At 44.5% G+C, this 286,967-nt stretch overlaps 2 protein-coding genes and 28 non-coding genes across 30 annotated transcripts; 14 read left to right on the top strand and 16 right to left on the bottom strand.

Annotated features, from left to right (window-relative positions):
- The first annotated feature begins 38,627 nt into the window (after positions 1 to 38,627).
- Positions 38,628 to 58,658, top strand: NBPF10 (NBPF member 10). The gene is made up of 7 exons (XM_065898187.1): positions 38,628 to 38,749; positions 49,668 to 49,900; positions 51,238 to 51,289; positions 52,132 to 52,319; positions 55,953 to 56,186; positions 57,180 to 57,311; positions 58,567 to 58,658. The coding sequence occupies exons 1-7, from the start codon at positions 38,628 to 38,630 to the stop codon at positions 58,656 to 58,658; spliced, it is 1,053 nt and encodes a 350-aa protein (XP_065754259.1).
- An 8,711-nt stretch (positions 58,659 to 67,369) lies between these two features.
- On the top strand, positions 67,370 to 67,442 carry TRNAV-AAC (transfer RNA valine (anticodon AAC)). Its single transcript has one exon. It is a non-coding gene; the product is annotated as a tRNA-Val (tRNA).
- Positions 67,443 to 74,171: 6,729 nt separating this feature from the next.
- TRNAN-GUU (transfer RNA asparagine (anticodon GUU)) lies at positions 74,172 to 74,245 on the bottom strand. Its single transcript has one exon. It is a non-coding gene; the product is annotated as a tRNA-Asn (tRNA).
- Positions 74,246 to 88,738: 14,493 nt separating this feature from the next.
- Positions 88,739 to 88,902, bottom strand: LOC136141067 (U1 spliceosomal RNA). The gene has a single exon (XR_010657704.1). It is a non-coding gene; the product is annotated as a U1 spliceosomal RNA (small nuclear RNA).
- A 7,408-nt stretch (positions 88,903 to 96,310) lies between these two features.
- Positions 96,311 to 96,383, bottom strand: TRNAV-AAC (transfer RNA valine (anticodon AAC)). The gene has a single exon. It is a non-coding gene; the product is annotated as a tRNA-Val (tRNA).
- A 2,526-nt stretch (positions 96,384 to 98,909) lies between these two features.
- Positions 98,910 to 98,981, top strand: TRNAE-UUC (transfer RNA glutamic acid (anticodon UUC)). The gene has a single exon. It is a non-coding gene; the product is annotated as a tRNA-Glu (tRNA).
- Positions 98,982 to 105,448: 6,467 nt separating this feature from the next.
- On the bottom strand, positions 105,449 to 105,522 carry TRNAN-AUU (transfer RNA asparagine (anticodon AUU)). Its single transcript has one exon. It is a non-coding gene; the product is annotated as a tRNA-Asn (tRNA).
- A 704-nt stretch (positions 105,523 to 106,226) lies between these two features.
- Positions 106,227 to 106,298, top strand: TRNAH-GUG (transfer RNA histidin (anticodon GUG)). The gene has a single exon. It is a non-coding gene; the product is annotated as a tRNA-His (tRNA).
- Positions 106,299 to 117,697: 11,399 nt separating this feature from the next.
- TRNAN-GUU (transfer RNA asparagine (anticodon GUU)) lies at positions 117,698 to 117,771 on the top strand. Its single transcript has one exon. It is a non-coding gene; the product is annotated as a tRNA-Asn (tRNA).
- A 22,035-nt stretch (positions 117,772 to 139,806) lies between these two features.
- NBPF20 (NBPF member 20) lies at positions 139,807 to 149,776 on the bottom strand. Its single transcript, XM_065895736.1, has 5 exons — positions 149,599 to 149,776; positions 147,420 to 147,522; positions 144,940 to 145,175; positions 140,623 to 140,674; positions 139,807 to 139,852 (listed from the first exon to the last, which is right to left on the bottom strand). Exons 1-5 carry the CDS (start codon positions 149,774 to 149,776, stop codon positions 139,807 to 139,809), a joined length of 615 nt encoding a protein of 204 aa, XP_065751808.1.
- A 7,318-nt stretch (positions 149,777 to 157,094) lies between these two features.
- Positions 157,095 to 157,167, top strand: TRNAV-CAC (transfer RNA valine (anticodon CAC)). The gene has a single exon. It is a non-coding gene; the product is annotated as a tRNA-Val (tRNA).
- A 5,958-nt stretch (positions 157,168 to 163,125) lies between these two features.
- TRNAN-GUU (transfer RNA asparagine (anticodon GUU)) lies at positions 163,126 to 163,199 on the bottom strand. Its single transcript has one exon. It is a non-coding gene; the product is annotated as a tRNA-Asn (tRNA).
- A 690-nt stretch (positions 163,200 to 163,889) lies between these two features.
- Positions 163,890 to 163,961, top strand: TRNAH-GUG (transfer RNA histidin (anticodon GUG)). The gene has a single exon. It is a non-coding gene; the product is annotated as a tRNA-His (tRNA).
- An 11,149-nt stretch (positions 163,962 to 175,110) lies between these two features.
- Positions 175,111 to 175,181, top strand: TRNAG-CCC (transfer RNA glycine (anticodon CCC)). Its single transcript has one exon. It is a non-coding gene; the product is annotated as a tRNA-Gly (tRNA).
- A 15,159-nt stretch (positions 175,182 to 190,340) lies between these two features.
- Positions 190,341 to 190,412, bottom strand: TRNAH-GUG (transfer RNA histidin (anticodon GUG)). The gene has a single exon. It is a non-coding gene; the product is annotated as a tRNA-His (tRNA).
- A 690-nt stretch (positions 190,413 to 191,102) lies between these two features.
- On the top strand, positions 191,103 to 191,176 carry TRNAN-GUU (transfer RNA asparagine (anticodon GUU)). Its single transcript has one exon. It is a non-coding gene; the product is annotated as a tRNA-Asn (tRNA).
- Positions 191,177 to 197,134: 5,958 nt separating this feature from the next.
- TRNAV-CAC (transfer RNA valine (anticodon CAC)) lies at positions 197,135 to 197,207 on the bottom strand. Its single transcript has one exon. It is a non-coding gene; the product is annotated as a tRNA-Val (tRNA).
- Positions 197,208 to 209,883: 12,676 nt separating this feature from the next.
- TRNAV-AAC (transfer RNA valine (anticodon AAC)) lies at positions 209,884 to 209,956 on the top strand. Its single transcript has one exon. It is a non-coding gene; the product is annotated as a tRNA-Val (tRNA).
- Positions 209,957 to 215,772: 5,816 nt separating this feature from the next.
- Positions 215,773 to 215,846, bottom strand: TRNAN-GUU (transfer RNA asparagine (anticodon GUU)). The gene has a single exon. It is a non-coding gene; the product is annotated as a tRNA-Asn (tRNA).
- A 3,659-nt stretch (positions 215,847 to 219,505) lies between these two features.
- TRNAH-GUG (transfer RNA histidin (anticodon GUG)) lies at positions 219,506 to 219,577 on the bottom strand. Its single transcript has one exon. It is a non-coding gene; the product is annotated as a tRNA-His (tRNA).
- Positions 219,578 to 227,138: 7,561 nt separating this feature from the next.
- Positions 227,139 to 227,211, bottom strand: TRNAV-CAC (transfer RNA valine (anticodon CAC)). Its single transcript has one exon. It is a non-coding gene; the product is annotated as a tRNA-Val (tRNA).
- Positions 227,212 to 236,318: 9,107 nt separating this feature from the next.
- Positions 236,319 to 236,391, bottom strand: TRNAV-CAC (transfer RNA valine (anticodon CAC)). The gene has a single exon. It is a non-coding gene; the product is annotated as a tRNA-Val (tRNA).
- Positions 236,392 to 246,501: 10,110 nt separating this feature from the next.
- Positions 246,502 to 246,574, bottom strand: TRNAV-CAC (transfer RNA valine (anticodon CAC)). The gene has a single exon. It is a non-coding gene; the product is annotated as a tRNA-Val (tRNA).
- Positions 246,575 to 251,258: 4,684 nt separating this feature from the next.
- TRNAN-GUU (transfer RNA asparagine (anticodon GUU)) lies at positions 251,259 to 251,332 on the bottom strand. Its single transcript has one exon. It is a non-coding gene; the product is annotated as a tRNA-Asn (tRNA).
- Positions 251,333 to 253,267: 1,935 nt separating this feature from the next.
- TRNAQ-CUG (transfer RNA glutamine (anticodon CUG)) lies at positions 253,268 to 253,339 on the top strand. The gene has a single exon. It is a non-coding gene; the product is annotated as a tRNA-Gln (tRNA).
- Positions 253,340 to 258,880: 5,541 nt separating this feature from the next.
- LOC136140636 (U1 spliceosomal RNA) lies at positions 258,881 to 259,044 on the bottom strand. Its single transcript, XR_010657640.1, has one exon. It is a non-coding gene; the product is annotated as a U1 spliceosomal RNA (small nuclear RNA).
- A 10,739-nt stretch (positions 259,045 to 269,783) lies between these two features.
- On the top strand, positions 269,784 to 269,947 carry LOC136140572 (U1 spliceosomal RNA). The gene has a single exon (XR_010657634.1). It is a non-coding gene; the product is annotated as a U1 spliceosomal RNA (small nuclear RNA).
- Positions 269,948 to 275,488: 5,541 nt separating this feature from the next.
- Positions 275,489 to 275,560, bottom strand: TRNAQ-CUG (transfer RNA glutamine (anticodon CUG)). The gene has a single exon. It is a non-coding gene; the product is annotated as a tRNA-Gln (tRNA).
- A 1,935-nt stretch (positions 275,561 to 277,495) lies between these two features.
- TRNAN-GUU (transfer RNA asparagine (anticodon GUU)) lies at positions 277,496 to 277,569 on the top strand. The gene has a single exon. It is a non-coding gene; the product is annotated as a tRNA-Asn (tRNA).
- Positions 277,570 to 282,255: 4,686 nt separating this feature from the next.
- On the top strand, positions 282,256 to 282,328 carry TRNAV-CAC (transfer RNA valine (anticodon CAC)). Its single transcript has one exon. It is a non-coding gene; the product is annotated as a tRNA-Val (tRNA).
- The last annotated feature ends 4,639 nt before the right edge of the window (positions 282,329 to 286,967 follow it).

Raw genomic sequence — 286,967 nt, 5'->3', positions numbered from 1 at the left:
TTTTCATTTGTCTAAGGGAATTTCATTGTATTTATGATTGTGGGATGTGTTTAGGCAGGAAGGGGCATAATAGATAAATCTTTCTGGATTAGCAAAGGCAAATCATTTATAATGGGAAATAGCAAAGTCCCAACGATTATAAGAGTAAAACAAAACAACTCTGACTATTCTTCCTGACAGGAGAAAACAGTAATATATATGTACATGAATTACAAGCATGACTGAGTCTTCTAGATTGAGTTGGTGGATAACCATGTAGTAGGGCCCCACAACAGCACAGAGGTGTCAAAGTAAATACATAATCTGGCAGTGTAGAAGGATGACGTGTTCTTAAAATCTTCTGAGTATGCCACTGTATTAGTAAAGAGCGCAGGCTCATAAAACAGATCACCTGGTTTGTAACCCAGCCCTGCTCTTTATCAGTAGTGTGACTAGGGCAAGTTTTTGGACCTTCTATGCTTTTGCCTCATCTTTTTTTTTTTTTTTTTTTTGGTGGGGGGATGCCACGCAGCATGGCTTGTGGGATCTTAGTTCCCCCACCAGGAATTGAACCTGGGCCCTGGCAGTGAAAGCGCTGAGTCCTAACCACTGGACCGCCAGGGAATTCCCTAGTTTCTCATCTTTAAATTGAGATTAATAGTAATGCTTACTTTATAATGTGTTTTTGAAAGGTGAATGAGTAAATACATATAAAAATTCTTAGACTGATGCTTGACACAACATTTCAATAACTGTTAGTTGCCGTTGATAGTAGGGAACTCCTGTTGAGTGCTATGTAAGTTTTTGATCTCTAATGTACAGTGAAATATCTACTAATTCAAGATAGTGTCCCAAACATATGTTGCATTCTTCCCATTTTGCACCCCACATTCCTTAAATGATAGAAAACTGACAAAAAAGATGGCAAATGGGTTAAGAGTGAAGAGAGCAAGAACAGTAAACATCTTGGAAATTTAAAATTTGGTTACTGACACAAAAATTCAACAGTAGGACTGAGTCCAGAATAGAATCAATACAGCTGGGAGAATATAGGGGAGCTGAAAGATGAAGCCTAGAAATTCCCCCACAATGCCATATAAAAAGATATAAAGATAGAAAATATGAAAAAAAGTTAAATGACATGGACGATAGATTCAGATGTTCCAAAATTCACCCAATAGGAGTTTAGAAGGAGAGAATAGAAATAATGGAAAAGATAAAATACAGGTCTACAAATAAGGTTTGCTGATTGTACACTGCACAGCTTCGGGAGCACCATTTAAATTATAATCTTTGTGAATGGTGTCCCCTGCAGTTGTGCAGTGCACAACCCAAGTGTCATACATGGTGGTGCTGAGGAAATAAAGAAAAGGAGACTTTCACAGAATATATATCTTCAGACTGCAAGGTCCCATTAAATGCAGAGCATATAGATATGAATTAAAAGTATCTTTACCTAGAGACATGGCAATAAAATTTCAAAACACAAGAGTTAAGGAGACAATTCTAGAAACACCCAGAGAAAATTCTTACAAAGAAACAAATCAAATTATGTCAGACTTTTCATTTGGACAACACTGGATATAAGAAGACAATCGGTATTTTTTTAAATCTAGGGAAAATAATTTTGAAACTAAATTTCTATATCCAGCCAAACTATCATCTAAGTGTGGGTGACTTTTCAGGCCCTCCCTGAAAGAACTTCTGGAGTTGTATTCCTGCAAGAACCAGAAAAAATTCTAAGGGGAAGATGTGCGATATCAGAAGGGGGCCATGTGCCCAGTAAAATATATTGCTAAGTCTAAATAAGTTTAGATTCTAGAAAAATTTCTTTAAGGCTTAGAATACTTGGTATTTATTCATCCACCTAATTTCATAATTAAATAAATTTATTGAGAAATTAGAAATCAGGTGATAGGAGAGAGATGAAATAAATGAAGCAGAAAAGGTTCAAATAACAAAGAAATATAATACATATACCAAGTTACCTGAAATACAAATTTTAAAAGAAATGTGCTATAAATGATAGATACAAAGTACTGTGAGGTTAGAGATACAGGTGACATTGTTCCTGATATCCTGGGTCATACAAGAAGCATTAATTTATTGTATCCATCATGTCTGTATTGAAATCCCCCTCTGTTTTGATTACTGATTCAAGTTTGGATTTTAAGAGTTTTGTTTAGGTAACTGTGATTACAGAGTTTTTTTTACATGTATGGTTTCTGCTCCACATTTTGTCTACTATTTTGAAGAAACAAGAGCTCAAAACTGTTAGTGATTTCAAATATATACGTCTTTTGGTGTAGATCCTAAAAAATTGAAAAGAAAATCTGGACTTCAAATTCCAGATGATACTGACATGGCGAGAATGAAGAGAAATAAAATAAGCTAACTAATATTTGTTATATTTAGGAGGAGGATATAGATATTATTCTAGAAGTTGTTAGAAAAGTGTAAGTTTAAATATATATGTATATACAAAATGTATATGTATAAAAGCTGACTATAAAGCACTAGAAGAGGGATATTTCATATTCAGAAAAGCAGAAATCCATTAAGAAGTGATGAAGAATTATTTGCACTTGAAAGGCGATTGTAGGAAGAAAAATTCCAGTTGAACTAATATGAAACCCATTTGCTAATTGTGGGAGGGGAAATAAAGCTTTTAAATTGTACAATGTAAAAAAAATTGTTTGCACCTAACACAGGTACACACACATGCATAGACTCACACGCGTGTGCATACAACAAAGATTTTTAATAAGTCAACAATCATAGTGGTGATTATGTTAACACAGACACATCTTTCTCAAGAATTAAAAGACCAAGTCGACTAAAACTTGTTTGAAGATATAGAGGATTTGAAGAACATAGTTAACAAAAGTAATCATAAGTATAGATTATACCTACACCATCTTGTATCCAAAATGGAAAAAGTACATTATACTGAAATTCACATGCAATACTGATTCAAAACTGACCATGTGTGAGATGACAAATGAAAACTCAACAAGTGTTGAATAAGCTGAAACCATACAAGATATATTTACTAATCATAATGCAATGAAATAACTAAAAATACTCTCCTTGATCTATTCTGTTAGGGAAAAGCACATGGTTAAAGAAGATATCAAAATAAAAATTATATAGTATTTAGAAATAAACAAAGTGAGCACTATATATTAAAACCTATATGAAGAGGTCAGAGGACTTCTTCATAGCTTTAAATGCATTTATGAGAAAATAAGAACTATTAAAAATAATGAATTAAGCTTTATATTTAAAAGCTAATAAAGGAACAATAAAACCTGAGGAAAGTAGAAGGAATAAATTAGGATAGAAATCATTGGAATAGATCATACTTCCCCACTCTCCCCAAAACAGAATTAATCAGTAAAACCAAAATCTGGCTCTTTGAAAGAAAATTTAAAAGTTAATCCTTTGGTAAATTTAATATTGAAAGAAAAAGTACACAAATAACATCAGCAAAATTAGATATTGAAGTATTAAAATGGTATGTATATTTTGATACAGATATTTACAAATGTAGACAACTCATTTTTCAATACAAATGATCAAAGTTGCCTTAAGAAGAGTAGAATACCTGAATAAAAAATTAGCTATAGGAGGAACTGAAAAGATAGGCAAAGATCTACCCTTAAAAACAGCACCAGGCCCAGACAGTTTTACCAGACACTGGGGGAAGAGACAAAACTTATTATATAAATTGATCATGACAATGGAAAAATATTAAAAGCCACCTACTAATATTATGGGGCAATGAGAGCAACAAATATTATTAAGATTAAGAGAAATAACCCCTGCAAGGCAAATGAAAGAGTATTTGGTACATAAAAATAATCCATAAAAGTTAGATGTTATGGGCTTCCCTGGTGGCGCAGTGGTTGAGAGTCCGCCTGCCGATGCAGGGGACACGGGTTCGTGCCCCAGTCTGGGAGGATCCCACATGCCGCGGAGCGGCTGGGCCCGTGAGCCATGGCCGCTGAGCCTGCGCGTCCGGAGCCTGTGCTTCACAGCAGGAGAGGCCACAACAGTGAGAGGCCCGCGTACCGCAAAAAAAAAAAAAAAAAAAAAAAAAAAAGAAAGTTAGATGTTATGAGCCAGAATATAGATTTCAAAGTGTAAGGTTAAGATTTGACTAGTTTATTGTGCCCAAAGCCTGTGAAATTTCAAGAAATTATTTCTTTAAAGTTAGAAAATATTATTTTCTAAAATAAATATGATACTTCAAGGCTTTTTTCCTGCCCATGCAGAAGTCATCCTCAAAGTTACAGCCAGACTCCAGATGATTGCTGTTTCACTGGAGATCATGCCATTGCTTCCTCAAAATTAAATTGTCTTTTCAGAGAACACCATATTTGGGGAATTTATTTCTCCAGGATGTGTAAACCAATTATTTCTAGCCTTTCTTAGAGATTTTCTATCTCCGTTTAACTCACATACCGTGTTTTGGCATCTTTCCCTTCCACACATGCTCCTTCTCCACAATTTATTCTTTCGTATCCTAAGCCAAAGGGTTAAAGAATAATACGTGCTTAGTGTGACAAGAAGCTGAAAGGGGAAGGCAGGAAGATGAACTTCTTACCCTTTTGGGATTTTGACCCCATATTTAGAAACAAAGATATGAGGAATAAAGGGCAGCAAACAATTTTATTGGCTCCAATTTTACTGCCAGTGTGCATTAACAAAGAAGTCTATACCTAAAAGACCTTATGGGGCTCCAGATTTTCAGCTTACTAGCATTTTCTTTTTGACATCCTGCTTTCCATTGCTAACCTTAATATATAGCTCTCTTAGGTAGGGTCTTTCATTTTTTATACTATTATCGCTGTGAGACCTTTTTCTGTTTTTTATTTGTACTTTCCACTTAGATTGTCTCTCTAGTCCCATGGCTCTGAATACCACGTATATATGATGATTCTCAAAAGTTTATCTCTAGTTCAGGATCCTTCCTTGAGCTCCACACATGTATCCATTGCTTTCCCAACAGTTACACTTAAATGTCAAATAGGAATCTTAAGATGTTCAATACAAAATTTTGCTTCTTGCTACTCCTGTCTCCCCTGCTCCACCAATTTGCTCCTGCTGTTTCCCAGCTCAGTCTATGGAGTTAGTTTATTGCTCAGGCCCCAAATCTAGGATTTGTACCTGATTCCTCTCTTCCCCAGATTCCCTACATGTAATCAATCAGCAAGCTTTTTTTTTTTTTTTTTTTTTTGCACTTCCTACAAAGTACATTCCAAATACCACCACTTAACACCTCTACTGCTAGTCCAAGCTACGGTTATCTCTCTCCTGAATTCCTAACTTTTTCTTGCTTCCACTGTTGTCCCCTTACTACCCCTGAGGGTCTGTCTCCAACTAACTCTGGTGGCAGTGAGGACTGCCAGACACCTTCCAGCCAGCTATGCCTCCAGTGTCTAATTCTTAGACTTGGAATTACAGGATAGGTCTGGCTATCTTTGGCTTCTTGGGGGAAAATTTCTAAATCCAGAGGGCACTGGTTTTTCTCCCGGCTGAGTTTGGGAACCAGGAAAGACCCAGAATGGAACCAACTCTTCCTGTTTTACCCAAAACCAGTCGATCCACTTTGGTGATTCCTTCTCAGGCTAGGAAACTTCTGAGTGTTCTGAAATGGGCCTGGACTCTTGTAGAAGCCCCTGTGGTCCCCAAATGAGTTTAGGGCTCATCCTACAGAGCCTGGAAGGTGAGAAACGACCACTCTCCTCACACCCAGTTGCCTGTTCAGCTCCGTAACTGTCTACTCTGGAGAGTTGTGCTTAGGTCTGGAACAGACCTGGGGATTACAGGATGGGCCCAGGAGCTTCTCAGATGAAGCTCTAAACTTCTAAGATGAAGCCTCGATAGGTCCAACAGGCCCTGGGTGTTGTCCCTGCTGAGTCTGAGGGCGAAGGAAGGAAAACCCCACCTTTCTCCTCTCTCCCAGCCAGCTGCATCAATCCCCTCTGGGCCCTTGTTCTCAGTCCTGGAAACTTGTCTTCCGGGATAGGACAGGGCTTGGACCCTTGAGGGAGAAGCTCCATGGTTCCCGAATGCATTTCAGAGCAGCCCGTGAAGAGCCTGGGGGCTCCCTGCCCACAGGCCTGCAGGTTCTGCCGGCCCGGGGTCCCTTCCTGGCTCTTGATGGTGGTGGAACCAGCAAGGAATTCATCAGGGCTTGACTGGACAGCCGTCTCGTACTCTCCACCTGCTCCCTCCCTGCTGCTACCACCGCCTCCAGCCGCCTTTATTCTTGAGGTCTCGCCCAGACAGCCAGCGACCCTCCCCTTCCGGTGGCCCCCTTAACCAGGCCTCCGCGGAGGCCAACGCCAGCCGCAAACTCCCGCGCGCCCCGCGCCTCCCGGCAGCACCTGCGCTAGGCGGCAGCCGAGGCTGCAACCGCAACAGGCGCCCGTGGGGTGGCGCCGCCGCCAGGTCCGTGAGCAGGATCGAGCTCTCCCTCCATCCCCCCTGACCTACGAAGGGGTTTTTCAGCTGCGCGGTTCCGCTGCAGGTGCCCACCCAGCTCATTCGGAAGTCGGGTTCTCACACCTGCCGGCCCCAAGCAAACAGTTACGTTGGATATGAAGGTGCAGCCCCTGAGTTGGGTGCTTTTTTGGGTACCGGGGCAAATCTGACACTCACAACCCCTTTCTCTCCTCTACCCGCCCGCCGCCTCTGCCGCCGACCTGACCAGAGCTGATTTCTTGCCCCTGCCGGCTCTGAGAAAGCAAGTATTTCTCACGGGGCTTTGGGGGGAGGTTGCAGAAAGCGTGCACCCGGCCAGCTTCCGCGCCACTGGGCCCGCGCGCACTGGCGGTTGCAGCTTCTGTGGAGAGCTAAGGTCGCAATGTGCACAGGAGACCACAGGGTGGCGCCAGCGGCCTTCCGTGAGATACGCACAACGCCGCCGCCGCGACGGATCCGAGAGCTACCGCCGTGGTCTGTCCATCCGGGAGCCCGGTTCTAGCCAGTAAGTGTGGAGCTAAAAAAGTGTATTAATGACCGTTGGTAAGTAGCTGATTTACAATAGAATCTACTAACACGTCCCAGTTAGGAAGAGAAATGACTGATGAGTGATAACAAGCAGATTTGCCACCAAGTAAAAATATAAATATGGATTTACGCTATCTAGTACCTCCCTTTTTTTTTTTTGGCAAAAGTTAATGAAACAATCCCTTCTAAATTGTTACAGAAAATGGAAAACACCAATTTACCTTCAATACATTCCTTTTACTTGAAGATATAATGTTGATCTGTTAGAAGTAAAAGGGCTTTTCAGGTTTTTTTGAAATCATGCAGACTGTTCAGCTGAGAAAGACTGAGTCACGGATGAATGAGATCACCCTCTTTACTGAGGATGGTGATAATGCAGGAAGACTGCTCTTTGAAGTTAGGTGATATTTCCCAGCATGCTTTTTGCATATCACTCTTTGTGATGGCATTTATGCTGTTCTCACAATATTTCCAGCTTCTTGCCTTAGCTTACTTTAGGATTTTACATCCTCTTTGTGTTTGGGTGGAGCTATGTAACCACTTCTGACCAGTGAGTTGGAAGTGGGAGTGTTGCGTGTCACTTCTGGGCTGGAGCATTTAATTTCTGGTTTGAGATGCTCCGGAACTCTTTTTCACTCTGGCACAACAACTGGCCTTCTTCCTCCCTCTCAGTTGACCCTAGTGTAATATAAACAACAAAACTTTGTTGGTGTAAGGTGCTGAGATTTTGGAGTTGTTTGAGCCTTAACACACCCTAGCCTATTCTTATACAGCCTAATTTATAGATGAATAGACCAGGTATAGAGCTGTGCATGTTTGTTATCCTAGATAAGGTGCAGTTGTTATCAGTATTTCTTACTTACAATTTCTTTGCCTTGCTCTCAGAAGACTTGCACCTCAGAGCCAAGCATCTTTTTTTTTTTTTTAAATAACAGAGCAAGAGGCAAGGTCTTTAAGTAAAAATTGTCATGAAATTTGCCCTACCTCTCTACAGTATACTAGGACTCAGAACATCTCAACATGGGCTAACATATCCACTTCTAATACCTGACTTTGCCCCTAACACCCATAAGTATAAAATAGAGAAAGACACAAAAACTTACCTCTGGTTTATAGTTCCTTTGTCTCTTTGGTACACTCAGATTTTTTTTTTATCCCCAGGGTAGTGTATCATGATTTGGGATGGGTGAGAGATATGCCTTTCTTTTGTAAACTGGGAGAAGGGTGAGTGGGAAAGAGGAGGTGGAAAAGGTGAACCAGCTTCAAGCATTTACAACAGGCATGTTCTTAGGCTGCACAATGTCATGAAAGAGTGCTTATGGAAGTTGATGTTTGGCGGTTGATTCCCTTAAACTATCATTGCCAATGTACCTGTTAGAACATCTTTATATATCCCTGTGGGTTCATACACTCTTGGGGGACACCTATGTTGGTGAGTAAAGCAATGCATATGTGTGACAATAGGGAGTGGTGGTGACTGTAGAATAAAATGCTGTATGGTGCTTGTTTCACCAGTGTTGAATAAAATCTTATTGACCCATTTCTTGATTCTACAAATAAAATTATCAGGTTTGCATTTTGCTTCTAGTGTTAACTAGTGAAATTGCAAACCCTGACCTTAAAATGCAAGCCTTCATAATTCATAAAAGTACAATTAGAAACAATTGAAGATGTTCCCTCTCCCTTACAGACAGAAGGAGAGAGAACATTTTGCATCATAAACCAGCTCAAAAAATCTGATTTGATAAGGTTTTAAACCAAAAACATTCACAGGAATATCAAGCTTATTGTCCTGTGCACAGTGGAGCCGTGGTGCATATTTTCTAATGTTAACAACTTGTTTTGTTCTCTGTTAAAATAAATGTGTCCCTAGAAGTATTATTTGAACAGTCTTATAAGACTCCAAAGACTTTATAAATTGTTGCAGTGGCATACAAAATGCTCAGGTTGGACTTTCTGGAAGCAGAGACTGAGATAGAGTTTAGGGTACAAGATGATTATTAGGGATGAACCCTTGTGAAAGGAAGAATGAGGACATAGGATTGGGCAGAGGAAGAAATCAGACTGCAATGAAGGCCTGACAGCCTTGATCGACCTGCTGAGGAGCTCTGGAGCAAATACTACTCCTGATAAGTTATTTGAAAAAGGCAAGGTGCAATGGTGTGTATATTATGCTAACATTTGTGTACAAAGGGAGAGAGAGGGAAGGATGTCTCCCTTTATTTGCCTATAAAAGCATAAAAGTCTCTGAGATGACAGAAAACAACCAATAGTAATTATCTTTTGGAAAGGACATTAGAAGGTGCTATAGACTGAATATTTGTGTTTCCTCCCAAATTCATATGTTGGAATCTAGTTCCCAAAGTGATGGTATTAGGAGGTGGGGCCGTTGGTGAGTGTTGAGTCATGAAGGTGGAGCTCTCATGAGTGGTATTAGTGCCCTTATAGAAGAGACCCCAGACAGCAACCTCACCCTCTGCATGTGAGGACACAAAAAGAAGATAGTCATCTATAGATCAGGAATTGAGCTCTTACCAGACACCAAATCTGTAGGCACCTTGATCTTGGACTTTCCAGCCTCCAGATCTGTGAGAAATAAATTTCTGTTGTGTCCAAGTGACCCAGCCTGTGGTATTATTTTATAGCAGCCCAAACAGACTAAGACAGAGGGCTAGGAGTCCAAGATGGAAGGAGATTTTTAACTGTATATGTTTTTTGTACATTTTGGATTTGACCATATATTCAAAAAGAAAAACAAAAACATTCTTAAAAATACATAATGGGATGTTAAATGTTCAATAAATGTTCTCAGCTATTCTGAAAAGAGCATTGTGTTAAAAAAAAATATAAGACCTTCAGGATGGCTGCACATAAATCACTTCATATAATCCCCATAATAACCTACCCCCCAGGATAGGAATATGAAGTCCATTTTATGGATGAGGAGACAGAAGGCATGGAGGCTTACTTTCTATGGCACAAAGCAATCAGGCAGCAGAGGCAGGTTTCAACACAAGTCTGTCTGGCTCCAACCCACCCTCCACTTATTACTAATAATTATAGTTAACAGAAGTGGGGCACTTACTATGTGCCAGGCACACTGCTAAGTATTTACTCATTTATAGCCACAATATTCCTAGGAGGCAGGTATTCCTTTTGAGTCCATTTTCCAGATGAGAACTGAGGTTTGGAAAGGTTGGTGACATGTCCAAGATCACATAGCTAATGAGCGGCAGAGAAAATATGATTCACTCCCCAAGCCTGTGCTCTTAACCCCTGTGATATGTAGCCAAACTGTCTCTCCGAATGTCCAGTCCCCCTCCACCCTGCTCCGCTTGCTGCAGGCACACTGGTGGTTTTCAATTCCCATCCCAGACCAAGCCCCTCCCCGCCTCCCAGCCTCTGCATGTGCTTTTCCCTCCACCCAGAAAGCTTCCTCCTGGTCCCTCCATTATTTGCAACCCTAGTTCCTCTTCTTCCTCTAGGTCTGAGTTCCAATGTCCCCTCTTCAGTGTAGTCTTCCCTGACTCTCTACTTCGATTCTTCTCTCACTCAGATCCTTGTTTTTCCCATCAAGGCACTCATTACAACTTACCAAAAATGTTATGTTAGTTTCATTTTACTTGTATTTTATTTGCCTTTCCTACTAGAATGAAAGGCTCATGAGGGCAGAAATTTGTCTGTCTTGGTCCCTGACATATCACCAGTAGCCAGAAGATTCCAGATATTAATAGGTGCTCTGTAAGTATTTAATAGATTATAATCATTAGAATTTGCAGCTCACCAATAGAAGAAAGCAGATGGTTTCCAACCCCAAGCTAAGAGTTCTCTTGTGTTAAAAAAAAAAAAAAAAAAAAAGGTTTCAGCTTCTGCTGCTCCAAGAGGTAAGTTAGCACAGCAAGCACAGCGTCGATGGAGTCCTCCCAGTGCCCTAGAAGGAAGTCTGCTCAAAGGTGTTCACCCACAAATCCCACACCAGGGACCTTGGGCCACAGAACAGCCCTGCTTGGCCTCCTTAAAGCTTCTTCTCTGCAGGGAGGGATCACACAGAATCTGATCTGCTGCCCAGAAGCTGCTGCATACCAGGGCTGAGCTGGATGCCTCACGGTCACGAGCCAGTTCATTCTTTGCCATCACCCCAGATGACAGGCGTCTATCCCTATTTTACCCATTAGGAGACTCAGGTTCACAGTGGTGAGATGGCTTTTCCAGAGCCACGCAGCTGGTAAGTGGAAGAGTCACTCACTCCCCCTTTAACATTCTTCAGTGGCTCCTTGTCACCTTCAGAAATGAACTCCAAATTCTTTAGCACGTAACAGAGCAGGATCCTATAGAACTTTCCTGGGACAGACCCTTCACCACCTTGTCCTCTGCCTGCCTCCTTTTTGTAGAAAAGCTGTAGTCTCCCAGGCCGCCCCTGAGTCACAAAAGCCTGGCTCAAGAGTTAAGGACTGAAAGGATGTGAACATGTAGTGGCAAAAATAGCAGTTGGGCCAGGAGAACTGATAAGAATTTAAACAGTAAATTGGCCATATGGCAGTCACAGAATCTTTAGTTCTTATCTGAAGTATATAGATAACAGTATCTGATGCACATTTCCTGAGTTGTTTTACAGATGCTAAAACCCCTACCAAATGGAAGAAGTTAACTACTTGATGACCATGAGCACTGTAGCCCCCAGAGCTACCGGAGCCTGAGGATTGATAATATTAACCCCTGTGACACCACCCTGTTACCTCACCATCAACCATTCAGAGAATTGTGCACAAGCTGATCACACACCCTGCGACTCCCCTCCCTCACCTTGCCTTTAAAAATGTCTCCCTGAAACCCATAGGGGAGTTAAGGTTTTTTGAGCATTAGCTGTCCCAGACTCTTTGTCTGGTGCCTTACAATAAATGGTGCACCTTCCTTCACCACAACCCAGTGTCAGTAGATTGGCTTTGTGCGGGTGAGCGGACTCATTTGGTTTGATAAGAGTAAATGTTGCATTAATCTTCTTCTGACTTTTCAGAGGGTAAGCACAGCCTTATTGTAGTCAAAAGGGACATAGGGAGACTTTTCTTTTTACAACTATAATTTAAGATATTACATTAGAACTCAATAAAGACCCTGTTTAAGTCACAGCATTTCAGATTGGATCCTCTGGCCTTCTCACCTGACTCCATGAAGATGGCATAATATAGATACAATGCATGGTTTATGTCAAGGTTTTCTGTTGAACACTATTCTGGAAGGAGAAGAGCTATGTTTGTGCCCACTGCTGAGCCACAAAGGCTTGAATGGAATCTCTTAGGAGCAGCATAAGTAAGAGGATGACAACTACTAACTCAGGGAGGATTGAGATGGTTCTTAAGTTACAACCATATACTTTCCCTTTCCACTACTCACTTCTAGATCCAAGTCTTGGTTCTTTTGATCTTAGAGACATCACTGCCCCAAACGTGGCCCAGTCTTCAGTTCTGTCTCTACAGTTTCAAGAACTATGAACTATAAGACCAAATGAAATAGATAAGATTAGACGTCTAGGAGTACAAGGACTTCCTGGGATCATATCACTATTCTCCCTGTTTTGGTTAGGAATATTGTTATCCTAGCTCAGATAGATGGCAGTTGGTTCAGTTCAGAAGACTCACATGGGGAAAGGCCATTTCCAGTGTCAGATTTGTGGCACCCCCCCCACTTCCCCAAGATAAGTGAGTTTAAGGGTGGTTTTTCCTTCACACATATTAAAAGAAAAAAATTATTTCCTCTGCTCACAACACTCCTGACACCAAATGTATGAGTTTTCCCCCCACATTAAGCAATTCTGATACTAATTACTCAAAGCACAGACCCCACGTGGTAAGGGCTCAGTCCCACAAGACTGCCCCCCGAGTTCCCACAACCTCCTCTTCAGGTTTGTAAAAATTATTGATAATATCAGGTTGGAAAGAATGAAAGAAAATGGATACTTTTACACACTGTCAATGTAAGTAAATTGGCAAAGTCTTTTTTTAAAAAAAATATTATTCAGCTGTGTATAAGCAAATCTGAATTTTGCCCATTAGGTTAAGCTATTATATTGAGCCATATGAAATTGCCAATATTTGAAAGATTTTGACTTAAAAATGAACTTAAGGGCTTCCCTGGTGGCACAGTGGTTAAGAATCTGCCTGTTAATGTAGGGAACACAGGTTCGAGCCCTGGTCTGGGAGGATCCCACATGACGCGGAGCAACTAGGCCTGTGAGCCATGGCCGCTGAGCCTGCGTGTCTGGAGCCTGTGCTTCGCAAAAAGAGAGACTGCGATAGTGAGAGGCCCACGCACCACGATGAAGAGTGGCCCCCGCTTGCTACAACTAGAGAAAGTCCTCGCACAGAAACGAAGACCCAACACAGCAAAAATAAATAAATTAATTAATAAACTCCTACCCCCAACATCTTCTAAAAAAAAAATGAACTTAAAGATAAATCAAAAGAAACTATCTACGTTGAAACACACACAAAAAAGACTGAAATGTTTTCAAATTTTCAAGAGCGTATGGGTCAGAAAAGAACCAAACCAGATCAAAATTTATTTTTCATCTTGGTAGCTCCATCTACTGGTTAGGTAAGGCAAGAATTTCCCTCCTACATAGCACATAAGGGGTGGATGGCATAATTTCAATTGCTCTATCAATTTCTCTGTCTCCTAAGAGAACACTCTTGCTTTCCTGATCCCCAATCCATATACTGCACTGTCATTTAAGGGAGTCTTTTATTGTGTCTGATGTCTCCAGAGACTACTTTTCACCTAAAAATTGAGAATGTGGTCCTAAGCCATTATTTCTAGATATCATTTTGAAGCAGGAAATGAGATGACAATTCAAATAGGAAACAATAGTAATAACAATTTCCAGATACAACATTAGATAATGACTTATTGAATAGGCCTTATGATAGTCAGAATTGCCAGAAATTAGGTTTCTTGGGTCCTAAGATATCCTTAGGGTTGGAAACGATCCTAGGATTATCCCACTTGTAGGGTCACAACCACCAAAAGGATCTCAAGGATAAAAACTAGTGAAGATTTCTCTATCGCTTCCTTGAAATCCTAAGTAAACCCTCTACTTTTGTACTCTAGAGTCCTTTGACAGCAGAGCCACTTTCCTTGGCCGACTCCGCTTCTGTTTATTTAAATCTTTATTTCTGTCACTTGAAGGCACTTGGAACCTGGCACCATTTTTTATTTCTACATGACCTGTCCTCTGGTAGGTAACTAAAACCTTCAAGGACACTGGAAAATGCCAAATAGTGTGCTCTCAGTTGTGGTGAAACTAGGCTATGCCATCTTATTCAGACAAGTGAAGTTGAGGCCGATGGTTCTATGGTGGCATTCTTGATTCTCACTTGTGAAAACTTATCTCAATTTCTAGCCAACATATACATGTGCATCTGTGTACTACACTCTTTTAATTACATAATAAAAATACACAGTTTAATTTTAAATGATGTGACTTGATTTTCTTATCCAAAGTAAAGGCTGAACATGTATAGGATTGCCATCTGGGGGATCCATAGGGAAAAAAAGTTAGATTTTGAGACTGAAGCCTTTGATTGCATGGCCCAGAATAGACTGATAGCTGGAATGAGTTAAGAAAAAGAGGGGAAAGAAAATTCTGTAGTAATTTTCTGTAATAAAATCTGACAGTTTTTACAATGGTTGAACTGTGATTTGTACTCCATCTTGTGGAGTTAGCAACTTAGATTTAAGAGCCACAGCAGTAAAACATGACCTTATTTTTTGAGGCATTTAGTATATTTTAAAAGTTGATGATACAGTTCTGGTAATAGTGGCTAGAATATTTAAATTAACCTTCCTTCTGAAAACAAATAAGTGTTGGATAAAATACAGAAAACGTATTCTTCAACGCATTAAGGTGATGATTAGACGATAAAGAATCACCAGGTCTAAAGTAAGGAAAAACTGGAAGCCAGAGACATAAACAAGAATAGAAGCCACACTTTTTGCTAAGGGCACTTCCTGATCCTGCAAATTTGGTGTGACAGCCTCCTGTGGCTAATAGAGCAGAAATAAAAGATCAGGCTCTGCATAAGTTGGGGTGTCTACCAGAAATGCATTCCTATCAAAAGCTAGGACCCCAAATGGCTATAATCTTAGGATGAAGATGAACTAGAAATGAAACATCCCCGCTGTAATACAATTAACTTAGAGCATCTTTCACACATTTTACTTGGTTTAAGCTTGTTCTAGGCTGGGAGTGTTCCCAGGTGCCTGGCAGGAAGGCCTTCATTGTAAGTCTCAAATTATTACAAAACTGTTTTTTCAGATACAACATGTAGCACATATTCAAAGATAATGAAAACAAAGAAACTAGATCTATGCATGAGAACCAGCAGACACATCAGGCAACAGAAACTGACCCTTGAAATAATAGAGGTATTGGAGTTATCATAAAGACTGTAAACAATGATGTCTACATTGTTCATGAAACAAGTGAAAAATCTGAAAATACTATAACTCAGAAAGATACCTGCACCCCCCATGTTCACTGCAGCATTATTTACAATAGCCAAGATATGGAAACAACATAAGTGTCCATCAACAAATTAATGGATAAAGAAAATTCAGTGCACACACACACACACACACACACACACACACACACACACAGGAATATTACTCAGCCATAAAAAAGAATGAAATCTTGCTATTTGCAACAACATGGATAGACCTTGAGGACATTATGCTAAGTGAAATAAGTCAGACAGAGGAAGACACATACCATGTGATCTCACTTCTATGTAGAATCTTAATAGAAAAAAAACGGAGCTTATAGTTACAGAGAACAGATTGGTGGTTGCCAGAGGTGGAGAGTCGGGGGTGGGCAAAATGGGTGAAGGGAGTCAAAAGGCACAGACTTCCAATTATAAAATAAGTCATGGGGATGTAACATATAGCATGGCAACTATAGTTAATTGTACTGTATTGCATATTTGAAAGTTGCTAAGAGAGTAAATCTTAAAAGTTCTCATCATAAGAAAAAAAATTCTGTGATCAATGTTAATTAGACATTGTGGTGATCATTTTGCAACATATAAAAATATTGAGTCATTATGTTGTACACCTGAAACTAATATAATGTTGTATATCTCTTATACCTCAATAAAAAATTTTGTTTTAATTGAAAATTTGGAAGAATTTTGCCTATTAGGGAGTTTTCTTAGCTTCAACTAAACATTCAGAATCACAAGACTTTCATAGGCCACACATGGCACCAGTCTACTCAGAAAGATAAAAGATAAGAACTACAGCTTCCTGGCAGGACAATCTCAGGCATTATTCTTCTGTGGAAGTAGTCCTTGCAGCAGTCTGCACTGCCACCCAGGAGATATTATCTTGGTTCTCTGCCCCTCACGTTCCATTCCAGGACAGATGAAGAGTGAGGTGTAAGGGAAAAAGATATAGTGGAGCCACCCTGGCTTTGAAACTCCAGGTCCCAGGAACCAATATCTCTTGCAAAACCTTCACAGTGTAAGCAGATAGGGTGGGGGTGGGGGGGGTCCCTGGAGAAAGAAAAACAGGCATGGCTTTCTTGACATAATAGAAGCCATTTTTGGCCTGAGCCATTTTGTGATCTAAGCCTGGCCACACTGTTTGCCCTTGAACAGGTCTCAGTAATAATGATCTTAAGGGAGCAAAAGAACAAACTGTTATCAAGCAAGAGAAGTAACAATAGCAAAGATAATGAATCATTTGTAAAGACCCCCACTTCTGTTTCTATGGTAAAGACTAGCCTGAAGCACTTTCTTGAGCTGATTTGCAGAATTTAACACCCCCTACCACCCCCCCCACCCCCCAACCTCAACCACCAGTTCAACAGGAACCTAAGGGATGATGAGGTTGGCCTTTTCTGACCCTCCTGACTTCAATAAACTTAAGCTTGGATCCTGTTGGCAGCCCAACCCCCTTTATGAATATGCATGTACCCTTAGCTTAAAACTTCCCCAATTTTGCTGTCTCGGGAAGGGAGACACTGCTTTGGGAAGGATCCCTGGTATTCTTCTTACTTGCTGCAAGCAACAAACCGTTCCTTCTCTCAGTCTTTAGCTTGGTTGTGTCTTTTGACTCAGCACTCACCAAGAGGTGAACCCAGTTTTCAGGTAACAATAACATAGTTTCCAGTGTCCATGCAAGGTTTATGCAAGTTACAAGAGTCACTGCATTCAAGGAAGCTCAAAGTATAGCTTCTCACCAGATGCTTATTTTTCCAAGTCCAGGTGTCAATCAGGAGTCTTTTTTTTTATTATCATGCAATGTATTTTAGTAATATAGTTGATATTTCACCCCAAGATTCCAGGAAAACAGACCTAGGTTAATTAAAGGTCAAATTGTCATGCAGAAGGGGAAACATTTTGGTTTTTTATTGGTTTAACATTTTAACTACAAAATGGAAATTATAAAAAGTGACAAAACGGACTTAGAGAAGAGTCAAACAGAAATTCTAAAATGATAAACCTATCCAAATGAGAATAAGCTAAAGCTATTTATTCAGAACTTGCTATAGCAAAGGTGTCAGCCACCATCCTTTAGGTTTAGTAGAGACTCAAAGGCAAGCAGAAGACTGGGAAAGCTTTATGGAAAAAAGGGAAGGCTTCAGGTATGCTGTGATTGGAGGCTGCTGGCATGGGGAAGCTGTAGGCAGGCTAACAGCTTCCAGCATCCAGCTGTAGAAGCAGGATGTCCTATATGACTGGTTAAAGGTGCATTTTTGGCCTTCTCTGGTTGGTCCTAAGTTAGAAGCAGGGACAAAAATTAAAGTTATTAATCAAGTCCTGGCCATTTGGGACTGATGATTACAAGGGTTTTTGTTTGGCTTCCTGGATTGTTTGCTGAGAAAATGGTTGACCTTCTACAACTCTGACTTATAGATAGTAGGTTGACTTCCTGGGCTGGTTAGTGTAGATAATGGGTTGGTTTTCTAGGCTGGTTACTATAAATTGTGGGTCAGAGTTCTACTTTTCTTTGTTATCTGGCCATTGTCCATTTGCATATTCAGTCTCTGATCTAGAACTTACTAAAATCATGCTTTTATCCCCATCACTCCCCTGCAACTGCTCTTGTCAAGGTCACCAATGACTAATTTTGCTAAATCCAGTGGTCAATTCTTACCTTCCTTTATGTATCTATCAACATTTATCTAATCTATCAACAACAGTTGATCCTTCCCTCTTCCTGGAAACGTTTTCTTCACCTGGTAGAAAAAAAAGAAATTCTGAAACAAAATTAAAATAACTAAAATTTAAAACTTAGTGGAAGAATTTAACAGGAGATCAATCATAGCTGAAAAGAGAATTAGTAAAGTGGTAGATCGGGAAGAAGAAAAAATTAAAAATGTAGAACAAGAAGGAAAACAGTAATATTAAACATAAGTGAAAAAATAGCAAATAGAGTGAGAAGGTCTACCTTATTTTTTAGTTAGTCTCAGAAGTAGAAGAGAGAGAAAACAGGGTAAATATTAGAAGAAGTAATGTTTGAGACAACATGAAACACACAAACCAACAGATTCTTGAAAGCCAACCAATTCCATACAAGGTAAATAAAGGGACATCAATACTAGAGAGATCACACTAAAATTGCAGAAAATCAAAAACAAGACAAAAGTTATACAAACACCCAGAGAAAAAAGAGAGGTTACATTAAAATCAGCAGCAATTAGACTACTGACTGACTTTTGAAATGCAAATATCTTCAATGTTCTGATAGTAACTGCTTCTTGACTCCTATACTTAATAAAAATAGTCTTCAATAATTAAAGAAAAATAAAGACTGTTTCAGAGAAAAAAAGCTGAAACAGTTCTTCACCAGGGACCCACCCAGAAGAAATCTCTAAACGATGTTTCTCAAGCAGAAGGAAAACGATTCCACATGGAAAGACAGACACAAAAATAGAGAAAGATAACAGTAAATACATAGATAAATCTAAATTAACATTGGCCATATAAAAATACATAAAAAGTCTTATGGGGTTTTAAAATGCTTAGAACTATAACAAATGATAACAGCATATATGTAGAGTGAGACTAAATGGAATAAAAGTATCCCAAGGTCTTTATACTGTTCAGTATGACAGTAAGGGTCATAATTATTACTATGCTTGATAAACTAAGGATTAAGATTGTAATTTTTAAACTAATCACAAAAAGGATAGAAACGAAGTGAAATACAATTAAAAATTTAGAAGGAAAAAATTGAAGCAAAGTATATATAAAACAATAAAAAAACATAATATTGTAATAGTTTAAAAGATAACCAATTAAAAAAAACCCAAGAGAGAAATAGAAACACAGAACAAAGAGGACAAATAGAAAAAGATAAAGCTGATAGATTTTAAATTAATTATATTAACAATTACATAAATATAAGGAGATCAAGTTGTACAGTAAAAAATAAATATTGCTAGGCTGGATTTTAAAATTAACTATATGCTGTATTCGAGAGATATACCGAAACTATAAAGTGACAGAAAGGTTGAAAACAAAAGGAGAAAAAACAAGCTTTATCGAAAATATTAACCAAAAAGTAGCTACATTAATAGACTTTAAGGCAAAAAACATGACTTCAGAATATGTCTCTTGTGGAATACAACCATCCATTTCTAATTGTCTTTTATGCTAACTGGTTATTATGGGTAATGATATATAAATTAATTTCCATGAGTCATTTTGTTAGATAAAGAACTTTGATATTTTCTTCTTCACCCTCCAACTATAAAGGCATAATAAACTAATAAATCTTTAAAGATACCTTATCTTTAAAATGTGTGTATGTAATTACACTCATGTTATAATTTAGGATGATTCCCATGCCACAGCAGGCCCTCAGAATTTCTTCCCTAGGCAAATCTTAGGTTATTAGCTGTCCAGGGTCAGGGGAGACTGTAGGGAAAAACCCAGGATGACACTGTCTCTGGCATGCAGATGGATGGATGGCAGTGCCAGTGCCAAACTCCTTGACTGCTCTTGTCCAGCTTCCTGCTGCTCTTTCGTCTCTGCCTCCCATAGTAAATCAAATGCTCATTTATGTGGCTTCTCTGAGGCCAACTGCTTCACTTATCACTGGGTCAATAGCAGGAGGTATTTGGACCAGAATAGTCTTCCACCACCCCACCGAACTTCAAACATTATCCCTTCCTCCCTCTTAATTTTGTGTCTTCAGAACACCAAAAGTGGTGAGGACAATTTCCCCATCCTATTGTTTGGCTAACCCCTAAATTCCTGTGTTTCCTATGCATCTACCAAAGAAGCAGAGGTCTTACACTCTCTTGCACTCTCAGCCTTCTGGAGCTGGCAGATTTGGACAGAGTAGAGATAAGGTGGACATGTTCTCGGTTTCAGCAGGTGAACTGTCCACATTACCACTTGATGTAGTCTCATCTGTGAGGAGTGGCCATGTGGTCAGTCAGTTAGGGAGTTATGCTGTTAACTGAATGGTTGGCAGTTAAAGCTGATTGGCTTTTGACTGCCTTTAGCACTTTCTAGAGCTACCCTTCAGTTTCTCTCTCATTCTAAACAGCTTTTGTTCTGTATCTGCCATATGCCCACCTAAGTCAGAAGTTCTGAATATTCCTCTGTTGACTGTAATTGTCTGATAGGCTGTTAGAAGAGGTAAATAATTATAATTCAAAATGAACAATTGAATTCTCAGATACTAGGTTCCAAAAGTTAACTTAATGTATGATTTTGACCATTTGTGATATTGTGGTGACCTGTACAGTGACCTGTTGAGAGAAGTGTCTTTATTGGCCAAATTCCTCATCTTTCTGGTTCAGTGTAACATACAGAAGTTTCAAGAAAAGTTTATGGAATGGCAACCTAAAGGAGAGGGTGAGACTTCCTCTATGTTCCTCAAATCTCTTGGGGTACATTTACATGCATCATGACAAGAGAAAATCAGAATAATATAGGCATGACAAGGGAAGGAAATCTTCTGATCTTTTTCCAAAGCTAACTTCCAAAGATAGAAACACAGTAAAGTTATTCCTCATATTCTAGGACACTCATTTGTTAGTAGGTGATGTCATGGTGTCAGAGGTTATACACATGAGTGTAGCAAGGATTTTAGCTCCAAATATTACATGTCCCAGCAACACACCGAAACTTACTTCCTGCCTTGGAAAATGCACCCCAGAGGAACAGTTGTGTAACTCATGCCAGGCACTAATCTTTCCATGATCATAGCCCTATCCCAGTCCCAAGGCTGTCACGTTACTGTTTAGAAATGGTCTTCAATAATTTTTGTTCCCCAAACACTGTCCATTTTATTCTTTCCCTCCCTTACCTAGGCTGTGTTGCCCCTGCCTGTTGGATCTTTGATGAGACTTGCCTTTGCAATAAAGACTTAATAGAGGTAGTAATGAAGCCACTATGGTGCAGAAAGAAGAAAAACAGTTGTACGTTTTGGCCTGCACTCAAACTTGGGTCACTCAGGTGGGAGATAAAATGCTTGCTATGGAAGCACCAGTATTCTTAGTTTAAGGTGTTCTTCACAGATCATAACACATCCAATAATTCATGAGATTGATTCTCCCACAACCACCAGCAGGTCATACGACTTCATCTACCAGGATTCTTCAAAGAAATGGAGGCACCTGTCCACACCCTGGACTCAGTGACTGCACAGATTCCAGCACATCAAGCAGCCCACTGTTTCTGGAGCTTGGTCTGGGATGGAAGAGAACTGCAGGTAGGACCCAGCTCCCTCTAAAGGGTGAAAATTCTCCCCTGAGGAACCCAAAATTGTGTCCCTGTGTGAAGACCTCTGTGCTTCTAGGACACCTCTGATCATTACTACTAAGAATTCCCATAAGACCAAGTTTCAGAATGTTTCCTCCAGAGAACTTCCTACAGGGGCCTTTTGGTGGGCTTCACTCCGGCTGCTAGGAAACTGACTTGGTGAAACTGAAAAGTCAAAAGGACAGGTGTACCAGCACAGTGACTCATTTTTATCCTTGCTTCCTAATTTCCAAGCCCTGTCAGAGACTTGTGCTTCTCCAATAATGTAAATGTTTTAAAGCCAACATAAGTCCAGAAACCACTAACTCCAGATGCTGATCTATTGCAATTATTTTCCCAGCACCTCCCACAGTCTCCAGGGCCCTAATGACCAAGGGAGGGAGGACTACTGTTGCTTGGCTACTGTCTTGGTTGACGTGGATTTAGGTACAAGTATGTCCAGATTTATACCACGGAATAGTCAATCAGAATGCAGTGTGACAAAGGGCCTGGAGTAGACTAGACTCGCTGTAGGGAGGCCAGTTTTTGATCTGCTTAGATTAATGGAGGTAAGAGGTGATAGAGGAAGGGTATAGTAGTGAAGTGGAGGTGAATCTGTAGAGAATCCTATAAACTTAAGCACTATTTATTAATTATACTGGAAATAAACTTCTGTGCTGGGAGGATGAGAGAGTCTATCCAAAAAGGATAGTAAGATCTAGCATGGGCAACAGGCTGGATGGTGGTGAGGATAAATGTACTAGGTAGGGATGGGAAGAGGTCTGGGTATGGTTTTACTGACAGATTGAAACACGGGACAGTATACTACTCCTCTGGGGATGCAGTACCTGGGTCTGATCACAGAGTGTTGAGGCAGAGGGTGGTGTGTGATGCTGACAGGGAACTCACTGGTATGTTGAGTTTTAGCATTTGTGACTCTAAGACGCATATGAGGCATTGACCTGTGAATTAGGAGTTGTGAGTTGGAAGTATAGGTTTGTAGTTTAGAAAGGGATGTGGGAATAAATGTAGATCTTGTTGACGTAGGTGGTAACTGAAAGCATGCTGGCCAGAGCTTGTGTGTGTCTGGTGTGTTGAGCAGAGGGCAGATAGAGCCAAAGCTTTTCAAGGTCAAGGTGATGGTCGTTTTCCTTGTTGAAAACAAGTTTATGACTCAGCCTGGAACTAGCCTGGCTTCTCAGCAGGAGAAGTATGATTGCAGGTTATAGCTCCTGTCTTTCAAAAAGTCCTAAGTCCCAAAATGTGGGGGAGCTCCCCAGGCTACTTTCATCAGTTTAATTTCCCCAGGGAAGACTGAGGAAAGAGACCTCTGTACTATTTGAACTTCACCAAAAGATCACCATGCTAATATTTTAACAATCAATATTTCTTTAAAATAGTCTACGCCTAATACAGCTAATAAATCAAAGCCTATTAATTTAGGAAATTGAATTCTCCCAAAAAATTAAATATTGATTGCAAACAATATTAATCTTTTCATACTATATACCCGTTCAAATGTTTTATGCACCTTAAAAAGCAAACACATAATATTATTATAATTATCGTAAGACTGATCATTACTTTTTCATGAAAAAAAAAAAAAAAGGCTCAAAGGACCAACTCCAAGAAACAAAATTGATCTCTTCACTATCTCTATCTTGATTCTGTCCCCTTTCCCCCTCTTTCTTCTAATTGTAATTCTGATTCTGATTCCTATTTCTTTCCTGGATTAGAATTGTACCTTACCTAACCTACAAGTTAGCTTACCTTCTCAGGCAACAGTTTGAGGTTGACAAGTGAAGATTTAGGAACAGAAACAAAGAACCTGGATGAAGTTCTGATGTTCTTCTATCAGAAGCTGTTGTGCAGTTGCACAGAATCTTTTTCAGAGTTAAGAGTCTGATCAATCAGATATTTTGTTATTTATAGTTTTATCTACGATAAGTCTCCTATTAAAAACCTTTTGTTCTGGTGTCCTTGTTAGCTATTAGCACCATAAAAAGCTTCTTTTGGAACTACTGCTGGGTCTTTCTGGACACTCTACTTACTCTGCCTGTGGTGTAACAAAGGGAAGCATTGGTGGTTCAGTGGTAGAATTTTTGTCCCCAACACAGGGAAGGATCCTGTGTACCTGATTATGTGTATCAACAGGTGTTAGCCTGAAAATTATATTTTTTTAAAGGGAAAATGAACTGAGAATCTGGCAACTGTTTATAGGGTTTTGTTTTATAGCTCTTGACACATTAGGAAGCTCCTGCGAAAGACTGCCATTTAAAAGTAATGGGTGTTAATGTGTTAGAAAGACAACTTGGTGATTAATCTTGTTCCAAAATTTTTTCACCTAAGAATAGCTTAGAATTTAAGTTTTTTAAACCTATTTTCAAGCCAGTTACATTCCTCTTTTTAATAATAAATTTATTCATATTCAAAGGTTTCCTTACTCTGACATTCTGTCTTTCTACATTTTGTTTATAAACTGATGGTGATTTTTTTTTTTTTAAGCCTTAAACTGGCATTCTGTGTTGAAATCATCAGGGTTGTTTTACTATTTTGTTTGGGAACTTGTTTGGGAATCTCTGTATTTGTTGAATAAAAATTGTAATGTGTTACATACAAGAATCAGGCTTTAGAGAGAACAAACTAGGGGGCTTGATTTATAAAAAAGAAATGATAGATAACTTATATGTTGAGGCAAAATGAAAGGACTCATCAGGTATCGGGGAAAATTGAACCAGGATGATCAACTGCAAGACAATATCATAGTAAAACTCTTAGATTTTAAAGATAAAGAAAACAAACAAACAAAAATAAAGAAAACATCCTTAGGCTTGCCAGGCAAAACTGTGAAATAAGTTACAAAAGCAACAGAATTAGATGAGCACCAACATACAAAGCAAGGCAAGAGTGGAGCAGCATTTTCAAGGAACTTATGTAAAGAAAGTACAAATCAAAGATATCATGTCCAGTCAACCTCGTTTTCAAGGTTCATGGTACAGGGGAATGGCTCTGGTATGGTACTCTGGTGACCTTATACGTCTCTACATAGGTCACATAGGCAAGGCTCAATTGGAGTCTGACCCAAGTCTTGGCTGAATGCCTCGGAACATGGAAAGATAGGCAGTCTTGTGAGGTGCTATCATAAGGCTCTTTCTCGCTGATCTCTTATAGGAGGTTCCCTACCTTGGGACAGGCTACCAGCAGATAGTTTCTCACCTGCCTCCTTGCTTTTGTGAGACATAGAAATTTCCAACCTTGCCCCCACCCTCCTAGGGCTCAACTATAAGCTATAAAACGGCTCAGCTGTAACATGGAAACTGGCTCCTTCGTAACAAAGCAAGCCATCACTTGTGTCTTCTTGTCATCTGATCCCTCTAGTGTGGTGTGATTTTGTGGAATTATGGATGTGGGGAGCTGACAACATGCTACATTTACTTATGCTGTGTGTGTAAATAATGAACTACTTCAGTTCATTTGAGACTGTTGTCTCCTTACTGACCAATTCTACAGAAGTGTGACTAGCAGCTGCCACTATACCATTGTCCAGGGACTGCTAGACTGCCTGACTCATTTGGTGCCCAGCGTAGGGCCAGTGAGGTCACAGTACCTTCTTGAAGAAAAGACAGAAGGGTCTGTGTAAGCCAGGTTAGGAGATATGAGAAGGCTCCCTGGGAAGTTCTCCCCCAAGTGGTGGTTATGAGCAGGAGCGGGCAGGGAATAAGGATCCTCCAACTATCCCACAAGTTAATGAACATTTAGAGGCTGGGCAATGACAAGGAAGGATCGAAAACAGTCACCTAAACAGTGTTTTAGTTGTTCTAAAACTTTGTTGAGACTGAATAGACAGCCTCTTAAAACCAAAATGCAGAGCTGTGCTTACTGCTGTGGGGCTGCCACCCTCATGCTCTCCAAACCCTCTCTTCTCCTCCTCCTGACCTCAGATAATAAGAAGCCTCCCACTGTTCCAACTGACCTCACAGACTGGTCACACCTCCTTGCACTTCCTGAACTTTCTGTCAAGGGGGTAAAATGGTCTCTTGGCTGCTGCTGTAACCCATCAAGTGCAAGTGTTAAACTCCTTGGTCTGTGTTCCGGCAAAAGAGAGCGTGAATTCAACTGACAGAGTTTGGGTACAACTTGCATCAAAGAGAAAAACCAAGTTAAAGTTATGAGTGAGGCCTCCGAGTCAATTCAACACATAGCTGTGAAAATGTGTAATTGAAATTAATGAGTTACATGCTTATACTTTGGATGCTCTTAAAGTGTTAGAGGAGATTCTTCTGTTCAGGGTACTGTCATGTGTAAAAAAAAAGTGCTAATGGGATAAACTCCCCTGGGGTGTGCCACCAGTGGATGGGTCAAAGTTTAGCTTTGTACCCTCTAATGTCCAAAGTTTCACCGTGTAAATAATACTCTCTTGGTTGACAAGTCAAAAAATTTAATATCAACAGCTCTGACTGCAGTGTTATCAGACTGCTACTAGCAGGAATGACTGATAAACCCCAATAAGCAAGTAGCTTGCTTGTCAAGTAAAGTTACTTGGAACTAGGTGGATCAATCCCCCTGGCCATTCTCAATCCTTCTGGCAGCCAAAAGAAAAAAACAAAAACAAAAACAAAAAAACCCCAAAGCTGCTTTCTCTCACAAAGTAAAGAACTCTGTATTTCTGATATGGAAGCCACCACTGCATGCTAGACTTACAACTCCTGCCAAAGTGTGACCTGTTTGTTTTACAGTAAAAATTGTTGTTCCACGGTCCTCTGGCCTCCATGCTTTTTTTTTTTTTTTTTTTTTTTTTTTTTATTTTTTTGCCTCCATGCTTTTTGATGAGAAATCTCCATTATAGTTAAAATTTTTAAAATACAGAAATAACATGAAAGTAATAATCTCCATTTCCTACAAACTGGACTTTCTAAAATAAAGTGTTTAAAATATGGTGGGTGTAATTTTAAAAAATGGTGGAATTAGAGCACTTAATTGGTGGTGTTTGGCCAGAGGACCAAAGAATTCCCAAATCTCAACCTGCCAATAACTTAGATTTGCTGGTTGGTGTGGGGGTCCCTGAGGGAGATGTGTACATAAAGAAAAGTAGCAAAGTGTATTGGTTATTACCAATAACAAACTTCCATTGGTAGGGCTTGTGCCATAGTAGAAGGAATTCCAGTAAACTAGACCAGAACATAAGGCTCAGTTCGAGGTTTTTCCTTCTTTCTAAGCACAAAACAACCTTTACCAAACTTCCGCATATGAATCTGATGGTGCAAGTGCTATGAGAGGAGAAGGCCAGAAAGAAGGCAGATGGAATGGGGATGCATGGTTGGAACCTCCCCCTGACACCAGTTGGGTTAGAATTTTTGCTGCTCAGGTAGAAAGCGGCAGTAATAACCACACCCTTTGGTATGATGTTTTAATATACGCTGACCTCAACAATTAGAAAGGCAAGCTCAATATCTGTCCTGGATTGTGAAGAATGAGAAGTGTTTACTCCCCCATTGGGTATTAAGGGTTGGGGAAGAGGAAGAGCAGAGAATGTCCCTTTTCTACATAAATATTTCCCTTGATTTTCTGATGTTATTCTAAGTAATAATAAGAGAGAGATATTAGGTAAGTCCATCAAAAGGCCATTTTCTTCCCATTGTCACTCCTCCTGTGTTTAATGCTGGGTCAGGAAATGGGCAACAAAGCTGGCCAAGGAATGTCATTTTAATAGTATAGCATAGCCTTCTAAAGTATGTGAGAACATGGCATAAAATCAGTTAATTTCAGGGCTACACTACCTAAGAGGTTACCAACACCTTCCCATTATATTTCCCTTCTTGAATTATAAATAATTGCATTATCTGTCTATCTATCTATATGTAAAATATATACAAAATAGTAGGTATTACTACATATTTGAATATACTCATCAGGTAATGTTATACAGTGGGCAATACATGACAGCATAAGCCAGCTACATCAATGTGAATAATGTAAGATGTGAAATCTTATTATTAAATTTTATTGTTATTATCACCATTATAGTACAATTTTTTATTGTTTCCTTTAGATAAATAACAATATAGAAAAATTAATGACCCAATAAAGAAATTTCCCTCCACTAATGTCCTCATCAAAATAGATAAAGTGGCCATCAAAATGAAAATTAAATTATGAAAGCAACTCCTCTCTGGTTTTAAAAAGTCTGCTGTGGCTATAAACTACTATATATAAAACAGATAAACAGTAAGGTCCTACTGTATAGCACAGGGAACTATATTCTATATCCTATACTAAACCATAATGGAAAAGAACATGAAAAAGAATATGTACATATATGTATAACTGAATCACTTTGCTGTACACCAGAAACTAACACCACATTGTAAATCAACTACACTTCAACAACAACAACAAAAGTCTGCTGTGGTTCCAACCAGTCTTTGGTCTTCAGGAGCTGTGACTTTTATTTCTGGTGTTTATTTCTGCCAACACTTCCAAAAATGGATCTAGGGATCCTCCGATGTACCACGTTTGTGAAGTTCCTAAAGGTAAAGTATACCCGTGAAACTATCCAAGCTACAACTCCATATCCACAAAATTTAGAACCAGTGAGACCGCTGGAAGCAAAAAAGCCAGACTTACATTTTTTTTTTTTTTTTTTTTGCGGTACGTGGGCCTCTCACTGCTGTGGCCTCTCCCGTTGCGGAGCACAGGCTCCGGACGCGCAGGCTCAGCAGCCATGGCTCACGGGCCCAGCCGCTCCACGGAATGTGGCATCTTCCCGGACCAGGGCACAAACCCGTGTCCCCTACATCAGCAGGCGGACTCTCAACCACTACGCCACCAGGGAAGCCCAGGCTTACGTTTTTTATTGCGACTTATCTTACCTGGAAGGGTGAACACCAAAACAGAAGAGAACAGAGAAAGAGTCTTAAATTCAAGTTTGCTGAAATACTAGGCAGTTCTTTTAGTTTGTCTCCTGCGGACTTAAATGACTATGGGGAAATTGTGAAGAGACTGATGGTAAATAAAGTTCAAAATCATATCTAAAAAATTGATAATTTCTAGTGTTGGTTTTAAATGTGGGGAGAAAATTGCCTCGTACAATTTGGGGCATGCAATTGGATTTATACTTTGGTGGTGCCCGCATATGAGAGTTTTAAATTCATACTACATTTCACCTACCTGTTCCACTTTCTGGAATGTATTCTTGGTAAACAGTTAACCCCATGTCTCCTCCAGTCGTGGAAAAAACGAATGATAGCGGTTAGAAAATGCCAAACCTAGTAAGAAGCACAACCTCCCTCCCTGACCGGGAATCGAACCCAGGCCGCAGCAGTAAAAACCCTGCATTCTAACCACTAGACCACCGGGGAACTGCAAGTCAACTCCTCTTCTCCTTACTTCTGACTACAGTGACCTTTTCCCTTTGCTCTGGAAGGCCTTGAGCCTTCCGGAACGGTCACCCGTCGCTCCAGAAACCCTTTCCTAAGGTCGTTCCCTCCCTGCTTCGTCCAAAAAAGGAGCCCGCAGGTGACGCTCCGAGCGCGCGCGAGGCCAGCCGGGTCTGCAAGTCCCGAGCGAGTTGCCTCATCCTGGCAGCACCTCAGAACTGGCCTGGTGACGCGTCTTTGTGAGGTGGCTGAGTGTGGAGAGAAGGTCACCGGTGACCGGGGAGCGTGCTAGGGGCCCAGTGGAGGCGGGAGGGAATGTGCGCGGGGAGAGAAGGGGCCGCGCACCGTGACCCGGCATCTCCATCGTCCAAATGTACTCAGGCGGATGTAGCAACGGAGACGGCTTGGATGGAAAACGCTTTCAAATCAGGCTCCAAGGCCCTGAACTGGATTCCAAATCTTCCCCATACAACCTGCTGCACCTGCAGTTTTCTTACCTTACTTGAGGGCAACTCCATCCTTCGTGTGCTCACGCCAAAAAACCTGATGCCGGTCTTTCACAATCCACAACCTAATCAGTTAAGAAATAGTTTTTCCTTTCTGATTAATTGCGCACTTTGATCCACACAGTCTTCTTCTTGGTCTGATTTTGGCCCTCGACTCTCCTGATAAAGGCGTGGAAATCGATTCAACTCGCGACGCTCGGTTCGCTAAGACTTCAGGGTTTGAGACCTTTAACCTCGGGAGCGTGGGGCAGGGCCGCGCTTGAGACTTTCTTGGCTCCGCCGGTCCAAATCGGCCTCTTCCGGACCTGTCCTCGGGGGCCGGGGGCAGGGCCGGGCCGCCTCAGCGGGGCCCCTCTCGCCGGGTCGGGAGCCCCACACCTCGCGTGGTGCCGGCGGAGAAGCTTCGGGCGGCGTGGGTTCATTGGCCAGCGGCCCGCGAGACGCAGGGACGCGGTGCGCGCGGGCGCACGCGGCGACTTTGTGGTTCTCGGGCACCCGCTGCCCTCCCGGCTCCTCTCGTTCTCCCTCGCGGGCAGTAACGTCCGGGCAGGAAGAGACCTGTAGGAGATGGGAAGTCTCTCTAAGTCCTGTCCAGTCAGGATCCAAAAACGGTCTTGAAGAGACAGAGGGCGAGGTGAAAACAGATTAAGGGAAAAGAAGAAATCCCATGCGAATTTCTCATCTAAACGCACCCTGAAGATGAAGTCGGCGTCCGCAGCGACCCGGTCCTTCCGGCGTGGTGAAGTTGAGTCGAGTTCCCGTGAGCAGTTGGAGCCAAAGCAGACAACCGTGGCCAGGCGGCCAGCGAGTAAGCAGCCCCTTTGCCTCCCCAGATGGGCAGCACTTGAACTTGTAGCACTTGAACGTCTCTCCCTTGGCTTTTGATGGATTCCAAGGATGCAACAGATAGGTCAATTTTTAAAATGCACTTACTTGGGGTAAGAGTGCTTTAAAATCTTTTAGCAAAGGAAACGGTTTATGGCTGGTATGAACTACGACTTTCAAGTGTGGGGGAAATACGAAAACCAATACACTAGGGAAAGCAACTACTGTTAATGACACAGACCCAGGAACGGCACTTCAGCCAGGTAGGTTTGTCCCTTAGGTTGGGACCACTAATCTAGGATGTTCACAATGAATATTTTAATTTTAATAGTTTTCAATGGAAATACACATTCCAGAAGTCATATAACAAACACATGAGGCCAGCTTTATGCCAATTTTACAAAAGCGAAAAGGAAAGATGATATATAAATGACAAGGCCTAATAAAATGCCTTTAAATATTGTTCTTTTCCACCAACATTTTTTCCACCTTTGGATAGGTAGCATCTAACCCCTTTTTCTACGAAATCTGACAATCACTGCAAGATACTAATATCAACTTTCTAGTTCCAGCTTACTCTTCTCTACGCCTTTCCTCAGCATCTCCCCATCATCCTTTCTACACAATAAAAGTAAATTCTACTTCAGCCTTTAATTTGCAACCCCGCACTCAACAATCAGCGTAGTAAATTAGGGTAGGCCTTCCTACCTACCCTACCTACGCCTACCTACCCCTTTGTAGGGGACTGTCCCTACAAAGAATAGAAAATTGCAAATCAAACAATTGTATTCATGGGTGTAAGGAAAATGAAGTTTTTTTTCAAAAAAATCTAGATTCATTGTTGAATGTTGCAGATATTTTGTCTCTCAATCAGCTCTGAAGGTAACTGGAGATTTTTCTCTGGGGGCTGCAATAGAGGATCTTTGGCTAACAGGTCAGCCATAATATGTGAAGGCACGTATCCTGCAATTAAATGAGAGGGATTAAGTGACAGCATATTTTGATGTGCATGGTGGCTACTTTAGTATATACACATTTCAAAATTTATTGAGCTGTGTGAAAAAGTCAAACCTGGAAGACTTTAAGATTTACTATCAAGCTGTTTATTACTACAAACAAGATAGTATGGGAGTGGCAAAAGGATACATGTATAGATAAATGGAACTGAATTGAGACACCTGAAACAGACCCACCTTATATGGTCAAATTATTTTTTTAAAAAGACACTAGAGCTATTCAATGGGGAAAGGAATATCATTTCAATAAATAGTGCTGGAACAACTGGATATCTATGTAGTGAAAAAACCTACAATCCCTACCTCACAATATACACAAAAGCTAATCTGAGTTGGATCATAGATCAAACCATACAAACTAAAGCTATAGCGTTTTATAAGAAAATACATGAGAATATCCTTGTGACCTGGTAGTAAGCAAAGATTTTCTAAATATGACACAGAAAGAAGTAAAAAATACAATGATACATTAGGCTTTAACAACATTAAAAAGTCTTCTTATGAAAATATACCATTAAGTAAGTGAAAAGTCAAGTCACAGATTGGAAGAAAATAGTTACAAAAGATATCTGACAAAGACTATGTCTCCAGAATATATAATGAACTACTACAGTTCAGATTAAAAACGGAAACACCCATTTTTTAAAACAGGCAAAAGCTTAAACACACTTCAAAGAGGAAGATATATTAATGGCCAGTAAGCACATAAAAAGTGTTCAATATCATTAGCTGTCAGGGAAATAGATATTAAAACTACCTTGAGATACCACTCCACTCAGTAGCATGGCTAAAATTATAATGTCTGAAAACATCAAATCTTGGTGAAGATGTGGACAAACCGGAATTCTTATACATTTTTAGTGGGGCTGTAAAATGTTATAACCACTTTGGTTTGACAGTTTCTTATACATTTAAACATAAATTTACATAAATATCCTTTTGTTCCCAGAAACACTTCACCTAGATATTCTTCTAAGAGAAATAAAAACACATGTCCAGGGGCTTCCCTGGTGGTGCAGTGGTTGAGAGTCCACCTGCCGATGCAGGGGACATGGGTTCATGCCCTGGTCTGGGAAGATCCCACATGCCACGGAGCAGCTAGGCCCGTGAGCCATGGCCGCTGAGCCTGCGCGTCCGGAGCCTGTGCTCCGCAATGGGAGAGGCCACAACGGTGAGAGGCCCGCGTACCACAAAAAAAAAAAAAAACAAACACATGTCCATACAAAAAAAATTGTAACGAGAATGTTCATAGCATTTTTATTCACAATAGTCAAAACTTGAAGCAACCCAAATGTCCATTATCAGGACACTGGTAAACAAATTGTGGTATATCTATGCAATGGAATACTACTCAGCAATAAAAAGTAATAAACTTTTGATATACTCAACAATATGAATAAAACTCAGAGCCATTATGCAGAACACAACAGCGTTCATATTCCATTATTCCATTTACAATAACTTCTCGAAGATGTAAAACTAAGGTGCAAAATATCAGCACAGTGTTTTTCAAAAATAATGCAGAGGATAATGACAATGAAAATGATGATTCTACTAAGTATAACATTGATCGAGTAGCTACTAAATTTAGGCACAGCTAACAATGGCAGAATGAAGTAGACTACTCCTATTAGGCCCATTTTACAGAAGAAAGAATTGAAGCACATAAAGTTTAAGTTACTTGTCCAAGGCCACACAAGGGCTGAATCAGTTTTACAAACCAGAACCTGTGCTCCTGAGCACAGATTGACCAGGTCTTTCTTCTCAGTTTTAGGTTTTTCTGGTTTTCTCAGCTGTAGGGATAAGAAGGGGAGAGAGAAGGAAAGAGAGGGCCAAAGAAAGAGTGAGAGATGGAAGTACAAGGATCTGTGGTTATCGAAGAGCAGAGCAGGAAACTATTGTGAATGTGTTTACATCAAAGGTTGTAAAAATTTGGGGGAGTCTGGGTTGGTGGTCTGCAAGCAAGCTATGGATTCTATAGTGATTAAGGATTGTGCTGAGGTCAGGAGATGAATCATATATGTAAAAGCTGAAAGCTGAAACATTAAAGCTTCTAGAAGAAAATGTAGGAAAATATATTCACAATCTGGGGATAGGAGAGATGTCTTAGAGTAAGATGCCTTAGCAATAAAAGAAAAAATAAAGAAACTAGATTTCATCAAAATTAAAAACTTTTGCACATCCAAAATCACCATAAAGTAAAAAGGCAAGCCACAGACTAGGAGAAGATATTTGCAATATTCATAACTGAAAATGACTCTAGTATTGAATGTATAGAGAACTCATAGAAATAATAACAAAAGCCAAGCCATATAAAAATGAGCAAAATACTGGAATAGACTTTCTTCACAAAAGAGAATTTCTAAATGGGCAAAAGACCTAAGAGATGTGCAATATCATTACTTATTAGGGAAACACAAATTAAAACTACAATGAGATAAGAATAAGTAAAACTTCAAAGACAGAGAACGGCAAATGCTGACAAGAATGTGGAATAACTTATATCTTGCTGCTGTTGAGAAGGTAAAATCGCACAGTCATTCTGGAAAACTGTTTTGGCAGTTTCTAATAACATACACCTACCCCGTGACTGAGCAATTCTACTACAAAGTATATATTGAAGAAAAATGAATGCACATGTCTACAGAAAGGAATTATACAAGCATATTCATAGCAGCTTTGTTCACAATAGCCAAAACTAGAAATAGCTCAATTATCCATCAACAGTGATATGGACACACACAGAAATAACCTTCATGAATAACACCAAAATAATACACTCAAAAACACAGATGCATCAAAAACATTATGTTGCATGAAAAAAAAAAGCCAGACACACACAAAAAGTATATTTATTTATGTGAATTTCAAAACAGTCAACACTAATCTATGAAGATAGAAATCAGATAGTTTACATCTACTTAATTATATGTTCTTGTTGAACCATTTTGAGGAATTTACAGACATCATGATCATTGAACCTAAGTACTTCAACATGCAAATGACTTCAGCTCTTTGATTATCATTTATGGACTCCAATATTCTGTTTTTTAATCCACTAGACTGTGGTCAGCAAACTCTTTTCTGAAAAGTACCAGATAGTAAATATTTTAGGCTTTGCAGGCCATATGGTCTCTGTTACAACTGCTCAACTCTGCCATTGTAACACAAAAGCAGCCATACATAATACATATGTGGATAGGCCTGGCTCTGTTCCAAAAAAAAAAAAATTTACAAAAACAGGCTGTGAGCCAGATTTGGCCAGTAGGCCATAGTTTACTGACCCCTGCACAAAAATCACAATTCTTTTTCATGCTCAAATTATCACAACTTATGCCACTGGGAATTCCTTAAAGCTGGCTATGTGTTTTTGAAAAGATCCTAATAGTTTGTTAATGAACATTGCTTTCTGGTCCAAGCTTTCCCATGCTCACCTTGTAATTCCCCTGCACCATTCCTGGAAGTAGTCATTTCTTTAAGAAGTCTGCTTCATTTTGTGGGTAATGGTATTAAAGACCAAAACCTGGACACTGTGGATACTCATTGAGCTTTGGGTGATGTTGCTTTTAAACCAATTCAGTTTACAGTGCTAAAATAGATTCTAACTGAATTTATTTCTTTTACATGTATCACATACCCATTTAAAAATAACAGTGTGGGGCTTTCCTGGTGGCGCAGCGGTTGAGAGTCTGCCTGCTGAGGCAGGGGACGCGGGTTCGTACTCTGATCCAGGAAGATCCCACGTGCCGCGGAGCGGCTGGGCCCATGAGCCATGGCCGCTGAGCCTGCGCGTCGGGAGCCTGTGCTCCGCAACGGGAGAGGCCACAACAGTGAGAGGCCCGTGTACCGCAAAAAAAATTAATAATAATAATAACTGTGTGTGTGTATCTATTATAGATTTTTGGTTTGTGATTACCAGAGGTTTATATATAGTAATCTTTATATCTGTATCTATGTATGATTATTTTGAGTTGCTGATCTCTTAAGTTCAGACACATTTTAACAACCCTGCATTTTTACTCCCCTCCTCCTATGATTACTGTTTTTGACATCATATTTTACATCTTTCTGTGTTTCCATTAACTACTTATTGTGGCTATAGATGATTTTACTACATTTGTCTTTTAACCTTCCTACTAGGCTTTATAAGTAGTTGATCTACTACCTTTATTGTATATTTGCCTTTACCAATGAGATTTTTCCTTTCATAATTTTTATATTTCTAGTTGTGGCCTTTTCTTTTCTGCTTAAAGAAGTTCCTTTAACATTTCTGGTAAAACTGGTTTCATAGTGCTGAACTCTTTTAACTTTTGCTTGTCTGTAAAACTTTTGCTCTCTCCTTCAAATCTGAATGAGAGCCTTGTGGGGTAGAGTATTTACGTTTTTCCCATTCATCACTTTAAATATATCATCACTCCCTTCTGGCATGCAGAGTTTCTGCTGAAAAGTCAGCTGATAGCCTTATGGGAGTCCCCTTATATGTAACTTGTTGTTTTTCCCTTGATGTTTTTAATATTCTCTCTTTATCTTTAATTTTTGCCATTTTAATAATGTGTCTTAGTGTGATCCTCTTTGGGTTGATCCTGTCTGGGACTCTCTGTTCTTCCTGGACCTGAATGTCTGTTTCCTCTCCCAGGTTAGGGAAGTCTTCAGCTATTATGTCTTCAAGTATGTTCTCTGTCTTCTCCTTCTGGGACCCCTATAATGCGAATGTTAGTATGCTTGATATTGTCTCAGAAGTCTCTTAAACTGTTCTCATTTTTTAAAATTTGTTTTTCCTTTTTCTCTTCAGCTTGAGTGTTTTCCACTGCTCTGTCTTTCAGTTTGCTATTCTATTCCCCTGTATCATCTAATCTGCTGTTGATTCCTTCTAGTGTATTTTTATTTCAGTTATCCTTCAGCTCTATTTGGTTCTTCTTTATATTTTCTAACTCTTTGTTAAACTTCTCACTGTGTTCATCAGTTCTTCTTTCAAGTTCCTTGAGCATCTTGACCACTCCCTGTCCTTTAATATTTTTGCTGTGAAAACATCCACAATGTTTTCCAACTTTGTTCTTAAACAACTACAGGTTCTCGCAGATTTCTCTCTTTCAGGTCCTCTCTCTCCATTTCTCCCTCCCCATTCTGATACAGAATAAAAACAGTTCTCTTCTCTCAGGATCTGGCCTGGGTCTCTGCACAAGCCTCCTGGGAGGTCTTGTTGTCCTTGACCATGCCTCCCCTTCTTCTTTTCCTCCTCCTGAAGTTTCCCTTTTGGCCCTGACCCTTTCCCCATGCCCACCCACTGACCCACCACCCACTGAGACTGAATGCAGTTGAGTTGAGTGCGTGGAGCCCTCAACTCAATTGCATTAAGAAACAAGGTAATCCCTCTCACTCCTGTTGTGCCTGTGACTCTCTTTATAGTCTCAGCTGCTGTCACTAAAAACTATTGCTTGCATTTGCTATCCATTCCCTCAATTCCATGGCCTAGGTCTTACTGGGCTCTGTCAAGGGCCATTTCCAATGGCTTTTTGGCAGCCCAGGCAACTCTATCAAGACCCAAGTGAAAGAATAAATAAATCTGTTAGATTTTTTAAATTGGCACCAACATTAAGTATCCATTAATCATATTAAAGGAGATAAAATATTTTAAGGGCTTTGACAAAGTGGGAAGTAAATTGTAGATGCAAAAAACAATCATCTGTTAAGTAGCAAAGTTGGGCGAGGGTGGGAGTTCAGAAAGTTAAAATTGACTTCTTGTTAAACGAAACCCCTACCTGTTTCCCTACTTCAAGGGAAAGAAATCCAACATTGCATTGGGATATATTAATTATTATGGAATGAAAAGATTATGATTAATGAAAAATCATTATGCTAAATTTATTAGTCATACTTCGAACATATGCTCCAGTTTTTGATCACTCTGCTCTTAAAAGAATATAAGGGGCTTCCCTGGTGGAGCAGTGGTTGGGAGTCCGCCTGCCAATGCAGGGGACACGGGTTCGTGACCCGGTCCAGGAAGATCCCACATGCCACGGAGCGGCTGGGCCAGTGGGCCATGGTCGCTGAGCCTGTGCGTCTGGAGACTGTGCTCTGCAATGGGGGAGGCCACAACAGTGAGAGGCCCGCGTACCGCAAAAAAAAAAAAAAAAGAATATAAGGAGCGAAGTCTGGAGAGTTCCCAAAGAGAAATGGTGAGAATCACTAGAAGCCTTAAAAAATTCATTTAGGAAAAGCCACAAGAGTTGTTTTTATTGAAACTATCTTCAAGAAAATAAAAGGTGTTGAGAAAATATTATTTGTTTGATGTTTTCTATGCAACAACAAGATTGAACAAGGAAAATATGCTGAGATTTTTCTTTAGAAATGGATTGGTTGGTAGTATGAGCAAAAGAATACACAGATACTAAAACTGGCTGGTAAGAGAGGTGGTCTTTATTGATAGGGACATCCAGGGAGAAACAGGTAGCCTTGTGTTGAGTATGGCGGGCCATCAGAAAGCAGGGCTTCCTCAGGTTCTGTAGCTACCTCCACATTCCAATTCTAGGACTACAACTTGAGACCAGACACTCTGAGTCCTTCCCATGGTGCTATTGTTGAGTCCCAGTTACTGAGATTTGAATTCTGACATCTCAAATTTTGTTTCTGCCTACATGACTGTCAAAACTTAGGGATGATAAAAAAGCTTTCTGATTTCTGAAGGGACACTCCCAGGGAACTTTATCTCAACTGTAAGACTCAAAAATACTCATCCTTTAGCCCAGTTTAAAGCCCATTTATTTTCATTTGTTTACTTCATTGTTTGCTTGTTTTTAGTTCTAAAACTTCTCTGGACCCTCCTCTTCCTCTTCATAGCAAGCAGCGTCTCCCCCTACTTGCTGCATCTTTCCTTCAACCCAGTGGATCACCAGGGTCTTCATGGCTGATAAAGAACTCTTCAAGGGGTCACATTGTAGGCTTCATTGTTTACTTTCTTGTAGGTTCTGCTCTTGTGATTTTTATGCTCCTAGGGGACCCTTCATAGTAATCCAGCCTCTTTAAACCATTATTTTGTTTTGATTCCTCTAGGTAGCTTTGGAGGAATGTCTAGCCATTGTGGAGACCCAGATGCATTTCTTTTCTATCTTTCCTTTTAAAGGAGGCAGTAAGAGGGTTCTTTGTGAGAAAATGCTCCAACTGAAGACTGTGATGCATCAACCCTTAGAGAAGAAGGGACCTGCTGAGAGGGGAGTGAATGAGCAGAAGACTCAGGCTGAGAAAGCAGGATCCTCCTCTGTGTCCCACAGTGGGTAAGAGACACTTTGTTCAGAGACTTCTTCTGTAAGAATTAAGTCATTGCTGTCGTAGCAGCTTTCAGGGTCTGTATTCAGGCTTTGTACCTTAACTGTAGTGCTTTCTCTTAAGACCTTCCTGGAAATTCTTTAAAGAAAAGTCTATAGTATTTTTATTTTATTTTATTTTTTAAAAAAGATCCACAACGTGGAACCAAGTTGTGTTTGATTTTTTTTAAGATTTTTTCATGTGGACCATCTTTTTAAAAAGTCTTTATTGAATTTGTTACAATATTGCTTCTGTTTTTTGTTTTGATTTTTTGGCCGTGAGGCATGTGGGGTCTTAGCTCCCTGACCAGGGATCAGACCTGTACCCCCTGCATTAGAAAGCAAAGTCTTAACCACTGGACCACCAGAGAAGTCCCTGTGTTCTTATTATTAATTACTTTATATTATTCAGAGTAATTTGGTTTTATTCTAACTAATAATGCATGTATTCACCAAATATATGATCTCATGGGTGCTTGAGATTTCATGGAACTCTTCCAGTCACTTGAATAGTGTCTCTTTTCTTCATTGATGGGAGCACATACGAATCTCCTGTTACCTGAGATGTTTTGATGGTGAAAGCTGACCCACATCAGTGCCTGAGGAGGTAGACTTATACAGAGGCTCCTCCATCTCCACCCCATTCTCTTGGAAGCTCATGACCCTGGTTTCTAGAATGGCAACTTGGATAAACTCAACATTTTAAATTTATTTTTTATTGAGGTAACATCGGTTTATAACATTATATAAATTTCATGTGTACAATCTTGTATTTCTACTTCTGTATACACTACAGTGTGATCAGCTCAATTTTACAAATAAGCTTACAAAATTGCCAAATAATGTCCTGTTGGCTAGATTTGTCAGTCTGTCTTTAATGGCTGTTTGCCTATAACTTTTGGAAAGCATTCAATTAATATGGGGATAATCTATTATACAGTTACCTGCGAGCACCAGTTACTGAAATACTAAATCATCACGAACTTGCTTAGTGGTTGAAGTGCAGCTTTGGAGGTGGTTAGATTTTGCTTCATACTCCATTGGGTCACTGTCAATATGTACCACTTAAATTTCACTGACCCAGAGAATAATGTTAGAGCTAAAATAACCTGAGAGTTATTTTAGAACTGAGAACACTCAGGCCCAAAGATATGGTTGCTTGATCACAGTTGCACAGTAGCCTTCAGCAGAAATAATACCAGAATCCTGGGCCCTCAATTCACAAAGCCTACACTCACTTTGTCAAACACATTGAAAAAATTTATATTCTTGTGATCATTCTTTTTAAAAAATAGACTTTATTTTTGGAGCAGTTTTAAGTTCAGAGCAAAATTCATGGAAAGTACAAAGAGTTCCCATATACCTATCCCTTGCCCCGCACATGCATAGCCTCTTCCCCCAATGTCAACATCCTACACCAGTGTCGTATATTTGTTGATATTTGTTGCAATTGATGAACATCATTATCACCCAAAGTCAGTAGTTTACATTAGGGTTCATTCTTGGTATTGTACATTCTATAGGTTTTGACAAAAGTATGATGACATGCTTCTACCATTACAGTATCATATAGAATGACTATTCACTGCCCTAAAAATACTCTGCTCCACCTATTCATCCTTCCTTTTAATCCCTGGCAACCACTGACCTTTTTACTGTCACCGTAGTTTTGCCTTTTCTAGAATGTCATATAGTTGCAGTCATACACTATCTAGCTTTCTCAAACTGTCTTCTTTTACTTAGTAATATGCATTTAAGATTCCTCCATGTCTTTTAATAGGTTGATTGTTCGTTTCTTTTAAGAACTGAAAACTATTTCATTTTCTGGATGTACCACAGTTTATTTATCTGTTCATCTACTGAAGAACATCTTCGTTGCTTCCAAGTTTTGGCAATTATGAATAAAGCTGCTATAAACATTGTGTGCAGATTTTTATGTGGACATAAGTTTTCAACTCATTTGGGTAAATAGTGAGGAGTGTGGTTGCTGGATCATATGGTAGGGATATGTTTAATTTTGTAAGAAACTGTCTTCAAAAGTAGCTATAGCATTTTGCATTCCCACCAGCAATGAATGAGAGCATCTATTGCTCCATATCCTCACCAGCATTTAGTGTTGTGAGTGTTCTAGATGGTTGCCATTCTAGCGATGTATAGTAGTATCTTATTGTTGTTTTAATTGGCAGTTCCATGGTGACATTGATATTGAGCATTTTTATATGCTTATGTGCCCTCTGTATATCTTCTTTGGTGTCTGTTCAGGTCTTTTGTCCATTATTTAATTGAATTGTATGTTTTCTTATTGTTGAGTTTTGAGAGTTCTTTGTGTATTTTGGATAACAGTCCTTTATCATATATGTCTTTTTCAAATATTTTCTCCATGTCTGTGATTTGTCTTCTTACTCTCTTGACCATGTCTTTTGCAAAGAAGAAGTTTTAAATTTTAAAACTTGGTATTATATCTAAAGAGTCATCAGCAGCAGCAGAAACTAACACACCATTGTAAAGCCCTGATACCCCAATAAAGATGTTAAAATAAATAAATAAAAAGTAAAAAAAAAAAAGGAGTCATTACCAAACTCAAGATCATCTAGATTTTCTGTTGCATTATCTTCTAGGAGTTTCATAGTTTTGTGTTTTACATTTAGGTCTATGATCTATTTTGAGTTAATTTTTGTGAAGGGTATAAGGTCTGTATCTAGGTTCATTTTCTTTGCATGTGGATGTCCAATTGTTCGGCACAATTTGTTGAAAAGACTATCTTTTCTCAATTATATTGCCTTTACTCCTTTGTCATAGATCAGTCAACTATATTTTTGTGGGTCTGTTTCTGGGCTCTCCATTTTGTTCTGTTGATTTGTCTATTCTTTCACCACTACCACACTTTCTTGATTACTATAGGTATATAGTAAGTCTTAAGGTTGGTAGTGTCTGTCCTCTGACTTTGTTCTTCTCCTTCAATATTATGTTGACTCTTCTGGTTCTTTCGCCTCTCCATGTAAACCTTAGAATCAGTTTGCCAATATCTACAAAATAACTTGCTTGGGATTTTGACTGTGATTGCCTTGGGTCTTTAAATGAAGTTGGGAAGAACTGACATCTTGACAATATTGCATTTTCCTATCCATGAATATGAAATATCTCTTCAGTTATTTAGTTCTTCTTTGATTTCCTTCCTCAGAGTTTTGTAGTTTTCCTCACATGGGTCTTGTACACATTTTGTTAGATTTATACCTAAATATGTCATTTTGAGGGGTGCTAATGCAAATGGTATTGTTTCAATTTCCACTTGTACATTGCTGGTATATAGGAAAGAAGCTGACTTTTGTATATTAACCTTGTATTCTGCAACCTTACTGTAATCACTTATTAGTTCCAAGAGTTTTTTGGTTGATCCTTTCAGATTTTCTACATAGACAATAATGTCATTGCAAACAAAGTTGTATTTCTTCCTTTCCATTCTGTAAACTTTTTATTTCTTTTCCCTATCTTATTGCATTAGCTAGGAATTCCAATATGATGTTGCAAAGGAGTGGTGAGAGGGGATAACCTTACCTTGTTTCTGATCTGAGTGGAAAAGCTTCTGAGTTCTTACTACTAAGTGTAATGTTAGTTATATGTTTTTTGTAGATATTCTTTATCAAGTTGAGAAAGTTTCTTTTTATTCCTATTTTGCTGGGAGTTTTTTTTTAAATCATGAATAGGTGTTGGATTTTGGCAGATGCTTTATTTTGCATCTATTGATAAGATCATGTGATTTTTCTTCATTAGCCTATTGATGTGATGAATTACATCAGGTGATTTTCAAATGTTGGAGCCAGCTTTGCATGCCTGGAATAAATCTCACTTGGTCTGTTGTATAATTCTTTTTATACATTGTTGACTTCAATTTGCTAATATTTTGCTGAGAATTTTTGCACATATGTTCATGAAAGATATTGGTTTGTAGTTTTTTTCTTATAATGCCTTTGTCTGGTTTTGATATTAGGGTAATGTTAGCTTCATAGAATGAGTTAGAAAGTATCTCCTCTGCTTCTATCTTCTGGAAGAGACTATGGAGAATTGGTATAATTTTTTCCCTAAATATTTGGTAGAATTCACTAGTGAACCCATCTGGGCCTGGTGCTTTCTGTTTTGGAAGGTTATTAATTATTGAATCAATGTCTTCAATAGATATAGTTCTATTCAGATTGTCTATTTCTTCTTGTATGAGTTTTGGCAGATTGTGTTTTTCAAGAAATTGGCCCATTTCCTCTAGGTTATCAAATTTGTGGGATTAGAGTTATTCATAGTATTCCTTTATTATCCTTTTAATGTCCATGGGATCTATAATGATGTCCTCTCTTTCATTTCTGTTATTAGTAATTTGTGTCTTCTCTCTTTCTTAGTTAGCCTGGCCAGAGGCTTATTGATTTTTTCAAAAAAACAGGTTTTATGCAAAAAAATTACCTAGATACATTTTAATTGTTATTGTGATAAGTGCTATTTATTATTTGGAAACTGGCTGAGAGTAAATAATAGACCTATAGAATCCAGAATAATAAATGTGTTTCAGAAAAGAGCCTTGTTTTAAAAGTAGAATTAGCTTCATTTATATCTCAGTGACCCCTGAAAGTCAGAAGAAGAGGATGCATGGTACTGATAAAGATACTAGGTTGAGAGTTTGAAGCCAAAATTTTTAATGATGGCTCTTCCACCAACCAATTACGGGGGTTCAGATATATCCCCCCTCAGCTTTATTGAGATATTTTTGACATATGTCAAATATCTTTCTTATTCTTTGTGAGCCTCAATGTCTTCATCTGTAAAATAAGATGAAGTCCCTTCCTGAACTAGTATTTTATACCTCTTGATGGACTAGGATGTTAAAGGGTCTGTTATCTTAGTAAATGCAGCCAAGACTGGGCCTTGGCCCCTGATGTATATCTGTGTGTCGTGTGTGTGTTTCTTACAAGGAACACTATGCTAATATTATATCCTGAGATAGAGCTGAAAGAGCAGATAGGAGAAGACGCATCTTCTTAGTTGGAAAAAGAGAATAACAAGAAGAAGGATGGAGATGATGGCGGTGCGATGGGAACGGGTAGCCAAAGTTGGTGTGAATGAGAAAGTTAGAGGGAACTGAGTGTAAAAAATCCAGAAATGACAACATTGAAACTATTGGATCACTAAAAATAGTAATTAGTAAGAGTTTATTGTGCACATAAAAACAGTTCATGAACTGGGAACTCTTAAACGGACAGTTAGAATGAGGCTCAGAAGTATATTGTTATAAGATAGCTCATATAGTAAGAATGCAGAGACTGTTGATTATTTACAATGATTTGTTATAGCATTAGAGTTTTCCTAATGATCGAGGTTTGGTTAAAACTGGCCACCTCATGCCAATTTGGGGGAACAGCTTAAGTTTTGTTTATGATTTTCAAAGGCACTTACGAGAGGCAGCCCAATGTAATTTTTTCTTGTTTTGCAGATTAGGTTGAGTTTAGCTTCAGTAATTTTCTTAATACTATAATCAAAGATTTCATTGTCATTATCTATTTTAAAATCTGTGTCATTATATATAGGAGTTCAGTCTCCAACATCTGAGTCAAACCAAAGGGTGCGATTAAAGAGTGAGTCCAGAACATGTCCTAAATCAAGTCCAGTACCATTAAGGTTTACTATGCATAGGGACAGATTGCCAGCAATGAAGTTTACAGTGATTACAGGCCATCCTTTGGCTTCTGAAGCTTCCTCTCAATGGCAGATTAATTGGCCATCAGTATTAGCTGAATGGCCAAAGGATGGATACTAAATCTTTCTGTAAGGCCATTTTTCCTGTCATCCAAGTATGTATAAAACCTGGTTCTAATATTAACTGAGAGTCTCCCTGAGCATTTAAGTGGCTACACTTAAATAATAATAACATAACAATCATTTTGATTAGTAAAGGAGGGTATGCATTGAATGGTAGACCTTAGTGGGTAGAGAAAATCCCTAACAGAAAAAGGAAAATGAGTTTGAATGTTTTGTGTTTGTAAAATAGCAATATCACAATAATTGTTATAAAAATAAGTCCTGGAAGAGAATGGGGAATCCAGCAGAATCATGTTCTGTGATCTTGGGTGTAAGCTGTCTACCTGATGTTGTCATCTGCTTTGAGCGAAGATTTTTTTTTTTCCTGGAAATCTTTCATTTTAAGTCAGCTGAAGGTTGACAAGTTCAAGAGTCTGGTGGTGGTGCAGGGAGGCGTCTCTTCAGTTGAGAGACATGGATCCAAGTTTCAATATCCTGTAATTTAACTGCTGTGTGAGAAATTTTGAAAAACCTGGTAGGCCCCTTTCCATCAAGGTTCAAGTGGAGTTTTTCATTGATATCTCTTCCAGAATACCTAGTCTCCAGGTTCCAGCGTAAGGGATACAAAGTCCTCATCAGACCAAGAATCTCTGAAAGTCTCCTTGACCTGTTGACTGTAAGCTTTTGAATATTGTATTAGTGCCCTACAGTATTGGGTCATATTAGAATTTACAAGGGCAGGATGTGCATGGGGTTCTCTTATCAAAGGCATGGGTTGTCCAGTGGTGATTTCACAAGGGTGTTAATTTATGTTTCCCAAAATGTGTTGACCTCATTGTCATGAGGGCTGAGGGTAGCACTTTAGGCCAAGGTATTCCTGTGTTTTCAGTCAGTGTTGCCAATTTAAATTTTAGAATGCCATTGGTACATTCAACTTCCCTAAAGACTGAGGCTGATAGGGACAATGATAATGCCATAATGTTTGAATAACCTTGGTTAGTTGTTTTAAAACCTGTCTAGTGAAGTGAGTCCCTCTAATATTTGAAATTTCATTTGGGATTCCCCACAATGGAAAAACATTTTCTAATAATTTCTTGACTACAATGTTGGCATCAGCTTTCCAACATGGGAAAGCTTCTATTCCTCTAGACACACCATTACAAGTACATATTGATAGCCCCTAAAGGAGACAATTGAAAAAGTTTAATTGTAAATATTCAAATGGTCCAGACAGTGGGGGAGCAGCCCTTGGAGTTATGTTAATGGTTTTACCCATGTTATATGATTGACAGTTTAAACATTGATTATAAACATGTCTTGCTAATTTAGAACAACCGTATCACTAACATTTTTTCATAATTTGAGTCATTTTGTCAATTCCATTGTGGGTAGTCTCATAAAGTGCTTGCAAGAGTGGTAGTTTGAGAGATTCAGGAAGCACCAGACAGCCATTTGGGCCCTCTGAAAGTCCTCTTTTTTATGTTACATATTCGTCCTTCTTCATGACACTTTTGTATCTTTCAGCATCAGATACAATTTTTTGCCTATTACACAAATTGTCTTAAGTAATCTGATTTGGCTCTACCGTGGACGGTAGGTTGTGGAAATTCAGGAAAAATGGCTATGTGCCATTTTATGGAGTTCATTTAAATTACAAAGTTTTGGTACCTTAGTAATTTCTTGAGTAGTAGCCTTAGCATGAAAGTCAGCCATCACATTTCCCTGGTATTCAGGGTCTGATCAGTGGGTACGAGCCTCAGTTTTTATGACAGCAACTTGTGAGGGCAATAATAGTGCAGAGAGGAGGTCAGCAACCTGAGGTCCATTTTTATAGGTGTATCACTGGACTTAAAAATCTTCTCTGTTCCCAGAGCATACCAAAGCCATGGACCATTCTGAAGGCATACCTGCTATCAGTGTAGATATTTGCAGTTTTTCCTTTTGCCAATTCACAGGCTCAAGTGAGGATAGACAGTCCTGTAGGTTGAGCTGAATTAAACTGAGGAAGGGACTCCTCTTTCTAACAGTTCGTGTCGAGTAGTTACAGTACATGCAGCTTGACGTTCCCCTTCAGAATTTGTGGCATAGGAGCCACCAACACAGAGTACTAAATCTGGGTTGGCTAATAGGGTTTTCTGTAAAACTCATCTAGGAGTTAGATTTGGGGAGCCAAATTCAGCACCATTGAGTCTCTCTCTGTCAGGTAAGCGTAGGAAGGTAACAGGGTTTAAAGAGCGGCAGCAAAGAATGCTCAGATTAGGAGGCAGAAGTAGAGTCTCATGCTAATCTACTAGCTAAGAAATGGTGTGCACGCTCAATGTTTAGCAAACTTTCTACAACATGAGGAACCTGTAAATTTAATTCACTTCCCTGAACAAGTTTCCAGGAGGATCCCACAAAGGAATTTAAAGGCTGCAGCTACTGCCTTTAAACAATTTGGGTATGCCCGGGCCACTGGACCTAATTGTAGGCTATGGGTCTATTTTTTTCCTCCAGATTTTTGCATAAGAACTTCCAAAGCCTGATTATTACATTCCTAAACAAATAGCATGAAAGGTTTAGGGTAGTTGGCAGGTTGGGGGCTGGTGGGCGGGTCCCAATGCAGGAGGATTTTGTAAAGCCCGTTAGTTTCAGTAAAGCCTTTCTCATATTTTGTTTCCCAAGGAAGAGGTTCTTGAGTGTTATTTTCAGTCAATTCCTACATAGAGTGGAGTAGCTAACAAGGAAAAGTTAGGGACCCTGGCTTGTCAATATCCTGCAGGTCTGAGGAAACCTCTAAGTTCTTAGTCATAGGTTGGGTTACTTGGGGTGGTACTTATTCTTTCTGGAGACAGAAAGTGTCCTTTTAGAGATAAATCATGACCTAGGTAATGTACCTTTCCTTGTGAGAACTGAAGTGTATCTCACGAGGCCTTATGGCCTTTATAAGCCAGTCGTAACAAATATTTTGAATTAACTCCTGAGTTCTCTCTAGATGAGGAACACAGAAGTAAGTCATCTGCATATTGAAGTAGAATTTCTGAGATTTTGCAGTGTGCTTAAATCCTTAATGCATCTGAAGCAGCAGTAATAATAGTATTTTCCTGTACTTATATTACATTTGAGAAAGGCTTTTATACGTAATAGCTCATAAATGTTTACTGAATGTATCATTTGCTAGATACCATGTTAGGCACCTGGAATCAATAAGATCTGGTCTCGGGCTTCCCTGGTGGCGCAGTGGTTGAGAGTCGCCTGCCGATGCAGGGGACGCGGGTTCGTGCCCTGGTCCGGGAGGATCCCACATGCCGCGGAGCGGCTGGGCCCGTGAGCCATGGCCGGTAAGCTTGTGCGTCTAGAGCCTGCGCGTCCAGAGCCTGTGCTCCGGAACGGAAGAGACCACAGCAGCGAGAGGCCTGCGTACCGCCCAAAAATAAATAAATAAATAAGATCTGGTCTCTTCCATGGAGAAACTCAAACCGGTGGGGAAGGAAAGTATACGAATAGATAGCTTCAACAGAACACTCTTAACTGTTCTAACCTCTGGGTGTTTTGGAAGCCCAGATGAAAAGAGTGTAGGACAAGGCCATCTCTTCCTAAGAAGCTGTCACCCACTGAGATGAATTTCTGAAGACAATCCCATTTCACAGACCTCTGCACAAGTGAGTGCAGGCTCCTTCTTAAGGAAAGAGTTTTCTGCGTCAATGGAGAATCCATAGGCTCCCTGAGAGGACACTTAGGACAGGAACACAGGGAGAGATGAGTGGAGGTTTGCAAGCACTTCTCTTTTCCATTATTGAAGAACTGTTTACTGAGAGCCCCCTCTGTGTTTGCCTGTGTCAGCACTGAAAGAATTCTTAGCCTAGTAACCAGTATAGCTGCTTAATGACTTGAGAATTGTTGGACAGAAATGTGAATAAAGTGTAGGGTGGGTTAAAAGGTTTAAAGCGGGTTTTATGCTACTTGACCTGCCCTGATGCCCATTCAGGCTCCTTCCAACACCTGGATTGCCTGTTCCAGACCAGCGACCCTGGGCCTCAGGCAGATTTTCGCTTCTCAGAAAACAAACACCTGTGCTTTCTGCTGGCACAATACAGACAACACTGCCTAGGTCTCCAAGAGAAAATGGTGAAATCAAAAGCCGTTGGTTCTGCTCTGGCACATCTGTAGAAACACAGAGGATGTCAAGTTGGTCTTATAAGTTCACCATTACCAAAGTAATGAATGATAATCTGTCTTCATTTTGATAAGTTAAATGCTTTATAGGCTTTGCTGTACTCATCCCAACATTTAAAATAAATTTCAATCCTGACCGTATTTCTAAAAAGGCAAAGAAGCTAAATGACTCTCACTTTGCAGATAAAGAAACTGAGGCACAAAGTAGTAAAGTGACTTCTCAAGTTTGCGGTGGGAGGACAGAGTGCATTGGGCTTGCTGATTCCTGCTCATACATCTAACCTCTTTGCCTCCCTCAGGAACAAGATAAACTAAAACCTTCTCTTCTACTCTTCTGTATAACAAATAGTAGTTATATTGGCCAAGATATCATAGGATTCTAAATTAATTCAGAACATTTTTTGGAGATCATATTTTTCAGATCATTCTTTTGAACCCTATGGGCAAAACTGTAGCAGTTACACTGGAGAATACAGAAGCAATAGTATATAGTGATTAAATTAAGGGCTTGAGGATGTCTTGCCAATCAAGCCTTGGCTGTCTATGGAAAAGGCACAGATAGGTCCATCCTGGTGAAAGAAGAATCCCGCTGCCTAGACAAGTGGTCTCTTCTCTCACATAATGCTTTTCCTTTCAACTTTTCAATTAACACCTAGCTTTGTTTACTGTATTGAAATGGATTATAAGCTGAAGAGAGGGACTGGGAGCAGATTTTACAGTAGAATTAAAGAAGAAAGCCATTTTCAGAAGTATAGGGCAAGGGGAAAGATGATCTTAGCAGGGGTCTTTTACACAGAGAAACACATCATTCTCTTTACCCCATTCCAGTCACTAAACACGTGCTAGAGTTCAGCGTGGAGGCTCTTTCGGTGAAATTCTCAAAGCACCTTCTGCTGAAGCGCCATAATCTATCAGTCACCCCCTTCCACCCTTAACTGTTTCTTTCCCGCCTTAGGAAATATTCCTTGATCCAGGATCAGGCTCGAGAGTTGACCCACCTGCGGGAAAAGATGAGGATTGGGAGGGCTGTCTCTTCCCTTCTCATCCAGCATGTCAAGAACACAGCAAAGACCTTTGAAGAGCTCCTCAGCAGTAATAAGATTGACTGCTACATGGAGCAGCATTTCCGTGAGCAGCTGACCAAGGGCAGCCAGCTGGCAGAGAGCCTTGCCAGCAAGTTCAACACAGGTAATCTGGCCCCAGGCCTCAGGAGGGCCTTTAGTCCCTCCCAAGGACCTACGCTCACACAGGCCCACACTCATCCACGAGCGACTTTTCAATCTGGGGTCCTGCTTTGTAATCACCATCTTGGGGCCAGAGTAAGGACTGGCTGGTTAGGAGCAACAGAGCGGCACACAGGGTTGAGGATGCCATGATGATTACCTGCTCCTCCATCTCTCATGGAATATGGCTGTTATGACAGGAGCTATCAGTGGGGGGACAGCATTTATCTGAAACTAATTGAAAGAGAGGTGTAGTAGGGGCAGCTAGTTGTCTTGAAAAGAGCCCTAAACTAGGAATCTAAAGACTCTTGCTCTAGCCTGTATGTGATCATTACTAGTTCTGGATATATTCATATTCCTTTTGATATCTGTTTCCTCACCTAAAAAATGAGGTCAAATAATACCAGCCCCTAAAGTGTGCATGATTGTTCTTAGGACAAATAAACAATATTAATCAGAGTACTTCAAAAGAATGATAAAAGGGCTTCCCTGGTGGCGCAGTGGTTGAGAGTCCGCCTGCCGATGCAGGGGACACGGGTTCGTGCCCCGGTCTGGGAAGATCCCACATGCCGCAGAGTGGCTGGGCCCGTGAGCCATGACTGCTTAGCCTGCGCGTCCAGAGCCTGTGCTCCGCAACGGGAGAGGCCACAACAGTGAGAGGCCCGCGTACCACAAAAAAAAAAAAAAAAAAAAGAATGATAAAAGAATCTTGCTGATTTGGGAATGATTTAGGCGCTCTGTGTATTAGTACCTTTTGTGGAATATTTATTTCAGGAGCCTTTTACATAGAATATTGCCTGGAGACCTGAGGGCACATAGTGAGAGCAGGCTTGAGGCCACTGTGCAGGCTCCTGGTGGCAGATGCAGAGGTGGGAAAGGGATGTCTGTCACCTCTACAGAGGCAGGAGTAGGTTCTGCATGAAAGCTGTGATGGGACACACAGACACGGGACTGGGAACCAGTCTTGTGGCAGGACTTGGAGGCTCTGCCTGGAGTGGTCCAGAGGCCAGCTGGACAAGTATCCCATGATCTGTGGGAAAAGAGACATTTTCAGCTTTTTACTCTGACTCAGGGCAGAGCGAGTAGAGATGATGATCTTCACGGTGGGTTCAGGAAAGTCTGCCAGACAAGTTCTCTAAAGACTCCACCCAGTGTCTCCTGAGAAAATTCAGAGTATCCTGGACTTGAGAGTCAAGCAGCTTTGTGTCTCTGATCCCAGAGAGAGAACCCAATGTGTGTTTGTATTTGGTAAATGAGAGCTGTTTAAATTATGACTGATCCTTTTTTAAATTTGCTTTTCAGATGACTGTATAAGTAAGAAGAATCAAAGAGAACAGGTGCTGCGGGACCTCAGGTAAGTCCAAATTTTCAGGAGCTATGAAAGATATAATCTGGTAGAGGATCCAGAGCGAAGGCCAGAAGATCAAAGGAGCAGAAGCGCTCACCCTCCATAAAAACCAAACAGCTGATTATACCATTACACCATTATGTATCCTGAGCGACAACGTGGTCTCATTTCCTATTTTTTTGATTTATTTTTCTTTGGGTTCCAAGTCTCGTATTAATTCACTAATTTAGTAATATAGAGCTGCTCTAGCCTAACTCTCCAGTGTTAGGAGTCTCCTGTACTCCCAGGGATCACCTCTGATTTCCCCTAGATCTTTAAAAACTGGAGTGAGATTATACCTGATATCTTCAAGTGTGACCCAGCGAGTGCTGGCAGGTGTTAAATGGCTACAAATTTTCTTTGAAAGAAAAAAGATTTATACTATAAATATGACATAGATAGATTTATACTGTGTATAACTATACTTAGGGAAGGAGGTCTAGAAACTACAAGATGCCCAGAAGGCAACATTGCCTCAGGAAGCAGTTTTAAATACTATTCAGTGGATTATGTCACAGAGTATGTTGAAATCTTACGGGCCTGTGGGTGTCTTGTGAAGGAACCGTTAAGTGTTACAGAGCCTGACGGGTCTTCTCTCTTTCTCAGGATGTTTGTGGCCAAGGCACTGGACACTGTTGTTCTCTCCTGCCTCCCAACTCTCTACCCCCAAATGGAAATGGATTGTTTGGTTTCTTCCCTAAAGGAGCAGTCTCCTTGACTCCTGGGGCCTCCCCTGTGAGCACCCAGCTCAATACAGCTGTGGTGTTCGGGTGACTTTCACTTTTCCTTCTGTCTTTCTTACCCCCTAGTATCTTAAGGGAGTTGCAGAAGAAGGGTAAAATGACAGAAGTCCTAGAGACCAAGCAGGATGCCCAGCCCCAGACTAGGCCCCAGACCCGCTCCAGCAGCCGTGCCCAGTCCACTGCCCATCGCTCCCCTAGCAGCACCTCTCCGCTGTTTGACGAGCAGGAAGTGCGCCCTGCGGTGGATGTGGCCAGTAAGTATGCAGAGAGCCTCCAGTTTCTGGGTGCTCGCTTATTTGTCTAGGCCAAGGGGAGGCATCTTGGCAGCCAGACCCTGCAGATCCACTGTGATGCACCTGGTTGAGCACAGGTCTGGGGCTCGGTGCCGAGCACAGGCCCCAAGGGTGTCAGATAGCTTTTCTCCATTCCCAGTCCCCGACGTCGTCAGCCACCAGACCCCATCAGGCATGTATGTGGTATTGGACTTGAGGGGAGGGGTCATGAATTGGGAACGGGAGGGGACAGATGCTCCTCATCACTGCAACACAGTCACGTCATGTTTCAGACCATGGATGCAAATATCATTAACATTGGGCCTCTGATTTTGGACTCTCTTGGGTAAACAGCCACAGTTCCTATTTTCTATTCACCACTAAGTATTCTTTATTATTTGTGGATTTACAGATCCCACTCATCATTCTAATAATTCAGCTGTAATATCCTCTAAACCATCAGTAACTGGGACTGGCTGAATCCATCACCAGCATGCCCCTCTCCAGAATTCCCCAAGGAGGCCTTTAAGGCAGCCTTGCTAGGGATAGGAGGAGGAGAGTAAGTTTAAAATCAAACCTTCATTTTCTCCTGCTAAGCCTTCTCTTTATTTTCCCTGCTGAGAAAAGCATTTGAATTTTTAGGCAACTGTATGAGTCAGATTTTGGTGTGAACAACCAGGGACCAGGAAACCATCCTTAGTCCCTGGCTATATCTGCTTTTTGTTTTGTTCTCTTGTTTTTACCTGAACTGTCTGTTTTAGGCATGAATAAGCCATAATGGGTTTTGACCTGGTACTATGCCTGTTTATCATTTTACCCTGAGAAGCAAAGCAGCGTAATGTTTCCTCACGAGTATAGCAGCCAAGGGAAGACAGGAAGTACACCTTTATTGAGCACCTATTATGCTTGTATTATTGACCACTACACATATGTTGCTTCATTTAATCAGGACAGCAATCCTCTTAAGTTGGTGCTGGTGTTCTGATTTTACAGCACAGCTAAGGACACTGAGGCTTGGTGAAGTAAGGGAACTTACTGAAGACAGCCCAGCTTGGGGTAACGTTCACTGTGAGCCTGCCTGACCCTAAAGCTTAGACTGTCCACTGAACTGCAGCCTCAGCATTCAGGGACCAAGCAGGGAGGGAGTCACTCCGTTGCACACCTCTTTCTGTAGGCTTCTGGAGCGAGGGTTTTCCCCATTCCACTCTTTCTGCCCCTATGCCCCACACAAAGGCCTAGCCTCTGCAAAGGAGACAAGACCCTAGACACATTGCACTTCCACCCATGAATTTATAAATGAATGGGGTGCCCTTGATATGTATGTGACATCATCCAAGGGCCTATGGGAGTTTTGAGTGCATCCTTGGACCACAGGCACTTGGTTCCACCTCAGCGCTGCCCTGAGGGACAGCAGGAGAAAGGCAAATACACCTTCTCCTTACCTGCAATTCCTGCCACTACTTGTAAGAATGGCCACATATAAAATGTGGCTGCTGGAGTGGCACTCTCAAAGTATTGGCCTTATTTTCTGTTATTCCTATCTTTTCTGAGGGAGGCTGAAGCCCTTCTTTTTCCCATCTGAAGTCATTATTTTCTCAGAGGGGCAATGGCTTATCACTACTCCTTCTTTGCTTTTGGGGTCAAAATGTCTAGGGTAGTTAACAAATGGTGTGTGGCAGCTTCACTGTGAGGCTGAATTCCTCTCACAGGAGGCACTTCTCTGCTGCTTTCCACATGCCGTGTAGGGCACGCTCCCTGTGTTGTGTGTCCAGGGGAGAATGGGACAAGAAAACGCTGATCACTGTTAACTGACAGACATGAACCCTCCTACACTCTTAGCTGAGAGTAAGTTGATTTTCTGGGGAGGAGATAAAGGGGCTTTGAAAGGGGTTGGGAATCACATTTTGATTGAGTTCCTACTTTAAGTGAGGCTCTGAACTGAAGGCTTTACTCTTTATTTCACTGTGATGTTAATTACATCTGGTATTATGTAAACTGGGGAAGGATACTGACTTAAGTAGGCAGTTCCCTAGAGGAACTTGGCTTGGTTGAGGGAAATAGGACTTCACTCCTCCCTGCTTAGAGGAGAAACCCGACTACTCTGTGGACCTTGATAATAATCCTTGAAAGGGGCGACTCTTGAACTTATCTCTGAATTATGGCCCTGCCACCTAGCCAGGTTTTTTTTCTAAAGGGAGCCAGCAAAGGACATGATGGTGTTCTCGTAGGATCATTGAGCTGTAAGATACCATATATTGTTTGGTTCTACAATCCCCCATGCAGAAATACCCAGGTCATTCTTTGGACGGGAGCCAGACAATCAGCTATATTTAAGAATTATTTTTACAGTCTCATGAGCCATTCTGGGTGGGATGCAACTCACCACTTGCCACTCAGACACTCCTTCAGCCTCAGGAGGCGTTCAGAGTAAGCTGAGGCAGGAGGAGTGGGAGCCACCCTGTCTAGGTTTTCTGCACATCCGCCAGAAGTAGAGACAATTTTCCCTTCTTCATCCTCTTCCAACAACCCCAGTACACAACAACCTCAGGAAGGACTAGCTGCTCTGTTGCTGGCAAGAGCATAGACTGTTGGGTGAGTGGATCACCGGTTCACAGACCAGCAATTGCTTCATCTCCTTAGTCTCATGACCTATATGATTGGCAATGAGTCCTGCTGTTGGAGGAGACATTTCTGAAGTACCTCCCTGGGAACATTCCAGCATTTGGGGATCATAGAGGGAGCTAGGAGAGGGGCCCCTGTACTTTTCCTGCGTGTGCACTGTGACCCTCAGACACTACATCTAACAACTACTTCTTGATATCATAGGCCAGGGATGCCAGTAACCTTGGGGTGAAATTTATGGTCCTTGAGAAATGAGTTTTTAGCTGATACTCAGCACTAGGCTGGGGGTCACTGATATCCACCTTAGTCTTCATTCCACGAATTACTGCATTACTTTTCTAAGGCTGCTGTAAAAAAATATCACAAACTGGATGTTAAAAACAACAGCAGGGGCTTCCCTGGTGGCGCAGTGGTTGAGAGTCCGCCTGCCGATGCAGGTTACACGGGTTCGCGCCCCGGTCCGGGAAGATCCCACATGCCACAGAGCGGCTGGGCCTGTGAGCCATGGCCACTGAGCCTGCGCATCCGGAGCCTGTGCTCTGCAACGAGAGAGGCCACAATGGTGAGAGGCCCGCGTATCGCAAAAAAAACAAAACAAAACAAAAATAAAAACAACAGCAATTTGTTCTCTCACAGTTCTGGAGGCTAGGAGTCTGAAATCAAGGCATCAACAGGCCATGCTCCCTTTTCCTTGCCTCTCCCTGACTTCTGGTGGTTGCAGGAAGCATCCTTTGCCTTGAAGATGCATCACTCCCATTTCTGTCTCCACTGTCATGTGGTCTTCTCCCCTGTGTATCAGTCTTGTTGGATTCAGGGTCCACCCTAATCCAGTATCATCTCATCTTAAGTAATTATATCCATAAAGGTCACAGTCTGAGGTTCCAGGTAGACATGAATTTTTGGAGGATACTATTCAACCCAGTATAATTATTTTTAAAACACTTCATTTCTGACTTCTCTGTTTGTTTCTCACTCATATTCCTTTCTGGACAGATGTGAGCCCAGCCACTCCTGCTGATTCAGGTTCATTGCCCAGCAACCATTCAGAAGCCATGTCTGCTCAGCCCTTCTATCCTTTGAGTGGCACCACACAACTGAGTGGGACACCAGACCCTGGGCTTCATGGCAGCAGTGGCCCATGGGATGAGATGAGGCCTCAGAAGATGAATGCATCTGGGAACCTATCCTCCTTCTCCTCTTTATACCAGCCCAACTCCAAGCCCTCTGGTAAAATACAAAGGAGAAGTTGGTGAAATAGAGCCCATTGACAGGAATGATACATTCCTTTCCCGGCCAGATGGTTTTTTGTTCCTCTGTTAGACCCTGGCTCACAGAAAATGGGTGAAAAGATGAAAGGCAACATCCCATGGGTCAGCCAGAGAATGAAGTCCCAGCTCAGTGTTGGTGCTTTCTACGTGCCTCTCCCATTTCCCCTACCTAGGGACTCACTCTGGGCAGGACAATAAAGGAAGGCACTCTGAGGCACTCTGTAGGGAGGATGAGTTGCCTCACATTTGTGTGTTCCCTTCCACGGGGAAGGTAGGTCTTCCTTAGGTCAAGAGCTATTGCGGGATGGGAGACTGTTTCTATACACACACACACACACACACACACACCTTGTATACAACTACAAGCCAGTCCTGCCTCTCAAACTTTGCCATTGGGTTTGGAGCCAGGCATCTGGCACCCAGTGGCTAGGGGTGCAGCTGTGTAGAGGAATGCCTTGAAGCAGCTCAGTTTCTGGGATGCAGACAGTGTAGCAATACAACATTTGAAATTCTCAGAGAAAAAGCTGGCCCTAAGCAAGATGTCCTGGTGGATGAAGCTAATTTTGGTCTTTCTACACTTTCCTTTGTGCATCTTTTTCTCTCCTTGAAGGTGTCCCTTTCTCTCACTCCTCCTTCAGGTCCTGATACCTCCCCAGGCTCTTCCTTGTCACTTCTCAGCAAAGGAAAACACTCAGTGTCACTCATTATTCACAGCCTGATCTAATTTCATCTCCACTTACCTTAGTCTTTCTGTCAGTGAGTGGATGTGATTGAGAGCCCAGGAGCTCTTTAAACGAAGTTGCCTGGTGTTTCCTGGGTGCCCAGTTGTGAGGAGGAAGTTGACGGAAGTATAGATATGGGCAGGGAGACCCTGGGCAGAACCCCCCACCTGCCCATGAGTGACAGCCTTCCCCATTTCCTACCTCTCCCATGTCTTGGTGGTACGCAACAGGGGCCGACCTGCTGGAAAAGAATCTTGTTGAGATCCAGAACCTGCGCCAGCGCCTGGAGGAATCCATATTCATCAATGACCGCCTGCGGGAGAGGTTGGAATATGTGCTCAGCAATGCTCACCAAGGAAAAAGTAAGAAAGGCACCAAAGCCTCCTGGTTCTGTCCACATCTAGAGTCTCAAGAGGGCATATAGGTTTGCAGTTATAAAACACATTGGTGTGCAGTACTCCACTCTTCCTCACAGTCAGCCCAGAGAGGGAAGCAGGACAGGCACTATTGTCCCTACTTTACAAATACTGACCCCAAGTGGCTTGCCTCAGGCAGGGCTAGTTTTCATCCTCAGGGGGCTGTCTGATGTGATGCCCATTCTTGTGACTCCTTATACTACCTGGTGCTGCCCCTGGGCTTGTGGCCTGACTGTCAAATGATAGAGCCAAGGCTTCCATGGTGCCCACTTCAGCAGAGGGAGGACCACATCCCACCTTCATGTTACTACCACATGCCCTGGATAGCACCTGCCACTCCCCCGCCCCATGCAAGTGGCCCGTATTTCCACACTTTCCATCCAGATGTTCTCGCTGGAAGACCAGTACTTCCACACTCCTTCTCCCTTGTCAGGATCAGAAAAAAGGTGACCAGAGCCCCTACAACATCACAGCAGCAGCCAATTAGGAGGAAAGACCCTGTTCTACAACTGCAGCCACTGACAGGAGTGTGTGGCCCGTCATGGACTCAGCCACATCATACTATTGTCCCAGTGCATGAGGCTCCCAGGTTTTCTGTTTGGCTAGGGCTGAAACTTTGGTGAATGCAAGGAAGTATATCTTTGAAAGGATCTGTTACCCAAATGTGTGACTTGACTGGGTTGTTGTTATTCCCTGAGACAGTATCCACCTTTGGCTTCCATGGTTAGAACCCAGAGTCCATGCCTCAGGTCTACAGGAAGAAAAGGGCCTTCAGGGAAGCCAGCTGGAGTTTTCAGGTCACTTCCATATTCCTCCTTTCCACAGCAATACTCTGCTGCAGAATCAAAGAGAAGAGGGTGGAGAGTACAAAAATTGCGCAGATCCACACAGCCCAATCTAGATAAGGCTGCTTCTTATGAGATCCCACCTACAAGTCCCTGGACTCACAAGCTCTAGTTGTGAATAGCACTGAGAAATTCACATTTCATATATAAATCCCTTCTCCCATCTTTGCAGATAACCAGAGGGTCACTGGCTGTGAACTGAACACCAGCTTGGTGTCTCTTTCTCTCCCTTTCCCATTTCCAGCTGAGTGTAAATGAGGAAGGGAAAGAATGTCAGTTTCTGTCTGGAGCAGTCAGTGAAGAGAGTACCCTAAGTCCCTCCAGACTTCATTGCAGCTCTGTCTCTCCCTCCCTAGGAACTGCACAGCCAGCTCCAGATATCTCCCTTGCGACCCCTCATTCATACACTGAGAGTCACTATTCTGGCTCTGATAAGGACATCTTGTGACATGACAACAGGAGGGTCTAGAGATATGTTCTCCAGATTTTCCAGCCCTACCCAACAGCATTCGTGGATGTAAACTTGGAGGCATCAGATATTACCTTTAAATGAATGGATCAATTTAATAAATTATTATTTAAAAATTGTTTACCTGTATTTATTGTCTATAAAAAGTAAAATTTGGGCAGGAAAGAATAAAACCCAGAATGGCCTGAAATTCATAGCAAAGGTTAAAGGAAAAAATACATTTTCACTATTAGCTATCTCTATTTCAGAGAACTAAACCAGAAAGGCCGATGCTGGGAAAATGTTGGAGCTATTAAGAGTGGGGCCGTGGGACTCCTTGAACCCCATTACATGCTTGGAAAGAACAGAAAAACTATCACGTGAAAATATAGTAGCATAAAATCTGAACGGGGGCTTCCCTGGTGGCGCAGTGGTTGGGAGTCCGCCTGCCGATGCGGGGGACGCGGGTTCGTGCCCCGGTCCGGGAGGATCCCACGTGCCGTGGAGCGGCTGGGCCCGTGAGCCATGGCCGCTGAGCCTGCGCGTCCGGAGCCTGTGCTCCGCAACGGGGGAGGCCACAGCAGTGGGAGGCCCGCATACCACAATTAAAAAAAAAAAAAAAAAAAAAAAAAAATCTGAACGTTTATAATGAAGACCATTTACCAGACCCGGGTGCACTCCCTTCAACAGAATGACAGAAGCTGCTTCTCAAAGTCATGAAGATCAGGGTTGCCTCAAGCCTGGAAAATAGCAGTTGTCCAATTTTCAGAAAGGTAGAAATAATATATTTCAATATATATAGAAGAGTAAATTTTATTTTGATCTTTTTCAAACTAAGAATGGATTGGTATTAATTAGATGACATGTAAGCACATAGAAAAGATTGGCACTGATAAGCAGAATGGGTTCACCAAGAGCAAGTTAAGCCATATTGATAAGTTAGCAGGTCAGAAGAATGCCCAGAGAGCTGAGTCAAGGATAAAATTTAGGCCCATGTGCTCTATATTGGTCATGGCATTGCTCGGTTTTAAGAGAACTTCTAGTTGCCAACTAAGAGACATAGTTTTGCTAGTTTTCAGAGGATGACAGAGTATTTCATGAAAAAAGGTACATGAGAAGAAAAGATTCTGAATAGAGGCTCATCAAATATTGGAACAGCTGCCATGTGGGAATGAAATTAGACTATGGAGTTAGAGGGCAGAATGAACACCGGTGGGTGAAAGTGACGTGAAGGCCAAGGTGGACTTGATGATGAGAGCCATTTCTACCAACTAGAACTGTCCAATGACAGAAGTAGCGTGCCTCATAGCGGAGAGAGCTCTCTGTCCTTGGAAGTATTCAAGACCAGAGTAGATGTTTCCTCATGGAGAATGTCTGAGAGTGAATCCTTGAAAGGAGAACTTGCTGAGCTAGATGCCTAAGGCACAATCCAACTGTAAGGTTCTATGATTCTTTAATCGATATTCACGGCTTGGTCTTTTAAATAGTTCTATTGCATAGTTTTTTATGTGCTTGTCTTTACTGGATGCTACCTTTCTCAGTAGGTTATCACAAAGGCACTCACACCATCTCAATAGCTCTCTTCAACCCCCGTCAACCTCCCACAAATAAACCCAGCACATCTCCTGATGCCTCGGTACGAAGCTCAGTTTCCCTGAATTTAGGTGCCACTCTTATTTCTCTGAACCCAGATAAGTGCAGGTCACCCCAGGGGCCATTATATGGCCCTAGCTCACCTCAGATACCAATAGTGATGCTTCCTTCCACCTTTGCTTTAGATCTCAATATCAGTGTGGGTGTGACTGGGCTCACCTTCCAGCTGACTGCTTTGCTGTGATGAGAACCCAAATTCCCCCTCCTTTACCCCTTTCCAACCTGGGCTCACCAGAACACTCCAAGGAGATGGAATTCCTGAGGAGGCTCTGCTATCCTCTCAGTCCCAGCTTCAAGGGCTCAAATGGAAGGTAGAGCAAAAGAAGGTGGAGTGATAGTAGTTTTCATAGAACTGGAAGGAGAAGAAACAGGAGAACTTGTTTTTCCAGGATGAATGTCCTTCCAGATAAAGACTCCAAATGAAGTGGCCCTCATTTCATGAGCTGGAAGTGACTAGGGCAAGACAAGTGATGCCTATATTTTTAGAATCCAGTATATGTATTTGATTGTGGGATACCATCCCAGTACTCACTGGAGGTGTTGTGTAATATAAAGGCTGTGCTTTATATTATTTTCCTAAAAGAATAACAAATTCTGACATCTTAGAAACATCTGGCCCCAAAGATTCAAATAAAGTGTCATGAGCCTTTACTGTATTAATTACAGCTGCTTGTCCCCACTATTTGCAGGAGGTTCTGGTTTGCCACTACTTTTTTGGTCTTTGCTTTAGACAAACAATGTAGGCTCTCAGGTATTTAAGCCAGTCCCAAATTCCTCATTTCTAACACCATAATAAAAAATCTAAAAAAAAAAAAAAAATCTACCTCATGTGGTTGCTGGAAGCATTGAGTGAGATAGTGAGATAATACCAAGCAACATAAGAATCACTGAACTAATGGCAATGCATATTCATTATATTTAAGATCTATCTCTTCTGTTTTGGGGTACATTGAAATGTACAAAGTGTTTTCACATGCATGATTATTCCATGTGGTGTGCGTCCATTTTTTTGCATTATCACATCCCTCTGGGCTCAATCTTCTTTGCTTTCTCAGGAGAGCACTCTTAGTCCTTCTCTTATTCTTTCAGTATTCTTTCTCAATCTAATCTCCCCTGTCTTCAAAAGAAATGTGGATACTGCCCTCAGCAACCCAATCTCCTTACATATTTAGTTTTTTGGGGAGGTAGGGGGGGGATGGGGGGGACCTGCGCCACACAGCTTGTGGGATCTTTGTTCCCCAACGAGGGGTTGAACCCAGGCCTTCAGCAGTGAAAGCACAGAGTCCTAACCACTGGACCACCAGGGAATTCCCAAGTTTCTTTTTTAAAAAAATATAGTGGGCTTCCCTGGTTGCGCAGTGGCCCTGGCCAGGGAAGATCCCACTTGTCGCGGAGCAACTAAGCCCGTGCGCCACAACTACTGAGCCTGAGCTCTAGAGCCCGCGAGCCACAACTACTGAGCCTGTGTGCCACAGCTACTGAAACCTGCGCACCTAGAGCCCGTGCTCCGCCGCAAGAGAAGCCACAACGAGAAGCCTGCACACCGCAACGAAGAGTAGCCCCTGCTCACCTCAACTAGAGAAAGCTCGCGCACAGCAACGAAGACCCAACACAGCCAAAATATATATATATATATATATATATATATATATATATATATATACATATAGTAGTGTTTAGTTATGTCTTCCCTGTATCCATTCTTCCTGCTCTCCTTGCCTTCCACAATGTGAGCCAGCCCGCTGTCTCAGTCACTGTTGTACATGCTTACATTCTATGCAGGCTTGAGCAAGAAACAATGCTGTACTTACTAGAAAAAGAATAGTTTTAATCAAGATGCTGTCAACAAGATGACTTGTCTCATGAGATTAGCCCAGGGCACAGAAGTAATCACATCTGTGGCTCTTGGGTCCACTTATTCATTATTGCCACTTATAGCTCAAACTGAAGGTAGAACAAAAGGTGAGTGACAGTAGCTTTCACAGAACTGGAAGGGGAGGTGACAGTTCTACCACTGTACTTATTTCTGTTCCCCATACTTGCCAATCACTAGTACTTTTGTGTAGTCTTACATCTATTCTGGGTTTGGCTGCTATGATGGCCATGATAATTTGCCTTATAGACCTTCGTAATACATAGATCTTAATTGACTGAAGGACCCAGCTATGCTTTAAAATCTATCTCTGAGGCCACATCTCCCATGGGCTGCTCCCTGCCAGTAGCTGAGTGCAGTGAGGATGCAAAGGCAGACCCATTCCTGGGAGACATAGGACTCTCTGTTGGCTGACTTTGGCTCAGTGACTCCACAATAACTTTGATGAATTTAGACTTCATGGCAGGCAGTCTTGGACACTTTCTCTCCCTGTCTTCCTTATTCAGAGTCAGATTTGCTTCATGTTCTAAGGTGTCTCCCATCCTTCTAAAGTACCTTCCTATTTCCTTTCACATAGGTATTTTCCCTAATATAGTCCTTGTATATTTAATCCTGCTCAGCATTTGCTTTTTGGAGAATCTGGAATAACATAGTTGTCATGTTGCCAGCCCCTTCTATGGCTATGTGCTGTGGGCACTTTGAACTCTCTTTGTTCCAGACATAACTGTCTTGATATTGCTCCCCTTCCCTCACCCTGCCTCACAGCCCCAGGGGAGTCTGTGCACTGTTATAATTAGTAGTTTATTTATTAAGCCCATAAACATAGAAGGTGCTGTGTTGATCACCTTCATTAGCTTATAGTCACCTGGCACATACCCATGAGCATAGGACATTCAAAGAGCAGAATAAACCATTAAATCAGAAAGAAATGAAGGTATTTCATACTGACAAATCACGGGAATGCTTAGTGGTTTGGCAGCCATGTAATTTCTCAGCCTTAAAAAAGATGAAATCTTGCCATTTGCTACAGCATGTATAGACTTGAGGGTATTATGCTAAGTGAAATAAGTCATTCGAAGAAAGACAAATACCATGTGATTTCACCACATGTGGAATTTTTTTTAATTTTAAAATAAATGAACAAGCTGAGCCATACAAAAACAAACACATAGGTACAAAAACAGGGCAATGGTTACCAGAGGGGAAGAGTGGAGGGGCGAGGGAGAAGTGAGTAAAGGGAGTCAACTGTATGGCAAGAGATGGAAAGTCAATCTTTGGTGGTGAGCACACTGTAGTGTATACAGAAGTTGAAATATAATACTGTACGCATAAAAAATATTATAAACAAAAAGATGAGTAAAATGATACCCTGGCAGGGCACAGAGAGCCAGGAAACAGCCAAGGGGCAGCTGCACTTCCCTGAAGGGTCCCTCCCAAGGTAGGCAGTTCTAGCACTCAGGCTGACCCAAGACCCCACTGCCCGCCAAGACAACCAAGCAGGGTCTGCAGGGCAGCGGGTTCTGGGGGCGGATTACAGCCTAGTTGTGTTCCTAAAAGCTCAACGCCATTCTGGCCTGCACTGTCAGGGAGAGCCAAAAAAATTTCCACCTGAAGCTTCTTATGGCCTGCAGAGAACAGGTCAAGAGGGGCCTCCTTGCCAGGACAAAATCTCCCCTTGGCCTTGGAGGACAGGTACCACAGAAGCTGGTTTTGAGGGAGACGAAGGAAGGGAGCGACAGCGGCTCAAACAGTGATCTTGAGTTGAGATGTCTGCAAGTTACTCTCAAATGGTGTAGCAAGTTATGTACATTGGAGAGAGAGTTAGAAAGCAAATGTGAGGGAATGTTAAATGGTGCATTTAGGTGAAGAACATATGCTGTTACTATTCCTGCAAATTTTCAGAGGTTTCAAAGTAGGTGTTTTTTTTGTTTGTTTTTTTAAGGAGTAATTGGTACTCAGGTCCCAAGTTCTCTTTAGATGGACACTGAAAGTGAGGCTGTAGGTATCTGAGATGATGGGAGGAGTGGAGGCGAGGGAGTGCCCAGGCTGCTCATCACATCTCCCCTCTCCCCGCATGGGAGCTGCCTTGGACCCTGGAGACCGACCTCAATGGCTTCAGAATTCTGTGCAGAGACTTTAATGCATCTGGACGTTGGGGCACAGCACACTTCTGCAGAAGAAGTAAAGGCGGCTGCGTGTGACACTTCAAAAAACGAGCTTCTCTGACTGGGAATCAAACCCGGGCCGCGACGATGAAAGCGCTGAATCCTAGACACTAGACCACCAGGGAGCTGTGCACTCTGCGTTTGTAAGTGATGATAGGAATCCTGCGAGGGGCTGCCAATGCTGTTCATCACATCTCCCTTCTCCCAGCCTGGGAGATGCCTTGGACCCTGGGTCCAGACCTCACTGGCTTAAGGATTCAATGCAGAGATCTACTGCATCTGCGCCTTGGGGCACATAACACTTGTGAGGAGGAAGTGAAGATTACTGAGTGCTGAGATGCCACACACACACAAAAAAACTTCCCTCATTGGGATCGAACCAGGATAGCAGCGGTGAAAGCGCCGAATTATAGCCAAGAGACCACCAAGCAGTTGTACGCAAGCCCTTTGTTAAGTGAGGGTAGGAAGCCTATAATGAGTGTCTGCTGTCTCCCGCCCTCCTGTTCTGAGTGCCGCACCTCCCTCCAAGGAACTGTACCCGAAGAACGTTCCCTCCCTGCTTTCTCCAAAAGAGGAGCCCCACGCGAAAGGCCGAGCGCTCTGCGGGACAGTGGACGCGCCCGCGAGGCCCGCCGAGGCCGCAAGTCCCGAGCGAGTTGCCCCGTCTGGGCCGCACCTCAGAACTGCCCTGGAGCCGCGCCTTTGCCAGGCGACCGCGTGTGGAGAGCAGGCCGCCGGGGAAGGGGCTGTAGAGACAGGAGGGGAGGCGCGCGGGATGAGACCCCGGGATCCCCAACACCATAAAAGACTCCCGGCGGATGCAGGATCGGGGACGGCTGGACGGAAAACGCTTTCAAACAAGGCTGCGCGCCCAGACCTGGATTCCGGGTCTTCCCCTCACTACCTGCGGCGCCTGCCGTTCTCCCGCTTTAGATGACGCCAACTCCAGGTCCTAAGGCTCCGACCAAGAGTTGTCTCTGACGCAGCGTTTTCCTCAGACCCCCACATGCAGTTAGTTAGGACTTCGTGTTTGCTTCTCAGTCCCGGTGGACTTTGGCCTACACAGTCCCTCCCTTTTGCGACTCTGGACTTGGGCAAACGATTCTCCTGACAAAGGCGGGGAAATCAGTGTAACGCTCGGCTCCCTCACCCTGAAGCTCGGATGGGGGTGTTGGGCGACACTTGCGCTTTTTCCTGGGCTGCGTCCCTCTTTCGGGCCAGTCCTCGAGGCCAGAGCCGGGGCCGGATGCCCTCAGTGTGCTCCTCTCGCCGGCTCTGGAGCCCCGCGCCTTCCCTTGCGGCTGCAGGGAGGCTCCAGGGGCCGCCTGATCGGGTTTGCGGGCCCCAGCGCCGCGGGTGTGTGTTTGTGGTCCCTCGAGAACCCGCTGTCCCTCCGCCCCTGTCGAGAAAAGGACGACCGCCCCCCCTCGTCCTGTCCACGGGGGACGGCAGCGCGCCGGACGCGACCGAAAGACGGCGAATCCGTTCCTCTGGCTGCGCGTGGGAGGTGAAAACTGGAACCTGGAGGGGAGGGAAAAGGGGGAAAACCTCACGAAATGTCCTGATCTAAAGCTATTTTCAAGTCCGCCTCTTTGGGGATTCAGCCCTTCAGCGCTGGCGAGGATGCTGCAGTCCGGTCGCACCCTCGACGGCACTTGGAGTCGACGCGGAACAAGGCAGAGCCCCGCGGCTTGGGAGTCAGTGCGCACGCTGCCCGCGCCTTCCTCGGGGTCGCAGCACTTGAACCTCACGTGTGAAGGAAACGCGGTGACCGCCACAATAAGAAAGAAGGAAAACAAAGACTGGAGAAAATGACACGTGCTTCCCCAAACTTGTAAAGCTTTACTTTTAAAGGAAACCAGACAGAGAGACACAGACACACAGACAGACAACATTACATTAAAGTCTTTCAGCAAAAAGAAAGTCGTCTGCCTGCTGGCCGTGTGCTGTGAGGTGAACACGAAACCCCCTCCAGACACCGGCTTTCTGGCAAAACCGCCTTTACCTTTTTGTCTTCCTAGGTTAAAATTCGCTCTCCATGACCTGTTGAACTGGAAAATTATAAAAGGCAAATAAAAGACGTTTCAGACCTTGTAAAAGGTAAAACAAAACTGTTCCTCAAGAAGAATGTCAAGTACGATGAGGGAGGAATGAACAACTGTGAGATCGGCGTGGACCGCGCCTGCGTCCTCCGCGGCTGGGCCTAGTCTTCAAACGAAGTCAATACAGGCCTGGGTTGATGTTCGATGTTTTTCCAACAGCCAAATGACCAGAGATGTCAGCCTTTGCTACGGTTCCTGCTAAACGTGAAAGTGTGATTAAAGTACTGGACTTCAACTAGACGACTAGAATAAGCCACAGGGGCACCCGAGCAAGCCCCTTTGCAGGGAAGGACACCGAAGAAGCGCTGCTGCGAAAGGGCTTTCGAGGAAGGAGCTCGCGGGTCAGGCGCAACAGAGCAGAGGGGAGGGAGGAGAGGAAGAGGAGGGAGGGGAGGGAGGGAGGGAAGGAGGGGAGGGGAGAGAGGGAGGGAGGGGAGGCAGCGAGGGGGAAGGGAAGGGAGGGTCCTATGTTTTGCAGGTGGAATCGAAGCATCGATCATTTCCGAGAGCCCAGAGCACTGACCGCCTGCGCCGTGAAAAGGGCCACCGAGGCGCGGGTCCGCAGCCTTGGAGGGGTGGTATCCACGCTGCTGGGATGCGAGGTCACCTGGGGCTCAGGTTCACCTAACCCCAGGCTCCTGGGGCTTCCGGAAGCTGGAGAGTCCGCGGGGGCGACCCCTGCACTCGGTGCATAGCTGTGTGTTGGATGCGGGATTGGGACGTGAAGCTCTGGGGGCCCCAGGGACCTCGCTTCGGGGGAGGCGAGGAACCCTAAACGATGGCCTCTCGGGAGCTGCAGTCTCCTTACCTGAGGGCTCGCCTGTGCTCCCAGGGTCCTTTGCTTTCGAAAATATTTGTGGCCAGTCGTGGCAAGAGATACAGTTCTTGAAAGTGTCCTTAAAAACCTGAGAAAGAGCTGTTTCCGTAGTGTAGTGGTTATCACATTCGCCTAACACGCGAAAGGTCCCTGGTTCGAAACCAGGCGGAAACACGTCCATTTTTTTTCCTGAAACTAACATTCACGTTTAAACACCAAAGAACGGGGCGAGTGGGATGGATTGAGGTAGCGCGTGCAGCTGTATTTTTATTCCCCCGAAATACAGGAGGAGTTCCCTTATTGCCTGAAAGCCTACTCAGCACTAGCAACCATCCCTCCTTTGTCTGCCCTGTGTCACTTTGAAGACAAGCCACAGACAGACCAAGAAGGGCACAGGACAAAGCTAAGTTAAGGTTATCTTTACATTCGGAAATCCCCTCATCTTCTCACGTGGCAACTAAATCTCCTCTACACGCTGGCACGTATTTTGTCTCTGGAAACAAGAAGTTTATCCCTGTGAAGCTCACTTGCTTACCCCACGTCAGCACGCTTGCGGAACACGCTGATTTGCATGACAGAACAAAAGAGACCGACCCAACTCCACACCGGGTGCTCGACCCAAAGACACATAGACGAATTTCAGGCTCCAGAATTGCAGCTGGTAGGGGCACGTAAAGGAGTCCTTACACGTGCCATTATCAGGAGAGCCCCTGTAGTGAGCTCAGAGATCAGGAAGTAGACGGAAACTCTCATCGGCCGCTTAGAGCCAAGTCAGCACCTGACACATAAGGAAACCGAGGTTCAGAAAGAGGGCATGACCTTGGCTCTGCCGCACACAGCGCTAAAGCTAGACCAGGATGGAACCCAGCCACTTACCTTGCGGCCTGGCCTCAGAGCCTAAAGCGTCACCCGGAACAGGAGAGGTGAAAGGTGATGAGCAGCGGTGCAAGGGCTGGGAGCCTTTCACAGCTGCCTTCAGCCGCGGGCTGCTGGGAATCGCCTCCTTTTCTGCTGTGCCATTCTCAAAAATCTAACCTTACTCTTACAGTTTTCAACTGGAGAAGCCAAATTATGGAGGTTTGTTATGTCTGGTTGCCTGGTAGCTACAATTTGGCGTTTCACTGCTGGGGCCCGAATTCGATTCCAGGTCAGCAAAGCTCTAAATTGCGCTAAATCTTCCTCTTCCCGAACAGAGGTAGTTTGCCAGAAGGGCGATGCAAGACCTTCCTCAGGGTTCCTATCGCCAGGCACCCTCCGTGTGGGGGAGGGGAAATGTGATGAACCACCAGGGCTTCTGCCCTCCACTCCACTCTTTTCTTCCTTTATTTCAGAAACCTAGTGTCTCATATATGGAGTTTTCATCCAAAGAGAACCTGGGACTTAACTTCGAAAAACTCATTAAGAAAACAAAAACATAAAACCTTTTAAATATACAAAAATTTTGAAACACTAACATTGTCTATTCTGTACCTAATCTCACAGTTAACATTTTCCCACACTTGCTTTCTCACTCTCTCTCCATATACATGATTTGCTACACCATTTGAGAGTAACTTACAGACATCTCAACTCAAGATCACTGGTTAGGCCACTGTTGCTCCTTTCCTTTGACATCTCCTTCAAAACCAGCTTCTGCGGGACCTGTCCTCCAAGGACAGGAGGAAGCTTTGTCTTCGTGAGGAGGCCCTTCTTGCCACTTCAGAAACCTGGAATCTGTTCTCTCCAGGCTTGTAGAGAATCTTCAGGTGGTGTTTTATTCGGCTCTCCCCCAAGTGCAGGCCGGGCATGCCCTGTGCTTGTAGGAATCCCGCCGGACCATCTGCCCTCCAGACTCCTCCTGTTTCTCTTGTTGGCCAGTGAGGTCTTGGGTCAATCTGAGTTCTAGAACCACCTACCTTGGGAGTAACCGTCATGGAGGTGCAGCTGCCCCCTTGGTGCTTACCAGGCTCTCTGTGCCCTGCAGGGAGCATAAAGGGTTCTGACTGGATAGAAAGGTGAAGGATCTTTCCTGTGGTGGGAGGATGAGTGGAACAGGTGGTAAATACATTAAAGGGAGAGGGAAAGTTCTCAAGAGCTTCCCAGAATTGTCTGCATGGGTGCTGTCAGGGCGGGTGGCTGCCCTGTGATAATGGTACTTAATCTTGTCTTGGCCTTGACCTGGGCCAGGGTCCAGTCTGAGTCCAAGCAGACAGAGGCATCCTGGTTTGCAGAACATATTCCATTGTGCCTCTTTCCAAAGTGGGGTAGTCACTGAGCTTCTAGTTCCAGGATCCCAGGGGATGGCATCCATGGGTTGGGTTTTGTTCTTGAACTTTCTTTCTTGGTGACATGTAACTCGGGGCAGGGGGTTGGGGGAAGTTTAGCTCTAGATAAATTTGTGGTCTTCAGTGCTAGGTAAAAAAACAAAAGCAAAAACAAAAAAGAAAACAGAACAAAAACAAAACACTTTTAAAGACTTTAAAGAATTCTAATAATTGACATATAATGGCATAGACAATGTTTTTGTCATGTCATACTTATAAAGATGACTCCTTTTATGCATCTCACCAATTTAATAATTTCTAAGAGCTATTTTCTTCTAATAATGAAGAAAATATTGGTAGCAAAGAACTCCAGTTCTATTTTTGTAGAAGTCTCAGATTTATTTTCTCTTCAAAATCCTAATGACACTGAACTGCCTAATTTTGCTATATTATTTTTACTGGCCCAATAAGCAAACTTAAATTCCATAAATATTTAAGTTTATAAGATTTAAAAATATGTGTTGCAGTAAATTAAATATACCATATGATATCTTTTAAATGGAGATTAAGTCTTATGATTCTAGAAGTAACTGTGTTAATTATTCCACCTACCATTTTTCAGTCATTTGCCTCATATTTTTATAGATTATAAAGTGGCCATATGGTAACAGGTTAAAAGGAAATGTCAGTACTTTAAGGGATGTTTGTGAGCATGGCCAACACTGTCATTTTTAAGAAGTGTAAAACACATGCAATGTCTGCTCCAGGAATTAAGGAGCTGTCACTGGACACTTGCTGTTTTCCTGAAGTGTTTTTAGTTTTTAAAAATTTGTGTAGGGGGTTGTTCTTTGTTACCTGCCTTCTAGATCATGAGTCACCCTTTTTCCGTTCTTTGTTAGGCTTTCCTTGTCTTCTTTTTCACTGCTAGTGCCCCGGGAGAGGGGTGGGAGGACACACCTGGAAAGGACACAGTGCCAAGCTGTTGTGTTCCTGCCACACTTTTTTTTTTTTTGGATGCCTCCAGATGTGGGCTCAGGAGGGCAGGGACCTTGGGTTTTCTCACTATGCAGTATCTCTCCCAGAGTAGGGCCTGGCATTTAGTAAGCCCCTAATATGTGCTCAGTGATTGAAGACATTCTAATGAGAGATCCTGGAAAGCAGGAGAGGAGGAGAGAAAAGTGGGTAAGATTGGGGGCAGTCTAGAGTATGAGGGACAGAGACAGACAGACAGACAAAGACAAACAGAGAGAGAGAGAGAGAGAGAGAGAGAGAGTGAGTGATTGAGAGAGAGAGTGATTGTCCAGGAACCATATTTAGTGTGTAAAAGCCAAAGAGCTCAATTATACTCATGAGATTCAACAGAAGAACCAAGGGAAGGTGAGCCAATAACTCTTTGTGTCCAGGTCTGCACTTGATGCATTATTAGCAGTAGGATTCTGTTGGTTCTAATGATTTGTCTCAAATGGGGTAATTTGTTTTTTCAAAAATAGCCAAACACTGTCAAGGAATTACATAGTGACAGTTATCAGTATGCTAGCTCACCCTGGTATAGGATGCACACAGCCATTAGATTGTGTGCATTCAACAAAGGCAAAAATGCAATTCACATGGGAAAGGGAAGAGGAACAAATGTCTGAGACCAATGGTTTCCCCACCTCCAACCAATAAGCTACTTGGCAGGAAGCAATCTCAGGTCATTCTAATCAGTCTTCTCTGGACCCGATTATGTAGGTCACCACTGAAAACAATTACAATTGTTGGAAGACTTTCTAAACATCTTGGAGGTTTAGTTGCTGAACATATGCAGTAGGTGTCCCTGGGTAATGTCCACATTGTCTTTCTGTTGTATTTCTTGCTTAGTTGAGCCCAGAGGCCACCACTCCCGTTTTTAGAATATCAGATAGATGTACAAAGCTTGTTGTACTGGCAAGAAAAAGGGTCTCTCATCAAGCTGGAATAATACATTGGGATATAAATAAGCACAACTCCTATTGAAGCCAAACTAGGAACATATAAAAAGATGCCTTCAGCTTCTGGCAAATGTGGAGTGACAGAAATTATTGTATATTTACCCTCTTGCTTGAAATCTCACCCTCCCCTTCTCCCCTGCCCCCAAGAAAAGCAAAAGAGAAAAAGACATGAAAGGTTAGTTTTCCAGACACTGGAAATCCGGCAACAAAGGAGACAAACAAACAAGGTGAGCCCTACCATTGGCCCAGCTTACTGCTTCCAGAGAGATTCAAAGCTGGGCATGAAGAGTAGGATCTGAGGCTAGGTCCTCGATAGAGGAGATAAAGCTGAGAGTCTGTGGAGAGCAAGGTAGCTGGAGTCCATAGGACAAAGATCCAGTGATGAGAGAGATGGAAGAGAGAATCCAGACATATGAAAAAGATCTTCCTCAGGTAGTCAGCAGAGTTCTGATCAGGGTCTACTTGCAGAGGAACTGCATGAAGCCAAGGAAAGAAAATTCTGAAAAGATCATGGAACTGTGCCTGGTACTCACACAGGGCAGAAAATCTTACTCAGTCCCACCAGCCATACTGGACTACTCATCATTCATCGGCCATTGGCAAGAGCCCTCAGGAAGTTTGCCTCACTAGTGGGACCACTCAGTCCTAGACTGATCTACCTAGAAATCATAAAAGTAAGATCTAAAGACATTAAACTGATTACAAGTCACTTAACTGCTCCCCAGAATGAATCTCAAGTTTCATAGGAATGTCAAAATAGCCAGTTTCCTAAAAGGGAAACTCTGACAAGGTCTGGCATCCAATCAAAGAATACCAGCCATGCAAAGAGGCAGGAAAACATGTCCCATAGGGAGGAAATAATCAATCAATCAAAACTGAACCAGAATTGATATAATTTAAAATTAGTAGAGCGGATATTAAAATAGTTATTATAACTGTGTTACATATGTCCAAACAGTTAAGTAGAGATGTAGAACATATAAAAAAGTTGAGAATCAAACTTCAGAGATGAAAAATATAATGTCTGGGATAATATATTCACCAGCTAGAATTAACAGCAGATGAGACATTGCAGAAAAAAAAAAAAAAAAAAGACTGTGGAACACAAAGCCACAATTTTAAAATATCCAAAATGAAATTCACAGTCAAAAAAATTTTTTTCATGAGCATGCATAAGTGAAGGGTAGGGCAACTTTAAAAGACCTAATATAATTGGAGTCCCTGAAAACACTGTGGGGGGGCGGAATTTTACGGAAGATTTTTTTTTTTTTCCGGTACGCGGGCCCCTCACTGCTGTGGCCTCTCCCGCTGCAGAGCACATGTTCCGGACGCACAGGCCCAGCGGCCATGGCCCACGGGCCCAGCACCTACGCGGCACGTGGGGTCCTCCCGGACCGGGGCACGAACCCACGTCCCCTGCATCGGCAGATGGACTCTCAACCACTGTGCCACCAGGGAAGCCCAGAAGAATATATTTTTGAAGAAACAATGACAGAAAACATTCCAATCATAATTAAAATTATAAACCCACTGATCCAAGGAACCAAATGAACCCTAACACAAGGAACGTGAAGAAAACCACACCTAACACGTTATAATTAAACTGCTCAAATCCATTGAAAAAGAAGGAATCTCAAAAGAAGCCAGGAGAATAAGACATGGTGCATACAGAAAAAAATAAAGATTATATGATATTTCTCATCAGAAGCAGTGGATATAAGAAGATAGTGAAGCAACATCTTTAAAGGACTGAGCGGAAGAAAAAGTTTACGTAGAATTCTATGCTTCTTCCCCCCAAAGAGTCTTTGAAAAATAAGGGTGAAAAATTTACAGACATACAAATGTTGAAAGACTTCATCACCAGCAGACCCACACTACAAGAAATGTTAAAGAAGTCCTCCAGGAAAAAGGAAACTCACACCAGATGGAAATCTGGATGTACACAAACTGATGGACAACGAAAATGGCATCTGCAGGGAAAATATACAACATTTATTTTTATTATTGGTATTATTATTACTATTTAAATCTTTTTAAAAACATGGGACAGTTTAACGAAAAGTAACAACGATGGATTGTGGGGTTTATAACATATGCAAAGTAAAATGTATGACAATAGCGTAAAGGCCGGCAGGGGAGAAATGTGAAGAGGTGTGGCATCGCTGGCAGGCAGGCTGTGGTAAGTTACCGATATACGCTGTAAAGCCTAAAGCAGTCGCTAAAATAGCAAAAGAAAGATTTATAGCTAATAAGCCAACGAAGGTGAGAGAATGGAACCATATACAAAACCATGTAAATACTATGATAGAGCAGTTGCTCTTCCAGAACTTTACCCTATAGACATGTGCACACGAATGATTTTTTATTTGTTAAAAAAAAAGCATAGGACCAAATTAATTTCAAAGTTATATGGAAAGGTTTCAATAAATACTAGTACAAACAAACTATGGAAGAAACTTCATTGCTAAAAGGAACCCAGAAGATAACGATGAGATGAGGAATCCTGGATTCCAAGTGACCTGTTTTCCTCCAGAGCTCTTCCGCGAGGATCAGTGATGATCTCGGCTTACGTCCTCCTGTTGTGCATAAGACTTGGGGGACAGAAGAGTAATGGAGGGCTTCTGCACTTTTAGAGCAGTGTACAGGGTAGAAACAACCGCAAACCCTTTACACTCTAAAACGATAAGGCCCGTCCCTGGGCGGGCTCGAACCACCAACCTTTCGGTTAACAGCCGAACGCGCTTACCGATTGCGCCACAGAGACACTTGCAATTTGCCCTTCCTCTCCCCTCCCCCACCTCATCTCAATAGAGAGCAAGTCCGCCTTTCGCAGGACTGAGGAGCTGGCTCCAAGCTTCGGACAACCGGAGACGTGGAGTCGACGCAGCGCGTTCGTTCCGTGGGAAAGCCGTGCGTCGGGCGATTCGGAAGGCAGAAGGGAGCAGAGCGTCCCCGCCGCGCCTTGCTCCACACCCGCAGCAGTTGCCAGCGCCCCGGAGACGCCAGGGGTCGCGACCCTACCCGCCCGAACCGAGTAGGGTCCAAGGGAAGCTGAACGCCCCGTGGGCTTCGTGATGGCTCCCCGTTTGCTCCGTCTTCACCCGACCATCTGGGCTTGGCCGCGGGAGCGGGAAAGAGGGGTTGGGGAGGGTTGCTCAAAAGGGAAATATAAAGAGGCGGGAATGAAGCAGGGGAGGCAAGGACAAAGCAAAGATAACTTCCTGGAAGGCTGTGCAGAGACAAGGGCTGGACACAGGGGAGATGAGAAATGCGTCAGAATTGGGAGGGGATAACGGAGGGAAGATGTGAAGGAAAATCAGGAGTGCCTGCAGTTATCCAACAACAAAGCAGAGCAGTAACTGGAACGGATTTATGTCAAAATGAGAAGAGCAAGAGTGCAGTTGACTGCCAGCACGGTGGCGCGCTGTGGTCGTATAGTGTTTAGTACTCTGCGTTGTGGCCGCAGCAACCTCGGCTCGAGTCCGAGTTATAGCAGTGTTTTCCCCATCTTTTGCATTGTATCTACCAAAGCAACTCTTAGCTTGTCGTTGGCTTGTCCAAACGGAGTAAGGTGAGGAGAACGGAGGTCAGCCCGTCAGTGCACTAGGCTATAGAGCTCTGGATGTGCTCCGGGTCTCACCATTTAAGAGAAAATATCTAAAGATCAGGTTCAAGCTCTAAATGAGTCTTATGTGTAACTTCCACGAAGGAAATGGTCTAGTCACACGGGGATTTTGTTTGGCTTTGGTTTTTGGTGCAAATGTTTCAAACATCAGTCATGTTTTTTTACACAAAATAAAACAGATTTTAAAGAGTTTACAGTATACTGCAAACCGATCATGGTCTACACTGGATTTTCTGACGTCCGCCCACCAATCCTAAAAGGAAATTATTAACGTGTGTTTACAGAACAAAATGCACAAATCATTAATGGGCAGCTATTTAACTATTGAAATGTGTGATCATCACCAGGATTGACAGAAGATTTTTATCATTCAAGCATGGCCCTTTGATACTCTCCAGGTAATGCCTGTACATCTCCTGCTACTTTAAATTACTCTGATGTCTACCCCTTCAGATTAGGCTTGTCCTTTCTTCAAGTTCATATGAATGAATATATAATTTTTCTATCTAGCTATTAACAAGCAGCATTATGTTTTTGATATATACGTATGTTATTGAGTTTCTCACACCTTAATTTTGGTGTTAATGATAAGCATTACACTAATGTAAAACCATGTCACAAATGATGGACATTTGGGTAATTTCAAACTACAGCTTTGGGGAAAGGCTCATATGAATGCCATTCTACTAGTTATTTGTGGATATGAGAATAAATGTCCACTGAAGGAAAGAGAGCAATGGACAGGAAATTGGCAAGGAAAGCAAGACCGATGGCCTTCTATCCTAGAGGTTTTAGTATGGGGGAGTGAAGGGGAGCAGTGAGGCAGGTCATAGAGAAGTGGAATATTTACTGCCACTGAAGAGCACTAAAAAGGTGACTAGACACTAGAATATGGCTGCCAGTCACAGGTGTGTCTGAACACTCATGGTTCCATAACCTTACGTGCCACCAGCAACAGATGCAGAAAATTGCTTTTTCTCACTCCTACAATTTCTCTTGAGTGCATCTAATGGCATACATAATTTCTATGCAGAAGCCAAGCTGCAAGAGAATCTCAGACAAATCTAGACACAGACTTTACATTTTTCGCAAAATATAACTCAAAATAGTTCATAGACCTAAAAGGAACGTGTTAAACTATAAAACTTCCAGACGATAGCATAGGAGAAAATCTATGTGACCTTGGGCTTGACACTAAGTTTCTTGGGTATGAAACCAAAAGTGCCATTGATGAAAGAAAAAATTGATAAACTGGACTTCAGTAAAATGAAAATCTTTGCTCTGCAAAAGACACAGTTAAGGGAACAAAAAGACAAGCCACAGACTGAGAGAAAATATTTGCAAAACAAGTATCTGATAAAGGACTTGTATCTAAAATACACAGAGAGCTCTTAAACCTCAATGATAAGAAAAATGTTTTAGTCCAGTTTAAAAAGTTGCAAAAGATCTAAACAGACATCCCACCAAAGAAGGTATACAGATGGCAACGAAGCATATGAAAAAATGCTTAACATGCTATGTCATTAGGGAATTGCAAATGAAGACAACAATGGGATACCACTACACACCCATTAGAATGGTTAAATCCAAAAAACGAACAATACCAAATGCTACAGCAGATTGTGGAACAACAGAAATCATCACTCATTGCTTGTGGGAATGAAGAATGATACAGTCATTTAGGGAGAGACTTTGACAGTTTCTTACAAAAGCCACACATAGCCTTACAATATGATCTAATAATCGTGCTCCTCCTAGGTATTTACAGAGATCTGTTGAAAACATATGTCCACACATAAATTTGCACACGAAAGTTTAAAGCAGCTTTATTAATAATTGCCCCAAACTGGAGGCAAGATGCCCTCCAATAGGTGAATGTATTGAACAAAATATGGAATAATACTAAACAATAAAAAGAAATGGACTATAATCAAAAGAACCTTAAACACACATTACTAAGTGAAAAGCCAGTCTGAAAAGACTGCATACTGTATGATTCTAATTATATGACATTGAAGGCAAAACTATAGAGATAGTAAAAGAGAGTTAACCTTAACGCAAACCATGAACTTTAGTTAATAATAATGTATCAATATTGGTTTATTAATTGTAAGAAGTGTATCACATAAAGGCAAGATGTAAGTAATAGAGGAAACTGTGCAAAGAAGGAGTGAATATGACAACTCTGCTATGTGCTCGATGTTTTTGTAATCCTCAAACAGTTCTAACGAGTATTAATAATGCAAAAACAAAGATCTACTGACCAGAAGATTGGAGTGCTGAAGTGTAAAACCAAAAGGCAAGATAAAAATGATTTTCTCGTGGGTGCGCCGCTCCACTGAGGGCTCATTCTTGTTCTTAATTTTACCAAGACCCGCAAACTAGGGCCTGCCTCCCCAGGAAGGTCAGAGGTCCCGCTCTCCAACTTCCTTCATCTCCACGCGAATTCCTCCCCACAAGCGTCCGCCTCCCTGGGCCCCTGACGAGCTACAGTCCTTCAGTGACCTTCATTTCTTGATCCCCACTCCATAGTGCGATGTAGTCCAAGGATAGGATAGGAGAAAGGATAAGTAGTAACAAGGGTTTCAGTTTCAAGTGTTCCAAACCGCAGAGATCCAGCAGACAGACACACTTGGGGCTTCAAAGACAGGCTCTCGCCAGGTGGCTTCTGCCCTGTAGCACTCGCGCATGCGCGATCACTTCGTGGCTTCGGAGGGCTGCGAAAGTACTCCTGTTGAGCTCAGCTCCTTATACCGGGAAGGGCCCCGCAGCTAAAGCTATGCTTTGGTTGGGAATCGAGGTCTCCCGAATGGGAGGCGAGAATTCTACCATTGAATCACCAATGCCTTGGTCTGTACTGCTAGACTAGGTGTCACCAGGCAGGGTCTCGGGAAGGACTTTGAAAAGCCAGTTCTAAAAATAAGTTTATACAGGCCTCTTTATTAGGCAGAACAACCCGCTACCCACCCCCCGAAAAAAAAACCACACCCAGAGCAAAGCCTTGTGTAGGAGGCTTAGGTCAGGAAACACCACCAAGTTGCAGCATTCAAATCAAAATACTGGACTTCATTTCTTCACTGAGGATGCATTCTCTTTGCCCTCCCATTGCTTGGTGCCTCCCAAACCCTTTCCCCCCAATCTTGAGACAAGCACAAGTTCTTTCCCTAAACAGGCGTTCAGGACTCAGGGACGGTCTGGGAGACTGGAGGTTTGGGGATGTGCCTGAGTTACTCCAGATCCGAGTGACTATTAAACCTCTCTCCTCCTAAGGTTTTTTTTTTTTTTTTAAGCAATTTAATTTCCTCCTGCCCTGATTCAACTACAGTAACATAAATTATAACAAAATTTAATAGAGTGGACAGTTAAGTGAGTTTAATCTATTCTCTTCAGAATAAATAAAATTAACCAGATAAGATGCTCTTCTGAGTTGCTGAAAGAGGCCAAGGATCAAATAGTCCTGAATTTAAGCTCTTGTGTTTGAGAGAGACCTACAAAAGGGTGAATAAGTGAAAATTTCCCTCAAGATTTCTTCCCTTTAGCCCCACCCTCTTTGGCCACTTGAAGAGGGCATGCCAGAGAAAAACGATTACATTCGATTCTGGGTAGATGCTAGAATGTTACTCTTCTATCTAATGTAAAGCTTTTTTGCCCTTTGCCTTGTCTGATATTCTGATATCCAAATTATTCCTTTTTTATTCTTTTGTTTACAATTAGCTTGGCACAGGCCAAGCACTAACCCACGCACAATCACTCCAGGGCCCCAGAGCCTCTCTCCTCTCTTGGCATCTCTTTTAAGTCCCTAGAAAAGCCTAAGGATCAAAATGGGCAGCTTTCAAACTCTTGTGTCTTACAAGACCTACACAAGAGTATTAAGTGAAATTTTCACTCCAAGGTTTATTCCCTTCACCACATCACACTATATCCTTCCCCTCTCCTTTCCAGCTCTTGACTTATTTTCAACTCTGAAGATCCACTCAAGGTCTTTTTACTACCTTACATTCCAGCAAAACTTTATTCTTGATCATTGTATTCTCTACCCTTTTCAATTGCTCTGCTGGAGTTTTGCTACTTTGCAGACTAATCATTATGCCTATCTAGCTAATTTTTTCTCTTTTGTCTATCTGTGAGAGTGTGTGTGTGTGTGTGTGTGTGTGTGTGAGAGAGAGAGAGAGAGAGAGAGAGAGAGAGAGAGAGAAACTTTCCTTATTTGCTCCTCTCTCTCTCTTTCATTATTTAACAACCCTAGACTATAAATTATGCTAGGCACTGTTCTACCTCCTGAGAATATTTTATTTACATATACAACCTTAGTTTTCTGGGAAATATGAATCTTTTTCATATGAAAATATGTCTTCAGAAGACAGAGTCAAGTAAAATGTGATTTTGTTAGAACACAATTAATGCCAAAATAAAAGTTGACACATCACATATTCAATTCTGACAGTCAGGAAAGTCTTTCCAGAGGAAAAAGGCTTCTGAACTGAGACCTGAAGGATGAGGATGAATTTGAAGAACAAAGAGGGAGTTGTGAAAGGCCATCCCCTGTAGAGAGAAGCAAGTCCCTGAGAGTGAGAGAGTTCCTGACAGGTCAAGTACTTCACTGTTGTTGGATTTGAGAATTGGCAAGAGATATTCTGATGATGAGGAAGGGGGGGAAGCAGAGTACATGTCATAGAGGTAATAAGACATTTTAGTGAAGGAATATGGGGATGCTAGGTGGCTTTAGGCAACAGGCATGTCCAGATTTAGGCTGCGGAAGTGTCGCTCAGGATACAGTGTGGCAAATGGATTAGTGTAGACTAGACTGGCTGTAGGGAGGCCGGCTTTTTATCTGGTTGTATTAACGGATGGAATGTATTAGTGGGTGGAAGAGTGTAGGCATAGAGTGGCAGTAAGCCAGTGGTGCACCCAATAAAGTTAAGCACGATCTCTTGATTATACTGGACATAAACTTCTGTGCCAGGAGGATAAGAGAGTATATCCAAAGAGGGTAGCAAGGTCTGGTTTGGACAACAGGGTGGTTGGTGGTGAGGATAAACACACTAGGTAAGGGTAGGAACAGATTTGGGTGTTGTCTTGGTGGTTGATTGAAACACTTGAGAGACAGTACACACTACTCTTTGGGAGACACTGTGCCTGGGTCTGATCACAGAGTGTCGAGGCAGAGGGTGGTGTGTGGTGCTGACAGGGAACTCACTGGTGTGCTGAGTTTTAGAATTTGTGACTCTGAGACGCGTAGGAGGCATCGACTTGTGATTTAGGAGTTATGAGTGGAAAGTGCGGGTTTGTAGTTTAGAAAGGGGTGTGGGAATACATGTAGATCTGGTCGATGTAGTTGGTAAATGAAGGCATGATGGCCAGAGCTGGCGTGTGTCTTTGGTATTGGGCGGAGGGCAGATAGAGCCAAAGCTCTTCAGGGTCGAGGGGATGGTTGCTTTCCTTGTTGAGCTCAAGTTTCTGACTCAGCCTCCACCTAGCTTGGCTTCTCAGCAAGAGAAGCATGACTGCACGTCTGCAGCTCATATCTTTCAGAAAGGCATAGTGGTTCCTAAGTCCCAACATGTGGGGGAGCCCCCTCCCAGGTTCCTTTCTTCAGTGTAATTTCCCCCAGGAAAAATTGGGAAAGAAATCTCTCTGTATTTCAATTTCATCAGAAGGCCAATATATTAATATTTCTTCTGCTTCTTTCTGTTATATTCACTAGTTTGTTGAGTAGTATTATATATATCTACTTTATCATCTGTTGATGAACAATTAGGCTGCTTGCATACCTTGGCAATTGTAAATAATGCTATTATGAACATTGGGTTGCATGTATCTTTTCAGATTAGTGTTTTTTTTCTTTCAGATATATACCCAGGAGTAGAATTGTTCGGTCTAAAATTCTAATCCAGGGAAGAAATAAGAAACAGAAGCAGAATTAGACTGGAATTAGAAAAAAGCCAGAATCAAAATAGAGATAATGAAGAAACACATTGGTTAACGGAGTTAGTTCTTTGTAACTGTTTTTTTGTACAAGAATAATGAGTCAGTCTTGTAACCACTATAACAATAATATGTGTCTACTTTTTAAGGTGTTCAAAGTATTTGGATGGATATGTGACATACCATAATCATTAAAAGAGTAATTAATATTAAGTTTGCAATCAATGCTTGATTATATGGGAGAATCTAATCTCCTAAATTGGACTCAGTGTTGTGCTTAGTTTTAGCATTTGTGACTGTGAGATGCATATGAGGCATAGGCCTTGGTGCTTTGCTTACATAAGGAGCGGACTTATTTTTAGAAAAGTGTCAATGGGTGAAATTATCAGAGTTGTGATGTGAGCTGACAAAACTGATATTCTGATATTTTCATTTGACTGTCCCCACTCCATGCTGTTGCCTGATTGCGAGTCTCTTTCGCAAGCCTTTGCTTCGGGTGCCTGTCAGTCTGTGAGCTCTGTCTTCCAAAGACAAAGGGGTAAGCCTATTTTGGAACTTTTTTGTCTCACCGCCCCCGGTTCTTCGGTCGCTCTGGAGATGCTTTCTGGAGAGCTGTCAGAGACGTGGACAGGGAGAAGCATTGCTGGTTCAGTGGTAGAACATTCACTTCCCACGCGGGAGAGCCAGCCTCGATTCCCAGCCAATGCACAGTGCTTTTCTCTTTTTTTCCCTCCCCGACTTTTCATGCTTCCTCCTTGTTTGCGTGGTGCACAGTCAAGTCCGAAAATTCCATGGTTCTGGCCACCAGGAGTAGGAAAATGAGAACTAAAATCCTCAAGGCAGTTCTGAGCAGAAGACTCTAAGGAGTCGAGCTAAACTGGGGCTTTGCAGAGCCCTGTGGCCCTCAGGTGTTTGGGCATACAGGGTAGCCTTTGGCTCGCAGCGCAGCAGCCACCTTACTTTCAGTTTTTCTCCTGGAAGATCCTAGGAACCCAAAGAGCCATCAGGTCATTGATTCACTCTCTGGACCTTGGGCTGACGGCTGGGCCATGTCTCACCGGAGAGCGAGAATCAAGAGAGGAAGGTCCCAAAAGAAGTGCATCTGTGGGGCCCAGCAGACACCTCAGTGTCCAGGGAGGCGCTAGCAGCCCAAGGAAGAGGAAGGCGTGTGGGGAGGAATCCGCGTGGACAGGAGGGGGATTCGAAAAGGAGGCCTTGCACAGAGGTGGGGAGAGGCCTCTCGAGTCTGTGCACCGGACACTGTGCTAAATTTAACACCGTCGGCCACCTTGGTCTCTGCGTGTCCCAGGGGCCCGTCGGTGTTGCAGGAAGGATCCCGTGTACCTGGCAATGTGTGTCAACAGGTGTTAGCCTGAAAATTTATATATATATATTTTTTTTTTAAGGGAAAATGAGCAACAGAATCTGGGATATGTTTATCTGGTTTTATTTTATAGCTCTTAGAAGTTCCTTCTAAAGGATTCCGACTTGAGGGTACTAGGGGTGTGGCTGCCTTAAGAGAGACTAAGAGTGATTAATTTTCCCCCAAATTTGTGGAGGATTCCCCTACCTAACAGTAGGGGAAGCAAAGATCAGTGACATTTTGGGAGTTACCCACCCTTTCTGTTTTAAAGAAAAACATGATTTATTCATTTTCAAGAGTTTCCATATTCTGAGATTGTCTTTCCACATTTTTAGTATAAAACGACGGCAATTCCTCAATTCCTCCCACACTTTAACAGGTAATAACCTTCTACCTCATCCCCACTCCTATTTTCTTCTTCTTCTCCTCCTTCTTCTTCTTCACCAATCTGAATGTTATCTCATGTGGGTTTCCCTTTTAATGTCCCTTATTGGTAATGAATTTGAGCACCAATACATGTTTGTTAGCTACTTGGATTTTCTCATATAAGGGGTTCCCCCCCCAAGACCTTGTTGATTTCCCTATAGGTCTGTCTGTCTGTTTCTTCTTGTTTTGTAAGAATTCATTAAATATCTTCAGTACCAGTTGATTGTGCTGACTGCAGATACATTCGCCCAAGTTGTGACCTGTCTTTTTACTCTTTATTCTGTATTTTGATGAACAGAGATGCTTGATGTATTCAAATTGATCAGTCTCTTCATTAAGAATTAGTCTTTTTGTCTTATTTTTAAAATCCTTGTTTACCTTTGAGATCGTAGAAGTACCTTGCTACATAATACCAATTAAAATCATTTTAAGTTTCATTTCATTTTAGGTACTTAATCCACACTGAAATGATTTTGGTTACGGTAGAGGTAGGTGTCATATTTCATTCCCCCCACCCCCTCCCCCGTCCCCTCCCCAGTGCATGTGATTGAACTGCATGCTACAATTATTGAATATTTATAACGTTTTAAATACCTTTTCTTCTTAAACCCTTAATTTAGCTCAGTTCCTCTGATTTTTAAATTTTATATATACCAGATAAACTCAGTTCTCTTAATAATTCTAGTAATTTATCTTCATATATGTAAATAATTATAGTATTCATTTTTCATCTTTACTTCTTTTTTCAAGTGTATACATGTCGATCCCAAACTCCCAATCTATCCCTCCCCCCCCTTCCCCCCGGTAACCATAATTTCATTCTCTAAGTCTATGAGTCTGTTTCTGTTTTGTAAATAAGTTCATTTGTACCTTTTTTTTAAAGATTCTGCATATAAGCGATATCATATGATATTTGTCTTCCTATCTGACTTACTTCATTTAGTATGATGATCTCCAGGTCCATCCATGTTGCTGCAAATGGCATTATTTCATTCTTTTTAATAGCTGAGTAATATTCCATTGTACATATGTACCACATCTTTATCCATTCATCTGTTGATGGACACAGGTTGCTTCCATATTTTGGCAATTGTAAATAATGCTGCAATGAACACTGGGGTGCATGTATCCTTTTGAACCATGTTTTTCTCCAGATATATGCCCAGGATGGGATTGCTAGATGATATAGTAGCTCTAATTTTAGTTTTTTAAGGAACCTTCATAGTGTTCTCCATAGTGGCTGTATCAATTTACATTCCCACCAACAGTACAAGAGGGTTCCCTTTTCTCTACACCCTCTCCAGCATTTATTGTTTGTAGATTTTTTGATAATGGTCATTCTGCCTGGTGTGAGGTGATATCTCATTGTAGTTTTGATTTGCATTTCTCTAATAATTAGCGATGTTGAGCATCTTTTCATGTGCCTCTTGGCCATCTGTATGTCTTCTTTGGAGTAATGTCTATTTAGGTCTTCTGCCCATATTTTGATTGGGTTATTTGTTTTTTGGTCATCTTCACATCTTATACTGTTTCTTTTTTTTTTTCTTGCCTTTCCTCACTGGCTAATATCTCCATCGCAGTGGTGAAAAGATGTGGTCAGAGTGAGGCCTATTTGTCTGATTCCTGATGGTTCCTGATTGGTAAGGGTTGGGGGAGGGGGGAAAGCCAGTATTTTATCATCAGCTATAATGTTCGCTGAAGGTTTTTTGTGTGTTTCTTTTGGTTTTGTTTTTGAAACTACCCGTAAGCAGCTTAGGTCTGTTCTCTTCTATACTATTATGCTTAAGTTTTAAAAAATGGTAAATCGATGGTGAATTTTTTCAAACACCCGCTCTGTATCTTAGTGATTATTATTTTTCTCCCTTACATTGTTAATGTGGTAAATTAGATTAATTTATTTTCTAACAAGAATCAACTGTTTTCCAGGATAAGACCAATTTTGTCACAATATATATTTTTAATACATTGCTTGATTATTTTTTTAAATTACAGCTATATTCAGCAATAAGACAGACCTATAATTTCTGTTTTTTACATTGCCGTTTTTTGGTTCCAATATAAACTCATAAAATAAGTTGGAGAAAATATGCCATCTTTTAATACTTTTGGAATTTATTTGCTCGGGAATCATTTCTTCTAATGAACTTTTTTCGTTCTGAAGCTCTCTTTGCAGGAAGATTTTTAAATTCTGATTTTAAAAAATTTAATGCTTGTAGGACTAGCTCATTTCCCCCCAGAATCATTATTGGAATATGTTCAGTTCCTCTCAACTTTTTAATTTGTTGGCATATATGTGTTTATGAGATTCATTTATTGTTCCCCTATGTCTACAGGTTCAGCAGCAATGACTTCCTTCTTCTCTCTTAACAGTTTTAGCAGTCTTTTCAAAGAGCCAGCCAGTCTTTATAAAAAGCCATTTATACTTTTTCTTCTGTATATTTATTTCTAATTTGAAAATTCCTGGTTTTATATATAATTTCTGCTCCTATCTGCTTTTGTTGTTGTCATTATTCTTTTTGTAACTTTATGAGATGGAGGTTTAGCTCTTCAGAAATCAGCCTTAAATTTCATAATTTACATTTAAATCTGTGTATTGTCCTCTAAAGACTGGCCTAGCTGCACCTTCTGCATATACATAGTATTTTCAGTTTTGTTTGATACAGAATATTTTCTAATTTTCACATCTGCTTTGATACAAGGATTGGTAGAAGTGTTTCTAAAATTCCAAATACATGAGATTTTGTTCTTATATTTTATAACTGAATTCTAGATACTAGTTGATTCTCTTGAAATGTTATTTGTAGACACCTCTACAGCCCTAGAATGAATATATTTTCCTCTGAATATGTTCTCCTCTAATAGGCTCTTGAGGTTTGTTACCAGCTGGGAAACAACACACCAAGTTGCTGTCTTATGGTTTCTCAGACTACCCAGGCTCTGGGTACCCAAGGCTAAATCTGCTAGAGGTCAAGTCTGTGGCCATGATTTCTCATGAACTTTTAAAACTTTATTTTTCTTTATACTGTTTGTGGCACCAAGGCTGCCTTGACCAAAGAGCTCTGGGATTTGAAGGGACAGGACTAGATCAGATGACCCTTACCCCTGAGGGCTTAAGACTTTGGGGTCCCAGCTTAATGTAGTGAGGACCTCCTATATGACTTCTCAAGTTAGTCTGGGACTAAAACTTGACTTCCATGTTTCCTGTACTCAAGGCCCCCTGGAACAGAATATGAAAGAAGCTATCTCGGCACTCCAAACTCAGAGTGTAAGCAGCTTTGATGCCTCTCCTTTTATTTTTTGCACTGGCACCTGCAAATGTTAGTGACAAGCTTGGCATCTACCATGGGTCTATCTTTTTTAAAGCTACTGATCAAGCTTTTAAAAAAAAATCTCTCAGTTGAAACTGAAATAGATTGTATTCTCTTACTTTGAAAACTATACGTTTATAATCACCTGAATGTATAGGATTTTAGAATTCCTATACTTTTTGGAGTGACACACCAGAAAAAGGAAGCATGGTGAGAACATCCATCACCACTTGCCTACTGGCCTGCTGGAACCAGATTGTGTCCTGCACCTCCAATACATCCATGCTACATCCATTAGCTCTCCCTAAAAAGTGGTCTCTTGATGTCACATTGCCCACAAGCCCTAGGTTTGAGTACAAACAAACAAAAGTACATTTTGCCCTCAATTTGACAGTGCGAGGAAGAAAGATCCACAGTCTCTATACATGAGCTAAAAGACACTTGGGCAAGGGACTCTGGGATTCATTACACATTTGACAGCCCTATGGGCAAGGGAGGACATGGGCACCATGTGGGAATGTCCTCTTGGGTCCACATGATCCTTGCCTAATGGAAGAAGGCACAGCCAGAAGAGTGCAAGAGTGGAGCCCATGGCAGATCTCTTCTTCCTTGGCTCCAAGCACAAATTGGGTAGACAAGCATATGAACAAGGAAAGCACTAACTTTCCCCAAGATACAGTGATATACTTGTGTTGTTGTTGCCAACCATTTTATTAGGATGTTGTTACCTAAGAACTGAAGAAAGGAGACAAAACAGAAGAGAGTGAGAAAAAATTCTCCATTTTAGCTAATCCAGGGTATTGTGCCAATTACCTAGAGTCCTTGAACTGAGACGGTAACAAGCGAAGGCAATTGGCCCCAAGCGTTTGAATGTTGTAAAATTTTTGTTAGAGGTATTTAACACTGACAGGTTGGCTACAGGGTGGAAAAAAGGACAGTGTCTATCCTACAGAATTGCCAAGGATTTACAAGTAAGAACTTTCTACAGCATTATTTTTATATGAATTTATTTATTTCATCTATTTATTTTTGGCTGCGTTGGGTCTTCGTTGCTGAGTGCGGGCTCTAGGTGCGCGGGCTTCAGCAGTTGTGGCTCACAGGCGTTAGAGCGCAGGCTCAGTAGTTGTGGCAGACGGGCTTAGTTGCTCCGTGGCATGTGGAATCTTCACGGACCAGGGCTCGAACCCGTGTCCCCTGAATTGGCAAGAGGATTCTTAACCACTGAGACACAGGGAAGCCCTACAGCATTATTTTTGATACTAAAATATCAGAAGCAATTTATTATTCAAAAATTATATGGTGTTTAAATGTGCATTAATATATTCAGACAATTAAAATGCAATTGTTAAAAAGGGAGTTAGACAATCCTGATGATTCAGATGATGTTACTGATAAAATAATGAGATCAAAATTTTTGAGCATTTGTGGCACTCTTACATACATTTCCTTATTTGAAGCTCAGAACAACCCAGGAAAATGTGTAATCCATGGTAGAGGGTGAGAGGTTCCGAGGCACAAAAGGAAGATAAGCACTCAAGGAACACCAAGATAGAAAACGACAGGGGAAGGAGAAGAGGAGGAAGAGGTGGAGGCCGAAACAGCTGGATAACCCTGGTCGAGAGAGGGCGCTCTTGCCCCACAAGCCTCTCTGAGACCACAGGTATCAGGACTGCCAGCTTCTTGGAAGAATCACCCTGCTTCACTCTTGTCTGAGACAAGACACTGAAGAACGCCTTGTCCTAAATGATTTCTCCTCTCAAGAACCGGTCGACAGAAGCGTCGCTCCGAAGTGGTCTATCGAGCAGGGTCCGGGCTTCTAATGGATCATTTCCCGGGTGTCTCTTCTGGGTAAGAGTGGACCCCGCAGGATTTCCTGCTGTTCCCTGAGAGGCAGTGGGAGAGACGCCAACTTGGCCGGTTCCGTGGGCCGCGTGCGACCCAGGTCCCTCAAGCAGGAGGGACGATTCCAGGCTCCTGAGCCGGGCGCCTCAATGGGCTGTGCCAAAAGAACCAGCATAAGAACGGGTTGCCTCCTGTCGCCGCAGGTTCTCTCTCCTCCCGTTGTTAGAAAACGTTGATTCAGCTCTCTTCATAAGCACTGGAGAAGGGACTGGGTCATTACGCGTGGGTTAGGGGGTGATAGGGTACAGCTTATTGTCCCCAAGAACGCTGCTGGGGTGGAACGGGAGGAAGGAGAAGGGAAAGCCGGGTGAGAGACCAAAAGAGTTGGCTAACCCGGGGCAGGGATACAGCGCTCTGGCCCCCGGAGCCTCCTTGCGAAGGCAGGCCTCCGACCTCCATGTCACTGGAAGGGGTGCCGATCTGGCCCCAAAGGGACTGTGGAGCTCGAGGCCTTTGGGTGACTTCTCCAACGCTTCCCCACCACCTCCGCCATGTGGCCTTTCTCTTGCAGATGCCTGCCGGCAAGCCTGCAGACAGGAGGCCTGAAGCAAGTAGCAGGGCCCATCCATACACTTTGGTCCCGGAATAGGAAAGCCAGGAAGATGTGGGTTGGAGCCCTGGGTGTAGGGAGCCTCTCGCCCTGGGCCTGAGCCAGTAGAGTGCAGTGAGGCACCACGGAAGAGAACTCCCCTGCCATACACAGAGAGATAGCGGAGAGCGCAAATACATACCCCTACTAGCACAAATTCCGAGGTCAAGTTTCCCACATTTGGGGAAATCTCTAAAGTCAGCACTACCTGAGTGCAATGGACAAGCGTCGCGCTGGGAAAGCCACCATCATGATCATGGCATCTTTCCTGCCAGGTAACTAGGGGCACATACCCCGCAGGCACAGTGCAGCCTCCCACCCCTCCAAGGTTCACTCAGGGTCGCCACCCTCCCTTCCACCCGCCCCACGCTGTTTTTCTAAACCGCTTTCCTCAAAGGAATTCAAGAGAAGACCTCTCCTCCCACATCTCCTCCCCAATCTCCCCCCAACACACACACACACACACACACACACACACACAGGAGAACTCACTGCACAGCTCACAACACCGACCACCTTTCAGCAGCGGCTCCAAACAGACCAACCCGCAGCCATTGCGCTGTCTCAACTGACAGTTCTCTGCCCTTGCTTAACTGAGGAGTGCGTGGAGACGGCAAAGGCCTGGGAGGCCGGAAGGGGGCGGTGATGCCGTGCCAGTCATTGATCTGCACGTGTCGCCGCTCCAAACACCCCGAGTCTGGGTCTCTGTCTCGGAGAGACGCCTCAGGAGGATCCACCTGCACAGCGACTGACCACCCGACGCTGCTTCCTTTTCCTGGGAAGGCCAAGCCAAGGTCGTCCTGGATCACAAAGGAAGATATCTTAATGACCAAAAGTTATAAGAAAATATTCTTGACATTTTTATTCATTAGGGAAATGCACATTAGTACTATACGGAGATATCATTACACACCCTCCAGCATGGCTATATCTAAAAGAATTACTACACCAAATGCTGACAAGAATGCAGAGAAATTCCAACCATAGTTACTGGTTTGAAACCATTCTAGAGTATTATTTGTCAGTTTCTAATGAAGTTAATCTTGTTCCTACTCCATGACCCAGCAGTCGCAGTACTTCTATGAATGCACAAGTATACAAAAAGATTGGTATACAATATTCATCAAAACACCAAGAATATTCATCAAATAACAACAAATAACACCAAAATTACTTCGACAATACCAAAATTAAGAAGTGATATACACGATAATATAGTTATGTTTAATGAACATAATGTTGTATTTAAAAAGCCAGATACAAAAAAAATACATTCGTTCATTTGAATTTCAATAGCAGGCAATAGTAATTTCGGCAATAGACCTCACACTAGTAATCAACTAAGAGAGAGAAGGTAGGAATTGCCTGGAAAGAGGCTCAGCGGACATTTCTGGGATGATGGCAATATTCTATAACTTGATCTGGGTAATAGTTACATTTGCTAAAATTCAAAAAACTATGCTTTAAAGATTTGTGCTTTTAACTCTATGTGAACTGTAGCTCAATGATTTACTTTTCCCATAAAAATTAGTGGATGATGGATGGAGACAAGCTGGTGTAGATGATGACAACTAGCTTGCATTTTACTGTAAACTCATTAAAACCTCGTTTTCGTTTAGAAAAAAACCCAACACTGATACTTGAATGATCTTTACCAGAAAACCGGTAATGACGGCACTGTTTAATTAGCGGAACGTACAGACAAGCCTCCTTGAGAGGCTGTATTCCACCCTTACAGACATTTTCTGTTCAGAGGTGAGACAACGCCACCCGCAGGTTTGTGCACCGTGGGATTTACTCCTCCTCTGACCGCATCGCGCTGTGTGGCCGGCGGTATACTCTGCTCTCTGACTGCTTCTTAAGGGGCGTAGCTGGTGCTGGCATTAAAAGCAAACCGAGCAGAAACTAACACACCACTGTAAATCAATTATAATCCAATAAAGATGTTTAAAAAAAAAAAGCAAACCGAGAGACCAGTCACAGACACCATCCTACTATAGCTCGGATTTGAACCGAGATTACTGCGGCCACCACATAGTATTAACCACCATACGGTCATGATGCGCCACAGGCAGGCTGGCAGTCACTGCACTTCCCGTAATTTTTTGAAGGTAAATATATCCACACTGCTTTTGCTGTTTTATTCTTGGACACCTACAGATGTTCGTGCTTTTCCCTCTTTCATGCTCTTCTCCGATTCTCCCTCCCCATTCTGCTACTTAATAAAAGCAATTTTTATTTCTCAGGATCTGGCCCGAGCCTCCTCACAGGCTTCCTGGGAGGTCTCGCTGTCTCATCCATGCCTCTGCTTGCTTTCGCTCCTTTTCACGTTTCCTCTTTTGACCTGATCTTTTTCCCGATGCAGCCACACCAAGCACACCTACTAAACCTGCGGGGCAGATGGTCGGGTGAAGGCGGAGCAAACGGGGAGCCGTCACGGAGCCCACCCGGCATTCAGCTTCCCTTGGGCCCCACTCGGCTCAGGCTTGGGGGCTCGTGGCCCCGGGCGTTTCCGGGGCGCTGGCATCTGCGGCGGGTGTGGAGCAAGGCGCGGCGGAGACGCTCGGCTGCCGTTCTGCCTTCGGAATCGCCCGACGCACGGCTTTCCCACGGGTTTCTCCGGTTTTCCCGGACTCCTTTGAGCAGGTACGACTGCACTGCTAAAGGCGGGTGCCTCGGCATAGAGTGGAAGGCGTGCTTGCTCTCGCTGGGGATGAGGTGAGGGAGGAGAGAGGAAAAGTGGAGTATGGGTATCTCTGTGGTGCAACCGGTTAGCGCGTTCGGCTGTTAACTGAAAGGTTGGTGGTTCTAAGCCTACTCAGGGACGCATCTCTCCGGCATCTATAATGCAGAGGATTCGGGGTCCTCCCTTTTCTATACACCTTCTCCCTCAAAGGCCGAGACAGGCTCCTCCACTACTATGTTCCTGTACCCTGTATTTTGTGCACAACAGGAGGATCTAACTAAGCCCAGATCATCATCGATCCTCCGAGAGGAACTCAGGAGGAAAACAGGTTACTGGGAATTGAAAAATCCTCAAGAGTAGACTCATCACTACCCTGTGAATTCCTGTAATCAATGAAGTTTCTTCCATTGTCTGTATAGTATTTATTTACTCCTTTGCATATACTTTGAAATTAATTTGGTTCTATGCTTTTATTATTACATGTAATGCTGCAGTCATCATTCTTGTACACATGTCCGTAGGGTAGAAAGCCAGAAGAGCAATTGCTCTATCATAGATTCTACATAGTTTTGTATATGATTCCATTTTCTTGCCTTTGTTGACCTACTAGCTATAACTCTTGTTATTTCAGCGATTGCTTCAGGCTTTAGAGCAGACATCTGTAACTTACCACAGTCTGCCTTCAAGTGAAGTCATACCAGTTCACATTTCTCCCCTGCCTGCCTTTACACTTTTGTTGCCATGCATTTTACTTTGCATATGTTATAAACCCAAGGTTTATAACCATCCAAATAATAACAATCCAAGGTTATTACTTTTCTTTAAAATGTCCCATGTTTTCACCAGCCCTGGGACTGGCTGGACCCTGGTCCCGCCCACTAGCAGGCCAACACAAGTATCGGGATACCCGGAACCCCCACAGTCAGCTGTGTCGGGAACCAGCCCCACCCACCAGCAGTCTGACACCAGCTCTGGGACTCCTGGGCCTTGCAGCCAAACCCCAGGACCCCGCTCTGCCCACCAGTGGGCCAGCACTAGCAGTAGCCCTAGCACCTGGCTTCACCCACCAGTGAGACAGCACTAGCCCCCGCCCCCCCCCACGGGGGTTCCACAGCCAGTTGCCTCTTGACCCGTCAGTGCCAAGTAGCGGCTGCAGATTCCAAACAAGGCAGGGCCTGACAACCAAAGAGACGGGGACCAACTAATCCTACCAGACCATGCACTGTGGTCAGCCAGGCACAACAGAAAGACCCATGCAGCCCACATACAGGGCACCCCTAGAGCATATAGATCTGGTGATGAGAAGGTAGTGGGTGGCTGGTACTCACAGGAAGTCGCCTACAAATGGTCACTTCTCCAAGACCAGGAAATGTAACCAACCTACCAGACACATAGAAATAAAAAAAGTACATTAGGCAAAATGAGGTGACAGAGGAATATGTTCCAAATGAAGAAACAAGATAAAACCCCAGAATAACTAAGTAAAGTGGAGATAGGCTGTCTACCCCAGTAAAAATTAGATTTTAGAGATGCAGAGAGCAGAAAAAAGGCGATTCCCAGAGCCCAGGTCTGAATGCAGCTCATCACGCTTCACCACTCCCCGCCTGGGCGACGCTTTGGGCTCTGAGGCCAGGCCACAAGGTAACAGGCTGGGTTCCATCCTACTCTAGCTTTAGCGCTGTGTACAACAGAGCCAAAGTCATGCTCTCTTTCTGAACCTCACTTTCCTTATGAGTCAGGGGCAGGCTTGGTTCTCAGCGGGTGATGATGAGTGGATCTGTCTACTTCCTGATCTCTGATGTGGCTCTGGGGGCTCTCCTGATAAAGGCACGTTACTGGCTCCTTTTCCTCCCCGACCCGCTCAATTCGTGGAGCCTGAAATTCTTCATCTTTGTGTCTGGCTCGAGCCCCTGGTGCAGAGTTGAATTCATCCTCTTTTCTTCTGGCACTCAAATCAAATTGTTTCGCAAGTGTGCTGAGGTGAGGGAAAGCCAAGGTTGCTTCACAGGGATGCATTTCTTGGTTTTCAGAGACATAATACGTATCAGCATGTAGAGGAGATTTAGGCACCAGATGAGAAATTGAGGGGATTTCCAGATTTAAAGATAACCTGAAGTGGGCCTTCTCCTGTGCCCTCCTTGGAATGTCTGTGGTCTGGCTCAGAGGAGAGAAAGGAGGGCTGGCTCCTAGTGCTGAGTAGGCTTCATGTGGTAACGGAACTCCTCCTGGGTTTGGGGAGAGAAAAACGCAGCTACAAATTCTGCCACAACCCATCCCACTCGCCCCCTTTTTGGTTTTTAAACGAGAATGTAAGTTTCAGGAAGAAAAAAAAAAGGTGGTCTTTTATCGGTTTCGGCTGGTTTTGAACCGGGGACCTGTTCGCGTGTGAGGCGAACGTGAAAACCACTGCACTACGAAAACCACACGAATAAGAAGGCTTAAAACCGACATCCAAGGGCTTCCCTGGTGGCGCAGTGGTTGAGAGTCTGCCTGCCGATGCAGAAAAAGCGGGTTCGTGCCCCGGTCTGGGAGGATCCCACATGTCGCAGAGCCGCTGGGCCCGTGAGCCATAGTCGCTGAGCCTGCGCGTCCGGAGCTTGTGCTCCGCAACCGGAGAGGCCACAATAGTGAGAGGCCCGCGTACCGCAAAACAAAACAAACAAACAAACAAAAATCCAAGAAATGTATTATGTCTTGCCACGACTGGCCCACCAAAAAAAAAAAACGATCCTGGGAGCACCTGCGATCTCTCAGGCAAGTACACTGAAGCTCCCGAGAGGTGTTAGCTTAGGGTTCCTCACCTCCCGCGAAGCAAGGTCCCTGGGGCTCCCACAGTCTAGATTCAGGGTCCCACATCCAACGCAGGGTCTCCAGTTCCTCAGCCTAGTGCCGGAGATCAGGGATCCCCCCGCAGACTCCCCAGCTCCCTGAAGCCTCAGGAGCAGGGGGTTAGGTGCGTCTAGACCTCAGGCGACCCAGCCTCACAGCAGCGTGGACACCGCCCCTCCAGGGCTGTAGACCCGCGCCTTGGTGGCCCTTTTCACGGAGCCGGCGGTCAGTGCACTCGGCTCTTGGAAATGAGCGGTGCTTCGAATCCACCCAGGACCCATAGGAGTCGCCCTTGCCTCCTTCCCTCCCTCCCTCCCTCTCCCCTCCCACTCCCCTCCCTCCCTCCCCTCTGCTCTGGTGCGCCTGACCCGCGCGCTCCTTCTTCACAAGCACTTTCGCAGCAGCACTTCTCCGGTGTCCTTTCCTGCAAAGGGGCTTCCTCAGGTTCCTGGCGCTGTGGCTTATTCTAGTCGTCTAGTTGAAGTCCAGTACTTTAATCACACTTTCACCTTTAGCAGGAACCGTAGCAAAGGCTGACGTCTCAGGTCATTTGGCTGTTGGAAAAACATCGAACATCAGTGCAGGGGAGAGCTGAATAAAACACCACCTAAAGCTCCTCTACAGCCTAAAGAGAACAGATTCCAGGTTTCTGAAGTGGCAAGAAGGGCCTCCTCACGAAGACAAAGCTTCCTCCTGTACTTGGAGAACAGGTCCCGCAGAAGCTGGTTTTGAAGGAGATGTCAAAGGAAAGGAGCAACAGTGGCCTTAACCAGTGATCATGAGTTGAGATGTCTGTAAGTTACTCTCAAATGGTGTAGCAAATCATGTATATGGAGAGAGAGTGAGAAAGCAAGTGTGGGAAAATGTTAACTGTGAGATTAGGTACAGAATAGACAATGTTAGTGTTTCAAAATTTTTGTATATTTAAAAGGTTTTATGTTTTTGTTTTCTTAATGAGTTTTTCGAAGTTAAGTCCCAGGTTCTCTTTGGATGAAAACTCCATATATGAGACACTAGGTTTCTGAAATAAAGGAAGAAAAGAGTGAAGTGGAGGGCAGAAGCCCTGGTGGTTCATCACATTTCCCCTCCCCCACATGGAGGGTGCCTGGCGATAGGAACCCTGAGGAAGGTCTTGCATCGCCCTTCTGGCAAACTACCTCTGTTTGGGAAGAGGAAGATTTAGCGCAATTTAGAGCTTTGCTGACCTGGAATCGAATTCGGGCCCCAGCAGTGAAACGCCAAATTGTAGCTACTAGGCAACCAGACATAACAAACCTCCATAATTTGGCTTCTCCAGTTGAAAACTGTAAGAGTAAGGTTAGATTTTTGAGAATGGCACAGCAGAAAAGGAGGCGATTCCCAGCGGCCCGCGGCTGAAGGCAGCTGTGAAAGGCTCCCAGCCCTTGCACCGCTGCTCATCACCTTTCACCTCTCCTGTTCCGGGTGACGCTTTGGGCTCTGAGGCCAGGCCGCAAGGTAAGTGGCTGGGTTCCATCCTGGTCTAGCTTTAGCGCTGTGTGCGGCAGAGCCAAGGTCATGCCCTCTTTCTGAACCTCGGTTTCCTTATGTGTCAGGTGCTGACTTGGCTCTAAGCGGCCGATGAGAGTTTCCGTCTACTTCCTGATCTCTGAGCTCACTACAGGGGCTCTCCTGATAATGGCACGTGTAAGGACTCCTTTACGTGCCCCTACCAGCTGCAATTCTGGAGCCTGAAATTCGTCTACGTGTCTTTGGGTCGAGCACCCGGTGCGGAGTTGGGTCGGTCACTTTTGTTCTGTCACACAAATCAGCGTGTTCCGCAAGCGTGCTGACGTGGGGTAAGCAAGTGAGCTTCACAGGGATAAACTTCTTGTTTCCAGAGACAAAATACGTGTCAGCGTGTCGAGGAGATTTAGGCGCCACGTGAGAAGATGAGGGGATTTCCGAATGTAAAGATAACCTTAACTTGGCTTTGTCCTGTGCCCTTCTTGGTCTGTCTGTGGCTTGTCTTCAAAGTGACACAGAGCAGACAAAGGAGGGATGGTTGCTAGTGCTGAGTAGGCTTTCAGGCAATAAGGGAACTCCTCCTGTATTTCGGGGGGATAAAAATACAACTGCACGCGCTACCTCAATCCATCCCACTCGCCCCGTTTTTCGGTTTTTAAACGTGAATATTAGTTTCAGAAAAGAATCGACGTGTTTCCGCCTGGTTTCGAACCAGGGACCTTTCGCGTGTTAGGCGAACGTGATAACCACTACACTACGGAAACAGCTCTTTCTCAGGTTTTTAATGACACTTTCAAGAACTGTATCTCTTGCCACGACTGGCCACAAATATTTTCGAAAGCAAAGGACCCTGGGAGCACAGGCGAGCCCTCAGGTAAGGAGACTGCAGCTCCCGAGAGGCCATCGTTTAGGGTTCCTCGCCTCCCCCGAAGCGAGGTCCCTGGCGCCCCCAGAGCTTCACGTCCCAATCCCGCATCCAACACACAGCTATGCACCGAATGCAGGGGTCGCCCCCGCGGACTCTCCAGCTCCCGGAAGCCCCAGGAGCCGGGGGTTAGGTGAGCTTGAGCCCCAGGTGACCTCGCATCCCAGCAGCGTGGACACCACCCCTCCAAGGCTGCGTACCCGCGCCTCGGTGGCCCTTTTCACGGCGCAGGCGGTCAGTGCTCTGGGCTCTCGGAAATGATCGATGCTTCGATTCCACCTGCAAATCATAGGACCCTCCTTTCCCTCCCTCCCCTCTCTCCCCTCCCTCCCCTCTGCTCCTTCCTCGAAAGCCCTTTCGTAGCAGCCCTTCTCCGGCGTCTCCCGGCAAAGGGTCTCCCTCAGGTTCCTGCCGCTGTGGCTTATTTTAGTCGTGTAGTTGAAGTCCAGTACTTTAATCACACTTTCACGCTTAGCAGGAACCGTAGCAAAGGCTGACGTCTCAGGTCATTTGGCTGTTGGAAAAACATCGAACGTCAACGCAGGCCGAGCCGCGCTTCCCGGCCTGTATTGACTTCGTTTGAAGACCAGGCCCAGCAGAAAGCCGCGGAGGACGCAGGCGCGGTCCACGCCGATCTCACGGCTGTTCATTCCTCCCTCATCGTACTTGACATTCTTCTTGAGGAACAGTTTTGTTTTGCCTTGTACAATGTCTGAAACATCTTTTATTTGCCTTTTACAATTTTCCGGTTCAACAGGTCATGGAGAGCGAATTTTAACCTAGGAAGACAAAGAGGTAAAGGCGGTTTTGCCAGAAAGCCGGTGTCTGGAGGGGATTTCGTGTTCACCTCACACACGGCCAGCAGGCCGACAACTTTCTTTTTGCTGAAAGACTTTAATGCAACGTTGTCTGTCGGTGTGTCTGTGTCTCTCTGTCTGGTTTCCTTTAAAAGTAAAGCTTTACAAGTTTGGGGAAGCACGTGTCATTTTCTCCAGTCTTTGTTTTCCTTCTTTCTTATTGTGGCGGTCATCGCGTTTCCTTCACACGTGAGGTTCAAGTGCTGCGACCCCGAGGAAGGCGCGGGCAGCGTGCGCACTGACTCCCAAGCCGCGGGGCTCTTCCTTGCTGCGCGTCGACTCCAAGTGCCGTCGAGGGTGCGACCGGACTGCAGCATCCTTGCCAGCGCTGGAGGGCTGAGTCCCCAAAGAGGCAGACTTGAAAATAGCTTTAGATCAGGACATTTCATGAGATTTCCCCCCTTTTCCCTCCCCTCCAGGTTCCAGTTTTCACCTCCCACGCGCAGCCAGAGGAACGGATTCGCCGTCTTTCGGTCGCGTCCGGCGCGCTGCCGTCCCCCGTGGACAGGACGAGGGGCGGCGGTCGTCCTTTTCTCGACAGGGGCGGAGGGACAGCGGGTTCTCGAGGGACCACAAACACACACCCGCGCCGCTGGGGCCCGCAAACCCGATCAGGCGGCCCCTGGAGCCTCCCTGCAGCCGCAAGGGAAGGCGCGGGGCTCCAGAGCCGGCGAGAGGAGCACGCTGAGGGCACCCGGCCCCGGCCCTGGCCTCGAGGACGGGCCCGGAAGAGGGACGCAGCCCAGGAAAAAGCGCAAGTGTCGCCCAACGCCCCCATCCGAGGTTCAGGGTGAGGGAGCCGAGCGTTACACTGATTTCCTCGCCTTTGTCAGGAGAATCGTTTGCCCAAGTCCAGAGTCGCAAAAGGGAGGGACTGTGTAGGCCAAAGTCCACCTGGACTGAGAAGCAAACACGAAGTCCTAACTAACTGCATGTGGGGTCTGAGGAAAACGCTGCGTCAGAGACAACTCTTGGTCGGAGCCTTAGGACCTGGAGTTGGCGTCATCTAAAGCGGGAGAACAGCGGGCGCCGCAGGTAGTGAGGGGAAGACCCGGAATCCAGGTCTGGGCGCGCAGACTTGTTTGAAAGCGTTTTCCGTCCAGCCGTCCCCGATCCGGCATCCGCCGGGAGTCTTTTATGGTGTTGGGGATCCCGGGGTCTCATCCCGCGCGCCTCCCCTCCTGTCTCTACAGCCCCTTCCCCGGCGGCCTGCTCTCCACACGCGGTCGCCTGGCAAAGGCGCGGCTCCAGGGCAGTTCTGAGGTGCGGCCCAGACGGGGCAACTCGCTCGGGACTTGCGGCCCCGGCGGGCCTCGCGGGCGCGTCCACTGTCCCGCAGAGCGCTCGGCCTTTTGCGTGGGACTCCTCTTTTGGAGAAAGCAGGGAGGGAAAGTTCTTCGGGTACAGTTCCTTGGAGGGAGGTGCGGCACTCAGAACAGGAGGGCGGGAGATAGTACATACTCATTATAGGCTTCCTACCATCACTTACAAGTCTTTATGCAAGCAGCTCCCTGGTGGTCTAGTGGTTAGGATTCGGCGCTTTCACCGCCGCGGCCCGGGTTCGATTCCCGGTCAGGGAGATTTAGGTTTTGTTGTGTTGGTTTTTCTCCCTTCTTCTTTGTGGCATCTCAGCACCCAGCAATCTTCACTTCCTTCTCACAAGTGTAATGTGCCCCAAGGTGCAGATGCAGTAGATCTCTGTACTGAATCCTCAAGCCAGTGAGGTGGGCCCCAGGTGCAAGGCTTCTCCCAGGCTGGGAGAGGGGAGGTGTGATGAGCATCCTGGGCAGCCCCTCGCCTCCACGCCTTCCTTCATTTCGGATACCTACAGTCTCACTTTCAGGGTCCATCTAAAGAGAACTCGGGACCTGAGTACGAATTACTCCTTTAAAAAAAAAAAAAAAACCAAAACTTTGACACCTACGAAAATTTGCAAGAATAGTAACAGCATATATTCTTCAGCAAAATGTACATTTTCCCACATTTACTTTCTCAGTCTCTCTCCATGTACATAATTTGCTACACCATTTGAGAGTAACTCGCAGACAGCTCAACTGAAGATCACTGGGCTGCTGTTGCTTCCTTCTTTGCCGTGTCCCTCAAAATCAGCTTTTGTGGTATCTGTCCTCTAAGGCCAGGGTACGATTTTGTCCCGGCGAGGAGGTCCCTCTTGCCCTGTTCTCTGCGGGCTATAAGAAGCTTCAGGTGGAAATTTATCCCGCTCTTCCTGATAGTGCAGGCCAGGGACACCTTGAGCTTGTAGGAGGAACATGTCTATGCTGGTATTCCCCCGAGGACCTGCTGCCCTGTGGACTCTGCTTTGGTTGCTTTGGTGGGCTGTGGAGTCTTGGGTCCACTGCCCAGTGGAACCACCTACCTTGGGAGAGACCCTTCAGGGAAGTGCAGCTGCCCCCTTGCTTCTTGCCTGGCTCTCTCTCCTGCTAGGATTTTCGTTTGTTTGTTTATAACAATTTACTTTACTCACTTCCCCTCTCTCCTCCTCCGTCCCCTCTGGCAACCATTACTCTGTTCTCTGTACCTATGTGTTTCTTTTTGTATGGTTTGTTCATTCATTTAAATTTTTTAAAAATTCCACCTATGGGTAAAATCACACGGTATTTGTCTTTATTTACCTGACTTATTTCATTTAGCATAATACCCTGAAGTCCATCCATGTTGTAGCAAATGGCAAGATTTCTTTTTTTTAAGGCTGAATAGTACTCCATTGTGTATGTATGCCACATCTTCTTTATACATTCACCTGTTGATGGACACTTGGGTTGTTTCCATATCTTGGCTATTGTAAAGTATGCTTTGGTGTATGTATGGGTGTATATATCTATTCCAATGACTGGTTTTGTATTTTCTGGATAAATACCTAGAAGTGGAATAGCTGGATCATATGGCAGAGTCTTATTCTTCCTTTTTTGCAGAATCTCCATACTGTTTTCTATAGTGGCTGCACCATTTTACATTCCTACCAACATTGTAAAGGGTTCTGACTCGACGAAAAGGTGAAGAATCTTTCTGTGGTGGGAGTATGAGGGGAGCAGGTGGAAAATTATCAAAAGTAGGGGATAATTCTCAAGAGCTTTCCAGAATTGTCTGTATCACTGCTGTCAGGGACATGGCTGCCTTGTAATAATGGTGCTTAGTCTGTTTTTTTAAAAATAAGATAACCTCATTAAATTTTAAAAAAATATTTTGGGAATGTCTTTTTGAGAATCTGGAGATTAGTAAGACAAGTTTCTGGCAGTACACAACATTGTTCTACTCTAAATCACCCTGGAACTGTTAAGTGACTTTCATATATTTAGATTATTTAACATTTAATTACGGAATCCATGCTTTAACAACCCAGGTAACAATGGTGCTTGGTCTTAAAGGGTCCTGGCTCCAGTCTGAGGCATCCTGATTTGTGGTTCATATTCAACTGTGCCTCTCCCCAACATAGGGTAGTAACCAATGCTTGATTTTTTTCCCTTGTCCTTCCATGGACACCCTTGAGAAAAAGGATACATGAAAGTCTTTCACAAAAGCAGTTTCTGCCTGCTTTCCATCTGAGATACTTTCCTGTAAGAAGAACCAACCAAGGGAACAAACTTTAGTTGTCTTTAGGAAGCTTCTCTGTCTGTTATGCTTTCCTTAATCCTGAGTAAAATATCTCACTTGATGACCTGTAGGTCAGCATAAATAAACAAATACACACATAAGAAAGTAAATTAAAGACAGGAAACTAGATGACACAGGTATTGGGAAGATAGAAACGCAATTGCTCCCTTAGAAAACATCATTATCTACATCAAAACAAAGAATCTAAAGTTGAAAGAAGAGAAAGTAGAGTCAACATGGTAGTCTGTGTTTCCTGGTCCTTGGCTTGGCCCTGCACTAGGTGGCGGCCCAGTGATGTGAATAATTGACACTTGGCTTCATGGCTGGTCTTCTGTCCAATTCAAACATGTCATCAAGGGCTGACTTGGAACAGATATTCACCATTTTAAAGCAGCCAAATGCCCTGAGATCTTCAGCCTTGGCTAGGGAACTGTTTAAAACATGAAGGCCTGGTTAAAGTATTAGACTTGAAATTTGATCCAATAGAACAAAGTGACAAGAGCCAGAGAGCGCTCCTATTTCTGAGAGAAAGACAAGAAAGAGGCACTGAAATTTGAGAGGAATGACCTGGCAGAGCAATGTAATGAAGAGGAAGGAAAAGGTGGGGGAGGGGAGGAGTCCCACAGTTCCTGGCTTGCAAGGAGCTGTCTCATGCCTCTGATCTGTGCACGTCCCCTAGCTCCCGCAGCTTCCAGGAGCTCCAAGGTCCAAGTGGTGAACTTCAGTTGGTGTTCTGTTCTCAAATCAGGAGTCCCGACTGAGATGTGGGGTTCTGAATCCAGGTTGTGAAAATCCTGGGCCCTTTCTTCCAGGGAAAGACAATACAGCCCCAAAGCAAGAGCCTATGGAGTGCTGAGCTCTCATGGAGATATTGCTCCTGGTGTAGGACGCAGTTGAATTTTGGACATCACATGCCCTAAATTTGGACACAGCAGGCAGCACTGAATTCAGGAAGGAGTGGGGCACTACAGTGGAGAGGTTGCCTCAACGTGAAAAATGTTCACTCAAAAACTGGGTAGAATCACTTTTTTTTTTTAAATACAATGTGCTCTTTTCAGAAAGGTCATGTTTGAAATACAAGAAATATAAGAGACATCTTGCATCCTTGGACTCCAAAGGAACTCTAGAGATAGATCTAAGCTCACTGAACTAAGCAAGAGCTGGAAACAAGTTTGGAGCACACCAAGCCTGCCTTCCAAGGATACACAGTTACAAAGATCCAAATGCTGGCAACATAAGAAAACTACTTTGAGGGCAAATTTTACCTTTAATTTCCAGAGCTTAGATGAAAATATTTCTATTATATCCACCAACACTCTACTAATTAGGGCTTTTTGTTATCTGATTTAAATGATAAGGGCAAAGAGGATGAGATAACTGCTGAAATGACAGCAAAACTCAACCATAGGGAATCTACCTGAAAAGATTCAAAAGGAAGCTTTGATTCCAGGTAGGTTTATGCCACCAAACCCACTTAGTTGATAGCCCAAGGGACTGGTGACCCTGAAGTCTTTGTACCATACTCTAGAATGTGCTTACAAGAACCTAGGCTTGTGTCTCTTTCATTCTCTCCTCTTTCAAACTTCTCTGGCTTTGGGAGCCTGGGGAGGCTTCAGACATTGGAGACATGACAGAGGAAGTCATGTCACGGAACACATTTTGGGGCTCATGAGAACACCTGTTAGTTAAATGATTTCAAGGCAAGACTGACAGTCAACTGCCCTCCCATAACTTGTTCCTTACCTCCCTCAGAATGAAAGCTTCTGTAAATTCCATCTACAAACTGAGAAGTGGAAACGTTACTTCTCTGTGGTGGAAGTGATATGTCTTATGGATTCAGAAGCCTCCTTCCAACCAGTTTTGACCGCCATTTCTCCTCAGCCCCATGGTGAATGCAAAGGCTTCCATGTTAGCTTAACACCCAGAGCTAACTTCACAGCTGCCAGCAGTGTCACTTCAAATTTCCCTTTGTAGGAAAAGCAAATATTCAAGTGTTAGTTTTCTAAGCTTTTTTTCTACAAAATACCCTGGGATGGACAAATGCTCTTCTTTGAGTTGATGTCTATCCAGGGAACAAGCCTGTAGTAATGTCAACAATATCATAATTCTTCACTTACCCGCTGTTCCTGAGAGAGAGGGCCAGGGGCTTGAAGAAGGACATGCTGCAGGAGGGCAGGAATAAATGAAAATCTAATGAGAGGAAGTAGAAGGGTGGTGAGGCAAGTGGGACAGAAAACTGAGGCCTCCAAGGTGGTTCAAGCCTTGCCTTGTTTTGTTGAAAACCTAGGTAGTACAAATGCCTGATTTAATATTTGGGTGGAGGGAGTAAGATGTGTGTTTGAGTTTGTGTGTGGGGGCACAAGAAAGTGGCATGGTAGCAGAAATCCAGTATGCTGAAGTTCCTAGTCATCTTTGTGTGGTGCCATTGTTCTATGTTTAGCATTGTTGTAGTGACACCCTTGGTTAGAATTGAGTGATAATAAATGGAGTGGTTCCATATTATCTGGAATTGGATCTTGGACCTGATTAGATGTGAAATTATTAATGACCCTGATGTCAGAGAACACTTTCAGTTCGTGGCATGCAGTAGCAAAACATTTTCCCAAATCATCGTCTGCAGACACCTGTATTTAGATTCTCATAGAAAGTAAGGATTAGAGTGGTCAAATAGTTGCTGCCATAGAACATTTTAGTGAAGATATGAGTATGATGGGTTGGTTACTTACATGTAAACTGGAGGAACTGGGGAAACAAAATGATGAGCTCAAGGTCCTAAGTTCCTAGCTCAAGATTTAGGTTAGGGAACTGAAAGATTCTATAACCATATTTAAAACAAAACAAAACAAAACAACCTTAAAACCTTGTCTAGTACTATCACTGTAGGCCCGAGCTCTGCAAACTAAACCTAAATTGAATTTTCAACATCACAGAATCTCTTATGTTAAAGTCAGGGAATTTATTAAGAAGGACTGGTATCATTGGGATGGGGTCTTATGGATTGATTCTGATGAAGGTGGGGCTCTTGAAAGCCTAAATTGCCCCGAGCCTCAGGTTACCTGAGAAGCAGCCCTTCCTCCCTTGTTTGAGGAGGTTACATGAAGTAGGTTACCTCCACTTACCTGAAGAAGCTCGAAGGTCTCCCTATAACATCTGAGTAGCTGCCTTACATGGGTCTGCTGATCCTCCTCAGGACCTACTGCTACCATGTATCAGATTTGCTTTGTATCAGACTCATTTTTTTAGAAGCAATGACAGAAAATTTTCCAGCCACAATTAAGATTATAAACCACTGATCCAAGGAGTCAAGTGATCCTCAAGCACAATAAATATGAAGAAGACCACACCTAGTCACATAATAATTAAATTGCTCAAATCAGTTGGGAAAAAAATCTCAAAAGCAGCCAGCGGAATAACACATGCTACATGAAAATAAATATAACGTCAGATTTCTCATCAGAAGCACTGCAGCATGTGAAAAAGACAGTGGAGCAACATCTTTAAAGAACTGAGAGAAAAAAGTCAACGTGGAATTCTATGGCTCCTATCCTCAAAAATGTCTTTCAACAATAAAGGTGAATAACGATATTTACAGACATACAATTCCTGAAAGACTTCATCACCAGCAACCGAAATCACAAGAAAGGTTAAAGCAGTCCTCCAGGAAGAAAGAAGCTCACATCAGAGGGAAATCTCCATATGCACAAAGGGATGAAGGACAACAGAAATGGTATCTGCGTGAAAAATATATAACCTTTTTCCCCTTATTATTTAAATCTCTTTAAAAACATGGTACAGTTTAAAGAAAAGTAATAACCTTGGGTTGTGGGGTTTATAACATACTCAAAATAAAATGAATGACAACGATAGCATAAAGGCAAGCAGGGGAGAAAAGTGAAGACATCACTTGAAGGCAGGCTGTGGTAAGTTACAGATGTCTGCTCTAAAGCCTAAAGCTGCTGCTGAAATAACAAAATAAAGAGTTATAGCTAATAAGCCAACAAAGGGGAGAGAATGGAACCATTTACAAAACACCATGTATATCTCATAAAACAATTGTGCTTCAGGCACTCTAACCATAGGCATGTATACAAGAATGATGACTGCAGTATTGTTCGTAATAATAAAAGCATATAAGCAACTTAATTTCAAAGTTATATGTAAAGGGCTCAATAAATACTAGTACAAACAAGGGACGAAACTTCACTGTTAAAAGGAACCCAGAGGGTAATGATGAGATGACAAAGTGACCTACCTGTTTCCTTCAGAGCTCTTCTGTGAGGATCAGCGATGATCTCGGCTTAGGTTCTCTTGTTATGGACAAGACATAGGTGAAAAGGAGGGTAATAGAGGCCTAGCTTCAAGTTTACGTGAAAGGATGTACAAGACAGAAATAACTGCAAACCCTTTAATTACATCCTAAAAAAGCCAGGAGGGGCATCTCTGAGTGGGCTTGAACCACCAACCTTTCGATTAATAACCGAACACGCTCACCGATTGCGCCACAGAGACACCTGAACTTTACCTTCCCTCTCCCTGCTTCCCCATCTCATCCCACAGAGAGCAAGCACGCCTTCCACTTTAGGCGGAGCCACCCGCCTTTTGCAGGACAGTTGTACTGATTCCAAAGCCTCGGAAAACCAGAGAAACTCGTGGGAAAGCCGTGCGTTGGGCGATTCCGAAGGCAGAAAGGCAGCCAAGCGTCCCCGCCGCACCTTGCTCCACACCCGCGGCAGATGCCAGTGCCCCGGAGTCGCCCGGGGCCGCGACACCCCGGGCTTGAGCCGAGTGGGACTCAAGGGAAGCTGAATGCCCCATGGGCTCATAACGGTTCTTTCGGTTCTTTGCTCCGCCTTCACCCGACAGTCTGAGCCACTGGCGCTGCCCTCCCTCAGCTCAGCCAAGGTAGGTGGGCCGGGAGCCGGAAGAAGGCGGTGGGGAGGGTTGGTCAAAAGAGGAAATGTAAGGAGGAGGGAATGAAGCAAGGGAGGCAAGGATAAAGCAAAGATACTTCCCAGGAGACCTGATCTGAGGCACCGGCTGGACGCAGGGGAGATGAGAAATGCATCAGAATGCGAAGGGAATAACGGAGGGAAGACGAGAGGGAAACTCACGAATACTTGCAGTTTTCAACAACAGAAAAGCTAAATAATTGGAATCAATTTATATTAAAAGTAGTAGCGCAAAAACTAGCCTCGCCGCCGGCTCAGTAGCGCGCCGTGATCGTATAGTGGTTAGTACTCTGCGTTGTGGCCGCAGCAACCTCGGTTCGAATCCGAGTCACGGCAGTGTTCCCCTTTTTTTCTGCGTTGTATCTGTTACCAGAACAACTCTTTAGTCACCAAACGGAGTAAAGTCAGGAGAACGGAGGTCAACACAACAGTGCACTAGGCTGAAGCGCTCTGCCCCTAAACCACGTCTCACCATTTAAGGGAAAATACCTAAAGATCAGGTTGAAGCTCTAAATGAAACTCGTGTGTGGCTTCGACGACGGAAATGGTGTAGTCATACAGGGATTTTTTTTGTTGTTGTTGAAATGTTTCAAACAGCAGTGAGGCTTTTTTACACAAAAAGAAACAGATTTTATTATTTTTTAACATCTTTATTGGAGTATAATTGCTTTACAATGGTGTGTTAGTTTCTGCTGTGTAACAAAGTGAATCAGCTATGCATACACATATAACCCCATATCTCCTCCCTCTTGCATCTCCCTTCCACTCTCCCTATCCCACACCTTTAGGAGGACACAAACCACCAAGCTGATCTCCCTGTGCTATGTGGCTGCTTCCCTCTAGCTATCTGTTTTACATTTGGTAGTGTATATATGTCCATGCCACTCTCTCCCTTCGTCCCAACTTCCCCTTCCCCCTCCCCGTGTCCTCAAGTCCTTCTCTACGTCTATGTCTTTACTCCTGTCCTGCCCCTAGGTTCTTCAAAACCTTTTTTTTTTTTTTAGATTCCACATATATGTGTTAGCATACGGTATTGGTTTTTCTCTTTCTGACTTACCTCACTCTGTATGATAGTCTCTAGGTCTATTCACCTCACTACAAATAACTCAATTTTGTTTCTTTTTATGGCTGAGTAATATTCCACTGTATATATGTGCCACATCTTCCTCATCCATTCATCTGTTGAGGGACCCTTAGGTTGCTTCCATGTCCTGGCTATTGTAAATAGAGCTGCAATGAACATTGTGGCAGATGACTCTTTTTGAATTATGGTTTTCTTAGAGTATATGCTCAGTAGTGGGATTGCTGGGTCATATGGTAGTTCTATTTTTAGATTTTTAAGGAAACTCCATACTGTTCTCCATAGTGGCTGTATCAATTTACATTCCCACCAACAGTGCAAGAGGGTTCCCTTTTCTCCACACCCTCTCCAGCATTTATTATTTGTAGATTTTTTGATGATGGCCATTTTGACCAGTGTGAGGTGATACTTCATTCTAGTTTTGATTTGCATTTCTCTGATGATTAACGATGTTGAGCAGTCTTTCATGTGTTTGCTGGCAATCTGTATATCTTCTTTGGAGAAATGTCTATTTAGGTCTTCTGCCCATTTTTGGATTGGGTTGTTTGTTTTTCTGATATTGAGCTACATGAGCGGCTTGTAAATTTTGGAGATTAATCCTTTGTGGTTTGCTTCATTTGCAAATATTTTCTCCCATGCTGAGGGTTGTGTTTTCGTCTTGTTTATGGTTTCCTTTGCTGTGCAAAAGCTTTTAAGTTTCATTAGTTCCCATTTATTTTTGTTTTTATTTCCATTTCTCTAGGAGGTGGGTCAAAAATGATCTTGCTGTGATTTATGTCATGGAGTGTTCTACCTATGTTTTCCTCTAAGAGTTTCCTTTAGGTCTTTAATCCATTTTGAGTTTATTTTTGTGTATGGTGTTAGGGAGTGTTCTAATTTCATTCTTTTACATATAGCTGTCCAGTTTTCCCAACACCATTTATTGAAGAGGCTGTTTTTTCTCCATTGTATATTCTTGCCTCCTTTATCAAAGATAAGGTGACCATATATGCGTGGGTTTATCTCTGGGCTTTCTATCCTGTTCCACTGCTCTATATTTCTGTTTTTGTGCCAGTACCATACTGTCTTGATTACTGTAGCTTTGTAGTATAGTCTGAAGTCAGGGAACCTGATTCCTCCAGCTCCGTTTTTCATTCTCAAGATTGCTTTGGCTATTTTTGGTCTTTTGTGTTTCTATACAAATTGTGAAGTTTTTGTTCTAGTTCTGTAAAAGATGCCATTGGTAGTTTGATAGAGATTGCACTAAATCTGTAGATTGCTTTGGGTAATATACTCATTTTCACAATATTGATTCTTCCAATACAAGAACATGGTATACCTCTCCATCTGTTTGTATCATCTTTAATTTCTTTCATCAGTGTCTTATAGTTTCCTGCATGCAGGTCTTTTGTCTCCTTAGGTGGGTTTATTCCTACGTATTTTATTCTTTTTGCTGTGATGGTAAATGGGAGTGTTTCCCTAATTTCTCTTTCATATTTTTCATCATTAGTATATAGGAATGTAAGAGATTTCTGTGCATTAATTTTGTATCCTGCTACTTTACCAAATTCATTGATTAGCTCTAGTAGTTTTCTGGTGGCATCTTTAGGATTCTCTATGTATAGTATCATGTCATCTGCAAACAGTGACAGTTTTACTTCTTTTCTGATTTGGATTCCTTTTATTTCTTTATCTTCTCTGATTGCTGTGGCTAAATCTTCCAAAACTATGTTGAATAATAGTGGTGAGAGCAGGCAATCTTGTCTTTTTCCTGATTTTAGTGAAAATGGTTTTAATTTTTCACCATTGAGAACGATGTTGGCTGTGGGTTTGTCATATATGGCCTTTATTATCTTGAGGTAATTTCCCTCCATGCATACTTTCTGGAGGGTTTTTATCATAAATGGGTGTTGAATTTTGTTGAAAGCTTTTTCTACATCTATTGAGATGGTTTTTCTCCTTCAATATGTTAATATGGTTTACCACATTGATTGATTTGCATATATTGAAGAATCCTTGCATTCCTAGGATAAACCCCACTTGATCATGGTGTATGGTGTGTTGTTGAATTCTGTTTGCTAGTATTTCTTTGAGGATTTTTGTATCTATGTTCATCAGTGATATTGGCCTGTAGTTTTCTTTCTTTGTGACGTCTTTGTCTGGTTTTGGTATCAGGGTGATGGTGGCCTCATAGAATGAGTTTGGGAGTGTTCCTCCCTCTGCTATATTTTGGAAGAGTTTGAGAAGGATAGGTGTTAGCTCTTCTCTAAATGTTTGATAGAATTTGCCTGTGAAGCCATCTGGTCCTGAGCTTTTGTTTTTTAGAAGATTTTTAATCATAGTTTCAATTTCAGTGCTGTGATTTGTCTGTTTATATTTTCTATTTCTTTCCGGTTCATTCTTGGAAGGTTGTGCTTTTGTAAGAATTTGTCCATTTCTTCCAGGTTGTCCATTTTATTGGCATATAGTTCCTTGTAGTAATCTCTCATTATCCTTTGTATTTCTGCAGAGTCAGTTGTTACTTCTCCTTTTTCATTTCTAATTCTGTTGATTTGAGTCATCTCCCTATTTTTCTTGATGAATCTGGCTAATGGTTTATCAATTTTGTTTATTTTCTCAAAGAAGCAGCTTTTAGTTTTATTGATCTTTGCTATTGTTTCCTTCATTTCTTTTTCATTTATTTCTGAACTGATCTTTATGATTTCTTTCCTTCTGCCAACTTTGGGGGGAGTTTGTTTGTTTTCTTTGTCTAATGTCTTTAGGTGTAAGTTTAGGTTGTTTATTTGAGAAGTTCCTTGTTTCTTGAAGTAGGATTGTATTGCTATAAATTTCCCTCTTAGAACTGCTTTTGCTGCATCCCATAGGTTTTGGGTCTTCGTGCTTTCATTGTCATTTGTTTCTAGGTATTTTTTATTTCCTCTTTGATTTCTTCAGTTATCTTTGGTTATTTAGTAGTGTATTGTTTAGCCTCCATTTGTTTGTATTTTTTACAGATTATTTCCTGTAATTGATACCTAGTCTCATGGAATTGTAGTCAGAAAATACACTTGATAAGAGTTCAATTTTCTTAAATTTACCAAGGCTTGATTTGTGACCCAAGATATGGTCCATCCTGGGGAATGTTCCATGAGCACTTGAGAAGAACGTGTATTCTGTTGTTTTTGGATAGAATGTCCTATAAATATCAATTAAATCCATCTTGTTTAATGTATCATTTAAAGCTTGTGTTTCCTTATTTATTTTCATTTTGGATGATCTGTCCATTGGTGAAAGTGGGGTGTTAAAGTTCTCTGCTATTATTGTGTTACTGTTGATTTCCTCTTTTATGGCTGCTAGCATTTGCCTTATGTATTGAGGTGCTCCTATGCTGGGTGCATAAATATTTACAATTGTTATATCTTCTTCTTGGATTGATCCCTTGATCATTATGTAGTGTCCTTCTTTGTCTCTTGTAATAGTCTTTAAAGTGTATTTTGTCTGATATGAGAATTGCTACTGCAGTTTTCTTTTGATTTCCATTTCAATGGAATATCTTTTTCCATCCCATCACTGTCAGTCTGTATGTGTCCCTAGGTCTGAAGTGGGTCTCTTGTAGACAGCATATATATGGGTCTTGTCTTTGTATCCATTCAGCCAGTTGTCTTTTGGTTGGAACATTTAACCCATTTACATTTAAGGTGGTTATCGATATGTATATTCCTATTACCATTTTCTTATTTGTTTTGGGTTTGTTTTTGTAGGTCGTTTCCTCCTCTTGTGTTTCCTGCCTGGAGAAGTTCCTTTAACATTTGTTGTAAAGCTGGTTTTGTGGTGCTGAATTCTCTTAGCTTTTACTTGTCTGTAAAGTTTTTAATTTCTCCTTCGAATATGAATGAGATCCTTGCTGGGTAAAGTAATCTTGGTTATAGGTTTTTCCCTTTCATCACTTTAAATATCTCTTTCCACTCCCTTCTGGCTTGCAGAGTTTCTGCTGAGAGATCAGCTTTTAACCTTATGGGGATTCCCTTGTATGTTATTTGTTGTTTTTCCCTTGCTGCTTTTAATATTTTTTCTTTGTATTTATTTATTTATTTTGCGGTACACGGCCTCTCACTGTTGTGGCCTCTCCTGTTGCAGAGCACAGGCTCCGGATGCGCAGGCTCAGCAGCCATGGCTCACGGGCCCAGCTGCTCCGTGGCATGTGGGATCTTCCCGGACTGGGGCACGAACCTGTGTCCCCTGCATCGTCAGGCAGACTCTCAATCACTGCACCACCAGGGAAGCCCTGTATTTAATTTGTGATAGTTTGATTAATATGTGTCTTGGCATGTTTCTCGTTGGATTTATCCTGTATGAGACTCTCTCTGCTTCCTGGACTTGATTGACTATTTCCTTTCCCATATTAGGGAAGTTTTCAACTATAATCTCTTCAAATATTTTCTCAGTCCCTTTCTTTTTCTCTACTTCTTCTGGGACCCCTATAATTCGAAAGTTGGTGTGTTTAATGTTGTCCCAGAGGTCTCTGAGACTGTCCTCAATTCTTTTCATTCTTTTTTCTTTATTCTGCTCTACAGCAGTTATTTCCACTATTTTATCTTCCAGGTCACTTATCCGTTCTTCTGCCTCAGTTATTCTGCTATTGATTCCTTCTAGAGAATTCTTAATTTCATTTATTGTGTTGTTCATCATTGTTTGTTTGCTCTTTGGTTCTTCTAGGTCCTTGTTAAACGTTTCTTACATTTTCTCCATTCTATTTCCAAGATTTTGGATCATCTTTACTATCATTACTCTGAATTCTTTTTCAGGTAGACTGCATATTTCCTCTTCATTTGTTTGGTCTGGTGGGTTTTTACCTTGCTCCTTCATCTGCTGTGTATTTCTTTGTCTTCTCATTTTGCTTAAATTACCATGTTTCGGGTCTCCCTTTCACAGGCTGCAGGTTTGTAGTTCCCATTGTTTTTGGTGTCTGCCCCCAGTGGGTAAGGATGGTTCAGTGGGTTGTGTAGGCTTCCTGGTGGAGGGGACTGATGTCTGTGTTCTGGTGGATCAGGCTGGATCTTGTATTTCTGGTGGGTAGGATTGTGTCTGGTGGTGTGTTTTGGGGTGTCTGTGAACGTATAATGATTTTAGGCAGCCTCTCTGCTAATGGGTGGTATTGTGTTCCTGTCCTGCTAGTTGTATGGCATAGGGTGTCCAGCACTGTAGCTTGCTGGTCATTAAGTGGAGCTGGGTCTTAGCATTAAGATGGAGATCCCTGGGAGAGCTTTCACCGTTTGATATTATGTGGGGAGGTCTCTGGTGGACCAATATCCTGAACTCAGCTCTCCTACCTCAGAGGCTTGGGCCTGACACCTGGCCGGAGCACCAAGACCCTGTCAGCCACATGGCTCAGAAGAAAAGGGGGAAAAAAAGAAAGGAAAAAAGAAGATAAATAAAATAAAATATGTAAAGTTATTAAAATAAAAACAAAAATTATTATTAAAAATAAAACATTAGAAAGTAATAAACAAAAGAAAAAAAAAGAAAGAAAGAAAGAAGAGAGCAACCAAACCAAAAACCAAATCCAATCCACCAATGATAACAAGCGCTAAAAACTATACTGAAAAATAAAGAAAAAAAATAGACAGACAGAACCCTAAGACAAATGGTAAAAGCAAAGCTTAAGTCTTAGCTTCATTGGACACTGAACACAAAGCCTTGGGCTCCGTAAAACTCTGATTGGCTCATGTATAAAATTCAACCTCGAATTTTATCTTAGTTTCATTTGGAAGGGTCACTCCTGTCATGATCAAGGGTGGTATGAATGGCTCTCCTTCGGGGAGTGATCTGAATCTTCAGAATCTCCCTGCAACTCCAAATGGGATCTGGGCTCCAGACTTTAAATAAACAGTTTACAAGGTACTCCAATCCAGTCATCGTCTTCACTGGATTCTCTGATGTCCGACCTCCAATTTTTACCCTAAAAGGAAATTATTAAAGTGTGTTCACAGAATAAAATACACATATCATTAATGGGCAGCTATTTGAATATTGAAATGTGTAATCATCACCAGGATCACGACATAGAAATTTTTTGTCATTCAAGCATGGCCCTCTGATACACCTTCCAGGTAATGCCCACCCATCCCCTGATACTCTAAACAATTCTGATGTCTTCGTCTCAAGTTAGGCTTGCCCTTTCTTCAAGTTCATGTGTCTGAATATACAAGTTTCTATCTAGCTATTATCAAGCAACATTACTGTGTTTTTGATATATATATATGTATTTGTGTTTCTCACACCTTAATTTTGGTGTTAATGATAAGCATTACACTAATGTAAAACTACTTCACATATGATGAACATTGGGGTGGTTTCAAACTACAGCATTGGGAAAGGCTCATATGAATGCCTTTCTACTATAACTTGTGAATATGAGAATAAATATCCATTAAAGGTAAAGGAGCCATGGACCAAAAAATCGGCCAGGAAAGCAAAACCAGTGCCTTCTATCCTAGAGATGCTAGACTGGGGGAGTGGAGGGGCACAGTGAGGCAAGTCAGAGAAAAGTAGAATTTTTACTGCCATTGAAGGGCATATCCGCTTCAATCATTTCTTCACTCTCCAAGGTCCACTGAGGGAAGAACTGACAATGGGAGCTTCACTCCAAAGTGGTTCAGTGCACAGATTCTGGGCTCTACTGGAGCATTTTCTGGGCATCTCTTCTGGGTAAGAGTGGACGCCGCAGGATTTCCTGCTGTTCCCTAAGGAGCAGTGGGAGAGATGCCTACCTGGCCAGGTTCCTGGGCTATGCCACCCAATCCCTCAATGAGGAGCTTTGATTCCGGGCCCTTGTGTCTGCCAAGAGAACCAACAAAGAAGGTGTTGCCTCCTACCACCACAAGTGCTCTCTCTTCCTCTTGTTAGAAAACGTTGATCCAACTCCTTTCCCTATCACTAGAGGTATGTTGGAACATTTCTGCTTGTTGGGAGGGGTGACTTACACTCCCGAAGAATACAGCTGGTGTAGAGAAGGAGGTGGGAGAAGGGGAAGCCTTATGAGAGGCCATGGAGTTGGCTAGGCCTGGAAGGGAAAGCGCCGTTGGTCCCGGGAGCCTCCTTGCGAAGGCAGGCCTCTGGCCTCCATGTTCCCGGAAGCGGTACCTCCTTCTGACCTGCCCCAAAGGGACTGTGGAGCGCGAGGCCTCCGGGCAACGTCTCCCATGTTTTTTCACCACCCCTGTGGTGTGGCTTCTCTCTTGCTCGTGCCTGCCAGCCAGCGGGCCTCCCCAGCAAAGTGCCGCACAGGGACCCCACACGCACACACAGGCAGGACAGTCAGGAGGCTTGGCGCAAGAAGTAGGAACCATCCATACACTTTGGTCACGAAATAGGAGGGCCAGGAAGATGCAGCTCTCACCGGAATTCCGAGGCAGTTGAACACAGTGTGGCGCGCCTCCTGCCCTGGGTCGGTGTAGCACAGTGAGGCATCACGGAAGAGACGTCGTCTGCCATGAACCAAGGGATATCAGGAGAGAGCGGCAACTCAAACCCCCGATCCCACCAGCACCAATTCCCTCCCACAGGTGGGGAAATCGCAGCCATCAGCTTTTCAGGAGTGCAGTGGATAAGCCTTACACCCTGGGGAAAGCACCTTCAAGATCATGACAACTATTTTGTCAGGTAACTAGGGGCACACACCCTGCAGGCACCAGTGCAGGCTCCCACCCCTCCAGTGTTCGCTCAGGATCACCACCCTCCCGTCCACCCGCCCTTTGCCATTCTTCTAAACTGCTCTCCCCAAAGGAATTCAAGCGAAGACCCTCCAAACCTCTCCCATCCACCCCCACACCCTCTCATAAACCCACCCACAGCCCGGCCCATCAGACTAACCACCTTTCAGCGGTGGCTCCAGAAGGAGGGACCCACAGCCTCAGCTCTGTCTCATCTACATACTCTACCCGCTGCCTCTGCACACTTGGTCCACATCCTCTCCCCCTCCCTCTCCCTGGCTATCCTCTTGTCCTACAGTGGAAGCAACATTTGTCCCAATAGGTCTTCAGCGTGAGTGTCCAAGGGAAAAAGGAAAACATGCTCATTGTCTGGTAGAGACCACAGGGATTTTTTTTTTTTTTTTTTGCGGTACGCGGGGCTTTCACTGCTGTGGCCTCTTCCTTTTCGGAGCACAGGCTCCGGACGCGCAGGCTCAGCGGCCACGGCTCACGGGCCCAAGGCGCTCCGCGGCATGTGGGATCCTCTCGGAGCGGGGCATGAACCCATATCCCCTGCATGGGCAGGCGGACTCTCAACCACCGCGCCACCAGGGAAGCCCACAGGGATTTGAATCAAGAGCAGTTGGAGAAGTTGCCTGGATCACCATCCTTTTGGTATTCATTTTTACACCTACCTTCTGATTATGGCACCGATAACAGTTTTCCGTTTGTGGTAGTGAGATGAACTGAAAAGTCAAATTACTCAGGGAAATGAATATGACTCGAATGAAAGAGAATATGTAAACAATATATTCCATCCTCGCTCAACTGATGAGTGTGTGGAGATGGCAAAGGCCTGGGAGGCCGGGCACTCTCCGCTGATGCTGTGCCAGTCATTGCATCTGCACGTGTCGCCACTGGGAACACACTGAGCCTGGGTCTCTGTCTCCGAGAGCTGCCTCGGAAGGATCCACCTGCACCACAGCGACCGACCACCTGACCCTGTTTCCTTTTCCTGGAAAGGCTAAGCCAGGGTCGTCCTGGATCACAAAGGAAGATATCTTAACGGCCAGAAGTTATAAGAAAATATTCCTGACATTTTTATTTATTAGGGAAATGCACATTAGTACTATAAGGACATATCATTACACACCCTCCAGCATGGCTATATCTAAAAGAATTTGTACACCAAATGCTGACAAGAATGCACAGAAACTGCAACTGTAGTTGCTGGTTTGAAAACATTCTAGGGCACTGTTTGTCAGTTTCTAATAAAGTTAATCTTGTACCTACTCCACGACCCAGCAGTTGCAGTACTTCCATGAATGCATAAGTATACAAAAAGATTGGTGTAGAATATTTATCAATGCACCAAGAATATTCATTGAAAACAATAACACCAGAATTACTCCAATAATACCAAAATTAAGAAGTGATATACACAATAATATGGCTATGTTTAATGAACATAATGTTGTATTTAAAAAGCCAGATACAAAAAAATGCTTTCATTCATTTGAATTTCAATAGCAGGCAATAGTAATTTCGGCAATAGACCTCACAATAGTAATTAACTAAATGAGATAGGGTAACAATTGCCTGGAAAGGGACAGAGTATACTTCTGGGATCATGGCAATTTTCTATAACTTGATCTGGGTGATGATTACGTTTGCTAAAATTCCACAACTTGTTAGTTTTTTATACAAATTAGTGTATATATGTCAATCCCAATATTCAAGTTAATCCATTTCGCCCCCTCCCCAGGTTTTTCTCCCTTGGTGTCCATACATTTGTCCTCTACATCTGTGTCTCTATTTCTGCCTTGCATGAAGATATGTGCTTTTAACTCTACGTGAACTATAGTTCAAAATTAGTGACTGGTGAACGAAGGCAAGCTGGTGTAGACAATGAACAACTAGTTCGCATTTTACTGTAAACTCATTAAAAACTCGTTCTCCTTTAGTGTAACAACCCTCACTGGTATTTGAATTATCTTTAACAGTAAAACGGCTATGACCACACTATTTTATTAGTGGAAGATACAGACAAGGATCCTTGAGAGGCGGTATTTCAACTATGGGGATATGTCCTGCTCAACAGTGAGACAAGGAACCTTCCTAGGTTTCGCTTTGACCGGCGCCCGCGGGTTTGTGCACTGTGGGATTTACTGCTCTTCTCACCGCATCGCGCTCGGCGGCCACTGCTCTCTGAACGCTGCTAAAGGGCGCAGCTGGTGCTGGCATTAAAAGCAAACCAAAAGACAGGTCATAGACACGAACTTGCTGTAACTTTGATTTGAACCGAGGTTGATGCAGCCACAACACAGCACTAATCACTGTACAGTCACGATGCACCAGAGGCCAACAGGTAATTTCTTTGACATAAATATTTTCACATTATTTTTGCTGTTTAATTCTTAGACACACATGCTCGTGCTTTTCTCTCTTTCACGCCCTTCTCCGGTTCTCCCTCCCTATTCAGTTACTTAATAAAAACAATTTTAATCTCTCAAGATCCGGCCTGTGCCTCACAGGCTTCCTGGGAGGTCTGTCTCATCCATGCCTCTGCTTTCTTTCGCTCATTTTCACATTTGCTCTTTGGACCTGATCTCCTTCCCGCTGCAGCCAAGCCGACCACATCTACTAAACCGCTGCCCAGCTGGGGAGATGGTCGAGTGAAGGAGGAGCAAACGGGGAGCTGTCAAGGAACCCATCGGGCACGCAGCTTCCCTCCGGCCCCCCTCAGCTCAGGCCCGGGGGCGCCTCCGGGGCGCCGATATCTGCGGCGGGTGTGGAGCAAGGCGCGGCGGGGACGCTCGGCTGCCCTTGGGCCTTCGGGATAGCCCGACGCACGGCTCCCCCACCGGAAGGAGCACGCTGCGTCGACTCCTCCTCTCCCGTTCCGAGCCTTTGGAGCCGTCGCCGCTATCCTGCGAAAGGCGGGTGGCTTCGCCTACCTTGGGACTGCTTACGTTCTACATAGATGAAAGAGGATGCTTCACCGCGTCTCTGTGGCGCAACCGGTTAGCGCGTTCGGCTGTTAACCGAAAGGTTGGTGGTTCGAGTCCACCCAGGGACGCCTTCGTGGCCTTTTCAATATGTAATTTAAGGGTTTGCAGTTATTTCTGCCTCATACATCATTTCTACGTAAACTCAGAGAAAGGCCTCCTTTACTTGTCTTGTCACCCGTGTCTTGTCCACAGCAAGAGAACCTAAGCCAAGATCACTGCTGCTCTTCTGATCCTCACAGAAGACGCCCGAAGGACATAGGTCACCTGGAATCCAGGATTCCTGGAAAGAGGGTAGAGTCGTCAGCTCATCGTTACCCTCTGGGTTCCTTTTAACAGTGAAGTTTTATCCATTGTTTGTACTAGTATTTATTGAACCCTTTACATATACCTTTGAAATTAATTTGTTTCTATGCTTTTATTATTACAAACAATACTGCACTCATCATTCTTGTACACATGTGTATGGGTGGAGTGCCAGAAGGGCAACTGTTCTATAAGAGAGTTTACATGGTTTTACATATGGTTCCGTTCCCTCACCTTCCGTTGGCTTATTAGCTATAACTCTTTTGTTATTTTAGCGACTGCTTTAGGTTTTATAGCATACATTTCTACCTTATCACAGCCTGCCTTCAAGTGATGTCATTCCTCTTCACATTTCTCACCTGCCTGCCTTTATGCTATTGCCCTTATGCATTTTACTTTGCATATATTATAAACCCCAAATCTAAGGTTTTTACTTTTCTTTCAACTGTCCCATGTTTTTGAAGATATTTCATTGATAAGAAATGATCTTATATATTTTCCATGCAGATATCATATCTTTTGTCCTTCATTCCTTTATGTACACCCAGAATTCTATCTGGTGTGAATTTCCTTCTTCCTGGAGGACTCCTTTAACATTTCTTGTGGTGTGGATCTCCTGGTGATGAAGTCGTTTAGCATCTGTATGTCTATAAATGTCATTATTCACTTTTATTTTTGAAAGATATTTTGTGAGGGAAGACACATAGAATTCCATGCTGACTTTTTTTTTCCCTCTCAGTTCTTTAAAGATGTTGCTCCACTGCCTTTATTTTTGTTTTTTGTATGTAGTATGTCTTATTGTTTTGGCTGCTTTAGTGATTTTTCCTTTTCCTATGGATTTGAGCAGTTTAATAGTAATGTGCTAGGTGTGGCTTTCTTCATATTCTTTGTGCTCAGGGTTCATTTGCCTCCTTGGATAGGTGGCTTTATAATTTTCATTATAATTGGAATATTTTCTGTCTAGTTTCTTCAAAATTTTATTCTTCAAGAAATGTCTGTAGGTCATTTCAGGGACTTCAAACATTCCCACGATAGGCCTTTTAAAATTGTCCTAGCTAAGACAATCATAGTAGGGGACTTTAACACCCCACTTAAACCAATGGAAAGATCATGCAAAATGAAAATAAGTAAAGAAACACAAGCTTTAAATGATACATTAAACAAGATGGATTTAATTGATATTTATAGGACATTCCATCCAAAAACAACAGAATACACTTTCTTCTCAAGTGCTCATGGAACATTCTCCAGGATAGATCATATCTTGGGTCACAAATCAAGCCTTGATAAATTTAAGAAAATTGAAATCATATCAAGTATCGTTTCTGACCACAATGCTATGAGACTAGATATCAAGTACAGGAAAAAAAATCTGTAAAAAACACAAACACATGGAGGCTAAACAATACACTACTAAATAACCAAGAGATCACTGAAGACATAAAAGAGGACATCAAAAAAATACCTAGAAACAAATGACAATGAAAACACAATGACCCAAAACCTATGGGATGCAGCAAAAGCAGTTCTAAGAGGGAAGTTTATAGCACTACAATCCTACCTCAAGAAACAAGAAATATCTCAAATAAACAACCTAACCTTACACCTAAAGCAATAAGAGAAAGAGGAAAAAAAAAGCCCAAAGTTAGCAGAAGGAAAGAAATCATAAAGATCAGATCAGAAATAAATGAAAAAGAAATGAAGGAAACAATAGCAAAGATCAATAAAACTAAAAGCTGCTTCTTTGAGAAGATAAATAAAATTGATAAACCATTAGCCAGACTCATCAAGAAAAAAAGGGAGAAGACTCAAATCAATAAAATTAGAAATGAAAAAGCAGAAGTAACAACTGACTCTGCAAAAATACAAAGGATCATGAGAGATTACTGCAAGCAACTATATGCCAATAAAATAGACAACCTGGAAGAAATGGACAAATTCTTAGAAAAGCACAACCTTCCGAGACTGAACCAGGAAGAAATATAAAATATAAACAGACCAATCACAAGCACTGAAAGCCAGGACCAGATGGCTTCACAGGTGAATTCTACCACACATTTAGAGAAGAGCTAACACCTATCCTTCTCAAACTCTTCCAAAATATAGCAGGGGAGGAACACTCCCAGACTCATTCTATGAGGCCACCATCACCCTGATACCAAAACCAGACAAAGATGTCACAAAGAAAGAAAACTACAGGCCAATATCACTGATGAACATAGATGCAAAAATCCTCAAAAAAATACTAACAAACAGAATCCAACAGCACAGTAAAAGGATCATACACCATGATCAAGTGGGGTTTATCCCAGGAATGCAAGGATTCTTCAATATACACAAATCCATCAGTGCGATTAACCATATTAACAAATTGAAGGAGGAAAACCATATGATCATCTCAATAGATGCAGAAAAAGCTTTCAACAAAACTCAACACCCATTTATGATAAAAACCCTCCAGAAAGTATGCATAAAGGGAACTTACCTCGGGCTTCCCTGGTGGCGCAGTGGTTGAGGGTCCGCCTGCCGATGCAGGGGACACGGGTTCGTGCCCCGGTCCGGGAGGATCCCACATTCCGCAGAGCGGCTGGGCCCGTGAGCCATGGTCACTGAGCCTGTGCGTCCGGAGCCTGTGCTCCGCAACGGGAGAGGCCACAACAGGGAGAGGCCCACGTACCACAAAAAAAAAAAAAAAAAAGGAACTTACCTCAACATAATAAAGGCCATATATGACAAACCCACAGCCAACATCGTTCTCAATGGTGAAAAACTGAAACCATTTTCACTAAGATCAGGAACAAGACAAGATTGCTCACCACTATTATTCAACACAGTTTTGGAAGATTTAGCCACAGCAATCAGAGAAGGAAAGGAAATAAAAGGAATCCAAATCAGAAAGGAAGAAGAAAAGCTGTCACTGTTTGTAGATGACACGATACTACACATAGAGAATCCTAAAGATGCCACCAGAAAACTACTAGAGCTAATCAATGAATTTGGTAAAGTAGCAGGATACAAAATTAAGGCACAGAAATCTCTTGCATTCCTATACACTAATGATGAAAAATCTGAAAGAGAAATTAAGGAAACACTCCCATTTACCATTGCAACAGAAAGAAAAAAATATCTAGGAATAAACCTACCTAAGGAGACAAAGGACCTGTGTGCAGAAAAGTATAAGACACTGATGAAAGAAATTAAAGATGATACAAATAGATGGAGAGATATACCATGTTCTTGGATTGGAAGAATCAACATTGTGAAAATGACTCTACTACCCAAAGCAATCTAAAGATTCAATGAAATCCCTATCAAACTACCACTGGCATTTTTCACAGAACTAGAACAAAAAACTTCACAATTTGTATGGAAACACAAAAGACCCCGAATAGCCAAAACAATCTTGAGAACGAAAAATGGAGTTGGAGGAATCAGGCTCCCTGACTTCAGACTATACTACAAAGCTACAGTAATCAAGATAGTATGGTACTGGCACAAAAACAGAAAGATAGATCAATGGAACAGGATAGAAAACCCAGAGATAAACCCACGCACATATGGTCACCTTACCTTTGATAAAGGAGGCAAGAATATACAGTGGAGAAAAGACAGCCTCTTCAATAAGTGGTGCTGGGAAAACTGGACAGCTACATGTAAAAGTATGAAATTAGAACACTCCCTAACACCATATACAAAAATAAACTCAAAATGGATTAAAGACCTAAATGTAAGGCCAGACACTATAAAACTCTTAGAGGAAAACATAGGCAGAATACTCTATGACATAAATCACAGCAAGATCCTTTTTGACCCACCTCCTAGAGTAACGGAAATAAAAACAAAAATAAACAAATGGGACCTAATGAAACTTAAAAGCTTTTGCACAGCAAAGGAAACCATAAACAAGACAAAAAGACAACCCTCAGCATGGGAGAAAATATTTGCAAATGAAGCAACTGACAAAGGATTAATCTCCAAAATTTACAAGTAGCTCATGCAGCTCAATATCAAAAAGACAAACAACCCACTCCAAAAATGGGCTGAAGACCTAAATAGACATTTCTCCAAAGAAGATATACAGATTGCCAACAAACACATGAAAGGATGCTCAACATCACTAATCATTAGAGAAATGCAAATCAAAACTACAGTGAGGTATCACCTCACACCAGTCAGAATGGCCATCATCAAAAAATCTGGAAACAATAAATGCTGGAGAGGGTGTGGAGAAAAGGGGACCCTCTTGCGCTGTTGGTGGGAATGTAAATTGATACAGCCACTATGGAGAACAGTATGGAGGTTCCTTAAAAATCTAAAAATAGAGTTACCATACGACCCAGCAATCCCACTACTGGGCATATACCCTGAGAAAACCATAATTCAAAAACAATCATGTACCACAATGTTCATTGCAGCTCTATTTACAATAGCCAGGACATGGAAGCAACCTAAGTGTCCATCAACAGATGAATGGATAAAGAAGATGTGGCACATATATACAATGGAATATTACTCAGCCAATAAAAGAAATGAATTGAGTTATTTGTAGTGAGGTGGTTGGACCTAGAGTCTGTCATACAGTGAAGTAAGTCAGAAAAAGAAAAACAAATACTGTATACTAACACATATATATGGAATCTAAAAAAAAAAAAAGGTTTTGAAGGACCTAGAGGCAGGACAGGAATTAAAGACGCAGACGTAGAGAATGGACTTGAGGACACGGGGAGAGGGAAGGGTAAGCTGGGATGAAGTGAGAGAGTGGCATGGACACATATACACTACCAAATGTAAAATAGATAGCTAGTGGAAAGCAGCCGCATAGCACAGGGAGATCAGCTCGATGCTTTGTGTCCACCTAGGGGTGGGATAGGGAGGGTGGGGCGGAGAAGCAAGACAGAGGGGATGTGGGGATATATGTTTATGTATAGCTGATTCACTTTGTTATACAGCAGAAACTAACACACCATTGTAAAGCAATTATACTCCAATAAAGCTGTTTAAAAATTTAAAAAGAAGAAGTTATCGTTTTTCATCTTTAAAGTTTTATTTTGGCTCTTTTTATATGTTCCACGTTTCTACAACTCTTTGGAATGTGTAACACAGTCATGATAAATGTTTTAAAGTCCTCTCTGTTGATTTTACCATCATGTCAGTTCTCGTTCTGTTTTGATTCATTGACTATTCATTCTTCTCCTTATTCATCATGTTTTCCTGCCTCTTTGCATGCCTCACATTCTTTGATTGGATACCAGACATAGCCAAAATTTACTTTCTTGCGTACTGGCTATTTTGGTATTCCTATAAATCTTCTTGAGTTTTGTTCTGGGGTAGAGTTAAGTGACTTGTAAGCAGTTTGATCCCTTTGAATCTTAGTTTTATTATTTTTTAGGTAGGTCAGTCTAAGGCTGGCTAATCCAACTAGTAAGTCACAACCTTCTTTGAGTGTTCTTCATAGCTCTTATGAGTAGTTCAGTTTGGCTGTGGGGAGAGAGTACAATTGCCTGTACACCAGGCACTGTCTCATGATATTTTTCAAAGTTTCTTTTTTTAGTCTCAGGCAGATCTCCACAAGCATGCTTGTATCAGAACTCCACTCACTACTTGAAGGAAACCCTTTCCAAATGCCTGGATTCTCTGTTCATCTCTCTCATCACTAAATCTGTCCTATGAACTCTAGTTCCCTTGTTCCCCATGGATACTCAGCTTCATCGCCACAATCCAAGGAGTTGGCCTCAGATCCCCTCCTTGTGCTCAGCCTGGAGACTCTGAAAACAGTAAGCTGGGCCAATGGCAGGGCTCACCATATTTGTTTCTCATCTCTCAGGGATTTCTACCCTTTATTGCCTGATTTCCAGTGTCTTGAAAACTAATATTTTATGCCTTTTGTCTTTTTGTTTTTTTGGGGACAGGGGAGAAGGGTAGGGTCAGGTTTCAGGCAGAAAAGTAAATCTCATTTCTGTCACTCCACCTTTACCAGAAGCTGAAGGCTGCTCTTCACGTGTTCCTAGTTTAACTTCAATAGGAGGTGTGCCGCTTTATAGACCAATGTATTTTTACAACTCAGTGAAAGATCCTTTTTTCTTCATAGTCTTTCTAGTACAGCAAACTTTCTATAAATCTATCTGATACTCTTACAGCAGGTGTTGGACTCCTGACTCAACTAAGCAGGGAATATGGCAGAAGGACAATGTGGACATTACCCAGAGGTACCATATTGCATATGTTCAGCTGATAACTTCCAAGATGTTTAGAGAGTCTTTCAGTAGTTGTTATGGGTTTTGGTGGTGACCTACTAAATTTGGTCCAGAAAAGATTGACCAGAATGACCCCAGGTTGCTTCCTGCCAAATAGCTGATCGACTGGAGGGGAATAACCACTGGTCCCAGACATTTATTCATCTTCCCTTCCTTTTGTGAATTGCTATTTGCCTTCTTGGACACTCACAATCTGTGGACTGGTCACCTTCCTACTCAAAGTTGGGTTAGTAATCCAATAGCTGTCTCTATATGATTCCTTGACAGTGTGTGTCTATTTCTGAAAAAAAATGTTCCATTTGAGACAGAACGTTGGAAGCAACAGAATCCTGCACCTGACAATGCTTCTGGTGCAGACCTGGATACCAAGAGTTGTTGGCTCACCCTCTCTTGGTTCTTCTGTTGAATTTCATGAGCACACATGAGCTCCTAGGCTTTTATACTCTAAATCCAGTTCTTGAACATTCTCTCTACTCTCTTTGTGGGTGTTTTTGTCTGTCTGTCTCACTCTGGCCCTCATACTCTAGACTGTCCCAATCCACCCACATTCTTTTCCTCCTCTTCAGCTTTCTAGGACCTTGTGTTAGAATTCCTTCAATCACTGAGCACTTATTAGGTGTTACTAAGTGTCAGGCCCTGGTCCAGGAGAGATGCTGCATCCTGAGGAAACCCGAGGTCTCTGCCTGTGGCGTCCCCTTTTGGAGGCATCAAAAAGTGTGGGAGCATAATTTGTTCAAGCCCTGTAGTTCCTGGCTCCTCTGCCCACCTGGGCCTAGGGGCACCAGTGGTGTTCGACACAAAAGAAGCATAAAGAAGAATGGAAAAATAGATGAATCCAGATCTAGAAGGCAGGTAACCAAGAACCAAAAAAAAATTTTTTTTTAAATAAACAAGCCCTTCATGAAAACAGCTGGTCTTCAGTGACAGCTCCTTACTTCCTGGAGAAGATACTTCATGTGTTTTACATTTCTTCAAGTGACATTATGGCTGTTCTCACCAACATACTCTAAAGGTACCCCCACATCCTCTTAACCTGTTAACCTATGGCCACTCTGTAATCTATAAAAATACACACCAGCATTATATAAAACGGGGTTTTGTTATTTCCATCTTAATTAAAAATTCTCCAGGCAAATATTATACTTTAATTAATTTAATATCAGTCTAGGCACTTAAAGATCATGATAGATCTTAAAAACACAACTTGAGCTGAATCATAATAGAGAAATGAATGTTGGAATCATATATTGAATGACACCTAAAAACATTTACCCCCAAATTGTAAGGGGAATAATTGTTACAATGAGTTCTAGAATTATAAGAGTTAATCTCCTTTTAAAAGTTATTAAATGGTATATTTAATTTACTGGAACACATAATTTTAAATTTTATAAACTTAAATATTTATTGGAATTAAAGTTCTCTTATTGGACAAGTAAAACCAGTAGAGGAAAATTAGGCAATTCAGTGTCACGAGGATTTAGAAGAGAACATAAATCCAAGGTGTGTATAAACTAGAATACTCTGCTACCAATATTTTCTACACTATTAGAAAATCTGAAAGACAGAGTAAAGTAGTTTTTAGACCAAAATTATTAAACCAGTGTGATGCATAAAAGGAGTTATCTCTAGAAATATGACATGACATAAATATTTTCTATGCTATTATGTCAATTTTTAGAATTCTTTAAAGTCTTTAAAAGTATTTGAGATTCATCTTTATTATCGACTTATTTTTTTTTTCTTATACCTGGCATGGAGACCACTTATTTATCTAGGCCACTAATTTATCTACTTTTTAATTTCCCCTGATTTACATTTCAGCAAGAAAGCAAGTTCAGGGATCTGTGAAGGAGAAGAGAGAGAAAAGGGTCAAAAATGTATTTGAAGAAATTATGACTGAAAATTTCCCGAACCTGAAGAAGAAAGCAGATATCTAGTTACAGGAAGCACAGAGGGTCCCAAGCAAGGTGAACCTAAACAGACCGACACCAAGACATATCATAATTAAAATGGCAAAAGTTAAAGACAAAGACAGAATTATAAAGGGAGCAAGAGAAAAACAATGAGTCATACACAAGGGAAGCCCCATATCAGCTGATATTTCTGCAGAATATTTGCAGGCTAGAAGGGAGAGGCATGATACATTTTAAAGTGCCGAAAGGGAAAATCTACAACCCAGGATACTCTACCTAGCAAGATGACCATTTAGAATTGAAGTAGAGATAAAGAATTTTTCAGACAAGAAAGAAAGTTCAAGAAACCACATGGACACCATCCACTGGGATCCTAGAAATAGAAGCTCAGTGACTACCCATTTTGGAGAGAGGCACAATGGAATATGTTCTGCAAACCAGGATGCCTCTGTCTGCTTGGACTCAGACTGGACCTGGGACCAGATCAAGGCCAGGACAAGACAAGACTAAGTGCCATTGTTGTCACAGAGCAGCCACTACCACCCCCCTCCCCCCACCCCCTGCCAGCACTGATGCAGTCAATTCTGGGAAGCTCTTCAAAACCTTCCTCTCCCTTTAACACATTTCCCATCTGCTCCCCTCATCCTCCTACTACAGGAAACATCCTTCAACTTTCTGTCTGGTCAGAACTCTTTTCGCTCCATACAGGGCACCGAGAGCCAGGCAACAGCCAAGGGGCAGCTGCACTTCCCTGAAGGGCCTTTCCCGAGGTAGGTGGTTCCAGCGCTCAGGCTGACCCAAGACCCCACTGCCCGCCAAGGCAACCGGGAGGAGACCGGAGGGCAGCCGGTGCGGGGGGATTCCTACTAGCACAGAACGTGTCTGGCCTGCAGTTCGGGGGGAGAGCCAAATCAAACACCGCCTGAAGCTTCTCTACAGCCTGAAGAGAACAGACTCCAGGTTCCTGAAGGGGCAAGAGGGGCCTCCTCGCGAGGACAAAGGCTTCCCCTGGTCTTGGAGGACATGTCCCGCAGAAGCTGGTTTTGAGGGAGATGCCGAAGGAAAGGAGCAACAGCAGCCCCACCAGTGATCTTGAGTTGCAATGTCTGCAAGTTACTCCAAAAGGCGTCGCAGTTCATATATGTGGAGAGAGAGTGAGAAAGCAAACGTGGGAAAGTGTTAACTCTGCGCGGTTAGGTCCAGAATATACGATGTTAGTATTTCAATTTTTTGGTATGTTTCAAATGTTTTATGTTTTTTACTGTTTTGGGAACTCAAGTTCCAGGTTCTCTTTGGATGAAAAACTCTGAAAGCAAGACATTAAATTCCTGAGATGAAGGGAGAATGAAGGCGAGGGGCAGCTCAGCCCTGGCTGTTCATCACATCTCACCTCCTCCAGCCTGGGCGATGCCAAGAATCCTGAGGCAGAACCTCACTGGAGTTTAGGGGCTCAGTGCAGAAGCACTTCTGCATCTGGACCTTGTGGCAAAACACACCTGTGGGGTTGAAGAGGAAGACTCCTTTGAGTGGAGACGCTGAGAAAAGAACTTCCCTGACCGGGAATCGAACCCGGGCTGGAGCTGTGAAATTGCAGAATCCTAGCCACTAGACCATCAGGGAGCCACACTGGAGCCCGAATTTCGCCTCTCCAGGTGATAACTATGAAAGTAGAGGTTAGGTTTCAGAGATGCAGAATTGGGGGTTCCCAGGGCCCAAGGCTGAAGGCAGCTCTGCAAGCCTCCCAGCCCTTGCCCCACTGCTCATCACCTTTCACCTGTCCTGTGCTGGGCGACGCTTTGGGCACTGAGGCCAGGCCGCAAGGTAACTGGCTGGGTTCCATCCTGGTCTAGCTTTAGCGCTGTGTGCGGCAGAGCCAAGGTCATGCTCTCTTTCTGAACCTCAGTTTCCTTATGAGTCAGGTGCTGACTTGGTTTTCCGCGGGTGATGAGCGATTCTGTCTACTTCCTTATCTCTGACCTGGCTCCGGGGCCTCTCTTGATAATGGCACGTATACCGGCTCCTTTTTGTGCCGCGACAACTCAATTTGTGGAGTCTGAAGTTCTTTATCTACCCATCTTTGGCTCCAGCCCCCGGTGCAGAGTTGGGTTCGGTCTCTTTTGTTCTGTCACTCAAATCATATTGTTCCACAAGTGTGCTGAGCTGTGGGAAAGCCAAGTGTGCTTCACAGGGATGAACTCCTTGGTTTTCAGAGACGTGTCAGTGTGTAGAGGAGATTTAGGCGCCAGATGAGATGAGGGGATTTCTGGACATAAAGGTAACCTGAAGTTGGCTTTGTCCTGTGCTGTCCTTAGAGAAACTGTTTGTGGCTTGGTCTCCAAAGTGACTCAGACAAAGGAGGCCTTGTTCGTAGTCCTGAGTAGGCTTTCAGGTGGTAACGGAATGCCTCCCATGTTTCTTGGAGATTGAAAATGCAGCTGCGTCTGCTGCCTCACCCCATACCCCTAGCCTCCTTTTTGTTTTTAAAATGTGAACGTAACTCGGAGAAATCAAACTGTTTCCACCCGGTTTGGAATCGGAGACCTTTCGCGTATAAGGCGAACGTGATAATCACTACACTGCGGAAACAAGCCAAATGCGTGAGTTTAACGATACATCTGTGAAAACTGTAGGTCCTGCCACCAATGTTCTGGCCACCAACCTTTTAAACTGAAGAATAAACCTGGAAGCACCAGTGGTCCCTCAAGCAAGGAGACTGCGGCTCCAGACAGGCCCTGGTTAAGGTTCCTCGCCTTCCCGGAAGCGAGGACCATGGGACACCGCACCCACACACACAAGTTTGACTTTGGGATGCTGCATCCAATGTAGGGTCTCCAGTTCCACAGCTATGCCCCCGGGTGCAGGGGTCGCCTACGCTGACTCCTCAGCTCCCGGAAGCCGCAGGAGCCGCGGGCTAGGCGCCTCTGAGTCTCAGGCGCCGCCCAGCAGTGTGCACGCCTGATTCCCGGGCTGCGGACTCGAGCTTCGGTGGTTCTTCTCACGGAGCCAGCGGTCAGCGCTCTCGGCTCTTGGAAATGAACCGTGCTTGGAATTCAGGGAACCGTAGGAACTTCTCTCCCCGCCCTCTCCTCTGCTCACATGCTCCGGATCTTCCCACTCTTTCCTCTCAAGCCCTTTTGCCTCAGCGCGCTTCTCTGGTTATCAAAGGTAATCTCTCCGGTATCCTCCAGGAGAAAGGGATTCCTCCGGTTACTATCTCTGTCGCTTAAGTCTTTCAATTCAAGTTCAATATTTTAATCACGCATTTATGTTTTAGCCACTACGTAGCAAAGGCTATGCCTTAGGGCATTTGGCAGTTTTAAAACATGGAATGAACATATAACATATCAAAACTTGTGGGAAACAGCTTAAATCAGTGCTGAAAGGGAAATTTAAGGCCCTAAAGGTTACATTAGAAAAGAGGTATATAGATGTTTGGATGGAAACAAAGCACTAGAATGAGTTTCCTCTTATAGGTATTAAAAATAGCACTTTTAGGAAACTGATTATTGTAAATGTTTAATTTTGTCTCATATATAGTTGGCATTGGAAGTTTAGCCCTTCCTTGAATGTATACTGCAGATTTTCAAAAAAGCAAGTTATATATTTATTATGTTTATTGTGGTTTGAAATACTCCCTTTCATATGTTTTAAATAAAGTGAAATTTATGTGAAAAGAAAAGAGGTATCAAATCAATAACCTAAGGTTCCACATCAAGAAACAAGAAAAAGTAAAAGAAATCAAGCAAACAGAAGAAAGAAAATACAGAAATCAATGACATTAAAAACAAAAACGCAATAGGTAAAATGAAAGCTGATTCTTTGAAGAGATCAATGAACCTGACAAAGGAAGAAGAGAGAAGACAAGTACCTAGTATCAGGAATGAATAGAGACTACAATCACTACAGATTTTGTACATATCAAAAGGATAATAAGGGAATATCATGCAAAACTCTACACAGATAAATTTGACCACGTAGATGAAATGGACAAATTCCTCATACGTACAAACTACTACAACTCACTCAATATGAAACTGATCATTTCTATAGCTCTATAACTGTTCAGGAAAGTCAATTTGTAATTTAAATATTCCAAGGAAAGAAATCCCAGACCCAGATGGTTGTGCTGGAGAATTCTACCAAAAGATTAAAGAAGAATTAATATCAATTCTATACAATCTCTTCCAGAAAATAGAAGAGTACAAAACACTTCTCAATTCATTCTATGAAGCCTGTATTACCCTGACACCAAAACCAGGGGGAAAAAGTTCAAAAAGAAAACTATAGCTATCTTACATAAATATATAAATATTCCAATATCCTACAAATTTCCCTCATGAATACAGATGAAAAATCTTAACAAAATATTAACAAATAGAATTCAGCAATATTTACAAAGAATTACACACCATAACCAAGTGGGGTTTACACCAGAGATACAAGGTAGGCTCAATAGTCAAAGAAAAAAATAGTTTAAATGCTCATAGCTATTATCATACTCAATGGGGAAAAGATGAAATCTTCTTCTCTAAGATTAGGGAAAAGACAAGGATGTCCACTCTACTACTTTTACTCAACATAACATTGGAAGTCCTAGCCAGAGCAATTAGGTAAGGAAAAGAAAGAAAAGAAATCCAAATTGGAAAGGAAAACGTAATACTGTCATTATTTGCAGATCAAATGATATTTTATATAAAAAACCCTAAAGATTCCACAAAAAACTGTTAGAACTAATCAATGAATTCAGTAAAGTTGCAGGATATAATCACAATACAAATAATACAAAAATCTGCTGTTTCTATACAGTAATAGCAAAAAATCACAAGGAGAAATTAAGAAAACAATCCCACTTACAACTGTATCAAATATAATAAAATACCTAGGAATAGATTTAACCAAAGAGATGAAAGACCTGTATACTGAAAACTATAAGACACTGATGAGAGAAACTGAAGAAGACACAAAATAAATGAAAAGATACTCCATGCTCATGGGTTGGAAGAATTTACATTGTTAAAATATCCATACTACCCAAAGAAATCTACAGATTCAATGCAAACCCTATAAAAATTTCAGTGGCATGTTTTACAGAAATAGAACAAACAAACCTAAAATTTGTATGGAACCACAAAAGCTCCCAAATAGTCAAATCCATCTTGAGAAAGAAGAACAAACCTGGAGGTATCATGCCCTCTGATTTCAAACTATATTACAAAGTTATAGTAATCAAACAGTATGCTATCAGCATAAAAACAGACACCTAAATCAATGAAACAGAATAGAGAGCCCAGAAATAAGCACACAATTAATTTATGACAAAGGAGCCCAGAATATACAACAGAGAAAGGACAGTCTCTTCAAAAATGGTGTTAGGAAAACTAGAGAGCCACATGCAAAAGAATGAAACTGGACCACTATCTTACACCATACACAAAAATTAATTCAAAATGGATTAAAGACTTAAAAGTAAGACCCTAAACCATAAAACTCCTTAAAAAAAACACAGATGGTAAGCTCCTTGACATTGACCTTGGCAATGATTTTTTGAATTTGACACAAAAAGCAATGGGAACGCAAGCAAAAATAACAAGTGAAACTACATTAAACTAAAAAGCTTCTGCACAGCCAAGGAAACCATCAATAAAATGAAAAGTTAACTTACCAAATGAGAGAAAATATTTGAAAATCATACATCTGTTGAGAGATTAACAGCCAAAATTCACAAAGAACTTATATAACTCAATAGCAAAAAATCCCCAAAAATTCCAGGTAATAATGGGCAGAGAATCTGAATGGACATTTTGCCAAAGAAGACATGTAGATGGCCAAGAGGCACATGAAAATGTGCTCAATATCACTAATTATCAGAGAAATGCAAATCAAAACCACAATGAGCTATCACTTCACACTTGTTAGAATGGCTATTATCAAAAAGACAAGAAATAACAAGTGCTGGTGAGGATATGGAGAAAAAGAAAGCGTTGTGTCCTGTTGGTGGGGATGCAAATTGGTGCAGCCACTATGGAAAACAGTATAGAGGTTCCTTAAAAAACTAAAAATAGAACTACCAGATGATCCAACAATTCCACTCCTGGGTATATGTCCAGTAAAAATGAAAACATTACTTTGAAAAGATATGTGCACCCCCATGTTCACAGCACCCCCACAGTAGCCAAGACATGGAAGCAACCCAGGTATGCATCAACAGAGTGTTAGATTAAGAAGATATAGTGTGTGTGTGTGTGTGTGTGTATACACACAATGGAATATCACTCAGACTTTAAAAAGAATGAAACTGCCATTTGCAGCAATGTGGATGGACCTAGAGAATATGATGCTTAGTGAAATAAGTCAGACAGAAAAACATGAGCACTATATGATATCACTTATATGTGAAATCTAAAAAAGCAAAACAAATGCATATGCAAAACAGAAACACACACAGACATAGAAAACAAATTTGTGGTTTCCAAAGGAGAGTGGGAAGAAGGGATGTACAAATTAGGGGTATGGGATTAACAGATACAAACTACTATATAAAATAGTTAAGCAACAGAGGTATACTGTAGAGCACAGGGAATCATATCCATCATCTTGTAATAACCTATAATGGAGTATAATCTGCAAATATACTAAGTCACTGTGCTGTACACCTGAAGCTAACACAACATTGTAAATCAACTATACTGCAAAAAAAAAAAACAAAACCCTAACAAACCACAAAAACAGAAGTATGGGCGATGGAGATAAGCCGGTGTAGACTAGGGCAAGGAGTTTGATTTTATTTTAAATGCACTAAGCTAATTTCTCCCTAGAAGCCCCACTAATATTTAAAATATCTCAACTAGAAAAAATGGCTATGATGGCATGATTCCTTAGTGGAAGCTACAGACTGCTTGCGAGCAGGCATTTCACATTTGGGAGTAGCTTCTGAGCATGCTCAGATATGGGGCCTGTCCAAGGTTCCCAGTGGCCTGGCTGTAGGTTTGTTCACTGTGGGTTTTCCTTCCCTTCTTCGGATCGTGTTGCGCTGGTAAGTCTTCAGTAAATCCTGCTCTGTGGCTGCAAATAACGGTCGCAGTCAGTGCTGGGGTTAAAAGCAAACCTAAAGACTCAGTTCCTGTCAAGATAGATGGCAGACACTGTGGTTTGGATTGAAGGACTACAGGCACAATACAGACTTAACCTTGCTGGCAGATGGTGTGTTTCCTTTAATATTTTCGACGAAAAGTATTCACACTATTTTGTTGCTTTGTTCTTCGACAACTTGCTTCCTGACAGGATGCAGCAGGAAGCACAAATACTACGTGCTGATCTTTCCAAAAATGTTTAGTTTGATCAGAATGTAGGACACGGAACAAGATAATTAGCCTGTCCTCTTCAGAAATTCAATGCCATCAGAAACAACAAAAACAAAGACATCAGGAGAGAGTTCCAGGTAATAAGGACCAAAGTGTAATTTAGAAACATTAATTAGAACAGGGGAAGATACCAGTACCACAACACACACACTTCTTAATCTCTTGCTCATATATATGTATAATATAGATGCATATGTTAAATGCATCTGTATCTACATACATGCACATGCACATGACATTTTTTAAACAATTGTAAAATTTATACCTGGAGCATATATTAGATAATAGTATTGAATTAGTATTACTGTCCTATGATTTGGTAATTGAATTGTATTATGGTTACATAGAATGATGCCCTTAACACCAGGAAATACATGCTGAAGTATTCAGAAGTGGGCATTTTGTCTGCATTTATTAAAGCAACATGAATGGGTGGGTGGGTGAGTGCAGACAGAGAAAAGGAGTAAATGAATGTTAATTGTTGTATTTAGATGAACAGAATAGAGGTGTTCATTGTATGGTTCTTTCAAATTTTCTGTAGGTTTGAAATTTTTCAAAGTAAATAATTGTGGGGGAAAATGATTGTAAAACACAGGAGGCTGTGAAGAGCTGAGTCCTGGACTAAAAATTGGCTCTCAATGTCTCTCTCCCTTGCAGAAGGGTGTCAGTGCTCAATGCCACCCACTCATACAAAAAAATGTAAGTCAGAAGTGTGCTGTACAAACCCATCTAAAGGATCCCTTCCTGCCACCTAGGATTTGTCCTCCTTACATGAATCAGCCTTCTAACCCAGAAGTCTGGTAAGTTGGAGGCTACATTATATGTTTCAAAGCTTCTGAATGAGATGTCCTGAAGTTATATTTGATAGCAAAAGACAGAGAGGGTACAAGGAATTTATTTTTAGGAAAAAATAATCCAAATGAGAGTGGAGATATTTGAAAGCTACCAGTTCCATCTAGGTATGTTATCTCTCTCTCTGTGGGCCCTAAACAGAGACCTCTAGGGTGGAACTTTTGCTAGAGTGTATCGGAAATACAACAGTGAACAGTAAGCTCTCAGGATCCTTCTCTGGCAGAGATTCTATCACTGTGCCCTTGGGTCCCCCGTTAGGTGGATATGTACGAGACCGTGGCTCTGCTTACAGATGCCCAACTGTGGGGGCAGAACTTTTTGTCTGAGTATCTTGGTCCCCAGAGGGTGAGACACAATGAATATTTTCTTTGTAATAGCAGGTGTACAATAATATTTAATTTTGGAATGAAATGATGCACTCAGACCTGGTTTCTATCTCTCTGGGGTATAAATGCAGTGGGCACTTTAAAGTTTGAGTTTCCTGCTTTAAGCTGAAGAAAGAAAGCTTTATAATTTTGATTTGCACAGAAAGATGATAGCCAACAGAATGTATATAAAATAAACTCTATTCTAGGATCTTTATAAACCCCCAACCTTCAAGGAAAAAGGACATGTGCTGAAGAGCTCATGAATGGTCTGCAGCGACACTATTCTGGCTTATTCTTCACCCAAATCCTTGCCATTTTCTTCCAGCTGCTGCTGACTCCAGTTATCCACAGGATGGGGGTGGGAAGGAAAAAGGGTTAGGGCTTCTCAAGATTATCTGAGAATCTAGGTATTGCTGTCCCTTAGGCAGTTATCACATTTGCAGGCTGAAGGGCTGTGATTTCTGTAATCAAACTATCCATTTGGAGTAGAAGTCTGGAGTGGCTGTGAAATCCTGCTCTTCCTTTCAGATTTGGACTTTTGCTTGTTTTGTTGTTTTTCTCATCAATTGGGGAAATGTTTGTGTCTATGCTTTGTTGAAATAAGACAGAACGTCTCATAGTTCCAGCATTAGTTGTTACCTGAAACAGAAAACGGAAACAAAAACTGAGAATTTTCTATCAGGTTCTGCTGATACCAAACTGAGGTTTGATTGAGAGCTAAGAGAGGAAAGAGGCCACGTGCCACCTGAATGCAGTTGAGTGGATAAGCTATGGCGGTAAGCCTACAGTCTGGAAAGAGAAAGTTGTGCTAGCAGATTAGAGGGAAAGTCCTCTGAAAGATACTGTCTGCACTGTGGTGTGGAACTTAGGCCCCCACCAGCTCAAAATACTGATAGCCCTGCTCAAAGCTGCTGCATCTTTAAGCAGCTTTTAGCTTCAAGCAGCTTTTAGCTAGATCCCTACCACCTCCTCCTCAGTATCAGTTTACTCTCCATTCTACTCTTGTGGAGAAAAATGAAGGCCTTTCACACCTCTCAGGAGAGATGTGCCTAGCTTCAAGCATGCACATTCAGAAACAGGAAAGAGAGGATATTTTGAATGGAAATCTGGCTCCTAAATCCATGTCCGATTCCTTTTAAATAGGAGGGTGGTGCCAAGGGAACAGCCCTGGAATGTGAAACCAGGAGGCTCTCAGACACCACCTGTGTGATGTAATTTATAATAAGAAATGTATATTTGGTCTTCATCTCTGTTTCTGGCATAGAGCTCCTAAAACCCTTGGAATTCCCTAAGTGATGGAGGGATAAAGGTTATTGTGTTATGTTAATGAGGTAACTTTTGGAAAGCAAGGAATGTGGGGGGCTTGTTGCCAGGAAGGTCCACCTTGTGATTAGAGGGTTGGAATTTCCAGTCCCAGCTCCTCACCTCCTGGGAGGGTTTTTAGTGTTGTGAGAGCTTCCGGGTTGGTGAACACATGGAGGTGCTGGGAGAGTGGCTTGCTCTGAGAGGGCGTGGAAGCTCCACACCCTTCCCCACTGCCTTGCCCTATGCATCTCTTCCATTTGCTGTTCCTGAGTTATATCCTTTTTATAATAAACCAGTAATCTATTGATAGTAAGTAAAATGTTTCTCTGAGTTCTGTGAGAAACAATTCTAGGAAATTAATTGGACCTGAGGAGGGGGTGGTGCTATCCTCTGATTTCTAGCCAGTCAGTCAGAAGTACAGGTAACAACATTGGCTTTCAACTGCCCTCAGAAATGGATAGGGTATGGGGGTGTGAGGCAGGCCTGAAGGCCTGAATGCTTAACCCTTAACCTGTGGAAGGGGAAATCTCCCTTACCACGTTGGAATTGGTACCAGAACCTATATACCATTCAGGTACAGTTCCTTTGCCCATGAGGAAACAGTAGGTCAAGAGGTTAAGTAGTAACTAAAGCCACATGACCTGTAAATTGAGAAACCTGGGACTGGAATCCAGGCTTCAATAATAGGGTGAATTTTGTAACTAAGTGGTGGATTTCCCAGAGCTACTCATTCCTGGAGCCTGGAGTCTTGGGGACCTGTAGAGGGAGCACCTTTCTAGGTTGAAAAAACTATGAGAATTCTCGGTTGTGAAATAGTTTTGGCCTCCCCATCATCTTTTGTTTCGATACCCAGATGTGGCAAGAGAAAAGAGAGATCTGAGAGTGATCTCACCCTGTGGGTTTTGGCCACTTACCTCTGGAATATGACTCAGGTGAGCCAGAAGGCTCTGATTTTCTTTCCTGATGTCTGTTTTCATTGTACAGCTGGGCAGTGGACTCCAAGACCTGCCTGTAGAAGTGAGAAGTGCATCCTGTTCCAGGAAATAATCACAGTTTAGACAAGTTACATACATTTGCTTAAGAGGATGCTCTCTGCAGTTCCTTGTCCTGTGCTTCTGTCTCGGCTCAGAACAAAATCGGCACGCAAGGGTTGGGACTGCAGCGTGATGGGGCAGAAGCTTAACTTTCACATGGCCCTTAACAAATGCCAAGACGTTCATACGTATTATCACACCTAGCGGCTGCAATTAGAAAGAAACCTTTTCCCATTAAATAGCTGCTGCTTTGGTGTGGGAAGGGGCCAGGTCACTGTCCCAGCACAAGACTGTGGAATGATGGCCTCTGTGTGAATGCAATCTAAGAGGAGGATGTGGGAACAAGAACCACCTTGGGGACCATGAAGAGTGACCACGACAAAAGGGAGGGGGTGAGGATGGCAGCCGTGGAGACCCTCACTCTGCTGGAAAAAGAGCTCAGAAACCTGAGTTCTGCTGAATGACGATCACACAAGAGGAGAGGAGCAGAAAGTATATACAGCACCGGAGTCACAAGAATGGCTTTGGAGGCCGGACAGCTCTAGGATGGAGGTATAGCTCAGCCTTGGGGCAAATCTATCAGATTTTACTTACTTAAATCTACTTACCTATCAAGTAAGATTAATAGGACCTGCCCCATCTGCCTAGCTGGGCCATTTATAAGAAGTAAGTGAAGTAAGGTATATCAAAGCTCTTGAAGTCTGTGAAGCCCTGCACAGGAGACTGGTCCTTAGAGAGATACACATGGCCAGAAGGAGGCAAACTTGGGCCTCCCCTACCATTTCTTTGGTCAGGAATGCTGAGATGATGTTCCAACTTTTCTGGAAGGCTGGCATTGATGAAAAGGATTTCCTTCAGGTGCTGGCACAGGTTCTGGATCTCATCTACTGCAGCCATTCCCCCAGGACATGGAATGATGTAGAAGGTGGAAAATCCTTATCAGTAATGGGGTGGCTGGGGCCTCTCAGCAAGATCCCTCCCTGCCTTTCACCATTCTTCTGCCAATTCATCTTCTCATCAGGGAACACCAGGTAGCTTCCTTTAAGAGCCCTTAGGCTTTCAAACAAAGCGTGGCCCAGGGCCAAGCTCACTCCATACAGCCACCTCCTACACAAGGATCTGGGAAGTATAAGGGAGGTTGACACAAGGTGGGAAAACACTGAAGGCCTCTGAGTAGGTCTTGTCTAGCACTGGGAAAGGAGTGGCCCCCTCTTCAGTATGACTTTGTGGGTACTAGGAAGGTATTCCTCTCTCCTAAATACCTCTCCCATCTGATTTATGACTGAACATCTTTAAGAGATGGCAAAGACCTCCCTCTGCACCACAGGGTGAAATGGGAAGCAGGAGTGAAGATACCTTTGTAAGGGAATGGACTGAGTAACAAAAGACACGTACTTATACCCATCCCTGGCAAAAAGACAAAACCTGATGTGGTTTATATCACTATGAAAAACTCAGTTAACAGTGAGCAAATTAAGATAGTTTCTTTCGCATGCCTAGAAGAGAATATAAAACGTATTGTCCTCTAAAAATCCAAACTTTTGTCCCCAAAGGAAAGTCATTCAAGTAGGGGAAAGGAGATGAAAGTTGAGGTCTTAGTGTGCACACACACCAATGAGTCTGTTAACCCAGGGCCTCTTGCTCATGGAGGAGCTTCACTGGCTAGTTTGGGTGGGTTTTTTGGAAAGGGGCATGCTAGTGGCATTGCTGCTAGATTCAGCCATTTCTCTAGTAGATAACGCTAGTTGTTGGTTTAGATTAGAATACTGCACTGAGACTAAATCCACAAACAAACAAAAATAACCCCACCAAATCTTGTGTTGCACAAAGAATGGGAACCCTGGCCATTTACCCAAGTGTTGCCAAGATCAGAGCCTTGGCCTTAGGGACACCACCGATATTCTAGTACTAAGATGGAACCTTATGGGGAGACAAGCCACCTGAGGGGAGATGGACACTGGTGCTTGAACTCAGGAACCATGATAAGTGGGCCCCAAATATGGGCAAGACTGCCAATATTCTTGGACAGCTAGAAAAGCCTAAGGGACACCGTTCCGGAACTATAAATAGCAAGAACAATTCAGAAAAGCTAAGATGCTTCATCTTAAAGAAGGAAGTTTATTAGACAGATTCCGTGCATGAGTTGAAGGGTGGCAGAGAGTTTGCCATTATCCCTTCACTCTCTGCACTCTGGTTTGCCTGGGGTTCCTCAGCCTGCATATGCCAGTGGGGGACAGAGGGACGGAGGTGAGGAGTGGACCAGGAACAATGCAAATGACCAGACTCACCAAGGAGTGAGTAAGTTTTTGTACTTAAACCTTGGACCCAGAACTGTGTCCAGCCTAATCACTTTTTCAAGGTTAGTTTTTAGGGACTGCCTGCAGAGGTGATCTCAATCGGCGCAGACAGAGGTGGTGAGCATGTAAAAGCTACCAGAGCTTTATTATTAGTCTTCTGGTTGTTGGGGGTTATTCTCTTTAATTGGGAGTACTCACTGGCTACATCCGCAGCAGAGGTCGCCTCCTGCACATCACACACAAAGGCATTGCTGCTGGGAGGCTGGTGGGAGTCGTGGAGACTGGAATGAGTCAGATACCTTTCATCCAGTGAGTCCTCCAGGACTTCATTCACTTCTTCCTCCTGGAGCCCCCTGCTGAGCCTGGGTGGGGGATGGAGAGGAGGGAGGGTGGAGGGCCGGCAAGACAGGAGATTAAACTAAGGCAACCTGGAACCACAGCCTCACAGCTGGTCCTGATCTGAAGCTCATGGAAGAGGCACCAGAAACCAAAGGGGCCATCCTCTCAGAGAGAGAAAGCATAACAATCCACTTCTGACTGGGGTTATAGTGTGCCTGGAGTTGGGGTAGGAGAGAGAGCAGCAAGTGTTCAGTGTACTGACCTCATAACGCGGATGAGGAAGTAGACTCAACGACTCCTCTAAAATACACTCTGACACATCGAACACACAGAGACCTATAATATTGGCTTTAAAATGCTGTGGACAAATTTTATGTAATAGTATATGAAGGAGTCCATTGAATAATGGCTGCTGAGGCAATATAACCTCCTAGGGCTCTTGCAGCTTTTAGACCTCTCTCTCTCTCTCTAAATGTTTGATATGATTGACTTTATTTTTCAAGATATTTCTGGCTATGAAACATCTGCCAACATATCTCAGGAAACTGTGCAGAAACCAGATAGGCATCTCACTTTAGCTTTTAACCATGCAGGTTTTTAGAAAATAGAAACCAGGGATCTCTGGCTGGTTTACCTTTAGGTCAGAATGACTCTAGTTAACTTAGCTTGAGGAATTACTAAGAAATGGTAACTAATACAAGAACTGCAAAGAGAACAGAAAACATGGATTAATAGGACGTATCATTGTATGATGAACGAATGAAATAGGTACAATCAGCAGTTTCTGGTTTCTCCTGGATCTGGGACCTTTGGCCTCTGGGTCTCTTGCTTCTGGAATCCTCTCTAGATTTCACCATTCCATTATCAGCCCTTTCATCATTCAGAGTTACCTGGGTGCCAGTGGTTCCTGTCCGTCTTCATCCTTCCTATCATGATGATTTCCTGTGAACCAAAAATAGAGACGGCTAGTAGGAAATTGAGCAGGTCCCATTTCATGCCTTACAAATACAAGGGCCTATCTGACAGAGCCATAATACCCTACATGTTTGGTTTTTTTTTGGGGGGGGGTTACTTTATTTATTTCGAATTTTAGAATTTTATTTATTTTTTAATGCCTACATGTTTGTTCATAACGCTCTGAAAGAATTTTTCCAGGAGGGCTCAGGTCGTGTCTTTAGAGGAGTAGCCTGGCAGGCTTTCCTGAGCAACAATGAACACTGTTGCTGGTGTGGTGAATCGTCCCCATGATGCGTCCTGTTCCCCAGCACACAGGATACTTGCCTGGCTGTATTCTATACTTCTTCAGCTGTAACCTTCATTTCCCCCACAAACTTGGTTGATGGACCATGGTTGTGAGTCCCATTATTCCTCTCACACAGACCCTGCAGCAGCCACTGAGGAGTAAATACTTTAGAAGAAACCACCTGTTTCTAAGCAACTGACTGGACCAGGGGACCTCTGCATGCTGATGACTGTAAAGAGAATCTTCCCTTCTTTTCCGTTTCTCTTTTTTTTTCTCTCCCGACCCTGCCCAGAGACCAGCCCAGTTGCAGAACCGTATTGTCGAGGCAGCTGAGCAGGGACCTTAACCACAAATGAGAATCTAGCTCTCTAGTCCAAAAGGGACCTCTCGTCTAAAAAGTGTGAAGAGTGTCACCTCTTTTTTTTTCTTTCTCAATTTTCTTGCCTCCTTGCTCTTAAAGTAGCCCTAGTCGTGTGGAACTGCAAGACAGTGAGACAGGAGAAACGACTGGGAGAACCCAATCTTTCTGAACAGAGGGACTTGGAAAAAGAACACTTGGGAACTGGAAAGTAGGGAAGAAATGCCAGAGAGGGGAGAGGCTGGAAAGCTGTCTACAAATTGTCAAAAATCCCAGGGCTCATCCCCAAACTGAACATGTGTGGAACAGACCCAAGGAATCATGGCAAAGGATTAGAGATCTGAATTACCATATAAAACACTAGCTAGTGCAAACTAAACCTAGTGACATATTTGCTGGACTGACCCAAACAACACATCAAAGGCCCTGAACACTAAACTGACATTGGAACTACTGCCCATAGAAGGTGAGACAGAACTTGCAGTCTGAACCTAGAAGGGGTTGATTGCCCGCTAGGAAATAATTTTCAGAGGACTTTAACAGGACCCAGTGTCTCACAATATAATATTCAAAATGTCCACAGTACAATCTAAAAGTACTCAACATAATGAAAACATATAATCTGGGGGCTTCCCTGGTGGCGCAGTGGTTGAGAGTCTGCCTGCCAATGCGGGGGATGTGGGTTCGTGACCTGGTCCGGGAAGATCCCACATGCCGCGGAGCGGCTGGGCCCGTGAGCCATGGCCGCTGAGCCTGCGCGTCCGGAGCCTGTGCTCCGCAACGGGAGAGGCCACAGCAGTGAGAGGCCCGCGTACCGCAAAAAAAAAAAAAAAAAAAAAAAAAAAAATATATATATATATATATATATATATATATATATATATAAAATCATCTCAACAGATGAACGAAAAGCATTTGACAGAACTCAACATCAATTCAAAATAAAACTCTCAGCAAATAAGGAACAAAGAGGAACTTCCTTAAATAAGTTGAAAGGTTTATTCAGCTGTACCGTGCCTGCTCATGTTTGTGTTAGGTGACATAGTTTCTTCTCTGATGTCCGCAGTCGCCATCATAAAACAGTAAGTAGAAGGTTTGTTTGTTCATTGAAATACGGATAAATAAAAGAAAACAAACAATAGCTCAACTTGATAAAAGGCACTATGATCATTAATTAGAAAACTCAATATTATTAAAAATGTCCATTCTCCTCAAACTTTTCATAGATTTAAAGCAATGACACTCAAAATCCCAACAGGATTTAAATAGATAATGACAAGCTGATTGTAAAATCTACATGGAAAGGCAAAGAACCTTGTTTTAGGCAAAGAGTTCTTAGATAGAACTACAAACTTATGATCCATAAGATGGACTTCATCAAAATTAAGAAATTCTTCTCTCTGAAAGGGAGTTAAGAGAATGAAAAGATAAGCCACAGACCGCGAGAAAATATTGACAAATCAAATATCTGATAATGAACTGTATCCAGAAATATAAAGAACTCTCAAGACTCAATAATAAGAAAACAAACAACTCAACTTTAAAATGGATAAAATAGGTGAACACTCACTTTTCCAAAGATATTTGGATGGTCAATAGGCATATGAAAAGATCTTCAAAATCATTAGTCAATGGGCAAATGAAAATTAAAACCACAATGAAAAAAAAAAACCACAATGATAGGCAACCACACACCTATTAAAAGACAAAAAGCAAAAGAACAACCTGAAAATATCAAGAGCTGGTGTTGGGGAACAGTTGGAATGCTGACTCATCACTAGGGGGAGTGTGAAATGGTACAGCCACACTGGAAAACAGCTTGGCAGTTTCTTCGTGTGTGTGTGTGTGTGTGTGTGTGTGTGTGTGTGTGTGTGCATGTGTGTTACCAAGAAACGTTTTTATTTTGCTTGCAGTACCTTTTTGCTAATTGCACAAAATCATGTTTCGTTTTTGCCATTTAATCATTATCACACAATCCTATTCTGAAAGACAAATGTTCATTAAAAACGAAGCAAAAATGAAAATGCACAACCTTAATTACCTAGAAAGCAGTGTCTTATAAGTTAAACGTACACTCACCCTATGACCCAGCAATCTCACTCTTAGATATTTACCCAAGTGAAGTGAAGTGAAAATGTATCCTCACACAAAAATCTGTATGTGAATCTTTTTTTTTTAACATCTTTATTGGGGTATAATTGCTTTACAGTGGTGTGTTAGTTTCTGCTTTATAACAAAGTGAATCAGTTATACATATACATATGTTCCCATATCTCTTCCGTCTTGCGTCTCCCTCCCTCCCACCCTCCCTATACCACCCCTCCAGGCGGTCACAAAGCACCGAGCCGATATCCCTGTGCCATGTGGCTGCTTCCCACCAGTCTGTATGTGAATCTTAACAGCTATTATTCATAACTGGCCCAAACTGTGGATGAATGGATAAACAAAAAGTGGTACATCTCTATAAGGGAATAAAAAAGGAACAAACTACTGATACATTCTGGAGATGAAAAGTCTAAAGGGACAGAAAACAGACCCAGTGGTTGCCAGGGACTGGGTTTGGGGAAAATGGCTGACTACAAAGAGGCACAAGGGAACTTTTAGGAGTGATGGAACTATTCTACATCTTGATTGTGGTGGTGCTTTTACCACTGTATGCATTTTTCAAAACTCACAGAACTGATACTACAATGGGTCATTTTACTGTATGTCAATTATCCTTAAAAACCAAAACTGATTGGATGGCTGCTGCCTCCTGGTCCAAAAGCCTGTGATGAAGGAGGCAGTTGTAACAATGTGGCTGGTATTCTCCCCTGTATTCGCCCCCAGCCAGTCCTCACATTGTCATGGTCCCCAGAATGTGAGGTGAACGGCAGATGGAGTGTAAGCACCTGACAGTCCTCTTCTTTTAAAATTGTAACCCGAGTGCCTGATATTATTACTGATTCCTGAGGCATCCACTTCAAAGACAGCTATCTCAAAGAATCACATGGGCAGCTACAGGACTAGATGAAGAAGCAGGCTGCCCCACCTCTGAAGTTTCTCTTGATTTAGAGATCCCTGGTTGATTCAGATAACTGGTATCTGACCGCTTGTTTTTCTTTCCTGCACTTTAATTCCCCCTCTTCTGTTTTAAATTCACAAATAGTGAACCCACAAAACCCTAGGCACCCCAGCCTCAACCCAAATTAAACAGAATCACAGGCCTGTGCTGTCTCCCTCTCTACCCCTGACCTCACTGGGCGGCCCTGGGGGAAGCCGTGTACCCTCCAGGAAGTGTGAGTAATACACCTCACGTTTCTCAAAGTTCCCTGATGGTTGTTGCTGAGGTGTATCTTGCAATCATAATAAGAACCACAAGGGTTGGTCCAGCCATAACACTGGCTCCAAAACGGGAAATGTCTGTGGGGGCTTGCCTCGGGCCCAGGGGAGGACCCCCAGGTTTATCTAGCTGACAGCGTCACTATCCTTTGGCTGAGACTGGCACAAAACAGCAGGGCATCTGGCTAAAAAGTCACACTTAGAGTCGTGGAGGCACGGAATCTTATGTGAGGCTAGGGCCTTGGGAGGAGCTAAGGGTCCTCAGACACCTGTAAGCCAACTTACCAGTGGTGAGTTTGCTGGCAAGTCTCTCTGCCAGCTGGCTTCCTTGGGCCAGTAGCTCACAGAATCTCTGTCTCTGGTAGTAGGTAACGTCAGTGCTCCTGAGGAGGCTCTCAAAAGACTTGACTGTGTCCTTTGCATGCTGCATGAAAAAATAACAGACACCTTTCCCTTCCTGTAGCTTCTGTCGTAAGTGGGTCAGTTCTCGGGCCTGAGCCTGAATTAGGGGATCATATCTCCTAGAGTGGGAAAGAAAAGTAAAAGTGAAAGTCATGAATGATAAGTTATGGGAATTTCAGCAGAGATATCTCTTAGATTACTCGTAAGAAATTCCCCATGTTGAATTCTTCCACAGCTTGTGAGCCTTGCCTGTGACAGAGGGAATGAGTAAAATAGCATTGGGTTTGTCTCTTTCTTTTTTATTAATTTTGCTTTAAAAAGAAGCCTTGCAGTTCCTCACTTCAGTCCACATCCATTTCAATGTCATATGCAACATCAAGCATTATGCAGAAAGTGTGTGTGGGCGGAAGTCAGGTACAGAAGTATTGGACAGGTACATCTGATACTAATTGAAAGGATGAAAAGAAAAATCAGTGAGAGGGTCAAGATGAAGAGCATTCCTTTGAATGACAAGAAGATAAGCCGTAATTAGTAAGGAGGCACTTAAGAGTAACAATTAAAATTCTGAGTAACAATTGCATTACTCTATGTGGGATTTCACAGTTTTCTAATTATTGTACAAATATTTCTCATAGATTCCAATCTAGAATGTGAGCTCTGTGAGGCTGGAGACAGGGCCGTATTACCCAACTTAACAGTACACAGTAGCGTGTATACACCCAAGTAGGCAATCAGTTAATACGTAGAACCACGTAATCCTAATGCTAGACTAGACATTGTCATCTACCCCATCTGATGCCTGAATCTCCTCACCACTAAGTGATCTTCTACAGATTGTCTCTCAAACTCTATTCCTTAGAGTTCCTATAAAGTGTCAGAGGAGGTAAAGGCAGAGACCAGGGAGAAACAGGGCTCCAGACCTAGGCCTCCTTCAATCAAATATCTCTGCTTTAGTGGGTCTTACACAATTGAGCTTCTCAGATTTCATTTTAACCAAGGTTAAAAGACGTCTTAAATGCCACAATCTACCCTATGTTTGAAACTCTCTAAGGATGGGCAATGCTGGTCCTTGCAAATTAATAATTCATTTTGTAGGCAACAGCTGCTCAATTATCTATCTACTCAATGCCCCTCCCAGTTAACACTCCACATTGTCTGATACTTAGAAAAAAAAAATCAAAGTTGGGGAGGAGAAACATTATTATCATGAAAGGTACTTCGGAAAGCTGGAAATTAGGAGTGTCTGCTTGCCAGCCATGGCCAAGCCCCGGGCCTGTCAAGAGTAGAGGTCCTCGCAGTCCCCAGGCTGCAACCACCCCAGGGGCCTAGTCTTACAAAGGCCCAGCCCTGAGGCTGCATAACCTGGGGCAGCCACCATCGAGAAGCCTCTCTCAGGGGTCAGTACTCCTTTGCGAGAATGGATTCTTTAGGTCAGGACTGCATAACTAATAAAAACAAAATCCGGGCTTCCCTGGTGGCGCAGTGGTTGAGAGTCCGCCTGCCGATGCAGGGGACGCGGGTTCGTGTCCTGGTCCGGGAAGATCCCACATGCCGCGGAGCAGCTGGGCCCGTGAGCCATGGCTGCTGAGCCTGCGCGTCCGGAGCCTGTGCTCCGCAACGGGAGAGGCCACAACGGTGAGAGGCCCGCGTACCGCAAAAAAAAAAAAAACAAACCAAATCTAGGGCTTCCCTGGTGGTGCAGTGGTTGGGAGCCCGCCTGCCGATGCGGGGGACACGGGTTCATGCCCCAGTCCGGGAGGATCCCACGTGCTGCGAAGCGGCTGGGCCCGTGAGCCACGGCCGCTGAGCCTGCGCGTCTGGAGTCTGTGCTCCGCAACGGGAGAGGCCACAACAGTGAGAGGCCCGCGTACCGCAAAAATTAATTAATTAATTATTTTTTTTAAAAACCAAATCTAATATTAAAAAAAGATGACTATCACCACACTTATAAAAAGTAAGAACAAGTATAATAATTACAGCAAATATTTGTTGAGAGCTTGCATTTAATCTTCATAACTCTCTGAGGTAGACACTGTTCTCATTTCCATTTTACAGATGAGGTAGCTGAGGTAACTCAGACACTGGAAAGTTAAGTACATTTGCCCAAGGTCACACAGTTAGAAGCCACATTGCTAGTATTCCAACCCAGGCATGTGTCTCCATTTTATTCATATAGTATTTGAGGGAGAATCCAGAGGCCTAACTAGTCCACCGTCCAGTTCCCACAGCCCCGCAGGCTGTCTTTGTCTAGTTCTGGGCCTGCCATGTACATTTCTGCCCTTCTCCTGGCACAGATTTGCTCTTTATTCTATCAGCCTGGGCTCCCCCACTTCACACACTTTCCCACACAGCTTCCTCCTTACCCAAGCCTTGCAGCCGGTCTCATCTTCTCTGCCAGCTCCCCCTCCTCAAACAGCACTTCCTCCTCCAGCACAGATTCGATGAGGTCTTTGTACTCTTCACATTCTGGGGAAACAGAGATGCTGCCTCAGGGAAAAGCTGGACAGGCTGCTGGGTCACTGCCTTCAAGGGAGGAGGGAGGGTCCATCCCAGGGACTGATGTAACCTCGGTAGCAGGCTCTACGCAGGGATTTCCACATCTGATTCCTCAGCCTCCCCATGTTAGAGCTGAGGAAAGAGAAGCTCACAGGCAGGTATAATAACTTTCTCATGATGATTCAACTGGAATGAAGCAAAGTCAGAATTCACATACTCTGAGTTCTGACTCCAAAACTTTACCAAGCCTTGTGGCCTCTTAAGTAGAATATTAACCTGGGGCATGGAGTAGGAATTTCCCGTGTTTTGGGGAAGGCTCCAAGGACTGTAGGGCTGAGAGTTGTCCCACACTGAGAGTTTCCATAATCCCCCAATATTTCAAAGATTTTTTTAAAAATTTATTTATTCATTTATTTTTGGCTGTGTTGGGTCTTCGTCGCTGTGTGCAGGGTTTCTCTAGTTGCAGTGAGTGGGGGCTATGCTTCATTGCGCGGGCTTCTCATTGCGGTGGCTTCTCTCATTGCGGAGCATGGGCTCTAGGCTGGCGGGCTCAGTAGTTGTGACGCATGGGCTTAGTTGCTCCGTAGCATGTGGGATCTTCCCAGACGAGTGCTCGAACCCGTTCTTAACCACTGCGCCACCAGGGAAGTCCCTCAAAGATTTTAAAGTTTATCTGGAGACAAACTGAGTAAAAATGTGTATGAAGGGAAAAAAGTCTGAGAGACATATGCTCAAATGCTAACGGTGCTGTGTGTTAGTCTGGAGGCAGAACTAATACACAGTGTTTGCCGAGGCCCTGTTGTAGTAGATTTTAGAGAATTATCATCCTGTAATCATCACCACTACCTGAGGAGGTAGACACTAGTCCTATTACCATTACAGATGTGGAAATTGAGGCAGAGAGAAGATAAACAACTTGGGTTTAAGTCCAGGAGGCCTGGTGCCAGGGTACATGCTCTTAATCACTGCACTGTATTACTTTTACACGAAGATGTTGGATGAAATCTTTCTTCTTCTGCAGTTTCAAAAAAAGCTGTGTTATGATTATAATAACTGATACTAAAAAACCTAACATTCAGGGCTTCCCTGGTGGCGCAGTGCTTGAGAGTACACCTGCCGATGCAGGGGACACGGGTTCGTGCCCTGGTCCGGGAAGATCCCACATACCGCAGAGCCACTAGGCCTGTGAGCCACGGCTGCTGAGCCTGTGTGTCCGGAGCCTGTGCTCCGCAACGGGAGAGGCCACAACAGTGAGAGGCCCACGTACCACAAAAACAAAAAACAAAAAAACAAAAAAAACCCCACAAAAAAACCTTAACATTCCCACACTCCAAAGCTTGTCGTTTCACTTCTTTGACAAGTAGGCTTTAATTTCTACTTTTCAGCCCATGTCAGTAAGTTGGATAGCAAATTTTATCCCCCATTGGTTTATTGAAAAATAATGGTAGAAATTTGAAAGCAAACTCAATTTCAGGGTCAGTAAGAATCCTCCCCTTATATCACCGTCCCTCTCGTGCCCTTGCTCCCCTGTTCCTCAGTCACTACAGCTCCAACCCTCCACTCTCTCTTATTGATGTTCTCATCTCCAGATATCTGTGGTTCACTTGGGAACAGAGCGCTTTAAACTCCTTTAAGGTAGGTGGGATCTCCTATCACTTCTTTCTCCCTGAGTGCAGCTAGAACTGTGCTTTGCAAATGGGTGCTCATAAAAGTTTGAATTAAATCCTGACATGTTTAAGCCAACAAGGATCTGACACGTATTCCTGGGAGAGAAAAGAAAGTTTAGTGCCTGAACCGAGATCTCAGCCTCGATTCCTCCATACACTCCCACTGCAAACTTTACTCCTTTGTGCCTCAGTGTTTCCATCCTCTGCAAAATGAGGGTAAACGACCCACTTCCACCATTCTAGGAGTATAATAAGAATGAGATTTATTTTATTTGATTGGATGAAGAAGAGAAAAGAAAGTCTGGAAGGTGTTTAGGTGCTTAGAGGGAAGATGGACAATCATTTATCACTTTGGTGACTGTGAACCCATAGGACTTACTGTATTTCTGCAGCTGTTTGGCCAGGGAGTAGGCAGTAGCTTGGGACATGAGGAATTTCTCTGTGAGGTCTTGAAAGTCCTGTTTGCTTTTTTCCAGCTGGGAGCGCAAGTACTGGTTGGTTTCCAGGATGCTCATTTCACTTCTCTGACCAGAGAAAGTGGTGAGAGATACTGCCATGCTGAAGCTTATGGTGGATGAAGTAGAGCCAAAACCTGGGGAGAAGAAACCCAAACAAATAATAAATTAAAAACAAGTGATGGATTCTGGTGATGGCCGTACTGCCTGGTAAATTACTAAAAATCACTGAAGCATACAATTATATTGGGTGAGTTTTATAGTATGTAAATTATACCTCAATAAGCTCTCATTAAGTGAAAAAATGTATTTAAACAGGTGTAAAGAATGCAGATGCAATTCATTACTTAGTTCAGGCCAGACTTTGTCAGCATTCCACAACTGAGAATCCTTAACCACAAAAATAAGGCACAAGATGCCAAAGCTCAGAGGTCAGGCTCTGACAAGAGTGCCCGAGGGAGGACCCAGTGTGCAGGTAACCATGCGGAGTCACAGTAACAGAAACGGAAGGTGGCGCTGTCATGGAACCTTGGGAGCCCCTGTCTTCTAGTTGCCTAGGCCACACTGAGACTCAAGGCCACCGGCTCTGTTCTGAAGGTCACCACTGATGCGGACACCCGCTCAGCAGCTACTCTCAGTATTTTGTACTGAAACCACAGGCCTGTCTCCTTCTAAAGTTTAATACTATTTTGTACTGTTTATTCTTGCAAGCATAGAAAACACCAAGGAATCGAGATTTTTCCCAAATTCTTTCATTGTCTTAAGGACTGTCATGAAGACACTTTTCTTACAGGAAAACTGAAAACTTTTAGTTATATTAAGGGGGTAAATACACAGTCAAAATTATATTATTATTTTTAAAGGAATAAAAATGAAGTATTAGCCTAACTAGCAAGGAAAGGAACAAAAATGTGCAACTTCAAAGAAAGCAGAGAAAAGAAAATAATAAAGCAAAAATTTTTTAAATGATGAACCGAATGGTTGCAAAATGTTGTGAATATACTAAAAATCACTTAACTACATATTTTTAAATGGTGACTTTTTGGTATATGTAAATTATATCTCAAAGCTCTAATAAAAAGAAGGAGTCAGTAAAGAGAAAAGCAGTAGAATGAAAAATGAAATAAACTTTAAAATCTGGTTCTTTTGAGAAAAAAATAATGAAATACAGTAAAATTGGCAACGTTCTGGAAAATGTAATCAAAGAAAAAGGAGAGAAAAAGAAACTTTAAAAAGAGAAAAGGGATAAAATAGATATGAAAAAAATTAAATTATAAATGAATACTACCTGTCAACCCTTACACAAATTTTAAAATTTCAAAAAAAGAAAAAGAAAAATTGAAAACTTTTAGATAGTCTTGGTGTTCTTCTTTCATTCTCTAGTTTTCTCCACACCATTTTAATATTGTGGGAAGAAAATCCTGAGTATAATACTGTGCTCCGTGGGTGCATAATTAATTTATAAGGATTACCAGCCAGATTGTGTCTTATTTACTTTCTTTTTTTCTTTTTTTTTAATTTTTATTTATTTATTTATTTATTTTTTATTTACCTTCTTGCTGGAGACCAATGTTATGGTGGCTTCTTTTCACTCACTAGGGAAGCATGTAGGCTTCTCATTAAACTTGAAATCAGGTTTGACCTCTCTGCCTCCAGTCCCGCCCTCCTATTCTCCTGTAGGTTGCTTTGTGTTTTAATCTGTATATAAGATGTCGTGCTTGTCACTTGTAAATGTCATCCTAGCGCCACAGGGTTTCTTTCCAACTTGTCAAAGTCACTGAAATACTTTTTTTATGTTTCTTTGAAACACGCAGTGGCCACCTAATTTGGGATGACTTGGAAATGAATGCTGTTCCTTATGCCCAGAGCAGTTGTTCATAGAACTCTGACTGATAGTTTGTGTTGACCCAAAGCTATTGACCTGTGGTTGTATTCTCAGCCAGAGCATAGTAAACATCAAGATCATGGGTCTATGGTTGTTGGTGGTGACCACAGCACTCCTGAGCAGTGGGATCTAGTGACATAGAAGCTGAGGTTTTAAAGAGGGGCACAGCCAGACAGGACAGAAAGTGATCTCCTGACCTCTGCTTACTTCCTAGGTATCAATTCGTCCCTGGTTTTGTGAGCCTGAGCCTAGGGCAACTCCCCTGAAATATCTATCTCTTCTCATCAGCTGCCTAGCTTTTCCAGGCTGATGGCCTACACATGTGGGACCACGGCCACCTCCATAAGTTCTACTGAACATTCATGACAAAGTGAAGGAAGGAGGACAGACTACCCAACCCGCTTGACACCCTGCTTCTAGACTGTAGTGTTGGTGTGTGAGATGTCCCAAATTGTATATGACTTCAATCCCTTTAAATGTATTTTAGTTTATTTTATGTCTTAGTGTCTAGTCTCCTGGAGAATGTTCTCAGTGCACTTGAGAGAAATTCTATTCTGCTCTTGTTGGGTGGAGTGTCTATAGGTGTCTGTTAGGACATATTATTTAAATCTTCTGTCTCCTTCTGCTCTTCTGCCTGGTTGTTCTATCCACTGCTGAAAGTGTGGTATTGAAGTCTCCAATAATTATTGTTGAATTGTCTGTTTCTCCCTTTGATTCTGTCAGTTTTTGCTTCATGTATTTTGGGACTCTGTTAGATGCACTGTGTTTAAATCTATTACATCATCCTGATGGATTAACCCTTTTATTGTTATAAAATATCACTTTTTATCTCTGGTGACATTTTATTATTGTAAAGTCTCCTATCTATTTTGTCTGGTGTTAGTATAGCCACTCCAGCTTCTTTATGGCTATTATTTGCAGAATTATATTACATTACATGGCAAAAGGCACTTCGCAGAGGTAATACAGTTGACCTTAAAATGGGGAGATTATCCAGGTGGACTGATCTAATCACAGGAACCCTTTAAATCTGGGTCAAGAGGTCAGAACTAGGGAGTTGGAGAGAGTCCAAGCTTGTGAGAGATTCAGTGAGGCTTTGCTGGCTTTGAAGGTTGGGGGAGCCACAAGCAAAGAAACACATTCCTCAGTTCTACAGCTTCATAATTACTGCTACCTACATACATTCACTGACAACTTTAATAATGCATTTATAATGCATGTTGTACAGATTCAGACGGATTCCCACTGCCTCTGACCACCCTTGTCTTCTTTCAGGTTACTGCATCTGTCAAAATTCGGGGACACAAGTGCCAGGGCTTTGTTCAGCCTCTTCTCTTCTCTCACATGTGTATGGCTGTCTGGAGCCAATGACACTGTTGAGGGCGGGGTGCTGAGCACAGGCTCCTGGTGTGCTTGGAAGCCACAGGCTCCTGATACATCTAGACTCTGAACACCACTTACTTGGAAAGCCCAGTACCCTCCTCAAGCTTCCTGTCAGCAATAAATAGATTAGTACATTCAAGCCTTGCCCTTCTGTGCACCCCTGAGGCCATGGCCTCTAATATCTCAGCCACTTTTGGATGGATATGTCCCACCCCAGGGCTACTCTCCTTCCTGGAGGTTCACTTCCTTCATCCCTACAGCACATTGAGAAGCTACTGGTGACCAGCCCAAGGGCCAGCTTGCAAATCAGGGTTAAACAGTGACCTGAGGATGCTTTGTCTAGATCAGCCAGAGGTGTAGGTGAATATGCTGAGGAGATTATTTCCAAATGTTCTACACTACAGAAAGACCCCAGAACCGACTTTCCATGGAATATACAACCTGGAGCAGCGGTTGTTTCACCTCAGGCCAAGCACTAATCCCTCCAGGATCACAGCCTGGCCCCCAAGGTTGCCAAGCTACTGTTTAGACGAACTCTTGAATATCTTTTATTCCAAAATCACGGCTGGGTTCTCCACAGTTTCTTCAGTTGACAGCATCATTGCTCCTGGCTGCTAGGTCTCTGCATGGAGCAGACTTACCTGTGCACACATACCTTGGCCAGGAGTCAACACGGGGTCCTGCACATGAAACCGCAGATACTGCCATTGGACTACGGATGTTCTAAATTCAAGGTTGGGTGCAAGCTCATAACACTCCCAATAGCTCACGTTCTGCAACCACCACACCTGGACTTGGGGACACCACCGCTCCCAACTACACTGAGAGCCCTTGTGGTTTGGGAGCGTGGTGTGGACCAGAACTGCAACTAGGATCCAGTTCCTCCTCAAGGCTACAAATTCCCACCTGGGCTCTGGAATCCAAAGCTGTGCCTGTACAAAGGCCAGGGTGCTCCAATGACACCTCTGAGACTTGACTACTAAGAATTCCCCACGCCTAAGTTCCATAACGTTCCTCTAGCGAGTTTCCCTAGAGGGCTCTTTAGGGGACTCCATCCCAGCTGCCAGAGAACCGAGTTGAATGAATTCAGAAGTCAGAAGTTCAGGCACGTCAGAGGACTGCTGTTGGTCAGTTACTCCTTTGATGAGTGTGGTCCAGATGCTTTCAGGACCTTGACCGATAGCTGGAAAGCAAACATTCGAGTGGTGCAAACCTTTGGAATTTTGTCTTCCAAAAAAGGAGGCAGGGGACGGGAGGCTCCCAGAGTGAGACTCAGTATCTCCAGTATCATAAAGGACGACGGATGTGGGAAGGGGGACGGCCTGGGTGGAAAAGGCTTTCAAGGAAGGCCCCAGGGCTCTGAACGAAACTCCGGGTCTTTCCCCTAAAACCTGCAGCAATTGCAGCTTTCCCGCCTTAGGCGATGATCCGTATGCTCAGGCCAAACACACATCTCTTTTACGCCGGTCTTTCTCTCACACCACACTTCCAATTTGTCAGAAAATCGTATTTTTTCTTTGATTAATTGAGCACTTTGATCCACACATATTTTTCTTGGTCTGATTTTGGCCCTCGACTCTCCTGAGAAAGGCGTAGAGATCGATTCAACTCGCGACCCTCGGTCAGCCAAGGGTTCAGGGCTTGAGACCTTTAACCTCGGGAGCGTGGGGCTGGGCCGCGCTTGAGACTTTTCTTGGCTCCGCCGGTCCAAATCGACCTCTTCCGGGCCTGTCCTCGAGGGCCGGGGGCAGGGCCGGGCCGCCTCAACGGGGCCCCTCTCCCCGAGTCGGGAGCCCCACACCTCGCGTGGCGCCCGCGGAGAAGCTTCGGGCGGCGTGGGTTCATTGGCCAGCGGCCCGCGGCCCGCGAGACGCAGAGGCGCGGTGCGCGCGGGCGCACACGGCGACTTTGTGGTTCTCGGGCACCCGCTGCCCTTCCGGCTCCTCTCGTTCTCCCTCGCGGGCAGTAACGTCCGGGCAGGAAGACACAGGTAGTAGAAGGGCAGCCTCTCCTTTAAGTCCTGTCCACTCAGGATCCAAAAACGGTCTTGAAGAGACAGAGGGAGAGGTGGAAACAGATTAAGGGAAGAGAAGAAATCCTATGCGAATCCCTCATCTAAACGCACCCTGAAGATGAGGTCGGAGTCCGCAGGGACCCTGTCCTCCTGGCGCTGGTGAAGGTGAGTCGAGTTCCCTGAGCAGTTGGCGCCATTGCAGACAACCTTGGCCAGGCGGCCAGCGAATAAGCAGCCCCTCTGCCTCCCCAGATGGGCAGCACTTGATGGCAACCAGATTGGTTGTTATGTGGACTTAATAAGTTCTTGCACAGTAGAGCCCCGAGGAACAGTGCTGGACCCACAGCGAATCTCCGAGAAATCTGGTATTATTTCCACTTCTAACTGTACCACTGCTGACTTTCAACATTCCCCAGATAAATTAGTGTTTAATGGTTTAACTGATCTCTTCTGCCTCATATTAGTGACCTGAATCTGGAAAAGTGTTTGGTTTTGATGTTGATCTAAGTGGTGATCTAACTAAAGTGGGGGACTGGATCCAACTTCATCAGTTTCTTGGACCTTGGACAGGCATGATGATTGTTCAGCTCACGGCAGACAATATTTTGCACATGCTTCCGGCAAGAAATTTCAATATACAGTCAGTTAAGTATTATAAGAAAAGTCCAAGTGTGTACCAGTGACCCAGTCTTTTTGGTTGCTTTTGTTTGTTTGTAAGAAATAAAGGAGGGAAATATAATTTATCTGGAAGTTGTAGAAGATTTCCTCTCTCGGTTATAGTGCAGTGCTTGTAGCAAAGCAGCACTGACCCTGAAAACAACAAAATAAACGCTGGCTTAAAGAAATTCTGTTTGAGGTCGTTGGAGAAGTACCTATGCACCTAGGACCCCCAGGATCAGCGAGAGAGAGAGAAAGAGAGAGAGAGAGAGAGAGAGAGAGAGGGGGAGAGAGAGAGAGAGAGAGAAGCTTATTGGAATGAAACTGATTCTCTACCTTTTCCTCTTAGCGCATTTGCCAGTTCTTGGCAAGGCACAAGCGACTGGGAAGCTGGGGACAGGGTAGCTGGGGAGGGTCAGGGAAAACAGCAACACTCTAAGTAGTGTCACAAATCTGGCAATCAAATAAAAGGAGGAGGAGGAGGGCGAGGAAGAAAGGGGTGGAGGAGGGGAGGGGAGGGGGAAAGGGAGGAGGAGAAGATGGGGCAGGAAGAACGGAAGGGAGATCAGAAGAAGAAAAAGAAGAAAGTAATGTGGGCTGTCCACATATTCAGACTTAAGGAGCCAATATCCTGGAGTGGCTTGATGAGTGTGTTGGATCCTTGCTTCAGGATTTCCCCTTAAGACATTTGCAAATTAAGCCATGTGCATGTATGACACTATGAGGGAAAGCAGAGTGTGGCTGAAAGAGAGTGGAATTTCCACCAGTATCATGGTACGAAGGAGATAAAAATGGAAGTTCAGAATTCCTCAAGGGGCAGGACCCAAGGAAACACCTCAGGGTCTCAGGTGGGAGCCCTAGCCGTCTAGAGCATGGCACTGTGAGAAAACTAGCCGTGGACTGAGACTTCCCTGCAAATCAGTGCAGTCAAGGACTGGATTGAGGTGATCTTCCCCTCTGCTGCCTGCTGGGGGAGAGGGTGCACAGTCTTCAGAGAAAGATAGCATCATGACTCTATCTATCACTTTTCACACAACAGGTTCACCCTTCAGTCACAATATTCTAGGATTATAAAGGAACGGAAGCAAGGAAACGTGGACGTTGACTCAACAGATGATTGAGATATTGAAGTTAACAGGTAGGAACCTAAAGTGATATGTTTTAACTGTTCAGAAAATAGATGACAGGATCAGTCTTTTTACCAACGGTAGAGAATCTATTTTAAAGAACCAGTGGAAATTCCAGGAGCTGGCGAGTCAGCGGGGGCGACTCCTGCTCTCCGGTGCTTAGTTGTGGAACTGGAGACACTGTGTTGGATGCGGGATCCCGAAGTTAAGCGAGGGCCTCTCAGGAGTTCAGTCTTTTCGGTTGAGGGGTCGCTGGTGCTTCCCGGTTTATTGTTCACTTTAAAACGTTGGTGATCATGATACTGGTGGCAGGACCTATGGTTTTCATGGATGCAGCTGATGGCCCTCAGCACCGTTTCCATAGTGTAGTGGTTATCACCTTCGCCTCACACGCGAAAGGTCCCCGTTTCGAAACCGGGTGGAAACAAACGTTCTTCCTTTCCGTAATTTTCACCTTCCCTTTCAAAAAAGCAAAACGGGCGAAAGGCAGGGGCTGAGGCAGCGCGCGCAGCTGCATTTTCCATCCCCAAGGTACAGGCCAGGAGTTCCGTTGCTGCCTGAGAGCCTGCTCAGCGCTAGGAGCCAGCCCTCCTTTCTCCTCTCTGAGTCACTGCGGAGTCCAGGCCACAGCCAGCTGACCCAAGTGCGCAAAGGACAAGGCTGACTTCGGCTCATTTTTACATCCGGAAATCCCCTCTCCTCCTAAGCTGGCGCCTATATCTCCTCTACACGCTGACACCTATCGTGTCTGAAAACCAAGGAGTTCACTCCTGCGAAGCACCCTTGGCTTTCCCACACCTCAGCACACGCGCGGAGCACGCCGCGTGACAGGCCAAAAGAGCACGAACCCGACGCCGCCCCGGGTGCTCGACCCAAAGACACGTAGATGAAGAATGTCACGCTCCACGGACTGAGCGGGTCGGGGAGGAAAAGGAGCCGGTAACGTGCAGTTATCAGGGGACCCTCCCATAGCCGGGTCACAGATCACGAAGTAGATGGATCCGCTCATCACCCGCTGAGAGCCCAAATGGGCCCCTAATTTAAAAGGAAACTGAGGTTCAGAAAGAGAGCATGTCCTTGCGTCGGCCGCACGTAGAGCTAAAGTTAGACTAGGATGAAACCCAGCCAGTTACCTTGTGGCCTGACCTCAGAGTCCAGAGTCGCCCAGGTCGGGAGAGCTGAAGGGTGATGGGCAGCGGGGCAGCGACTTGGGCGCCGCGCACTACCGCGTTCAGCCTATGGGGCGCTGGGAATCGCCTTCTTTTCTGCTCGGCCCTTCTCAGAAATTCAACATTTACTGTCACAATTTTCAAGTGGAGGGGCCAAATTTGAGAATCTGTCTCCTGCGCGGCTCCCTGGTGGTCTAGTGCCTAGGATTCGGCGCTTTCACGGCCGCGGCCGGGTTCGATTCCCGCTCAGGGAAACCTCCTTTTGTGCAAGAAGAATCCGACTCTCTTTTCCTCCTTCATCTCAGAAACCTGATGGTTTCACAGAGTTTTCTTCCAAAGACAACCTGCGATTTGAGTTCCAAAAACTCACTAAGACATTTGAAACATACAGAACACTTGAAATACAAACGTATATTCTGGACCTAACCGCGCAGAGTTAACATTTTCCCACGTTTGCTTTCTCACTCTCCCTCCATATATATGAACTGCGACGCCTTTGGAGGAACCTGGAATCTGTTCGCTCCAGGCTTGTAGAGAAGCTTCAGGCGGTGTTTGATTCGGCTCTCCCCCAAGTGCAGGCCAGGCACGTTCTGTGCTACTAGGAATCCCCCCGGACCGGCTGCCCTCCGGTCTCCTCCCGGTTGCCTTGGCGGGCAGTGGCGTCTTGGGTCAGCCTGAGCGCTGGAACTGCCTACCTCGGGAAAGGCCCTTCAGGGAAGTGCAGCTGCCCCTTGGCTGTTGCCTGGCTCCCCGGGCCCTGCAGGGGGCAGAAAGGTGAAGGATCTTCCCTGTGGTGGGAGGATGAAGGGAGCAGGTGGGAACTGCGTTAAAGGGAGGGGGAAAGTTCTCAAGAGCTTCCCAGAACTGTCTGCAAGGGTAGACGATTTTGTGTGCATCACAAGAGTTTAAGAACTTCTGTCTAAACACTACTTTATGTTGTCTTCCGGATTTTCTAATGATGTGGAAAGCATTGCTGGCACAGTATTCTAGCGTGTACACGTCTTGGATTTATTTTCTCTTCAAAATGCTCATGACACTGAACGGCCTAAATTTCCTCTTCTGGTTTTACTGATCCAATAAGCAAAGTTTAATTCCAATAGCGATTGAAGTTCGTAAAATTTAGGACTATGTGTTCCAGTAAAATACATGTGCCCTAGAATATCTTTTAAATAAAGATTACGTCGCAGAATTCTGTAAAATTATAGCGACTTAATTATGTCAGTTACAATTTGGGGGTAAACCGTTTTAGGCATCACCCAATATATCATTCTAACATGCATTTTTCTATTAGGATTCGGTTCGAGTTGCCATTTTAAGATCTATTGTTTCCTTTAAGTTCTCTGGCTGATATGAAATTGAGTTAATTACTATATAATCTTTGCCTGGAGAATATCTAATTAAGACAGGAAAAACAAAACACTGTCCAACTCGGTATAATGCAGTCGCATATTTTTATAGACTGCAGAGTGGTCAAAGTTTCACAGGTTAGGAGGAGTTGTGGGGATCTTTAGGGGATGGTGGTGAATGCAGCCATCACGTCACCTGAGGAAGTGTAAAACCCATGGCATAAGTGCTCCAGGAAGTAAGGAGCTGTCACTGGAGACCTGCTGTGTTCCTGAGGTGTTTGTTTACTATTATTACTTTTTAAATTCCCGGTTCTTGGTCACCTGCCTTCTAGAAATGAAGTCATCCATTTTCCCATTCCTTCCTATGCTTCCCCTGTTTCACGCACTGCTCCTGCCCTTAGGCTCTGGCAGGTGGACGAGCCTGACTGTGTTCCCACTGGGCTGCCCCTTTTTGATGCCTCAGGTGCAGGTGCAGTGGCGCAGGGACTTTGGGTTTGTTCACAGTTCAACATCTCTCCTGGAAAGGGGCCTGGCACCTCATAAGCACCAAATTAAGAGCCTGGCGATTGAAGGCATTCTAATGCAAGGTCCTGACCCGCTGAACAGCAGAAGACAGTGGGTAAGATTGGGGGCAGCCTGGAGTGTGAGGGACAGAGAGAGACAGAGAGACACAGGCACACAAAGACAGAGAGTGAGTGAGATGAAAGGGGGTGGGGAGAAAATGTCCTATCACATTTAGCATGTACAAGCTGAAGAGCTCGGTTTTCTGCTCATGAGATTCAAGAGAACAACCATGGGAAGGGAAGGGAAGGCAAAAACACTAAGAACCCAGGTCTGCACAAGATGCATTACCAGGAGCAAGATCGTGTGGTTCCAACAGTTTGCCTCAAATAGGATAATTTTTGTAGAAATAGCCCAACACTGTCCAGGAATCATATAGAGACAGTCACAGTCACGTTCATGCACGCTGGTGATATAGCAGGGAGGCCAGTCATTAGATTGTGTGCATCCAACGAAAGCAAAAATACAATTCAGAAGATAAGGGAAGAGGAAGAAATGTCTGGGACCAGTGGCTTCTCCCCACTCCAGTCCATAAGCTGCTTGGCAGGAAGATATCTGGGGTCATTCTCGCCAGTCTACTCTGGACCCCATTAAGTAGGTCACCACTGAAAACAATTACAGTTGTTGGAAGACCTTCTAAACATATTGGTAGTTTAGGTGCTGAACATATACGATAGGGTATCTCTGGGTAGTGCCCACATCGTCCTTCTACTGTACCTCTGGCTTACGTGAGTCAGGAGGGCACCACTCTGCTTGTGAGCATGTCAGTTAGCGATGCAGAAACTTTGTTGTGATGGCAAGAGTATGAAGAAAAGGCTCTTACGCTGAGTTAGAAAAATACATTGGGATACAAATCGGCCCGCCTCCTATTGAAGTCAAGCTAGGAACACATAAAGAATGCCTTCAGCTTCTGGCAAAGGTGGAGTGATAGGAATCAGATTTACCTCCTGCCTGAAATCTCACCGCCGCCCAAACCACCATCCCCAAGAAATGAAAAAGATAAAAGACATGAAATACCAGTTTTCCAGATACTGTAAACCAGCCAGCAAAGGACAGCAACCCCTGAGAGATGAGACACAAACAAGGTGAGGCCTGCCACTGGCCCAGCTTACTGCTTTCAGAGAGTTTCCAGGCTGGGTGGGCACCGGGAGGGGCATCTGAGGCCAACTGCTTGGATGGTGGAGATGAAGCTGAGTGTTGGTAGGACAGCAAGGAAGCGAGAGTTCACAGGACAAAGATCCAGTGATAAGAGAGATAGACAGAGAATCCAGGGTTATGAACGTGTCTCCCTGGAGCACTCCGCAGAGTAATGATTGGGGTATGCTTCTGAAGAAACGGCCTGAGGCCAAGGAAAGAAACTATTAAAAAGATCATGGAACAGTGCCTGGTGCTCACACAGGACAGGCAATTGTACTCGCTTCCCCCAGCCAGACTGGACTTGGACTACTCATAATTCGAGGGTCATTGGGAAGGACATTCAGGAAACTCTTGTTTCAGTAGTGGGAATAATGAGCCCTAGAATGACCGACCCCCAAAATCATGAAAGCAAGATCCAAAGGGATCCAACTGTTTACAAGTCGCTTAACTGTACCCCAGAACAAAATTCAAGAAGATTTAGAGGAATACCATAATAGCCAGTGCCCAAGAAGGGAAACTGACAGTGTCTGGCATCCAATCAAAGAACGCCAGGCATGCAAAGAGGCAGGAAAACATGAGGTGTGAGGAGGAGACTAATCAATCAAAACTGAGCCACAACTGACATGGTGCTAAAATTAGCAGAGAGGACTTTCGTTAAGACAGTTATTATGACTGTGTCGCATATGTCCCAAGAGTTAAGTAGAAATGTAGAACATATACAGATGGCCAGAGTCAAACTGTAGACATGGAAATGATAACATCTGATATTATGTAATTCACCTGATAGAATTAATAGCAGATTAGACATTGCAGGGGGAATTTTTAAAAAAAGGAAAAAAAAGGATCAGGGAACACAAAGCCATGAACGACTGACGGTATCCTAAAATGAAACTACATACAAAAAAAGTTTTTTAATGAACATAGCATCACTGACTGGTAAGGTATGTTTAAAAGGCCCAATATAGGAGTAATTTGGAGTCCCTGGAAAGACCAGAAGAGAAGGAACAATTTTTGAAGAAACACTGACAGAAAAATTTCCAAAGAGCCAAATGAACACTATGAGTGCAAGAAACACGAAGCAAACCACACTTAGCCGCATCGTAATTAAACTGTGCATGACTCCGTTGAAACAGAACAATATCTTCACAGCAGAGGGAAAAGACACAGTATATACATAAAACAAAACTAAAGACTATGTCAGATTTCTCATCAGGAGCAGTGAGAAGACAGTGGAGGAACATCTTTAAAGAACATGGAATTCTATGCCTCCTCCCTAAGAAATGTCTTTCAAAAATGAAAGTGAATAATGACATCTACAGACATACAAATGCTGAAAGAATTCATCACCCGCTGACCCACACTATAAGGAATGTTAAAGGAGTCCACTGACACCAGATGGAAATCTGGAGGGACACAAAGGGGCAAAGGACAACAGAAAAGGTATCTGCCTGGGAAAATACGTAAGATTTTTCTTATTATTTAAGTCTCTTTAGAAACATGGGACCGATTTTTCTAAAGTAATAACGGTGGATTGTGGGGTTTAGGACACATGCAAAGTAAGATGCATGATGACAATAGCACAATGGCCGGCAGGGAAGAAATGCGAAGAGGTGTGGCATCGCTTGAAGGCAGACTGTGGTAAGTTACAGAAGTCTGTTATAAAGCCTCAAGCAGTCGCTAAAATAAGCAAAGAAAGAGTGAGACCTAATAAGCCAGCAAAGGAGCGGAACTGGAAGCATACGAACCATGTCAGCACTATGTGATCGAGCAACTGCTTCTCCAGGACTCTTCCCTCTAGGAAGACCTTGTACAAGGGGCCAAAGATACCTGTACAAGAAGGATGACTGCAGCATTATTTGTAACCGTGAAATCGTAGAACCAACTTAATTTCAAAAGTATATGGAAAGGGTTAAATAAATACTAGTACGTGCAAGTACGGACGGAAGAAAGTCCATCATGAAAAGGAATTCAGAAAGTAACGAAGACAGCCGTATTCTTTCGAGGCTTTCCAGACGACTTCTTCCGATCACACCTCATGTCCTCGTGTTGTGAACACGAAACGGGGGACAGGAGGGTAGTAGTGGAGGACCCTTTTACGACCCTTACGGGAGAGGATGTGCAGAGCAGAAGGAACCACGAAGCCTTTACTTTCTAAAAGAAGCGCAAGAATGGCGTCCCCGGGTGGGCTCGAACCACCAACCTTTCGGTTAACAGCCGAACGCGCTAACCGATTGCGCCACAGGGACGCACCGACAAAAGTCCCCTCTCACCCCATAGTGATCAAACACCGCATCCGCGCCAAGCGGAGCCGCTCGCCTTTCGCAGGACAGCGACGCCGGCTCCAAAGCCTAGGACAACCGCAGACGTGGAGTCGACCCAGTGCGTTCTTCCCGTGGAAAAGCCGAGCGTCGGGCGATTCCGAAGGCAGAAGGGCAGCCGAGTGTCCCCGCCGCAGATGCCAGCGACCCGGAAACGCCCCCGGACCCGAGCCGAGGGGTCCCCGAGGGAAGATGAAGGCCAGGTTTGGCTCCGTGACGACTCCCCATTCGCTCCGCGCGCGCCGCCCGCCCTCCGTTCGGCCGCGGTCGCTGGGGCGCGAGCCGGAACCAGGGGCTGCGGAGGGTTGGTCCAAAGGGGCAAACGCGAAGAGGCGGGAAAGAAGCCGGCGAGGTGGGCACGAGGACAACTTGACTTCCCAGGAGGCCTGTGCAGAGGCACGTGCCGGATTTGGGGAGATGAGAATTGGGTTTTGGTTTGGTTTGGTTTGGTTTGATCATCATGTACCACAATTGAGAGGAAGGGAGTGGAAAACGGAGAGCGGGCATGAGAGAAGACTATGAATACCGACATTTGTCCAGGCACAGCGCAGTGATTGGAATGATTTTACGTCAACATCGTAAGAGCAAGAATGCCTGCGGCCGCAGGGACCGTGGCGCGCCGTGATCGTATAGTGGTTAGTACTCTGCGTTGTGGCCGCAGCAACCTCGGTTCGAATCCGAGTCATGGCACCCTCCTCTGTCTCACGCGGCACGGCGGCTCCCGTTTTACTTTGTCTTGAAACATTGCACCGGCCTGGGGGCCAGAGAGCACTGCTTTCCCCAGGCCACCTGGCGGCAGGTCAGGAGAAGGGAAGGAAACCCCACCCAGGGCACTCACCTCGTTTCTGAGCAGAAGGAAACCCAGGGCAGTGGTTTCTCTTCGGTCCTGCTCCAAAATAGGGAAGCCCGGCAAGGAGCCTTCTGGGCTGTAACTGGTGGAAAATGTTGTTTCTGTGTTACTCAAAATCTGCAGGATCTTAAAGACCAGATAAAAAATTGTATCAGATGGGCGACTCCCCCTGCCTAGACCTGTTTTGCTGGTTTAATCTTGGCTCCTGGGAACCTCTGCTCCGAGGACTTTTTCAATCCTTGGCTATTGTTCCCTTTAGAGTCACCGAAGTAACCTCTCTAGTGCCTTTCTATAGTCTCAAGGATTTTAAGTGCCTGTCGGCAGCCACTCAAAAGACAAATGGTATCCATCAGGATTGGACAACTGGAAGACCTTAACAGTCACCACACAAATGATGATAACGGTGACTACAGCAGCCTCCGCCCTGACGACCCAGCTAGTGGACACCAGCGAATATGTGTGATTCTTCTGCCTGACTGCATCAATGCTGGTACCCGAGAGTACCGTTAGACTGAGAGCATGACCAAAAGCGGAGAATTAGTAAAAAATCAGACACAAATGGAGATCACACTTGAAACTTCCCTGAGCAGACAAACCCGTTTAGTCACACAAGGAAGAGCTCATTTAGCTTATTTTGCAAAACAAGTGAAACTCACCTTGGGCCACTTCTTGTTTATGCGTCTGAAAATCATAAACAAAGCCTAAAATTGTTCGCCAAAATTGATGGGAGGTAACCACTTTTAACCAATTCCCTATCACGAGGAAAACTCTAATGTTGTAACCAGTCACTGCGAAGGACAAAACAGCCACTGCCCCCTCATGAGATAAGTTGCTTTCTAACAGTGTAGCACCTCTGAGCCTCCTTCCATATTCCGTTGGAGTGCTCCCAGTTCCTGAACGGTAAACCTTTTTGTGCACGGTAAACCTTCACTAATTACTGTTTCGCTGATCACCGGTTTAACGTCTGCTATATCTGAACTTGGACGGTGCCTCGACATTTTCATCCACCAGATTGGACCAACAAGGGGACTCCACATCATGCTGCTGTTGTCCCATTGCCTGGACTTAGTGACTACGCAGTCAGTCACGCAGAATCATTAAAATCATTGCCATTGTCCTCTGTTTTATTTGTTAACAGTCACTGTCCAGACTCCTTTCACTTTACCTTTGCCTCTTCTAGAATGTCATGGAAATGGGATCATAGTGCACACACTCTTGCCTGCACACCTCTTCATCTTTGCACAACGTCTCTGACTTTATCCATTGTTGAGTAAAGCAGATGTCATTCCTCTTTCATTGCTGAGTTGTATTCCATGGCAGCAACATAGCACAGTCTGTTTACCATTCACTCGATAATAAGTATTTGAGCTGTATCCAGTATTGGCTATTGTGAATAAAGCTGCTTTGAAGAGTCTTTCCACAAGAGATCTTGTGGACGAAGGTTTTCATTTCTCTCGGTGAAGAATAGCTGGTACCAGGGAGTAGTATATGCTCCACTTCATAAAAACCACCAAAGCCTTTTCCAAAGCAGTTGTACCATTTTATGTTACCACCAACAATATGACGGTTGTGGTTATTCCACATCTTTGCCAAGATTGTTGGTGTTTCCTCTCCTTATAATGTTAGCCACGCTACTAAGAGTAGTGGTATCTCAACATGGTTTTAATGTCCGTTTCTGTGACAGCTAAAAATATTGAGGACTCCTGGTATGCTTTTTTGGCCATGTGCATATCTTCTTTTCTGAAGTATCTGTGCATATTTTTTAACCCATCTGAAAAAAGGTGGGGTTTTTGATCTTGGAAAAACTTGTTACTGGGTTGGAGGAGCTCATTATACATTATAATGACAGGCAGTGAGGGTAATCAGCTATGTGTTGTGAATATTCTCTCCCTGTCTCTAGCTTGCTTTTCCATTTTAGTGGCCTCCTTGGATGAGAAGATACGACTAACGTTGATGAACACTAATTTATCATTTGTCTTTGTTTTATACATTCTTTGGGTCCTGGTTAGTAAATCTTTGCCTACCGCCAAATCACGAAGTATCCTCAAAATGCCTTATACCTTTAACTTTTATGTCTTGGTCTATGATGCACTTCAGATTGACTTTTGTGTGTAGTGTGAGATAGAAATACAGCTGCCCCCCCTCCCAATATGGAACCTATTTCCTTTCCCCATTGAACTGCTTTTCTTGAAAACTCATTCACAAATTGAGCTATGGGTCGGTTTCAAGTCTCTGAACCCAGTCCATGTTCCAGTTGCGTACCCTGATGCCACTTGCACCCTGCTGGTCTATGTTGTGGGGGGCGGTCACAGTAACTCTTAAGGTGAGGTAGTGCAAGTCTCCCCATTCTGTTCTTTTCCACACAGAGCGATACATTTTGCAACATGTAATAACTCAGGTAACCATCCCCCAGGTCAAGATATGCATGCCATCACATCATACTTCTCATTTCCTTGTGGGACACAGGCACTCCCTCCCATGTACTGGCTGCCCCCTTGTGGCCAAAGAGCCTCTATTGTACTCTCTGGGGATAACAAAAGCCCAGTTGCCTGTAGGGCAGCTGAACCGTGCCAGAAAGATCTACAAGACTCAAAACAGTCGGGATTTTCGGATGCAGGGGCGGGGGCGGGGGGTGGTGGTGAGGGGGCGGCGGGAAGTTAGCTCACTTTTCAGGCCTTTGGTCTTAGAGGAAGTTTCCTTTCGTCATTCCTAACCGGGGGAAGTACAAAGCTTTGTGCTGCTTATCATTTCCTCTTCTTTCTAGGCAGAGAGAGTCCCACTGAGCACACCCAATTTGCAAAATTGTTCTCTGGGTGCGATGTTGAAAACTGGAGGCTGAGGGAGAGCTCTATCATGTTTTGTTTTGTGTGAATAAAAGAAAATGAGGAAGAAGCGGAGATACAGAGAGGGGAATAATAGGCTGGATCCTGAAAAGCGATCGTACGGTCTGGCCCTGGATGTCAGATTTTGGAGAAAGAGAAGACATTGATGAGCATATCCAGGGAAGGACTTCGTTGGAAAGAGCAGACACTTAAGGCTATTTTATGACATTTTCCATTCGTTTATATGTACTTCTCCTTTCCCATCTTTGTAGATAAGGCACAGGTGAGCTTGATTCGTTCGTTGCTTTTTGGAATGCATGCTTAAACAAAAGTGACTTCCACACTTCAAATATTCATCTGTGAACCTCTGAGACGCCTCTTAGGCGCCACCAACTGTGCATTAAAAGTAAAATGGGTCCAACCTGGGGACTCTACCTGGGAAAGTGCAATTAATTTTAAGGGGGTGGCTGAGAGAGGAATGAGACACTCAACAATGGTTGCTTCCCTTACTGCAGTGGTTTTCATATATGCTCCACACCCAATCGATCGATCCTTTCCTCAAATCCTTTCCACCTTTTCTCAAGCGGTTGAGAAAAAGAATTCACTGAGTTGCATCCTGGAAATGCATGGATTTCGTGGCTAGGGAAGTTCAAGTATTTCCAAGTGGGAAGATTGGGGACTGCCTACTCGCTTGTACCCGGGCCATCGTTGTCTGCTGTGTCTACTTGGTCTGGACTGGATAAGGGGACTCCAGTCGCCTTCTCCAGCCAGGGGGAGGACGCGGTTCCAGAGGCGGTCAACTTCATGGTGACTCCAGATCCTGGGCTTCATAGGATTTTTCTTCACTTTCCCTTTCATGTCTCTTCTGCCTGCCCAATAAGAGAGGATTCACTGCCTTTCTCTCTCAGTCAGGACCCATTTGGGGGTCCCTTGTGGACAGGACTGAAGTGGGCCTCTGGTTCCCCCTAGGTGTCAGGAGGGCCAGGAGGGCCTGGCCCAGTACGGAACCCCCGGCTGGTGGGACTGCGGGGAGCCCAGAAGGCTACACTGGCGGTAGTGGAGGTGCTAGCCCCAGGTGGCAGGCACCACAGTCAAACCCTATTCTTCCCCATGCACCTCCTTCTCGGGGATGCACAGGGCAGCTGGAATAAAGCGGCCCCTAAAACTTCTCTGCCGACTGAATCCAAAGAGGCATGAAGTCCCAGAAGCTGGGAGAGGAACCTCACTGAGCAGACTCAGACTTCTTCCTGGCTGCCTCTCCTGGGCAGGCTCAAAAGAAGCTGATGTCGAGGATGGAGCCAAAGAAAAGGCTTCATGGCAGAAAATCCCGCGATCTCGAGAGACATGAAAGTCTTTTTTTTTTAAATATTTTATTTATATTTTTGGCTGCATCGGGTCTTAGTTGCAGCGCTCGGGCTCTTCGTTGTGGAGCGTGGGCTTCTCTCTAGTTGTGGCACGTGGGTTCCAGAACACGTGGGCTCAATAGTTGCGGCACACAGGCTCAGCTGTCCCTCGGCATGTGGGATCTTAGTTCCCCAACCAGGGATCGAACCAGCATCCCCTGCACTGGAAGACAGATTCTTTACCACTGGACCACCAGGGAAGTCCCAGACATGAAAGTCTTAAGTCCTAACGTCTAGATGAGCAGGGGGCCAAGTTGAAATCCACCCCTGTGCCCTGATCAGGAGAGTCATCTGCATGAGTCTAGAGGCCAGGAACAGGAGCGACTGTGCACATCTCTGGTTCTCAAACGGGGCGATTTGGGCTCCCACCCTCATCCCTGGCCGCCTCTGTGACACTGGGCCTTGTCTGGACACGTTTTTTTATTGTTAAGACTGGGGGAAGGGGGACGGAGAGTTTCCACCTGGTATCCAGTCAGCAGAAGCCAGGGGTGTCACTAAACATGCTTCGGTCCTCAGGCGGAGCCCTCCCCCACAAAAAATGATCCCGTCCAAAATATCAACACTGCGCAGGTTGAGAAACCCCCGTGTAGATCAATGTCCACACACTTGAGAGACGAGAAGACATGAATTTCTGACTACTGGGATGTGGGGTCTGAGGAAAACCGTGGCATCAGAGAGAACCCCAAGATCGCTGACCTGGGTATAGAGAACGATGGAGTTGGCATTGACTAAGGTGGGAAAACTGCAGGTGCAGCAGGTTGTAAGGGGGAAGATCTGTTATCAAATGGCACTCGGGTCCTCTGGCCCATGGCACAGCAAAGCCAATCAACGGACACCAGGTAGTGGTAAGTAAAGTACAGCGTTTATTGCAAGGTGTCCGAGCAAGGAGAACGGGCAGCTAAAGCTCAAAAGACCCCAAATCCTGGATGGCTTTCAGGACAGTGTATTTAAAGGCAGTGTGAGGGAGAGGGTCTCAGGGTGCGTGATCAGCTTCCACACAGTTCTCTGGCTGGTTGATGGTGAGGTAACAAGGTGAAGTTTCAGGAATCAACATCATCAATCTTCTGGCTCTAACTGGTCTGGGGTCTATGTGCTTGTGGTCAGCAGTTTCCATCTGGTGGGGAATCTGGGTTCTGTAAAAACCACTTGGAAATGTGCATCAAACAGTGTTATCTATGTCCTTCAGGGAGGAACTACAGGTCCCGTGGCTCTGCTATATGACTGATATATTGTGAAAATTCTTACCAGTTCTCCTGCCCGACTGCTGTTCTTTGTTTCTGCATGTTTTCATTCCTCTGATCATTAATTCTTAGGCCAGACTTTTTGCAACTCAGGGAAGGCTCAGGAGACTGAAGTTTCTCTTTACGGAGAGCTGGGGACACGACGGGATGGGTTAACCGACAAAGCCCATCCGGGGATTGCTCGGCTTTAGATCCGGAATCCAATTTAGCGCCTTGGAGCCTGGCTTAAAAGGGTTTTCCATCCAAGCCGTCTCCGTTGCTGCATGCGCCTGAGTCCTTTTGGACAATGGAGATGCCGGCTCTCGGTGCGTGGCCCCTTCTCACCCCGGGCACATTCCCTCCCGCCTCCTCCCGGCCACCGGGCCCCTCGCACGCTCCCCGGGCCTCGCTGACCTTCTCTCCACACGCGGCCACCTCACAAAGACGCGTCACAAGGCTAGTTCTCAAGGCTAGGTGTGGCCGGGATGAGGCAACTCGCTCGGGACTTGCGGACCCGGCAGGCCCCGCGGGCGTTCGGGCTCCTTTTTTGGAGGAAGCACGGAGGGAACGGCCTTAGGGAAGGATTTCTGCAACGACGGATGACCCCTCCGGAAGGCTCAAGGCCTTCCAGAGCAAAGGGAAAAGGTCACTGTAGTCAGCAGCACGAGAAAAGCCATCCACCAGCAGCTCCCTGGTGGTCCCGTGGCTAGGATTCGGCGCTTTCACCGCCGCGACCGGCCCGGGTTCGACTCCCGGTCAGGGAAACCTTTTGGGCAGCTTTCCATCCCCTGAATTGTGTTGCGGCGTGTTCCCCACACCGAGGCAAACCAGAGTGGCCGATTCCCCGGGCACCTAGGTCGTTCTCATCTCCAGGGCAGCCCTACCCCACCCGCGCCCGCACAGCGCCACATCACCTCATCTCCACCGCACAAGTGGCTTTCCAGGGCTTCCGAGCATCTTGCTCAGGTTTACACAGCCCTGCAGAGGTTCAACTCCCTGTGGGGTTCAAACCCACGCCCGTTGCCACCCGGGGCGCAGGTCACGTTGAGCTCTGAGTAACCGAGAGAGGCCAAGCCGAGTCTCGGTGTTAGTATCAATAGATGCCCTGGAGAAATGCTTATTAGGCGCTCGGCAGAGGTGCCTGGAGGCGATATCCACGAGGGTTGAGAGGAAGCTGAGCGCTGGGTCGGATCCTGGAGGTTGTTCCACTTGTAGATTAAGCGGTGTAGGGAGTTAACATCATTTAACTGACCCAACAAAAGCAGCAGGTGAAGTATGCGCAGAATGGAAAATTGTAACACTGCTGCCGTAAGCAGAAGGTAGGAGTAAAAATCAGCACCGCTACGTCAAAACGATGCTACCCACCACAATCAAGTCCCACAGTTTCTACAATGGCTGTTGCATTTATACCCTGCACACTCTCCCAGGCACTGAGTGCGTTTTCCTTTTTCCCTTGGACGCTCACTCCGAAGACCTGTTGGGGTAAATGTTGCGTCCACTGGAAGGCAACAGGAGAGAGAGCGAGAGCGTGGCAGGTGCTGCGGACGGAGCCTCAGAGGCAGCAGGTGGTGTGTGTAGACGATGGGACAGCACAATGGCTGCGGGTCGGTGGGTTGGGCGTCACTGCTGAATGGCGGTCAGTCTTGTGGGCCGGGCAGTGGGATCTCCTGTGTGTTGGGCAGGCGGGAGTGGGCGATCGGTGGCTTTTCGGAGATCGGTTTGGAAGAACAGCAAGGGGAGGGGAGGGCAGGGTGTTGACCGTGCCTGCGGGGTGCAGGCTCATAGTTACCGGGCACGGGAGAGACTGTGGTCACGAAGGTAGTTCTCCCAGGACGAGGCTCGTCTACTGCACTCGGGGCGTGCTGATGTAGGGATTTGTGCTAATGAGAGATTGCGTTCGTGCTCTCCCCTGATACCCCTCGGTTCACGACAGACGACGTCTCTTCCGTGGTGTCTCGCTGCGCTCCGCTCCCAGGGCGCAGGGCGAGAGGCGCAGCCCCAGCCAGCGCTCCACAGCTTGGGAAATCGGGTCTGCACCCGCATCTTCCGGGCTTTCCTGTTTCGTGACCTAAGTGTATGGATGGGTCCTGCTTCTTGAGCCACGCCTCCTGTCTCTGTTCACAAGTGCGGGACGTGCCTTCTCCTCCAGCCCGCTGCCGGCCACGCGCGTGTGTGTGCGCGCGCCGGGACCCGCCCACTGGGCCCCTCTCTGGTCTGGGCAGTTCCCGCAGGCTGGCCGGCAGGCAGGCATCTGCAGGAGAAAGGCCACGCGGCCGCGGTGTTGCGAAAGCGTGGGAACGTCGCCCGAAGGCCTCGCGCTCCACAGTCCCTTGGGGTCCAGATCGGAAGGAGGCACCCCTTGCAGGAAAAAGGAGGCCCGAGGCCTGCCTTCGCAAGGAGGCTCCCGGAGCCGGCGCGCAGTATCCTTGCCTGGGCTAGCCAGCCCTTCTGGCCTTCCACCCGGCCTCGCCTTCCGCCTTCTCCTCTTCCACCCCAGCCGTGTTCCTGCGCAGAGTTAGCGCTCCCTCCACCCGCCCCTCGGCGCCCCCCGCCCACCCTATCCCACCCCACCCCACCCCCATCCCTCAGAAATGATCTAGCTGCCTCTCCGGTGCTTACGGCGGGAGTTGGATCAGTGTTTTCCTGCAACGGGAGGAGAGAGAACCTGCGGCGGCAGGAGGCAACCCGTTCCCTCGCTGGTTCTCTGGGCTCAGCCCATCAAGGGGACTAGCTCAGGGGCCTGGGTCTCCCGCGGCCCGAGGAGCCGGCCAAGTTGGCGTCTCTCCCACTGCTCCTCAAGGCGAACAGCAGGAATATCCTGTGGGGTCCACTCTTACCCAGAAGAGGCACCCGGGAAATCATCCAACACAAGGCCGGACGCTGCGCGATGGACCACTTGGGAGCAACGCTTCCGTCGGTCTGTCCTTCCCTCCTAGGGCTTTGGGGAGCGGAGAAATCATCTAGGACGACGCGCTCTTCAGCGTCCTGTCTGAGACAAAAGAGGGAAGGAGGGTGTCTTCCAAGAAGGCAGCAGCGCCGAAGCCTGTGGTCGCAGCGAGGCCTGTGGAGCAAGGGTGCCCTATCTCGACCAGGGTTATCCAGCTGCTTCGGAAAACTCACCTGGCTGAGGCCTCCTCCTCCACCTCCTCCCCATCTTCCGCCTCTCTGCCGGCTCATCCTTCGCCTTCCCCTCTTCCTCCCCCCTTCTTCTTCCCCCCTCTTGTTTTCTATCCTGGAGTTCCTTGAGTGCCTACCTTCCTTTGTGCCAGGGGACCTCTCACCTCCACTGGAAGGCTGCAAAACATACAAACAAACAAAGAAACAAAACCAAAAACATATCCTGTTGAGGGCAATTTCTTAAAGTCTTCTTGGGAATTAACTAAATGGGCACACTTGCCATTTGCCTCCCTTTACCGCCGTCCCCTCTAGTGGAGACTAAGAACGACACAAATTACCCTCAACAGGAATTTTTTCTTTTTTTGCAGCCCTCCAATATTGTGAAGGGAGCATGTTTTTGAAGCTCCAAGTGTGTCTGCTGGATCTCTGAGGTTTGGAATACTTGAAACTGAAACCATTGTTACTATTATCCTTTCTCCTATCCTATCCTTGGGCCACATCGCACTTGGAGTGGGGATGAAGAAATGAAGGTCACTGAAGGACTGTAGCTGTGATGGGAGAGGCCTCAGGGGCCCAGGGAGGGGGACGTTTCTGGGGAGGAATTCGTGCAGAGATGAAGGAAGTTGGGGAGTGGGGCCTCTGACCTTGGTACGCCTGAATTTGCCAGTCTTGGTATAATTCAGGACAAGGAACGACCTGTCTATGCCAAGGATATTGCCCATGGAAAAGGGGAGAGGCAACCGAAGAAAAGCAAGCATTGGCCTAGAATCAAACCTGGTTCTACCGCATGGGAGGTGAGAATTCTATCCTTGAGCCACCAACGTTTCCGCCTGTGCTGCTCGACTAGGATTCCTCTGGAAGAGGCTCGGGAAGGACTTTGAAAAGAGTTCTGAAAACAACAGGCCTCTTTGGTAGACATACAGAACAAACTAAAAAACGAACAAACAAGAAAACACCCAGAGCAAAGGCTTGCATAGGAGGCTTACGTCAGGCAATACCATCAAGCTGTGGCTTTCACATCAAAATACTGCGGGCTTCATTTCCTCACTGACAATGCAGTCATTCTCTTTGCCCCCGCCCCATCACTTGGTGCCTCCCAAACCTGTCGAGGCAGAGGGTGGTGTGTGATGCTGACAGGGAACTCACTGGTGTGTTGAGTTTTAGCATTTGTGACTCTGAGACGCATAGGGGGCATGGATCTGTGATTTAGGAGTTGTGAGTTTAAAGTGCAGGTTTGCAGTTTAGAAAGGGGTGTGGGAATACATGTAGATCTGGTCGATGTAGTTGGTAAATGAAAGCATGATGGCCAGAGCTGGCGTGTGTCTTTGGTGTTGGGCAGAGGGCAGATAGAGCCAAAGGTCTTCAGGGTCAAGGGGATGGTCGTTTTCCTTGTTGAAAACAAGTTTATGACTCAGCCTGGAACTAGCCTGGCTTCTCAGCAAGAGAAGCATGATTGCACGTCTGCAGCTCCTATCTTTCAGAAAGGCATAATGGTTCCTAAGTCCCAACATGTGGGGGAACCCCCCCTCCAGGTTCCTTTCTTCAGTGTAATTTTCCCCAGGAAAAATTGGGAAAGAAGTCTCTCTGTATTTCAATTTCATCAGAGGACCAATATGTTAACCTCGACACTATTCTAAAAATTAGTCCGCTCCTTATATAACCAAAACACCAAAGCCTACGCCCGACATGCATCTCAGAGTCACAAATGCTAAAACTCAGCACAACACGGAGTCCCGTTTGGGAGATTAGATCCTCCCATATAATCAAACATTGGTTGCAAACAATAGTAATTAATCTTTTAATAATTATGATATATCACATGTCCTTCCAAATGCTTTGAACACCTTAAAAAGCAGATGCATACTATTGTTATAATGGTTACAAGAATGACTCACTATTCTTGTACAAAACAGCAGTGTGTTTCTTCATTATCTCTCTTTTGATTCTGGCCCTTTCCTTCTTCTAATTTCAGTCTAATTCTGCTTCTGTTTCTTATTTCTTGCCTGGATGAGAATTTCACTTGCCTAACCTAGCAAGTTGGATTATTTTCTCAGACTCTCTAAGGTAAGAGTTTGAGGTTGAGAGTTGCAGGTATAGGGTCATAAACAAGGGATCTGGATGAATTTCTGATGTTTTTTCGGCAGGGGTCTGTTGTACGGTTAGAAAGAGCCTTTTTCAGAGTTGTGGTGTGAACTGACGAAGTCGATATTTTGATATTTTCATTTGAATGTTCCCATTTCATGCTGTTGCCTGCTTGTAGGCCTTTTTCGCAAGGCTTTGTTCCGAGTGCCTGTCAGTCTGTGAGCTCTGTCTTTCAAAGACAATGCTGTAGGCCTATTTTGGAACCTCTTAGTTTCGCCGCCGCGGGATCCTCGGTCGCTCTGGAGATGCTTTCTGGAGAGCCGTCAGAGGCTTGCATGGACAGGGGCATTGGTGGTTCAGTGGTAGAATTCTCGCCTCCCATGCGGGAGACCCGGGTTCGATTCCCGGCCAGTGCAGAGTGTCTCTTCTCGATCCCTTTTCCGGCCCAGACTTTTCACCCCTTGGTTTTTGCCTGCTGCACACACAAGTCAGACGACGTCGTGGTTCTGGCCACAAGGAGTACGAAGATGAGAATTAACACCTGAAGGCAGTCCCGAGCGGAAGACGTTAAGGAGCGTCTGAATGGGGACTTTGCAGAGCCCTGGGGCTGTGACGGAGTACAATATGGCAGCAACCACCTCGCTGGCCAGTCGGTACCTTTCTACCTGCAAGTGTCCTCCACCTCCTACTCATCCTCCTTCTCCTGCCCCACTTCCTCCCCTCCTTATCCCCCTCTTCCCTTCCCCTCTCCTTCTCCTTCTTCCCTTTCCCCTCCCTCTCCCTCCCCCTCTTCTCCCACCTCCTCTTTCTCCTTCGCCATCTGTAATGTTCCCTCATTGGGATTTCACTTCTAATATCCCTTATTGGTTATGAACTTGAGCACCCTTACATATTTGTTAACCATTTGGATTTTCTCTTATAGGTTCTCCTTCACCCCCATCCCCACCCCCAAGACCTTGGTGATTTTCCTACAGGTCTTTTTTTCTTGTTTTGTAAGAATTTATTAAATATCTTCAGTACCAGTTGATTATGCTGACTGCAAGGACATTCGCTCAAGTTGTGACGTGTCTTTTTTACTCTTTAGTCTGTGGTTTGATGAACAGAGATGCTTGATGTAATCCAATTGATCAGTCTTCGTTAAGAACTGGTCTTTTTTTTTCTACATTTTATGATATATTCTTATTAGTTATCCATTATACATATTAGTGTATGTATGTCAATCCCAATTGCCCAGTTCATCACACCACCACCCCACCCCCGCCGCTTTCCCCCTTGGTGTCCATACGTTTGTTCTCTACAGCTGTGTTTCTATTTCTGCCCTACAAACCGGTTCATCTGTACCATTTTTCTAGGTTCCACATGTATGCGTTAATATACGATATTTGTTTTTCTCTTTCTGACTTACTTCACTCTGTATGACAGTGTCTAGATCCACCCACGTCTCTACAAATGACCCAGTTTCGTTCCCTTTTATGGCTGAGTAATATTCCATTGTATATATGTACCACATCTTCTTTATCCATTCATCTGTCGATGGGCATTTAGGTTGCTTCCATGACCTGGCTATTGTAGATAGAGCTGCAGTGAACACTGGGGTGCATGTGTCTTTTTGAATTATGGTTTTCTCTGGGTATATGCCCAGTAGTGGAATTGCTGGGTCATATGGTAATTCTATTTTTAGTTTTTTAAGGAACCTCCATGCTGAAGAACTGGTCTTTTTATCTTATTTTAAAAATCCTTGCTTACCCCTGAGATCATGGAAATACCCTGCTATATAACACCAACTAAAATCATTTTAGGTTTCATTTCACGTTGAAATGATTTTGGTTACTGTGGAGGTAGGAGTCACCTTTCATTCCCCTGTCCCCTCCCCAGTGCATGTGATTGAACTGTGTGGTATAATTGTTGAACATTTAAAATGTTTTTAATACCTTTGTTTCTTGAATCCTCAATTTAATCCAATTGAATCCTCCAATTTAGTCTGATTTTAAAATATTTGTATATACCAAATAAACTCAATTCTCTTAATAATTCTAGTAATTCACCTTTCATCCATGTAAATAATTATAGTAGTCATTTTTCATTTTCACTTCTTATACCTTTTCTTTTTTCTTGCCTTTCCTCACTGGCTAAGATCTCCATCACAATGGTGAAAAGATGTGGTCAGAGTGAGGCCTATTTGTCTGATTCCTGAGGGTTCCTGATTGGTAATGGGGGTGGGGGGTTGGGAGCCAGGGGTTTATTACCCACTATAATGTTTGCTGAAGGTTTCTTGTTTGTTTTTGTTTCAGAAGCTACCCTTAGCAGATTAGGGTTGTTCTCTTCTAGCCTATTATGCTAAAGGTTTTTTTTCAAAGTTAAATCAATGGTGAATTTTTTCAAATACCTCTTCTGTTTTAGTGATTATGATTTCCCTCCTCTACGTTGTTAATGTGGTGAGTTAGATTAATTTATTTTCTAATGATAATCAACTGTTTTCCCATGATAAGACCAATTTTTCACAATTAAAAAATGTATTGCTGGATTCAGTATTTTTTTAACATTGCAGCAATAAGACAGGTCTGTAATTTATAGTTTTCACATTGCCTTTGTAGGGGTTGTTGGTTTCAACATAAACTCATAAAATAAAGTTGGAGAAATGTGCCATCTTTTAATTCTTTTAGAATTTGTTTGCTTTGGAGTCATTTCTTCTAATGAACTTTTTTTTGGTCCTGGAGCTTTCTTTGAAGGAAGATTTTAAAATTCTGATTTAAAAAATGTAATGCTTGTAGGACTAGTCCATTTTATTTCCCTAAACTCACTACTGGAATATGTTCATTTCCTCTAAATTTTTAATCAGTTGTCATATATGTGTTTATGATATTCATCGTTTCCTTATGTCTATGAGTTCAGTAGTAATGGCTTCCTTCTTTCCTCTTTTTTTTTTAACCTATGTATATTTCTTTTTATTTAGAATTTCCACAAGCTGTGAAATTGGGGTTTGAGATAACTTTTTTAGCTCTCAAGGATCTTGGAGACCTCTGCTGACATTTAAGAGCCGTGCAATGCCTAAGAAGAGGCACTGGAAGTATTTAAGAAAACACTCTCCTGTGTCAGTCCTACATTCGCCTCCCACTCTGGGCTATTATTTCTTTAAAATATTTGTAAAAGTTTTTTTAATTTCAAAAATACGAAAAGTACAAAAAATAAATATGCATCCCTCACCTAATTTTAAACGATGTTATCCTTTTGCCATGTTCTTTTTAGAATTTTCATAAGAACTAAAAATACTGCAGATGTTGCTGAACTTCTCCTCACCTCCTTAATCACTTTACCCCATTCTCCCATTTCCCTTCTAGAAATAACCATCCTCCTGATGCTGGTGTGACGTTTCTTTACATGTTTTGGTACATGACAATAAATGATTAAAGACACATATAATATATCCATCTATTTTTTTGTTTTAAGAATTTATATGAACACCATCATACTATGTCATCTTTTGTCACTTGATTTTTTTCACTCAACTTTTTTTTTCAGTTTTATCCATATTGATAGATAGAACTAGTTCATTCATCTTAATAGCTGTAGAACAGTCCATGGAAAGTATAAACCAGAGTTTATGTATCCTTTCCCATCAGAGGACCATTGGGTAGTTTACATGTTTTTATAAGTACATGCAGTGCTTCAGTGAACCTTCTTGCACATGTCTTCAGAAGCACACGTGTGGGGGGCCTTCTTGCCTCTTAACAGTTTTATCAGTTTTAGTAGTCTTTCCAAAGAGGCAACCACTTACTTTTTCGCTTCTGTAAATTTACTTCTAATTCTTAAATTCCTGGTTTTCTATATAATTTCTGCACTCATCTGCTTCTGTTGTTGTTGTTATCCTTTTTTGTAACTTTTTGAAGTGGAGATTTAGCTCGCTAGCGATCAGTCCTGATTTTCATAATTTCCATTTAAATCTGTGTATTGTCCTCTAAAGACCGGTTTAGCTGCACCTGTGTGTATACACAGTATTTGCCATTTTGTTTGATTCAGAATATTTTCTAATTTTAATTTTCACGTCTGCTTTGATACAAGTGTCGACAAAAATTCTATTAACAATCAAGTTAAGAAGAAAAAAGAGGATTTTATTCGAGTCAAACTGAGGATTATAACCTGGCAGAGAGACTCTCAGAAGCTCTGAGAACTGCTCTGCCTGTTAGAAGTGGAAGGCACAGTCATGTACATTTCTGAGACAAAAGGTCATACATACAAATGATATACTGACATTTTACATAAAGTTCACCAAAGATACATAGTCCAGGTAAGCATGTACAAAGCAAGCGGGAAGTCACTTGACCACTTACGAAGTTGGGAAAGAATGCTAATCTTTTAAGAAGTTGCATTGCTAGTGTCTGAAGAAATGAGGGCGGGGGCGGGGGCGGGGTGAGGGGACAAGCTCTGCAGTCAATGGGGCATTTACACCTCTGAGGAGGTCTGGTTGTGGTATAATGCAGATGCACTTTTCATATGAAAGTGGGGAGAGAGGAGGCCCAAGAGGACAGAGAGAGTCTTATGCTTAAATTTTCTCAACCTACTTTAAAATATAAATTTCATTTCATCACAAGGGTTGATAGAATTGTTGTTAAAATTCCAGATGCATGAGATTTTGTTCTTATGTGTTAAAACTGAATTCTAGATGCTAATTGCTTCTCTTGAAATGTTATTTGTGGATACCTCTACAGCCCTAGGATGAATATATTTTCCTCTGAATATAGTCTCCTCTGATAGACTCCTGGGTTCGTTAGCAGCTGGGAAACAACACACCAAGTTGATGTCTTATGGTTTCCCAGACTACCCAGGCTACGAGTACTCAAGGCTAAATCTGCTAGAGGTTGAGTCCGTGGCTACTATTTCTCATGAACTTTAAAACTTTCTTTTTCTTTACACTGTTTGTGGCACCAAGGCTGCCTGGTCCAAAGAGCCCTGGGATTTGAAGGGGCAGGACTAGATCGGATGACCCTTACCCCTGAGGGCTTAAGACTTTGGGGTCCCACCTTAATGTAGGGAGGACCTCCCATAAGACTTCTCAAGTTAGCCTGGGATTAAAACTTGGCTTCTGTGTTCCTTGTGCCCAAACAGAAGATGAAATAAGCTATCTTGGCAATTCACCTCAGAGTGTAAGCAGTTTTGAGGCTTCTTTTCCTTTTTTTTTGCACTGGCACCTGCCAGTGTTAGTGGCACGCTTGCCATCTACCTTGAGTCTATGCGTTTTAAAGCTACTGATGAAGCTTTAAAAAACAGAGAAACAGGGCTTCCCTGGTGGCGCAGTGGTTGGGGGTCCGCCTGCCGATGCAGGGGACGCGGGTTTGTGCCCCGGTCCGGGAGGGTCCCGTGTGCCACGGAGCGGCTGGCCCCGTGGGCCGTGGCCGCTGGGCCTGCGCGTCCTGAGCCTGCGCTCCGCAGCGGGAGAGGCCGCAGCGGTGGGAGGCCCGCGTACCGCAAAAACAAACAAACAAAAAATAAACAAACAACAACAAAAAGCCCTCTTCATTGAAATTGAAGTAGATTGTATTCTCTTACTTTGAAAACTATACCTTTATAATCACCAAGGATGAATTTAGAATTCCTGGACTTCTTGGAGTGACACACCAGAGAAATGAAGCATAGTGAGACCCTCCACCACTGCTTGCCTACTGACCTGCTGGAACCAGGTTTTGTCCTGCACCTCCAACACGTCCATGCTACATCCACTAGCTCTCCCTAAAAGCAGCCTCTTGACACTGCACTGCCCACAAGCTCTAGGTCTGAGTACAAAAGGAAAAAAAACCAACACACAAGTGACTTTTGCCCTCAGTTTGACAATGCCAAGAAGAAAGATCCAAAAATTTTACACATGAACTAAAAGACACTTGGGCAAGGGATTCTGGGATTCTTTGCACATTTTGGGAATGTCTCCTTGGTTCCATATAATCTTTGCCTAATGGAAGAAGGCACGGCCAGAAGAGGGCCACAGTGGGGCCCATGGCAGATCTCTTCTGCCCTGACTCCAACCACAATATTGGCTAGACCAGCATGTGAACAATGGTAGCATTAACATTCCCCAAGCAACAGTGGTGTTGCCAACCATTTTATTGGGAGGCTGTGACCTAAGAACAGAAGAAAACAAAGAGATCAGAATAGAGCACTGGGTGGAAAAATCTCTGTTTCAGCTAATCCGGGGTATTGTGCCAGTTGTCCAGAGCCCTTGAACTGAGATGGTAACAAGCTACGGCAATTCGCCCCCCGGGGGTTTGATTGCTGACAAAGTTTTGTAAAAGGTATTTAACATCAACAGATTGGCTACAGAGTGGATAAAAGAACAGTCTGTGTCCTACAGAATTGCCAATGATATATGTGTAAGAATATTCTCCACACACTGTTTTTCATAATAAAATGGCAGAACCAATTTATTATTCAACAAGTATGTAAGGTTTAAATGTATATTAATATTTTCCGACAATGAAAACGCACTTGTTAAAAAAGAGACAATTCTGATGATTCAAATGATGTTACTGATAAAAATAAGAGGTCACCATTACTGAACAGTCATGGCACTGTTACACACAATTCCGTATTTGAAGCTCAGAACTACCCAAGGAAATGTTTAACCTGTGGTGGAGATGAGAGGTCCCCTGACACAAGGAAAGGTAGGCACTCAAGATAAGTTAGAAAACAAAGAAGGGGGAAGAGGAAGGGGGTGAGGAGGAAGGGAAGATGAAAGAGGAGGAGGCGGAAGGGGAGAAGGGGAGGGGACGGGAGGAGGAAGGGGAGGAGAAGGAAGAGGAGGAAGGGGACGTGGAGAGGAGGGAGAAGAGGAGGCCTCAGCCAGGTGAGTTTTCCGAAGCAACTGGATAACTCTGGTCGAGAGAGGGCACACGTGCTCCACAAGCCTCGCTGCGACCACAGGCTTCGGCGCTGCTGCCTTCTTGGAAGACACCCTCCTTCCTTCTTTTGTCTCAGACAGGACGCTGAAGAGCGCGTCGTCCTAGATGATTTCTCCGCTCCCCAAAGCCCTAGGAGGGAAGGACAGACCGACGGAAGCGTTGCTCCCAAGTGGTCCATCGCGCAGCGTCCGGCCTTGTGTTGGATGATTTCCCGGGTGCCTCTTCTGGGTAAGAGTGGACCCCACAGGATATTCCTGCTGTTCGCCTTGAGGAGCAGTGGGAGAGACGCCAACTTGGCCGGCTCCTCGGGCCGCGGGAGACCCAGGCCCCTGAGCTAGTCCCCTTGATGGGCTGAGCCCAGAGAACCAGCGAGGGAACGGGTTGCCTCCTGCCGCCGCAGGTTCTCTCTCCTCCCGTTGCAGGAAAACACTGATCCAACTCCCGCCGTAAGCACCGGAGAGGCAGCTAGATCATTTCTGAGGGATGGGGGTGGGGTGGGGTGGGATAGGGTGGGCGGGGGGCGCCGAGGGGCGGGTGGAGGGAGCGCTAACTCTCCGCAGGAACACGGCTGGGGTGGAAGAGGAGAAGGCGGAAGGCGAGGCCGGGTGGAAGGCCAGAAGGGCTGGCTAGCCCAGGCAAGGATACTGCGCGCCGGCTCCGGGAGCCTCCTTGCGAAGGCAGGCCTCGGGCCTCCTTTTTCCTGCAAGGGGTGCCTCCTTCCGATCTGGACCCCAAGGGACTGTGGAGCGCGAGGCCTTCGGGCGACGTTCCCACGCTTTCGCAACACCGCGGCCGCGTGGCCTTTCTCCTGCAGATGCCTGCCTGCCGGCCAGCCTGCGGGAACTGCCCAGACCAGAGCGGGGCCCAGTGGGCGGGTCCCGGCGCGCGCACACACACGCGCGTGGCCGGCAGCGGGCTGGAGGAGAAGGCACGTCCCGCACTTGTGAACAGACAGGAGGCGTGGCTCAAGAAGCAGGACCCATCCATACACTTAGGTCACGAAACAGGAAAGCCCGGAAGATGCGGGTGCAGACCCGATTTCCCAAGCTGTGGAGCGCTGGCTGGGGCTGCGCCTCTCGCCCTGCGCCCTGGGAGCGGAGCGCAGCGAGACACCACGGAAGAGACGTCGTCTGTCGTGAACCGAGGGGTATCAGGGGAGAGCACGAACGCAATCTCTCATTAGCACAAATCCCTACATCAGCACGCCCCGAGTGCAGTAGACGAGCCTCGTCCTGGGAGAACTACCTTCGTGACCACAGTCTCTCCCGTGCCCGGTAACTATGAGCCTGCACCCCGCAGGCACGGTCAACACCCTGCCCTCCCCTCCCCTTGCTGTTCTTCCAAACCGATCTCCGAAAAGCCACCGATCGCCCACTCCCGCCTGCCCAACACACAGGAGATCCCACTGCCCGGCCCACAAGACTGACCGCCATTCAGCAGTGACGCCCAACCCACCGACCCGCAGCCATTGTGCTGTCCCATCGTCTACACACACCACCTGCTGCCTCTGAGGCTCCGTCCGCAGCACCTGCCACGCTCTCGCTCTCTCTCCTGTTGCCTTCCAGTGGACGCAACATTTACCCCAACAGGTCTTCGGAGTGAGCGTCCAAGGGAAAAAGGAAAACGCACTCAGTGCCTGGGAGAGTGTGCAGGGTATAAATGCAACAGCCATTGTAGAAACTGTGGGACTTGATTGTGGTGGGTAGCATCGTTTTGACGTAGCGGTGCTGATTTTTACTCCTACCTTCTGCTTACGGCAGCAGTGTTACAATTTTCCATTCTGCGCATACTTCACCTGCTGCCTTTGTTGGGTCAGTTAAATGATGTTAACTCCCTACACCGCTTAATCTACAAGTGGAACAACCTCCAGGATCCGACCCAGAGCTCAGCTTCCTCTCAACCCTCGTGGATATCGCCTCCAGGCACCTCTGCCGAGCGCCTAATAAGCATTTCTCCAGGGCATCTATTGATACTAACACCGAGACTCGGCTTGGCCTCTCTCGGTTACTCAGAGCTCAACGTGACCTGCGCCCCGGGTGGCAACGGGCGTGGGTTTGAACCCCACAGGGAGTTGAACCTCTGCAGGGCTGTGTAAACCTGAGCAAGATGCTCGGAAGCCCTGGAAAGCCACTTGTGCGGTGGAGATGAGGTGATGTGGCGCTGTGCGGGCGCGGGTGGGGTAGGGCTGCCCTGGAGATGAGAACGACCTAGGTGCCCCGGGAATCGGCCACTCTGGTTTGCCTCGGTGTGGGGAACACGCCGCAACACAATTCAGGGGATGGAAAGCTGCCCAAAAGGTTTCCCTGACCGGGAGTCGAACCCGGGCCGGTCGCGGCGGTGAAAGCGCCGAATCCTAGCCACGGGACCACCAGGGAGCTGCTGGTGGATGGCTTTTCTCGTGCTGCTGACTACAGTGACCTTTTCCCTTTGCTCTGGAAGGCCTTGAGCCTTCCGGAGGGGTCATCCGTCGTTGCAGAAATCCTTCCCTAAGGCCGTTCCCTCCGTGCTTCCTCCAAAAAAGGAGCCCGAACGCCCGCGGGGCCTGCCGGGTCCGCAAGTCCCGAGCGAGTTGCCTCATCCCGGCCGCACCTAGCCTTGAGAACTAGCCTTGTGACGCGTCTTTGTGAGGTGGCCGCGTGTGGAGAGAAGGTCAGCGAGGCCCGGGGAGCGTGCGAGGGGCCCGGTGGCCGGGAGGAGGCGGGAGGGAATGTGCCCGGGGTGAGAAGGGGCCACGCACCGAGAGCCGGCATCTCCATTGTCCAAAAGGACTCAGGCGCATGCAGCAACGGAGACGGCTTGGATGGAAAACCCTTTTAAGCCAGGCTCCAAGGCGCTAAATTGGATTCCGGATCTAAAGCCGAGCAATCCCCGGATGGGCTTTGTCGGTTAACCCATCCCGTCGTGTCCCCAGCTCTCCGTAAAGAGAAACTTCAGTCTCCTGAGCCTTCCCTGAGTTGCAAAAAGTCTGGCCCAAGAATTAATGATCAGAGGAATGAAAACATGCAGAAACAAAGAACAGCAGTCGGGCAGGAGAACTGGTAAGAATTTTCACAATATATCAGTCATATAGCAGAGCCACGGGACCTGTAGTTCCTCCCTGAAGGACATAGATAACACTGTTTGATGCACATTTCCAAGTGGTTTTTACAGAACCCAGATTCCCCACCAGATGGAAACTGCTGACCACAAGCACATAGACCCCAGACCAGTTAGAGCCAGAAGATTGATGATGTTGATTCCTGAAACTTCACCTTGTTACCTCACCATCAACCAGCCAGAGAACTGTGTGGAAGCTGATCACGCACCCTGAGACCCTCTCCCTCACACTGCCTTTAAATACACTGTCCTGAAAGCCATCCAGGATTTGGGGTCTTTTGAGCTTTAGCTGCCCGTTCTCCTTGCTCGGACACCTTGCAATAAACGCTGTACTTTACTTACCACTACCTGGTGTCCGTTGATTGGCTTTGCTGTGCCATGGGCCAGAGGACCCGAGTGCCATTTGATAACAGATCTTCCCCCTTACAACCTGCTGCACCTGCAGTTTTCCCACCTTAGTCAATGCCAACTCCATCGTTCTCTATACCCAGGTCAGCGATCTTGGGGTTCTCTCTGATGCCACGGTTCTCCTCAGACCCCACATCCCAGTAGTCAGAAATTCATGTCTTCTCGTCTCTCAAGTGTGTGGACATTGATCTACACGGGGGTTTCTCAACCTGCGCAGTGTTGATATTTTGGACGGGATCATTTTTTGTGGGGGAGGGCTCCGCCTGAGGACCGAAGCATGTTTAGTGACACCCCTGGCTTCTGCTGACTGGATACCAGGTGGAAACTCTCCGTCCCCCTTCCCCCAGTCTTAACAATAAAAAAACGTGTCCAGACAAGGCCCAGTGTCACAGAGGCGGCCAGGGATGAGGGTGGGAGCCCAAATCGCCCCGTTTGAGAACCAGAGATGTGCACAGTCGCTCCTGTTCCTGGCCTCTAGACTCATGCAGATGACTCTCCTGATCAGGGCACAGGGGTGGATTTCAACTTGGCCCCCTGCTCATCTAGACGTTAGGACTTAAGACTTTCATGTCTGGGACTTCCCTGGTGGTCCAGTGGTAAAGAATCTGTCTTCCAGTGCAGGGGATGCTGGTTCGATCCCTGGTTGGGGAACTAAGATCCCACATGCCGAGGGACAGCTGAGCCTGTGTGCCGCAACTATTGAGCCCACGTGTTCTGGAACCCACGTGCCACAACTAGAGAGAAGCCCACGCTCCACAACGAAGAGCCCGAGCGCTGCAACTAAGACCCGATGCAGCCAAAAATATAAATAAAATAAATAAAATATTTAAAAAAAAAAAAAAAAAAAAAGACTTTCATGTCTCTCGAGATCGCGGGATTTTCTGCCATGAAGCCTTTTCTTTGGCTCCATCCTCGACATCAGCTTCTTTTGAGCCTGCCCAGGAGAGGCAGCCAGGAAGAAGTCTGAGTCTGCTCAGTGAGGTTCCTCTCCCAGCTTCTGGGACTTCATGCCTCTTTGGATTCAGTCGGCAGAGAAGTTTTAGGGGCCGCTTTATTCCAGCTGCCCTGTGCATCCCCGAGAAGGAGGTGCATGGGGAAGAATAGGGTTTGACTGTGGTGCCTGCCACCTGGGGCTAGCACCTCCACTACCGCCAGTGTAGCCTTCTGGGCTCCCCGCAGTCCCACCAGCCGGGGGTTCCGTACTGGGCCAGGCCCTCCTGGCCCTCCTGACACCTAGGGGGAACCAGAGGCCCACTTCAGTCCTGTCCACAAGGGACCCCCAAATGGGTCCTGACTGAGAGAGAAAGGCAGTGAATCCTCTCTTATTGGGCAGGCAGAAGAGACATGAAAGGGAAAGTGAAGAAAAATCCTATGAAGCCCAGGATCTGGAGTCACCATGAAGTTGACCGCCTCTGGAACCGCGTCCTCCCCCTGGCTGGAGAAGGCGACTGGAGTCCCCTTATCCAGTCCAGACCAAGTAGACACAGCAGACAACGATGGCCCGGGTACAAGCGAGTAGGCAGTCCCCAATCTTCCCACTTGGAAATACTTGAACTTCCCTAGCCACGAAATCCATGCATTTCCAGGATGCAACTCAGTGAATTCTTTTTCTCAACCGCTTGAGAAAAGGTGGAAAGGATTTGAGGAAAGGATCGATCGATTGGGTGTGGAGCATATATGAAAACCACTGCAGTAAGGGAAGCAACCATTGTTGAGTGTCTCATTTCTCTCTCAGCCACCCCCTTAAAATTAATTGCACTTTCCCAGGTAGAGTCCCCAGGTTGGACCCATTTTACTTTTAATGCACAGTTGGTGGCGCCTAAGAGGCGTCTCAGAGGTTCACAGATGAATATTTGAAGTGTGGAAGTCACTTTTGTTTAAGCATGCATTCCAAAAAGCAACGAACGAATCAAGCTCACCTGTGCCTTATCTACAAAGATGGGAAAGGAGAAGTACATATAAACGAATGGAAAATGTCATAAAATAGCCTTAAGTGTCTGCTCTTTCCAACGAAGTCCTTCCCTGGATATGCTCATCAATGTCTTCTCTTTCTCCAAAATCTGACATCCAGGGCCAGACCGTACGATCGCTTTTCAGGATCCAGCCTATTATTCCCCTCTCTGTATCTCCGCTTCTTCCTCATTTTCTTTTATTCACACAAAACAAAACATGATAGAGCTCTCCCTCAGCCTCCAGTTTTCAACATCGCACCCAGAGAACAATTTCGCAAATTGGGTGTGCTCAGTGGGACTCTCTCTGCCTAGAAAGAAGAGGAAATGATAAGCAGCACAAAGCTTTGTACTTCCCCCGGTTAGGAATGACGAAAGGAAACTTCCTCTAAGACCAAAGGCCTGAAAAGTGAGCTAACTTCCCGCCGCCCCCTCACCACCACCCCCCGCCCCCGCCCCTGCATCCGAAAATCCCGACTGTTTTGAGTCTTGTAGATCTTTCTGGCACGGTTCAGCTGCCCTACAGGCAACTGGGCGTTTGTTATCCCCAGAGAGTACAATAGAGGCTCTTTGGCCACAAGGGGGCAGCCAGTACATGGGAGGGAGGGCCTGTGTCCCACAAGGAAATGAGAAGTATGATGTGATGGCATGCATATCTTGACCTGGGGGATGGTTACCTGAGTTATTACATGTTGCAAAATGTATCGCTCTGTGTGGAAAAGAACAGAATGGGGAGACTTGCACTACCTCACCTTAAGAGTTACTGTGACCGCCCCCCACAACATAGACCAGCAGGGTGCAAGTGGCATCAGGGTACGCAACTGGAAAATGGACTGGGTTCAGAGACTTGAAACCGACCCATAGCTCAATTTGTGAATGAGTTTTCAAGAAAAGCAGTTCAATGGGGAAAGGAAATAGGTTCCATATTGGGAGCGGGGGCAGCTGTATTTCTATCTCACACTACACACAAAAGTCAATCTGAAGTGCATCATAGACCAAGACATAAAAGTTAAAGGTATAAGGCATTTTGAGGATACTTCGTGATTTGGCGGTAGGCAAAGATTTACTAACCAGGACCCAAAGAATGTATAAAACAAAGACAAATGATAAATTAGTGTTCATCAACGTTAGTCGTATCTTCTCATCCAAGGAGGCCACTAAAATGGAAAAGCAAGCTAGAGACAGGGAGAGAATATTCACAACACATAGCTGATTACCCTCACTGCCTGTCATTATAATGTATAATGAGCTCCTCCAACCCAGTAACAAGTTTTTCCAAGATCAAAAACCCCACCTTTTTTCAGATGGGTTAAAAAATATGCACAGATACTTCAGAAAAGAAGATATGCACATGGCCAAAAAAGCATACCAGGAGTCCTCAATATTTTTAGCTGTCACAGAAACGGACATTAAAACCATGTTGAGATACCACTACTCTTAGTAGCGTGGCTAACATTATAAGGAGAGGAAACACCAACAATCTTGGCAAAGATGTGGAATAACCACAACCGTCATATTGTTGGTGGTAACATAAAATGGTACAACTGCTTTGGAAAAGGCTTTGGTGGTTTTTATGAAGTGGAGCATATACTACTCCCTGGTACCAGCTATTCTTCACCGAGAGAAATGAAAACCTTCGTCCACAAGATCTCTTGTGGAAAGACTCTTCAAAGCAGCTTTATTCACAATAGCCAATACTGGATACAGCTCAAATACTTATTATCGAGTGAATGGTAAACAGACTGTGCTATGTTGCTGCCATGGAATACAACTCAGCAATGAAAGAGGAATGACATCTGCTTTACTCAACAATGGATAAAGTCAGAGACGTTGTGCAAAGATGAAGAGGTGTGCAGGCAAGAGTGTGTGCACTATGATCCCATTTCCATGACATTCTAGAAGAGGCAAAGGTAAAGTGAAAGGAGTCTGGACAGTGACTGTTAACAAATAAAACAGAGGACAATGGCAATGATTTTAATGATTCTGCGTGACTGACTGCGTAGTCACTAAGTCCAGGCAATGGGACAACAGCAGCATGATGTGGAGTCCCCTTGTTGGTCCAATCTGGTGGATGAAAATGTCGAGGCACCGTCCAAGTTCAGATATAGCAGACGTTAAACCGGTGATCAGCGAAACAGTAATTAGTGAAGGTTTACCGTGCACAAAAAGGTTTACCGTTCAGGAACTGGGAGCACTCCAACGGAATATGGAAGGAGGCTCAGAGGTGCTACACTGTTAGAAAGCAACTTATCTCATGAGGGGGCAGTGGCTGTTTTGTCCTTCGCAGTGACTGGTTACAACATTAGAGTTTTCCTCGTGATAGGGAATTGGTTAAAAGTGGTTACCTCCCATCAATTTTGGCGAACAATTTTAGGCTTTGCTTATGATTTTCAGACGCATAAACAAGAAGTGGCCCAAGGTGAGTTTCACTTGTTTTGCAAAATAAGCTAAATGAGCTCTTCCTTGTGTGACTAAACGGGTTTGTCTGCTCAGGGAAGTTTCAAGTGTGATCTCCATTTGTGTCTGATTTTTTACTAATTCTCCGCTTTTGGTCATGCTCTCAGTCTAACGGTACTCTCGGGTACCAGCATTGATGCAGTCAGGCAGAAGAATCACACATATTTGCTGGTGTCCACTAGCTGGGTCGTCAGGGCGGAGGGTGCTGTAGTCACCGTTATCATCATTTGTGTGGTGACTGTTAAGGTCTTCCAGTTGTCCAATCCTGATGGATACCATTTGTCTTTTGAGTGGCTGCCGACAGGCACTTAAAATCCTTGAGACTATAGAAAGGCACTAGAGAGGTTACTTCGGTGACTCTAAAGGGAACAATAGCCAAGGATTGAAAAAGTCCTCGGAGCAGAGGTTCCCAGGAGCCAAGATTAAACCAGCAAAACAGGTCTAGGCAGGGGGAGTCGCCCATCTGATACAATTTTTTATCTGGTCTTTAAGATCCTGCAGATTTTGAGTAACACAGAAACAACATTTTCCACCAGTTACAGCCCAGAAGGCTCCTTGCCGGGCTTCCCTATTTTGGAGCAGGACCGAAGAGAAACCACTGCCCTGGGTTTCCTTCTGCTCAGAAACGAGGTGAGTGCCCTGGGTGGGGTTTCCTTCCCTTCTCCTGACCTGCCGCCAGGTGGCCTGGGGAAAGCAGTGCTCTCTGGCCCCCAGGCCGGTGCAATGTTTCAAGACAAAGTAAAACGGGAGCCGCCGTGCCGCGTGAGACAGAGGAGGGTGCCATGACTCGGATTCGAACCGAGGTTGCTGCGGCCACAACGCAGAGTACTAACCACTATACGATCACGGCGCGCCACGGTCCCTGCGGCCGCAGGCATTCTTGCTCTTACGATGTTGACGTAAAATCATTCCAATCACTGCGCTGTGCCTGGACAAATGTCGGTATTCATAGTCTTCTCTCATGCCCGCTCTCCGTTTTCCACTCCCTTCCTCTCAATTGTGGTACATGATGATCAAACCAAACCAAACCAAACCAAAACCCAATTCTCATCTCCCCAAATCCGGCACGTGCCTCTGCACAGGCCTCCTGGGAAGTCAAGTTGTCCTCGTGCCCACCTCGCCGGCTTCTTTCCCGCCTCTTCGCGTTTGCCCCTTTGGACCAACCCTCCGCAGCCCCTGGTTCCGGCTCGCGCCCCAGCGACCGCGGCCGAACGGAGGGCGGGCGGCGCGCGCGGAGCGAATGGGGAGTCGTCACGGAGCCAAACCTGGCCTTCATCTTCCCTCGGGGACCCCTCGGCTCGGGTCCGGGGGCGTTTCCGGGTCGCTGGCATCTGCGGCGGGGACACTCGGCTGCCCTTCTGCCTTCGGAATCGCCCGACGCTCGGCTTTTCCACGGGAAGAACGCACTGAGTCGACTCCACGTCTGCGGTTGTCCTAGGCGTTGGAGCCGGCGTCGCTGTCCTGCGAAAGGCGAGCGGCTCCGCTTGGCGCGGATGCGGTGTTTGATCACTATGGGGTGAGAGGGGACTTTTGTCGGTGCGTCCCTGTGGCGCAATCGGTTAGCGCGTTCGGCTGTTAACCGAAAGGTTGGTGGTTCGAGCCCACCCGGGGACGCCATTCTTGCGCTTCTTTTAGAAAGTAAAGGCTTCGTGGTTCCTTCTGCTCTGCACATCCTCTCCCGTAAGGGTCGTAAAAGGGTCCTCCACTACTACCCTCCTGTCCCCCGTTTCGTGTTCACAACACGAGGACATGAGGTGTGATCGGAAGAAGTCGTCTGGAAAGCCTCGAAAGAATACGGCTGTCTTCGTTACTTTCTGAATTCCTTTTCATGATGGACTTTCTTCCGTCCGTACTTGCACGTACTAGTATTTATTTAACCCTTTCCATATACTTTTGAAATTAAGTTGGTTCTACGATTTCACGGTTACAAATAATGCTGCAGTCATCCTTCTTGTACAGGTATCTTTGGCCCCTTGTACAAGGTCTTCCTAGAGGGAAGAGTCCTGGAGAAGCAGTTGCTCGATCACATAGTGCTGACATGGTTCGTATGCTTCCAGTTCCGCTCCTTTGCTGGCTTATTAGGTCTCACTCTTTCTTTGCTTATTTTAGCGACTGCTTGAGGCTTTATAACAGACTTCTGTAACTTACCACAGTCTGCCTTCAAGCGATGCCACACCTCTTCGCATTTCTTCCCTGCCGGCCATTGTGCTATTGTCATCATGCATCTTACTTTGCATGTGTCCTAAACCCCACAATCCACCGTTATTACTTTAGAAAAATCGGTCCCATGTTTCTAAAGAGACTTAAATAATAAGAAAAATCTTACGTATTTTCCCAGGCAGATACCTTTTCTGTTGTCCTTTGCCCCTTTGTGTCCCTCCAGATTTCCATCTGGTGTCAGTGGACTCCTTTAACATTCCTTATAGTGTGGGTCAGCGGGTGATGAATTCTTTCAGCATTTGTATGTCTGTAGATGTCATTATTCACTTTCATTTTTGAAAGACATTTCTTGGGGTGGAGGCATAGAATTCCATGTTCTTTAAAGATGTTCCTCCACTGTCTTCTCACTGCTCCTGATGAGAAATCTGACATAGTCTTTAGTTTTGTTTTATGTATATACTGTGTCTTTTCCCTCTGCTGTGAAGATATTGTTCTGTTTCAACGGAGTCATGCACAGTTTAATTACGATGCGGCTAAGTGTGGTTTGCTTCGTGTTTCTTGCACTCATAGTGTTCATTTGGCTCTTTGGAAATTTTTCTGTCAGTGTTTCTTCAAAAATTGTTCCTTCTCTTCTGGTCTTTCCAGGGACTCCAAATTACTCCTATATTGGGCCTTTTAAACATACCTTACCAGTCAGTGATGCTATGTTCATTAAAAAACTTTTTTTGTATGTAGTTTCATTTTAGGATACCGTCAGTCGTTCATGGCTTTGTGTTCCCTGATCCTTTTTTTTCCTTTTTTTAAAAATTCCCCCTGCAATGTCTAATCTGCTATTAATTCTATCAGGTGAATTACATAATATCAGATGTTATCATTTCCATGTCTACAGTTTGACTCTGGCCATCTGTATATGTTCTACATTTCTACTTAACTCTTGGGACATATGCGACACAGTCATAATAACTGTCTTAACGAAAGTCCTCTCTGCTAATTTTAGCACCATGTCAGTTGTGGCTCAGTTTTGATTGATTAGTCTCCTCCTCACACCTCATGTTTTCCTGCCTCTTTGCATGCCTGGCGTTCTTTGATTGGATGCCAGACACTGTCAGTTTCCCTTCTTGGGCACTGGCTATTATGGTATTCCTCTAAATCTTCTTGAATTTTGTTCTGGGGTACAGTTAAGCGACTTGTAAACAGTTGGATCCCTTTGGATCTTGCTTTCATGATTTTGGGGGTCGGTCATTCTAGGGCTCATTATTCCCACTACTGAAACAAGAGTTTCCTGAATGTCCTTCCCAATGACCCTCGAATTATGAGTAGTCCAAGTCCAGTCTGGCTGGGGGAAGCGAGTACAATTGCCTGTCCTGTGTGAGCACCAGGCACTGTTCCATGATCTTTTTAATAGTTTCTTTCCTTGGCCTCAGGCCGTTTCTTCAGAAGCATACCCCAATCATTACTCTGCGGAGTGCTCCAGGGAGACACGTTCATAACCCTGGATTCTCTGTCTATCTCTCTTATCACTGGATCTTTGTCCTGTGAACTCTCGCTTCCTTGCTGTCCTACCAACACTCAGCTTCATCTCCACCATCCAAGCAGTTGGCCTCAGATGCCCCTCCCGGTGCCCACCCAGCCTGGAAACTCTCTGAAAGCAGTAAGCTGGGCCAGTGGCAGACCTCACCTGGTTTGTGTCTCATCTCTCAGGGGTTGCTGTCCTTTGCTGCCTGGTTTACAGTATCTGGAAAACTGGTATTTCATGTCTTTTATCTTTTTCATTTCTTGGGGATGGTGGTTTGGGCGGCGGTGAGATTTCAGGCAGGAGGTAAATCTGATTCCTATCACTCCACCTTTGCCAGAAGCTGAAGGCATTCTTTATGTGTTCCTAGGTTGACTTCAATAGGAGGCGGGCCGATTTGTATCCCAATGTATTTTTCTAACTCAGCGTAAGAGCCTTTTCTTCATACTCTTGCCATCACAACAAAGTTTCTGCATCGCTAACTGACATGCTCACAAGCAGAGTGGTGCCCTCCTGACTCACGTAAGCCAGAGGTACAGTAGAAGGACGATGTGGGCACTACCCAGAGATACCCTATCGTATATGTTCAGCACCTAAACTACCAATATGTTTAGAAGGTCTTCCAACAACTGTAATTGTTTTCAGTGGTGACCTACTTAATGGGGTCCAGAGTAGACTGGCGAGAATGACCCCAGATATCTTCCTGCCAAGCAGCTTATGGACTGGAGTGGGGAGAAGCCACTGGTCCCAGACATTTCTTCCTCTTCCCTTATCTTCTGAATTGTATTTTTGCTTTCGTTGGATGCACACAATCTAATGACTGGCCTCCCTGCTATATCACCAGCGTGCATGAACGTGACTGTGACTGTCTCTATATGATTCCTGGACAGTGTTGGGCTATTTCTACAAAAATTATCCTATTTGAGGCAAACTGTTGGAACCACACGATCTTGCTCCTGGTAATGCATCTTGTGCAGACCTGGGTTCTTAGTGTTTTTGCCTTCCCTTCCCTTCCCATGGTTGTTCTCTTGAATCTCATGAGCAGAAAACCGAGCTCTTCAGCTTGTACATGCTAAATGTGATAGGACATTTTCTCCTCACCCCCTTTCATCTCACTCACTCTCTGTCTTTGTGTGCCTGTGTCTCTCTGTCTCTCTCTGTCCCTCACACTCTAGGCTGCCCCCAATCTTACCCACTGTCTTCTGCTGTTCAGCGGGTCAGGACCTTGCATTAGAATGCCTTCAATCGCCAGGCTCTTAATTTGGTGCTTATGAGGTGCCAGGCCCCTTTCCAGGAGAGATGTTGAACTGTGAACAAACCCAAAGTCCCTGCGCCACTGCACCTGCACCTGAGGCATCGAAAAGGGGCAGCCCAGTGGGAACACAGTCAGGCTCGTCCACCTGCCAGAGCCTAAGGGCAGGAGCAGTGCATGAAACAGGGGAAGCATAGGAAGGAATGGGAAAATGGATGACTTCATTTCTAGAAGGCAGGTGACCAAGAACCGGGAATTTAAAAAATAATAATAGTAAACAAACACCTCAGGAACACAGCAGGTCTCCAGTGACAGCTCCTTACTTCCTGGAGCACTTATGCCATGGGTTTTACACTTCCTCAGGTGACGTGATGGCTGCATTCACCACCATCCCCTAAAGATCCCCACAACTCCTCCTAACCTGTGAAACTTTGACCACTCTGCAGTCTATAAAAATATGCGACTGCATTATACCGAGTTGGACAGTGTTTTGTTTTTCCTGTCTTAATTAGATATTCTCCAGGCAAAGATTATATAGTAATTAACTCAATTTCATATCAGCCAGAGAACTTAAAGGAAACAATAGATCTTAAAATGGCAACTCGAACCGAATCCTAATAGAAAAATGCATGTTAGAATGATATATTGGGTGATGCCTAAAACGGTTTACCCCCAAATTGTAACTGACATAATTAAGTCTCTATAATTTTACAGAATTCTGCGACATAATCTTTATTTAAAAGATATTCTAGGGCACATGTATTTTACTGGAACACATAGTCCTAAATTTTACGAACTTCAATCGCTATTGGAATTAAACTTTGTTTATTGGATCAGTAAAACCAGAAGAGGAAATTTAGGCCGTTCAGTGTCATGAGCATTTTGAAGAGAAAATAAATCCAAGACGTGTACACGCTAGAATACTGTGCCAGCAATGCTTTCCACATCATTAGAAAATCCGGAAGACAACATAAAGTAGTGTTTAGACAGAAGTTCTTAAACTCTTGTGATGCACACAAAATCGTCTACCCTTGCAGACAGTTCTGGGAAGCTCTTGAGAACTTTCCCCCTCCCTTTAACGCAGTTCCCACCTGCTCCCTTCATCCTCCCACCACAGGGAAGATCCTTCACCTTTCTGCCCCCTGCAGGGCCCGGGGAGCCAGGCAACAGCCAAGGGGCAGCTGCACTTCCCTGAAGGGCCTTTCCCGAGGTAGGCAGTTCCAGCGCTCAGGCTGACCCAAGACGCCACTGCCCGCCAAGGCAACCGGGAGGAGACCGGAGGGCAGCCGGTCCGGGGGGATTCCTAGTAGCACAGAACGTGCCTGGCCTGCACTTGGGGGAGAGCCGAATCAAACACCGCCTGAAGCTTCTCTACAAGCCTGGAGCGAACAGATTCCAGGTTCCTCCAAAGGCGTCGCAGTTCATATATATGGAGGGAGAGTGAGAAAGCAAACGTGGGAAAATGTTAACTCTGCGCGGTTAGGTCCAGAATATACGTTTGTATTTCAAGTGTTCTGTATGTTTCAAATGTCTTAGTGAGTTTTTGGAACTCAAATCGCAGGTTGTCTTTGGAAGAAAACTCTGTGAAACCATCAGGTTTCTGAGATGAAGGAGGAAAAGAGAGTCGGATTCTTCTTGCACAAAAGGAGGTTTCCCTGAGCGGGAATCGAACCCGGCCGCGGCCGTGAAAGCGCCGAATCCTAGGCACTAGACCACCAGGGAGCCGCGCAGGAGACAGATTCTCAAATTTGGCCCCTCCACTTGAAAATTGTGACAGTAAATGTTGAATTTCTGAGAAGGGCCGAGCAGAAAAGAAGGCGATTCCCAGCGCCCCATAGGCTGAACGCGGTAGTGCGCGGCGCCCAAGTCGCTGCCCCGCTGCCCATCACCCTTCAGCTCTCCCGACCTGGGCGACTCTGGACTCTGAGGTCAGGCCACAAGGTAACTGGCTGGGTTTCATCCTAGTCTAACTTTAGCTCTACGTGCGGCCGACGCAAGGACATGCTCTCTTTCTGAACCTCAGTTTCCTTTTAAATTAGGGGCCCATTTGGGCTCTCAGCGGGTGATGAGCGGATCCATCTACTTCGTGATCTGTGACCCGGCTATGGGAGGGTCCCCTGATAACTGCACGTTACCGGCTCCTTTTCCTCCCCGACCCGCTCAGTCCGTGGAGCGTGACATTCTTCATCTACGTGTCTTTGGGTCGAGCACCCGGGGCGGCGTCGGGTTCGTGCTCTTTTGGCCTGTCACGCGGCGTGCTCCGCGCGTGTGCTGAGGTGTGGGAAAGCCAAGGGTGCTTCGCAGGAGTGAACTCCTTGGTTTTCAGACACGATAGGTGTCAGCGTGTAGAGGAGATATAGGCGCCAGCTTAGGAGGAGAGGGGATTTCCGGATGTAAAAATGAGCCGAAGTCAGCCTTGTCCTTTGCGCACTTGGGTCAGCTGGCTGTGGCCTGGACTCCGCAGTGACTCAGAGAGGAGAAAGGAGGGCTGGCTCCTAGCGCTGAGCAGGCTCTCAGGCAGCAACGGAACTCCTGGCCTGTACCTTGGGGATGGAAAATGCAGCTGCGCGCGCTGCCTCAGCCCCTGCCTTTCGCCCGTTTTGCTTTTTTGAAAGGGAAGGTGAAAGTTACGGAAAGGAAGAACGTTTGTTTCCACCCGGTTTCGAAACGGGGACCTTTCGCGTGTGAGGCGAAGGTGATAACCACTACACTATGGAAACGGTGCTGAGGGCCATCAGCTGCATCCATGAAAACCATAGGTCCTGCCACCAGTATCATGATCACCAACGTTTTAAAGTGAACAATAAACCGGGAAGCACCAGCGACCCCTCAACCGAAAAGACTGAACTCCTGAGAGGCCCTCGCTTAACTTCGGGATCCCGCATCCAACGCAGTGTCTCCAGTTCCACAACTAAGCACCGGAGAGCAGGAGTCGCCCCCGCTGACTCGCCAGCTCCTGGAATTTCCACTGGTTCTTTAAAATAGATTCTCTACCGTTGGTGAAAAAGACTGATCCTGTCATCTATTTTCTGAACAGTTAAAACATATCACTTTAGGTTCCTACCTGTTAACTTCAATATCTCAATCATCTGTTGAGTCAACGTCCACGTTTCCTTGCTTCTGTTCCTTTGTAATCCTAGAATATTGTGACTGAAGGGTGAACCTGTTGTGTGAAAAGTGATAGATAGAGTCATGATGCTATCTTTCTCTGAAGACTGTGCACCCTCTCCCCCAGCAGGCAGCAGAGGGGAAGATCACCTCAATCCAGTCCTTGACTGCACTGATTTGCAGGGAAGTCTCAGTCCACGGCTAGTTTTCTCACAGTGCCATGCTCTAGACGGCTAGGGCTCCCACCTGAGACCCTGAGGTGTTTCCTTGGGTCCTGCCCCTTGAGGAATTCTGAACTTCCATTTTTATCTCCTTCGTACCATGATACTGGTGGAAATTCCACTCTCTTTCAGCCACACTCTGCTTTCCCTCATAGTGTCATACATGCACATGGCTTAATTTGCAAATGTCTTAAGGGGAAATCCTGAAGCAAGGATCCAACACACTCATCAAGCCACTCCAGGATATTGGCTCCTTAAGTCTGAATATGTGGACAGCCCACATTACTTTCTTCTTTTTCTTCTTCTGATCTCCCTTCCGTTCTTCCTGCCCCATCTTCTCCTCCTCCCTTTCCCCCTCCCCTCCCCTCCTCCACCCCTTTCTTCCTCGCCCTCCTCCTCCTCCTTTTATTTGATTGCCAGATTTGTGACACTACTTAGAGTGTTGCTGTTTTCCCTGACCCTCCCCAGCTACCCTGTCCCCAGCTTCCCAGTCGCTTGTGCCTTGCCAAGAACTGGCAAATGCGCTAAGAGGAAAAGGTAGAGAATCAGTTTCATTCCAATAAGCTTCTCTCTCTCTCTCTCTCTCCCCCCCTCTCTCTCTCTCTCTCTCTCTCTCTCTTTCTCTCTCTCTCGCTGATCCTGGGGGTCCTAGGTGCATAGGTACTTCTCCAACGACCTCAAACAGAATTTCTTTAAGCCAGCGTTTATTTTGTTGTTTTCAGGGTCAGTGCTGCTTTGCTACAAGCACTGCACTATAACCGAGAGAGGAAATCTTCTACAACTTCCAGATAAATTATATTTCCCTCCTTTATTTCTTACAAACAAACAAAAGCAACCAAAAAGACTGGGTCACTGGTACACACTTGGACTTTTCTTATAATACTTAACTGACTGTATATTGAAATTTCTTGCCGGAAGCATGTGCAAAATATTGTCTGCCGTGAGCTGAACAATCATCATGCCTGTCCAAGGTCCAAGAAACTGATGAAGTTGGATCCAGTCCCCCACTTTAGTTAGATCACCACTTAGATCAACATCAAAACCAAACACTTTTCCAGATTCAGGTCACTAATATGAGGCAGAAGAGATCAGTTAAACCATTAAACACTAATTTATCTGGGGAATGTTGAAAGTCAGCAGTGGTACAGTTAGAAGTGGAAATAATACCAGATTTCTCGGAGATTCGCTGTGGGTCCAGCACTGTTCCTCGGGGCTCTACTGTGCAAGAACTTATTAAGTCCACATAACAACCAATCTGGTTGCCATCAAGTGCTGCCCATCTGGGGAGGCAGAGGGGCTGCTTATTCGCTGGCCGCCTGGCCAAGGTTGTCTGCAATGGCGCCAACTGCTCAGGGAACTCGACTCACCTTCACCAGCGCCAGGAGGACAGGGTCCCTGCGTACTCCGACCTCATCTTCAGGGTGCGTTTAGATGAGGGATTCGCATAGGATTTCTTCTCTTCCCTTAATCTGTTTCCACCTCTCCCTCTGTCTCTTCAAGACCGTTTTTGGATCCTGAGTGGACAGGACTTAAAGGAGAGGCTGCCCTTCTACTACCTGTGTCTTCCTGCCCGGACGTTACTGCCCGCGAGGGAGAACGAGAGGAGCTGGAAGGGCAGCGGGTGCCCGAGAACCACAAAGTCGCCGTGTGCGCCCGCGCGCACCGCGCCTCTGCGTCTCGCGGGCCGCGGGCCGCTGGCCAATGAACCCACGCCGCCCGAAACTTCTCCGCGGGCGCCACGCGAGGTGTGGGGCTCCCGACTCGGGGAGAGGGGCCCCGTTGAGGCGGCCCGGCCCTGCCCCCGGCCCTCGAGGACAGGCCCGGAAGAGGTCGATTTGGACCGGCGGAGCCAAGAAAAGTCTCAAGCGCGGCCCAGCCCCACGCTCCCGAGGTTAAAGGTCTCAAGCCCTGAACCCTTGGCTGACCGAGGGTCGCGAGTTGAATCGATCTCCACGCCTTTCTCAGGAGAGTCGAGGGCCAAAATCAGACCAAGAAAAATATGTGTGGATCAAAGTGCTCAATTAATCAAAGAAAAAATACGATTTTCTGACAAATTGGAAGTGTGGTGTGAGAGAAAGACCGGCGTAAAAGAGATGTGTGTTTGGCCTGAGCATACGGATCATCGCCTAAGGCGGGAAAGCTGCAATTGCTGCAGGTTTTAGGGGAAAGACCCGGAGTTTCGTTCAGAGCCCTGGGGCCTTCCTTGAAAGCCTTTTCCACCCAGGCCGTCCCCCTTCCCACATCCGTCGTCCTTATGATACTGGAGATCCTGAGTCTCACTCTGGGAGCCTCCCGTCCCCTGCCTCCTTTTTTGGAAGACAAAATTCCAAAGGTTTGCACCACTCGAATGTTTGCTTTCCAGCTATCGGTCAAGGTCCTGAAAGCATCTGGACCACACTCATCAAAGGAGTAACTGACCAACAGCAGTCCTCTGACGTGCCTGAACTTCTGACTTCTGAATTCATTCAACTCAGTTCTCTGGCAGCTGGGATGGAGTCCCCTAAAGAGCCCTCTAGGGAAACTCGCTAGAGGAACGTTATGGAACTTAGGCGTGGGGAATTCTTAGTAGTCAAGTCTCAGAGGTGTCATTGGAGCACCCTGGCCTTTGTACAGGCACAGCTTTGGATTCCAGAGCCCAGGTGGGAATTTGTAGCCTTGAGGAGGAACTGGATCCTAGTTGCAGTTCTGGTCCACACCACGCTCCCAAACCACAAGGGCTCTCAGTGTAGTTGGGAGCGGTGGTGTCCCCAAGTCCAGGTTTGGTGGTTGCAGAACGTGAGCTATTGGGAGTGTTATGAGCTTGCACCCAACCTTGAATTTAGAACATCCATAGTCCAATGGCAGTATCTGCGGTTTCATGTGCAGGACCCCGTGTTGACTCCTGGCCAAGGTATGTGTGCACAGGTAAGTCTGCTCCATGCAGAGACCTAGCAGCCAGGAGCAATGATGCTGTCAACTGAAGAAACTGTGGAGAACCCAGCCGTGATTTTGGAATAAAAGATATTCAAGAGTTCGTCTAAACAGTAGCTTGGCAACCTTGGGGGCCAGGCTGTGATCCTGGAGGGATTAGTGCTTGGCCTGAGGTGAAACAACCGCTGCTCCAGGTTGTATATTCCATGGGAAGTCGGTTCTGGGGTCTTTCTGTAGTGTAGAACATTTGGAAATAATCTCCTCGGCATATTCACCTACACCTCTGGCTGATCTAGACAAAGCATCCTCAGGTCACTGTTTAACCCTGATTTGCAAGCTGGCCCTTGGGCTGGTCACCAGTAGCTTCTCAATGTGCTGTAGGGATGAAGGAAGTGAACCTTCAGGAAGGAGAGTAGCCCTGGGGTGGGACATATCCATCCAAAAGTGGCTGAGATATTAGAGGCCATGGCCTCAGGGGTGCACAGAAGGGCAAGACTTGAATGTACTAATCTATTTATTGCTGACAGGAAGCTTCAGGAAGGTACTGGGCTTTCCAGGTGAGTGGTGTTCAGAGTCTAGATGTATCAGGAGCCTGTGGCTTCCAAGCACACCAGGAGCCTGTGCTCAGCACCCCGCCCTCAACAGTGTCATTGGCTCCAGACAGCCATACACACGTGAGAGAAGAGAAGAGGCTGAACAAAGCCCTGGCACTTGTGTCCCCGAATTTCGACAGATGCAGTAACCTGAAAGAAGACAAGGGTGGTCAGAGGCAGTGGGAATCCGTCTGAATCTGTACAGCATGCATTATAAAGGCATGTTTAAATTTTTCAGTGAATGTATGTAGGTAGCAGTAATTATGAAGCTGTAGAACTGAGGAATTTGTTTCTTTGCCTGTGGCTGCCCCAACCTTCAAAGCTAGCAAAGCCTCACTGAATCCCTCACAAGCTTGCACTCTCTCCAACTCCCTAGTTCTGACCTCTTGACCCAGATTTAAAGGGTTCCTGTGATTAGATCAGTCCACCTGGATAATCTCCCCATTTTAAGGTCAACTGTATTACCTCTGCGAAGTGCCTTTTGCCATGTAATGTAATATAATTCAGCAAATAATAGCCATAAAGAAGCTGGAGTGGCTATACTAACACCAGACAAAATAGATAGGAGACTTTACAATAATAAAATGTCACCAGCGATAAAGAGTGATATTTTATAACAATAAAAGGGTTAATCCATCAGGATGATGTAATAGATTTAAACACAGTGCATCTAACAGAGTCCCAAAATACATGAAGCAAAAACTGACAGAATCAAAGGGAGAAACAGACAATTCAACAATAATTATTGGAGACTTCAATACCACACTTTCAGCAGTGGATAGAACAACCAGGCAGAAGAGCAGAAGGAGACAGAAGATTTAAATAATATGACCTAACAGACACCTATAGACACTCCACCCAACAAGAGCAGAATAGAATTTCTCTCAAATGCACTGAGAACATTCTCCAGGAGACTAGACACTAGGACATAAAGTAAGCTAAAATACATTTAAAGGGATTGAAGTCATATACAATTTGGGACATCTCACACACCAATACTACAGCCTAGAAGCAGGGTGGCTAGCGGGTTGGGTAGTCTGTCCTCCTTCCTTCACTTTGTCATCAATGTTCAGTAGAACTTACGGAGGTGGCCGTGGTCCCACATGTGTAGGCCATCAGCCTGGAAAAGCTAGGCAGCTGAAGAGAAGAGATAGATATTTCAGGGGAGTTGCCCTAGTCTCAGGCTCACAAAACCAGGGACGAATTGATACCTAGGAAGTAAGCAGAGGTCAGGAGATCACTTTCTGTCCTGTCTGGCTGTGCCTCTCTTTAAAACCTCAGCTTCTATGTCACTAGATCCCACTGCTCAGGAGTGCTGTGGTCACCACCAACAACCATAGACCCATGATCTTGATGTTTACTATGCTCTGGCTGAGAATACAACCACAGGTCAATAGCTTTGGGTCAACACAAACTATCAGTCAGAGTTCTATGAACAACTGCTCTGGGCATAAGGAACAGCATTCATTTCCAAGTCATCCCAAATTAGGTGGCCACTGCATGTTTTCAAAGAAACATAAAAAAAGTATTTCAGTGACTTTGACAAGTTGGAAAGAAACCCTGTGGCGCTAGGATGACATTTACAAGTGACAAGCACGACAACTTATATACAGATTAAAACACAAAGCAACCTACAGGAGAAGAAGAGCGTGGGACTGGAGGCAGGGAGGTCAAACCTGATTTCAAGTTTAATGAGAAGCCTCCATGCTTCCCTAGTGAGTGAAAAGAAGCCACCATAACATTGGTCTCCAGCAAGAAGGTAAATAAAAAATAAATAAATAAATAAATAAAAAGAAGGTAAATAAGACAATCTGGCTGGTAATCCTTATAAATTAATTATGCACCCATGGAGCACAGTATTATACTCAGGATTTTTTCCCCACAATATTAAGATGGTGTGGAGAAAACTAGAGAATGAAAGAAGAACACCAAGACTGTCTAAAAGTTTTCAATTTTGCTTTTTCTTTTTTTGAAATTTTAAAATTTGTGTAAGGGTTGACTTGTGGTATTCATTTATAATTTAAGATTTTTTCATATTTATTTTATCCCTTTTCCTTTTCAAAGTTTCTTTTTCTCTCCTTTTTTCTTTGATTAAATTTTCCAGAAAGTTGCGAATTTTACTGTATTTCATTATTTTTTTCTTAAAAGAACCAGATTTTAAAGTATATTTCATTCTACTGCTTTTCTCTTTACTGACTCCTTACTTCTTTTTATTAGAGCTTTCAGATATAATTTACATATACCAAAAAGTCACCATTTTTCAGTATGTAGTTAAGTGATTTTTAGTATATTCACAACATTTTGCAACCATTCGATTCACCATTTAAAAAATTTTTTGCTTTATTATTTTCTTTTCTCTGCTTTCTTTGAAGTTGCACATTTTTGTTCCTTTCCTTGTTAGTTAGGCTAATACTTCATTTTTATTCCTTTAAAAATAATAATATAATTTTGACTGTGTATTTACCCCCTTAATATAACTAAAAGTTTTCACTTTTTCTGTAAGAAAAGTGTCTTCATGACAGTCCTTAAGACAATGAAAGAATTGGGAAAATCTCGATTCCTTGGTGTTTTCTATGCTTGCAAGAATAAACAGTACAAAATAGTATTAAATTTTTGAAAGAGACAGGCCTGTGGTTTCAGTACAAGATACTGAGAGTAGCTGCTGAGCGGGTGTCCCCATCAGTGGTGACCTTCAGAACAGAGCCGGTGGCCTTGAGTCTCAGTGTGGCCTAGGCAACTAGAAGACAGGGGCTCCCAAGGTTCCATGACAGCGCCACCTTCCGTTTCTGTTACTGTGACTCCGCATGGTTACCTGCACACTGGGTCCTCCCTCGGGCACTCTTGTCAGAGCCTGACCTCTGAGCTTTGGCATCTTGTGCCTTATTTTTGTGGTTAAGGATTCTCAGTTGTGGAATGCTGACAAAGTCTGGCCTGAACTAAGTAATGAATTACATCTGCATTCTTTACACCTGTTTAAATACATTTTTTCACTTAATGAAAGCTTATTGAGGTATAATTTACATACTATAAAACTCACCCAATATAATTGTATGCTTCAGTGATTTTTAGTAATTTACCAGGCAGTACGGCCATCACCAGAATCCATCACTTGTTTTTAATTTATTATTTGTTTGGGTTTCTTCTCCCCAGGTTTTGGCTCTACTTCTTCCACCATAAGCTTCAGCATGGCAGTATCTCTCACCACTTTCTCTGGTCAGAGAAGTGAAATGAGCATCCTGGAAACCAACCAGTACTTGCGCTCCCAGCTGGAAAAAAGCAAACAGGACTTTCAAGACCTCACAGAGAAATTCCTCATGTCCCAAGCTACTGCCTACTCCCTGGCCAAACAGCTGCAGAAATACAGTAAGTCCTATGGGTTCACAGTCACCAAAGTGATAAATGATTGTCCATCTTCCCTCTAAGCACCTAAACACCTTCCAGACTTTCTTTTCTCTTCTTCATCCAATCAAATAAAATAAATCTCATCCTTACTATACTCCTAGAATGGTGGAAGTGGGTCGTTTACCCTCATTTTGCAGAGGATGGAAACACTGAGGCACAAAGGAGTAAAGTTTGCAGTGGGAGTGTATGGAGGAATAGAGGCTGAGATCTCGGTTCAGGCACTAAACTTTCTTTTCTCTCCCAGGAATACGTGTCAGATCCTTGTTGGCTTAAACATGTCAGGATTTAATTCAAACTTTTATGAGCACCCATTTGCAAAGCACAGTTCTAGCTGCACTCAGGGAGAAAGAAGTGATAGGAGACCCCACCTACCTTAAAGGAGTTTAAAGCTCTCTGTTCCCAAGTGAACCACAGATATCTGGAGATCAGAACATCAATAAGAGAGAGTGGAGGGTTGGAGCTGTAGTGACTGAGGAACAGGGGAGCGAGGGCACGAGAGGGACAGGGATATAAGGGGAGGATTCTTACTGACCCTGAAATTGAGTTTGCTTTCAAATTTCTACCGTTATTTTTCAATAAACCAATGGGGGATAAAATTTGCTATCCAACTTACTGACATGGGCTGAAAAGTAGAAATTAAAGCCTACTTGTCAACGAACTGAAAAGGCAAGCTTTGGGGTGTGGCAAGGTTAGGTTTTTTAGTATCAGTTATTATAATCATAACACAGCTTTTTTTGAAACTGCAGAAGAAGAAAGATTTCATCCAACATCTTTGTGTAAAGGTAATACAGTGCAGTGATTAAGAACATGTACCGTGGCGCCAGACTTCCTGGATTTAAACCCAAGTTGTTTATCTTCTCTCTGCCTCAATTTCCACATCTGTAATGGTAATAGGACTAGTGTCTACCTCCTCAGGTAGTGGTGATGATTACAGGATGATAATTCTCTAAAATCTACTAGAACAGGGCCTTGGCAAACACTGTGTATTAGTTCTGTCTCCAGACTAACACACAGCACCGTTAGCATTTGAGCATATGTCTTTCAGACTTTTTTCCCTTCATACACATTTTTACACAGTTTGTCTCCAGATAAACTTAAAATATTTGAGGGTCTTCCCTGGTGGCGCAGTGGTTAAGAACGGGTTCGAGCCCTCGTCCGGGAAGATCCCACATGTTGCGGAGCAACTAAGCCCGTGTGTCACAACTACTGAGCCCGCCAGCCTAGAGCCCATGCTCCACCATGAGAGAAGCCACCGCAATGAGAAGCCCGCACAATGAAGCGTAACCCCCGCTCACTGCAACTAGAGAAACCCCGCACACAGCGACGAAGACCCAACACAGCCAAAAATAAATGAATAAATAAATTTTTTTTTAATCTTTGAAATATTGAGGGATTACGGAAACTCTCAGTGTGGGACAACTCTCAGCCCTACAGTCCTTGGAGCCTTCCCCAAAACACGGGAAATTCCTACTCCATGCCCCAGGTTAATATTCTACTTAAGAGGCCACAAGGCTTGGTAAAGTTTTGGAGTCAGAACTCAGAGTATGTGAATTCTGACTTTGCTTCATTCCAGTTGAATCATCTTGAGAAAGTTATTATACCTGCCTGTGAGCTTCTCTTTCCTCAGCTGTAACATGGGGAGGCTGAGGAATCAGATGTGGAAATCCCTGCGTAGAGCCTGCTACCGAGGTTACATCAGTCCCCGGGATGGACCCTCCTTCGTCCCTTGAAGGCAGTGACCCAGCAGCCTGTCCAGCTTTCCCCTGAGGCAGCATCTCTGTTTCCCCAGAATGTGAAGAGTACAAAGACCTCATCGAATCTGTGCTGGAGGAGGAAGTGCTGTTTGAGGAGGGGGAGCTGGCAGAGAAGATGAGACCGGCTGCAAGGCTTGGGTAAGGAGGAAGCTGTGTGGGAAAGTGTGTGAAGTGGGGGAGCCCAGGCTGATAGAATAAAGAGCAAATCTGTGCCAGGAGAAGGGCAGAAATGTACATGGCAGGCCCAGAACTAGACAAAGACAGCCTGCGGGGCTGTAGGAACTGGATGGTGGACTAGTTAGGCCTCTGGATTCTCCCTCAAATACTATATGAATAAAATGGAGACACATGCCTGGGTTGGAATACTAGCAATGTGACTTCTAGCTGTGTGACCTTGGGCAAATGTACTTAACTTTCCAGTGTCTGAGTTACCTCAGCTACCTCATCTGTAAAATGGGGCAGGGGGTGGGGTGGGATGAGGATACCTAAAGCTGAGCCTCTCGGGAGCCTCAATTTCCTCTGCTGAGAGAGCACTGGTGGTTCCAGGTTCATTCTTTAGTTTACAAGGTTGGTGACTAGGATAGTGGTGGCAGGACCTGAGCTTTTCATGGACATAGGTTTGAACCACACATAGGCGATTTTTTCCATAGTGTAGCGGTTATCACATTCGCCTCATACGCGGGTGGAAACATGTTTCTTTTCCCTGACATTTATATTCCCATTCAACAAACTAAAAAGGGGGGCAGAAGGTGTGTGGCAGCGGGCGGACCTGCATTTTCCTTGGCCCAAGATACTTGGGAGGAGTTTCGTTACTACCTGAAAGCCTAATCTGCACTAGGAACCAGCCCTCCTTTCTCTGCTAAGTCATATTGTAGACCAAGCCACAGCCAGTTAATCCAAGGAGGGCGCAGGACAAGACGGCCTTCGGGGTACCTTTACATTCGGAAATCCCCTCACCTCCTCCTCTGGCGCCTAAATCTCCGAAACACGCTGACACGTATTATGTCTCTGAAAACCAAGTAGTAGTACATCCCTGTGAAGCACACTTGGCTTTCCCTTACCCCAGCACATGTGAGGAACAATTTGATTTGCGTGACAAAACAAAAGAGAACGAATTCAACTCTGCACCGGGGGCTCAAGCCAAAGACCCAAAGATGAAGAATGTCAGACTCTGCGAACTGAGCTGGCCGCGGAGGAAACGGAGCCGGTAAACATGCCATTATCAGGAGACCCTCCAGCGTCAGGTCACAGATCACGAAGTAGATGGATCCGCTCATCCCCCGCTGAGAACCAAGTCTGCCCCTGACTCATAAGGAATCTGAGGTTCAGAAAGAGAGTATGACCTCTCCTCAGACCTGGATTCTGGGTCTTCCCCTCACTACCTGTGGCGCCTGCCGTTCTCCCGCCTTAGATGACGCCAACTCCAGGTCCTAAGGCTCCGACCAAGAGTTGTCTTTCACGCAGCGTTTTCCTCAGACACCACATGCAGTTAGTTAGGACTTCGTGTTTGCTTCTCAGTCCAGGTGGACTTTGGCCTACACGGTCCCTCCTTTTCACGACTCTGGACTTGGGCAAACGACTCTCATGATAAAGGCGGGGAAATCAGTGTAACGCTCGGCTCTCTCACCCTGAACTTCGGATGGGGGGGGTGGGCGACCCTTGCGTTTATTCCTGGGCTGCATCCCTCTTCCGGGCCCGTCCTCGAGGCCAGGGCCGGGGCCGGGTGCCCTCAGCGTGCTCCTCTCGCCGTCTCTGGAGCCCCGCGCCTTCCCTTGCGGCTGCAGGGAGGCTCCAGGGGCCACCGGATCCGGTTTGCGGGCCCCAGCAGCGCGGGTGTGTGTTTGTGGTGCCTCGGGGGCCCGCTGTCCCTTCACCCCTGTCGGGGAAAGGACGACCGCCCCCTCGTCCTGTCCACGTGGGACGGCAGCGCGCCGGACGCGACCGGAAGACCGAATCCGTTCCTCTGGCTGCGCGTGGGAGGTGAAAACTGGAACCTGGAGGGGAGGGAAAAGGGGGAAAACCTCATGAAATGTCCTGATCTAAAGCTATTTTCAAGTCCGCCTTTTTGGGGACTCAGCCCTCCAGCGCTGGCGAGGATGCTGCAGTCCGGTCGCACCCTCGACGGCGCTTGGAGTCGACGCGCAACAAGGCAGAACCCCGCGGCTTGGGGGTCAGTGCGCACGCTGCCCGCGCCTTCCTCGGGGTCGCAGCACTTGAACCTCACGTGTGAAGGAAACGCGGTGACCGCCACAACGAGAAAGAAGGAAAACAACGACTGGAGAAAGTGGCACAAGCTTCCTCAAACTTGTAAAACTTTACTTTTAAAGGAAACCAGACAGAGAGACACAGACACACCGACAGACAACGTTGCATTAAAGTCTTTCAGCAAAAAGAAAGTTGTCTGCCTGCTGGCCGTGTGCTGTGAGGTGAACACGAAACCCGCTCCAGACACCGGCTTTCTGGCAAAACCGCCTTTACCTCTTTGTCTTCCTAGGTTAAAATTCGCTCTCCATGACCTGTTGAACTGGAAAATTATAAAAGGCAAATAAAAGATGTTTCAGACATTGTAAAAGGTAAAACAAAACTGCTGCTCAAGAAGAATGTCAAGTACGATGAGGGAGGAATGAACAGCCGTGAGATCGGCGTGGACCGCGCCTGCGTCCTCCGCGGCTTTCTGCTGGGCCTGGTCTTCAAACGAAGTCAATACAGGCCGGGAAGCGCAGCTCGGCCTGCGTTGATGCTTGATGTTTTTCCAACAGCCAAATGACCTGAGACGTCAGCCTTTGCTACGGTTCCTGCTAAACGTGGAAGTGTGATTAAAGTACTGGACTTCAACTACACGACTAGAATAAGCCACAGCGGCAGGAACCTGAGGAAGCCCGTTTGCCGGGAGACGCCGGAGAAGGACTGCTACGAAAGGGCTTTCGAGGAAGGAGCAGAGGGGAGGGAGGGGAGGGAGCGAAGGGCGGGTCCTATGGTTCCCAGGTGGATTCGAAGCATCGATCATTTCCGAGAGCCCAGAGCACTGACCGCCTGCGCCGTGAAAAGGGCCACCGAGGCGCGGGTACGCAGCCTTGGAGGGGTGGTGTCCACGCTGCTGGGATGCGAGGTCGCTTGGGGCTCAAGCTCACCTAACCCCCGGCTCCTGGGGCTTCCGGGAGCTGGAGAGTCCGCGGGGGCGACCCCTGCATTCGGTGCATAGCTGTGTGTTGGATGCGGGATTGGGACGTGAAGCTCTGGGGGCCCCAGGGACCTCGCTTCGGGGGAGGCGAGGAACCCTAAACTAGGGCCTCTCGGGAGCTGCAGTCTCCTGTGCTCCCAGGGTCTTTTGCTTTCGAAAATATTTGTGGCCAGTCGTGGCAAGAGATACAGTTCTTCAATATGTCATTAGGGGCCTGAGAAAGAGCTGTTTCCGTAGTGTAGTGGTTATCACATTCGCCTAACACGCGAAAGGTCCCTGGTTCGAAACCAGGCGGAAACACATGGATTCTTTTCTGAAACTAATATTCACGTTTAAAAACCGAAAAACGGGGCGAGTGGGATGGATTGAGGTAGCGCGTGCAGTTGTATTTTTATCCCCCCGAAATACAGGAGGAGTTCCCTTATTGCCTGAAAGCCTACTCAGCACTAGCAACCATCCCTCCTTTGTCTGCTCTGTGTCACTTTGAAGACAAGCCACAGACAGACCAAGAAGGGCACAGGACAAAGCCAAGTTAAGGTTGTCTTTACATTCGGAAATCCCCTCATCTTCTCACGTGGCGCCTAAATCTCCTCGACACGCTGACACGTATTTTGTCTCTGGAAACAAGAAGTTTATCCCTGTGAAGCTCACTTGCTTACCCCACCTCAGCACGCTTGCGGAACACGCTGATTTGTGTGACAGAACAAAAGTGACCGACCCAACTCCGCACCGGGTGCTCGACCCAAAGACACGTAGACGAATTTCAGGCTCCAGAATTGCAGCTGGTAGGGGCACGTAAAGGAGTCCTTACACGTGCCATTATCAGGAGAGCCCTTGCAGCTGGTAGGGGCACGTAAAGGAGTCCTTACACGTGCCATTATCAGGAGAGCCCCTGTAGTGAGCTCAGAGATCAGGAAGTAGACGGAATCGCTCGTCAGCCTCTGAGAGCCAAGTCAGCACCTGACACATAAGGAAACCGAGGTTCAGAAAGAGAGCATGACCTTGGCTCTGCCGCACACAGCGCTAAAGCTAGACCAGGATGGAACCAAGCCACTTACCTTGCGGCCTGGCCTCAGAGCCCAAAACGTCACCCAGAACAGGAGAGGTGAAAGGTGATGAGCAGCGGCGCAAGGGCTGGGAGCATTTCACAGCTGCCTTCAGCCCTGGGCCACTGGGAATCACCTCCTTTCCTGCTCTAGGCGTCTCAGGAATTTAATTTTTACTTTCACAGTTTCCACCTGAAGACACTAAGTTGGACGTTTTGCGTGGCTCCCTGGTGGTCTAATAGTTAGGATTCGGTGCTTTCACCTCCATGACCTGGGTTCAGTTCCCGGTCAGGGAAGTGTCCTTTCGCTGGCATCCTGATTTTGTAGTTATGTATTCATTCCACTGTGTCACTTCCCAAAGTGGGGCTCTGATAGAGCCTCTATACTTTAAGGATTCCAGTGGATAGCATCCAAGGTGCTTTTTACTGAACTTTCTTTCTGAAATGTAACTCCGAAGAAAAACCAAAAAGTTTAGCTTTACTGTATCACAGAGATAAATTAGTATGTACCTAGTGTGCTAGGTACAAGAAAAAAAATTCAAGTTGATAGTAAGGATAAATCTCGAATACTTTTAACACTCTAGAGAATTCTAATAATTAACATATGATTGTACAGAAAATGTTATATTTCTAGAGATGACTCCTTGTATGCATCACAACAGTTTAATAATTTCAGCCTAAAAACTACTTTATGTTGTTTTTCAAATATTACAATAATATGGAATATATGGGTAGCATAGTACTCTAGTTTCACAAGTCCTGGATTTTTTTTTTCCTGGATTTATTTTCTCTTCACAATTCTAATAATATTGAACTGCCTAAATTTTTATACTGGTTTTACTTGTTTAACAAGAAATTTTTAATCCAATAAATATTTAAGTTTATGAAATTTAAAATCATGTTTTCCAGTAAATTAAATATACCATATAATATATTTTGAATGGAGATTTACTATTATAATTCTAGAAATCAGAGTAACTTAATTATTCCACTTACAATTTGGGGTATCATTTACTGTATGATTCCAACATGCATTTCTCTATTATGTGTCAGCTCAACTTTTGATTTTAAGGTCTATTTTTATCTTTAAGTTCTTTGATTGATATTAAATTAACTGATGTGTGGTCTTTGCCTGTATAATTTGTAATTGAGACAGAAATGAGAAACACTGTTCTACTATGATGCTGCCTCGTATTTTTATAGATTAGAGAATGACCATATGTGAACAGGTTGAGAGGAGGCTCAGGTAACGTTTATGGGAGGTTGGTGACTGTGGCCATCAATGTAATTGCAAGAATTGTAGAATACATGGAATATCTGCTCCAGGAAGTAGGGAGCTGTCACTGAAAGCCTCCTGTTTTCCTAAAGTGCTTGTTTATTTAATAAAACAATGTTTCTGGTTCTAGGTTACCTACCTCTAGGCCTGAAGTCATCCCTCTTACTGTTCTTCATTATGCTTCTCTTGTCTCTATCACTTCTAGAGCCCCTAGGCCAAGGTGGGCAGATAAGCCTGGGAAAAACTGCCAGGAACCGATTATGTTCCCGCTGCACTGCCTTTTTCGATGCTTCCAGATGTGGGCTCCACAGAGCAGAGACCTTGAGTTGGCTCATGATGCAGCATCTCTCTCCCCCTCCCCCCATAGCAAGGCCTGGCATCTAGTAAGTGCCTAATAAGTGCTCAGCGATTGAAGGCAATCGAGTGCAATGTCCTGGAGAGCTGAAAAGGAGAAGAAAGTAGGTATGTTGGTGGAGGCCTAGAGTATGAGGGACAGAGAAAGACAGACAAAGACACACACTAAGAGAGTAGAGAGAATGTCCAAGAACTAGATTTAGTGTGTAAAAGCCTCATGAGATTCAACAGAAGAACCCAGGGAAGGTCAACCAGTAACTCTTGGCATCCAAGTCTGCACAAGATGGATTGTCAGGTGCAGAATCCTGTTTGTCTCGGTGATTTGTCTCAAATTGGATAATTTTTGCAGAAACAGCCAAACACTGTCAAGGAATCATATAGAGACAGTCATTAGCGTGCTAACACAGCCTTGAATGAGAGGGTGACCAATCATTAGATGTGTGCATCCAAGATGGCAAAAATATATTCATGAAGAAAAGGGAAGAAGAATAAATGTCTGAGACCAGTGTTTTTTCCCCCTCCTATCCATAAACTGTTTAGTATGAAGCAATTGGAAGTCATTCTGGTCAGTCTTCTCTGCACCTGAATGAGTAGGTCACCTCCAAAAATAATTACAGTTATTGGAAGACTTTCTAAACATTTTGCAAGTTTAGCTGCTGAACGTGTGCAATAAGATATCTCTGAGTAATGTCCACATTGGACTTTTGTTGTACCTCGGGCTTAGTTGAATCAGGAGGGCGCCACTCCCCTTGTTAGAGTATCATATAGATGTATACAAAGTTTGTTGTGATGGCAAGAATATGAAGAAAAGAGCTCTTTCATGGAGCGGAAAAAATGGGAATACAAATTGGCACACCTGCTACTGAAATCAAACTAGGAACACGTAAGGAGATGCCTTCAGCCTCTGACAAAGGTGGAATGACAAAAACCAGATTTACCCTCCTGCCTGAAATTTCACCCTCCCCTTCTTGCCTGCCCCCAAAGGGGAAAAAAAGGCAAATACATAATGTCAGTTTTCTAGACACAGAAAATCGGGCAACAGAGGACAGCAATCTCTGAGAGATGAGAAACAAGCTGAGTTCCGTCATTGGCCCACATTAATGCTTTCAGAGAGTTTCCAGGTTGGGCATGAGGAGGGCTACCTGAGACCAGCTCCTTAGATTGTGGAGATGAAGCTGAGTGTTGGTGGAGGGCAAAGCAACTAGAGTTCACAGAACAAAGGTCCAGTGTTGAGAGAGAGAGAGAGAGAGAATCCAAAAATATGAAAGTCTCCCTCAAGTACTAAGCAGAGTTGTGATAAGAGCATGCTTGTGAAGAAATGCCTGAGACCAAGAAAAGAAATTTTTGAATAGATCATGGAACAGTGCCGGTGTTCACACAGGACAGGCAATTGTACTCACCACCACCAGCCAGACTAGACTACTCATATAATTCATGAGCCTTTGGGAAGAACACTCAGCCCTAGAATAATCAGCCCTAGACTGATCTACCTAAAAAATCATAAAGCAAGATCCAAAGAGATCAAACCATTTACAAGTCATCTAACTGTACCCCAAAACAAAACTCAAGATAATTCATAGGAATACCAAAATAGTATCCAGAAGGGAAATTTTGACAATGTCCAGCATCCAAGCAAAAAAATGCAGGGCATGCAAAGAGCCAGGAAAATATGATACGAAAGGAAGAATGTAATCAATCAAAATTGCACCAGAACTGAAACGATGTAAAAATCAGCAGAGAGGAGTTTAAACAGTTATCATGACTACGTTACATATGTCTAAAGAGTTCATTAGAAGTGTGGAACATGCAAAAATGGCAAAAAGCAAACTTTAGAGATTAAAACTATAACATCTGTGAATCAACAACAGATTAGACATTGCAGGAAAAAAGATTAGGGAACACAAAGCCTTGAACAACTGAAAATATCCAAAATGAAACTCCAGTTAAATTTTTTTTTTTTTACTGAACATAGCATAATTAAATCGTAGAGTAACTTTAAAAGGCCTAATATAGGAGTGTTTGGAGTCTCTGAAAATACCAGGAGAAATTTTTTGAAGAAACAATTTTGAAGAAACATGACAGAAAATATTCCAATCATAATGAAAATTATAAACCTGCCAGTCCAGGGAGCCAAATGAACCCTGAGCACAAGGAACATAAAGAAAACCATACCTAGTCACATTATAATTAAACTGCTCAAATGCATTGAAAAAGAAAATAAAATTCCCCAGTGCAGCCAGAGAGAAAAGACACAGTACATACAGAAAACAAAAAAGATTATGTCACATTTCTCATCAAAAGCAGTGGAAGTGAGAAGACAGTGAAGCAAAATTTTTAAAGGACTGAGGGAAAAATAAAGTCAAGGTGGAATTCTATGCCTCCCCCCCCCAAAAAAAAACTCTTTGAAAAATGAAGGTGAATGACAACATTTACAGACATACAAATGCTGAAAGACTTCATCACCAGCAAATCCATAATGCAAGAAATGTTAAAGGAGTCCTCCAAGAAGAAGAGAGTCCACATCAGATGGAATTCTGGATGTACACAGAGGAATGAAGTCCTACTCTATAGCACAGGGACCTATATTCAATATCCTGAGATAAACCATAATAGAAAAGAATATGAAAAAGCATATATATATATTTGTATATATACATATGTATATGTATATAAACTGGATCACTTTACTGTACAGTAGAAATTAACACAACATTGTAAATCAACCACACTTCAATAAAAAAAATTTAAATAAAAAAAGCAAAGGAATTAAAGGACAAGAGACATAGTATCTGCATGGGAAAATATATGATTTTTTATTATCAATTAAATCTCTTTAAAAACATGGGAGAGTTTAAGGAAAAGTAATAACCTTGGATTTGTGGTTCATAACATATGCTAAGTAAAATGCGTGACAACAAAAGCTTGAAGGCAGGCTGTGGTAAGTTACAGATGTCTGCTCTAAAGCCTAAAGCAATCAATGAAATAACAAGAAAAAGAGTTATAACTAGTAAGCCGACAAAGGCGAGAAAATGGAATTATATGCAAAACCATGTATAAGCTATGATAGAATAATTGCTCTTCCAAGATTCTACCCTATAGCCATGTGTACAAGAATGATGACTGTAGCATTACTTGTAATAGGAAAAGCACAGTACCAAATTAATTGCAAAAGTATATGGAAAGGGTTAAATAAAGACTAGTACAAACAGTGTAAGAAACTTCATTGGTAAAAGGAGTTTACAGGGTAAAGCTGATGAGTCTACTCTTTCGTGAATTCCGGGATTCCCAGTGCTTTCCTCCAGAGATCCTCTCTGAGGCTCAGTGATTATCTGGACTTAGGTCCTCCTGTGTCAGGGGGCAGGAGCCTAGTAGTGGAGCATGGGAGAGTATGCGCAGACTAGAAACCTTGGTACATCCTTTACATTCTAAAAGGGTGAGACGCGTCCCTGGGTGGGCTCGAACCACCAACCTTTCGGTTAACAGCCGAACGCGCTAACCGATTGCGCCACAGAGACACGAGGAGTTCCTTGTCCTCAGACCCACGGAGAGCAAGCATGCCTACCAAGCTAGGCGGAGCCTCTCGCCTTTCCCAGGACAGCGGCGCCGGCTCCAAGCCTCGGACAACCAGAGAGGTGGAGTCCACGCAGCGTGATTGTCCCATGGGGAAGCCGTGCGTTGGGCGATTCCGAAGGCAGAAGGGCAGCCGAGCGTCCCCACTGCGCATTGCTCCACACCCGCCGATGCCAGCGCCCCGGAGACGGCCGGGGCCTGAGCCGAGTGGGGCCCAAGGGAAGCTGAACGCCCGGTGGGCTCTGTGACGGCTCCCGGCTTGCTCCGCCTTCACCCGACCATCTGCCCCGCAGGTTTAGTAGGTGTGCTCGCTATGGCAGCAGCGGGAAAGAGATCAGGTCCAAAGAGAAAAGGTGAAAAGCAGCGAAAGCAAGCAGAGGCATGGATGAGACAGCGAGACCTCCCAGGAAGCCTGTGAGGAGGTTCGGGCCAGATTCTGAGATGAGAGTTGTTTTTATTAAGTAGCAGAATGGGGAGGGAGAATCGGAGAAGAGCATGAAAGAGAGAAAAGCACGAACATCTGTAGGTATCCAAGAATAAAACAGCAAAAGCAGTGTGAATATATTTATGTCAAGAAAGTCACCTGCAGGCCTGTGGTGCATTGTGATTGTATAGTGGATAACACTGCATAGTGGCTGCAGCAACCTCAGTTCAAATCCAAGCTATAGCAAGGTAGTGTCTATGACCTGTCTTTCCATTTGCTTTTTTTTTTTAATTGACTATAGTCGATTTACACTGTTGTGTTCATTTCAGGTGTACAGCAAAGTGATTCAGTTATACATACATATCTATTTTTTTCATATTCTTTTTCCTTATAGGTTATTCCAAAATATGGAGTATAGGTCCCTGTGTTATACAGTAGGTCCTTGTTGGTTATCTATTTTATATATAGCACTGTGTATATCCCAAACTTCTATTTATCCCTCCCCCCCTTTCCCCTTTGGTAACTGTAAGTTTGTTTTCTACCTCTGTGGGTCTACCTCTGTTTTTTATATAAGTTCATTTGTATCGTTTTCGTTTTGTTTTGTTTAGATTCCACATATAAGTGATATCATATGATGTTTGTCTTTGTCTGGCTTACTTCACTTAGTATGATAATCCCTAGGTCATCCATGCTGCTACAAATGGCAATATCTCCTTTTTTATGGCTGAATAATATTCCATCCATTTGCTTTTAATGCCAGCACCAGCTATGCCCCTTAGCAGTGGTTGGAGAGCAGAGTTTGGCACTGGCCGCAGAGCACGATGTGGTGAGGAGTAAATCCCACAGTGCACAAACCCGCGGGCGCCAGTCAAAGTGAAACCTAGGATGGTTCCTTGTCTCACTGTTGAGCAGAACATATCCCCAAAGTTGAAATACCGCCTCTTAAGGAACCTTGTCTATAGCTTGCACTAACGAAATGACATGGTGATTGCCCTCTTTTCCGGTAAAGATATTTCAAATATCAGTGGGATTTTTTACACTAAAGGAGAACGAGTTTTTAGTGAGTTTACAATAAAATGCAAACTAGTTGTCATGGACTACACCAACCTGCCTTCATCCACCATCCACTGGTTTTTATGGGAACAGTAAATCATTGAACTATAGTTCACATAGTGTAAAAAGCACAAATCTTTAGGGCATAGGCACAGTTTGTTGAAATTTGGCAAATGTAATCGCCACCCAGATCAAGTTATAGAAAATTGCCATCATCCTAAAAATGTCACTTGAGCCCCTTTCTAGGCAATTCCTACACTAGATCACTTAGTTAATGACTATTCTGAAGTTTATTGCAATAGATTACTATTGCCTGCTCTTGAAATTCAGATGAATGAATGTACATTTTTGGTAACTGACTTTTGTTTCATGCAACATTTTGTTCATTAAACATATTCATATTATGTATATCATTTATTAATTTTGGTATTATTGGAGTAATTTTGGTGGGGGGGTTGGTGTTAATTAGTGTTCTTGATGAATATTCTTGGTGTTTTGATGAATATTCCATATCAATCTTTTTGTATACTTGTGCATTCATAGAAGTGTTGCAACTGCTGGGTCATGGAGTAGGTACAAGATGAACTTTATTAGAAAGTGCCAACAGTATTTTAGAATGATTTCAAACCAGCTATACTACAGATGCAATTGCTCCACACTTGTGTCAGCATTTGGAGCACGAATTCTTTTAAGTTACAGCCATGCTGGAGGGTGTGTAATGATACCTCCTTATAGTGTTAATGCTTATTTCCCTGATGAGTAAAAATGTCAATAATATTTTCTTATAACTTTTAGTCATTAAAATATCTACCTTTGTGATCCAGGAAGACCCCGGCTTAGTCTCCCCAGAAAAAGGAAACAGGGTGGTGTGGTCGGTCGCTGCTGTGCAGATGGATCCTCCAAAGCTTCTCTCAGAGACAGAGACCCAGGCTCGAGGTGTTCTGAGTAGCAACAGGTTCAGATCCAATGACTGGCCCAGCATCAGCGGACATGCTGGGCCTCCCAGGGCTTTGCCATCTCCATGTACTCGTCAGTTGAGGGAGGGGGGAATATATTTTTTAAATATTCTCTTTCAATCCATTCATTCACATTCATTTCCCTGAGTAATTTGAGTTTCCAATTCATCTCACTACCACAAGGGAAAGCTGTTATCTGCGACATAAGCAGAAGGTAGGTGTAAAAATCAACACCAGAATATCAATAGGATGGTGATCTAGGTAAATGCCCCAACTTCTCCAGCTGCAGCTGTTTTGAATCCCCGTGGTCTCTACCAGGCAATGGGCACGTTTTCCCTTCTCCCTTGGACACTCAGAAGACCTGTTAGGATAAATGTTATGTCCACTGTAAGGCAAGAGGAGGGGGAGCAGGGCGGACCAAGCCAGCAGAGGCAACAGTAGATGAGACAGCACAGTAGCTGTGGGTGTCTGTGATTCTGGAGCCGCTGCCGAAAGGTGGTCAGTCTGGTGGGCGGGCGCGTGTGTTCTGCGTGGGGGGGGGGCGGGGGGACTGGGAGATCTTCGCTAGAATTTCTTTGTGGAGAGTGGTTCGGTTCAGGTGGAGGGGAGAATGATGACCCTGAGTGAAAGATGGTGGCCTGTGGGGTATGTACTTAGAGTTACCTGGCAGGAGAAGTACCATGATCCTGAAGGTGCTTTCTCCAGGGCAAAGTCTTGTCCATTGCCTTCATGACGTGCTGACCTCTGTGATTCCCCTACTAGTGAGAAACTCGACTTCAGAATCTCTGCTTGATAATACCTAGATAGTAAAAAGTATATATTCATTTACGTGAATTTGAAGAAAGAACAAGCTTAACCTGAGGGGTGGACATCAGAATAGTTTCACGTAGCAGCAGATGGATAGGCATTACCTGGAAACTGTGTCAAAGGGCTTCATCCATGTATCAAAGTGTTTCATCCATACTTGGTTGGTAAAAATTTTCTATGTCGTAATCCTCGTGATGATTTCACATCAAATAGCTGTCTGTTAATGATTTGTGCGTTTCGTTCTGTTAATACACCTAAATAATTTCCTTTTTGGATAAACATTAGCTGTCACATGTCTGAGAACCCAGTGTAGACCACTACCGGGTGTAAGAAAAGGGAAAGCAGACGCCAGGTGTAAGGGTAATGCCGTGACTCGGATTTGAACCGAGGTTGCTGCGGCCACAACGCAGAGTACTAACCACTATACGATCACGGCGCGCCATATTCCAAGTGACAACAACTACCCTTGATGTATGTCATGTGACATAAAAGGATTCCAGTCACTGCGCCGCTTTATTCTTGGAAATTGCAGGTATTCCTATTCTCTCTCTCATGCCTGAGCACCGGCTTCCCCTCTTTTCCTTTCAATTCTGATATAGGATGATAGAACAAAAGAAAACCAAAAACCAATTCTCATCTCCCTAAATCCGGCACGTGCTTTCTGGGAAGTCTCGTTGTCCTAGTCCCCACCTCGCCGGCTTCTTTCTCGCCTCTTGCGTTTGCCCCTTTGGACCAACTCTCCCCACCCCCTGGTTCAGGCTCCCGCCCCACAGATCGCGGCCGAGCGGAGGGAGGGCAGCGCCCCCTGCGCAGAAGATCGGGTGAAGGCGGAGCAAAGAACAGAAAGAACCATTACGAGCCCATCGGGCACTCAGCTTCCCTTGGGCCCCACTCGGCTCAGGCCCGGGGTCGTCTCCGGGGCGCTGGCATCTGCGGCGGGGACGCTCGGCTGCCCTTCTGCCATCGGAATCGCCCGACGCACGGCTTTCCCACGGGACGAACGCGCTGCGTGGACTCCACCTCTCCTGTTGTCCGAGGCTTTGGAGCCGGCGCCGCTGTCCTGGAAAAGGCGAGAGGCTCCGCCCACCGCGGAAGGAGTGATTGTTCATCCGGGGGGGGGGAAGCGGAGAAAATAATGTTCCTTTGTCTCTGTGGCGTAATGGCTTAGCATGTCGCGATTAATCGAAAGGCTACTCCTTTTTAGGAAATACTCAAAGGCATTGTGGTTTTTTCCTACACTGAGCATACTTTCCGGAAAAGGCTCCGCCACTAGGACCCTCCTGTATGTGTCTGGTGCATAAAAGGAGAGCCTAAGTCAAGAGCATCGAAGAAGAGACTGCCAGGACAAGTCACTGGGAGTCCAGAATTTCCTGAAAGAGTGCAACTAGCAACTGTATCTCTTCACATTTCTCTTCTGCCTGTCTTTATTGCTATTGTTGTCATGCATTTCACTTTGCATACGTTATAAACCCCACAATCCATCATTATTTTTAAAAATCTGTCCCACGTTTCTAAAAAGATTTAAATAAGAAAAAATCTTATATTTTTCCCATGCTGATACCATTTCTGTTTTCCTTCATCCCTTTGTGCACATCCAGATTTCCGTCTGGTGTCCGTGTTGTTCTTCCTGGAGGACTCTAACATTTCTTGTGATGTGGGTCTGCTGGTGATGAAGTCTTTCAGCATTTGTATGTCTGTAAATGTCATTATTCACCTTCATTTTGGAAAGACTTTGGGGGGGGGAGTCATAAAATTCCACCTTGCCCTTTTTGCCTTCAGTCCTTTAAAGAGGTTATTCCACTGTCTTCTCACTTTCATTGCTTCTGATGAGAAATTTGACATTTATTTTTGTTTCTGTATGTACCCTATCTTTTTCCTCTGGCCCCTTTGGGGATTTTATTCTTTTTCAATGGATTTGAGCAATTTAATTATGATGTGACTAGATATGGTTTTTTCATGTTTCTTGTGCTCATTCATTTTGTTCATTTGGCTCATTGGATCGGTGGGTTTATAATCTTTACTCTGACTGGAATTTTCTGATATTGTTTCTTCAAAGATTGTTTCTTCTCCCTGTGTATTTTCAGGGACATCAGTCACGCGTGTATCAAGTCTTTTAATGTTGCCCTACCACTCAATGACACTATGTTCATTAAAAACATTTTTTTTGACAGTGAGTTTCATTTTGGATCTTGTCAGTTGTTCATGGCTTTGTGTTCCCTAATCTTTTTTTTTCCTGCAATGTCTAATCTGCTGTTCAGTCTGGTGAATTTATTGTCTTAGATGTTATAGTTTTCAACTCTAAAGTTTAATTTTGGCCATGTTCCATATTTCTAGTTAACTTTTTGAACATATGTAACAGTCATGATAACTGTTTGACATCCTCTCTGCTGATTTTTACATCATGTCAGTTGTGGTTCAGTTTTGATTGATTGATTAGTCTCCTCCTTATGCATCATATTTTCCTGCCTCTTTGCATGCCTGGCATTCTTTGATTGTATACCAGACATTGTCAAAGTTTCCCTTCTTGGGCACTGGCTATTTTGGTATTCCTGTAAAACTTCTTGAGTTTTGTTCTGGGGTACAGTTAAGTGACTTGTAAACAGTTTGATCCCTTTGGATCTTGCTTTGATGATTTTTTAGGTAGGTCAGTCCAGGGCTGATTATTCCCACCACTGAAACAAGAGTTTCCTGCGTGTTCTTCCCAATAGCCCATGAATTATGTGTAGTCCAGTCTGGCTGGGGGGAGAAAGTACAATTGCCTGTCCTGAGTAAGCACCAGGCATTGTTCCATGATCTTTTTAAAAGTTTCTTTCCTTAGCCTCAGGCAGTTTCTTCATAAGTATACCCTGCTCATTGCTCTGCTGAGTACTTGAGGGAGACCCTTTCATATCCCTGCATTCTCTCTCTCCCTCTCTCTCTTATCACTGGATCTTTGTCCCGTGAACTCTAGCTGCCTTGCTCTCCACCAACACTCAGCTTCATCCCCACAGTCCAAGGAATAGACCTCAGATCCCCCTCCTGGGGCCCAGCCTGGAAACTCTCTAAAAGCAGTAAGCTGGGCCAATGGCAGGACTCATCTTGTTTGTGTCTCATCTCTCAGGGGTTGCTGTCCTTTGCTGCCTGATTTCCAGTGTCCTGAAAACCAGTATTTCATGTCTTTTGTCCATTTTTTTCCCTTTAGGGGTGGGGAAAAGGGGGAGAGTGAGATTTAGGCAGGAGGGTAAATCTGATTTCTGTCACTCCACCTTTGTCAGAAGCTGAAGGCATCTCTTTATGTTCTTATTTTTACTGCAATAAGTGGGCTAATTTATATTCCAGTGTATGTTTCCAACTCAGGGAAAGAGCCTTTTTCTTCATAGTCTTGCCATCACAACAAACTTTCTGTACATCTACCTGTTACTCTAACAAGGGGAGTGGTGCCCTACTGACTCAACCAAGTGGGAGGTACAATAGAAGGACAAGGTGGGCATTACCCAGAGATACCATATTGCATATGTCCAGCAGCTATAGTCTCAAGATGTTTGGAAAGTCTTCCAATAATTGTAATTGTTTTCAGGGGTGACCTACTTACTTGAATCCAGAGAAGACCAGCCAGAATGACTATGGATTGCTTCCTGTCAAGCAGCTTATCAGTTAGAGAGGAAAAAAACAAACAAAAAAACAAAAAACACCAGTCCCAGACATTTATTCCTCTTCCCTTTTCTTTATAAGTTTCATTTTTGCTTTGGTTGGATGCACACGATCTAATGACTGGTCTCCCTCCTATACCAGGGTGCATTTGCATGCCCATGACTGTCTTTATCTGATTCCTTGACAGTATGTGGCTATTTATGCAAAAATTATCCCATTTGAGACAGATTGTTGCAACGTACAGAATTCTGCACCCAATAATGCCTCTTGTGCAAACCTGGATCCTTAAAGTTATTGGTTCAACTTCCATTGATTCTTCTGTTGAATCTCATGAGCAAACAAGAGCTCTTTGGTTTTCACATACAAAATCTAGGATGTTTCTAAGTTCTAGGATATTTCCCTGTCTCTCTCTTTGAGTGTTTGCCTATCTGTCTCTCTCTGTCCCTTATACTCTAGGCAGCTGTGGATCTTACCCACTTTCTTCTCCTCCTCTTCAGCTTTCCAGGACCTTGCATTAGGATGCCTTCAATCAGCAAGCACTTATTAGGTGCTTACGGTACCAGACCCTTCTCCAGGAGAGATGCTGCATCAGGAGCAAACTCAAGGTCCCTGCCCCTACTGCATCCATATCTGGATGACTCCACATCTGGAGTCATCCAAAATAAGAATCACAGCGGGACCAAACCCCGTCATGTTTTTCCCAGGCTTATCCACCTTCCAGAGCCTAAGGGCACCAGCAGTGAGTGAAATAAGAGATGCATAGCACAGGGGAAAATGGGTGACTTCAGATCTAGAAGGCAAGTAACCAAGAATCAGGATTTTTAAAAAAATAAACAAGGACCTCAGGTAAACAACAGGTCCTTACTTCCTGGCTTAGACAGTCCATGTGTTTTACACTTCTTCAAGTGACATGATGGCTACATTCACCAACATCTCCTAAAGTTTCCCACACATCTTAATCTGTTAACCTATGGCCACTCTATAATCTATAAAAATATGAGGCAGCATATTAAAACAGTGTTTTGTTATTTCTACCTTAATTAGAAATTGTCCAGGCAAAGATTACACATTAATTAACCCGATTTAGTATCAGTCAAAGAACTTAAAGATAATGATAGATCTTAAAATCGCAAATTGAGCTGAATTGTAACACAGAAATGGAAGTTGGAATCACATATTAGATGATACCTAAAAACATTTACCCCAAAATTGTAAGTGGAATAATTAAGTCACTATGATTTCTAGAATTATAAGAGTTAATCTTCGTTTAAAAGATATTATATGAGGGGCTTCCCTGGTGGTGCAGTGGTTGAGAGTCTGCCTGCCGATGCAGGGGACACGGGTTTGTGCCCCGGTCCAGGAAGATCCCACATGCCGCAGAGCGACTAGGCCCATGAGCCATCGCCCCTGAGCCTGTGCGTCCAGAGCCTGTGCTCCGCAACGGAAGAGGCCACAACAGTGAGAGGCCCACGTACCAAAAAAAAAAAGATATTATATGGTATATTTAACATACTGGAACATAATTTTTTTAAACTTTTATTGGAGTATAGTTGACTTACAATGTTGTGTTAGTTTCAGGTGTACAGCAAAATGAATCAGTTATACATATACATATATCCACTCTTTATTAGATTCTCTCCCCATATATGTCATTACACAATATTGAGTAGAGTGGAACACATAATTTAAAATTTTGAAAACATAAATATTTATTGGAATTAAAGTTTGCTTAAGGAATACTAAAACCAATACAGGAAATTTAGGGAGTTCACTTTCATCAGGATTTTGAATAGAAACTAAATCCAAGACTTATACAAACTAGAATACTGTGCCACCCATATTTTCCACATTGTTAGAAAATCTGGAAGACAACATAAAGTAGATTTTAGACCAAAATTATTAAACCACTCTGATGCCTACAAGCAGTTCTCTCTGGAAGTATGATAGGACATAAATATTTTCTATGCAATTATACATCAATTATTAGAATTTTCTAGAGTGTTAAAAGTATTCGAGATTCATCCTAATTATCAACCTGAGTTTGTTTTCTTGTACCTAGCGTGGAGAGCACTAATTTATCTAAAGCGAAACCTTTTTTCTTTTCCTGAGGTACATTTCAGGAAAACAGAAAGTTCGAGGAAAAAAAAAAAAACCATGGTTACTATCCACTGCGATCCTGGAAATAGAAGTTGGATCACTACCTCACTTTGGAGGAAGGCACAATGGAATATGTACAGTAAACCGAGAGGCCTCTGAGCTTGGATTCAGACTGGACCTGGGACTGGGTCAAGGCCAGGACAAGACACGATTAAGCATTATTATCATAGGGCAGACAACCACCTAACAGTGCCCATGCAGGCAATTCTGGAAAGCTCTTGAGAATACTCCCCCTCCCTTTGACTCATTTCCCATCTGGTCTTCTCTTCCTCCCACCACAAGGAAGGATTTTTCACCTTTGTGTTATGTCAGAAAACTTTACGTTCCCTGCAGGGCACCGAGAGCCAGGCAAGAGCCAAAGGGGCAGCTGCACTTCCCTGAAGGGCCTTTCCCGAGGTAGGCGGTTCCAGCGCTCAGGCTGACCCAAGACCCCACTGCCCGCCAAGGCAACCGGCAGGAGTCCGGAGGGCAACCGGTGCGGGGGGATTCCTACTAGCACAGAGCGTGCCTGGCCTGCACTTGGGGGAGAGCCGAATAAAACACGGCCTAAAGCTTCTCTACAGCCTGAAGAGAACAGATTCCAGGTTCCTGAAAGGGCAAGGGGGCGTCCCCGCGAGGACAAAGGCTTCCCCTGGTCTTGGAGGACAAGTCCCACAGAAGCTGGCTTTGAGAGACACGCCAAACGAAAGGAGCAATCTTGAGTGGAGATGTCTGCAAGGAACTCTCAAGTGGTGTCGCCATTCTTATATACGGAGAGAGAGTGAGAAACCCAACGTGGGAAAATGTTAACTGTGCACTTACGTATAGAATATACGATGTTATTACTCTTGCAACTGTTTTGTATGTTTCAAAGGGTTTTGGTTTATGTTTTTAATGAATTTTTGGAACTCGAGTCCCCGATGCTCTTGGGATGAAAACTCTGTAAATAAGTCTCCGGGTTTGTAACATACAGGGAGAAAAGAGCCAAGGCGAGAGCTGGCCAGCCCAGGCTGTTCATTTCATCTCACCTCCTCCAGCCTGCGCGATGTCAAGGACCCTGAGGCCGGGACTCACCGGCATTTGGGGACTCGGTGCAGAAGCTCTTCTGCACCTGAACCTTGAAACAAAACACAGCTCTGGTCGGGGCAGGAAGAGGAAGACTCCAGCCAGTGGAGATGCTGAAGGGGAAAAAAAGGAAAAAAAAAAAAAAAGAAACAGAAAAAAGGCTTCCCTGACTGGGAATCGAACCTGGGCCGCGGCGGTAAAAACGCGGAATCCTAGCCACTAGACCACCAGGGAACCATTGAGGAGCCTCGACTTCGCGTCTCCAGATGAAAATTGTAAAAGTAAAGATTACACTTCAGAGACCAGGAGAGCAGGAACGGAGATTTCCCAGAAGCCCAGGGCTCAATGCAGCTGTGCAAGGCTCCCAGCCCTTGCCCGGCTGCTCATCACCCTTCACATCTGCAGTCCTGGGCGACGCTGTGGGCTCTGAGACAGGACACAAGGTCCGTCCTGGTCTAGCTTCAGTGCTGTGTGCTGCCGAGCCAAGGTCATGCTCTCTTTCTGAACCTCGGTTTTCTCTTGAGTCAGGTGCCGACTGCGATGTCAGCAGGTGATGGGCGGATCCGTCCACTTCCTGATGTCTGCCCTGGCTCTGGGGCTTCTCCTGGTTAACGGCACCGGTACGGGCTCCTTCCCCCTCCGCGACCAGCTCAGTTCGTGGAGCCTGACATTGTTCATTTCCGTGTCTTTGGCTCGAGTCCCCGGTGCACAGCTGGGTTCGGTCTCTTTTGTTCCATCACGCAAATCAAACTGTTGCGTAAGTGTGCCGAGGTAGGGGAAAGCCAAGTGTGAAGGGATGAACTTGTGTGAAGCCAAGCCAGGGATGAACTCCTTGGTTTCCAGAGACATAACTCGCGTGAACATGTGCAAGAGATTTAGGCGCCTGCTTAGGAGGTGAGGGGATTTCCGGATGTAAAAATGAGCCGAAGTCAGCCTTGTCCTTTGCGCACTTGGGTCAGCTGGCTGTGGCCTGGACTCCGCAGTGACTCAGAGCGGAGAAAGGAGGGCTGGCTCCTAGCGCTGAGCAGGCTCTCAGGCAGCAACGGAACTCCTGGCCTGTACCTTGGGGATGGAAAATGCAGCTGCGCCCGCTGCCTCAGCCCCTGCCTTTCGCCCGTTTTGCTTTTTTAAAAGGGAAGGTAAGAGTTTCAGAAAGGAAGAACGTGTGTTTCCGCCCGGTTTCGAACCGGGGACCTTTCGCGTGTGAAGCGAACGTGATAACCGCTACACTACGGAAACACGGCAGGTGCTACAGCTGAGTGACACGCTCCTGAAATCCGTAGGTCCTGCCACTACCGTCCTAGTCGCCAACCTTTTAAACTGAAGAATGAACCTTGAAGCCCCAAGATCTCTCAGGCAAGGAGTCTGCGACTTCCGAGAGGCCCTAGTTTTAGGGTTCCGAGCCTGCCCCGAAGGGAGGACCCCCCGAGCCTCCCACAGACGGCCTTTGGGCTCCCTCACGGACCGCAGAGTCCTCGGATCCACAGCTATGCCCCCGAGTGCAGGGGTCGCCCCCGCTGACTCCTCAGCTCCCAGAAGCCGCGGGAGCCGGGGGTTCGCGCAAGTGCCCTTTGGGCCTAAGGGGAAAAGGTAGAGAATTAGGTTCATTCCAGTGAGCTTCTCTCTCTCTGGAGCTGATCCTGTGGGTCCCAGCTGCATTTCTCCAAAGCCTTCAAACAGAATTCCTTTAATCCACACTTGACTTAGTCGTTTTCAGGGTGAATGCCAGCTTGCTACAAACACCCTGTCATAACTGAAGGAGGAAATGTACAACTTCCAGGTAAATTCTATTTTCTTCCTTTGATTTCTTCAAACAACAACAACCAAAGAGACATGTCACTGGGACATACTTGCACTTTTCTTATAATACTTAAGGTATGTCTGACTATCTGTGAAAAGCTCTTGCTATAGATACAAGTGCAAGAGATTGTCTACCATGAGCTAAACAATCGTCATGCCTGCCCAGGGTCCAAGAATCTGATGAAGCTGGATCCAGTGCCCCACTGCCTTTAGATCACCAGTTAGATGACCATCCAAACCAACCAGTTTTCCAGATGCAGGTCACTAATATGAGGGAGAAGAGGTCAGCTAAACATTTAAACAATCATAATTTATTCTGGGGAATGTTGAAGGTCAGCAGTGGTACAGTTAGAAGGGGAAATAAAAGACTTCATAATGAGGATAATAGCAGCTTTCTCGAGCTTTACTGAGTGACCAGCACTATTCCTCAGTGCTTTACTGTGGAATAACTTACTAAGTCCACATAAAAACCCTGGAAGATAGTGTAGGACTTTACCACCCCTTGTTGCAGATGAGAACACCGAGGCACTGAAAAGCTGAGCTAACCTTTTTGGGGTCTCACCCCCGTGACAGTGAGAGCCAGCACTCAGACCCAGGCACTTTGCCTCCAGAGCCCTTCCCCTTGGCCACCATGCTCTCGGGTAGCTGAGAAAACTTCACTGAGATTTGCATCCCTTCCTTGATCAACCTCCAAGATATCAAAAGGAAAAGAAGATTGAAAGGTAGGCCTACAAAACTCCCCAAACTAATTAATGAAATGAAGAAGAAGAAGAGGAGAAAGAGGAAACAGGACCTTTGGAGAAGCCACGACATTAGACGCAGAGAGAATGACGATGAGCATGTTAAAACATACTAACTGGAAACTATTTAAAGACTAAGAAGGACCTATCTTCCAACAATTGAAGGCCTAAACTTTCCCTTTCCATGGCAGTCTCCACCCAAGAATACATTTCAAAGCTCCCAATATAGTGTATACAGATGTGAATATGAAAATCATACTTTAACATTAGTAGTAAAGAGATTATTTTTGAATTTTTATTTTTTATACAGCAGTTGCTTATTAGTAATTTTATATATGTTAGTTTATATATGTCAATCCCAATCTCCCAATTCACCCCACCACCACGAACCCCTTTGCCACTTTCCCCGCATTGGTGTTGTATGTTTGTTCTCTGCAGCTGTGTCTCTCTTTCTGTGTCTCAAACCGGTTCATCTGAACCATTTTTCGAGGTTCCACATATATGCGTTAATATACGATATTTCTTTTCCTCTTTCTGGCTTACTTCAAGCAGTAAAGAGACTTTGAATGAGTTAGCTCACATGGTTCCTAATAAAAATGGGAGACAGTTATTAGGATGTTGTCATTAAAAAAGACAGGATTTATAAAAGAGCCAGAAGTGACAAGAGAGGGAACACACAAACACACACACACACACACACAGACACACACTCACACACACACACACAAAGCCTGAGAAAGGGGAGTTTTCCCTTTCCTTGAGGAACAGATAGCGGAAAGCCATCAAACACCTAGTCTGGACAGGTTAATCTAGTGACGTTCCGAACTAATCAGGTAAACGCTTTTGGCTAAGTGTGGATGCTACAAATATTCTTCAGCGTTTAGTGGTGACGTGAATGTGGCGGCTTTTCTTTGTGTACGACCTGCCAGTGTCCTCCCTTTGGCACCTGTGAGTTACTTCAGCCTAATTGAACTACTTTCCTCATCAGAATTCCTCAATTTCATATACCCTCCCCCTTCCTTGACATATTGGTTCTTAACAGAGCAAGATTTGTTCGTGAACACTTGCTTCTCTCTTTGCCGCAGTATGAACGGTGGAATGTCAGCTTAGGGTCATGGCTGTGAGCAACATATAAGTAAGTACTCAGACATCCGATACTGAAGGGAAGCCAAAAATCTGAGGACAACAAAAATATCCCAGTAAGTACTTTGAACTTACTTTTCCTCCTAGCCCAGGACAAAGCCGAAGAAAAAGTATCAACATCACTTTAACAATAACCAAGTGGAATTAAACTTTTAAAAACTGAGGCATAATATGCATAAAGTACAAAGAGTGTACAGTTCCCACACCATTACCAGTGTACACCAACGTGAATAACCGATGGAGCAACCTGAATAACTAAGGTGTGGAAAATTATCAGAGCACAAAAGCCTTCCTCATGACTCTTCCCATGCAAGAGCTCAGAGGAATCACACACATACCCCTCCCTACCTCTCTGCCTGTTACTTTCACATAAATTGGAACACAGGCCATGCACTCGGTTTGGGGGCCTGGAGGGGCATGGGTCTGACTTCTTTCACTCAACATTATGTCTATGAAATTTAACCCTATTTTTCACGTACTTCTTTGTCTCTCTGTGTAGTCCTTGTAAGAATATAACACTACATACTTTTCTACTGTTGGACATTTCAGTTGTTTCCACTTGAGGATATTCTGAAATGGTATGAATATTTTTTTTGTGACTTTTGGTGGACATACACATTTTTCTAGGGCACCCCATTCCAGCAGAATAATGCCAGTGTTGACTTTAAAAATAGTACTTTTGGGGGCTTCCCTGGTTGCGCATTCGTTAAGAATCCGCCTGCCAAGGCAGGGGACACGGCGTCGAGCCCTGGTCCGGGAAGATCCCACGTGTTGTGTAACAACTAAGCCCGTGCACCCCAGCTACTGAGCCTACGCTCTAGAGCCCGTGAGCCACAACAACTGAGCCCTCATGCAACAACTACTGATGCCTGCGCGCCGAGATCCCATGCTCCACAACAAGAGAAGCCACCACGATGAAGAGTAGCCCCAACCACTGCAACTAGAGAAAGCCCTCGCCCAGCAATGAAGACGCATCACAGCCAAAAACAAATAAGCAAACTAAATATAAAAACTTTATAAATATAAAAATATATAAAAGTTGTGTGGGGGGGTTGTGTTTTGTTGTTCTCCAGCAAAAAGTGTTTATTCAGGAATAGTGGAAGAATTGCAGTTCAGGACAAGCAAGCTATAGCAAAAGCCATAGGCAAGTCCCACAAACAAAGGACAGGAAGGAACCTTACTTTACAGAGAAAGAGGAGGAAGCTGAGGGAGGTTGTTGTGAACCCAAGCCCATTGGAGAAAAGTGAAAGTTCAGGGTGATCACAGTTTCTCATTGCCAAGTTGCTGATTTCTTGCAGGAGATGCAACGTGCATGTTTTTCTGTTGGGGCCTGTAATCGATGATTCTTTCCTATTTATGCTTCTTCTTCTTGAATTTGTAATTTAAGCTGACACATGTTGGAACATGAGAATGTTGGAATCATATACTCGTATATATGGAATCACATATTAGATGATACCTAAAAATATTTACCAGTAATTGTAAGCGGAATAATTGATTCATCTGGTTTCTAGAATTACAAGTATTCATTCCTCTTTAAAGATATTAGTATATTGAGTGTACTTGACTAGTATATTTAATATACTTCAACAGATAAATTTAAATGATTAGATGTTGAAATCTTACTGAATATGTTTGCTTATTTAACCGGTACAGCCAGTATAAGAAATTGAGGAAGTCCAACTTAACTCAGATGTTCAAACCAAAATAAAGCCAAGACTTACATACCAGAATGTTATACCACCATTATTTTCTACATTATAAGATAATCTGAAAATATATATATAGTCGTTTTTAGACCAAAATTATTAAACCAATCTAAGTTTTCTGAGTAACCTCGATAAAAACACACCACAGGACATAAACCTTTTAAATGTCATTATATATAAAATGTATAAATTATTTAAATTACTTAAAAGTATTAAGGGTCATCTTTGTAAAAATTTTCATTTCATTTCTCACTGTTCTTCCAAGTAATCAAGACCATTAATTTAATCTACAGCTAAATCTGTTTTTGTTTCTTGTCACAAATTCAACAACAAAATTTTTCCTTATATAAATACCACATTGAAAGCATAAGTAATAATGCATTTTTCCCAGAAATTCTTAATTTTCTTATTTTAAATTTATATAAGTGATTATTACTTTTCTGAAATTAATTGCAGAATTAATTTTTAATTAATTTAAATTTTTAGAGGCCCAATTTGTCTATTCTCTCCCAAGGAAGAGAAAGCATATTGTTTTGTTTCTGAGAAAATATATTTAAAGGGGAAAAAATTCATAAAACTAGTGGGCATTATGTAAGGTGAAAGCAGAGGCAACGATATGTATTAACAGCAAGTGACAGTGAGGGAAACAAAATGAAATAAGTCAGACGTCATTGCTCCTCATCCATCTGTATTAAGGACTGAACTGGCTTACAGTTCTGGAAGGTTTAAATCTTGACTTGTACGGTTGCCACAAGTGCTCATGTTGCTGACTTTGCTGTTTGTTTGTAATGATGTGTCTTTCCTCTGCTTTCTGTAGTGTGATATAAGCAATCTCTAAAGGACATTTGTTTGAATTTTTTCAGTTATTTAGAAACTTGAGTATACCAATGAAAAGAAAGCTGCGTATTCCACGCTAAAAATTCAATATTCTTCCTGTATTAATCCCCTTATTACTGTGGAGCTCCTTATGAGGGAAACATTGCATATTAAGATCATCCTTATTGTAGCTCCTACACTTTCACAGTTATTGACAAGGATTGCCTTGACCCACGCGGTTTTTCCCAAATAGTGGAAAGACAAGAGATGGACAGCTTCTCACTGCTGCGGTGTCACATAGCAGGAAATACCAGAATCCTCAGGACAGGCATCAGACAAAAAAGACTCATGGTCCACATTAGCTGTCATCTTCTACCTAACAGCGAATGGATCCCTATCAACCACCATCAAACAGGAATTATCCCCAGAAGTTCACTTCCTAAAATTAAAACCAGAATCCCGCACTGAGAGGAGAAATTAGTGATGCACAAATGAGACGGAGAGAGAGAAAATCCTTGTCCAGAAACCACACAGTATGAAAAAGCCAAAATGCTCAATTTCTGCACATGAGATTTAACAGAACAGAGAAAACATGAGCTAATAACACTAAGGGTCCAGGTCTGAAGCAGGAACCTGTGTGGGGCAGGATTCTGTTGGCTCCCACGATGTATCTTAGATGGGCTAAGTTTTATAGTCACAGCCAAAAAACACAGAAGCAAACAAACAAACAAAAAACTGACAAGGAATAACATAGAAACAATTATTCCCATGCTAATTTCCCATTTTATAGGAGGAAGGACAGGCATTCGATTGTTTTCATCAAATTAAAAGTATAAGCAAAATTTATAAATAAAAGAGGAAAGGGGAGAAGGGAAAAACCTCTGGGATCAGCGAGATTCTTCTCTTGGGATAAGTTGCTTGGCAGGACGTTACCAAAGAGGTCATTCTGGGCAGTCTTCTCTGGACCTTGTTGACTAGGTCAGCAGAGAAAACAATTCCAGTTCTTGGAGGATTTAAAAAATATTGAATGTTGAGCTTTCGAACCTATGCAATAGAATATCTCTGTGTAATGCCCACAATGTCCCTCTGTTGTCCTTCCCCTTACTTATGTCGGGAGGGCACTGCTCCCTTTATTAGTTAGACTATCATAGAGAGATGTATACAAAGATTGCTGTGTTGGCAAGTAAATGAAGAAAGGGACATTGAAAGACTGGAAAATAAAATGGCATATGCTTCGGTCCCACTTCTGTGGGAGGAAAATCTGAAGGATTTACCAACATTAGAAGCATAGAAACCCTAAAGGTAGCACTTGCACTTCCAGATCCCTACGCTATGGAAACACCTGCACGAGTGGTCAGAGGTGTGTGTACGATAATGACGGTTGCAGCATATTCGTCATCGTGAAACCATGAAACCAAGTAATACACAACCATGGAAGAAAGGCCTTTATCAGAAACAATGCAGAGGAGAATTATGATGATGGGTTCACTGCTGACATCATTCATAGAACAAATACTAACGTTCACAGATGAAAAGTTTAAGACACATAAAATATAACTTTCTTGTCCAAGTCTATAGACTTGGCCAAATAAAGACTATCCCACCAGACCGTGGATTCCTGGATCTCTTTCAGGAGGCCGTAAGTTAGGCAAGTATAGAGTCCAATAGAGACGACAGACAATAGAGCTGGGAAGGGGAGTGTGGCCCAAGACTGGCAGCAGTCGTGAGGTGGACAGGACCCCGAACGCAGTTTGGTAAACTTTGTGGGAGCAGATGTACAGGTAATAATCAGCATGGATCACCGGGAATGGTAATCCACACGGAAAACGCTGAATGGGTTCTAAAACCTCTCCCACCGTCCTTGGGTGGGCTAGAACCACCAACTTTCAGGATTCACAGCTGAACGCGCTAACCCACTGCGCCACAGAGACAGCAGCACGTGACTCTTCTGGACTCTCTATGGAGTAGACACTTACTAATTCCCAGGGTGTGCCACCTTTCTCGCAGGAAAATGGTACCACTTCCAAAGCCTCGGAAGAACGGACGGTTTAGAGCAGTTAATCACACTGGACCTGAGACTGGGTCAAGGTCAGGAAAAGACAACACTAAGCACTATTATCATAGGGCAGCCACCCTTGCAGACAATTGTGACAAGCACTTGAGAATACTCCCCCTGCCTTTGACGCATTCATTTCCCATCTGCTCCTCTCATCCTCCCACTCACTACAGGGAAGGATTCGTCACCTTTGTGTCCTGTCAGAACTCTTTATGCTCCCTGCAGGGCACAGAGATCCAGGCAACAGCCAAGGGGCAGCTGCACTTCCCCGAAGGGCCTTTCCCGAGGTAGGCGGTTCCAGCGCTCAGGCTGACCCAAGACCCCACTGCCCGCCAAGGCAACCGGGAGGAGACCGGAGGGCAGCCGGTGCGGGGGGATTCCTACTAGCACAGAACGTCTCCTGCCTGCACTTCGGGGGGAGCTGAATAAAACTCCTCCTGAAGCTTCTCTACAGCCTGAAGAGAACAGATTTCAGGTTCCTGAAAGGGCAAGGGGGCGTCCCCGCGAGGACAAAGGCTTCCCCTGGTCTTGGAGGACAAGTCCCGCAGAAGCTGGCTTTGAGAGACACGCCAAACGAAAGGAGCAATCTTGAGTGGAGATGTCTGCAAGGAACTCTCAAGTGGTGTCGCCATTCTTATATACGGAGAGAGAGTGAGAAACCCAACGTGAGAAAGTGTTTACTGTGCACTTACGTATAGAATATACGATGTTAATACTCTTGCAACATTTTTGTATGTTTCAAAGGGTTTGGGTTTTGGTTTTTAATGAAATTTTGGAACTCGAGTCCCCGATGCTCTTGGGATGAAAACTCTGTAAGTAAGTCTTCGGGTTTGTAACATGCAGGGAGAAAAGAGCCGAGGCGAAAGCTGGCCAGCCCAGGCTATTCATTACATTTCACCTCCTCCAGCCTGCGCGATGTCAAGGACCCTGAGGCCGGGACTCACCGGCATTTGGGGACTCGGTGCAGAAGCTCTTCTGCACCTGAACCTTGAAGTAAAACACAGCTCTGGTAGGGGCAGGAAGAGGAAGACTCCTGCCAGTGGAGATGCTGAAGTGGAAAAAAAGGGGGGGGGGGGGAAACTTCCCTGATGGGGAATCGAACCCGGGGCGCAGCTGTGAAAGCGCCGAACCCTAGCCACTAGGCCACCAGGGAACCACTGAGGAGTTTAGACTTAGCATCTACAAATGAAAATTGTAAAAGTAAAGATTACACTTCAGATACCCGGAGAGCAGGAACGGAGATTTCCTAGAAGCCCAGGGCTCAATGCTGCTGTGCAAGGCTCCCAGCCCTTGCCCGGCTGCTCATCACCCTTCACATCTGCAGTCCTGGGCGACGCTGTGGGCTCTGAGACAGGACACAAGGTCCGTCCTGGTCTAGCTTCAGTGCTGTGTGCTGCCGAGCCAAGGTCATGCTCTCTTTCTGAACCTCGGTTTTCTCTTGAGTCAGGTGCCAACTGCGATGTCAGCAGGTGATGGGCGGATCCGTCCACTTCCTGATGTCTGCCCTGGCTCTGGGGGCTCCCCTGGTTAACGGCACCGGTACGGGCTCCTTCCCTCCGCGACCAGCTCAGTTCGTGGAGCCTGACATTGTTCATTTCCGTGTCTTTGGCTCGAGTCCCCAGTGCACAGCTGGGTTCGGTCTCTTTTGTTCCGTCACGCAAATCAAACTGTTGCGTTAAGTGTGCCGAGGTGGGGGAAAGCCAAGAGTGAAGGGATGAACTTGTGTGAAGCCAAGCCAGGGATGAACTCTTTGGTTTCCAGAGACATAACTCGCGTGTACATGTGCATGAGATTTAGGCGCCTGCTTAGGAGGTGAGGGGATTTCCGGTTGTAAAAATGAGCCGGTCAGCCTTGTCCTTTGCGCACTTGGGTCAGCTGGCTGTGGCCTGGACTCCGCAGTGACTCAGAGCGGAGAAAGGAGGGCTGGCTCCTAGCGCTGAGCAGGCTCTCAGGCAGCAACGGAACTCCTGGCCTGTACCTTGGGGATGGAAAATGCAGCTGCGCCCGCTGCCTCAGCCCCTGCCTTTCGCCCGTTTTGCTTTTTTGAAAGGGAAGGTAAAAGTTTCAGAAAGGAAGAACGTGTGTTTCCGCCCGGTTTCGAACCGGGGACCTTTCGCGTGTGAGGCGAACGTGATAACCGCTACACTACGGAAACACGGCAGGTGCTACAACTTAGTGGCACACCCCTGAAATCCGTAGTTCCTGCCACCACTATCCTAGTCGCCAACTTTTTAAACTGAAGAATGAACCTTGAAGCCCCAAGATCTCTCAGGCAAGGAGTCTGCGGCTTCCAAGAGGCCCTGCTTTTAGGGTTCCGAGCCTGCCCCGAAGGGAGGACCCCCCGAGCCTCCCATAGTCGGGCTCTGGACTCCCGCACCGATCGCACAATGCTCGGATCCACAGCTACGCCCGCGAGTGCAGGGGTCGCCCCCGCTGACTCCTCAGCTCCCAGAAGCCGCGGGAGCCGGGGGTTCGCGCAAGTGCCCTTTGGGTCTAAGGGGAAAAGGTAGAGAATTAGGTTCATTCCAGTGAGCTTCTCTCTCTCTGGAGCTGATCCTGTGGGCCCCAGCTGCATTTCTCCAAAGGCTTCAAACAGAATTCCTTTAATCCACACTTGACTTAGTCGTTTTCAGGGTGAATGCTATAGCTTGCTACAAACACCCCGTCATAACTGAAGGAGGAAATGTACAACTTCCAGGTAAATTCTATTTTCTTCCTTTGATTTCTTCAAACAACAACAACCAAAGAGACATGTCACTGGGACATACTTGCACTTTTCTTATAATACTTAAGGGTATGTCTGACTATCTACGAAAAACTCTTGCCATAGAAACATGTGCAAGAGATTGTCTACCATGAGCTAAACAATCGTCATACCTCCCCAGGGTCCAAGAATCTGATGAAGCTGGATCCAGTGCCCCACTGCCTTTAGATCACCAGTTAGATGACCATCCAAACCAACCAGTTTTCCAGATGCAGGTCACTAATATGAGGGAGAAGAGGTCAGCTAAACATTTAAACAATCGTAATTTACTCTGGGGAATGTTGAAGGTCAGCAGTGGTACAGTTAGAAGGGGAAATAAAAGACTTCACAATAAGGGTAATAGCAGCTTTCTCGAGCTTTACTGAGTGACCAGCACTATTCCTCAGTGCTTTACTGTGGAATAACTTACTAAGTCCACATAAAAACCCTGGAAGATAGTGTAGGACTTTACCACCCCTTATTGCAGATGAGAACACCGAGGCACTGAAAAGCTGAGCTAACCTTTTCAGGGTCTCACCCCCGTGACAGTGAGAGCCAGCAGTCAGACCCAGGCACTTTGCCTCCAGAGCCCTTCCCCTTGGCCACCACGCTCACGGGTAACTGAGAAAACTTCACTGAGATTTGCATCCCTTCCTTGTTCAACCTCCAAGATTTCAAAAGGAAAAGAAGATTGAAAGGTAGGCCTACAAAACTCCCCAAACTAATTAATGAAATGAAGAAGAGGAGGAAGTGGAAACAGACCTTTGGAGAAGCCACGACGTTAGAAGCAGAGAGAATGACGATGAGCTTGTTAAACACATACTAACTGGAAAGTATTTAAAGACTACGAAGGACCTATCTTCCAACAATTGAAGGCCTAAACTTTCCCTTTCCATGGCAGTCTCCACCCAAGAATACATTTCAAAGCTCCCAATATAGTGTATACAGATGTGAATATGAAAATCATACTTCAACATTAGTAGTAAAGAGATTAGTTTTGAATTTTGTTTATTTTTTATACAGCAGGTTCTTATTAGTAATTTTATACATATTAATGTATATATGTCAATCCCAATCTCCCAATTCACCCCACCACCACGAACCCCTGTCCCACTTTCCCTGCGTTGATGTCCGTATGTTTGTTCTCTACAGCTGCGTCTCTCTTTCTGCCCTGCAAACCGGTTCATCTGAACCGTTTTTCGAGGTTCCACATATATGCGTTAATATACGATATTTCTTTTCCTCTTTCTGGCTTACTTCAAGCAGTAAAGAGACTTTGAATGAGTTAGCTCACATGGTTCCTAATAAAAATGGGAGACAATTATTAGGATGTTGTCATTAAAAAAGACAGGATTTATAAAAGAGCCAGAAGTGACAAGAGAGGGAACACACAAACACACACACACACACACAGACGCACACTCACACACACACACACACACAAAGCCTGAGAAAGGGGAGTTTTCCCTTTCCTTGAGGAACAGATAGCGGAAAGCCATCAAACACCTAGTCTGGACGGGTTAATCTAGTGACGTTCCGAACTAATCAGGTAAACGCTTTTGGGTATGTGTGGATGCTCCAAATATTCTTCAGCGTTTAGTGGTGACGTGAATGTGGCGGCTTTTCATTGTGTACGACCTGCCAGTGTCCTCCCTTTGGCACCTGTGAGTTACTTCAGCCTAATTGAACTACTTTCCTCATCAGAATTCCTCAATTTCATATACCCTCCCCCTTCCTTGACATATTGGTTCTTAACAGAGCAAGATTTGATCATGAACACTTGCTTCTCTCTTTGCCGCAGTATGAACGGTGGAATGTCAGCTTAGGGTCATGGCTGTGAGCAACATATAAGTAAGTACTCAGACATCCGATACTGAAGGGAAGCCAAAAATCTGAGGACAACAAAAATATCCCAGTAAGTACTTTGAACTTACGTTTCCTCTTAGAGCAGGACAAAGCCGAAGAAAAAGTATCAACGTCACTTTAACAATAACCAAGTGGAATTAAACTTTTAAAAACTGAGGCATAATATGCATAAAGTACAAAGAGTGTACAGTTCCCACACCATTACCAGTGTACACCAACGTGAATAACTGATGGAGCAACCTGTATAACTAAGGTGTGGAAAATTACCAGAGCACAAAGGCTTCCTCATGACTCTTCCCATGCAAGAGTTCAGAGTAATCACGCACATACCCCTCCCAACCTCTCTGCCTGTTACTTTCACATAAATCAGATCACAGGGCATGCACTGGGGCTGGGGGCCTGGAGGGGCATGGGTCTGACTTCTTTCACTCCACATTATGTCTATGAAATTTAACCCTATTTTTCACGTAGTTCTTTGTCTCTGTGTGTATTCCTTGTAAGAATATAACTCTCCATAGATTTCTACTGTTGGACATTTCAGTTGTTTCCAGTTGAGGATATCCTGAAAAGGTATGAACATTTTTTTGTGACTTTTGGTGAACATACACATTTTTCTAGGGCACCTCATTCCAGCAGAATAATGCCAGTGTTGACTTTAAAAATAGTACTTTTGGGGGCTTCCCTGGTTGCGCATTGGTTAAGAGTCCGCCTGCGAAGGCAGGGGACACTGGGTCGAGCCCTGGTCCGGGAAGATCCCACGTGTTGAGAAGCAGCTAAGCCCGTGCAGCCCAGATACTGGGCCTACGCTCTAGAGCCCGTGAGCCACAACTACTGAGCCCTCATGCCACAACTACTGACACCTGCGCGCCGAGAGCACAGGCTCCGCAACAAGAGAAGACACCATGACGAAGAGTAGGCCCCAATCACTGCAACTAGAGAAAGCCCTCGCCCAGTAACGGAGACCCAACGCAGCCAAAAACAAAGAAGCAAAATAAATGTAAAAAATTTATAAATATATAAAAGTTGGGGGTTTTTATCCCAGCAAAAAGTGTTTATTCAGGAATAGCGGAAGAATTGCAATTCAGGACAAGCAAGCTATAGCAAAAGCCATAGGTAAGTCCCACAAACAAAGGACAGGAAGGAACCTTACTTTACAGAGAAAGAGGAGGGAGCTGAGGGAGGTTGTTGTGAACCCAAGCCCATTGGAGAAAAGTGAAAGTTCAGGGTGATGAAGGTTTTTCATTGCCAAGCTGCTGATTTCTTGCAGGAGATGCAACGTGCATGTTTTTCTGTTGGGGACTGTAATCGATGATTCTGTCCTATTGATGTTCCTTCTGTTTGGGTCTGTAATTGACGATACTTCCTGTCTTTGGACTTGAGTGGTACCCCATGAGAGCTCCCACTTCTGGTCTCCTGACTTCATTTGAGTGACGTTTCCCTTTATTAGTTTTCAAACCTGTCACAAGGAATTTTGAATTTTCAAGTTTAATCTATTTTAATGCTTTAGGAGACTTACTGCATCAAACTATTATCATTGCAAACTGTGTCCCTAGCAACTTTCAAGTGGTCAGTAGCTACATGTGGCTGGTACCTATCATATTGGAGAGCACAGGTCAAAGGTGTAGCACAGCTAAAAGTACGATTTCTGGGACACAGCATATAACTGTGTATGTATGACCCTCAGTTGATGCTGCCAAACTTTTTTCCAACCTGTTGAACTTTTTTATACCCGTTCCAGAAATGAATAAGAATTTCCAGCGCTCTCCATCCTGTCAATGTTTGGTTTTGTTTGTCCTCTTTTGTTAAAAGTAAGCTTTATTGAGGTGTAATTTCCATAGTAAAATCTGCCAACATTAGAGTATTCTTTTAAATGATATCATTTCTTTGCAAAGCTGGATTTTGGTGCTTGCTGTGATAAAAAGCAAGGGCCATGCAAAAAGTGAATGTGTAACGAGAAGCAAGGAGGCGCTTTGAGAAGGTTTCAGAAGCTGTGCAGTGTGCATTAAGGTTATGATTCTGCCGTGTCAGAGCAGTGAAAACACAAGCCCTCTACTGAACTTTTGTCAAGGGATCACATAAGAATAGCCACAGAACCAGCCACAAACCTACAAAATATAGAAATATATGTGAACCCAGAAAACAACAGCATTCCCCAACGAAAGCGCTGTTGTCAGCCAACCTATCAGGAAATTAGGGCAAAAGGGAAGACAAAGACAGAGAGAATTTCCAGGCCAACAAAGATGATTCGTTAATTAAATAAATTTAATGTTAGTCAAAGGATTAAAGTTAACTCTTGAACTTGTAATTTAAGCTGACATATGTTGGAACATGAGAATGTTGGAATCATATGTTCGTATATATGGAATCACATATTAGATGACACCTAAAAATATTTACCAGAAATTGTAAGCGGAATAATTGAGTCGTCTGGTTTCTAGAATTACAAGTAGTCATTCCTCTTTAAAGGTATTAGTATATTTAATGTACTTGACTAGTATATTTAATATACTTCAACAGATAAATTTAAATGATTAGACGTTGAAATCTTAGTGAATATGTTTGCTTATTTAACCGGTACAACCAGTTTAAGAAATTGAGGAAGTCCAACTTAACTTAGATGTTCAAGACAAAATAAAGCCAAGACTTACATACCACAATGTTATACCACCATTATTTTCTACATTATAAGATAATCTGAAAAAATATATATAGTTGTTTTTAGAGCAAAATTATTAAACCAATCTAAGTTTTGTGAATAACCTCGATAAAAACACACCACATGACATAAACATTTTAAATGCCATTATATATAAAATGTATAAATTATTTAAATTGCTAAAAAGTATTAAGGGTCACCTTTGTAATCAATTTCACTTCATTTCTCACTGTTCTTCCAAGTAATCAAGACCATTAATTTAATCTACAGCTAAATCTGTTATTGTTCCTTGTCACCAATTCAACAACAAAATTTTTCCTTATATAAATACCACATTGAAAGCATAAGTACTAATGTATTTTCCCCTGTAATTCTTAATTTTCTTAATTTATATTTATGTAAGTGATTGTTACTATTCTGAAATTAATTGGGGAATTAATTTTTAATTAATTTAAACTTTTGGACAACTGATTTGTCTATTCTCTCCCAAGGAAGAGAAAGTATATTGTTTTATTTCTGAGAAAATATATTTAAAGGGAAAAAATTTCATCAAACTAGTGGGCATTATTCAACGTGAAAGCAGAGGCAACGATATGTATTAACAGCAACTGACAGTGAGGGAAACAAAATGAAATAATTCAGCCACATTAGGTACCTGAAGGAAGCTCATTAATGAAAATCGGAGTACTTCTGTGATATGCTTTTGAGTCTCCAGGGTATGTATCCATGCATGACGTCATTGCTCGACATCCATCTGTACTAAGGACTGAACTGGCTTACAGTTCTGGAAGGTTTAAATCTTGACTTGCAGGGTTGTCACACGTGCTCATGTTGCTGACTTTGTTGCTTGTTTGTAATGATATAAATGTCTTTCCTCTGCTTCCTGTAGTCTGATTTCAGTAATCCCTAAAGGACATTTGTTTGAATTTTTTCAGTTATTCAGAGACTTGAGTATACCAATGAAAGAAAGCTGCGTATTCCATGCTAAAAATTCAATATTCTTCCTGTATTACTCCCCTTTATTAATGTGGAGCTCCATATGAGGGAACCATTGCATATTAAGATCATCCTTATTGTAGCTCCTACACTTTTGCAGTTATTGACAAGGATTGCCTTGGCCCATGCGGTTTTTACCAAATAGAGGAAAGACAAGAGGTGGACAGCTTCTCACTGCTGCAGTGTCACATAGCAGAAAATACCAGAATCCTCAGGACAAGTATCAGAAAAGAAAGACTCATGGTCCAGATTAGCTGTCATCTTCTACCTAACAGGGAATAGATCCCTGTCAACCACCACCCAACAGGGATTATCCCCAGAAGTTCACTTCCTAAAATTAAAACCAGAATCCCGCACTGAGAGGAGAAATTAGTGATGCACAAATGAGAGAGAGAAAGAGAGAGAGAGAGAGAAAAAAAATCCTTGTCCAGAAAGCACACAGTATGAAGAAGCCAAAATACTCAATTTCTGCACATGAGATTTAACAGAACAGAGGAAACATGAGCTAATAACTCTAAGGGTCCAGGACTGAAACAGGAACCTGTAGGGGGGCAGGATTCTGTTGGCTCCCACGATGTGTCTTAGGTGGGCTAACTTTTACAGTCACAGCCAAAAAACTGACAAGGAATAACATAGAAACACTTATTCCCCTTTTTATAGGACGAAGGACAGGCATTAGATTGTTTTCATCAAATTAAAAGTATAAGCAAAATTTATAAATAAAAGAGAAAAGGGGAGAAGGAAAAAACCTCTGGGATAAGCAAGATTCTTCTCTTTGGATAAGTTGCTTGGCAGGACGTTATCAAAGAGGTCATTCTGGGCAGTCTTCTCTGGACCCTGTTGACTAGGTCAGCAGAGAAAACAATTCCAGTTCTTGGAGGATTTTAAAAATATTGAATGTTGAGCTTTCGAACATATGCAATAGAATATCTCTGTGGAATGCCCACAATGTCCCTCTGTTGTCCTTCCCCTTAGTTATGTCAGGAGGGCACTTCTCTCTTTATTAGGGAGATGTATACAAAGATTGCTGTGTTGGCAAGTAAATGAAGAAAGGGACATTGAAAGACCGGAAAATAAACTGGAATATGATTCAGTCCCACTTCTGTGGAAGGAAAATTTGAAGGATATACCAACATTAGAAACACAAAAGGTAGCACTTGCACTTCCAGATCCCTACGCTATGGAAACACCTGCACGAGTGGTCAGAGGTGTGTGTACGATAATGATGGTTGCAGCATATTCATCATCGTGAAACCATGAAACCAAGTAATACACAACCATGGAAGAAAGGCCTTTATCAGAAACAATGCAGAGGAGAATTATGATGATGGGTTCACTGCTGACATCATTCATAGAACAAGTACTAACATTCACAGATGAAAAGTTTAAGACACATAAAATATAACTTTCTTGTCCAAGTCTATAGACTTGGCAGAATAAAGACTTTATCCCACCAGACCGTGGATTCCTGGATCTCTTTCAGGAGGTCGTAAGTTAGGCAGTATAGAGTCCAATAGAGACGACAGACAATAGAGCTGGGAAGGGGAGTGTGGCCGAAGACTGGCAGCAGTCGTGAGGTGGACAGGACCCCGAACGCAGTTCGGTAAACTTTGTGGGAGCAGATGTACAGGTAATAATCAGCATGGAACACCGGGAATGGTAATCAACACGGAAAACGCTGAATGGGTTCTGAAACCTCTCCCACCGTCCTTGGGTGGGCTAGAACCACCAACTTTCAGGATTCACAGCCGAACGCGCTAACCCACTGCGCCACAGAGACAGCAGCACGTGACTCTTCTGGACTCTCTATGGAGTAGACACTTACTAATTCCCAGGGTGTGCCACCTTTCTCGCAGGAAAATGGTACCACTTCCAAAGCCTCGGAAGAACGGACGGTTTAGAGCAGTTAATCACACTGGACCTGAGACTGGGTCAAGGTCAGGAAAAGACAACACTAAGCACTATTATCATAGGGCAGCCACCCTTGCAGACAATTGTGACAAGCACTTGAGAATACTCCCCCTGCCTTTGACGCATTCATTTCCCATCTGCTCCTCTCATCCTCCCACTCACTACAGGGAAGGATTCGTCACCTTTGTGTCCTGTCAGAACTCTTTATGCTCCCTGCAGGGCACAGAGATCCAGGCAACAGCCAAGGGGCAGCTGCACTTCCCCGAAGGGCCTTTCCCGAGGTAGGCGGTTCCAGCGCTCAGGCTGACCCAAGACCCCACTGCCCGCCAAGGCAACCGGGAGGAGACCGGAGGGCAGCCGGTGCGGGGGGATTCCTACTAGCACAGAACGTCTCCTGCCTGCACTTCGGGGGGAGCTGAATAAAACTCCTCCTGAAGCTTCTCTACAGCCTGAAGAGAACGGATTTCAGGTTCCTGAAAGGGCAAGGGGGCGTCCCCGCGAGGACAAAGGCTTCCCCTGGTCTTGGAGGACAAGTCCCGCAGAAGCTGGCTTTGAGAGACACGAAAGGAGCAATCTTGAGTGGAGATGTCTGCAAGGAACTCTCAAGTGGTGTCGCCATTCTTATATACGGAGAGAGAGTGAGAAACCCAACGTGAGAAAGTGTTTACTGTGCACTTACGTATAGAATATACGATGTTAATACTCTTGCAACATTTTTGTATGTTTCAAAGGGTTTGGGTTTTGGTTTTTAATGAACTTTTGGAACTCGAGTCCCCGATGCTCTTGGGATGAAAACTCTGTAAGTCAGTCTTCGGGTTTGTAACATGCAGGGAGAAAAGAGCCGAGGCGAGAGCTGGCCAGCCCAGGCTGTTCATTACATCTCACCTCCTCCAGCCTGCGCGATGTCAAGGACCCTGAGGCCGGGACTCACCGGCATTTGGGGACTCAGTGCAGAAGCTCTTCTGCATCTGAACCTTGAAGTAAAACACAGCTCTGGTCGGGGCAGGAAGAGGAAGATGCCTCCCAGTGGAGATGCTGAAAGGGAAAAAAAAAGGGGGAGGGGGGGGAGGGCGGCGGGAAAAAGCTTCCCTGACCGGGAATCGAACCCGGGCCGCAGCGGTGAAAGCGCCGAATCCTAGCCACTAGACCACCAGGGAACCACTGAGGACCTTTGACTTAGAATCTGCAAATGAAAATTGTAAAAGTAAAGATTACACTTCAGAGACCAGGAGAGCAGGAACGGAGATTTCCCAGAAGCCCAGAGCTCAATGCAGCTGTGCAAGGCTCCCAGCCCTTGCCCGGCTGCTCATCACCCTTCACATCTGCAGTCCTGGGCGACGCTGTGGGCTCTGAGACAGGACACAAGGTCCGTCCTGGTCTAGCTTCAGTGCTGTGTGCTGCCGAGCCAAGGTCATGCTCTCTTTCTGAACCTCGGTTTTCTCTTGAGTCAGGTGCCAACTGCGATGTCAGCAGGTGATGGGCGGATCCGTCCACTTCCTGATGTCTGCCCTGGCTCTGGGGGCTCTCCTGGTTAACGGCACCGGTACGGGCTCCTTCCCCTCCGCGACCAGCTCAGTTCGTGGAGCCTGACATTGTTCATTTCCGTGTCTTTGGCTCGCGTCCCCGGTGCACAGCTGGGTTCGGTCTCTTTTGTTCCGTCACGCAAATCAAACTGTTGCGTTAAGTGTGCCGAGGTGGGGGAAAGCCAAGTGTGAAGGGATGAACTTGTGTGAAGCCAAGCCAGGGATGAACTCCTTGGTTTCCAGAGACATAACTCGCGTGAACATGTGCAAGAGATTTAGGCGCCTGCTTAGGAGGTGAGGGGATTTCCGGATGTAAAAATGAGCCGAAGTCAGCCTTGTCCTTTGCGCACTTGGGTCAGCTGGCTGTGGCCTGGACTCCGCAGTGACTCAGAGCGGAGAAAGGAGGGCTGGCTCCTAGCGCTGAGCAGGCTCTCAGGCAGCAACGGAACTCCTGGCCTGTACCTTGGGGATGGAAAATGCAGCTGCGCCCGCTGCCTCAGCCCCTGCCTTTCGCCCGTTTTGCTTTTTTAAAAGGGAAGGTAGGTAAACGTTTCGGAAAGGAAGAACGCTTGTTTCCGCCCGGTTTCGAACCGGGGACCTTTCGCGTGTGAGGCGAACGTGATAACCGCTACACTACGGAAACACGGCAGGTGCTACAGCTGAGTGACACGCTCCTGAAATCCGTAGGTCCTGCCACCACTATCCTAGTCGCCAAGTTTTTAAACTGAAGAATGAACTTTGAAGCCCCAAGATCTCTCAGGCAAGGAGTCTGCGACTTCCGAGAGGCCCTGGTTTTAGGGTTCCGAGCCTGCCCCGAAAGGAGGACCCCCCGAGCCTCCCACAGACGGCCTTTGGGCTCCCTCACGGACCGCAGAGTCCTCGGATCCACAGCTATGCCCCCGAGTGCAGGGGTCGCCCCCGCTGACTCCTCAGCTCCCAGAAGCCGCGGGAGCCGGGGGTTCGCGCAAGTGCCCTTTGGGTCTAAGGCGAAAAGGTAGAGAATTAGGTTCATTCCAGTGAGCTTCTCTCTCTCTGGAGCTGATCCTGTGGGTCCCAGCTGCATTTCTCCAAAGGGAGGTTGTTTTGAAATCAAGCCCTCTGAAGAAAAGTGAAAGTTCAGGGTGATGACGGTTTCTCATTGCCAAGTTGCTGGTTTCCTGCAGGAGATGCAACGTACATGTTTTTCTGTTGGGGCCTGTAATCGATGATTCTTTCCTATTGATGCTTCTTCTGTCTGGGTCTGTAACTGACGATACTTTCTGTCTTTGAACTTGAGTGGTACCCCGTGAGAGCTCCCACTTCTGGTCTCCCGACTTCATTTTAGTGACGTTTCCCTTTATTAGTTTTCAAACCTGTCACAAGGAATTTTGAATTTTCTAGTTTAATCTATTTTAAGGCTTTAGGAGACTTACTACGTCAAACTATTATCACTACAACCTGTGGCCCTAGCAACTTTCAAGTGTTCAATAGCCCTATGTGGCCTTTACCCATCATATTGGAGAGCACAGGTCAAAGGTGTAGCACAGCTACCAGTACGATTTCTGGGACACAGCATATAACTGTGTATGTATGACCCTCAGTTGATGCTGCCAAATTTTTTTCCAACCTGTTGAACTTTTTTATACCCTTTCCAGAAATGAATAAGAATTTCCAGTGCTCTCCATCCTGTCAACATTTGGTTTTGTTTGTCCTTTTATGTTAAAAGTAAGCTTTATTGAGGTGTAATTTACATAGTAAAATCTGCCAACATTAGATTAGTCTACATGCTTTTCAATGATATCATTTCTGTGCAAAGCTGGATTTTGGTGCTTGCTGTGATAAAAAGCAAGGGCCATGCAAAAAATGAATGTGTAACGAGAAGCAAGGAGGCGCTTTGAGAAGCTTTCAGAAGCTGTGCAGTGTGCATTAAGGTTATGATTCTGCCGTGTCAGAGCAGTGAAAACACAAGCCCTCTACTGAACTTTGGTCAAGGGAACACATAAGAATAGCCACAGCACCAGCCGCAAACCTACAAAATATAGAAATATATGTGAACCCAGAAAACAACAGCATTCCCCAACGAAAGCGCTGTTGTCAGCCAACCTATCAGGAAATCAGGGCAAACGGGAAGGACAAAGAGAGAATTTTCAGGCAACCAAAGATGATTCATTAATCAAATCAAGTTAATGTTAGTCAAGATTTAAATTTAACTCTAGATGTTGAATTTGTAATTTAAGCTGACACATGATGGAACGTGAGAATGTTGGAATCATATATTCGTATATATGGAATCACATATTAGATGACACCTAAAAATATTTACCAGAAATTGTAAGCGGCATAATTGGGTCGTCTGGTTTCTAGAATTACAAGTAGTCATTCCTCTTTAAAGATATTAGTATATTTAATGTACTTGACTAGTATATTTAATATACTTCAACACATAAATTTAAATGATTTTTTTAATGACATTGAAATCTTCCTGAATATGTTTCCTTATTTAACTGGTACAACCAGTATAAGATATTTAAGAAGTCCAACTTAACTCAGATGTTGAAGCCAAAATAAAGCCAAGACTTACATACCAGAATATTATACCACCATTATTTTCTACATTTTAAGATAATCTGAAAAAATATATATAGTCATTTGTAGACCAAAATTATTAAACCAATCTAAGTTTTCTGAGTAACCTCGATAAAAACACACCACATGACATAAACATTTTAAATGTCATTATAAATAAAACGTATAAATTATTTAAATTGCTTAAAAGTATTAACGGTTGTCTATGTAATCAATTTCATTTCATTTCTCACTGTTCTTCCAAGTAATCAAGACCATTAATTTAATCTACAGCTAAATCTGTTATAGTTCCTTGTCACCAATTCAACAAAATTTTTCCTCATATAAATACCACATTGAAAGCATAAGTAGTAATGCGTTTTTCCCAGAAATTCTTAATTTTCTTATTTTATATTTACATAAGTGATTATTACTTTTCTGAAATTAATTGGGAAATTAATTTTTAATTAATTTAAAGTTTTAGAGGCCAAATTTGTCTATTCTATCCCAAGGAAGAGAAAGTATATTGTTTTGTTTCTGAGAAAATATATTTAAAGGGAAAAAAATTCATCAAACTAGTGCGCATTATTTAAGGTGAAAGCAGAGGCAACGATGTGTATTAACAGCAACTAACAGTGAGGGAAACAAAATGAAATAAGTGAGCCAAATTAGGTCATTGAAGGAAGCTCATTCATGAAAATCGGAGTACTCCTGTGATATGCTTTTGAGTTTCCAGGGTATGTATCTGTGCATGACGTCATTGCTCCTCATCCATCTGTATTAAGGACTGAACTGGCTTAGAGTTCTGGAATGTTTAAATCTTGACTTGTAGGGTTGCCACAAGTGCTCATGTTGCTGACTTGGTTGCTTGTTTGTAATGATATAAATGTCTTTCCTCTGCTTCCTGTAGTCTGATGTAAGCAATCCCTAAAGGACATTTGTTTGAATTTTTTCAGTTATTTAGAAACTTGAGTATACCAATGAAAAGAAATCTGCGTATTCCATGCTAAAAATTCAATATTCTTCCTGTATTAATCCCCTTATTCCTGTGAAGCTCCTTATGAGGGAACCATTGCATATTAAGATCATCCTTATTGTACCTACTACACTTTTGCCGTTATTGACAAGGATTGCCTTGACCCACGCGGTTTTTCCCAAATAGTGGAAAGACAAGAGGTGGACAGCTTCTCACTGCTGCGGTGTCACATAGCAGAAAATACCAGAATCCTCAGGACAGGCATCAGACAAAAAAGACTCATGGTCCAGATTAGCTGTCATCTTCTACCTAACAGCGAATGGATCCCTGTCAACCACCATCAAACAGGGATTATCCCCAGAAGTTCACTTCCTAAAATTAAAACCAGAATCCCGCACTGAGAGGAGAAATTAGTGATGCACAAATGAGAGAGAGAGAGAGAGAGAGAGAGAGAGAGAGAAAATCCTTGTCCAGTAACCACACAGTACGAAAAAGCCAAAATACTCAATTTCTGCGCATGAGATTTAACAGAACAGAGGAAACATGAGCTAATAACTCTAAGGGTCCAGGTCTGAAGCAGGAACCTGTGGGGGGGCAGGATTCTGTTGGCTCCCACGATGTGTCTTAGATGGGCTAAGTTTTATAGTCACATCCAAAAAACAAACAAACAAAAAACGGACAAGGAATAACATAGAAACACTTATTCCCCTTTTTATACGAGGAAGGACAGGCATTAGATTGTTTTCATCAAATTAAAAGTATAAGCAAATTTTATAAATAAAAGAGAAAAGGGGAGAAGGGAAAAACCTCTGGGATCAGCGAGATTCTTCTCTTTGGATAAGTTGCTTGGCAGGACGTTACCAAAGAGGTCATTCTGGGCAGTCTTCTCTGGACCCTGTTGACTAGGTCAGCAGAGAAAACAATTCCAGTTCTTGGAGGATTTAAAAAATATTGAATGTTGAGCTTTCGAACATATGCAATAGAATATCTCTGTGTAATGCCCACAATGTCCCTCTGTTGTCCTTCCCCTTACTTATGTCGGGAGGGCACTGCTCCCTTTATTAGTTAGACTATCATAGAGAGATGTATACAAAGATTGCTGTGTTGGCAAGTAAATGAAGAAAGGGACATTGAAAGACTGGAAAATAAAATGGCATATGCTTCAGTCCCACTTCTGTGGGAGGAAAATCTGAAGGATTTACCAACATTAGAAGCATAGAAACACTAAAGGTAGCACTTGCACTTCCAGATCCCTACGCTATGGAAACACCTGCACGAGTGGTCAGAGGTGTGTGTACGATAATGACGGTTGCAGCATATTCGTCATCGTGAAACCATGAAACCAAGTAATACACAACCATGGAAGAAAGGCCTTTATCAGAAACAATGCAGAGGAGAATTATGATGATGGGTTCACTGCTGACATCATTCATAGAACAAGTACTAACGTTCACAGATGAAAAGTTTAAGACACATAATATATGACTTTCTTGTCCAAGTCTATAGACTTGGCAGAATAAAGACTTTATCCCACCAGACCGTGGCTTCCTGGATCTCTTTCAGGAGGTCGTGAGTTAGGCAAGTATGGAGTCCAGTAGAGACGATAGACAATAGAGCTGGGAAGGGGAGTGTGGCCCAAGACTGGCAGCAGTGGTGAGGTGGACAGGACCCCGAACACAGTTCGGTAAACTTTGTGGGAGCAGATGTACAGGTAATAATCAGCATGGAACGCCTGGAATGGTATTCAGCACCGAAAACCCTGGATGGGTTCTGGGGGGAAAAAGAAAAGAAAAGAAAACTCTCCCACCGTCCCTGGGTGGGCTCGAACCACCAACCTTTCGGTTAACAGCCGAACGCGCTAACCGATTGCGCCACAGAGACTACAGCACGTGCCTTTTCTGGACTCTCTTTGCAGTAGACACTTACTAATTCTCAGCATGTGCCGCCTGTCCCGCAGGAGAACGGTGCCAGTTCGAAAGCCTCGGAGAAACGGAAAGTTTAGAGCGATGAATGATGTTCTTTATCCTGTTTGAAACTGGTGCCTTAGGTGCCTTATCCGAAACTAAAAGGGCAGCAGAATGGCCTGACCCCGCCTTGCCCCTCACTCGTCTCAGATGCCTGCGCCCCCGGAGACACCCGGAGCCCGGGCCGGGACCCTCTGGGCCTGAACCGAATGGGGTCCAAGGATAGCTGAACTCCCGGTGGGCATCCATGACGGCTCTTCCTGTTTCCTCGCCGGCACCCAATGAATGAGACTTTGCCCACCCTTCCGAGAGGCCTCCGGGGGCCGGTGTGGTGTTTTGGTTTCCTGTGTCCGTCACGCGATTTCCACAACGGCAGCAGTCGCCGTGACGGTCGCCCCTGCGTCCCCACGCCCAGAACAGGGTCTGGCACTCAGCAGGACGCTCCGGGTTTCCCGGCCATTCTGTGATCCCTCAACGTCCTTTCCACGGATTTCTTTTCTTCCTGTATCAGCCAGAGACCCCTTGTGGTCCTTGCACTCATAAACCTTGACTGACCTTGAAGTTCTCCTGGAGGAGCGCTTCGTGTTGTTTGTTGCCGCTCAGCTTCTTGATTTTCCAGAAGGGAGTTTCATCTTCTCCTCAGCCCGGTGCTGTGAACTTCCTCCTGGTAACAAGGGCCTCCTTCCTCCTTGAGTCAACTCTTGTCCAGTCCCTGGGACGTCTCCCAGCAACACTGGGCATCTTACTGACTCTGTTTTTTGGCCGACAGCTCTTTTCTTTTAATGCGAATTTTTCTGTTCAGTGTATTGGATAAGGGGAGAAATGGCTTTGGGAGAAAATGAAGAAGTAAAGGGGAAATGAAATAACGCAGATTATTATTTTGAGACATAGTGTGGATTTATACCTATTACACATGTAAATATTTAGTGTGGTGGTATTTTGTGTACATAAATACTGTATACACTGTCAGACAACTCGGATGCACATGCTCTATGACCCAGCAATGAGTGCTCTTGGGTACCTGGATATGTGTACACTTCTTTTAAGCCAACTTCTGGGTCATGATATATTAAGAAATTGGAATGAAACTGACTTGCCCAAGCTGTGAGGAAAGAGTCTGTGACTGCCGAAGTGTCATAGCGCTGCCTTGTGGCCTCCACAGCACGTCGTTGATTTTGAGTCACCCCAGGTGAGTATGGCCTGGTTTGTCTCAGTGTTTGGTGTAAACGTTAATTGTTACTTGCACGGTAAATCTAACAAATCTACAGTGGTTGTAAGAAAAACTTAGCCCCCCTTCATCAGAAGTGTATGAAGAAGAAAAGGAGAGGTCTCCTGCCTCCCATGCCCATCCCACTGCTGACACACTTTATATATTACACGTAGGAGGTGGTGGCAGCTTTTGGAGTGTCATCGGTGCTGTGTAGCCAAGGGACCCAGGAAGTCCCAAGTCCTGCCCTGACAATCGTCTGCCCTCTCTGGGCAATGGGAAAAGTGTGAAGGCGAAGAAAAGTAACACTATTATCTGCAGAAATTTTACCTCAGGATGGGACACTCTGGCAAACTGAGGCAGAATATGTGGTTTATGATGGAGACTTTCAGGGGCTCTTCCCTGGCCCGAAGCCCAAAGTGGATTTTACCTCATTTTCTGAGGTGCAAGTGAACTGAGAGAAGTCAATCAAAGGAGAGGAGCAGAGAGAAAGCAAGACGGAGGACCACCCACGCGGGTCAACCGTATTCAAGTCTTGTCGGGACCGTAGAAGAAATGCCCTGGGATTATCGCTGGGACGCGTGGAGGCTAAATAAGTACTTACTTCCCCATCTCTGGCGGCATAGAGCGAGCACGTTTCAAGCCGGTTCCATGGTGTAATGGTGAGCACTCTGGACTCTGAATCCAGCGATCCGAGTTCAAATCTCGGTGGGACCTTTCTGTTTAGTTAGAAGAAGGATTTTTTTACTCCTCAGATGGGACGTGCTTTCCCGCTCCCGCGTCCCGGAGAGGCGCGGTCCGCGCGGTCCACGCGGACGTGGAGGGCAGGTGAGGGGACGAGCCCGCGGCGTCCCCGCTGGACCCTGGCGACTCTGCCCGTCGTTGGCCACCGGAGGCCCCGGCCCCGCCGCCCAGGGGCGTAGCGACCGAGCCGGTGGCACCCCCTCGTCGGGTCACCCTGGGTCTCGGGGGCAAAAGGCAGAGGCTGCGCCCACTGACTCCTGCCCCGCAAGGGGGGTTCGCACCGCACGTCTTGTAACTAACTGCGCGCTTGTCCCTGTGAGTAAAGGGTCGCGGTGCGGGGCTGTGACGTCGCTGAGCAGCCAGGGTGACAGCGTCTTAGCTTTCGGGTCGAGGGTTCCAGGCCTGGATGGGAAGTACCGTAATGTATTCAGGTGCCCTATTTATTATTCCGAATATTAATGGATCCTATCCCAGTTTACACCCATTTTATTCAGAACTGCTCGCTCCTAAGTCTCCGTTGGACACGAAAAGCCGCTGTTAGGCTAAGATTTGAACCTTCACTCCAGGAAACCTCTTCCTTTCTTTCCAAGCTCAGCCAGAAAGGGGAGCCCCGGCCGCGGATTCCGGCGTCTGAGGAGACCCCAAGTCCCTGACCCACGGCCGCCCGGCCCGGCTCCTCCGGGGCCGAAGGTGAGACGAGCCGGGGCCGCTCCGAGTCCGGGACCGGCGGGCGCCCCTTCGTCCTGCCGCGACTCTGCTCCACCGAGAAGACGCCCCAGGACGTGACCGGATGGAAACACTTTTGTCCTCTACTGCTCGGTAGAAACGTATGGATGAGGCTTGTGATGGACTTGAATAGCTAATTAAAATGTTCTCTTCCAGGTGCTAAGGAGCATCTCTCTGAGTTTGAGATTCTGGAACTTTCAGAGGTTACGAAGGACCGAACGACACAGCTGTCTTTGGAGGACTTGACGAGAAAGGCGTGAGGCCGGCGAAAATATCCGAGGAAGGGAAAGAGCAGGAAAGAGGAGAGAATGACACAGAAGGGAGAAAGGGGCTGGAAGGGAGAGGAGCTGGGCGGGCACTGCAGCGGGGGCAGTCGCTGGGTTTGGGCGACCACAGCTCCTCATTCTGGAGCGCTCCCACCCTTTACCGACCTGCCCGAGAACCCGCTTCCACCCCAAATCGCCAAGCTGCTTGCCTGGCATTTGTTCTTGCAAAGTTTCCTTTGCCGTTGGGTTTGGAGGGGTGAGGTGGGCTGTGTTGGTTTGCAAGCCAGTGGAAGTCCTGGCGGCTGCCTTGGAGACGACTGGAGGGTAGGGAAACACACAAACTCCACTCTTCCCTTTGCAGGCCGGTCTGCAGGGCCTGGGGTGGGAAACTGGAAAATCAGAGTCTCAATATTTCTTTAGAGATAAGGAGATAAATAGCCAAACAGTAGGTTATGTGAGTTGAAAGTGGTTACCCCTGGAAAAAAAGAAATGTGGGATGGGATCAGGGGACTACTGCTTCCCATAACAAGTTTTGGGGCATATGTAACTTTGTACCACATGTATGATATTTTTAAAGTTCATTGCTTGTATTTTGAATATAAAATTTTACGTAGTCATATGTATCACTCTTTTAAAATTCTGGGTCTTGTGTCATGTGTAGAAATGTTTTCTACTGTAAAATCATGATTTTTATTTTTTTTACATTGGGGCATTCTTGAAGCAAGGAATTGGACCATTATTCCCCTTTTGATGAGCTGATCACATGAGCTAATATACTTGCAGATCCTCCCAGCCCAGGAGGTTACTGCTGGTCAGAGAGGATTGCTTTACTCTCTCTAGGAGGGTCCACAGCCACTCAAAAGTATCAGTAACTTAAATAAAATCCCACCGAGTCTTTATGCAGTGCTGTGCCCAAAACACAAGAGCTTACACTCAATGATTACATGTTAGTGCCGTGTGCCCAGGCATAGTCTACAAGTTTTACATGGGTTTACTCATTTAATCCTTTCAACAGGCCTATATCATATCGTCGTCCTCACTTCCCACATGAGAAAACTGAGGCGTGAAAAGGTTAAGTAACTTGTCTCATCGCTCAGTCAGTGAGCGGGATTTGAAAGCAGGAATTTGAACGGAAGCCCGCCTGGCTCCACAAGATATGCTCCCAATCAAAGAGGAACAAAAATGGTAAAGATGCTTGACAAGAAATTTAAGTCTGTATATTTCTTTTGAAAAAAACACCAAGGAGGAGTCACGTAACGGGCATAAAACTGTCCTAAATATCCTCATGACCCACCTGCCTCCCAAACATCCTTCTTATCCCAACAGCTGCTCCCCGCACATCTCCAACTTAAACACAATTCCTGCCAGAACTAGGTTTTTCCTTCCCTTTATCTTTTCCTCTCACCTACGCCATACTTCTTCCATAGCTATTCTGTTCCTTCACTTCCAGGTCATTCATTTTCTTTAAATTTAAAAATGTTAAATATATATATAAAGAAGTAAATAAGCAGCCATCCATAGTCCCACCTCCTGGAATTAACTACTGGTAACATCTTTACGTATTTTTCTTCGATTCTATTTTTAAGTTACTCTAATTTTTGCAAAAATTATATATGCTTATTATGTAAAATTCAAATGATGCAGAAAATGCAAATATGTAAAAATTTGAAACATCTGAAATTCAAAAATAACTTCTGTTAAGGTAGGTAAATATTGATGGAGTCATTTTGGTATATCTATATATGTATTTGTTTTTATAAAATTGAGCTCTTATAGATTCTAGTTTTATTTTAAAGTATGCAATTTAATAGTGCATAAAGTTAATGGAAGAAAAAGATACAAAAATGAGGAAATTGCTGAAATTTCAATCAAATTGTTTACCACAAGAGAGAGACTTTTCTAAAAGAACCCTCTAAGGCTAATAATAATAATAATGATAATAATTAAGACATTAAAATTTGGAATGATTCTTCTTATTACTTTTTAAAATCAAATTTCTTGAGTTGTAATTTGAAAATAATACAATGCATCCATTTCAAGTTTGATGACTTTCGACAGATGAATGTACCCACGTAACCACTACCCTGTTCAAGAAGGAAGAACATTTCCAGTACTCCAAAATGTCCTCTGCCGTCGATCCCCCTACCACTTCCTGTCCCAGGAAATCAGTGATCTAGTTCCTGTCACTATGGATTAGTTTTGCCTGTTCTAGAAATTCACATAAATGGAACCACAGACTATGTACTCTTTTCATCACTCAGCGTGATGTTTTCGGGAGTAATGCATATTGGGGCCCTGTATCAGGAATTTGTTTCATTTTATCAAAGAGTAGTTAGTAAAAAAAAAAAAAAAAAGAGTAGTTAGTATTCCTTTGAATGAATATATCACAATTATATCCGTTCACCTCGTGCTGGACATTTGCATTGATGAACAAAGCTGCTATAAACAAGTCCCGTTTGTGGGCATATGTTTCATAAATTCCATATAAAATCTTTTCTTCTTTAATACGAATTTATTTTGTGAGTGGATGTTACATTCGCAAATACAAAATGTATTCAAATGTTACAAAAACCTGAAGTACAAGCTTATCTTTGATTGTTTCCTATCAGGACATACTTAATATAAGCCACACACTATGCTAGGTGTGTTATTAGATTATCTCATTTAATCTACACAAGTTCACGAAGTACGTAATATTATTTTCATATGACGCTTGCAAAATCGGCCTAGCAAATCGGAGTTGGCCCAAGCTCAAACAGAAGGCACCAGGACTGAAAAGGAGCCCTCCCCCGGAGCCCCCACCCCCACCCCCACCCCCGCCCCCGCGAGGTTGGGCTCCTAACCCCAGAGGCAACCCAATGTCTTCGTAATAACCTCGCCATGTCTGATAGGCCTGGAAACCAATATCCAAGCAGTTCCTAGTCACGGTATTTATTGCTCGGCTTCTTTTGGTCAGAAACTCCTCGATCAGGGATCCAGAGCATAATACCGCGGACAACCTTGAGACTAAGGAAATCTGTTAAAAACTCTAAAAACCCGTTCTCTCATCAGTAGGGCATTGAAAGTTAACTTTCGTCTTGGTTCAGCTATTTTATATTTGAGCAGGGAAAACGCCCGCTGCTGGGGAGAAGAGCACTTTTGTTTTTTACTTTCACTTCCAATGATCTACATACTCGACCTGGGTCCTGTGCTTTTTAGTTTTCTTTGGACCTAGTTTTCTTTAGACCTACCCTTAAGTATCACTCCTTCCCCATCTCCATCTCCATCTCCACTCGCCCATCTTCACTCCCCCTCTCCCTGCCAGCACCCCCACGGGTCGCAGAGGCTTCCGGAGCTGAGCGGATCTAAGAGTGCCGTCCCCGAGGTAGCCACGAGGGGGCGACAGTCTTTTCGTCCATGGTCCTACCTTGACTGTTCGGCCCAGCAGTTTCTGTTTGCCAGGACTTCGTGGATCAGCAGTGACGGTGAAGCAAGGGAATACCACAGCCTGGGAAAGGAGTTTGTGAAAAGCCCACAACTGCCAACGCTGGGCCTGGCGTTTTCTCCTAAACTGTAGTTCAATAGGGAAAAAACTAAAACTACTCCTTACTAAATGAAAACATGTTACCTACAACTCCTGCGGCTACTTATCGAAAACGGATGTGAAGGTAATTTCTGAACTTGCCAGGCCACTGAAGCAGGTCTCGTGCAAACTGGAGACTGAAAGAGAACTGTTTTTGTCTATGTAAGTAAGTAGTAAAAGAAGGGCTGAAAAGAAAGGCTAAAGGCAGGAAAAGGAACAGGACCGAGAAAGACGAAGAGACTGCCTGAGATGGAAAAAAGGAATAAGTTTGCGGGTTACCTACCGAAAACCCCCGCCCTGATTACAAACGAAGCAGCTGACCACTTCAGAATATTAGTTCCGAATTACAAAGCACGGAACCGGTAAGTAAACGCATCTACCTGCTCTGCGGCTGTTCACCACACAAACCAGTAAAAAACCAGTTACGCGGTATCCGGTTATTTACTTCGGGTCCCGTGGCGTAAGCGAACGCTGACGTCCCTGTGAGACCTAAAATTTAACCACAGTTACGTTTTACGTCGTTTACGCCCGGAAAGCGTTCCGCGTACCGCGAAGCATAACAGTGCGCAGCACAGCCGTGGTTTCCTACAACAGCCCGAATCCCCGCTCCTCAGCGATGGGAACACTCAGTACTTCACATTCAGGGGAGCTGCGCGGGCGCCGCCATTTTCAGTGCACCAACGCTGGGAACACATTCCGGCGATAACAGGCGAAACCTCTACGCGGGCAAAACGCGTCTTCCGTAACTCAGCTGCTAGCACCTTGTATAGTATAACGTACTGCTAACACAGTTAAGCGATGCTGCCTCCAGCCGGGTGAAATTCACGTTTTCAGCTCTTAACCAGCACAACTGACCACACAACCGAGTTCATCGCAGAACCACCCCCCGCTGGAAACGTAAAGGTACAGGAATCTCCCCACACCCACTTACACAGCTCTGACTTTATACCGCGTAAACAACAGGGGAAAGCGCGAACGCAGTCCCCCACTACCACAAATTTTGCAGTCGAGTTTCCCACATTTGGGGAAATCGCAGGGGTCAGCAAATCCGAAGTGCAATGAATAAGCCTCACCCTGGGAAAACCACCTTCGGGATCATGGTATCTCCTCTGCCAGGTAAGTATGAACTATGCCTCCATCGGCCCTGACGCACCCTCAGACGCCTTATACTGTACACACACGGTCACTTTCCTCCCCGCAGCCCCGAGCCTTCCTGCCCCTTCCACACAGCTGATCCATGCACTTGCAACCAACAGCCCTCGATTCGCTCCCATACCACGGGAGATCATGTGTCTTTCACCACCAGATCACGAACCAGCAGACCCTGCGCTGAGATATCTACATACGACACGCCCCATCCGTCAAGCCAACGGGAATTACCGCTCCCATCCAGCCCACGCCCCGCCCTACTCCGTGCCTCCCTCCTCCCACGCCGTCCAGCCAAGCCTACCAGAGGGCGGGCGCCCTCTGGGGGAAGTGACGTCGACCGCTCGCTCTTTTCCTCCCACCCGCCCCCACCCGCCCCCACCCGTTGGGGCCGTGAGCGCGTGGCTGGCTGCTTAATCTCTGTCCTGCCGAGCACCTGTCTGGCGGCCTGCTGAAGCCTGAGCACCTTTTGGGAACTGTAACGGCCTTCAATGCGCAGAATAGAGAACATTTAGGAGTCCAGGGGAAAGCGGTTCCTTTCAAATCCAGTTGTCTTTGTGATGTACTATTGTGTGTACGTCTAGTAAAACGCATTAACCATTATGAATGGCCGTGAACTCTATTCCATTCTTGAAAGTTCAATTTCGTTCATCGGAAATTTCATTCATTTTATTCCCCGTCTTCAGGTGTTGTTTTGACTCTGTCCTTGAACAGATTTTAACACCTATCTGCTACCCTCTGACTTCGGAGTCAAATACCTTCTTTGACACATGTTCATTTGTTAATTATTTTAGGTCTCAGTAAAAAGAGAGTCTTTCATTTTGAAATGTCACTTTTCCATATATTATTGTTTTTCATGTGTGCAGAGAGCATGGCCTAGGGGTCATTAACTTACTGAGCTCACTGGGCAGGATGTGGCTCTCATGCCAGGATTATTTTATTGTTCTGGGGCATATCTCATGCTCTGTTGCATGGTTTTGTTGCTAAGCAGGCCTGCTTGGTTTTGTGGTTGAGCAAACCCGCTTTCTTGAGTGATCATTAACTTTCGGGGGTCTCCCATACTTTTTTCTTTACCTACAAACCCCTGGTGGGATTAACTATTTAATTACCTACTTTGTCCCTTTACTCTGTCCCTATCACTGTCATATAAGTTAGTTTCAAGTTACCAAAATTTGGAGAGACTATTTAATAGCCTTTCTTTTTTAAAAAAATTTTATTTATTTTTGGCTGCGTTGGGTCTTTGTTGTTGTATGCGGTCTTTCTCTAGCTGTGGACAGCGTGGGCTACTCTTCATTGCAGTGCGCGGACTTCTGATTATGGTGGCAAGGGCTCTCGGTTTGCGGGCTTCAGTAGTTGCAGCACTGGGCTCCGTAGTTGTGGCGCATGGGCTCTGTAATTGTGGTGCGCGGGCTCCAGAACGTGTGGGCTCTGTAGTTTGTGGCACATGAGCTCTTTCACTGAGGCGCACGAGCTCGGTAGTTGTCGTGTGCACACTTAGTTGTCCCATGGCATGTGGGATCCCCTACCAGGCATCAAACCCACATCCCCTGCATTGGAAGGATTATTTACCACTGGACCACCAGGAAAGTCCCAGATCTGTATTTATTTTTGAAATCTTTTTTTTTAACCTTAGGTCAAGGAATAATTGTATCATAGCAACCTACGATTGATTCTATCTGACCAGGTGTTTTAAAACTTTTTGAGATTTTTGACAGACTTCCCAAGTATCAAATTCTAACTAAAGTTCTTTTGACCTCCAGCTAACTTTGGGGTGCTTCAAAGGGCACCTGGAACATCCCAAAGAGAGATCCTAAACATACTGGGTTCATTTGATATGTTAAATTACATGGGAAACATTGTCCAAACTTGCTGTTGCCTGTGTCAGCTGGAATCATCAGGCTCTCCCCAGTCTTATTGCAGCCGCCAAACAGATAGGAGAAAGGGTTTTGGGTTCTTTTGCTGTCTAGTCTCTCACCTTACTGTATGTCCAAAAAATCCCCTGTGGGAATACTCCCACCTCTAGGCCTTCGGGTCCTGACCCCTCCGTGACATTTTCCATTGCACCCAACTCCAATTCCTGTAGGAGTTCCTTTTTGCACCTCTAGGATCCTCTTCACTCCAGGCCTTGGCAGCCCATACCTTTACAGACTACCTATTGGGCTCGCCACTTCCAAGCAGCCCACATCCTAGGCTTTATAAATGCTCAATCTCAAGGAATACACCCCAACATAGGGAAACTTGTTATAGGACATAAGCTTTATAGCCAACAGATCCTCCTCAAGGAGAGTCCTGGCAATGCACTGGCACTGGTTCAAACGTCCCCTATCGGGGACCCCTCGCGCAAGGGACTGGGTCGACCTGAGACTTCTGGTTAGGAATTGAAGGGAGAGTAGACGACGCTCAAAACCCCATTAGGTAAGAAGTGTATTCAGAGGACACTCCGACCCGCTTTCAACAGAAGCCTCCTGGTAAAATGTCTCTGGGACGCCAGACTTCATTTCTAGGAGTGCTCTCAGTTGCAGGTTACTCAGCATGGGAGGGTCCTCTTCTAAGCCAGAAGAAATACCTCTGGAATGTATCCTTAAAAACTGGAAAATTTTTTAAATAGATGGGCTGAAAAGGAAAAAACTTAAACTCTACCGTAACACGGCCTGGACTTTATATAAGTTGGGGGTGGGGGTGGGGATGGAGTTAAATGGCCTGAAAATTGGTCTCTAAGTTACAATACCATCTTGCAATTGGATCGTTACTGTCACAAGATGGGAAAATGGACTGAGATTCCATATATCCAAGCCTTCATGGTCCTTTACCAAAAGCCTGCTCTATGTGGCTCCTGTAATCAAAAGCCTGGGGAATCAGAAAGCACTCCTGACATTTTAGATGATCCCCTTCTAAGCTTCCCCAGCTCTCTGGGGTGGGGGTGGGGCGCAGGGAGCCAAGTTTCCCCTGCTTCTCCGGAGGCACCTACTTCTCCAGATCCTCTGACCAATCCCAAACTCCACCTTCCTATGTCCCTTTATACCCGCTGTTACCCCAGGAGGGAGAGACTAGTTACTCCGGAGTAACTCATAGTGGAACTTCCTATCACCCAGGATCGGGAAAAGGATGCCCTCTTAGGGAAGTGGCAAATGGCAAAGGGACAATCGGAGTACATGTGCCCTTCTCTTTAACCGATTTAGCCCAATGCAAACAGAGAACGGGCCGATTTTCTGAACACCCTAGTAAGTTTGTTGAAGGGTTTCAGGCCTTAACTGTGGCCTTCGATTTAACTTGGAAGGATGTCCAAACAGTCCTATCAACTTTCTGTGTCCGTGAGGAAAAGCAGAATTGGGCAGCAGCACAGGGGCACACTGACCAGCTTGCCAGGGACCAGCCTGAACATTTTGTTATGGGTGGAGACACAGTCCCAAATCAGAAGCCTTGTTGGAGTTATAATTCCCGGGAGGGAACAGAAGCCAGGAAACCCATGATACAGTGTGTATTAGAAGGGATGAGAAAGTGTATCAAAAAGCCAGTTAAGGGCTTCCCTGGTAGCGCAGTTGTTGAGAGTCCACCTGCCGATGCAGGGGACACAGGTTCGTGCCCCAGTCCGGGAAGATCCCACATGCCGCGGAGCGCCTGGGCCCGTGAGCCGTGGCCGCTGAGCCTGCGCATCCGGAGCTTGTGCTCCGCAACGGGAGAGGCCATAACAGTGAGAGGCCCGCATACCGCAAAAAAAGAGAAAAAAAAGCCAGTTAACTATGAAAAGGTTAAAGGAACGACCCAAGAAGAAAAAAGAAAATCCAGCGTTCTTTCAGGGATGGCTTGTGGAGGCTTTTAGAAAGTTTACTAACGCTAATCCATCCACTCCTGAGGGTCAACCCCTGCTGGGACAACATCTTATCAGCCAGTCTGCCCCAGACATTAGGTGGAAACTCCAAAATTTACAATTAGGCCCACAAATCCCGATTCCCCAACTCCTAGGGGTGGCCTTTGGGGTCTTTAATAGTCGAGATCAAGCTGAGGAAGAAGAGAGAACCTGATGTGAAAACAGGCAGGCCAGGGCTCAAGCTAAACTGATGGCCATAGCTGTGAGCCATGCCTTGCAACCTCAGGACAACCCAAGGGGGCCAAGGAAGTTTAACCATCCACCTGGAGGTAAAACTAGCAAGGGGGAATGCTTCAAATGTAAGTCAACTGGCCCCTGGGCCCAAAACTGTCAAAACCGGTCCGTGCCCAGTCTGCAAACAAACAGGTCATTGGAAGTGGGACTGTCCCCAGTTCCAAAGGGGAAGTGGGGCTCCTGCTCCTGAGATGGCCATGCCGGACGACTGAGGTGGCCCAGGGATTCTGGCGGCCTCCCCCAGCAAGATGTCTATCTCCATTGAGGAGCCCCAGGTGGTCCTTGACATGGCAGGTAAGAAAATCAGTTTTTTTAATTGATACAGGAACCACTTACTCTGTCCTGATCTCTCACACTGAGCCTCTTTCCTCCAAAAGCTGTACCATGACTGGTGTTGACAGAAAGCCTTGCACCCATTTCTTCACTGGGTCTCACTTGCCAGTTTGAACAGCATTTGATCTCTCATGGCTTTTTAGTTGTGCCTGAGTGTCCTACCCCACTACTAGGGAGAGACCTTCTGGGCTCCCTTGGAGCCATATTATGGTTAGGAGGCCCCTAGCAGCCCCTTTTCTTGTCTCTGACTAAGACAAATCAGCTGGAAGAACAACGGCCTATTCCCAGCTATATTCGACACGCAGTAAACCCTGCAGTTTGGGACAAGGGAATCCCTGGGAAGGCTATAAACATCCAACCTGTAAAAATTAGCCTTAAGCCAGCAGTCGCTTATCCTAACAAGAGACAGTAAGTACCCCATAAAGTTGGAAGCAAAAAAAGGTTTGCAACCCCTCATAGATAAATTCTTAAAACATGACCTCTTACTGCCCTGTCAGTCTCCATGCAATACCCCTATTCTGCCAATTATTAAGCCAAATGGGGAATATCGAATGGTACAAGACCTTAGAGCAGTAAATGATGCAATGGTCCCTCTACACCCCTTTGTGGCCAATCCTTATTAGTCCAGGTTCCTGGAGATGCCAAATGGTTTACTGTGCTTGAGCTCAGGATGCCTTCTTTTCATCCCAGTTCATCTCTCATCTCAGTATCTTTTTGCCTTCAAGTGGACTAACCCCCACTCGGGCCAAATGCAGCAATATACCTGCACAGTATTGCTTCAGGGGTTTTGGGACAGCCCACACTTGTTCACCCAGGCCCTAGGAAAAGAACTAAGGGAAATACATCTAAAAGAAGGGGCCACTCTACAGTATGTAGATGACATATTTATATGTAGTCCCACCATGGAAGCCTCAGATCAGAATACTAATGAAGTCCTTAATTTCCTTGGGTCCCGGGGCTACAGGGTCTCCCAGAAAAAAGCACGAATCTCAAAGCAACAAATTAAATATCTGGGATATATTATAAGCCCTGGAAGTAGACAGTTATCTCCAGATAGAAAACAAGCTATATCAGGCTTAATTGCCCCCAAGACATAAAAACATCTTCGTACTTTCTTGGGCATGGCAAGATTTTGCAGAATTTGGATTTCAGGATTCAGACTAATGGCTAAGCCTCTATATGAAGTCACTAAAGGCCCAGGTACAGAACCATTACTTTGGACTGGGGAAAAAGAAAAGGCTTTTAATAATATCAAACAGGCCCTCACCAGAGCTCCTGCTCTGGGTCTCCCCAATTTTAAAAAAAACCATTTGTCTGTACGTAGCTGAAAAACAGGGGGCAGCTCTGGGGGTCCTTGTGCAAAAGCTAGGAGAAGTTCCTCAGCCTACAGGCTATTTTCCAAACAACTAGATTCCGTGGCCCAAGGTTGGCCTGGCTGCCTCTGGGTGGTAGCTGCCACTGCTTTATTAGTGGAAGAAGCTAACAAGCTTACCTTTGGACAGCCACTGGAAGTCCAGACCCCCATCAAGTACAAGGGATTCTGGAGATTAAAAGCCATCACTGGCTAACTGGAGGCTGCCTTTCTAAGTAGGCAGCCTCCTTGACTCCTCAGAGCTAACCCTCAAAACTTGCCATACCCTCAACCCGGCTACACTGGTGCCTGCTGAAAGCCCAGAACTAACACATTCCTGCCTTGAAACCATTGACCAGGTTTATGCCTGTAGCACTGATCTAACAGACCAGGCCGTAGACAACCCTGAGGAAGAATGGTTTACTGATGGCAGTAGTTTTGTTAAAGATGGAGTCAGTAGGACAGGGTATGCTATTGTGAGCACTCATAGTGTTATAGAAACAAAACCTTTGCCACCTAACATGTCAGTCCAGAGTGCTGAGCTAATAGCCCGAACTTGAGCCTTAACCTTAGGGGAAGGAAAAATTATAAATACATGCACAGACTCAAAATATGCCTTCCTTGCTTTACCTGCCCATGCAGCTATCTGGAAAGAAAGAGGACTTTTAAATGCAAAAAATTCCCCTGTAAGGTATGGGGCTGAGATTTTACATCTTATAGCAACAGTCCAAAACCCAAAACAAGTCTAGGTTCCCTGGCCAAGATGGTATTTGCCAACCGATTGACCCTTGATTATCTATTGGCAGAACAAGGAGAGGTATGTGCAATTGCCAATACTTCTTGTTGCACATATGTCAACACCCCTTTCCAGGTAGAAACAAACATTGAGAAAATTCGACAACAGTTTCAGCAGGCGATTAACCATTATTCCTCGCTATTCAAGATGGGTGGGGAGGGACTTCCCTGGTGGCACAGTGGTTGGGAATCCACCTGCAGGGGACACAGGTTCAAGCCCTGGTCCCGGAAGAGCCCACATGCTGTGGAGCAACTGGGCCCGTGTGCCACAACTACCGAAACCTGCGCACCCTAGGGCCCGCGTGCCACAACTACTGAGCCCGGGTTCTGCAACTACTGAAGCCTGCGAGCCTAGACCCTGTGATCCGTAACAACAGAAGCCACCACAATGAGAACCCCGTGCACCACAACGAAGAGTAGCCCCCGCTCACCGCAACAAAGACCCAATGCAGCCAAAAATAAATAAAACTAATTAAAAAAAAATTCTTAAAAGGTGCACTCCCTGCATCTGGTGGTAGAAGGACAGACACTCTTATTATCAGAGATAGGGAATTCAAGCTGACAAGCTTATATAAACAAACCATGCTACTTCTTTAATTTACTATCCCAAGCCCAAACTCCACTTAGATTGTTTACTAGTTGAGTGCCCAAAACCTAAGTTCCTTTGTCCCGTCAATTACTCACAAACTTAGAGTTTCTCTGTCTAAAAAATACAAAAGCTACCTGCTTTGGCAACTTCTTAGGTTCCATTTCTATGAAATTGATCTCGTGTGGCCTTCGCTGGCAGTGGCTTCAAGCAGGATCTCAGTGTCCAGACCAGAGGTTGAAGCCAGGCTTTGACAGTGAGAGCACTGAATCCTAAGCACTAGACTACGAGGGCCAGTGGCTAGTGACAAGGCTCTAGCTTGTCTGCTTTGTAGAAATGAATTTCAACAAAGATACAGAAAGTACAGAAACAAGTGAAGTGTTTTATTAGGAGGGAAAAAAAGTACATGTGAATAGACACACAGGAGCGGGCTCAGAAAGAGAGAAGCACCTTCGTGGTAGTTGAAATCATTTATATGGGGCATTTCTTCCAGGTTTCCTCTGGCCAATCATCCTGCTTTGCTTGGCTCTGAGTCCGTATTTGGTATAACTCGGGGTCCTCCCCTGTGTGCGCGCAGGATTCCAGCGCAGAGGCCTGCGGGAAGGTTGACACCACTTATTATGGGGTGGCGCCCCCCCTCCCTTTTTGGTCCCCCGAGGAGCCTTTCTGCACATGTGTAGTCGGGAAGGTCTCCTTGACCTCAAGAATGAGAAATACGTGTGTCTTTATCTTTTACCTGGCAGGACTCAGCTCCGCTCTGCCCCTGCCTTTGTCTGTATTTTGGAACATCTGTCCACAGCGGACAGACTCCTGCTGCTCAGCTGCTGAAGCAAGTTTGTGTACCCGACACAAACTGAAACATCGGAGTTTGGAGCAGAGAAAGGTTTATTGCAAGGTCATGCAAGGAGATGAGGTGGCTCATGCCCTAAAAAGCCCTGAGCTCCCCAAAGGGTTTCAGCAAAGCAGTTTTAAAAGCCAGGTGAAGGAGGGGGTGTTGCAGGTTGTGTGATCAGCTTGTGCACAGTTCTCTGATTGGCTGATGGTGAGGTAGCAGGGCGGTGTCACAGGGGTTAACATTATCAGTCCTTAGGCTCCTGGAGGCCTGGGGCTATGTGCTCATGGTTTTCAAGTAGTTAACATCTTCCATTTGTTGGAGAGGTGGGGTTTTCCACATATGCAAAACAACTCAGGAAATGTGCATCAAACACTATTATTTAGGTATTTCAGAGAGGAGCTAAAAGCAGAGAATATGGGGAAAGGCCTGTCCTCCCCTCACAAAGGCCCCAAGGGGTCCTGCTCGGTTACACAGCCAGGGGACCATTTATCTCCTGCCTCAAGATCTCCCAGTACATGAATTAAAATTTGTTTATTTTTCTCCTGTTAACCTGCCTTGTGTCAATTTTATTATTAATCTAGCCTAAAGAACTCAAGAGGGATAGAAGGAGAAAATCCTCCTCTTTAACCCCCCCTCCCAGCACTATCCCATCCTGAGAACCCCACCCTCGTGATCTATCTCCAATACTGTCACATTGAGGGTTAGGGCCTCAATATATGAATTTAGGGGGATACAGTTCAGTCCATAGCAATAGGAAGACAAAGGAGTAGTTATGAGACCCAGTGTAATGTTGGGGAGGATCACTGCACAGGACTGTCATCTTTGTAGTGACTCCAAACTGAGGCTTGGCAGGGAAGTTGATGGAGACTTTAAAAATACTCTGACTTCTGTCAACTGAAAAAAAAAAAAAAGAAAAGCACAATCTAAAAGTTGAGAGTTATGTTTTATTCAGCGGACTTTCTGAGGACTCCAAGCCTTGGAGGCAGCCTCTCAGACAGCTCTGAGGGACTGCTCCAAAGAGGTGAGGGACGAGCAGGATATATAGGAGTTTTGCAACAATAACCAGGTTGTGGGAACATCAAAAGATTACTATTAATTAAAGAAAACCAGACATCTCAAGTTAATGAATTTAGTACTTTTCTACGTTTGGGAAGATGCAAAGGAAATCAGTCCTTTGCTATGCACCACAGCTGCCTGGGTCCAGTATCCGGTTCTTTCCCATCCTGAGCCCCCTCAGGGTGCACCGTTGGGGGTGGCTGCATTGGCTGACGGCTTGACAGCGGGCAGCCGGTCTGTCTCCTTCCTGAGTTCCCTCAGGACTCACTGTCAGGGGGTAGTGGCTGAGGCTTGATGGCCCAGCATCCTTTGTTTGCTGATCAGGCAGGCAAACTTTTTCTTTCACATCTCTCTCCTCTCCTTTCTGATCTCCTTCCTTTGGCTGTACCCACCTGGATCCCAAAGGCAGGAAAGAGCAGGAAATGCTGGTTGTGGGGGTCAGCCTCAGGCACACAGATCAGGGGAGAAAGGTATAGAGGGAATGTGGAAGGGCAGAGAATTTTCAGCACAAATGTAATGTGAAAGAGAAAACTTCCAAAAATGTGCAACTCATAACGCACGGAACATATGCAAGGAGAAGTGTTAAAAAATAATTTACAGGGCTTCGGCTCAGTGGTTGGGAGTCCGCCTGCCGATGCAGGGGATACGGGCTCGTGCCCCGGTCAGGGAAGATCCCACATGCCGCGGAGCGGCTGGGCCCGTGAGCCATGGCCGCTGAGCCTGCGCGTCCGGAGCCTGTGCTCCGCAACGGGAGAGGCCACAACAGTGAGAGGCCCGCGTACCGCAAAAAAAAAAAATAATAATTAATAAAAATAATTTACAGAGAAAGGTAAAATCATGACTCGCGTAGTGATAACAAATGAACATGTGTCGAAGAAGGTATTTGACTCCGAAGTCAGAGGGTAGCAGATAGGTGTTAAAATCTGTTCAAGGACAGAGTCAAAACAACACCTGAAGACGGGGAATAAAATGAATGAAATTTCCGATGAACGAAATTGAACTTTCAAGAATGGAATAGAGTTCACGGCCATTCATAATGGTTAATGCGTTTTACTAGACGTACACACAATAGTACATCACAAAGACAACTGGATTTGAAAGGAACCGCTTTCCCCTGGACTCCTAAATGTTCTCTATTCTGCGCATTGAAGGCCGTTACAGTTCCCAAAAGGTGCTCAGGCTTCAGCAGGCCGCCAGACAGGTGCTCGGCAGGACAGAGATTAAGCAGCCAGCCACGCGCTCACGGCCCCAACGGGTGGGGGCGGGTGGGGGCGGGTGGGAGGAAAAGAGCGAGCGGTCGACGTCACTTCCCCCAGAGGGCGCCCGCCCTCTGGTAGGCTTGGCTGGACGGCGTGGGAGGAGGGAGGCACGGAGTAGGGCGGGGCGTGGGCTGGATGGGAGCGGTAATTCCCGTTGGCTTGACGGATGGGGCGTGTCGTATGTAGATATCTCAGCGCAGGGTCTGCTGGTTCGTGATCTGGTGGTGAAAGACACATGATCTCCCGTGGTATGGGAGCGAATCGAGGGCTGTTGGTTGCAAGTGCATGGATCAGCTGTGTGGAAGGGGCAGGAAGGCTCGGGGCTGCGGGGAGGAAAGTGACCGTGTGTGTACAGTATAAGGCGTCTGAGGGTGCGTCAGGGCCGATGGAGGCATAGTTCATACTTACCTGGCAGAGGAGATACCATGATCCCGAAGGTGGTTTTCCCAGGGTGAGGCTTATTCATTGCACTTCGGATTTGCTGACCCCTGCGATTTCCCCAAATGTGGGAAACTCGACTGCAAAATTTGTGGTAGTGGGGGACTGCGTTCGCGCTTTCCCCTGTTGTTTACGCGGTATAAAGTCAGAGCTGTGTAAGTGGGTGTGGGGAGATTCCTGTACCTTTACGTTTCCAGCGGGGGGTGGTTCTGCGATGAACTCGGTTGTGTGGTCAGTTGTGCTGGTTAAGAGCTGAAAACGTGAATTTCACCCGGCTGGAGGCAGCATCGCTTAACTGTGTTAGCAGTACGTTATACTATACAAGGTGCTAGCAGCTGAGTTACGGAAGACGCGTTTTGCCCGCGTAGAGGTTTCGCCTGTTATCGCCGGAATGTGTTCCCAGCGTTGGTGCACTGAAAATGGCGGCGCCCGCGCAGCTCCCCTGAATGTGAAGTACTGAGTGTTCCCATCGCTGAGGAGCGGGGATTCGGGCTGTTGTAGGAAACCACGGCTGTGCTGCGCACTGTTATGCTTCGCGGTACGCGGAACGCTTTCCGGGCGTAAACGACGTAAAACGTAACTGTGGTTAAATTTTAGGTCTCACAGGGACGTCAGCGTTCGCTTACGCCACGGGACCCGAAGTAAATAACCGGATACCGCGTAACTGGTTTTTTACTGGTTTGTGTGGTGAACAGCCGCAGAGCAGGTAGATGCGTTTACTTACCGGTTCCGTGCTTTGTAATTCGGAACTAATATTCTGAAGTGGTCAGCTGCTTCGTTTGTAATCAGGGCGGGGGTTTTCGGTAGGTAACCCGCAAACTTATTCCTTTTTTCCATCTCAGGCAGTCTCTTCGTCTTTCTCGGTCCTGTTCCTTTTCCTGCCTTTAGCCTTTCTTTTCAGCCCTTCTTTTACTACTTACTTACATAGACAAAAACAGTTCTCTTTCAGTCTCCAGTTTGCACGAGACCTGCTTCAGTGGCCTGGCAAGTTCAGAAATTACCTTCACATCCGTTTTCGATAAGTAGCCGCAGGAGTTGTAGGTAACATGTTTTCATTTAGTAAGGAGTAGTTTTAGTTTTTTCCCTATTGAACTACAGTTTAGGAGAAAACGCCAGGCCCAGCGTTGGCAGTTGTGGGCTTTTCACAAACTCCTTTCCCAGGCTGTGGTATTCCCTTGCTTCACCGTCACTGCTGATCCACGAAGTCCTGGCAAACAGAAACTGCTGGGCCGAACAGTCAAGGTAGGACCATGGACGAAAAGACTGTCGCCCCCTCGTGGCTACCTCGGGGACGGCACTCTTAGATCCGCTCAGCTCCGGAAGCCTCTGCGACCCGTGGGGGTGCTGGCAGGGAGAGGGGGAGTGAAGATGGGCGAGTGGAGATGGAGATGGAGATGGGGAAGGAGTGATACTTAAGGGTAGGTCTAAAGAAAACTAGGTCCAAAGAAAACTAAAAAGCACAGGACCCAGGTCGAGTATGTAGATCATTGGAAGTGAAAGTAAAAAACAAAAGTGCTCTTCTCCCCAGCAGCGGGCGTTTTCCCTGCTCAAATATAAAATAGCTGAACCAAGACGAAAGTTAACTTTCAATGCCCTACTGATGAGAGAACGGGTTTTTAGAGTTTTTAACAGATTTCCTTAGTCTCAAGGTTGTCCGCGGTATTATGCTCTGGATCCCTGATCGAGGAGTTTCTGACCAAAAGAAGCCGAGCAATAAATACCGTGACTAGGAACTGCTTGGATATTGGTTTCCAGGCCTATCAGACATGGCGAGGTTATTACGAAGACATTGGGTTGCCTCTGGGGTTAGGAGCCCAACCTCGCGGGGGCGGGGGTGGGGGTGGGGGTGGGGGCTCCGGGGGAGGGCTCCTTTTCAGTCCTGGTGCCTTCTGTTTGAGCTTGGGCCAACTCCGATTTGCTAGGCCGATTTTGCAAGCGTCATATGAAAATAATATTACGTACTTCGTGAACTTGTGTAGATTAAATGAGATAATCTAATAACACACCTAGCATAGTGTGTGGCTTATATTAAGTATGTCCTGATAGGAAACAATCAAAGATAAGCTTGTACTTCAGGTTTTTGTAACATTTGAATACATTTTGTATTTGCGAATGTAACATCCACTCACAAAATAAATTCGTATTAAAGAAGAAAAGATTTTATATGGAATTTATGAAACATATGCCCACAAACGGGACTTGTTTATAGCAGCTTTGTTCATCAATGCAAATGTCCAGCACGAGGTGAACGGATATAATTGTGATATATTCATTCAAAGGAATACTAACTACTCTTTTTTTTTTTTTTTTTACTAACTACTCTTTGATAAAATGAAACAAATTCCTGATACAGGGCCCCAATATGCATTACTCCCGAAAACATCACGCTGAGTGATGAAAAGAGTACATAGTCTGTGGTTCCATTTATGTGAATTTCTAGAACAGGCAAAACTAATCCATAGTGACAGGAACTAGATCACTGATTTCCTGGGACAGGAAGTGGTAGGGGGATCGACGGCAGAGGACATTTTGGAGTACTGGAAATGTTCTTCCTTCTTGAACAGGGTAGTGGTTACGTGGGTACATTCATCTGTCGAAAGTCATCAAACTTGAAATGGATGCATTGTATTATTTTCAAATTACAACTCAAGAAATTTGATTTTAAAAAGTAATAAGAAGAATCATTCCAAATTTTAATGTCTTAATTATTATCATTATTATTATTATTAGCCTTAGAGGGTTCTTTTAGAAAAGTCTCTCTCTTGTGGTAAACAATTTGATTGAAATTTCAGCAATTTCCTCATTTTTGTATCTTTTTCTTCCATTAACTTTATGCACTATTAAATTGCATACTTTAAAATAAAACTAGAATCTATAAGAGCTCAATTTTATAAAAACAAATACATATATAGATATACCAAAATGACTCCATCAATATTTACCTACCTTAACAGAAGTTATTTTTGAATTTCAGATGTTTCAAATTTTTACATATTTGCATTTTCTGCATCATTTGAATTTTACATAATAAGCATATATAATTTTTGCAAAAATTAGAGTAACTTAAAAATAGAATCGAAGAAAAATACGTAAAGATGTTACCAGTAGTTAATTCCAGGAGGTGGGACTATGGATGGCTGCTTATTTACTTCTTTATATATATATTTAACATTTTTAAATTTAAAGAAAATGAATGACCTGGAAGTGAAGGAACAGAATAGCTATGGAAGAAGTATGGCGTAGGTGAGAGGAAAAGATAAAGGGAAGGAAAAACCTAGTTCTGGCAGGAATTGTGTTTAAGTTGGAGATGTGCGGGGAGCAGCTGTTGGGATAAGAAGGATGTTTGGGAGGCAGGTGGGTCATGAGGATATTTAGGACAGTTTTATGCCCGTTACGTGACTCCTCCTTGGTGTTTTTTTCAAAAGAAATATACAGACTTAAATTTCTTGTCAAGCATCTTTACCATTTTTGTTCCTCTTTGATTGGGAGCATATCTTGTGGAGCCAGGCGGGCTTCCGTTCAAATTCCTGCTTTCAAATCCCGCTCACTGACTGAGCGATGAGACAAGTTACTTAACCTTTTCACGCCTCAGTTTTCTCATGTGGGAAGTGAGGACGACGATATGATATAGGCCTGTTGAAAGGATTAAATGAGTAAACCCATGTAAAACTTGTAGACTATGCCTGGGCACACGGCACTAACATGTAATCATTGAGTGTAAGCTCTTGTGTTTTGGGCACAGCACTGCATAAAGACTCGGTGGGATTTTATTTAAGTTACTGATACTTTTGAGTGGCTGTGGACCCTCCTAGAGAGAGTAAAGCAATCCTCTCTGACCAGCAGTAACCTCCTGGGCTGGGAGGATCTGCAAGTATATTAGCTCATGTGATCAGCTCATCAAAAGGGGAATAATGGTCCAATTCCTTGCTTCAAGAATGCCCCAATGTAAAAAAAATAAAAATCATGATTTTACAGTAGAAAACATTTCTACACATGACACAAGACCCAGAATTTTAAAAGAGTGATACATATGACTACGTAAAATTTTATATTCAAAATACAAGCAATGAACTTTAAAAATATCATACATGTGGTACAAAGTTACATATGCCCCAAAACTTGTTATGGGAAGCAGTAGTCCCCTGATCCCATCCCACATTTCTTTTTTTCCAGGGGTAACCACTTTCAACTCACATAACCTACTGTTTGGCTATTTATCTCCTTATCTCTAAAGAAATATTGAGACTCTGATTTTCCAGTTTCCCACCCCAGGCCCTGCAGACCGGCCTGCAAAGGGAAGAGTGGAGTTTGTGTGTTTCCCTACCCTCCAGTCGTCTCCAAGGCAGCCGCCAGGACTTCCACTGGCTTGCAAACCAACACAGCCCACCTCACCCCTCCAAACCCAACGGCAAAGGAAACTTTGCAAGAACAAATGCCAGGCAAGCAGCTTGGCGATTTGGGGTGGAAGCGGGTTCTCGGGCAGGTCGGTAAAGGGTGGGAGCGCTCCAGAATGAGGAGCTGTGGTCGCCCAAACCCAGCGACTGCCCCCGCTGCAGTGCCCGCCCAGCTCCTCTCCCTTCCAGCCCCTTTCTCCCTTCTGTGTCATTCTCTCCTCTTTCCTGCTCTTTCCCTTCCTCGGATATTTTCGCCGGCCTCACGCCTTTCTCGTCAAGTCCTCCAAAGACAGCTGTGTCGTTCGGTCCTTCGTAACCTCTGAAAGTTCCAGAATCTCAAACTCAGAGAGATGCTCCTTAGCACCTGGAAGAGAACATTTTAATTAGCTATTCAAGTCCATCACAAGCCTCATCCATACGTTTCTACCGAGCAGTAGAGGACAAAAGTGTTTCCATCCGGTCACGTCCTGGGGCGTCTTCTCGGTGGAGCAGAGTCGCGGCAGGACGAAGGGGCGCCCGCCGGTCCCGGACTCGGAGCGGCCCCGGCTCGTCTCACCTTCGGCCCCGGAGGAGCCGGGCCGGGCGGCCGTGGGTCAGGGACTTGGGGTCTCCTCAGACGCCGGAATCCGCGGCCGGGGCTCCCCTTTCTGGCTGAGCTTGGAAAGAAAGGAAGAGGTTTCCTGGAGTGAAGGTTCAAATCTTAGCCTAACAGCGGCTTTTCGTGTCCAACGGAGACTTAGGAGCGAGCAGTTCTGAATAAAATGGGTGTAAACTGGGATAGGATCCATTAATATTCGGAATAATAAATAGGGCACCTGAATACATTACGGTACTTCCCATCCAGGCCTGGAACCCTCGACCCGAAAGCTAAGACGCTGTCACCCTGGCTGCTCAGCGACGTCACAGCCCCGCACCGCGACCCTTTACTCACAGGGACAAGCGCGCAGTTAGTTACAAGACGTGCGGTGCGAACCCCCCTTGCGGGGCAGGAGTCAGTGGGCGCAGCCTCTGCCTTTTGCCCCCGAGACCCAGGGTGACCCGACGAGGGGGTGCCACCGGCTCGGTCGCTACGCCCCTGGGCGGCGGGGCCGGGGCCTCCGGTGGCCAACGACGGGCAGAGTCGCCAGGGTCCAGCGGGGACGCCGCGGGCTCGTCCCCTCACCTGCCCTCCACGTCCGCGTGGACCGCGCGGACCGCGCCTCTCCGGGACGCGGGAGCGGGAAAGCACGTCCCATCTGAGGAGTAAAAAAATCCTTCTTCTAACTAAACAGAAAGGTCCCACCGAGATTTGAACTCGGATCGCTGGATTCAGAGTCCAGAGTGCTCACCATTACACCATGGAACCGGCTTGAAACGTGCTCGCTCTATGCCGCCAGAGATGGGGAAGTAAGTACTTATTTAGCCTCCACGCGTCCCAGCGATAATCCCAGGGCATTTCTTCTACGGTCCCGACAAGACTTGAATACGGTTGACCCGCGTGGGTGGTCCTCCGTCTTGCTTTCTCTCTGCTCCTCTCCTTTGATTGACTTCTCTCAGTTCACTTGCACCTCAGAAAATGAGGTAAAATCCACTTTGGGCTTCGGGCCAGGGAAGAGCCCCTGAAAGTCTCCATCATAAACCACATATTCTGCCTCAGTTTGCCAGAGTGTCCCATCCTGAGGTAAAATTTCTGCAGATAATAGTGTTACTTTTCTTCGCCTTCACACTTTTCCCATTGCCCAGAGAGGGCAGACGATTGTCAGGGCAGGACTTGGGACTTCCTGGGTCCCTTGGCTACACAGCACCGATGACACTCCAAAAGCTGCCACCACCTCCTACGTGTAATATATAAAGTGTGTCAGCAGTGGGATGGGCATGGGAGGCAGGAGACCTCTCCTTTTCTTCTTCATACACTTCTGATGAAGGGGGGCTAAGTTTTTCTTACAACCACTGTAGATTTGTTAGATTTACCGTGCAAGTAACAATTAACGTTTACACCAAACACTGAGACAAACCAGGCCATACTCACCTGGGGTGACTCAAAATCAACGACGTGCTGTGGAGGCCACAAGGCAGCGCTATGACACTTCGGCAGTCACAGACTCTTTCCTCACAGCTTGGGCAAGTCAGTTTCATTCCAATTTCTTAATATATCATGACCCAGAAGTTGGCTTAAAAGAAGTGTACACATATCCAGGTACCCAAGAGCACTCATTGCTGGGTCATAGAGCATGTGCATCCGAGTTGTCTGACAGTGTATACAGTATTTATGTACACAAAATACCACCACACTAAATATTTACATGTGTAATAGGTATAAATCCACACTATGTCTCAAAATAATAATCTGCGTTATTTCATTTCCCCTTTACTTCTTCATTTTCTCCCAAAGCCATTTCTCCCCTTATCCAATACACTGAACAGAAAAATTCGCATTAAAAGAAAAGAGCTGTCGGCCAAAAAACAGAGTCAGTAAGATGCCCAGTGTTGCTGGGAGACGTCCCAGGGACTGGACAAGAGTTGACTCAAGGAGGAAGGAGGCCCTTGTTACCAGGAGGAAGTTCACAGCACCGGGCTGAGGAGAAGATGAAACTCCCTTCTGGAAAATCAAGAAGCTGAGCGGCAACAAACAACACGAAGCGCTCCTCCAGGAGAACTTCAAGGTCAGTCAAGGTTTATGAGTGCAAGGACCACAAGGGGTCTCTGGCTGATACAGGAAGAAAAGAAATCCGTGGAAAGGACGTTGAGGGATCACAGAATGGCCGGGAAACCCGGAGCGTCCTGCTGAGTGCCAGACCCTGTTCTGGGCGTGGGGACGCAGGGGCGACCGTCACGGCGACTGCTGCCGTTGTGGAAATCGCGTGACGGACACAGGAAACCAAAACACCACACCGGCCCCCGGAGGCCTCTCGGAAGGGTGGGCAAAGTCTCATTCATTGGGTGCCGGCGAGGAAACAGGAAGAGCCGTCATGGATGCCCACCGGGAGTTCAGCTATCCTTGGACCCCATTCGGTTCAGGCCCAGAGGGTCCCGGCCCGGGCTCCGGGTGTCTCCGGGGGCGCAGGCATCTGAGACGAGTGAGGGGCAAGGCGGGGTCAGGCCATTCTGCTGCCCTTTTAGTTTCGGATAAGGCACCTAAGGCACCAGTTTCAAACAGGATAAAGAACATCATTCATCGCTCTAAACTTTCCGTTTCTCCGAGGCTTTCGAACTGGCACCGTTCTCCTGCGGGACAGGCGGCACATGCTGAGAATTAGTAAGTGTCTACTGCAAAGAGAGTCCAGAAAAGGCACGTGCTGTAGTCTCTGTGGCGCAATCGGTTAGCGCGTTCGGCTGTTAACCGAAAGGTTGGTGGTTCGAGCCCACCCAGGGACGGTGGGAGAGTTTTCTTTTCTTTTCTTTTTCCCCCCAGAACCCATCCAGGGTTTTCGGTGCTGAATACCATTCCAGGCGTTCCATGCTGATTATTACCTGTACATCTGCTCCCACAAAGTTTACCGAACTGTGTTCGGGGTCCTGTCCACCTCACCACTGCTGCCAGTCTTGGGCCACACTCCCCTTCCCAGCTCTATTGTCTATCGTCTCTACTGGACTCCATACTTGCCTAACTCACGACCTCCTGAAAGAGATCCAGGAAGCCACGGTCTGGTGGGATAAAGTCTTTATTCTGCCAAGTCTATAGACTTGGACAAGAAAGTCATATATTATGTGTCTTAAACTTTTCATCTGTGAACGTTAGTACTTGTTCTATGAATGATGTCAGCAGTGAACCCATCATCATAATTCTCCTCTGCATTGTTTCTGATAAAGGCCTTTCTTCCATGGTTGTGTATTACTTGGTTTCATGGTTTCACGATGACGAATATGCTGCAACCGTCATTATCGTACACACACCTCTGACCACTCGTGCAGGTGTTTCCATAGCGTAGGGATCTGGAAGTGCAAGTGCTACCTTTAGTGTTTCTATGCTTCTAATGTTGGTAAATCCTTCAGATTTTCCTCCCACAGAAGTGGGACTGAAGCATATGCCATTTTATTTTCCAGTCTTTCAATGTCCCTTTCTTCATTTACTTGCCAACACAGCAATCTTTGTATACATCTCTCTATGATAGTCTAACTAATAAAGGGAGCAGTGCCCTCCCGACATAAGTAAGGGGAAGGACAACAGAGGGACATTGTGGGCATTACACAGAGATATTCTATTGCATATGTTCGAAAGCTCAACATTCAATATTTTTTAAATCCTCCAAGAACTGGAATTGTTTTCTCTGCTGACCTAGTCAACAGGGTCCAGAGAAGACTGCCCAGAATGACCTCTTTGGTAACGTCCTGCCAAGCAACTTATCCAAAGAGAAGAATCTCGCTGATCCCAGAGGTTTTTCCCTTCTCCCCTTTTCTCTTTTATTTATAAAATTTGCTTATACTTTTAATTTGATGAAAACAATCTAATGCCTGTCCTTCCTCGTATAAAAAGGGGAATAAGTGTTTCTATGTTATTCCTTGTCCGTTTTTTGTTTGTTTGTTTTTTGGATGTGACTATAAAACTTAGCCCATCTAAGACACATCGTGGGAGCCAACAGAATCCTGCCCCCCCACAGGTTCCTGCTTCAGACCTGGACCCTTAGAGTTATTAGCTCATGTTTCCTCTGTTCTGTTAAATCTCATGCGCAGAAATTGAGTATTTTGGCTTTTTCGTACTGTGTGGTTACTGGACAAGGATTTTCTCTCTCTCTCTCTCTCTCTCTCTCTCTCTCTCTCATTTGTGCATCACTAATTTCTCCTCTCAGTGCGGGATTCTGGTTTTAATTTTAGGAAGTGAACTTCTGGGGATAATCCCTGTTTGATGGTGGTTGACAGGGATCCATTCGCTGTTAGGTAGAAGATGACAGCTAATCTGGACCATGAGTCTTTTTTGTCTGATGCCTGTCCTGAGGATTCTGGTATTTTCTGCTGTGTGACACCGCAGCAGTGAGAAGCTGTCCACCTCTTGTCTTTCCACTATTTGGGAAAAACCGCGTGGGTCAAGGCAATCCTTGTCAATAACGGCAAAAGTGTAGTAGGTACAATAAGGATGATCTTAATATGCAATGGTTCCCTCATAAGGAGCTTCACAGGAATAAGGGGATTAATACAGGAAGAATATTGAATTTTTAGCATGGAATACGCAGATTTCTTTTCATTGGTATACTCAAGTTTCTAAATAACTGAAAAAATTCAAACAAATGTCCTTTAGGGATTGCTTACATCAGACTACAGGAAGCAGAGGAAAGACATTTATATCATTACAAACAAGCAACCAAGTCAGCAACATGAGCACTTGTGGCAACCCTACAAGTCAAGATTTAAACATTCCAGAACTCTAAGCCAGTTCAGTCCTTAATACAGATGGATGAGGAGCAATGACGTCATGCACAGATACATACCCTGGAAACTCAAAAGCATATCACAGGAGTACTCCGATTTTCATGAATGAGCTTCCTTCAATGACCTAATTTGGCTCACTTATTTCATTTTGTTTCCCTCACTGTTAGTTGCTGTTAATACACATCGTTGCCTCTGCTTTCACCTTAAATAATGCGCACTAGTTTGATGAATTTTTTTCCCTTTAAATATATTTTCTCAGAAACAAAACAATATACTTTCTCTTCCTTGGGATAGAATAGACAAATTTGGCCTCTAAAACTTTAAATTAATTAAAAATTAATTTCCCAATTAATTTCAGAAAAGTAATAATCACTTATGTAAATATAAAATAAGAAAATTAAGAATTTCTGGGAAAAACGCATTACTACTTATGCTTTCAATGTGGTATTTATATGAGGAAAAATTTTGTTGAATTGGTGACAAGGAACTATAACAGATTTAGCTGTAGATTAAATTAATGGTCTTGATTACTTGGAAGAACAGTGAGAAATGAAATGAAATTGATTACAAAGACAACCGTTAATACTTTTAAGCAATTTAAATAATTTATACGTTTTATTTATAATGACATTTAAAATGTTTATGTCATGTGGTGTGTTTTTATCGAGGTTACTCAGAAAACTTAGATTGGTTTAATAATTTTGGTCTACAAATGACTATATATATTTTTTCAGATTATCTTAAAATGTAGAAAATAATGGTGGTATAATATTCTGGTATGTAAGTCTTGGCTTTATTTTGGCTTCAACATCTGAGTTAAGTTGGACTTCTTAAATATCTTATACTGGTTGTACCAGTTAAATAAGGAAACATATTCAGGAAGATTTCAATGTCATTAAAAAAATCATTTAAATTTATGTGTTGAAGTATATTAAATATACTAGTCAAGTACATTAAATATACTAATATCTTTAAAGAGGAATGACTACTTGTAATTCTAGAAACCAGACGACCCAATTATGCCGCTTACAATTTCTGGTAAATATTTTTAGGTGTCATCTAATATGTGATTCCATATATACGAATATATGATTCCAACATTCTCACGTTCCATCATGTGTCAGCTTAAATTACAAATTCAACATCTAGAGTTAAATTTAAATCTTGACTAACATTAACTTGATTTGATTAATGAATCATCTTTGGTTGCCTGAAAATTCTCTCTTTGTCCTTCCCGTTTGCCCTGATTTCCTGATAGGTTGGCTGACAACAGCGCTTTCGTTGGGGAATGCTGTTGTTTTCTGGGTTCACATATATTTCTATATTTTGTAGGTTTGCGGCTGGTGCTGTGGCTATTCTTATGTGTTCCCTTGACCAAAGTTCAGTAGAGGGCTTGTGTTTTCACTGCTCTGACACGGCAGAATCATAACCTTAATGCACACTGCACAGCTTCTGAAAGCTTCTCAAAGCGCCTCCTTGCTTCTCGTTACACATTCATTTTTTGCATGGCCCTTGCTTTTTATCACAGCAAGCACCAAAATCCAGCTTTGCACAGAAATGATATCATTGAAAAGCATGTAGACTAATCTAATGTTGGCAGATTTTACTATGTAAATTACACCTCAATAAAGCTTACTTTTAACATAAAAGGACAAACAAAACCAAATGTTGACAGGATGGAGAGCACTGGAAATTCTTATTCATTTCTGGAAAGGGTATAAAAAAGTTCAACAGGTTGGAAAAAAATTTGGCAGCATCAACTGAGGGTCATACATACACAGTTATATGCTGTGTCCCAGAAATCGTACTGGTAGCTGTGCTACACCTTTGACCTGTGCTCTCCAATATGATGGGTAAAGGCCACATAGGGCTATTGAACACTTGAAAGTTGCTAGGGCCACAGGTTGTAGTGATAATAGTTTGACGTAGTAAGTCTCCTAAAGCCTTAAAATAGATTAAACTAGAAAATTCAAAATTCCTTGTGACAGGTTTGAAAACTAATAAAGGGAAACGTCACTAAAATGAAGTCGGGAGACCAGAAGTGGGAGCTCTCACGGGGTACCACTCAAGTTCAAAGACAGAAAGTATCGTCAGTTACAGACCCAGACAGAAGAAGCATCAATAGGAAAGAATCATCGATTACAGGCCCCAACAGAAAAACATGTACGTTGCATCTCCTGCAGGAAACCAGCAACTTGGCAATGAGAAACCGTCATCACCCTGAACTTTCACTTTTCTTCAGAGGGCTTGATTTCAAAACAACCTCCCTTTGGAGAAATGCAGCTGGGACCCACAGGATCAGCTCCAGAGAGAGAGAAGCTCACTGGAATGAACCTAATTCTCTACCTTTTCGCCTTAGACCCAAAGGGCACTTGCGCGAACCCCCGGCTCCCGCGGCTTCTGGGAGCTGAGGAGTCAGCGGGGGCGACCCCTGCACTCGGGGGCATAGCTGTGGATCCGAGGACTCTGCGGTCCGTGAGGGAGCCCAAAGGCCGTCTGTGGGAGGCTCGGGGGGTCCTCCTTTCGGGGCAGGCTCGGAACCCTAAAACCAGGGCCTCTCGGAAGTCGCAGACTCCTTGCCTGAGAGATCTTGGGGCTTCAAAGTTCATTCTTCAGTTTAAAAACTTGGCGACTAGGATAGTGGTGGCAGGACCTACGGATTTCAGGAGCGTGTCACTCAGCTGTAGCACCTGCCGTGTTTCCGTAGTGTAGCGGTTATCACGTTCGCCTCACACGCGAAAGGTCCCCGGTTCGAAACCGGGCGGAAACAAACGTTCTTCCTTTCCGAAACGTTTACCTACCTTCCCTTTTAAAAAAGCAAAACGGGCGAAAGGCAGGGGCTGAGGCAGCGGGCGCAGCTGCATTTTCCATCCCCAAGGTACAGGCCAGGAGTTCCGTTGCTGCCTGAGAGCCTGCTCAGCGCTAGGAGCCAGCCCTCCTTTCTCCGCTCTGAGTCACTGCGGAGTCCAGGCCACAGCCAGCTGACCCAAGTGCGCAAAGGACAAAGCTGACCGGCTCATTTTTACATCCGGAAATCCCCTCTCCTCCTAAGCAGGCGCCTAAATCTCTTGCACATGTTCACGCGAGTTATGTCTCTGGAAACCAAGGAGTTCATCCCTGGCTTGGCTTCACACAAGTTCATCCCTTCACACTTGGCTTTCCCCCACCTCGGCACACTTAACGCAACAGTTTGATTTGCGTGACGGAACAAAAGAGACCGAACCCAGCTGTGCACCGGGGACTCGAGCCAAAGACACGGAAATGAACAATGTCAGGCTCCACGAACTGAGCTGGTCGCGGAGGGGAAGGAGCCCGTACCGGTGCCGTTAACCAGGAGAGCCCCCAGAGCCAGGGCAGACATCAGGAAGTGGACGGATCCGCCCATCACCTGCTGACATCGCAGTTGGCACCTGACTCAAGAGAAAACCGAGGTTCAGAAAGAGAGCATGACCTTGGCTCGGCAGCACACAGCACTGAAGCTAGACCAGGACGGACCTTGTGTCCTGTCTCAGAGCCCACAGCGTCGCCCAGGGCTGCAGATGTGAAGGGTGATGAGCAGCCGGGCAAGGGCTGGGAGCCTTGCACAGCTGCATTGAGCTCTGGGCTTCTGGGAAATCTCCGTTCCTGCTCTCCTGGTCTCTGAAGTGTAATCTTTACTTTTACAATTTTCATTTGCAGATTCTAAGTCAAAGGTCCTCAGTGGTTCCCTGGTGGTCTAGTGGCTAGGATTCGGCGCTTTCACCGCTGCGACCCGGGTTCGATTCCCGGTCAGGGAAGCTTTTTCCCGCCGCCCACCCCCCCCCCCCTTTTTTTTCCCTTTCAGCATCTCCACTGGGAGGAATCTTCCTCTTCCTGCCCCGACCAGAGCTGTGTTTTACTTCAAGGTTCAGATGCAGAAGAGCTTCTGCACTGAGTCCCCAAATGCCGGTGAGTCCCGGCCTCAGGGTCCTTGACATCGCGCAGGCTGGAGGAGGTGAGATGTAATGAACAGCCTGGGCTGGCCAGCTCTCGCCTCGGCTCTTTTCTCCCTGCATGTTACAAACCCGAAGACTGACTTACAGAGTTTTCATCCCAAGAGCATCGGGGACCCGAGTTCCAAAAGTTCATTAAAAACCAAAACCCAAACCCTTTGAAACATACAAAAATGTTGCAAGAGTATTAACATCGTATATTCTATACGTAAGTGCACAGTAAACACTTTCCCACGTTGGGTTTCTCACTCTCTCTCCGTATATAAGAATGGCGACACCACTTGAGAGTTCCTTGCAGACATCTCCACTCAAGATTGCTCCTTTCGTTTGGCGTGTCTCTCAAAGCCAGCTTCTGCGGGACTTGTCCTCCAAGACCAGGGGAAGCCTTTGTCCTCGCGGGGACGCCCCCTTGCCCTTTCAGGGACCTGAAATCCGTTCTCTTCAGGCTGTAGAGAAGCTTCAGGAGGAGTTTTATTCAGCTCCCCGTGAAGTGCAGGCAGGAGACGTTCTGTGCTAGTAGGAATCCCCCCGCACCGGCTGCCCTCCGGTCTCCTCCCGGTTGCCTTGGCGGGCAGTGGGGTCTTGGGTCAGCCTGAGCGCTGGAACCGCCTACCTCGGGAAAGGCCCTTCGGGGAAGTGCAGCTGCCCCTTGGCTGTTGGATCTCTGTGCCCTGCAGGGAGCATAAAGGGTTCTGACAGGACACAAAGGTGACGAATCCTTCCCTGTAGTGAGTGGGAGGATGAGAGGAGCAGATGGGAAATGAATGCGTCAAAGGCAGGGGGAGTATTCTCAAGTGCTTGTCACAATTGTCTGCAAGGGTGGCTGCCCTATGATAATAGTGCTTAGTGTTGTCTTTTCCTGACCTTGACCCAGTCTCAGGTCCAGTGTGATTAACTGCTCTAAACCGTCCGTTCTTCCGAGGCTTTGGAAGTGGTACCATTTTCCTGCGAGAAAGGTGGCACACCCTGGGAATTAGTAAGTGTCTACTCCATAGAGAGTCCAGAAGAGTCACGTGCTGCTGTCTCGGTGGCGCAGTGGGTTAGCGCGTTCGGCTGTCAATCCTGAAAGTTGGTGGTTCTAGCCCACCCAAGGACGGTGGGAGAGGTTTTAGAACCCATTCAGCGTTTTCCGTGTGGATTCCCATTCCCGGTGATCCATGCTGATTATTACCTGTACATCTGCTCCCACAAAGTTTACCGAACTGCGTTCGGGGTCCTGTCCACCTCACGACTGCTGCCAGTCTTTGGCCACACTCCCCTTCCCAGCTCTATTGTCTGTCGTCTCTACTGGACTCCGTACTTGCCTAACTTACGACCTCCTGAAAGAGATCCAGGAAGCCACGGTCTGGTGGGATAAAGTCTTTATCTGCCAAGTCTATAGACTTGGACAAGAAAGTCATATATTATGTGTCTTAAACTTTTCATCTGTGAACGTTAGTACTTGTTCTATGAATGATGTCAGCAGTGAACCCATCATCATAATTCTCCTCTGCATTGTTTCTGATAAAGGCCTTTCTTCCATGGTTGTGTATTACTTGGTTTCATGGCTTCACGATGACGAATATGCTGCAACCGTCATTATCGTACACACACCACTGACCACTCGTGCCGGTGTTTCCATAGCGTAGGGAACTGGAAGTGCAAGTGCTACCTTTAGTGTTTCTATGCTTCTAATGTTGGTAAATCCTTCAGATTTTCCTCCCACAGAAGTGGGACTGAAGCATATTCCATTTTATTTTCCGGTCTTTCAATGTCCCTTTCTTCATTTACTTGCCAACACAGCAATCTTTTATACATCTCTCTATGATAGTCTAACTAATAAAGGGAGAAGTGCCCTCCCGACATAAGTAAGGGGAAGGACAACAGAGGGACATTGTGGGCATTACACAGAGATATTCTATTGCATATGTTCGAAAGCTCAACATTCAATATTTTTTAAATCCTCCAAGAACTGGAATTGTTTTCTCTGCTGACCTAGTCAACAGGGTCCAGAGAAGACTGCCCAGAATGACCTCTTTGGTAACGTCCTGCCAAGCAACTTATCCCAAGAGAAGAATCTCGCTGATCCCAGAGGTTTTTTCCTTCTCCCCTTTTCTCTTTTATTTATAAAATTTGTGTATACTTTTAATTTGATGAAAACAATCTAATGCCTGTCCTTCCTCGTATAAAAAGGGGAATAAGTGTTTCTATGTTATTCCTTGTCAGTTTTTTGGCTGTGACTGTAAAAGTTAGCCCACCTAAGACACATCGTGGGAGCCAACAGAATCCTGCCCCCCTACAGGTGCCTGCTTCAGTCCTGGACCCTTAGAGTTATTAGCTCACATTTGCTCTGTTCTGTTAAATCTCATGTGCAGAAATTGAGCATTTTGGCTTTTTCATACTGTGTGGTTACTGGACAAGGATTTTTTCTCTCTCTCTATCTCTCATTTGTGCCTCACTAATTTCTCCTCTCAGTGCGGGATTCTGGTTTTAATTTTAGGAAGTGAACTTCTGGGGATAATCCCTGTTAGGTGGTGTTTGACAGGGATCTATTCCCTGTTAGGTAGAAGATGACAGCTAATCTGGACCATGAGTCTTTCTTATCTGATACTTGTCCTGAGGATTCTGGTATTTCCTGCTATGTGACACTACAGCAGTGAGAAGCTGTCCACCTCTTGTCTTTCCTCTATTTGGTAAAAACCGCATGGGCCAAGGCAATCCTTGTCAATAACTGCAAAAGTGTAGGAGCTACAATAAGGATGATCTTAATATGCAATGGTTCCCTCATATGGAGCTCCACATTAATAAAGGGGAGTAATACAGGAAGAATAGTGAATTTTTAGCATGGAATACGCAGCTTTCTTTCATTGGTATACTCAAGTCTCTGAATAACTGAAAAAATTCAAACAAATGTCCTTTAGGGATTACTGAAATCAGACTACAGGAAGCAGAGGAAAGACATTTATATCATTACAAACAAGCAACAAAGTCAGCAACATGAGCACGTGTGACAACCCTACAAGTCAAGATTTAAACCTTCCAGAAATGTAAGCCAGTTCAGTCCTTAGTACAGATGGATGTCGAGCAATGACGTCATGCACGGATACATACCCTGGGGACTCAAAAGCATATCACAGAAGTACTCCGATTTTCATTAATGAGCTTCCTTCAAGGACCTAATGTGGCTGAATTATTTCATTTTGTTTCCCTCACTGTCACTTGCTGTTAATACATATCGTTGCCTCTGCTTTCACGTTAAATAATGCCCACTAGTTTGATGAGTTTTTTTCCCTTTAAATATATTTTCTCAGAAACAAAACAATATACTTTCTCTTCCTTGGGATAGAATAGACAAGTTGGGCCTCTAAAAATTTAAATTAATTAAAAATTAATTCTGCAATTAATTTCAGAAAAGTAATAATCACTTATATAAATTTAAAATAAGAAAATTAAGAATTT

The sequence above is a fragment of the Phocoena phocoena genome, chromosome 1, assembly GCF_963924675.1.
Source record: "Phocoena phocoena chromosome 1, mPhoPho1.1, whole genome shotgun sequence".
NCBI classification, from domain to species: domain Eukaryota; kingdom Metazoa; phylum Chordata; class Mammalia; order Artiodactyla; family Phocoenidae; genus Phocoena; species Phocoena phocoena.
Note: the sequence above shows the minus strand (reverse complement) of the source record. Positions and strands in the feature narration are given on the sequence as shown.

Excerpts from the sequence above, each read along its gene's own strand:
- NBPF10 (XM_065898187.1), top strand. The coding sequence starts at position 38,628 with ATGCTCCAACTGAAGACTGTGATGCATCAACCCTTAGAGAAGAAGGGA. Across the intron at positions 49,901-51,237 it reads TGCCAGCAAGTTCAACACAG|ATGACTGTATAAGTAAGAAG; the intron begins GTAATCTGGCCC and ends TTTGCTTTTCAG. Across the intron at positions 51,290-52,131 it reads CAGGTGCTGCGGGACCTCAG|TATCTTAAGGGAGTTGCAGA; the intron begins GTAAGTCCAAAT and ends CTTACCCCCTAG.
- NBPF20 (XM_065895736.1), bottom strand. The coding sequence starts at position 149,776 with ATGGCAGTATCTCTCACCACTTTCTCTGGTCAGAGAAGTGAAATGAGC. Across the intron at positions 147,523-149,598 it reads CAAACAGCTGCAGAAATACA|AATGTGAAGAGTACAAAGAC; the intron begins GTAAGTCCTATG and ends CTGTTTCCCCAG. Across the intron at positions 139,853-140,622 it reads CAGGAACCACTGGCACCCAG|ATCAGGACCAGCTGTGAGGC; the intron begins GTAACTCTGAAT and ends CATGAGCTTCAG.